Below are 288,358 nucleotides of genomic sequence, written 5' to 3' on the forward strand. Positions count from 1 at the left end.
AGTGTTCAAATTCTCAATTGTCTCATAAAAGTCATGAATGCATTTTTGTGTGAATGGCAAATTTCTAATGTATCATTCATTTGTTATTTATTAGTTAGAATATCTGTGTAAAGAAAAACATCTTCTGATCTTTTATTAGATTATCCAGCGGTATAATTTATGTAGACAAGGCAAACAAATGCCTTATTTCTTTTCTTTATTTACTGTATCCCAAAATAATAAATTATTTCCCTGGAATCTGGTAAGTATGACACAGTAGATGTTTCCTCTCCTCCCTCCCTGTGGTTCTCTCTCTCTCTCGCTGTGCATGTGTGTGCGTGTATTTTGCCGTCATTATGAATGCATGAACAAACATATTTAATGTATTTGAATCATTTGCAGTTTTTATTCTTTTACATAACAATCTTTGGCCAGTGGGAGTCCTTTTAAGTCAGCTCCTGAATCCTGTTGATGTGATCCTAGTCACACATAATAGTGTTCTTGTTCTATGGTATGATAAAGTATCCAGGCTCATCTTGTACTTTTCCTGCCCCAGGTCTGAAATCAGCCTGTAGGAAATGGTATGTGTAGACCATGATAGAGGTGTTTTTAATTATTTCTTAATTTTTTGTAGAGATAGGATCTTGCTATGTTGCCCAGGCTGATCTCGAACTCCTGACGTCAAGTGATTCTCCTGCCTCAGCCTCCCAAAGTGCTAGATTACAGTCATGAGCCACTATGCCTGGCCTGATAGAGGCAGTTATTGCTACCAGGTAGGCCATTTTTTCTAGACAGTTTCAGAGTTATTAAATATATATGTATTTTTAATACATATATATTACATATTATAATATATATATTTTAAACACAAAATACATTAAGAATTTATACTTTTACCTCTAATTCAAATTCACAATTATTAGTTTATATGTAACCTATTCTATCTGAACTATATATTTTCTTTATCCCGCACAGAGAATCCTAGTTCTTAGGTATATTAGAGATGCTACAATCAAAATACCATGAGCAAAATCCAAATACCACAAGCAAAAGACCAATTAGTCTTTTTTCTTTATCCTGCATTACCCAGAAAGCAATCTGAGAGGAGCAATATAATATTAGCAATGATATGCATATAGAAATAGGTTATAAATTATTTTGAAGAAAGCTATTTTTCTTGTCTGTACCAAAATATATCATGTATCCCATAAATATATACACATATTATGTACTCACAAAAATTAAAAATAAAAATAAGTGATAAAAAGAAAGATCTTTTTGACCTTAGAGCATACAGCACTAGGAACGTAGAAATTACTATATTTTTAAAACTCTTAGGAAACTTTCCATTTTGTAACTATACAGTCAACAGAATATTCACATATGTCAGAGTCCTGGAAGTTATCTTGGAAAACAAGTATAAAATTGACAGAACTGTGAGACAGAAGTCATCAGGAACTCTGATAATTTTTTTGTACCTTCTCTAAACAAATAATGACTAGCTATATATGGATTTTCTTTTCACATTGCAGGGAAAGAAACTTCTATTTTGTTTAAGCTGTGCTAGTTTTTGTTAGTGTATTATATACAGTAGAAACTAATTCTATTGGATATAAAAGATAAGAAAATCAAATGGAATTTAATAATAATAGATAAAAGAGGAATTATTGACTAAGATAAAGATACACCAAAAAATTATTGAAACACAGTTTGATCTGTAACGTAGAATTTGAGATGTGTGTGACTTTCTAATTCTTTTTTTTTTTTTTTTTTTTGAGACGAAGTCTCTCTCTGTCACCAGGCTGGAGTGCAGTGGCATGATCTCTGCTCACTGCAACCTCTGCCTCCCGGGTTCAAGCAATTATCCTGCCTCAGCCTCCCAAGTAGTTGAAACTACAGGCGTGTGCCAGCGCACCCAGCTAATTTTTTGTATTTTTACTAGAGATGGGGTTTAACCATGTTGTCCAGGGTGGTCTCGATCTCTTGACCTCGTGATACTCCCGCCTCGGCCTCCCAAAGTGCTGGGATTACAGGTATGAGTCACCACACCCGGCCCTAATTCTAAATGTATTTAAATTAGAAATTGACGAACAATAACTAGAGGAAAAAAGAAGTCTTTGAAATGTTAGAAATTAATTGTTAAACTTTCCTAGTTGCCTTTTATGTTGATTTTCATGGTTACCTTATATATATATATAATTTTTATTATTTTATTTAAATTATGTTTTATAATTCTAACTAATCTTTAGATTTTATGTTAAAATTAAGTGAAGATAAATCCTCATTTTCAGTGAATATCCCTAAAAGCTAATAAGGGTGTGCATGTATATTTTTAGTTATCATTTAAAGAATATATATATTTTTATTTTCAGCAATTTAATTTCCACTATGTTTAATTCAGTGATGTCAGAATTCTTTTTCACTCTGACTCTAACAAGTATTGACAGTCTTTAAGTTTTACGGTGATATTAGAGATAAGAGTAATGCCAATAACTATTTAATCTCATTTCACTGCAATCTCCACCTCTGAGGTTCAAGCGATTCTCCTGCCTCAGCCTCCAGAGTAGCTGGAATTACAGATGCGCACCACCATGCCCAGCTAATTTTTGTATTTTTAGTAGAGATGGGGTTTCGCCATGTTGACCAGGCTGGTCTCAAACTCCTGACCTCAAGTGATCTGCCTGCCTCGGCCTCCCAAAGTGCTGGGATTACAGGCATGAGCCACCGGACCTGGGCTCAAGTTCCAGTTTAGATATGACTTCCTCCTTCCCATTCCCTGCTTACCCCTTTAGGTAACTTCTCATATTCAATTGTAACTGCTTCTTTACCCATCAGTTCTACTTCAGACTGAAACTACACCTTGTTTTCAACGTAAATCGGTGCCTACTACAGGCCTTGGTAGTAATTGTTGCTTGATTAATAATAACCCGTTAACAATTAGTCAAGGTCCCTGAGCATCTCTGACAGATAGGAAGCCTCCTGAGGATAAGAAATCCATTTCTGGTACCTAACACTTCAGAAAAGGCACTCCATAAGTATTCAGGAATCATAAAGAAATATAAGGGAAGTCAACTATGGCATCCTCATGGGGTGCTAAAGCCCCAAGCCTTGATTACATGTAACTTTAGCCAGAGTAAAAATGCTTTCTACTGTTTCAGTTTAATTCATCAAACATTTAGTGAGTGCTGTGGGTTTCTTTAGAATTGCAAAGATAATTAAGAGTAAGAGCCTCCTCTTGAAGCATTTAGACACCGGTATGGAAACTCCTGCAGGTGCCCAGCCACAAGAAAGTTATCCACCAAAGGCAAAACACATCTAAAGATGAGTGTGGTTTAAGGGGTGTTGCAGCACCCAAGATACTTATTTCAAGGCTACGCCAATTATCATTGCAGACTATCCTGGATCATTTATAGCTGTACCCTGGGAATCCTTCCTCTTTAGGAATTCCAATAAAGCTTGGGCAGTTTTCCAACAAAACATATCTGGAGTTGATAAAAATTTAAGAAGCTCTTCAGTAGCAACTTTATTTCTCATTAGAAATCGATTTAGGACAGAAATACCATTTGACCCAGCAATCCCATTACTGGGTATATGCCCAAAGGATTATAAATCATTCTACTATAAAACCACATGCACACATATGTTTATTGCAGCAGTGTTCACAATAGCAAATACTTGGAACCAACCCAGATGCCCATCAATGATAAACTGGATAAAGAAAATGTGGCACATATACACCGTGGAATACTATGCAGCCATAAAAAAGAATGAGTTCATGTCCTTTGCATGGACACAGATGAAGCTGGAAACCATCATTCTCAGCAAACTAACACAAGAACAGAAAACCAAACAGCACACGTTCTCACTCTTAAGTGGGAGTTGTACAACGAGAACATGTGGACACAGGGAGGGAAACATCACATACTAGGGGCGTTGGGGGAAAAGGGAGGGAGAGCATTTGTGCAAATACCTAATGATGCAGAGCTTCAAACCTAGATGACAGGTTGATACGTGCAGCAAATCACCATGAAACATGTGTAACAAACCTGCATGTTCTGCACATGTGTCCCAGAACTTAAAGTACAATAAAATAATATATATTTTAAAAAAAGAGAGAGAGAGAAATCGGTTCAGGATTGGCCAGACTTAATTAGCATAGAAACCCCTCCCGCTTTTGTCCATCAAGGTAAGTTATGTATCATTTCCTGTTGGTCAGTGGATCCATGTGAATCAACAACCATGTGCATTTGGCCCTATGCTGTAAAATTTGAGCACTGCCAGAGGTGTCAGTAAGGATAATGACCTCTATCCTGGCCAGAACCTCCGGTTGCAAATGACTGCAATACCATAATCTGACTAGAGATTAGAGAATCACGGGGTGCAATTTTCCATAGTACAATTGCATTTTTATTTTTCCTGCCAATGATGAAAGGCTTCTAGTTGTGCCTAATTAGAGAATATGAATTTTCAGTGACCGAAATTTAAATTTATTACCAACAAAACACACATCACCGGTACCCTAAACTGAGTTAGAACCTACAGTTCGCCTGGGCAATAAACGAGTTTGCAAACTTATTTTAACTGCTAAGAACTTTTCAGCATAGTTTTCATTTTTTAATGTTAAATTGGGAATTAGATGGGCAGGGTAGTAATTCTTAATAAAAATTGCTTGGCTAACTTCCTATGTTTCACTAAAAATTTATATCCTAATATTATTTTTCTATATTTTGCAGGCATGATATAAACTGAGTTTACTAAGGACCCCTGCTGAAAGGTAGAAATTACCATAAGAGTGTCCCAATTCTTACCCATCCCTAAGGCAGTATGTACAAATATAATCTGAAGAGATCAAGAGATAAAGGATTAGGAAAGAGGCAAAGGTTAATACATAATGTTAGCTTGTATGAGCAACAGAATATTTTGCCTTTCTCATCATATAAAGCACCAGCACAGATGTTTCTAAATAATGGCTTGTTCCACAAAAAATGTGTTCCTTTAATAGTGAGAGCCATATTTTTGTGTTATGCTGGCTTACCGCACATTTAAAATTGACATACGTTGGAGCACTTCAAATTTATATCTTCATTTAGGCCATTCATTTAGTAGGTCAAATCATCATTATATTTCACTGGGATGGGGGATTTTAATTCATTTCACATTTTAATCTTTCATCAGTTTTTCATTTCAGGGGATTTCACAGCGTATACGGGATTTGTATAAATTTGGGTGCAGTAAATTTATTCTTTTAACAGTTTTATTCTTTCATCAGAAATTCATTTAAATGGATTCCACTATATATCACTTCCACTTCCAGTGCAGCTTTAGGTCAGGCTGTAATTGATGCAAAAGCAATGAGGTATTAAAAGAGATAGGAAATATCTGAAATTGGAAAGGGTTCAAGAAGTGGGCTATTGTAAGGGCATTACACTCCTCAGATAAGGTGGGGAGGAGAGAATAATATAGTATTTTGATCTGAAGCCTTGCATGCTTTATAATTCCAATTCTCAACAAAGTCAAAAAGATCTATTTTATCTAAGCTTGTGTCTTTAAAACAAAATTAACTGCTTCAGTGCCCTGAAACAGCCCCCATATGGCAATGTGAATGTACATGCTTGTCTTTACTATCCATTTGAATTAATAGCACAGCTTCTTTCCGTGAACATTCTATCTTCTCCCTCCCCCCGCCGACATTCATTAAATGACATCCCAGTGATAAACATTAATATAATAAACACAGTAGCTATGGAAATAACCCAGGGAAGAGGCGCACTCTATCATGTGTTCATATAGAGGTAGATGAAAATCACCAGTAGTGCATTGTAGTCAGCGACGGAAAACAGCAATATAAGAGATGCTTTTACCAAAGAGCAGAGGTGCTAGTGCTTGTTTTGTGTGCATCAGAAAAGTGAAGGGTGACCTTGAGAAAGTCCTCTTTGCTCTCTAGGTCTCTGAAAAGGAAGTGACTGCTTTTATAGTATCTACTGTAAGAGGGTGTTGATGTCTTAGATTGGCAAATGAAATGTGCTATAGAAATGACAGGTTGAAGTCCACCTTGATTTGAATTTGTTAATGTCACTTTGGAGAATATAATACCTCAGGAAGAAAAGAAAAGAACAAAAATAAGAAGGAAAGAAGAAAAGGAAGAGAAAAGGAGGAAAGAAGGGAGGAGAACGGGGTTTATCTTGTGATATTGTCATTGTTGCATTTACTATGTTCCTTTATAAGATTGACAGCTACTTATAGTGTCCCCTAGTTTATTGGCACTGTGGAGTGCCTGTTATGCTGAGTGTCTAATAAACATTTGTTGAATTGAATGAAATTGTACTGAATTAGAAGAATATCAATAAGGCTGAGACAGATTATCCAAGCCCATCCTTTGCTACCCCTACCCCAAACCACTGCAAGGTCATTGTATAATCTAGTGTTAGAAATATGAAGTCAATTGACTTATCACTCTGTTCATAGCAAATGTCCTTTTACTGCATCTGGCTACAGAGAGAATGCGGCTGAGAGAAAAAAGGATGCAGTCAGATTAAACATCTAAATCAGTATTTCTCATGATAATGCTGGTGGATCATGCAAGATCGTGGGAGGGATATATGAGGGAGGGTCATATCTTATTTCCACACTATGTCACACTGAGCTCTCTTGTGGCTCCTGTTACCATATTATAGAGGGTCTAGTTCAGGGCTATCTATAGGTTTGTATTTATGGCACTTTTACATAGAGGTTTACAAGTAAGTTGGGAGCAATCAAAAGATTTGCCGATACATTCAGGGTAACTCTGGTTGGTTCTAGATTCCACAAAACATCCTAAAATTGCCCCAAATATAGAAAGTATGGTATATTTCATTTTATGTTAAAAAAAGAAGCTACCCTTTTCAACAGTGGCCTAGAAGAGAAAGGGAGAATGCCAAAGATAATAATGGTTTTGTTTTTTGTTCCCCCCACCGCACCCCTGGGGCTCCAGGCACATCTGTGGACTGCATGATGTCAAGTCTGGTCAACAGTTTTTCAAGTCTGTTTAGGTGAGGCTCCTGGTCCTCCAAAGGACACCATCTGTCCCAGGAAGTTTATTACAGTAACATGAAAGCACCTAACTGAAGGCTAATTTTATCTGGATTTAACTTATCAACGTAGCTGTTAAGCTACAACTCGGAAGGTGAATTTCACTGTGTGGACAATTTTGTAACCTTTCAAATGATAATTGCATGAATTCTTATGCAGGCATATATTGATGGAGGCTGACAGATGTTAAAAAGAGCAGAACCACAAGCCACACCATCGAACTGAAGGTAAAAAAATTATCTTTCCACTTATCCTTTCTCTATTGCTATTTTTGTAATGTATGAATTTTTTCTTTGAAATGCAAAATATGAAGCAGGGCCCCCATTCATCTAACTGATCTTGCCTGTATGTTTTCTTTCACTTTGGCTGCTCTTCCGATCTGCAGTCTCCCACCAGCAATTTCAGATCAGTGTGCTTCTCTAGATGATTGTCCGGCTATTACTCTTTAAAAAGTATTTTGTTAAAATCTTCCATTAATATTTGAGTAATCTGGTTCAGGAAGAGCTAAGAAAGTCTGACAAACAGTAATTATCAACTTCACGAAGACTAAGACTCACTGTGTATTAAAGTGAGCATCATGAGTGTGTAAGGAATCAAAGAATTCCTTCTGAGCTCTTGAAAATTCACACCTGCATGGTGCATCTCTTTCTATTCTTTTACTTTCAACCTACATATGTTATTTTTAAACTGAGTTTCTTGTAGATAGCATCTAGTTGAGTCATATGTTTTATTCATTCTGCCAATCTCTGTTACTATATTGTATATTTAAATTATTTACACTATAGGTAATATGATAGGGCTTAAGTCTGCTATACTCTTTTTTGTTTTGTTTTGTTTTGTTTTGTTTTTTTCTATTCCATCTGTTTCTCATCCCTGCATCTCCCTTTTCTTGCCTTCCTGTGAGTTAGTTTGCCATTTGGGGAGGATTTCGTTTTGATTTATCTAAGTTTTTGAGTAGATTTGCTATGGATTGAATTGAATCCTCTCCAATTTATATATTGAAGCTCTGGCCTTCAATGTGATGGTATTTGGAGATGGGACTTTGGGGAAGTTATTAGATTTAGAGAAGGTCATAAAGGTGACAACACGCTCATAATGGGATTAGTGCCCTAATACAAGAGGAAGAGAGACAGCTGTCTTTCTGTCTCTCAGCTCTTGCACAAAGAAGAAGTCACATTAATACACAGCAAGATGATCACTGCCTACAAACCAAGCGAAGAGTGAAACCTCAGAATGCAATCTACCTTGCTGGCACCTTGATCTTGGACTTCCCAGTTTCCAGAACTGTAAGAAATAAATTCATGTTGTTTAAGCCACCTAGTCTATGGTATTTTGTTATGGCATCCTGTGCTGACTAATGCAATATTTCTTTGCATAGTTTTTCTTTCTTTCTTCTTCTTCTTTTTTTTTTTTTTCCTTAAAGTTTCTCATGGTCTGGCTCTATTGCCCAAGCTGGAGTGCAGTGGCATGATCACAACTCACTGAAACCTCTGCCTCCCAGGCTTAAGCCATCCTCCCACCTCAGCTTCCTGAGTAGCTGGGACTAAAGGTGCACGCCACCTCTCTCATCTGTTTTTTGTATTTTTCGTAGAGATGGGGTATCGCCATGTTGCTGAGGCTTGTCACGAACTTTTGAGCTCAAGCAATCCTCCCACCTTGGGCTCCTAAAGTGCTGGGATTACCGGCATGAGCCACTGAATTCAGCTAATGTATAGTTTTCTTAGTGGTTGCTCTAGGTATTATAATCGGCATATAAAACTTAACCCAGTCCACTGGTATTGACATGTTACTACTTCCAGCGAAATGTAGAAACCTTATTTCCACTTAGGTCTCTTTAGCCTCCCACATTGAAAATACAATTAACTTGAATATTTTCTCTTTATTAATTGAATTTTTGCTTCAATCATCAAATATGATTTTTAAAAACTCATGAGGAGACTGGTCTACTTACTCTTATTTTTACCCATTGCATTTTTTGTTCCTTTCTGGAGTTCCATTGCCCTTCTGTCTGGAGAACTTCCTTTAGCCATTCTTTAAGGATAAGTCTGCTGATGACAACTTTTCTTAGATTGCCTTTGTCTGAGAATGTATTTATTTCCCCATTCATTGTTGAAGGATATATTTGGGGTTGACAGTTCTTTCCTCTAGGCACTTGAAGAACATCAGACTTCTCCCTGGTCTCCATGGTTTCAGATGAGAAAGCTGTCATTCTAATTGTTGTTCCACTATGGTAATGCGCTGTTTCTCTCTAGCTACTTTCAAGATTTTTTCTTTGTTTTTAGTTTTCAGAACTTCAATTATATGTGTCTTGGTGTGGAGTGCTTTGAGTTTATTCTACTTGGGGTTTTCTTAGCTTGTTGAAACTGTTGATAGATGTTTTACACAAAATTTGAAAAATTTTTAGCTATTATATCTTCACATACTTTTTTCATTCCACTCTCTTTCTTCTCCTCTTATGAGGTTCTGATGACACGAATGCTGGATCTTTCATTATTGTCACACAGATGTCTGAAGCCTTGTGTGTGTATGCAAGTGTGTACATGTTAGTTTTCTCTCTGTTGTTCAGATTGAGTAATTTGTTGTTCTATTTACAAATTTACTTATTCTGTCCTCTGTCATGCTTATTCTGCTACTGAGCACTGCCAGAGAAATTTTTATTTCAGTTATTGTACTTTTTAGTTCTATAATTTCCATTTAGTCTTTGGATTTTTAGTTAGATATTTTGTTTTATTTTCATTTGCTTCAAGGGTATTCATAACTGTTTTCTGAATAACCTTTATGACGACTATGAGAAAATTCTTATTAGTTAATTCCAATATCCTACTTTTCTCAGTGTTGGCAACTGCTGTCATTTCTCATTCAAGTCATGATCTTCCTGTTACTCTTGCTTAGTATTGCAGGTGATTTTTAATTATATCCTGTGTATTTTGGTGGTTCTGTTAGAATACTCTGGATCCTATTTAAGTTTTATGCTATATTAAGCTGTCATCCTCTATAAGTGATAGGCCCTAGCCTACATTTAGTGGGCTACAGTTACTCTCCCAACTTAGCTTTCTGAGTCTTTATAGTCAATTTTGGTCTCCTTGGTTTGCTTGGTGCTAGCGGACCTCCTGAGATTCTCTTTGTGCTGGCCACCAGGCCAGGCCACCTAGAGTCTTTAAGCAAGGAGAAGGAGACCCCTGGTCATGGGGTTGATACAGTTTCATAGGATTTCTGTTGTTGGTAGGGTACCCATTTAATTTCTGCCTGACATGATTGCCTGGTGTCTCTAAGTGGGGGGTCAGGAAGAGGGAGAAGGAGAGTCTTGATCATGAAAGCAGAGAACAATTTCCAAGGCTGCTTATTGTTGGCAAGACTCTTATTTAATCTGCAGGGAGTCGGGGAAGGAATCTCCTTACTTGGAGAATATTATGCCACTGGTTTAGGTCAGAAGATGTTGGGTCTGGGTTCTCTTTCTGCAAATGGAATGAAGGATGTTGTGTTCAGAAGATCACAGCTTGTTGTGTTTTTCCTTCATTCCTGGGGCCTCTAGCCAGTTCACCCTTCTTTCATCATTTTTCAGTGTCATTCTATGGTTGCTCTATATAAATTTCAGGGTTTGTAATTGTACTTAGGGAGAAACAGAGAAGGAAGAATCTGCACCATCTTGTTCACATCAGATGTTTTTCTTTTTGCATTTTTAAATGTTCTTGAATACATATTTTGATAAGCCAGAAGTCATCTTTTAGGTTTTCATTACAAACCCTTTGCTTTTAGGTACTTAGAGATTTTGTATTAAGAATAGGTTTGTTAGGAAAAGACTGAGAAGAAATCTCATCAAAACCTTTTAGTAGTTTTCATTTGGGTGGTGAAATTGTGGGTTATTCTTATTTTCTATACGGTAAAATTTTTAAAAATTCTATGAACAATAATACTTATTCCACTAGTAAAATGTTATTTAGCAAAGGTAAAAGAGGAAACATGAGAAGAGAAAAACATTTATTAAGCATGGCTATACTATAAAGCACTGAGAAACAGAAATAATTACACGATTTTTTTTTTCTTGCACTAGACTCCTGGCTTTCTGTACATCCATGCTTACAAGATAACATCTCTAGAACTAGAGTTGGCCAAATAAAAGAGAATAAATAAATTAAACAACAAAATTGTTACTAGAAGTCAATGGGGGAAAGATAACCATTTTATAACTAGTGCTTGGTCAATTGGATATTTATCTAAATACAGGTCTCTACACATATCTCTCATTACACTTAAAAAAATTCTAGATGAAATGTTGACTTGTATGTAAAAGGCAAAACAATGAGTCTTTTAGAAGAAGTATAGAAGAATATACTAAAGATCCTTGATTAAGCAAATATTTCTTAAAGAAAGACCAGAATCAATAAACACAAAAGAAAAAGAATGATAACTGTTACCATTTTAGGAATATCTGTTTACCAAAGAAGATGATTTGGAAAACAAAAGTCAATCTACAGACTGGGAAAAATATTTGCAAATCAATAAGTAAAAGGCAGAAAATCCACATGTAAAAATGAGCATCCAGAAAAGAAGATCCTGTAATGATTAGTAAACATATGATATGGTGTCCAACTTAGACAGTCATTAGAGAAACGCAAATTAGAGAAACGCAAATATTAGTGAGCAAATAGAGCAACTAACTGTCATATATTGCTAGCAGGGTGTCTATCAGTACAACTACTTTGGGGAATATTTGGTAGTATTAATTAAAGTTGAACATTTGTGTATCCTGTGACCCAATGGTTTTAATCCTAGTCAGATATTAAAGAAAAATGTGTACATATATCCACCAAAAGATATCTACAAAAATATTCATAGCAGCATTACTAATAATAGCCTCAATCTGGAAACCTCCAAATATCTATCAATTATAGAACTAATAAATACATTATAGTATAATCACATAATGGGATTCTATACAGCAATAAGAATGAGCAAACTACTACTACAACCTCAATATGGATGTACTGTATAAACATGGAATCAAATGAAAGAAGCCAGACACAAAGAAGCACGTACTATACATTACATTATGTAATATTTAGAAACAGACAAATACTGATAGTATTAGAAGTCTGGATAGTGGTTATCCTTTGAGGTAAATAATGAATGAAAGAGTGAATAAAAGTATAGGTCCTGAAATGTTGATAATGTTCCATTTCTTAATCTGAAGTTTGGTTACGTTAGTGTATCACACTTTTAAGTGAGCTTACATTTGTTTTGTATTATTTTTTGTACATAAGTGATTGTTTAATAAGAAGACGATTATATTCTAAAATATAATCAAATTTTATTTGAAGATAAAAACAACTACATTTTAGACAGAATGTATAATCAATTTTATCTGTTTATGAAGTTTCTGTTTCCAAGGCCACAGCAAAAGAAGGGACATTAATCAAGACATAGGAATTGGTGGCAGATGCTCCTTGGTCTCTGAACCAGTACTGTAGAATGAAATAATCAATAGTTTAGTAACAGTATTTCATGCTTCTTCTTTACCTTGAATGGCTTCAAATAAAATCCCTTTTGTCCAGTATTAGTATAGCCACTCAGCTTTCTTCTAGTTACTGTTTACATGGTATGCCCTTTTATTTTCAACCTATTTGTGTCTTTGAATCTAAGGAGTGTCTTTGTAGACAGCAGACAGGTGGATCATTTTTTTTGTCCATTTCCCAGTCTCTAACTTTTTATTGGAGTGTTTAGTCCATTTACCTTTAATGTAATTACTATATATGGTAAGATTTATGTCTGAGGTTTTGGTAGTGGTTTTCCATGTCTTCTTGCTCCTTTATTCCTATATTACTGCCTTCTTTTGTGTTAAGTAGATATTTTCTAGTGTACCATTTTAATTCTCCTGTCATTTCTTTCATTATATTTTTTGATTCACTTTCTCAGTGATTTCCTGAGGATTACAAACAACACTTAATTTATAATAATCTAGTTAAGATTAGTGTCATCTTGAGGGGAAGGGAAAAAGATTAGTGTCTTTTTAATTTCAATAGTATAAAAAACTTGGCTCCTATTTGGCTCTGTTCTCTCACATTTCTTTGTGGTATTATCATGAAGTTATATCTTTACATATTATAAACCTATCAACTGAGTATTATAATTATTGCTTTGCATAGTTATCTTTTAAATTAAAAAGGAGAAGAGAAAATGTAAACATATCAAATATGTACTCTCTTTGATATTTACCTATATAGTTACCTTAACCAGGGCCTTTTATTGCTTCATGTGAATTCACATTACTATCTAATGTCCTTTTATTTCAACCTGAGGGGCTTTCTTTAGTATTTCTTTTAATAGTAATAAATTATCTCAGGTTTTTTAAATCTGGGACTGCCTTGATTTCTTACTTATATTTGAAAAGTAGGTTTGCTGGATACAGACTTCTTGGCTGACAATCTTTTACTTCCAGCACTTTGAATATGTCATCCCAGTGCCTTCTGGCCTCCATGGTTTCTGAATAATTTAGCTGTTAATCTTAATGTATATCTCTTGTACATAATGAGTTATTTCTGAATGCTCCTCTTTCAACAGTTATTATGATCTACATAAGTGTGGTCATCTAACATTGCCAAGAAAACTTGTGTTGACCACTAATTTTACTATGGAACACCAACAAAGTTACAGCTCTTTTCATTAAGGTCAAGGGTAGCTTTACATTCCTTTGGGCCTAAGTATATAAATATGTCTGTGTCTTTCCTCAATGACATATAAATAGCGTCTGTCTGATCTGACCACATCTGTTGACCCAGGATGTATGTCAGTTCCTTTGATTTTCACCTACCATCTGGGTTATTTTCCTCATCGTATTCAGACTGTTTTTAATCTCTCCTCTTGGTAGAGTTTCAGTGATTTGTCCTGCAAATTTTTCTTTGCCATTCTCCCAAGAAAAATCAAATGTCCTTATGCAAATAAAACTTACGGCATCATGCTCAGTATTATGGAAGTAAGCCAGTGACTTTCTTTCTCTCATTGACTACCTTTCCCTCAAGTTCTTTCTTGCACTGATAAAGAAAGTGATAAGTTCAAGAGCTAGAGAACTTATTGAAATGATTGAGATTACTATGCATTAACACAACATAATTATGTTGCCAAAGAGATTAGAATGTATCACAGTAGTAAAGAGACATGAACTGGGGAGAAGGATGGGAACATCTGTTTTTGGTCTTCATTGACTGGCTTTCATTTCCTCTCTTCTTGCCAACAAAAGACTTCAGTGTGGCCATATTCTGGTAAACTATCTTTGGAAATAACTGTGCTAAATGATGCATCCAACTTTAAAATTTGGAACTTTGAGTATAACTGATTCTCACAAATGAAAAGATAAACAGGTTTGGATGAGTTTGTTCTGATATTCTGATTCAAGGCATTGGTTTATAGAGCACATAGTTCTGTCGTGGTCTTTTGTCACTTTCCTTAGGGAGGTGGGATATGTTCAGAGGACTAGTATTTCCTGCCTTTCAGGGAATACTAGTACATGAGAGAACAAAAAACAACCAGGCAACTGAATGAGAATATGGGTCATGGGACTCTCTTCCATTTGACTCTCATATTTGTTTTGTCTTATTTTAACTGCATTAGTGATTATTTTGACCACATTATTAATAAACTTAATAAAAATATGAGAATAAGAAGTACCAAGCTGTGGTACCATATTAACAGAGAAGAATACATTAGATTTTCTGTCTTTTTGTTAGATTGAGGATTCCTTCAGAGAGAGATCCAATTATTAAGGGAGAAGCCTAGAATGGTTAAACACTGACAGTTGATCTCTGAATTGGAAAACTTGTATGTATGTTTTTGTAATCCTTTGTTCTAGTAGATTATCTAATATCAGTGCTTGAACTTCCCTACCTTCCTGTAGTTAGCAAAATATTCTGTTACCAAAACTGTTATCTTTAAACAGACCTTGGTTTGTAAACTTGGTGTGTGAACCAGAGAGTGTTCAAATACTGTCTTAACTGGCATAATTGCAATAGTCATTATAAAAACTCTAGATTTTCCATTTATGATTTTGGCATTAATCTTTTTATTAAGATTAAGGTGTCATTTAAAAATACAGTCAACAGCCGGGCGCGGTGGCTCATGCCTGTAATCCCAGCACTTTGGGAGGTGGAGGCGGGAGGATGGCAAGGTCAGGAGATCGAGACCATCCTGACTAACACGGTGAAATCCCGTCTCCATTAAAAATACAAAAAATTAGCCAGGGGTGGTGGTGGGTACCTGTAGTCCCAGCTACTTGGGAGACTGAGGCAAGAGAATGGTGTGAACCTAGGAGGCGGAGCTTGCAGTGAGCCGAGATCTTGCCACTGCACTCCAGCCTGGGCGACAAAGCGAGACTCCGTCTCAAAAACCAAAACAAAACAAAAAAACAAAAACAAAAAGCAAACAAACAAAAAATAGCCAAGAAAGAACACTTAAATTATATTCTAGTACTTCTTCAGATAAATATTATTGTTCACCACATTGCTACAGATGTAAATACACTGAAGAGAACGTTGGAGAGAACAATGAAAATGATTAAAGGGATGAAAACAGATCTTACTTGTAAAGATGAAAGGAATGGGGTTTATTTAGTTTAGAGATAAGAAACCCAAGGGAAGTCTTGATCACTACTTTAAAATTTATTAAGGGCTGTTTAAGAGGAACACACCTAACAGGTATTCTTTCTGTCCATAAAGGACAGAATGAGAAAACAGATCTAACACTTTATTATTGTTATTTGACTTGCTGATTAACTACTTAGCAAGATATTAATGGAATTTATTTTCCACTACCTACATCAATCCCTGGCAGTAATTGAGACTCTTAGAGTTGTACATTAATTTTTTCAGGGCCCGGGGCACCATATAGTACTCTTGAGCAATAGTGTTATGTACTGATGAGTGCAGGATGACCTAAAGCTGGCTCACTGATCACTGAGTTATAGATCAAAAAATGACTCTAAGAGATCATCTGGCCCAGACTCCTGAGGGGAATAATAACATCATAGAAAACAGAGATTTTATTCACTTCATGAAGCTCTCCAGTCATGAGCACTCTATACGCTTTCTCATCAATGAGAAGGAAACACACACACATACACTAATGCACTCGCACACATACACTCATTATATACATTTCCTGAACACATGAAAGCAGGTTGTTAGATGCTGGAGGGTTAGAGTGTGAGGAGTGGAGGGTGTTGAGTCAAAGAAGAATCTGTTGATTCTTTTAAAAAAAGAGACACGTTAATAAAGAGTTAAGGTAGAAGAAATGATTTGCGAAGCTCATAAGTCTAAATTTTAGTTCTTTCCACATTATACAAATTTATGTAAATGATTTAAGAAACTTTGATTCATAATTAGGTACAAGTCAGTGTTACATGCTATGCTCACATATCTCCTTGAACTGGTCAAAAGAACAGGTCAAAGTTCAAACAGCAAAAATAACTAGTGTTACCATGATTAGTAGCAGAGCTTTAAAGCCACTGGTAGACCCTGAGAGTTGAGCCACTGGATTTCATTTTATAACTCATTAATATCTGTGTTTTTCAATAAGATAAATGTAAGATTAATTTAGAGTGCAAGGGGGAAATGAGCTCCGGTAAATTTTGATATCTTCAATCATAAATCCATTTTTAAAAGTTTAAAATACTATTAAGAATCTCTTGCATTATGACTTGAAAATCATTGTTCTGTACCATCATTATTTCTTCTCCTATTTATGAATGAATGTAGGTGGTATCTATAATTCTCACTTTCTGCTTTGGGACTTATACCTCCAGGCTGATATGCCATCTCAGTATGTCACAGAACTAGTTCCTAGCTTGCTGCACTCAATTTCTTTCTGACAGCCAAGAAATGTGATTTTATAATGAGGTGTAAATCATAGAAAAGGATTGTCTATAAAATATTGTGGTAGAAATAAGAGCAGGAGTATAAGGGTTTGTATCAATGGTGCTGTAGGTTAAAAAAAGAACATCACAATTAAGGACACTATTGAAGATGAAGTGGTCTTCAGGCCACTTGTATCTTGTATCGGTATTTCATGTACAGTGATGGCAAAAATTAACCATGGTTTAATTTATATTTCAATCAACTTTTCCTGTGATGGTAGTCAAGTGGGTTGCTTGACAGAAGCATGACATAATCCATGTGATAATATTTGACATCCTTCTGTGACTTCCCACAAGGCAAGGAGAAGGTGACTGGGAAATATTCTCCCTTCCCACTCAGTCACAATTGAACTTAATGATAGAGTGACATCATTGCAAGGACCCTAGGCAAGTAGAACTAAAATGCAGAAATTAGGATTGTGGCATAATTGAAGAGGGAAAGTTGCTTCTATCCTAACTGATTGGGAATAGAAAGGTTTTATTTCAGAATTTGATATTGTTACTTTGGGCATCTGGTCAGCTTCTTGTTTCATTATCTTTGTGTTCTTTTTTATTGTGTTTGATATCCTGAGGATGGATAGAAAGGAATTTATCAAATGAGATGTACACTCAGTGTTCCCATTCTGCTTCCTTCACCCCCTAGGTCTCTGTAGAAGCTGGCAAAGGAAGCAGAATTGTTATCAGATAATACTGGCTTGTATTGTTATCAAATAATACTGGTTCAGTGAATTGTTATCAGATAATACTGGTTTAGCATCTAAATGGGGCCAGTATACCCCTGATCATGCTTGTCTCTAATTTACCACTCAAAAAAATTTTAATATTTACTCATAAAAATAAATATGACATGATCATGGATGTATAATGTTACAGTTATATAATTCTAGAAAGCCAAATAAAATATTGGTCCAAAATGCATATTCAAGTACTATGCACAAAGTATGAAACATGCATGAGAATGATAAACTGCAGTTAAATATCTGAATATTGTATTTGTATAACATCAAACATTCAGATATTTAAGAAATATCCACCTGATAGGATGTTTTCATCTTCAATGCAGATATGTGGCAATACTTATTGATGGGTTTGCTCATGTCACAGTTACATAGTGATATGGTTTGGCTCTGTCCCCACCCAAATCTCGCCTTGAATTTTAATAATCCCCACATGTCGAGGACAGGGCCAGGTAGAGATAATTGAATCACAGAGGTGGATTACCCCATACCATTCTCGTGGTAGTGAATAAGTCTCATAAGGTCTGATGGTTTATAAATGGGAGTTCCCCTGAACAAGCTCTTTCTTGCCTGCTGCCTTGTATGATGTGTCTTGCTTCTCCTCTGACTTCTGACATGATTGTGAGGCCTCCCTAGCCATGTGGAAATGTAAGTCCATTAAACCCCTTTCTTTTATAATTACCCAGTCTTGCATATGTCTTTATTAGCAGTGTAAGAACGGACTAATACACATGGCGATACACAGTCCTTTATCATTTGAGGTAAGTTTGGCTAGCAATGGGGATGTAAGTCTTAGGAAATTGTATGCATTTCCTCTTTCCATTATGTGCCTCACGTGTTGCCGATTATTATTTCGCTATAGTCAGGTTTTAAGAATGTTGTTCTATCAGTCAAGATTAAGGCTAGGTGCAGGAAGTGGGGATGACTCATGGGTATAAAACATCCTCTATCTTATATTGAGCTTATATCATCACCTGGATTAATTTCAAGCCCACTGACTTGAATGCTTTCTCTATAGATTTATTTGATTCTTAAATAACAGTTTGAGAAACTCTAATGTCGCTGATGAGGCTTATAAGGATGATTCACAAGAAAACCTATTTGTTTCTCTATACTTGCTTGTTTGCACATCATTCCTCCTGTTGGATTAGTGAGCAGAAGGAATTGTAAAACCACAGGGGAACGGTTTAAACGGGATAGTGCAGGCATTAGAGAATGATTAACAGTAATTTCACAAAGGTAGAAGGTAAGCTGCTCATTTTTACGGAATGGAACAAATGTGTTTGGAATGATTAACAAAACAAGACATGAAAAAATAGAAAAATGTAGCCACTCACTTCTACTTGGGCAACAAACCATATGAGATACAAATGCAAATGCCCCCCTTGCCCCGCCCCCAATTCACATGCTTAACATTATTTACCGCTAAACTTCTGTTAGACTGTGGCAGACAACCACTACAGAACATGAAAATCAAAATGCTTATATGACAGCTTTCCCCAGCCGTGAAAAGGCAGCTTATTTGATTTTGTACTTTTCTAAAATCTTTTTAACCTACACAAGCCAGTGTAACTCAGTGCTTAACAACAGCATTTCAACAAAGTGTAAACATTCTTCCATAAGTAATAGGTCAGACAATTCACTTATATCCTGAAAGCTCCCAATTATCTTGTTAAATAAAGACAATTCATTCAGTCGTTCATTAATTCCACATATATGTAGCCTCTAAGTGGAACACTATGCTAAGTATTGCAAAAAATACAAAGGAGTCTACATATAGTTTTATCCTACGGAAGCTGGGCAAGAACATCCCTATTCAAAGAAAGTTTGTTACTAGAGATCCTTGTTTCTCCATCACTTAGGGCAGGTTGGGGCCAGCTTTTACTTCCTGAGAGTTGCTACTGAAACTTTTTGAAACAACTTCCAATATCGTCCAAGGACCTCTTCCTCTTTATTTCCTTGCCTCTCTTTAGAGGCAGACAAACCGCACAAATTTCTTTGAAAGTATAGTCTCTAGATTTTCCTAGCGTAGCACCCCACATATTTAGCTTTATTCCATGTTTACCCTACCCTGATCCATGGATCAGAGGAACTTGGTAAGTACACTCTGGAGCTTTGGTAGTGTGAGGGAGGTTCATTCCTAGGAAGGGTCGGCATTGTTATTGAACCTTAAACCCTCGCTAATAAAATTGTGGCCTATGGACCAGTAGCATGGGCATCACTTGAAGTCCTCTAAATCTGAATCTGCATCCATATGCACACTGAAGTTTGAGAAGCATTGTACTACACTACCAAAAGATAAATGAATTAAAAGAATCCTCTCTTATATTCTTAATTTGAATTCAGATGAATTAAGAGAGAGTTGGCCAGATTATGATAAACAAAGTCTTGAGTTCAATATCCTACAGTCATTTAAGGTAGAAATTATATCTTTCAGCAAAGTTTCTGAAATACCCAGAATGGTGCTAATATGAAGTAAACATTAAATAAGTACGTGTTGAATGAATTTACACGTCCTGTCCAGCGTCAAGTGTAGAGTTCTCGCTCTGTGTGGCACTGTATACACTTGTTAAATACATATTTGTAGACAGAAATTTGGTATTTCAATTCCCATTCCTCAATCTCTAAGAACCTATTATCTTCATCCAAATGAATTATTACGTAAATGCATTTTATTCAGTCAATCTGTAATATTTATTGAGTTTTTATATTCTCCCCTTTGCCAGAAAATTGGAATTAAAGGGAAAACATTTTTCTTGCCCTCATAATGTTGAAAGTCTGGTTCATTGACAGTTACAAAAATATACGCTATAGTAAAGGGATATATAAAATTCAACAGAAATATAGGAAGATAATTTAACTTTTCTGAAGTACACTAAGAATGACTTCACAGAAGCAATGTTTGAATTGAAACTTAATGAATGAGTAGTATTTAAAGGTAGGAAAATTTGAGAGTATCACAGACAAAAGAATCAAGGTGTAATAAAGCTTGTAAAGTAACTTGTTTCTGGAGAAAGAATAGGAAGGGACTATGAGACTGAGCAAGAAGGCAATGACCTCACCAAGCAAACCCTTGCATGGCTTCCTAAGGAGAAGTCTATGTATCATTGCGGGGACAATATGAGAGACATTGAATAATTCTGAATTTCTGAATAGAGTATGACATCGTTAGATGTATATTTTTGACATTGTGATGAGTGAAGAAGAACTACAACCACAGTCAGAGAGACCAATTAGAAGACTATTGTAATAGTCTATATTACAACTCAGACTCTGGCAATGGAGAGGGGGAAATAACAGAGATTATCTCCTTGTTTAAACATTGCTCAAGCTTCTCTCAACTCTTTTTTCAACTAGGCCTTAACTTTTGGACTCTGTGGTTGCCTCTGTGTTGTCTAATTTTAGCAAGAATACTAAAAAGCCAGTTTATTCATCCTTGATATGTATCTGACCACCCTTGATTTCTGATCAAATTCTTTATCCTCCACCCTCCCCAGGGTGATGTCTGTCTTCAGGAAGGATCCTGTGAGGTTGGTTTAGCCAGAATTTCCTCTTTACCCTGGTATTTTCTTTAAGTAATTTTCAATGTACTGGCCTCCACGTTAATCTTTGGCTATAAATTCCCATTTTTTCTTGTTATATTTAGAGTTGAGCCCAGTCTCTCCCCGCATTGCAAAGGCCCATTCCAATGAGCCTTACACCTATCAAAATAGTCTCCCTCTGAATAAAATCGGCTTTACCATTTTTAACAAGTGTCCACTGAGTATTTTTTTTCCTTAACAAAAAAGAGAGAAAATATTCTCAGGAAGTATTCAGGTGTAAGGATGAAGGGGATTGCCGTAGACTTGTCTATATTCATTCAGCTTGGGCAAAGTGAGAGTGAATTGCTCTTGATAGAATTCTTTTCACTACTTTAATAAATAATTACTTGTCATATCCATAAAGTAAGAAGAGTGAGTAGTCTTCTGTACATCAAAATTATGTTTGGTCTGAGAACCTAGAGAAGAATTATATCGAGAATTTCAGAATAAATATAGAGAAATCCAGGCTAGTCTTCATTAAAGCCTATGCAGAGAAATGATTCTGAAAACTACTGTTAAGACTCGTCTATAATATAAGAGAATTGCCTATGAGTTATGACCAATTTATTCCCTCTCTAAAGAAAGTAGATATAAACAACACATTCCTCGCATGTGGATGGGGTGAATTGTTGCCTATATCATATGGTTTAGAGAGCAACTTAAAAACCCTTTCCTTGCCGGGCATGGTGGCTCACACCTGTAATCCCAGCATATTGGAAGACCAAGACGGGCAGATCACGAGGTCAGGAGATTGAGACCATCCTGGCTAACACAGTGAAACCATTTCTACTAAAAATACAAAAAATTAGCCAGGTGTGGTGGTGGGCGCCTGTAGTCCCAGCTACTTGGGAGGTTGAGGCAGGAGAATGGTGTGAACCCAGGAGGTGGAGGTTGCAGTGAGCCAAGATTGCGCCACTGCACTCCAGCCTGGGTAACAAAGCAAGACTCCGTTTCAAAAACAAATAGATAAACAAACAAAAAACCCTTTCCTGCCCCTGTTCTTACTGGTGTCTGAAAATTCTCACTATTATAGTAGAACCTTACATTTGGGATAAGAAGTTGCCTATGTCAGAAGACACTGAAGATATTGCTGGGCTCTTTAGACAAAATGAAGAGTTAGGAAAGATAAGGTCAAGTCTCACCGAGAGTACAGAAACCTACATGAGTATGAGGAGCCCCTTTGCTGAATTTCCAATTTGAGTGTGGTTTAGTTAGCAGACAGTCGGTCACATTATGGCTTACTGAGATCGAATCCCAAGATTCTCAAATGCTAATGTCTTTCCAAATATCTGATGATCTTATTAAAATGCAGGTTTTGATTTGGTAGGTTTGAGATGAGACCCACCACTCCATATTTCTAACAAGTATTACACTGTACTTGTTATTGGTGGATATTACACTGTAAACACTGGTCTAAAACAGGAACACTTCCAGGAAGTGTGGAATAAGGAGACCAGAAGTTAGTAAACAGATCACCCCACAGGGTTCTGAAGGATGACACACAAGGGTGATAATTTGGGGGCTTGTCAGCTGCAGAAAATTTTATGTGTCTTCTTATATAAAGGATACCTCTGAACGTCATTCATTTGTATGACAAAGAGAAACTGGTTCCTTTGACCAAAGCTTTATTTCTGTGAACATTGCCAACAAGTTATGTAAAGCATACCTGCCATGCATTCTCAGAAACCTTCACTTCTCTGAGAGTAGAGGTTTAAAGGCATAGATAAACTCCCTGTATTTGTAAACAAAAATGCCCTCATGATGACTTAAAAAAGGTCTGTAGCCAGATCCACAAATCCACAAACTATAAGAAATTTGAAATGAAGAGAAACAATTTACAAACGTAAGATTCAAAGAATTCTCATCTCACAAATACTTCATTCTACTCCAATTACTTGTATGTTTTCAGTTGAATGTGCTTTTAGTTTTTTTGAACAATCTAAATAATTGCTCACATTTTCCACTTCATGTAGACACATCCTGATTATAATTAGAAGAAAAAAATGCATCTGGTTGAATATAATCCAAGGCGTAAAGCTGAAGTGAAGACATTAGGGATAGGTGACAGAACACTTAAGGTACAATTAAAAGATTGGCTCTGGCTGTATTTATCATTGTCCCTTCTTGCATTAAAAAAAAAAGTGGTTTATTTTTAAAGAAAGATTAAAATTTTACAAAACATTGGCACTTTGGACAACAACAATGCAAACAAATGGAAATTTTATCTTGCCTGAATTCAGCCTTAAAAAAAAAAACAACATCTTATTCATTTTGTTTAAGGACAACAATTACTTTAGTTAGGCCAGTGTATTTAGTTATTTTATATTTTAACTAGATTTAGAATATACGACCATGTATTATTATCTGGTTTTGAAAATTAAGCCTGTGGCTCTGTGCCTGCTAAACAGCAGCTCCCTGAACTTGTTCCACAGGCAGACAGGCAGAGTATAAAAAGAGGATTAAAACTGCTTTCTGTATCCTCAACTTTATCAAGGATAGCACAGAAATCTCCATCATTCATATTGCCTAGAGAGTTCTAAAGCATTAACAATTTATCTAGTTTATATATAATAAAAGCTATAAAGTATATCTTTTTAATGCCAATCACCAAGTCCAACTATAATGCAAAAAAGTTGTAAGGCAAGTTTAATTGGTACAACTCCTGCTGAACGAGTAAAATACAACATGCTTGTAGAAAAGCTAGTGTCCAATAAACTTGACAATAAAAATCTCGTCCAAAGGCGTTAAAAAAGGTACCTGGAGAAACAGGCCTCTTTGCAAGTAAGGTACTGTCTTTGATATGTAAATATTGTCTTTTTTTTTTTTTTTAATTTGTCAAGATGAACAACATAAGGCATTGGCTTTTGCTAGAAAAAAGTTGTTAACAGTTACTTTAGACACACACATATATCTATATATACACACATATGTATAAAAGACATTACTTGCAATATTCCTGGAGTTATTTCACCTTTCATTATCAATTGTTCAGAAGAACTGCTTAAGAGCTTAGTGCAAACAGGGCTCACAGTGCAAGTCCTAGGCAAACTGTCAAGAAGGAAAATTTGCTGTCCAATAACCTACAAAATTCCTTCTCATCATATCCTCTCTTTTTACTCTCTTTCTAGCCCTCAGTGTAAGTCTTGTCAGGAAGATGGGTGGGGGGGTCTATTTTTCTTCATTTACTATGAAAATCCAAATGTTTTTTGCAGGAAAGAAGAAGCTATTTTTGACATCATCCATATAATAAGCTGATTAACAGAAAGCATCTCCTAAACCAAATTAATGCTTGACAAATTGACTACATTTTCTTCAGAGATCATTATTCTTATTGCATAATGATTATAATTTATGTTTTATGTATTATTAATAAATTAGTGTTGCCAAAAATATTATTTTTAAGGAAGTCTCTCCCAAAAGCCTAGTTAAAACTAGTTTTCAATACAAACACAAAAAATTAATGTAAAAGATACAAATATATTATCATTATTCATAAAAAACAGAAAACATACCAGATTAATAAAATTAGGCAAGATGAAACTCTCTCTTTCTCTCTCTTCCCACCTTTCTCCATTCTTTTTGATACTCTTAAAGTTGAAAAAAGGACAAGATGAAAAAGAAGACAGTCAAATAAACATAAAATTTGTCAAAAGCAAGTTGAATTTTAGATAAAATTTCCATTAAGTGAACTGACCAGTAGTAGAAATGGTCTTAAGTGACTGGACTTTAGATACTATGTAGATTCAGAGAATGTGGGCCATGATCCCCTTGCAACATTATGTGGCATTCAGATGCCTGAGCCCTGCCACAGACTTCCGAATCAGTCTCTGGAAGATGGGCCTTTATCCTCATTTTAAACAAGTCCTCTGAAAATTCTAATAGACATCATTGTTTGGAAACCTCTCCATGCTCCCACTCTAGAACCAGTGGGTCTTGCGTGTTTGACCTCTGGACAGTAACTAGGGCCAATTAATCTTCTTTTCCTTGCATTGTAGAAGTGTAAAGATGTCACGTTGCTTTACAAAGCACCAGACAACAGTTCACCTCTTCTCAAAATGTCACTGAAACTGTTCAAGAGCTAGGAAGGCACAACTTAGCGGTTGCAGAAGGCTTCTCAGTTTCATGAATTTGATCACATTGTGGTATTCCTTAAATCTACCACGTGTAAAATAAAAATAAAACACACGCACACACACACACACACAAAATATGTTGGCAAACAAAACTAAGTTGATTTACTTAGTAGAGTAAGAGAGAGCATTACTTTATTGAGGCTTAGTATGCTTCAAGAAGGCAAATGTCAGGAGAGGATATTTATAGAGTTTGGATAGAATCCGGGCTTAAGTGGGTCTTAGGGTATGTGGTTTAAGATGGAGAACTGATTATGCCTAGGAAATATTTGTGTCATAATATTTTCATATTGGTGGACTCAAGACGGGAGAGTCTTACATGTGAATCCTGATAAGTAAACTGAAGTTGGATAAGTGATTTGTTTGCCCGGATGAGCAATCTACTGTCCTGATAGGAGAGCAAAATATTTGCCCAGACAAGTTGGTTTGCAGGAATTTTCCTAAAGCAAATAGCGAAGTTATTTATTGATTTATAACCTTATATTCTTGAGCAAGAATTTCCAGGAACAAATATTTGTCATGTTAATGCAGGTGGCTTCAGTTCTTACTGACAATTGGTAGGCTCTGTGGACAAAGGTGGTGTCATTTCTCAAACCAAAAGAGACTCAAAGAGCCTTTTCCTAGGATCTCTTTATTCTAAATTCTTGTTGAACTTCACTCAACAGACATGTATTAAATATACAATGAAAGATGGAAAATTCCAGGCACAGATACTGCTACCGTCCTCAACCCACTGCCCATGACAGACACATTAATAATCAATCACAACATTCCTGCCCACTCGACCCTAACTTGGCCTCATGATCTTTTTCAAAGTAGCATTGAAGGCAACAGTTTCAGTTGATCAGAGCAGTTACACAAATGGCCAGAGAAGGAAGTGGGGACTGTGAAGGTGAATCAGGCACACATTTTGTTCTCAAAGAGTTTGGAGTTAAGAAATCATAGGGAATACCCTGGCGACATTGCCGTGTGTTTAATTAGAACAAAGCTAACATGAATGTGAGTAGCTGAAAGTAAGTCCGGATAGAGAGCTGCTGGCAGTTGTAAGTGGTCTTTGATGTGAGACCAAAGCATGTGACACTTATGTGATAGGGAACGGGGAATGACTGACTCATGAAAAACGGAGAATAAAAGAATTGCAACTGTGCTTCAAGAACATTGATAATTTGAAAGTACATAAGAGATTCTATAAATGTAGAGAACATACAGGAGGCTATTGCAGGAATTTAGAAAAAAAATACACTGTAGGAACAGATTAGGGCACATATAGGTAGACTAGAAAGGAAGAGGGTGGGTAAAAGAAACTCATTACACATGTACAATTGACAGGTTTTGACCCCGGGGGTTAGTTGTAGGGGAGCAATCAGGGGAGAGGAAAGAAGAAATGATTTTAAAAATACATTTAAATTGTTAAACAACAACTAAAAGAAAAAATTTCAGCCAAAATTCAACACTTATGAGGAGAAAGACATTTGAGAGGGATTTGACCATTGTAAAGGATAGCTTTTATTACTGTCTTCTTACTCTCTCTTCTTTTGGGAAATTACTTCTCCATGTGATTTTTTTGGAGAACAAAACTTGAGACCTTGTCCCTCTTGACCACAGAGCAGGCCACACAGCCTACACTAGACCAGTGACTGGCATCCTACTGAGAATGTGATCCGTAAACTCAGATACTCAGGGATGAAAGGTGGTAAGAACCGAGGCTCCAGATGATGGAGTCTTAGAGATTTTTTGAGAGTTAATGCCATTGTGTTCCTTAAGATACCCCAGTTCCTAACCTTCTGGAAATCAGTTTTTTCTTCATTCCTTTGAGTCTCTACGCTATTTATTGAGAACTAAAGCCAACATAATTCCCTGTGACTGCATTAGGCAGTACTGATGTGGAACAAATATTGCTTAGCTGCTTGCTCCAGTGTATTTGTCTCCAGAAAATAAGATTGTAAGACAATTAAAACCAAGACTAACAGCTCCCAGATCAAAGCTCGTTTTAAGGCCCTTGCCTCACTGTCCCCACCAATCTATTACAAATTCTAATCGAACAATTCCCTGCCTTCATGACTTCCTTTAAAATGACTATAACCGGGCCCTAAAATCTCATATTTAAACTCCCTTGAAGATATCCCTTCAGTGATAATACTAACATGCTATCAAGTTGTTGACTTTATTTAGTACAGGAGATACGATAAACTTAGCTTTGCTTGATCTATGGGTTTTTCTGGTGATCTTTTGGGGATCCAAGAGTCAGCACAAGTAAACAACCAATAAACTCTTTTTAATTTTCTGGATAAATTAGATGAAAATTAAATTCTGTAGCCTGCAAGTAAAAAATTGCTAATTATATCATGAATTATCATGCATGCTTATGGAAGGTCATTTAATGTGTAACTTGTCCCATAAAATTAGCCTATACCTTTCTGAAAGGCAGAAAATTTGTCATGTTGGGGCTACTGTTAAATAATGTAGAAATAAACAAGCTTTTCACTTTGATCTATCCCTTGTCTTTTGGTTACTAGCATATTAATCTTTATTGTTTAACAATAGCTACATTTATTGTGCTAATTACATATGGTTCTTAATTTTTATAAAGATAAAAGATTGCAGAAGACATCATCAGAATGTCACCCTTCCTCTTGGTTCCTCTTTTTTATTTCAGTAGAAATAACACCACCAGCAGTTTTGTTACACAGCTACCCTTGGGAATTTGAAGTAGGGGTCTAAAACGTTAAAAAAGAGGAATTTATTGGTAGTATTGACAGATAACTGGTGTTGGCTTCCAGGCTGGTTGCCAAAGACTTGTCTAATTTGTTTTTGTCTATCAAGTTACTAGTGCAATGTATAGTCAGTTCAGGCAATTACAACAAATTATCATAGACGAGATGGCTTAAACAACAAGCATTTCTCACAGTTCTGGAGGCTGGAAGTCTGAGATCAGGATGCCAGCCTAGCTGAGTTTCGGTAAGGATCTTCTTCCTTGTCGCAGATGACTGTCTTTTCCATGCATCTTGACATGGAGGAAATAGGGTCAAAGAGTTCTCAGCCTCTTTTAAATAAGGGCACTAATCCCATCATGGGGGCTCCATCCTCATGACCTAATTACCTCCTGTGATGGTTAGCACTGAGTGTCAACTTGCTTAGATTGAAGGATACAAAATATTCATCCTGGATCTGTGAGGGTGTTGCCAAAGGAGATTAATATTTGAGTCAGTGGACTGGGAAAGGCCCACCCACCCTTAACCTGGGTGGGCACCATCTAATCAGCCTCCAGAGGGGTTATAACATAAGTAGGCAGAAAAATGTGAAAAGAGAAACTGGTCTTGCCTCCCAGCCTACATCTTTCTCCCATGCAGAATGCTTCCTGCCCTCAAAAACCGGGCTCCAACTTCTTCCATTTTGGAACTCAGACTGTCATTCCTGGCTCCTTAGCCTGCAAATGGCCTGTTGTGGGACCTTGTGGTCATGTGAGTTAATACTTAATAAACACCTCTCTCTATATATATATATGTATGTGTGTGTGTGTGTGTATACATATATGTGTATATATGTGTATATATATTTATATATATATGAAAAGGAGTTTATATGTATATAAGTATATATTTATATATATTCCATTAGTTCTGTCCCTCTAGAGAACACAGAATGATATACCTCCCAAAGATTCTACTTCCAAATTTCATCACATTCAGGATTAGATTTCAACATAGAAATTTAAGGGGCACACAAACATTCATTCCATAACTCCTATTGATTAAGCACAGCTAAGTGTGCATATAATCCTTGCCTCAGGGTCTGCAACTGGAGAGAAGCCAACTAAAACATAGACTTGTTAGGAAAGCATGTTGTCTTCATCCTTTAGTGGCAAAACTGCTCCTAGAATTGCACCAAGCATAAGTTTTGGTGAAGAGTCTGTAAAATTGTACATACATACCAAGACTGGTGCTTAATTTGTCTTGTCTATGGAGTTAGTAGTACAGTGCCTATCTCAGAGTAGGTTATCAATACAGGGGAACAGATCACGATGGTCTAAATAACATGGTTGCAAGGTCTGATAATTCCAGGGTTAGGACAGTCACAGCAGACTAGAGTTGATCCATGTGGAGGGATTAAAGAAGCATTTGTTCAATAAGTATTTCAGCCAACCCATACTTTATAACCAGAACTGATGCCCAGCTAGCATGCACTGGGACAGCTGGACCAGTTCTTCATTGTTGGTGTCAGTTCTGAAAGCTCGTTTTGTCTGTCCCAATTGGTGTATGGTCATCCTTTTCTAGTTGTTACTTATTTTAATTATTACTTCCATTCACAGCCATTTTAATTAACTACTTTTTTTTCCAGGGGTGCTTGAATCTTGGTCTTGAATGATATCATCTTGTCGCATGATCCTTAATCTTAATGTCTCTTCTTATCAGTTCTGTAGCATTTCAAGGAGAGACATAGTCTTGGTCAAAAACATTGTTTATTTCTGAAGCATATGTACCTGATCAGCCATCCATGTAAGCATTTGTTTTCCTCCTCAGGAATTATATTTCTTACCATCACTGATTGCATTGGCCTGGTGCCAATCTACTGCATGCCCAGTTAGACAGCACTAAATATTAGTTTTGGTTGATACCATGGAACATTACTTATAATAACCTGGACAGCTTTAAGTCAGTGCTTAAAACCAATCAATCAGAAAATAGTGTTTCAGTATCTAATGTACATAAAGCACCATTAAAGTGGCCAAGGGGATAGGCAAAAATTCCAACAATGATCCCTGCCTTCTAAATATATACAATTCCAATTGAGGTCTAGTACACAGTATTTACATAGTTCTAGGCAAGTAACTTAACTTTTGTGCCTCATTTACTCATTTGAAGAATAAGGATAATAATCGTTGTGCCAATTTCATGTAAAAATTTAAAATATCCCTTAGCATATAAATAGACATTCAGAAGTGGTATCTATGAAAACTTTCAGTCTAACTGCAAAGTTGAGATGAAAGACACCTGTAATAGTATATAATACCACCTGATAGATATCAAAAGGCAAGGTAAGATTTTTACATACAAAGGACTTACAGTTCTAGGGAAGCAGCCATTCTGAGCTGGAGAGGCAACTATTCTGAGCGGGAGAAACCTGGGAAAGCTTTTTGGAGTGTAAGTGGAATTAGAATGAAGCACTGAAGAAGAGGTAGACTTTGAACAAACACGCTCAATGCCTCAAGATGAGACAGTGTAAAGTGTGCTACAGCACCTGGAACAGGTGCCACACTGTATGAAGCCCAGGGGCTCCAGGACTGGGGTCAAGGACAAAAAGAGCTTACGACTTCACTCCCTGCCCATAAAGAAATCAGATTAAGAAGGTTAAAATTTTACTGTAATCATCATATAATGAAGGTGAAAAACAGATCGTAGTGGACCAAATTTTGAAAGGAAACAGGCAGGGTAGGGGCAGAGGCTGGGAATGTTTGCTGATGAAGTCATGGTTTATTCAAAGATGCTATGAGTATGCTCAATATCTATTTATTAAAAATCAACATTTATCTACCTCTATTCATTTTTTCTGAGATAAGCAAATATAGAGAGTGAAAATGAATATTAAATGTTGCTTTTTCTAAAGGTTTATTTAAAAACAATATAGATACAGCTATTATACAAATGGAGAATCATTTTCTAACTCTTCTGCCTGTTTCATGCTAAGCTTTTTTTTTCCTGCCTTGATTATACTATGGCGCAATCTCAGCTCACTGCAACCTCTGCCTTCTGGGTTCAAGCAATTCTCCAACCTCAGCCTCCCAAGTAGCTGGGATTACAGGCCCCCTCCACCATGCCTGGCTAATTTTTGTATTTTTAGTAGAGACAGGGTTTCACCATGTTGGCCAGACTGATCTTGAACTCCTGACCTCAAGTGATCCACCCACTTCAGCCTCCCAAAGTGCTGGGATTACAGGCATGAGAGAATGGTATTTTAAATTATTTATTTACAGGATACAGAAAATATTTGATGGTTTCTATTTTTTAACTGTCTTAAGTTTACCACATTTTAAAGAAAATTGGTAGAGTCTACTACTTAAAAAATTGAGAAATGACAATAATGTAAAAGGACAAATATATTCTAGAGTTATTCTTAAAATCGTCATGTGCTAGATAGAGATGAAGGTGTTAACTTCTGTCCTCAGATCCATTTTTATGTTACCAGACGAAACCATTGCCTTCATTGAATTACAGGTGTGAGAGTCATTATCTCCCAGGAGCACCTTGAGAAAGAGAGGTCTAATCTCAATAAAGTGATTTTCATGTTAAATAAATCCCCCATGTTTAGTACTTCTTCGTTCTTAAGTAGAAAATGTCTTATCCCTCCCCTCATTCACCTCTTCTAATCTCAAAAAGAGAAGAATCTCAAAAGAAATGTGCATTTCTACTAACCAGAATTGATTTTGTTTTCTTTCTATTTGGTATTCTTCGTCACCTTGCTTGTGTGTGTGTGTTATATAATGGATGAAGAGAGTCGGGAGAATCAGTTTGCTGGCCAGATGTTTACCATATAAACTATTTTTCTTCATATTGACTTCACTCTCCATTTCGTATACTAACGTGTGTGCTTATGAAGAAAGCAATTAGTCTAATAAGCCTAGTTTAATCAACACACTTCTGTGCAATATGTGGAAAATGCCTGAGAAAGTATTTAGCAGGGATTATGAAAGGCCCAGGAGACTTCTCACTTCTGCTTTGCAGATGAGCTGCACCAGAGAGGGGCAGCGTGGGGAGGCCTTCCTTTTTTTCTTAAAAAAACTTCAACTCTCCCTACATTCAGTGAGATATACACTAATAATAATGTGTGCCTTGATATTTTCAGGAAAGTCGTGGGCCATATCTGTTCTAATTTGGCATCAATACTGCATGTTCTCCTTTCTAATGGCATGAGCTGTGGTTAATGAATTATATAGAATGATCATTTGAACAATCAAAAGCAAATAAAATTATTTTTCTGTAAATTTGACTTTGGATTGCTTCTCTTTCTCTCTTCATTCACACTGATGTAGTCACTTCTCCTCACCCCCTGCCAAATATACAACCTCTTGAATGGATCAAAAATAAATATGGATTTAAAAAAAAAAAAAAAAAAAAAAAGATGCTGAGTGCTACGGCTTGCACCTGAAATGCCAGTACTTTGAGGTTGAGGTGGGCAGATCACTCAATCCCAGGAGTTTGAGACCTGCCTGGCCAACATGGCAAAACTCTACAAAAAAACCCACAAAAAAGTAGCCAGGCATGGTGGTGCATGCCTGTAATCCCAGCTACTTGGGAGGCTGATGTGGGAGGATCACTTGAGCCCGGGAGGTCAACGATGCAGAGGGCTGTCATTGTGCCACTGCACCCCAGCCTGAGTGAAGGAGTGAGACCTTGTCTGAAAAAATTAAAATAAAATAAATTTTTTAAATTAAAAAAATAACAAGAGAAGAAAGAAAAGTAAAATCGCACATTCATATTAGTGTTCCCAACCAACGTCTTGGTTTTTTGAATGATGATAAAGTTTTATTTTTATGTTATTCATTTATACTTTTACTGTTATGGAGAGGTAAACAACTCACATATGCATAGCAGTACTGTAAAATTTTAAATATTACTAAATGTCTAAGATTCAGGGTGTTGTAATTACACAATTCTTGTATAAATGGCATAGACGTTATTTTGTATTTTAAATTAAATATGATATTATTCAGTTTGAAAAATTCAGAGACAAGGTTTCCTTGAGTCATAATTTTAGAGCTAGAAGTGGTAATCAATATTATTTGGTCCAACTTTCTGTATTGAAACAAAGGGTTACAGAGATAACTTGCACTAGGCTCTTATTAAGGGAAAAGGCAAGAGCAGAGTCCATATCCTCAGTAAACTTTACAGTGATCATACTTTCCCTTTAATCAGTATCCAAATAGTATCCTATAGCACTAACTTTCCTTATATACACAGAACCTTAAATATTTAACACTGATGGACATGGACCGATCAGCATAAACACTCTTACCTGAATGCCACCTTGGTACTTACTAACTGAATATCAGCCCTGCTTGGAAACTGTTAATGAGAGTTTCTTCATTTCCTGACATGCTGTTTTTCTATTAATACAGCTAAGCACCGTGCCTCTCTTAGTTACACTGCCGTGTTATTATGCTATGTTTGAAGTGGGGTCAGCTCTGACTTCAGATGCCTGTCTGGCTTAGACAAGTCAGTCTAAAACTCTCTCTGGATCTTTTATTTTTTTCTACCTAATTGACGTGAGCTGCACCTGGCACTATATTATTACTTCATCCTCTTTAGACCCACAGGCGATTTCAGCTTATAAAGGTCATGTCTTATTTTAGCTGTTATCAGCTAATTCATCACCATCAGAAAATTAATTAGCGAGTAGCTTTACTAAAGACTGTATCTATACGACAACCAAACTTTCAGCTAATTCAGTCAAATTGGTGAAAAATCAGTCCAGCCAGTATTTTGGGGTGTGTGTGTATGTGTGTGTGTGTGTTTGAGCCAAACAACTAGTTAATTTATTGTGTCACTTTTCAGTAATCCATGAACTGGGTTAATTAAAAAATGACATTATATAAAGGACTTACATATGTAGAATTTTGCCAGACTTTTGACTGCTTGGATCAGAAATACCCATTAGTAAAATCCTCCTTGGGAATGACCCCTAGAAGTTTTACAGTCACCTGCTGATAATTTGATGTAAATAACACTTTCTCAATCTGTTGGTGAGTACCATATGCCATTTAGGATAGAATAAAGAGGGATATTTTGGTGAGACATATTGTATCTATTTCCTCCCCCAGCCTATCAAGTTTGTCAATGTAACAGGAAAAGAATATCTTCTACAGACTTTTAGAACTTGGTGTTTGAAAGTCTTTGTTAATTGGGTTCAATAATTTTTAACAGAGGCCACGTGGTGGACAAAAAACTGTAGCAACCAACTTGAGCATGATGGAAAGTAACGTTCTTTTAAATAATTAATAGCTGGTAAAAGGCCCCATGTATTATGGAGGGGAGAGAAGAGCAGATTTAATCAGAGGATTCAGGAAGGAGCGCTGATGAAAGAGATTAATCACACTAGAGCATGGTCATACAAGGCACAGATCAGATCATTCACTCACCTAAGGAAGAGCAGAGAAAGCAGAGAGTGGGGGAGGGTGACATGGTGGAGAAAGACACATATGCCATGGTAGTCAAATGTCAAACCTCATTAGAAAAGTTGTCCAAAACATCTCTAATGAGCTGGAAACAATGTGCAACTCACCTGGTTAGAGGCTTTTTTGCACAAATCCAAACTCAGGCCAGGTTGCTCAATGGGTCTTCAGAGAAATTACAAACACTGGAGTGAATCCTAGCCAAGGGGAGCTGTGTTAACAGACTCTTCTCAGCCACCAAACTTTGGCAATTGAGACAAAGATGAAACATTTCATCTCTTCGAGGTAATGTTGAATTGGCTTCATCTATATGTTGCCACTAATAATTGTTATAGAAGACATTAAGATTAGAGAAACCAAAATAACCACCACAACAAACGACACAGTTTTTCCAAAGTGTCAAGATCAAGCAAGGCTGGGGGCCAGATATCAGTGAGCAGAGAAGGATATGATGGAAATCTCTGTTCCTCTGCCAAAGGAGAGGAGTTAACTACACTGAGCCACCTAAGCCATCTGTATACGAAGAATGACCTTGGCAGAAGTGGAACACATTATTTGTTTCCATGGAAGAAGAGTTTTTCTGCTGGTGTTTTTTTTTTTTTTTTTTTTTTCAATCAGACAACATGGTCTGTTGCAGAGGTGTCCTCACTTTTCCTGCCAAGACCTCCTGGGCATCTGATGAAATCTGAACTTCTTTCAAGTTTTTGATCTAACTTTGTCCTCCGTGGATATCTTAAAATTAATGGATTAAAAACGTCAGCAGACCTCAACTCTTTTTTTTACTTTTCCCCCTCCAATTATAAGTAGAAGGAATGATCTTCTGCAATCATCCTTTTGATTGTGTCACTGTCTTGAAATAACTTGAAAAGAACTCTTAGTTTTAATTTGCATCAAAATAAAATGTTCTGACTCTCTTTCTTTGTTCATCCTGTACCTTGCTGTTCTTATTTTGTGTTGCGCACTGCTCTCACCTCCCGTCTGCAGCCAGGCATAAACTATGCCATCCTGCTTGCCTTATTATTTTCCTACTTTAAGATTTGCCACTGCCCTCACTTAAAACATCGCCCACACCCCTTTCCATGAAACCAGGCCACTTATTTCTGTCCAAACTTTGTTTAATTTTTACAACTTCATTGCCACTGTCCTATGTTATATGCACGTACCTGTTTCTGACACTTTTGTAATCCACATGCATGTATGTGGTCTTCACCACCAATAGTTTGCAAGTTTCTTAAAAACAGGGGCCCTATATACTTCTTTTTTGTCACTTTCTCAGAACAAGGCTTATCATTGTTAGTTGATTACTGGTCCATTTACGTATCAATGAATACCATGTGATATGGTTTGGCTGCGTCCCCACCCAAATCTCCTCTTGAATTGTAGCTCCCATAATCCCCATGTGTTGTGGGAGGGACCTGGTGGGAGGCAATTGAATCATGGAGGTGGGTTTTTCCCATGCTGCTCTTGTGGTAGCAAATAAGTCTCACGAAATCAAATTTATAAAGGGCAGTTCCCCTGCACACCCTCTCTTGCCTGCTGCCATGTAAGATAAGTCTTCTTCCTTTGCCTTCTGCCATGATTGTGAGGCCTCCCCAGCCAAGTGGAACTGTGAGTCCATTAAACCTCTTTCCTTTATAAATTACCCAGTCTCAGGTATGTCTTTGTTAGCAACAGGAGAATGGACTAGTACACCATGCTACTTTGATTTTCACTCAAGCCTGGGCAGACTGTATCACTTTGTTCTCCAATTTTTTTTTTCCCTTTTCTATTTGTTCAGGTTTCAAGTCTTAAAATATTTGCCTTGAAATAACAATAAGGGTGGTCTCTTTAGGCACACAGTGGATGGATTCAAGTGTGCCAGCTCACACTTTGGAAAGTGTAGCGAGTGTCCGGAAAGTAGTAAATCCACAGCTTCCTTGTCGTCCATCCACTCAACAGACACTTGACTCTGTATTTACATTCATAATGTTAGGTTCTTTCTTATTTACATATTTGTCAGTAGCCAGTGTGTCTGTTAACTTTGTTTATAGCATAGCCTTCCAGAGCTATCACTTTTCTATAGATTAATTTACATTTTCTAATTCCTATTATAGTTCTATGTACCCAGTCTCTCTCAAGTACTTTTTGATGATAATTAAACCACCAAACATATTTTCTTTAATTAGTATTTCCAAAGGAGGAAAATTGTAAATAATGACATTTTCCACATAAGCCAGAGACTTGAGCGTCAGCCATAATCTTGTCACTTGTTATGAGAGTCAGATCTACCAGCAAAAAAGGCTCAGAGGTGAGCACTGGAACCCTGTAGACCTTTGAATATGGAGAATTTGGGCCTAAATGTGTATCTTTGGGCATGTGAAATATCACTGGTTTTCAGAATGTCTCAGATTGACCCCAGACAACCTTTCAGTGGAAGCCTGTCCTCAAAGGCTAGTATCAGTCATAGAATGGCTCTGCAGTCACCTTGCCTCTCATGATGTGAGCCCTACTCTGAGATCATTGTCCTAATTTAAGGTATTTGAAAACAAGCAAAAAGAATAGACTTGAAGATATATAGACTAAGTCTCTAGCCCAGGAGGTAAAAAATCTTCCATCGTGCTGAGAATGTCAAATTTAGCCCTTCAACATGTCTCTAAACAGTTCTCTGCAATTAAGTCTCACTAACAAAAATAACCAAAAGTCGAGAAAGAGTTGACAGAATTAAGTTTTGCAGGAGGAGAACACTACTCTTATATTTCATTAGAATTCTGGCTAGAAAAAAACATGGTGCCGATGGGATCCCTGAGGCATGTGAGTTAGACAGCACCTGTAACATCGCTTTCTGAAGCGTGTGTAGGTGGGGGAAATTTGGGCTCAAATGATAGAGGTGACAAACTGATATGAGCTTATTATTTATATTTCTAATTTGAACGTTATGTAAGACTGCCTCCCTCAGAATCAACAGCAGCTTGTTAAAAATGCCCCACAGCCCTGCTGGGTCATTCTCCTCCGGGGGTTGTATTCAGGGAATTCGGCTTTTTTAACAAGCCCTGCCAAGTGATTCTCATGTTCAGTAAAGTTTGAGAGCCGCTGATATACGCTAACATAGGAAATCAGAAACATTCACTGCACGCTGTGCACTGGGCTAGGTGCTGAAATACAAGAGTAAACAGACTCACTGCAAGAATTCCCAAAGGCGAATCATGACCCCAAAGTTATGTATTCCTACAGAGTGCATGCAAACTGTAAAGCTTGAGGTCTGAGTTTTCAAGTAGGTTACTTTTAGTTTCTGTAAATGGAAATGCATTTTCTTATCAATTAAGCTAAAAAATAGTTAAATTTATTTAAGACATTCGTAAACTATTCTCTTAGCTGATGAAAACATTGTGAAAAGTTATTTTCTTAAGCCAGTCTGAAATGCTCTGGCAGAACTGGTAGACAAAGTGATATTTTGGGGCCCCAGCTTCTCCTTTCTTTGCCTGTTACATCTCCGTGGTGCTTCTTCAAGGAACTCCTGGCCTCCTGGCCTTTCTTCTGCTTTCCTGTTGTAACCACTCTAATGACATGAATATAATGGAGAGTGCCAAGCTGATAGTCACAAGAAATGGGTTTATGACTCTGATACTAAATATGTGATGTGGCTTTAAGCAAATTATTTAAACTCTTTCAGTTCCTTTATTTGCAGAAATAAAGCATAAGGTTATAGGAACCCTGATATTCTCCCTGGTCCTCTTTCCTCAGTTTTGGGGTGCAGGCGGTAATGATAACTATTCCCCTAGTATCACTGTTGGCTTTACCCAGGAGGATTAGCGGATGTGTTTAAGGCATATGCTGGGCATTCCATAACTGTTTATTTATTTGCTATGAAGAAACTATTTACTCAATGCTTCACTTTACCTGCCCAAAGTTGAGCTATTTATTTATTTTGCAAGCATACACAGGGCCTTGTGATGTTCCAGGAACTGATCTAAGAGCTTCGCTTAGAGTGAATAGTAACTATTCATTTTTATAACAAGCCTAGGAGGAACTATTATTGTCCCCATTAGACAGATGGAAGAATGCAAAGCACACAACCTGCTCATGGTCACAGACCCCGGAAACCAGGCAGTCTGGCTCCCAGAGTCTGCATTCTCAACCATTGTTCTGTGGTCTGTGCTGAAGGTCAGAGGGCAGGGAATGGAGCAGAATGTGGGCAAGTCCACTATATTCTTTGCCAGGGACTCTGCATAAATTTGATGTGGCAGAAGAGATCACAATAACTCTGAAAACATTTAAAACAATAAATGATAATGTACACTAATTCCAGCCATCGGGTACTGCTTTGGAAGACATATCAGGCTGGCGTCACACAGAAACCAGAGTGAGAACACTGAGAATGTGAAAATGAAATTTGCAACACTTCTTAAACATCCTCTTTCCCACGCCTGCCTAAAACCCTTCTCATAGAAAGATGCTTCTGCTCTAGTTCCAGCTCCTAAAAACTTTTCCCAGCTCAGCTGAAATCCATCCTAACTGCAGCCTCAGATGCTATCCTGATCTTCTCTGTCTTAATTATTTAGATCCATATACATTTAACTTTTTGCAGTTTTAATAAAATTCCCTTTACAGGGTGTAAGAGAGTACAAATGTAATGTGTGGTTGGGATACACGTTGTTATAGAAATCATCACTAAGGCTTGTTTCTCATCTCGTGTCCCTCACGCTGGGGCTCGGAATCTTGATTGTGATAGTCAGGTTTTCTTTTAACTGAAGGTTTTATAAGACCACAAACAACAAAATGGTTAATTAAGAATAATTATGTCAAGCCTGTAATCCCAGCACATTGGGAGGCCGAGGTGGGCAGATAACAAGGTCAGGAGATCGAGATCATCCTGGCCAACATGGTGAAACCCCAACTCTACTAAAAATACAAAAATTAGCTGAGTATGGTGGTGCGTGCCTGTAATCCCAGCTACTCAGGAGGCTGAGGCACAAGAAGCGCTTGAACCCAGGAGGCGCAGGTTGCAGTGAGCCGAGATCACACCACTGCACTCTCAGCCTTGTGACAGAGCAAGACCCTGTCTCGAAAAACAAAAAAACAAAGAATAATTATGGATTGGGAATAACTGTATCTGCAACTCAATATACAATAAAATCCAGTATAATTATTTACTATAAATGGAATGACAGGTGTTTCTAATATTAATTTCCAATTCTGCCTTGTGAGAAAATGGTTACATATAGCCCAATGGAACTAAGAAAAGAATTCTATTCAGGGTTGGTTTCCATTGCTAAGTTTTTCTACTGGTAAAATTCTGCTGAACTTCTTAAGTAACATGTGATTTCACCCTGGGATGTCACTTCCTTATTTCAAGTTCCTTTTGCTATATGCAGACAGTTCTCAGCTTTTGCTCAAGTAATTTGTCAGTGCATAATGTAACTAAAAACGTTCTATCATTCCGATTTTAAAGGTGTTCACTCTCAGCAACATGCCTCTACCAAATGCCTGCTATTAATTAGTTATTGCCCTGGGGATGGTTTTCATAAATGAAATATGGCCCTGAAGTTTTCTGTTTCCATCAAAAGTCTCTGTCTTCTTGCTCAGCTGACTTTACGCTCTTTCCCTCATCAAAGTTTGAGCACCTACCAGTGCTAGATACTGCTGGGCTCTGAGATTACCAACAAGAATAAAATACATCTTCTTTTTTCTGGTAGCTCACTCTTCAAAGTGGACCAGCTGCATACACACCTACAATATTATTTGAAAAGTGTCATGATAGAGATATGCCCAGGTACCACGGCAAACTAAGAGAAAGCTATCAACTGCATACTAGCATAGTGGAGGCTAAGAAAGTTTCATAGAAAAAGTGACTTCTAAGTTGATTTTGAAAAGGGAGTTGAAGTTGGACAATAAATGATACTGAAGAGTCCAAAATACAAGGAGAAGCAGCATGTGCAAAAACATGGAAAAGTTAGAAAGCTGGTATAGTTAGAGGACCTTAAAAGGAGTTTGATATGGCTGGGCATTAAGTGTTCAGGGCAGATGGTGACCTTGGGATGGCAGAGGTCTTTTGGAGTTAGATCATAAAACGTCTTGCAGTTGGCCGGATGCAGTGGCTCACACCTGTAATCCCAGCACTTTGGGAGGCCGAGATGGGCGGTTCACAAGGTCAGGAGTTCGAGACCATTCTGGCCAACATGGAGAAACCCTGTCTCTACTAAAAATACCAAAATTAGCTGGGCGTGGTGGCACATGCCTGTAGTCCCAGATACTCTGGGGGCTGAGGCAGGAGAATCGATTGAACCTGGGCGGCCACTGCACTCCAGCCTGGGCAACAAGAGCGAAACTTCATCTCAAAAAAAAAAAAAAAGCTTGCAGTCTATGCTAAAGTCTTTGGCTTTGTTCTGAGGATATTCATCTTGAATGAATCCCAGGCCTGTTTTAGAATATGAAGGATGCAGTGCATTATCAACCAAGAAAAATATGCATTGATGCAGAAAAACCCAAATTTATATAGATTTTAGAAGGTATTTCAAGACTCAAACCCCAGATTAACATGTGGTACTTTAGATGAAGAAAAAGCACTGACTTAGGTAGGGGAGTGGCGTATCCACATCTGTCAGCAAGGGAGTGAGTTTGTTGGTGCTAAAGTAAGTGGCATGCAGTGAGCCTGGTAAGTAATTATAGAGCCGGCCAGTAAGGCACTGGCCGTTGGAAATGAGGTGGGAGTGATGGTGGCTTCTGATGTGAGTTTTATTATTCAATGTGGTATTACTAGAAAGTATTGATTAATTGGATATAGTGGAGAGGTGAAGTGTTCCAGAAAAGAGGAAGTGAAATTAACTGACTTCATGGTGCCACAAGAAGTCAGCTCAGTGTAGCCCAGGCTGAGACCCCAGATGGGTCAGAAGACCAGTGTTCGGCTAGTCAATGTTTCGCCCTTTTGTGTTTTATTTAGATTTCAAAAGGCCCTTGCTACATTTAAGAAATTGATTCCTCCCAGCCTGGTGTGATGGCTCATGCCTGGAATCTCAGCACTTTTGGAGGCCTGGGTGAGCGAATCACCTGAGGTCAGGAGTTCAAGACCAGCCTGGCCAACATGGTAAAACCTTGTCTCTACTAAAAATACAAAAATTAGCCGGGTAAGGCGTGGTGGCGTGCAGCTATAATCCTAGCTACTCGGGAGACTGAGGCTTGCGAATTGCTTGAACCAAGGAGGCAGAGTTTGCAGTGAGTGGAGATCACATCATAGTACTCCGGCCCGGGCGACAGAGTGACTGAGACTCCATCTCAAAAAAAGAAGAAAAGAAATAGAATCCTCCTCTCTACCCTCCTTCCTTCTCTCCTTCCTTTCTTCCTCCCTGCCTCCCTCCCTCTTGCTTATTTTTTTCCCCTTCCCTTCCTTCCTTCCCTCCCCTCCCTCCCTCTCTCCCTCCCTCCCTTCCTTCCTTCCTTCTCCGCCTCGCCCCCCTTTCCTCTTTTGCTTTCTCCGTTCAGGCTGCTATACCAAAACACCTTAGACTGGGTCATTTATAAACAACAGAAATTTATTGCTCATGCTTCTGGAGACTGGGAGGTCCAAGATCAAGGTGCCAGCAGAGTCAGTGTCTGATGAGGGCCTGTTTCTCATAGATGGCACCTTCTCTGTGTCCTAACTTGGTAAAGGGGCCAAACAGGATCCCTCAAGCCTTGTTTTATAAGCACTAATCCAATTTAAGAAGTAACCTAATCACCTCCTAAAGGCCTCATTTCTTAATGCTATTACATTGGGTATTAGGTCCTAACACAAATTTTGGGGGGACACTAACATTCAGACCATAGCACTTCCTTCCTTTCTTTCCTCTCTCCCTGTTCCCTCCCTTTCTTCCTCATTTCCTTTCATTCTTTTGCTTTTTGCTAATAGGAAGAGGAATCTACACATTAGTTAAGCTAAAAATGTATCCATACCATTGTCTAAAATTATAGATAAATAAATTTAATTAGCTAAAACAGTTTTTATAACCATTTTATAGCCACAATTATTAATTCTAAATATTCAGACACTAAAGTATTACATATGTAATATATTATTTCCTTGTCATGTATTTTTCCCCCTACTTAATCCACATTTTGTAGGTTTATTTTTAAGGCAAATTTAAAGAACTAAAAATGTTTTCAGTTTTCTACTGAATATTTCTGTTTAAACTTTTAGTCTGAACTTCCTTTCTTAATTCTATATTACAATAACATATTAATGTCTTTGAAGTATCTATTCAATTTGAACATTGGTTCAATGGTACCCGTACAACTGTGTTTATGTACAGACATGTTAGATATACTCAGTCATCTAGGCTGTAAAACAAAAGACTTTCTTTAGAGCTTTCACTTATAATATGACAACTTTTTGAAACAGTAGATATTTGGCCTAATTTTAAAGGCTTGGCAAAAACTAGATGTGGAGATGCATGATCAGCCTTTTATCTAGCAATCTATTATTTCCTGTGTCACTACACAGAATTCTAGGTCAGGGATAGCACAGCCGTGAAAAAGACAATGTTAAACTCACATAAATCTCACTTGTATATCTGACAGAATAATTAATAGCATTTTTGTTCCTAAATGATCTTCTCCCATATTCTTTACAAAACAATAGAGTTTTCCATGTGCCACACAATATCCACCCAACTTGCATATAGTAAGGTAGAGAGTTTTCAGAAAGTATGAGTGGAGAATTACTTTTGTGAAAACATGGGCAGAGAATAATGACTCCTTAAGCCCAAGCCAGACAATGATACGCAGAAGTTCTTTGCAGGAGAATGAATCAGGCCTGTCGTCTGAATAGGAGTACTGGGAAGACCACAACCATCACACATTCTCAGACTGTGCTCTAGTTTGTTCCTGAATGGAAATTATTTTAATGGGAAATTCTAAAAGGCATTAAATTATCTGTATTTTCCTTTGACTGAAAAATTAACATATACTGTTTCAGAAAATTTTAAAACACAGCAATTAGAAAGTAGAAAATTAAATCCACAATTCTATCATTTAGAGGGAGAAAAATGTAAACATATCCTTAAATACGAACACACATATCGACAAAGAATACTATATACAGAGCTGTACAAACCATTTATAAGATAAAAATGCACATTTATCTATTTTAATAATCTCAGTTAAAATATACACACAGGGAAACATTGAAGGAGCACACACACACAAAAACCGATTTGTGGTTTACCCAGATTACCATTGTGAAATCTGGTGGGTTGGCAGAAATGATTTTTTTTTTTTACTTTATTTTTTTAAGAGTGAGCATTACTATTTTTTGTTAAACAGGGACCACTGAAAGTAAGTTTTCTAGCAACAAAATTTATCCCAAGAAGGCATATTATGAAACAGACTCAAAGATTTTTATGAGATATGGACATAGTGGTTCTTGATTTTCTTATTTTATTTTATTTCACTTTATTAAGTTCCAGAATACATGTGCTGAATGTGCAGGTTTGTTACATAGGTATATATGTGCCGTGGTGGTTTGCTGCACCTATCAACCCGTCATCTAGGTTTTAAGCCCCACATGCATTAGGTATTTGTCCTAATCCTCTCCCTCCCCTTGCTCTCCTCCCCCACGACAGGCCCTGGTGTGTGTTGTTCCCCTCCCTGTGTCCATGTGTTCTCATTGTTCAACTCCCACTTATAAGTGAGAACATGCAGTGTTTGGTTTTCTGTTCGTCTGTTTGTTTGTTGAGGATGATGGTTTCTATTTCATCCATTTCCCTGCAAAAGATATGAACTCATTCTTTTTTATGGCTGCATAGTATTCCATGGTTCTTGATTTTTCCTAAGTCAACACGATTAATCATTTCTTCATTACTTTATATTTTGTCTTTGTTTCAAAAGGATTTGTGGTTTCTTAAAATAATACATAGATTTATTTTGAAACAAGCATTAAAGATGAGGAGCTAAATTATATTATAAAGGAGTGCATGTAATATGAAAAAATAATAACTAAGTTCAGTAAAGTTACTACCAATTTACAGCTTGGTGCCCAGTTCTGACCTTCCTGTTAACCACCTTTGATGGGAAAGAAACAATAAGCTATCACACATCTTTCATAGACTAATAGACGTTGACATGGTCAGGATATTTTCTAGTCTTAAATCCGGAGAATGATTTTTTTTAAATTGATACAATCTTTTCCAGGTTTTTCTCTATTTACTTACATATTTTCAAATTTTCAGAAAGTCTGTTTATAGAGCCAGCCTTTCCTGAGTGCTATTGTACATGAGACATTATACTAGAGCTTTACGTCGGTATTCCGATTTTTTCCTCCCAACAGCTCATTGCTATAGTTGCTACTATTACTCTCATTTAAAGCTGAGAAAAGTCACACTTGGAGACTTTTAAGAACTTGCTGAACGTAACCTCTATAGCAAATGGGAAAAGCTGGTTTGGAATCTACGACTTTTGAATTCTAAATCACGTATAGCCCACTCTTTTCATTGGGATTCTGTAGTGAACTTTAGTAAAAGTATAAGGTTAGGGATAATATCTATGTGAGGTTTTTAGCTATCTCTCTGGGGAGCTAGAATATAGATTAAAACACGCAGATAAAGAATCAGTGAAAATAGGTGGACATGGGTCCTCAAACTTTAGTATTAGTATTACCTGGAGAGTCAAAACACAGCTTTCTGGACACCACCCACAGAATTTTTGTTTCAGTGAGTCTGGGATGGTGCCCAAGAATTTGCATTTCTAACGAGTTGTCAGGCGATGCCTATGCCACTGGGTCAGCGGTTCATAAACTTGAAGTCACATTGGAATCACCTGGAGGGAATTTTAAAATTCCTGGGCCTTATCTCTTTTAATTAATCTTGGATAGGTCCAGGCATCCGTAGGTTTTATGAGTTCCCCAGGTGATTCTAATGTGCAGTGAGCTTGCATACCATTGTCTTACACTTTCCCTATTTAATGTCACTTGCTTGACAGGACATTGAAAAAAAGACAACTTAAAATTAGGTCCTTGACCAGTTCCTAAAAGGAAGGGATTATGCTATTGATTGAAAGGAGTTGGCAGGCAAGTAGGTGCCAAGGTCATTGATATGGTTTGGCTCTGTGTCCCCACCTAAACCTCACCTTGAATTTTAATAATTCCCACGTGTCATGGGAGAGACCCAGTGGGAGGTAACTGAATCATGGGGGTGGATCTTTTGCATGCGCTCCTCGTGAAAATGAATACATCTCACAGGATCCAATGGTTTTATAAGGGGGAATTCCCCTCCACACTCTCTTGCCTGCTGCCATGTAAGATGACCCTTTGTTTTTCCTTCCTCTTCTGCCATGATTGTGAGGCCTCCTCAGCCATGTGGAGCTGTGAGTCCATTAAACCTCTTTCCTTTGTAAATTACCCAGTCTCAGGTTATTTCTTACAGCAGCACGAGAAGGGACTAATACAATCCTCTACTGCAAGTTCAACGTTCTTTCCATTGTACTTTGAAGGCCCTGAGAATCCATAAGGTTAGTTCAAAATATGCCCTCCCAACATGCAAACGAGGTAATTCAATTAAAAAAAATGTGTTTACCCTCTTATTATCCAGTTTTTCTCAAATTGTTGTTTTTGACTTTGGCTTCAAGAGGCCATGCTGATCTTTTTGTTCTAACAGTAATAATTTGACAAGCTTCTAATCTCCAGAGACTCCTCCAAGTGCTGTTTGCTGTACCAACATTCAATTTTGACACAAGCCGCTTTTTCATACATTTTACTGAAATGCCCCTGATCCATCTTGCATGTGTCAAATGCAGAATGCATGTCATTCTCTAACTAAGCAATATCTCCAGCCCTTGTGAAGTAGGGCTGTCCCAGAGTCATGAGTTTCTTTCGGTCTACACCATCATTGTCTTGTATGTAGTGTAGTGTGGGTGTGTGGGTAGGGGTGGAGATTGGCCAATTATGTCAACATTTTTTATTGTTGCATTTTTTTAGTATGTCATAAAAGTGGGTGTTTCCAAAGGGCAAAGTATCATTGGCAATTCTACAAAATGTTTTAACTCTTGGGATGAAACGCTTCTTATAATGTCCAACTCTATTGTTTGACTTTTATACCTTTGAATTTTAGTCACATGTTCAGGGCTTTACTTTGCTCAACAAGGTAAATCAGTATAGTAGGCATCTTCACTACAACTAGTTATGGAAGTAGCTGCTCACCTAAAATACATGATCTTATTTTTACGTTTGGATTTTCTGTGACCTAAATTCACTCCTTTGACACCAAAGGCTTATTTAGCAGCATACACCAAAATAACTTGCAGGGAAGTGTTCAAGGTTGTAGTATTGATATGCACACAGCAGGAGGGAATGAAATCATGAATATAGCACATGGGAATTCAAGGGAAGCATTAGTTAGTACCCATGGGAATGTCAGGACAGGCATTGTGACAGAGGTAACAATTGAGATAGTTGTTAAACTATCAGGTGTTGACCAGTGAGAAAGGAGGAGAAGGGCATTCTAGAGATGCATAGACCAGAGCAGAGCAATACATCACACAAGATCAAAGGTTTTCCCTATGGTGTGTGCAAGAAGGTGAGCCAGGGTGCCACAAGAGCTAGGGTAAGATAATGTGACATAAATACAATTTGTAAGCCATGTATTGGAGATACTGTCAGAGTCTCACCATACCTTTGTAACTTGCCCGGTTCACTGTGCTCCAGGGCCAATTTCGAGCTGTCCCTTGGGGCTTTGTTGGATCTCTAGAAGGTTTTCTGGCCATTCTTGGCAGGTCAGAAGTGCTGAGGGAAGTGAGTCCCCCCATCCCATTCCCAGAAGTGCTGCGGAAGTGAGTCCCCCCATCCCCAGAAGCAGACTGACCAGATTTGTTGTATATGTATCCTAGAACCTTCCCCCTTCATTAGGATAACTCAGAGACATGAGTTTCATAGCAATTCCACAGGATATTCTAGCAGGATTAAGCTCTAGTCTTCCCTGCCTTCCTGTCTCTGTATCAGTTCCCCATTCTGTTGTTGGTGTTCTTTGTGCTCCCACATAAACTCTCAGCATGTAAACCCTTATTCAGGGTTGCCACTGGGGAAATTTGTGCAAAGGGAATACGATAAGGAGTTCCAGGAAGGAGTTTAAAGGTTTTAGATAAAAGTACTTGCATCATATTTTGAGAGATCACGCTGACAGTGAGGGAATAGATGAAGTGGATGTGAAAGAGAATAGAGGCAGCGAGACCAGTGAGGAGAAAATTGCCAGAGTAAAGGGAAGATTTCGAAGACTGGTTTCAAGGACTTGAGATCAAGGAGTGGAGATAGACAGCAGTGGTGGCTCTGGGATGTTAAGCAGTAGACAGGGAGGCAGCTGAATTGAGGCCTTAGGGAAGACTGATAGCGAACGGTCCAAGAGATAGCAGAAGACCAGGAGAATGGTTTATCCATTCAAAGGAGGAGCCAGCTCTAGGAGTAAAGAAACTGTTTCTGAACTGTGTTACTAGCTCCAGATAGATGGTGTTCACAATAAGTGTACTAGATTGGAAAAATTTGAATCGTTAATAACCTTCTGTAAATCACGTTCCATAGAATGATGGGACATAATTCTAATTATGGTAGATTGAAAAATAAGCTCAGTGACCAAGTGATTATAAATTAGTCTTTGCAAGAACATGGCTTTCAGGGGAAGGAAAAAGAGAATGATGGTTAATGAAGGAAGGCTTAAGGTCTGAGATGGTGTTTTTTAAAGACAGGAATGGCTTGAGCTGATTCAATGGCTTAAGTAGATGGCAGTGATAGAACAGGTAGAGACAAAGAGGCTGAAAATTCATCAACTAATAGTATAAAGTCTTTGTTCTGAAAGAGATAGCAGGAAGGAATGAGATCATGAACAGAGCAAGAAGTTTAACCTCACATTGTCAAGTGCTGTTGACACACCAGACCCATGAAGGGATGAAGGAAGTCAGGAAGCTGATTTAAGAGGGATATGATATTTGTAATCTTTTACTTTTTTTTTTTTTATAGGCATTCCTCTAAACTTATACTCATGAAGAAATTCAGAGTGCTTGTTGCAGGTGCAATGCTAGGTCTTCAGCCATGTGCTGTAGAAACAGAAGGTGACAAATATGACCAAGGATTGGGAGGAGAAAAAGAAGAAAGCCAATTTGGGAAATGGGACTGTAAAGTTTATAATGCTACTGATTTTCAAACAGTTTCAGAAGCAATGGAAAGAAGAATGTGAAGAAAATGACTTTATTTTCCAAAAATCGTTTTTTTTTTTTGTCATTGTTGTTTTGCATTTTCCCTTTGTTAACGTCATATAGGTTATGGGGGTTTCTATTTTGAAAAAATAAATACTGCACCATGTGTGGATTGCTACTCATCACTCAGCAATAAACAAGTCAATGAATGCTCTAGGTTTTAATGAATTCGGTTTTACTTCTTTACATCTACTTAGTAATTTCTCTACCTAAGATGTATACACTAATGACTAACATCCAGGTTTTCCTGCAAATTAAAAACAACAACAGCAACACAGAAAACAAACAAAAAAATGCCCAGAGTTCTCAGAGTTAATTCTAAATACAGTTTTGCCTGGCCTCTGTGTGCAATGTACATGCTTAGCAGGTTTCAGTTTTTCAGGTCTTCTTTCTGGTGTCTAATTTCCTGAAGTTGAAGAGACAGCTGTCTGGGAGCCTGAGAGCTAAGATGATGAACATGCAGATATCAAGGAAATGGTTTCCTTACAGCAACAGCTCCATTTAGATCTGAGCATTTCCTCATTCTTGCCTGACTGCAGAGCATTACAAGTTTCTATTTGTGCTACATTCAGATATATTCTTTCTTATTGGTGGAGGCAGTTAGGGTTAACGTCTTTTAGCCTGCTTTATGCAAGGCAAAATTTAATCAAAGTAATCTCCAGATTCCAGTAATTTGACATTTCAACTGTGTATCGTGAAGAAAAACAGTGCATACAGATATTTGCAAAGGAAACCAAAGGAAAATACTAAATCTTTATATATTTCCTTAGCAATCAAAGAAAGCTTGTTTTTATTTCTGAGCAATAACAATTTCTACGTTAGTCACTGTTTCCCCATCAGTCTGAGAGAAGTAAAGCATTTTGTCTTCTCTGGCAGTTGGGGTTTCTAACGAAAGTCTGCTTATCCGCATATTAAAACAGGAAGTGCTTTTGGCTGGTGACCGGCTTCCTTCACTTACTACCTGCTTGGCTAAAGTTTGGGCTTCATAAAATTGGTTGAATCTTTGTGGTCCAAGTGAAATAGAAAATGAAGCAATTAACCATTTAATTTAAACAATATTAACAGTCTGAGTAATTCTAATATTGATCACTTTCACACCCTGAATTATTGATGAATAAAAGTCTGTAAAGTGGAATATTGGTTATGATCCAATGCCAAGCTGGGCCATTTAGGACATGAAGTGGACAGTTCTGTTTAGTGTTGGCAAACAGCTCAACAAGCAATCTTCAATCATTTGCAACTTGCAATAGTAACTTAATGTTGTTTGATTTTATTTCATCTTCCTATTTCACTTTTTATGCTCTATACGACATTTTTGTTTTTTAATAAGCGATTTTACACATAATGAAGCAAATAACATGTCACTTTGTTTATAGATATATATTTTTTGAGATACAAAAAAGTCCTCTAATTTGCCGGTAAGGCAGTTTTGAAAGTTGATGCCTTAGGAATACAAGAGTGTAAGGAATCCTAGGGAGAAAGTCCTAAGCCATATCTTGGAGACAAAGAAACCGGGGCCAAGAGAAATGAACTGCCTGAAATCAAACCACTGGTTATTGGTAGTTGTAGGCAGACAACAAAATGGCGGCAATTGTTCTTGTTGCCTGTGTCTACATCCACTGCAATGTGACTTTGAATCTGACCATGCACTGTGACTTCCTTTGACTGATTGATAGAATTTGGAGAAAATAAGGATACCAGCTCAACAGCATAATTATAATATAACTAATGCATAATTTATTTAATTTACCTTTTCTTAAACTCCCAGAGTATTTTATAAAACTAGCAGTTCTCATAGGGATTTTTCTTTTCTCAATTTCGGCTTCCAGCTATTTGGCAAATTTTCAAATATTTGCTTTCTTTGCTTGTATATTGTATAATTTCTTCACATCTTCTATCTCATAAATCCTCCTAAAATGTTCTTTCCTCTCCTTTTTGTTTTTGAGTTTTTAGGAACATCTTTGGCTGAGGTGGAATTTCTGACTATGTTATTGAGCACTACTTTGTGGCGCAAAGTTTTAATCCATTTAACAGCTTCCAGCACATTTACTTTTTTGGCAGGCAGGTGATGCTGTCAGCTATGTCCACACCAGCAGGCAAAATTGCAATAAGCAAGCAACTCTTGGAATGAATAAAAAAAATCCTTAACCAAGTGGGAGGTCAACTTGTTTTTGATAAATTTCAGTTTGCTATCACCTGAAGCTATGCATGTTAGCATAAGGCATTGTCATATTTGCAGCCCAAATAGAATCATATTATCTGATATCCTCTTTTATTTTGGATGATTTGCTCATTCTTATAAGAAAGGCAGTAAAATGTAATAAAATGAGCACTGAACTTTATGATAAGAAGCCTGAATTCGAATTCTAGATTATCCACTCATTAACTGTGCCACTTTGGAGAAGTCACTCAACTTTTCTTAACCCCAGTTTTTTTTAATTAGTTATTTTAGAGAATAAGGTAAAACATTGTAACGCATTTTGTAAGCTGCAAACTCCAGTATCTACTTTTCTTCTGAGCTCCATACATTTTCAATTGCCTGTTAAACATTCATGGCTAGATGTCCCGTCCAAAATGCATTTTGATATGCAGTACTCAAGCTTTCATTTTCTTCTGAATTCTCTAATTCTATTAAATCATGTTAATAATTTGCCAGTTACCCAGGTTGCAAACGTTTAAATATGGTTTTGTTGCCTCTCTCTCATTTATCCCTTATAAGTTACTCATTTATTTATTAATTTTTGCATCCAGCAAATGCCTATTAATCACCTGCTGCCTTTTCTGTGGCTGTACATCCTCCCTCTTTCAATCCCATCTCTGCATTTCAAACCAGGCTCTGCTCCATTTCATCTCCCTGCTTCACACTCTGCTCCTCTGGCTTTGGCATCTATCTTATACCTCTCAGCCTAGACCTTGACCTGATTGTATCACTTCTTGCTTAGTCTGCTTCTCTGGCCCCAATGCCTCTTGTCTCTGATAAGAAGCACTCCTTTGTTCCTAGTCTGTGCCCTGTATGACCTCCTCCTCCCCATCCCAATGGTCAACTGAGCCCTCTGAGCCAAGTTGTTAGCATCCCCATTTCCATGATGGAAGAAAAGGCTCAGATGCTACAAGTGACACGGAGGATGTTACCTAATTTTAATAAACATCATTTCCTCATTTTAAAAATGAGACGGATGTACCTCACAGGGCTATTGTGAAATGCGAGAACACATGACTGGCACAGAAGAGGTACTCACAACCTAAGTGTTCTTCCCAAAGTCCTAGCTCTACTTGCATAATACTAAACTCAGTACTCCACATCTGACCATTCAAAATAGAGGCTTAGAATCTAAGTGGGGAGAAGAGAATAAAATGTTTAATAAATTTGTGTATGGGGATAGACTATGTAATGCAGTGCAGGTGGATGAGTATAAAGTAAAAAAGTGAGTAGAAAAAAGTTACTCAAGAAAGACAGGCAGATATGATTTGTAAAGAAACGATTAGGTGTAAATTGGTGAAAATAAAGCAGGAGAATATTTTAGGCATGAAGAATTAGGAAAATTTTGAGAGCAAAACAAAGTGTGGCATTGTAGTATAAATCTGGTAAAATGAAGAGGTTTGAGGTTAAAGATCCTATTTAGAGAGGTAGAATGGTGCCGATTATTATAGACTTTCGTTTTTATCCTAGGAATAGAGAAATATATGTGAACCAGTGTTTTTAATATTATCAGAATTTTACTTCCAATAAAAGCAATGCATTTTGTTTTGTCACATTTTAAAGAGGCAATTAGAAATGTGATGAATTTGTAAATCTGTTGATATTATATTAAACAAGTGGTCTCTAAAGCCAGTTTCAAAATGCATTATTTTAAATGTGAAATAACATTTGTGAAGAAAAAAATTGACTGCATTTAGGCCATCATCCTTTCAATGGAGGTTTCCTGTGGTTTATTTATGAATATTAGTTGCCGTCCCTTTCTGTGTGAATTGGGCCAGAAAATCACAAATGCAAAAGTCTTTGGGATTGGATTGTCTAAATCAAGCACTGCACATTTTACAAGTGAGGAAACAGAAAGGGAAGTTAAATTATCTTTCATGAGGTCATGTGTAGTCAGTGGCTAAATGAAACTCAAACTTTCCTATAGATTTTTAATCTAATGCTTTAAAAATATATACTTAAGAACCTAAGATAGCCAAGATATTATCAAGGAAAAAGAGCAGAGCTGTACCAGATAGGAGGACTTACTCTAAAGCTGTAGTAATTAAGAAAGTATAATATTTGCACAAAGATAGACCGTGGAATTATGGATATTCCAAAAATATATCCACACTAAAATAGTGCCTTGATATGATAAGCGTGTCATGAATTTCTATAGGAATCAATGGTCTTCTTAAAAAATTGTGCTGCGTTACTTGGATATATCAATGAAAAACAAAAAAGAACCTCAACTCCTACCTCACATCAAACGCAGAAATGAATTTGAGATGGATCACAGACCTAAAGTGTAAAAGCTAAATCAATAAAGCTTCTAGAATAAAGCATGGAGAATATCTTCATGACTTCGAAATGAGTAAAGATTTCTTAACAAGACACAAAACAATGCAAAAAAAAAAAAAAGATTAACAAATTGGATTACATTGAAGTTAAGAACTTCTGTTTATAAAGTGATAAAATTAAGAGGGTGAGAAGTTAGCCACAGGCTGGGAAAACATTTTTGCAACATGTATGTATTCGTCAAATTACTCATCAACGGAATAAGGAAGTCATTCAAATAAAAAAAGGAAGATAACTTAATTACAGATGTGTGATCAATTTGAACACACGTGTCATAGTGTCAAAATGGCTAAGAATCATGTGAAAATGGCATCAATATTGGCAAAGCCCAAAGATACACACATCAGAACAAAACATTAAAGATGAACAATACCAGGGTTTGATGGTGATATCAAACAGCTAGAATTCTCCTTCATTGTTGATGGGATGCAACCACTTTATCTATCTACAAAAGCTAAGCAATTCTACAAAAGCTAAGCATACACCTAACCCATGACCCAATTTTCTATTCTTATATATAGAGGTAGATAGATAGATATGTTCTTAGTTTTAAATATATATATGTCATATATATATATATATATATATATATATATATATTTGTATAAAACCAAAGAGAAATTGGTGCATATTTCCATCGAAAGATACGCAGGAATGTTCAGAGGAACTTCATTCATGAGGACTGAAATGGGGGAAAATAACCATTCTCCATCAATAGTAGCATGGGTAAATAAACTATGGAATAGTTACATAATAGGATGCCACATCATATGAAGAATATATTAGACCATGAGTGAATCTCAGACATAATGTTGAATACAAGAAGTCAAATTTTTAAAGTATATGCTGCAAGATACAATTTACATTAAAATAAAAATAAACAAAACAATATATGATGATAGAATAGTGATTACCTTGGGTTAGGGGTGGAGATGGTACTAGCTGAGTGGGACACAGGTGGTCTTCTGAAGCACTGGAAATTCGTATTGTAATTTGGAAGGTGGTTCTATAGATGTGTCTCTATGTAAAAAATTATTGAGCTATATTGTACATTTACTATATGTGAGTTTTGTCTCAGTTTTTTTTTTTTTTTAAGTGACAGTGATGTTATTCCCTGAAAAGGAACATTTACCATTAAGAAATTGAGAAGAAAATTGTCTCTTTGTTTTTGAGTCTAAAAAGTGCTTCAAACATTTGCTCTTCAGAGGTCGTCATCCCAGCACCGTGGCTCCCAATCTTTATCTCATCCCAGCACATAGAAAATCTGACATTTTTATGACACACTGACATATTACACAACCGGAAGAGACAGAGCTAAGATCTCTAGCCCTTCCAGGCTGTGCCTGGTGGCCTGGAAGAATCAATATATCAGCGTGTCAGTATTTGGGTTTGGCCGATTGCATAAAAATATAGACTATTTTAGTTTTATCAAACAAAACATCAGGGTAAAGACTGATACAGTCTGAGGCTGTTCTGCATAACTTGGTTTATAAATGCTGCATCAACAAAAAGAGAAATTTGGAATGCTGACGTTGTTGGTTCTTTCTTTTTGGCATGTCTTTTTTTAAAACCAAATGTGTACTGTACCTAATGCAAAGAGACATTAAAGAGCCATGTGTCCTTCCTAGTGTCATGAAGTCTATATTAGTCTGTCTTCATGCTGCTGACAAGGTCATAGTCAAGACTGGGCAATTTACAAAATAAAGAGGTTTACTGGACTTGCAGTTCCACATGGCTGGGGAGGCCTCACAATCATGGTGGAAGGCAAGGAGGAGCAAGTCACATCTTACGTGGATGGCAGCAGGCAAAGAGAGAGCTTGTGCAGAGAAATTCCTGTTTTTAAAACCATCAGATCTCGTGAGACCCATTCACTATCATGAGAACAGCACAGGAAAGACCTGTCCCCATGATTCAATCAGTTCCCACTGAGTCCCTCCCACAACACGTGGAAATTATGGGAGCTACAAGATGAGATTTGAATGGGGATACAGAGAAAAGCCATATCAAAGTCTTATTAGGGAAATAATTTCATTTTAGGTGGAAAAAAATGCACTATCTGGAGTCATCAGCACGATGGAGCTAATATGGAGTGCTCTCTGGGGCTGGTGATCAGGCCTTCTCCTGAAATTTGTTTTGTAGAAGACACTAGTTATACCTGCTGATACTAACTTACATGTATTAAATTCAAACCTTAAAGCGCTACTAATTTTTAAAAATCACAATTTTATTTCTACTCATGTAGCATTCTTTTAAATTAAATATTTCTTTTCATTTAGTTTCATTTCATCAGACAGCTTTAAACATGTAATTTATTCTAGTTTGCTTACAAAATTTAAAGACATCTTTTATTCACTGTAGTTTTCTACAGGAATTTGGAAAAAGAGGTAAAAACCTTGGGATTATCCAGTCCTATGCCATATACTTTTACAGATGAAGTTGAGGCACAGAGGTATCATTATAGACCCTTTCCCTACTAGCAATATTTTTTAAGAAACATTTTTCTTCGCTATTGTATCTAAAACACATTTCTTAAACTTTTAAAAAACTTGGTGATTCCTTAAGGATCTAGAACTAGAAATGCCATTTGACCCAGCAATCCCATTACTGGCGTATACCCAAAGGATTATAAATTATTCTACTATAAAGACACATGCACATGTATGCTTATTGCAGCACTATTCACAACAACAAAGACTTGAAACCAACCCAAATGCCCATCAATGATAGACTGGGTTAAGAAAATGTGGCACATATACAGCATGGAATACTATGCAGCCATAAAAAGGATGAGTTCATGTCCTTTGCAGGGACATAGATGAAGCTGAAAACCATAATTCTCAGCAAACTATCCTGAGATCAGAAAACCAAACACTGCATTTTCTCACTCACAAGTGGGAGTTGAACAATGAGAACACATGGACACAGGGAAGGGAACATCACACAACGGGGCCTATTGGGAGTGGGGCTAGGGGAGAAATAACATTAGGAGAAATACCTAATGTAGGTGACGGGTTGATGGGTGCAACAAACCACCATGGCATGTGTATACCTATGTAACAAAACTGCATGTTCTGCACATGTAACCCAGAACTTAAATTATAATAAAAAAAGGAAGAAAAATATATCCCTTCATAGCAATTGTGAATGGGAGTTTGCTCATGATTTGGCTCTCTGTTTATCTATTATTGATGTATAGGAACGCTTGTGATTTTTGCACATTGATTTTTTATCCTGAGACTTTGCCAAAGTTGCTTAATCAGCTTAAGGAGTTTTGGGACTGAGATGATGGAATTTTCTAAACATATAATCATGTCATCTGCAAACAGAGATAATTTACTTCCTCTCTTCTTATTTGAATACCCTTTATTTCTTTCTCTTACCTGATTGCCCTGGCCAGAACTTCTAATACTATGTTGAATAGGAGTGGTGAGAGAGGACATCCTTGTCTTGTGCTGGATTTCAATGCTTAAGTCTTTTGCCCATTCAGTATGATATTGGCTATGGGCTTGTCATAAATAGCTCTTATTATTTTGAGATATGTTCCATCAACATCTACTTTATTGAGTGGTTTTAGCATGAAGGGGTGTTTAAATTTATTGAAGGCCTTTTCTGCATCTATTGAGATAATCGTGGTTTTTGTATTGGTTCTGTTTATGTGATGGATTACACTTATTGATTTGTGTATGTTGAACTAGCCTTGCATCCCAGTGATGAAGTCAACTTGATCATGGCTGATAAGCTTTTTAATGTGCTGCTGGATTTGACTTGCCAGTATTTTATTGAGGATTTTCACAACGATGTCAATCAGAGATATTGGCCTGAAATTTTCTTGTTGTTGTTGTGTCTCTGCCAGGTTTTGGTATCAGGATGATGCTGGCCTCATAAAATGGGTTAGAATAAAATACCTACGAATACAACTTACAAGGGATGTGAAGAACCTTTTCAAGGAGAACTACAAACCACTGCTCAAAGAAATGGAAGAGGCACAAACAAATGGGAAAACATTCCATGCTCATAGATAGGAAGAATTAATATCGTGAAAGTACTACCCACAGTAATTTATAGATTCAATGCTATTTCCATCAAGTTGACATTGACTTTCTTCACAGAATTAGAAAAAATTACTTTAAATTTCATATGAACCAGAAAAAGAGCTTATATAACCAAGACAATCCTAAGCGAAAAGAACAAAGCTGGAGACATCACACTACCTGACTTCAAACTATACTACAAGGCTACAGTAACCAAAGCAGCATGGTACTGGTACCAAAACAGATATATAGACCAATGGAACTGAACAGAGGCCTCAGAAATAACACCACACATCTACAACTATCTGATATTTGACAAACAACAAAAACAAGCAATGGGGAAAGGATTCCCTATTTAATAAATGGTGTTGGGGAAACTGGCTAGCCATATACAGAAAACTGAAACTCTACCCCTTCCTTACACCTTATATAAAAATTAACTCAAGAGTGGTTAAAGATTTAAATGTAACACCTAAATCCATATAAACTCTAGAAGAAAACCTAAGCAATACCATTTAGGACACAGTCATGGGCAAAGACTTCATGACTAAAACATCAAAAGCAATTGCAACAAAAGGCAAAATTGACAAATGGGATCTAATTAAACTAAATAGCTTCCATAAAACAAAAGAAGATATCATCAGAGTGAACAGGCAACCTACAGAATGGGAGAAAAAATTTGCAATCTATCCATCTGACAAAGGGCTAATATCCAGAATCTACAAGGGACTTAAACAAATTTACAATAAAAAAACAAACAACCCCATCAAAAAGTGGGCAAAGGAGATGAACAGACATTTTTCAAAAGAGGACATTTACGTGGCCAACAAACATATGAAAAAAACCTCATCACTTCTGGTCATTAGAGAAATGTAAATCAAAACCACAATGAGATACCATCTCACACCAGTTAGGATGGTGATCATCACAAAGTCAGTTAACAACAGGTGCTGGAGAGGATGTGGAGAAATAGGAACACTTTTACAATGTTGGGAGTACAAATTTGTTTAATCATTGTGGAAGACAGTGTGGCTACTCCTCAAGAATCTAGAACCAGAAACACCATTTGACCCAGCAATCCCATTACTGGGTATATACCAAAAAAAATTATAAATAATTCTACTATAAAGACATATGCACATGTATGTTTATTGTAGCACTATTCACAATAGTAAAGACTAATGCCCATCAATGTTAGACTGCATTAAGAAAATGTGGCACATGCACACCATGGAATACTATGCAGCTGTAAAAAAGAATGAGTTCATGTCCTTTGCACAGACATGGATGAAGCTGGAAACCATCATTCTCAGCAAATTAACATAGGAACAGAAAACCAAACACTGCATATTCTCACTCATAAGTGGGAGTTGAACAATGAGAACATATGGGCACAGGGAGGGGAACATCACACACCAGGGCATATCAGGGGGTGGGGAAGGGATAGCATTAGGAAAAATACCTAATATAGATGATGGGTTGATGGGTGTGGCAAACGACCATCGCACATGTATACTTATGTAACAAACCTGCATGTTCTGCACATGTATCCCAGAACTTAAATATATATATTTAAGGGATATATACACACACAAGGGATACATATATATATGTGTATATATGTATATGTATATATGTGTATATATGTATATGTATATATATAAAATACACATATATACACATACATATATACATATGTATCCCTTGTCAAATTCTACTTTGGTTGCAAGAAATGGTAAAAGCTATCACTAGATAAAGCTTGAAATTTCAGTATTTCAAAAGCAACGTATTTCTGTAAGTCTTTATAAAACAAATATGTTTCTCCCTATCATTCAAAATCAGTCTCTGAAAAGGTAAGACACTTGTTGTTTGTCACAAAAATGTGCATGTTGTTAGAGCTTCTCTCTCTCCCTTTCTCTCACTGTCTCTCTCTCTCTTCCTTTCATAGTGGATGTTTAAAAATGGGGATAAAATGTTACCTCGGTTTACTGAATAATAGATAAGATGTTAATCCTTTCTATGAATTATTTCCAAAATAAGTATTTTTGTGTTAGGCTAATTATGTTTCTAATTGTGTTAATTATGCTTCTTTGAGATTCATAACTTTACATCTATCCTTCAGGAAACTTTGGCAATAGGCTTGAGAAAATAAATGATTACTTATTAAGCTAAGACTCGTTCCTTTGCAATAAAAAGGACTATATGATTTATCATTTTTTCAATCTAACTTTAGGAAGTGCTATCTGGGGATATGGTAAGGTCTGAGGTCTATGCTATAATTTTATGCAGCAATCTATAAGATTTGAATATAAAGATTACATTGACCTCTATCTAGCTTGAAAAGTGTTCCCTGTTTCCTATTCTAATGTTGCCATTCCCTGCTCTTACATTTCCATCACAAATATCATTGAGCTAGAGGGACTTCAGATGTCTTCCAGACCAGAGCTTCACAACTTGTATATGGTTACATACAGACATTCCATGAATGGCTGTGGATGTTTTAATATGTCAACTGTTCGGAACTTGGGGATTAATAGTGAGTCCTTTAGGCACCTTTCATTTGTTTTATTTTTGTTTTTTTGTTTGTTTTTTGTGCTGTTATATGACAAATGTTGAGAAAAACTAATTGTATCTGTTTTGTTTTATGGACGAAGAGGAAGAAACCCTTTTGAGTTTGGAATGCTTTGCTACAGAATTCCTTTGATGTAGTGCTAGGTATAGAATCCAGATTTTAGTAGCTTTTGCTCTGCTGTACTTTGGCTGTGACACACTTCTTTCCTTCTCTTTGAATCAGACAGTGGAATTTAATGTCTGCTCTTGGTATCTTAATTTAATTGAAAGATATAACCACACTAATGCATAATAACAGTTTGTTAAATTTTTCCTGAAATTTGCTTTATATACATTGAGGTCAATTTTTATAAAGGGCTTCAAAATAGATGTATCTTTTTTTTTTTTTAAATAAAAGTGGAAATTTACATTTAGAGAAGTTAAGTGACTTGTCAAAGTCTTCATAGGAAGTTGTTGAATTCACACACAGGTCTGCCTGACTCCAAAGCTTGTGGTCTTGTACAATGTCATGACGACAACTTGTTAATATGAGAAGTAATTATCATCTTCCAAGGTATAGGAATTCTTACAAGGTAATGGAAATAGATATAAAATAGTTGATTTTCAGTGTATTAGAATGGAAGAGTGTTAGGAAATGCAATGGGGCATTTGTTGTAGCTACCAGAACTCTTCTCTTCTTTGAATAAGCAATGGCTTTTGAGGAATGGGTATCCGGGAGTAATTTTAAACAAGTCAGAGAATTTTGCAAAAATAATATTTGGATATTTTATTGTTTGTGTAGTCCCTACCAGGCACAGAAGTCAGGAAAAATTCAAGTTGCAAAATAACTACAGGGAAATAAATGTTTACAAAGATTTTTAAAGTTGGCTACTGTAGTATTATCTCTACCAATAGTTACCACCTCCCAAATGACAGTAGTGCACATTAAGAAAGGATTATAAGAAGTTATCACTTATTCAATATTAACCAAAGGTCTTGTCTTATTCTGTATTATTCCATATTCATTTTTCCACTAATAGAGGCTGTATATGTGAGAAAAAAGTGATATTCTTAAGACACTGAAGTGAGAATCAGAGCAAACAAAGAACAGCAAAATACCATGGCACATAGATTTGGCCTTTCAGAAACTATTAAAATAGTTTAGACTTTTTTGATTGTTGACTGACTCTAGATCTGAAGAAGAAAACTTACAAAATGAGGCTGAGACATCCTGTTGTGCTAGAATTCAAGAAACTCAAAGAACAATAAGTTGGTTCAAAGGGTTATAGGAACCCACTCACTGAAAGTCAATCAATGGCCAAATAAAAGACAAAATTGAGCATCATGAAAAATATGGATGTATTAATTGAAGCACATTGCATATATAAAAGTCTATAAGCTCATATTGTCATGACATGCAGACAGAGAGAGGGAGACAAACAAGAGTGAAGAAGAAGAGGAGGATGAAGAGAAAAAGCAATTTATTGGACACCATTGAAAAAATGACCAGAGCACTGATATGATTTGGTTCTGTGTCCCCACCCAAATCTCACCTCAAATTGTAATCCTCACATGTCCAGGAAGGGACCTTCGGGGAGATAATTATTTCATGGGGGCAGTTTCCCCTATGCTGTTCTTGTGAGAGTGAGTGAGTTCTCACAAGATGTGGTGTTTTAAAAGTGGTACTTCTCCCTTTGTTCTTGCTCTCTCCTGCTGCCTTGTGAAGAAGGTACTTGCTTCTCTTTAGCCTTCACCATGATTGTCAGTTCACTGAGGCCTCCCCAGCCATGTGAAACTGTGAGTCAATTAAACCTCCTTTTTTCTTCAATAATTACCCAGTCTCAGGTATTCTTTATAGCAGTGTGAAAACAGGCTTATGCAAGCACCAACTTTTTGAAAATTGTCACGTTATAATTTTTCCTCTATAAACTGTATTTTAGGTTAATCATAGCACTAGTTGATTAGAAAAATTTCTACTTTACCAAAATTTCCAGGTAATTGATGTGCAATCACTTCCATAATTAAAAGAAAACATTCTGGGCCAGGTGCAGTGGCTCATGCCTGTAATCCCAGCATTTTGGGAGGCTGAGGTGGGAAGATCACGAGGTCAGGAGTTCGAGACCAGCCCGGCCAACATGATGAAAGCCCGCCTCTGCTAAAAATACAAAAATTAGCCAGGCGTGGTGGCAAGCGCCTGTAATCCCAGATACTCAGGAGGCTAAGGCAGGAGAATTGCTGGAAGCCGGGAGGCAGAAGTTGCAGTAAGCCGAGATTGAGCCATTGCACTCCAATCTGGGCTACAGATCAAGACTCTGTGTCAAAAAACGAAACAAAACAAAAACCATCATGTTGTAGCTCCTAATGAGGCAATTTAAGTCAAGGTAATTAGTAGTTGAAAGTATCTTAGTATTAATACATAAGGGAAATATTGGGTGCTTCCTGATATGATGCCAAGTACCGTACCCAATACTTATGAAAAGTTTTGCATCTTTTAAGATTGACACAGAATCAAATCAACTTCCATTTAGGAAAGAGTTAATTTCCATTTATAGTATATTCCAGAGATAGAAGAAGTTAAGTGATACACAAAGAAGGAAACTGGAAAAAAATTCAGGATGTACATTTTACAAGACCTATCCTTTGCAAAAAATTAATGAGAAAGAAGAGAGAGTGAGAGTTCTGAATCACAGAGACTTGAGCAGCATGCTAACCAAGTGTCAAATGTGATCATTGTTTGGATTTTGATTCACATGGAGCAAATGAGAAGATTTTTCTTCCTTTTCTTCTTCCCCTTCCTCCTCCTTCTGGTCTTTCTTGTTTTCTTTAAGGTCATCGAAGAATTTTAATTACAGACAGTGTTTTTTTTATTTTATCACGTAACAAACCATCCCGGTACTTAGTGACTTAAAATAACAATCATTTATTTTCTCACAATTTTTCAATTTGATAGGGACTCACAGGGTTTGGGGGTGGGGTTCCTCTGGCATCAGCTAAGGTGGCTCATCTGGGGCTTACTTCCAAGATGACCTCATTCCCAGGGCGAGCACATTGGGGCCCATGTCATCATGGAGACCAGATGGGACAGACACTGGAGCTCTCAATTCTCCTTCATGTGGGTCTCTTTACACGCTGCTTGGGCTCCTCACGATAAGACAACTGGGTTCCAAAGAGGAGAAAATAGAAGCCAGAAGTTTTCTTAAAAGCTAGGCTTAACTGAAACTTTGTAATAAGTTCTGGAGATCTATTGTACAGCATGATGATTATAGTTAATAATAATTGTGCTGTATATTTAAAATTTGCTAAGAGATTAGATTTTAAATGTTTTCACCATAAAAAAATTGGTAAGTATTTGAGGTGATGGATATGTTACTAGTTTATCTATTTCACAATGTATACGTATGCCAAAACATCACATTGGACACCATAAATGCACACAATTTTTATTTTTCAATTCAAAGAAAGGCATAAAGGGAAGAAGGTAGGTTTACAACTAGTGCAGTGATATTTTTGCCATAGTCGCATTTTCAATGTAGTCATAGTCTCAGCCGACATTCAAGAGACTGGAGAAAGAGATCCTACCTTTCTGTGAGGGGAATGACAAAGGCAGGTATTTGAAGTAATCAGGAAACAATTTTTAGATTTATGAATGGCATTCTCATTGTCTTAAAAAAGTCAAAAAATTTAGAGATAAATGAAGTATGTAGGATTGAAATAACATGATGCTGAGACTTGCTTTAAGATACTTTAGCGGGAAAGAAAAAGGGGATAAAACAGGACAGATGAAGTAACTTTTGCAATATCTTGATAATTATTGAATATAGGTGAAGGGCATATAAAGGAATTATTGTAGTTCACTTTTGAGTATGTGTGAAATTTTTAAGTCTTTTTTGAATCAGAATTTGAAATAATATTATAACTCCTAAAATAAAAAATTATAAAGAAGAAACCCAAAGTCCTAGTTTCATCTAGTTTAGCTTTTGATTAAATTTTAATATTGTATCTCAAAATATTTCTTAAATAATACACTTCAAAAGTACTAACTTGGAAAAGTATGAAGAAATAGTGAAACCTACAGGGGTACTGAGGCTCTTGGGAGGCACGATGGAAGGGAGACCAAACAGGAACGTCTGCTTGACATTGGTGCATATGATGTCTGTTTCCAGTGTTCGAAAGCAACCGTGTGAGGATTTAATGCTATGAACTTCTGCAGCCATCTTCAAATCATGAAAGGAAGGGCCAGGGAACTATAGACGGTACTCATGACTGATCTCACTGACCCTCTCCTTCAGTGACAACAATTGTCGATCCATAGACCTGTTCTTATATGTGAACAATAACTTTTCTTGATTAATCACTCTCAGTCACGTAGTCTATTACCTGCAACTCAAAGCATTCTTAACCAATAACACTTTAAAGCAGAAGGTGCCAATGTAAATCTCCATTTAATTTGCTAATTAAAATCAAGGGGCTATAGATACCCTTCCCTAGAATATCTTATTTCTAATAAGGGTATTGGAAATAAGTGTTATTTAATGAAAAGTAAGTCCAGGACCAAGTTATGAAGAAACTTATTTGCAAGATCTAAATTTAACTTTAATTGTTTATTCATCTGTTGATGGACACTTAAGTTGATTCCATACCTTGGCAACCAGAAATAATGCTGCAATGAACATGGAGGTGCAAATATCTGTCTGACATACAGACTTCATTTCCTTTGGATATATACCCAGTAGTGGGATTGCTGGAAAATGTGGTATTTATACACAATGAAGTACTATTCAGTTTTTAAAATGAAGGAAATCCTGTTATTTGTGACAACATTGATGAGTCTGGAGGGTATTACGTTAAGTGAAACAAGCCAGAAACAGAGAGATAAACACTGCATGTTCTCACTAATGTGGAATCTAAAAAAGTTGAATTCATAGAAGCAAAGAGTAGAATGATGATTACAAGGCTCTGGGGAATTTGGGGAGTAATTGGAGGAGATGATGTTCAAAAGATAAAAAATTTTAGTTAGGAAGAATAAGTTCAGGAGATCTATTGTACAATATGGTGCTTTTAGTTACTAACAATATATTGTACATTTGAAAAGTGCTAAGAGAGTAGATTTTAAGTGTTCTCACCACAAATAAATATGTAAGGTGATGCATATGTTAGTTTAATTCAACCATTTCACATACATATTTCAAAGAATCATGTTGTATACCATAAATACACACAATTTTCATTTGTTAATTAAAAAATGAAGAGAAATAATAAAAATTTAAAAAATAAATTTAACTTTCAGAACTGTTAGTGCATTTTAAAAATAATTAGATCAAGCATATCTAGCAATAAAATACCTAAATTAATATCAAAGAATCACCTAGTCTTAGCTGATGTTTTCAAATACCTAGGTTTAACACACCATTGTACAGATGAATTTACTGAAAACGCAAGGGCTAAGTATTACCCTGAAGTTTACAAAGGATGATATAGTTAGTATAAAAAGCATAAAATTTGGAACTAGATATTCCTGGACTAGATTCCAGAATTTACCAGTTTCTAATTTTGACCTTGGCAAGTTACTTATTCTTCTGAGCCTCAATTTTCTTATCAAAAAAACAAAGTAAAACAAATGAACATTTTTCAAGATTTTTTTTTTTAAGGAGTAAGATAATCTGCAAAAGTCCTTAATTTCAAAACTTACTTTGAAGCATACAGTAATCAAAACAGTGTGATACTGGCATAGAAACAGACATGTAGACCAATGCAATAGAATGGAGACTCCAGAAATAAACTCTCATTTACATGGTCAAATGATTGTCAGCAAATCTGTCAAGACCATTCAATGGGTAAAGTACAGTCTTTCAACAAATGGTGTTGGACAAATGGAATATACACACACAAAACAATAAAGTTGGACCCTTACATTGCAACATACACAAAGAGTAATTAAAAATGGACAAAGCCCTAAAGAGCTAAAACTATAAGTTATTAGAAGAAAACATTAAGAAAAATCATCCTGACGCTGGATTTGGCAATGATGTATTTAACACCAAAAACACAGGTAACAACAACAAAAATAGATAATTTAGACTTTATCAAATTAAAAAGAAAAAAGCTTCTGTGCATTAAAGGACACTATTACCAAAGTAAAAAAGTAACTCATTGAATAGGAGAAATTATTTGCAAATCGCATATCTGAGAAGAGATATCCAGAATGTGTAAAGAACACCTACAACTCAACAATAACAAAACCAAAAACCAAACTAACCCAATTTTTAAAATGGGCAAAGGACTGGTATAAACATTTATCCAAAGAAAATACATAAATGGCTAATAAACAAAAAGATGCTCATCACCACTAATCACTAGGCAAATGCAAATCAAAACCATGAGATACCATTTCACACTCATTAGGGTAGCCACTATTTTAAAAACACACACACAAAAACAAACAGAAAAAAAAAAAAAAAAAACCAGAAAATAACAAAGGCTGGCAAGGATGCAAAGAAAATGGAACCTGTGTGTACTGTAGGTGAGAATGTAAATGATGCAGTCAATAAGAAAAACAGTATGGTGGTTCCTCATTAACATGGAATTAACAAAGGATCCAACAATTCCCTTCTCGATATATACCCAAAAGAATTGAAAGCAGGGACTCAAACAGATATTCGTATATCTATGTTCATAGCAGTCTTATTCACAATAGTCAAAGGTAGAAGTAATCCAAGAGTTTATCAACAAACAAGTGGATAAGCAAATTGTGGTATATACACAAAAAGGAATCTTATTCAACCTTAAAAATGAAGGAAATTCTGGCACATGCTATTACATGGATGCACCTTGAAGACATTATGCTAAGTGAAGTCAGTCAGTCACCAGATGGTATATACTGATTCCACTTACAGAAAGCATGTAGAGTAGTCAAATTTAGAGAAAGAAAGTAGAAAGGCTGTTTCCAGGGGCTGAGAGGCAGGGGAAACGGGTAGGGTAGTTAATGTTTAATGGGTACGGGATTCGAGTTAGGAAAGATTAGGAAAGATGAAATGGTTCTGGGGACGCATGGTGGTGATAGTCGCACAACAGTGTGGAGGTACTTAATGTTACTGAACTGTTTACTTAAAAGTGGTTAAAGTGGTACATTTTAGATGTATGCACTTTGCATATTTTGCCATCGTAAAAATGTGTTTGTCTCTCTATCTTGTCATGTAGGGAATCAAATGTTTTGTTAATCGTTGAAAGAGAAAATAGGAATGGGAGGTGGGAAGGAATGTGAGATGGACCCTTGACCTACCACCTTTAAAAGGAAGATGTTACTTTTATCCTGAAGAATAATATTTCCTCCAGGTTTGCCTGTAGTTGTTTTCGATGCATTTTCACTGCAGGTTTTAGGACTATCATTGCCACCTTTGAAATCTGTTTACACAGATCGTGGTAAGTCTCATTCTCTCATTTTATGAGTCAGGGTTCTTCATTAATTTAGAAAATTGTTTGTTCAATAAAGGCCTATATTATTTGATAATGGTCTCTGAATCCCCTGGATTATGGCAGGGATTTTACTTTGTAATAATCTCCCATGAGAACTGGCCAAACAGCTGTGAAGGCAAGAGAGAGCTACAAGAGGCAATCGTCGTTTTCAAAGCAGAGCAGCAAGAGAGTGAAGCTGGTCAAAATGAATCTTTTTTGCATTTCGCTGGTAAGTTCTTTTACTTGGACCATTTATGTTCTCATTTTAATTTTACTGTGTCAAATAAAAGGAATGAAATTAGGATATATTCTAAACTTCCTATGTGATGGTATTAATACACTTAGCATCTCAGAAAGTTCCCATCAAAAAGAACAGTGAGAAAGGATGCTTTCATTAAAGCACTTAAGCCAACTCTACTCAAAGACAAGTAATAAAAAAAAAAATCTGCAACAATTACTATTTATTTAACATTTTGATGCTGAATTTTTAAGTATAATATTCTGGGAACAGTATTTTTGAGAAATAATTTTCTTCTATTTGTTATGAGTATGAGACAAAATTTTGCAAACCCTGTAGCCTTTGTGTTGCTTGCTTTGCTTTGAGACATCCCAGGAATCAAAATTTCTTCTTTGTTCTTTGAGTAATGAATTCCTTTCAATGTTGGCTTGGTTAAACTTCCATGGAGATAGTTTTCTGAGTTGCACCACACTGTAAACACAAGGTACAATAGATTAATTCAGTCCTGGAGATGTGCTTACTCAAGGGTATAAGCACCTCTCAAATTCTTTTTCACATTATTCCTTTTTTTTTCCCCTTAGCCTGAAGTGGATCAGTGAAAGTTATCAGGTAGTCATGGATCTGAAAATACTTTATAACTCTAACCTGCAGTTGTGACCATCTGCCAATGCTTAAAAATGGATTTCAAAAATAATTTTATTCATTTCTATCTGTGTTTACAGCATTATGTCTATTCATTGGTTTTTCAAGATGTCGATGGGCGATCCCTCTCATTTGGGAAAATAAAATAGCCTAGTTCTGATGTTTGTTTTCTTTCCAAATTGCACATAAGATTAACATAAGCAGTAGAGATGGTGCTGACATACGTTGTAATACCTAAACAGGAGGCATTTTAAACCAAGATAAGGGATTTAATCTTAGAGCATCTTGAAAAATAAAATGCAATTGTGAGTTGTGGGAGGCTGAATCATCGAGTTCTTGTTGCCTGTATAGTCCAATTTACAAAATAACTGCCAGCTCTCAACTTTGCTTTGTGCCATATAAATCTGACGGCAGAAATCCCATTTCAGGTGATTTAAGTGGTATTGTGCATACTTTTCTAGTTGATCTAAAAGGGCTATATGTGGTTTATATGAATACACTTCCCATGGAAATAGGCAGTGTGGCACCAAAGACGATTGCTTTCTGAAATCATTTTGAATGGTAATATAATCAGTATGCTAATATTTCTATAACATAGCATGGTTCAGCGTGGGGTGACATACGTTCGTAACGCTGCTGCTAAAGACATATAACCATATAATGAGCTTGATTGTCTTCCTCTCTGATATAGGGAAGGGAGCACATACTTAAAAAGGATTGCCTGAAAGTCCTGGCTCATGGACTCAATAGGACTGTAACTCTTTTCTGTCTGTTAAAGTTGTCCTTAAGAAGTTACTTGCTCAGAAACATATTTGATTAGACGAAACCGTCAAGAACCCTAGACTTTTGTTGAATCATTGCAAAGTTTATGTTATCAAATTCAATTGCTTTAATAAGAAAATGTGTACAAGGTACTTAAAAAATAAACATTATCTTAGATGTTTTTTATTCCTTCTTGTGGAATAAATACATAAAATAATTTAGTGTAGGTTCTCAGCCAGAGTGTTGTGACACCCTACTGTGCTGTTATAACCTTTGAAAAAGGGGTGGGGTTACAGCTTGCCAGGAATTTATGCAAAATCCAAAATATATTTTATCCATGGCTGTAGGAATGTGAACACATGGGACACTGCATTTAAGAAAAGAGAATAAAAACCACTGGTTTAATGGAAAGATTCTTGAATTTAAAAAAATGAAAAAGTAAATACACTGACCTTTAAATCTCTGGGAAGCAGGTGATTTTAAACATTATGTGTCACATAAAGATTACCACTAAAGAAAGAATGAAAGAGTTAAACATCTCTCATTTAAGTGGAGGGGAAAATTGTAAATCTTTCAGTAAATGGGGTTTTTAAGAGAAATATAAAGGCAGAAACTTAATGAACTACTCATTCTGAACCAAGGATACTATAAATAATCCATTAAAGGTGATTGCTATTATTTTGGATCTATTAACTTGAAATGGGGTCTATCTTTCAAAAGGGAGGCAGAGCTATCCTTTTATATATGCTACTCTGACTCCACAATTTTTCTTAGAGTTTTATGTGGTGATGAGGCTTTTAGAAAACTTGCTCATTTGAAGTACACTGATTTTTCTTGTTGAGCTCATCATACAGTTATTGCGTTTAACATGTCTTTGTAACCCGTGAGGTTACAAAGCAATTATCCCTGCACAATTTCTCCAATAATTTGAAATGCTGCCTCTGTCTTTATTTGGATTCTCTATTCTAACCCATTGGTTCATTTCTATCCCTTTCCTTTTACTCGTTCTTTTAAGTACTTTTTAAAATATTAATAATTCTACCACCATGTAAGTCTTACTCAGAAGAATACCCTGCTCCCCATTTGTCCTTCTTCAAAGTTTGGACTTCGTCTTTTTTCTATATAAACTTATGTTTATATTGTCAAATTATATGAATACCTTTGATGGGATTTTGATTGAAATGAATTTGAATTTTACACCATTTTTAGGGGAAATTGACTTCATTAAGTGTTAGGTCTTTTCATCCACAAACATAGATAATGCTTTATTCAATTCTTTCGTAGCCTTCAATAATATTTTATAATTTTGCCTATGATATCTTGCACAGCTTTTGTTAAATTTATTGTTAGGCGTCTAAGAATTTGGGACGCCATTGTGAATTTTTCTCCAAGTTTGTTGATGCTGATTTAGAGATACATTATTAGCATATTGATATCCAAAAAAAATTTTTTGCTGATCTCGAAGAATTCTGAGACATACTCTGTGGTTTTCTCAGATTTTCTGTGAAAATAATCTATAAATTATGCCTCTCCTTAGCATTTATATTATTCTCAACTTCTTTATCTTCCATAATATTGAAAAGTAGGAATGCTATGATAGCAGTCATCCTACTCTTATTTCCAATGCTCATGTAATTATTCGTGAGGAAATTTTTTTTAAATAACTCTAACCAGGTTAAGGAAGTCCTGCCTTTTCCCAATTAGCTAAAATTTTGACGTGGGTAAACATTAAAAATTTTCAAGTGCCTTAAACATTTATTGAGATTAACTTCCTTTTAAATATTTTAACCTATATTTAAATATTGAAGCATTGTTACATTTCTATATTACACACTAATTGGTCATAATGTAGTTTTATATGTACTGTTTGATTTTGTTGACTTTTTTTAGGATTTAAAAATCTATGTTAATACCTAAAATTGGTCTGTTGTTTTCTTGCATTAATAAGAAAATTCCATCATTTTCTTTTTCTAGAATTCCTATTAGTAGTATTTTGTCATCTTTTAATATATCTTCCAACCTTTTACCTGTGTGTATCATGTTTTCTATTTATCCTTCTATGCTGCACCCTAAGTGAACTCAGCATTTTCTAATTCTCTCTTATGAAAGGTCTAGAGTTCAATTTTTGATTATTTAATATAAATTTCTGTGATTATATTATTTATTTTCAAGACTTTATAATTGTTCTTTGTTCCTATTTAATGATTTCTGTTTCATTTCTGTTTTGGTTTCATCATAAATTATTTCTTTTTAATCGAATATTACTTTTTTATTTAGCTCTGAAGATTATATATATTCTTTCTTAAATTATCTCTCCATCTGTTTTATGATTTTAATTTCATCTAGAAGGAAATGGTTTAGCTTTCTGATTGTCAATTCGGTTGGCTCTCTTTCTCAGCATTTGATCTCTTCATAGTGCTTTGGCTAATTTAGAATGACAACCCTTTTTCTTTCTCTCTTTCTCTTTCTTTCTTTCCTGGCTTCTTCACCTTGCTTTATCTACTAGTGAGGCAAAAATCTCTTGTCTTCCGGATGCCCCAGTGAAAAACCAGGGCTTGCATTGCTGGTCCAGAGATCTTATTCCAAGCAGATATGTGGACTATTACTAATCTAGACACTGAACCATTGGTAGTTTGTTTCATATTCTGTTTTGCTGGCTGTGTTGTTAAATTTTGCTCTTCTGGCCCATACCTTCCTGTAAGCAAGAGCCCTAGCAGCTGTTGACAGAAGCTTTTTTCAGTCCCCTTTTATAGCAGTGATTGCTACCATAGGCCCTGTATTTCCATCATGGAGTTTGTCTTATGTAGAAGACATCTATTGTATGCTACCCTTTAAGGCTTAAGATCTGCCCAATGCGGCCGGGCGCAGTGGCTCAAGCCTGTAATCCCAGCACTTTGGGAGGCCGAGACGGGAGGATCACAAGGTCAGGAGATCGAGACCATCCTGGCTAACACGGTGAAACCCCGTCTCTACTAAAAAATACAAAAAACTAGCTGGGCGAGGTGGCGGGCGCCTGTAGTCCCAGCTACTCCGGCTGAGGCAGGAGAATGGCGTAAACCCGGGAGGCGGAGCTTGCAGTGAGCTGAGATGCGGCCACTGCACTCCAGCGCGGGCGACACAGCCAGACTCCGTCTCAAAAAGAAACAAAAAAAAGATCTGCCCAATGCTGTCTATTTTTGGATGGGAGCTTAATAGGTCTAAAGTTTTAGTTTCATTCACTACTTTGTATTTCTGTTAGGTTTCCCTACATGTTTATGTATTTTAAAGCACTCATAACACACTTAGTTCTTAATCATTTTATCAGTAGTTTGTAATGTGCTTGGAACAAGGGTTACTTAAAAGAGGGAACAGCAAATCATATTGGCTGCAAGTTCTAAAGGTAGACAAGGCATCCAATCTTCACTTTGCTTATATGTTAATATACTTAGAACTTTTCAATATGCTAAGTGTATACTGTATACCTCTCTCCTTTAAGACTGCTTCTAGATGATGTCATAACTAGACTAATTATATCTTTTTTAAAAAGTCAATTTGATTAATAAGTTTGCTTTCCAAATATAAAGAAGTTATAATACATTACACAATGATTTTAAATCCAAACTCATGTATTTTAAGTTCATTTTTTCATACAAGGATAAAAATGAATAAATAATATTTTCTTGTCAGTGTTCTAAACATTAATATTAATTCCTTGAATGTACTTGTAAAATATTTTTGCTATTTCAAAACATGCCTTGAATTTATTTTATCCTTATAGCTTCTTGGTAAGGTGAATGAAACTGCTGCGTGTGTGTGTGTGTGTGTGTGTGTGTGTTGCACTGTGTATCATTTGTCCTTGATGCTTTTTCATTCTTTCAAATTTTTAAAATTTCTGTAGGTACCTAGTAGGTATATATATTTATGGGGTACATGAGATGACTTGAAACAGATATGCAATGTGAAATAAGCACATCATGGAGAATGGGGTATCAATCTCCACAAGCATTTATCCTTGGAGTTAAAAACATTCCAGTTACACCCTTTAAATTATTTTAAAATGTACAATTAAGTTATTATTGACTATAGTCACCCTATTGTGCTATCAAATCGTAGGTTACATTCATTCTTTCTATTGTTTTGTACCCGTTCCCACCAGAACCCCACTATTCTTCCTAGCCTCTAGTAACCATCCTTCTAATCTCCATGTACACGAATTCAATTGTTTTGATTTTAGATTCCACAGATAAGTGAGAATATGCGATGTTTGTCTTTCAGTGACTAAGTTATTTCACTTAACATAATCATCTCCAGTTCTATTTATGTTGTTGCAAATGACTGGATTTCATTCTTTTTTTATGGCTGAACCATACTCCATTGTGTATATGTACCGTATTTTCTTTATCCATTCATCTGTTGATAGACACTTAGGTTGTGTCCAAATCTTAGCTATTGTAACAGTGCTGCAACAAATGTAGGAGTTCAGATATCTGTTTGATATACTGTATATACTATTTTCCTTTTTGGGAAGTATCTACCCAGCAGTGAGAGTGCTGGATCATATGTTAGCTCAATTTTTCGTTTTTTGGGAAACCTCCAAAGTGTTCTCCATAGTGGTTGTGCTAATTTATATTCCCACCAACAGTGTAATAGGGTTCCTTTTTCTCCACATCTTCACCAGCATTTACTAGTACCTGTCTTTTGGATATGAGCCATTTTAACTAGGGTCAGACAATATCTCATTGTAGTTCTGATTTGTATTTCTCTGATGATCAATGATGTTGAGCACTTTTTCACATGCCTGTTTGCCGTTCGTATGTCTTCTTTTGGAAATGTCTATTCAAATTCTTTTGCCCATTTTTTGATCAGACTATTAGACTTTTCCTATGGAGTTGCTTGAGTTCCACGTATATTCTGGTTATTAATCTCATGTCAGATGGATATTGTGCAAATGTTTTCTCCCATTCTGTGGGTTGTTTCTTAACTTTGTTGATTATATCTTTTGTTGTGCAGAAGCAATATGAGACCATTTGTTTTGTTTTGCTTTGGTTGCCTATAGTTGTGGGGAATTGCTCGATAAATCCTTTCCCAGACCAATGTCTTGAAGATTTTCTCTAATGTTTTCTTGTAGTCTCATAGTTTGAGGTCTTAGATTTAAGTCTTAAATCCACTTTGATTTTATTTATATATATGGTGATAGATGGGGGCCTAATTTCATTCTTCTGCATTTGAATAGTTTTTCCAGCACTATTTATTGAAGAGACTGTCTTTTCCCCAGTGTATGTTCTTAACACCTTTGTCAAAAATGAGTTCACCATAGGTATGCTGATTTGTTTCTGAGTTCTCTATTTTTTACATTGGTCTATGTGTCTGTTTTTATGCCAGTACCCTTCTGTTTAGGTTACTATAGCTCTGTAGTCTAATTTGAAGTCAAGTAATGTGATTTATCCAGTTTTGTTCTTTTTGCCTAGAATAGCTTTGGCTATTCTGTGTCTTTTATGGTCCCATATAAATTTTAGGATTTTTTTTTCTATTTCTGTGAAGAATGTCACTGGTATTTTGACTGAGGTTGCATTGAATCTGTAGTTTGCTTTGAGTAGTACGGACATTTTAACAAAATTGTCTTTCACTCCATGAGCCTCTATTATTTTTCAATAAATCCATGAATATAAACTATTTTTCAATAAATATTTTCAAATTTTTGATGTCCTTCTCCATTTCTTTCATCAATATCTTATAGCTTTTGTGATAGAGATCTTTCACTTTGGTTAATTCCTAGGGATTTAATTTTATGTGTGGCTAGTGTAAATAGGATTACTTTTTAATTTCCTTTTTATGTTGTTCCCTGTTCTCATAGAAATGCTACTGATATTTGTATGCTGAAATTGTATCTTGCAACATTACTAAATTTGTTTATTAGTTCTAATAGTTTTCCTGTGTAATTTTTAGGGTTTTCCAAATATAATATCATATCATCTGCAAACAAGTATAATTTGACTTTTTTGTTTCCAATTTGGATGCCATGTATATCTTTCCTTGTCTAATTTCCCTAGCTAGGACTTCCAGTACTATATTGAATAACAGTGGTGAGCCATGTTGTATTCCAGATCTTAGAGGAAAGGCTTTCATCTTTTCCCCAGTCCATATGATACTAGCTGTAGGTCTGTTTATTATGTTGAGGTATGTTCCCTCTAGACTCAGGTTTTTTAGTTTTGTTTTTTTTTTTTTATCATGAAGGAATGTCAAATTTTATTAAATGATTTTTTAGTATAAATTTTTATAATAATATGGTTTTTAAACTTCATTCTGTTGATATGATGTATCACATTGATTGATTTGAATATGTTCAGCTATCCTTGCATCCCTAGGATAAATCTCACTTGGATGATGAATGATCTTTCTAATATATTGTTGAATTTAGTTTGGTAGTATTTTGTTCAGGAGTTTTGCATCAATATTCATCAGAGATATTGGCCTGTAGTTTGTTTTGCTTGTTTGTTTGTTTGTTTTTGATGTGTCTTTGTCTGGTTTTGGTATCAGAGTAATATTGGCTTCATAGAATGAGTTTGGAAGTATTCCCCTCTCCTCCACTTTTTGGAATAGTTTGAGTAAGTTTGGTATTAATTCTTCTTTAAAGGTTTGGTAGAATTCAGAAGTGAAGCTCTCAGGTTCTGAGCTTTTCTTAGGTGGGAGATTTCTTTTTTTATGGCTTTGATGTTGTAACTTGTTATTGGTCTTTTCAGGTTTTGGATTTCCTCTTGGTTCAATCTTGGTACTTTGTATGCATCTAGGAATTTGTCCATTTCTTCTAGATTTTTAAATTTATTAGTGTATAGTTGCTCATAGTAGTCACTAATGATGCTTTGAGTTTCTGCAGTATCAGTTGTAGTGTCCACTTTTTCTTTTCTGATTTTGTTTATTTGAACCTTATCTTTTTTTTTTAGTCTGTCTAAAATTTGTCAGTTTGGTTTAACTTTTCAAAAAAACAACTTTTTGTATCATTAATCTTTTGTATTTTTTTAAAATTTCAATTTCATGGTTTTTTTTGCTCGGACCTTTATTATTTCTTTTCTTCTACTAATTTGGCATTTGGTTTGCTCTTACTTTTCTAGTTCCTTAGGATGCATTGTTAGGTTGTTCATTTGAAGTTATTCCTCTTTTTTGATGTAGTCATTTATAGCTATAAACTTCCTTCTTAGTACTGCCTTTGGTGTATCCCATAGGTTTGGGTATGTTTTGTTTCTATTATCACTTCTTTCAAGAAATTTTCCAATTTCCTTCTTAATCTCTTCATTGACCACTGGTCACTCAGGAGTGTATTGTTTAATTCTCATGTTGTATAGTTTCCAAAATTCCTATTCTTATTAGTTTTTAGTTGTATTCCATTGTGGTAACAGAAGATGCTTGATATTATTTCAATTTATTTCATGTTTTAATACTTTTTTGTTTTACATATATTTTATTCTTGAGAATGCTACATTTTCTAGGGAAAATAATGTGTATTCTGCAGCTTTTGGCTGAAATGTTCTGTAAATATCTATTAGATCAATTTACTCTATAGTGAAGATTCAGTCTGATGTTTCTTTGTTGATTTTCTGTCTGGAAGATCTTTCCTAAGCTGAAAATGGGATGTTAAAGTCTCTAGCTATTATTGTATTCAGTCCTATCTTCCTCTTTATCTCTAAAAATATTTCCTTTATTTGCCTGAGTACTCCATTGTTGGGTGTATATATATTTAAAATGTTTATATAATCTTGCTGAATTGATCCCTTTATCATTAAATAGTGACCTTCTTTGCCTCTTACAGATTTTGTGTTGAAATCTATTTTATCTGATATAAGTTTAGAGACTTCTATTCTTTTTTGGTTTTCATTAGCATAGAATATCTTTTTCCATCCCTTTATTTTCTCTCTTTGTGTGTGTGTGTGTGTGAGTGTATGTGTGTGTGTGTGTGTGTGTGTTTTGAGACAGTGTCTCACTCTGTCACCCAGGGTGGAGTGCAGTGGTGTGATCTTGGCTCACTGCAACCTCTGCCTCTTGGGTTCAAGAGATTCTCCTGTCTCAGCCTCCCGAGTAGCTGCGATTACAGGTGTGTGCCATCACACCTGACTACTATTTGTATTTTTAGTAGACATGGGGTTTCACCAGGTTTTTCAGACTGGTCTCAAACTCCTGACCTCAGGTGATCCATCCACCTTGGCCTTTCAAAGTGCTGGGATCACAGGTATGACCCACCACACCCAGTCCATCTATATGTGTGTTTATAGTTAAAGTATGTTTCTTGCAGGGAACAGATTAATGGGTTATGTTTTTTTATTCATGCAGCCTGTCTATGTCTTTTGATTGGAGATTTTAGTCCATTTAAATTTAATGTTATTATTGATAATTGAGGACTTACTCTTGCCATTTGTTACTTGTTTTCTGGTCTTACCTTCCTTCCTTCTCTCCTTCCTGTCCTTCTCTACCGAAGGTAACTTTGTCTGGAGACGTGGTTTAGTTTCTTGCTTTTTACTTCTTGTGTATTCATTGTATGTTTTTTGGTTTGAGTTTATCATGAGGTTTGCAAATATTATAACTCATCATTTTAACCTGCTAACAACTTAACACTATTTGCATAAACAAACAAGCAAAAAGAAAACTAACAAAAACTCAATACATTGACTTTGTCTCCCTGCTTTTTAATTTTTCATTGCTTCTATTTATGTCTTATTGTACTGACAGTGTCTTGAAAAACTATTGTAGTTATTATTTTTCATTGGTTCATTTTTTAGTCTTCCTACTTAAGAGTAGTTTACACACCACAGTTAAAGTGTTATAATATTCTGTGTATTTCTGTGTACTTACTATTACCAGTGAGTTTTGTAACTTCAGGTGATTATTTATTGCTCATTACTGTCCTTTTCTTTCTGTTTGAAGTACTCCCTTTAGCATTTCTTATAGGACTGGCCTGGCATTGTTGAAATCCCTCAGCTTTTGTTTGTCTGAGAAAGTCTTTATTCCTTCATGTTTGAAAGATATTTTCACCAGATACATTATTCTGGGGTAAAAATTATTTTCCTTAAGCACTTTAAATATGTCATACTACCTCTCTCCTGGCCTGTAAGGTTTCTACTGAAAAGTCTGTTGCCAGACGTATAGGAGCTCCATTGTATATCATTTGTTTCTTTTCTCTTGTGGCTTTTAGAGTTCTTTCTTTATCCTTGACAATTGGGACTTCGATTATTAAATACCTTGAGGTGGTTTTCTTCAGGTTAAATCTGCTTGGTGTTCTATAACTTTCTTGTACTTGGCTACTGATATCTTTCTCTAGGTTTGGGAAGTTCTCTGTCATTATCCTTTTGAATAAACTTTCTACCCCTATCTCTTTACCTATGTCTTCTTTAAGGCCAATGACTCTTAGATTTGCCCTTTTGAGGCAATTTTCTAGATCTCGTAGGTGTGCTACATTGTTTTTTGTTCTTTTTTCTTTGTCTCCTCTGACTATGTATTTTAAAATAACCTGTCTTTAGGCTCACTAATTCTTTCTTCTGCTTATGCATTCTGCTATTAAAGGATTCTGATGCATTCTTCAGTGTGCCAATTGCATTTTTCAGCTTCAGGATTTCTGCTTGATTTTTTTTTAATCATTTCAATTTATTTGTTAATTTATTGGATAAAATTCTTAATTCCTTCTCTGTGTTATTTTGAATTTCCTTGAGTTTTCTCAACACATCTATTTCAAATTATGTGAAAGGTCACATATCTCTTTCTCCAAGATTGCTCCCTGGTGCCTTATTTAGTTTACTTGGTGAGGTCCTGATTTTCTGGATGGTGTTGATGCTAGTAGATGTTCTTTGGTGTCTGGGCATTAAGGAGTTAAGTATTTATTCTAGTGTTCACTGTCTTGGATTATTCGTAGCTGTCCTTCTTGGGGAGGCTTTCCAGATATTTGAAAGGACTTGTGTTTTGTCATCTGAGCTGTGTCTGCTTTAGGGGATATCCCAAGCCCAGTAGCACTGTGGTTCTTGCAGATCAAAGTACCTCCCTAATGGTTTTTGACCAGATATGGGAGATTTTCTGGATTACCAGTCAGAAACTCTTGTTCTCTTTTATGACTTTCTCCAAAACATACAGAGTCTCCCTCTGTGTTATGAGTTACTGGAAGCTGGAGGTGGAGTGACACTGGCACCCCGTGGCTACCACTACTGTGACTGTGCTGGGTCAGACCTGAAGCCAGCACAGCACTGGGTCTTGCCCGAGGCCTGCTGTAACCACCCCCTGGCTACTGCCTGTGTTCACTCAAAGGGCTCGGGCTCTACAATCAGCAGGTGGCAAATCCAGTCATGCCTCTGTCCTTCCCTTCAGGGCACTGAGGGCCCCCAGGCCCTGGGTGAGTCCAGAAGTGCAGTCCAGGAGTCAGGGACTAGAGTCGGAAACCTTAGAAGTCTACCTGGTGTTCTATTGTATTACAGCTGAGCTGACACTGAAACCACACCATCCTTCCCACTCTTCTGTCCAGTTTTTAAAGACAGAGGAGCCTCATTCTGTAGCCACATCACCCTAGGTACAAGGAGTACTGTGAGACTACCACGTATGTTCTCTTAAGGCTCAAGGTCTCTTAGTCAGCTTTTTGTGAGTGCTACCTGGCCTGGGACTTACCTTGCAGGGCACTGGATTCCCCTTTGGCCCAGGGCATGTCCAGAATGCCATCCAAGCACACAGTCCTGGAATAAGAGACTACAAGAGCCCAGTCGATGCTCTATCCCCATGTGGCTGTGCTGGTACCTAAGATTCATGATAAAGTCCCCTTTGCATCTCCCTCTGATTTTCTCAAACAGAAGCAGTTTTGCTCTGTAGTCACCACAGCCAGAGTATCTGGGTATCACTGCTGGCTATTCAGGGCCCAAGTGCTCTTCAGTTAGCAGGTAATGAATACTGCCAGGACTGAATCCTTTCCTTCAGGGCAGCGGTTTCCTTCCGGCCTAGGGTTGCCTAGAAATGTCATCTGGGAGCTAGGGCCCAGAGAGGGGGTACCTTATGACTCTCACCAATGCCCTATTATGCTGTGGTTGAGCTGGTACCCTAGATGCAAGACAAAGGCCTCCCTACACTTCCTTCTCTCCTCAAGCAGAAGGAAGGGGTCTCTTTTGGAGCCTCAACATATACAGCTTGAGGTTAGGGGCAGGGTGATGCCTGCACTCCCTTGGCTGCCCCAACCGGTGTCTCAGTGTGTCACATGCCCCCTCAGTCTACAGTCTTTGAGCTTAATTCACACTGGGACGCCCACAGGAGTTGCAGTCCTTATGCCCTAGACTGCCTTTTGAGTTTACTGGAGACACAGAGTGCTGTAGCCGTGGGTGGCAAGGTTTGCAGGCACTCAAGTTTGGACCATTGCAATCGGAGATTCCGTTCTGGCTAGGGCTGGTTTAAATGCTCCCTCTATGGCTGGGCATCAACTGAGTTTGGTCTGGGTTTTTTTATTCTCTAACAGGACAGCACTAAGTTCAATGCCTCACAATGGCTGTGTTCTCCCTTCCCCAGAGCCCAGAGATGCTCTCCACACCAGGCCACAGGTGCCACAGTAGGGGAGGAGTGGCGTCGGAGATTCGGGACGCTTTTTCTATCTCTTCAGTGACTCTTTTAGTGATTTGATGTTAAAACCAGGTACTAGGAGTGCTCACCTGAATTTTGATTCTTATGAGGGGGTAGTTTCTCTGTGTAGATAGCTGCTAACTTGGGGTCCTTGCTGTGGGGAAACGATCACCAGAACTTTCTATTCTGCCATCTTGCTTCGCGTCCTCTGCCCTAGAAACTGCTACTTTACAGTTGAGAAAACTAAGATCAGCAGATTGTATTTCTTATAAAAGAAGGTGGTACCAATTAGAGACATACATGTAACTCAAATCTGCGACGAACAGTTTATTGGTGTCTCAAATAAGCATTTATTTAGTTTTTTGAACTTCATATCTTCAACCTACCTCTTGAGGAATTCCCTCATTGCGTGCCTCCCTCTGCAACACTTTTTTAAATTCTTGGCTCTGTAATAATGGTGGGAACAATAATTCCTGGCTGTGTAATAATTCCTGGCTTTACTGTATTGTTCACTGTTGAAAATTAGCATCCTGTAAACTCTTAATCATATCCCCAGGATAATTTAAATAAAGTACTATAAAAAGGTGGGTGGATAAATTAGGTATCTTTTCAAGGAAAATTATTATTCTGTTATTCCTTGACTCATAAATCTCCCTGTTGCAGGAAGGCTCTATGGATAGCTTATATGAGCCGATCCCAGAGCAACAAGCTAACCAAGAAAACAAGTCTAGTAGAACTGATTCTCCTATCCCACCCTTCGGAGAGAGTGAACAAACACCGAACAGTCTCTTCGTGGTGAGTGAAGCATTAACTGGAGTGGATTTTTTTTCTCTATTATAGATCTAGAATCTCTCGCCTCATGATATCTGTTAATGCAGCAAAAATTCACTCTTCTCAGAAGGTTATGCCTTTAGTTTTTGATTTTCTCTTTCTTGTTGTCTTTTTTATGATTTTGGCTTATTAAAATGACCACCATTTATTGAATGTGCACTGGATGATTATATAAGTTAACTTAATCCTCAAAGCTACCTTATGACTATAAATAATCATATCATTTTCTAGATGTGGAAGTTGCAAGAAAGAAAGGCAAGAGAAGATACCAAAGGCTATAAACTATTAAGTGTTAAAGTTGGCATTTAAACAGATATATATCTGAGTCAGTAGTTTCTGGCAAACCAGCTGGTAGTTGCAGGGGAGACCTAGATTGGTAGCATTTGTCAATTTCCACCGTGTAAATGCTCCACCATGGCCAATTTCAAGCTACCCATAGTTTAACTACAGGTTTGCAGTATCTGAATATTTAGTTAATAATTATCTCAAGTGCTGATTCTGGCACATCACTGGCTGCTTTCAAAGTTTATGCTCTAACCACTGTAATAAAGTGTTTCTTGAATTTATGGATACACACCATCATTTCTAAAAGGTAAGTGTTAGAAAAATGCAAATGCAAATTGTTTCGTGAATTATCTTTAAAATTGCTAGAGATAGAGTTTTCTGCATTACACAGAATCGTACCTGTCCCTGTTCAACAGTGCTGGCTATCCTAACTCTTAGGCAATTGACCTGTATTTAAAATACAGTGGACCCTTGAACAACATGGATTCAAGCTGTGCAGGTCCACTTATACGCAGATTTTCTTTTGCCTCTGCCACAACTGCTCCGATTCCTCCTCCTCCTCAGCCTACTCAGTGTGAAGATGACAGGAATAGAGACCTTTATGATGATCCACTTCCACGTAGTGAGTAATAAATGTGTTTTCTCTCACTCATGTTCTTATTAACATTTTCTTTTCTCTAGCTTGCTTACTTGTAAGAATACACTATGTAATACATATAACATACAACAGGTGTATTGATTGACTATTGATGTTATCAGTAAGTCTTCCAATCAACAGTAGGCTATTAGTAAAGTTTTTGGGGAGTCAAAAGTTATATGAACATTTTGTACTACATGGGGCATCAGCAGCCCTAACCTCCATGTTGTTGAAGAGTCAACTATATTTTAATACATACGAACTTATTTTACATTTGTTGTGGCTTAGGAAAATATAAAACAGCCTATGTCTACTACAGAAAAAGAGCATCCGTATACTTACAGATTTAGATGCCACTTCCTGTCCTTATAATCACACTTTTCCGGTTAACACACAAAAAATCATTTTTTCAGTGCCTTATTTTTGTAAGGTAATATATGTATACATGAAATTATGTATGTTTATTCTCACAAAAATTTTAGAGAGATTTAGAAAGGTAGAAAAGGTTAGATAACTTGTCCACTCAAAAAGAGAATACACCAGGGTTCAAACTCAGAGCTTTTTTGCTTCAGAGAAAGGGTAACAACAAATTTTAAGTTTTGCACTTACCTTCACACATACCTATTTTGTTCTTTGGGTATATTAAAAATGGATTATTGCCATAGCTTCCAAAGTTTTGGCTTCTTGAAAGCTTGGAGCAATTAGAAAGCAATGTTGGAAAGCAAGTTTGATAATAAATCTCAGTAACATAAAAATAATACAAAAATATTTTTTAATGCAGTGGAAACTCTTCCCTTAACTTTACACCTGTTTGAACGTCCCTAAGATGCTGGTATTGCTAGATATGCATAAGAGAGAGCAATAATATTTTGCACATATTAATGTGAGAGAGATAAACCATTCACATGGAGGCTGTCAATTGACATTGCAAATTGTTCATAAGCATTTTCACCCCATAATTAAAAAGAAAAATCGAATAGGCTGAAGAGCCTGAAGATATTTTCTTAAATGTGTGAGTTTAGTAAACATGCATGAAAAACGACCATTTCATGGCCAACTAGTCTACTAAAATTTTTTCAATCTTCATTTATATTGCAAAAGAAGACAAGAATGATAAAAACATGATTTCAATTGCTACAGCTCTATCTCTCTCTGTAATTTCTCAACATTTAATTAAAATATATGTATACATACAAACATAAATGTATGTATACACGCATACTGAAAAGTCAGTTCAACCCTTGATTTCACCTTTTAGTTGTTGAATTACGCCATTCCAATCAAATTATTATTAACACTTAGTATATTCCTAATGAAAATTATTTCACAACTTAGATGAATAAAGTCATTTTTTTAAATAATTAAATCAAAAGATTTTAAGTACCTGGTTTCTTAGTATCCTCAGTTAATGGTTTGGAGCTTTCCTAAATTTCCTTCTCAGCCTTTGAGGAATAGATTTTTTTTCTTTTTCTCCTGGTATTGGCACTTCCTTCCTCCATCTTGATGTAAGAAAAAAAAGTTTCGGACCTGACTTAACAGTACCAGAAACAAATATTATTCCATTTGGACTCATTCTTCAGAAATACACTGAAATCACCCTAAAGCTAATGGAGTTCTGGCTCAAGCTCCCAGTCCTCAATCCGGGTATTTGTAACCTTTCCAGAGTAGAGAGGTACTCCCAAAATCTCTAGAACCAACCTGACAATACATCTATTTGTTATGGAGGAAACTATAGCCCATAATAAAAATAATGTCAGTTGCCACATGAATTGAAAAGGAAAATCAAAATGAGAGAAGAATCTTTGGTTTCCCTTATAAAATATATTATTTATTCATACGTACTAGGAATTTTACCCTTTGGATACCACTACTTTGAACATAGTGGGAGTTCCATAGATGAACATAACATCATCAATATTCTCAAAGGAGATGATCCAGTGTAGCTCATATGTATCATTATGGGTAGTAGAGGCATTGAACAGAAAGAGGTTTATTTGGGAGGTTTTTTTTTTTTTTTTTTTTTTTTTTTGAGAGGGAGTCTGGCTCTGTGGCCCAGGCTGGAGTGCAGTGGCCGGATCGCAGCTCACTGCAAGCTCCGCCTCCCGGGTTTATGCCATTCTCCTGCCTCAGCCTCCCGAGTAGCTGGGACTACAGGCGTCCGCCACCTCGCCCGGCTAGTTTTTCTGTATTTTTTAGTAGAGACGGGGTTTCACCATGTTAGCCAGGATGGTCTCGATCTCCTGACCTCGTGATCCGCCCGTCTCGACCTCCCAAAGTGCTGGGATTACAGGCTTGAGCCACCGCGCCCGGCCTTATTTGGGCGTTTTAAATGAAGAATATCATACATCATCATAAATATCTAGTTTGTATTTTAATTGCAATTTCAGGAAGGATTGATAATGGATGGCTTGTCCAAAGAGAAACCAATTTAAGATATGGGACATTATTAAATGTTTAAAAGAAAAATAATAAGTGACCCGCTTGCAGTATATTAGGAAAGGCATAAGTGTTGGAGGACAACTGCCAAAAACTAGCGGGAGTGAACAAGCATGCGGCTAAGTAAATGTGCTGGGAAAAAAAATAAGCTAACATATTAGCCTAAGGACTGATCAATCCATAATGTTATTTTAAACGTAGCCTGTAACTGCTTGATTCTGTATCTATTTTAGTTCCTCCTTATGTCTGAAGCTAAAGAAGTATTTGAATTAGAAAAAGTGAGAATGCTACGGTTCGAATGTTTCTCCTAAAAAGTTCATGTGTTGGAATTTAAACCCCCAGTGCAATCATACTGACAGGTGGGGTCTTTAAGAAGCAATTAATAGATCATGGGAACTCTAACCTACAAATGGATGAATGTCGTTATCGTCAGAGTAAGTTTGTTATCGAGAGTAGGTTTGTCATAAAAGCCAAGTTTGGCCCTCTCTTGTTCTCTTTGTTTTGCCCTCTCTTGCTTGCCCTTTTGCTTTCTGCCATGGAATGACACAGTAACAAGGTCCTCACGAGATGTGGCCCCTCTGAAGACTTCTCAGCTTCCAGAACTGTGAGCCAGTAAATTCCTGTTTGCTATAAATTACCCAGTCTCAGGTATTCTCTTACAGCAACACAAAACAGATTAAGACAGAGAACATAAAATGTTTGTATCTCTGCCAATTTGGGGTTAACTGGATCAAGTCTGAATTATCTGACTTGCTGTCTATATTGATTGAAGTAAGCAAATAATTGTCAGTTTTCCACTTCATTTTGTATCTCATAAATTGATAGAAAACTTGAGCCTTTTAAAAAATGTGCTTAAATGTGGGTCAAAGGCAATGCTCCTATTTTTCATATCTTGTGCACAGTTGTCATTCAATAAATATTTGTAAGCTAAATAAATGGATCAGTGAAGGTTCATTACTCAAGCTAAAGAAAGTCTTAATAATAATGGAGAGCCAATGATGCAGCGGATGAAATTGTCAGCTTTGGAGTTGAGCAGTTATGGATTCTCTTTCTAGTTCTGTCCCTTAGAAGGTATATGACCTTGGAAAGTTGCTTAAAGTCTTGCAGTCTCCGTTTCCTTACACTGTAGAACAAGGTGAGTAATGTTCTGTATAAATTTGCCAAATTCAATTGTAGAAAACAGAAGCGACTCTTGCTACTAGAAGCAGGCAGGATTTAGCATAGAAGTTAGAGAACCCTCAGAAGGGCTGATTTTCATACTCTAGAGCGGGCACTGAAAATCATAGCCTGAGGCAGCCTGTAATTGTATCATGCATGAACTAAAAATGGCTTTTATATTTTTAAAAGTATCTTTAAAAACAGAAACAAAAATAAAGGAGACAATAGAATGCAACAGAAACTGTGTCCACAAACCTAAAATATTTCTATCTGACTTTTCACAGAAAAAGTTTGCTAACCCCTGCCCTAGAGCTACACGGTACAACCGCAGGTGGCAACTGATTACTTGAAAAGTGGCTAGTCCAAATGCAGATGGACAACAGGTGTAAAATATATAATGTGTTCTAAAGATTTCATATAAAAAATGAGTAAAATATAGGTGATTAATCATTTTGTAACGATGATTTGATGAAGTGATAGTATTTGATATATTTTAGATAAAAAGGAAATTTTACTCATTTCCTTTAACATGGCTACTGGAGGTGACCTCCACTTTCATATCCCACTTTCCAAATTTCACATGGATGCATATAATCTGCCAAGTCTAAATCATATCTGCTATCCAAGCTTTGCGGGAATGTATATAATGTGGTTTTTAGCCTTCTGGTTTTTGCATAGAGAAAGACACACCAGAAGGTACATGGGGGAATGTTAAGGGGAATTCTACTATGTACACCACTCTCCCCTCTCAGGGTCTTTAATCCTTATTGTAAGTGGTGTCACTACACTCTAACCAAAACACACACATACACAAACAGTGCCTTCTCACCACTGGAACTCCTTTGCAGTGTATGTGAAGGATGGCTGGCTTTCAGAAGGTGACTCTCCTTTGTCTCTAGAGAATATAATTTGTGTTAAGCTGGTCCCAGGCACAGTTTTATGATAATATTTAAAACGAGTTGGATATAACAATCCCTCTGCAATACTTGGGTCCTGTAAACTGTTAATAGATTAAGACCTTTTTTTTTTTTCAGTGAAGATACAGACAGATGACCAAAGAAAGCAAGATTATTTAATCACATTATTTTAGAGAATAAATCACAAACAAAGGAGTTGATACACAAAATCACTGCTGCATCTTCAGGCAGATGACATTCTCAGTAGCAGCTGAATTTAAGGATTACCTGAAGACAGATACCCAAACCCCATCTTGGAGCTATTACAATTACAGCAGCCCTGTCCATTGGAAATATAACGTGACTCACACATTTTAGTTATTCTGGTTGTCAAAATAAAATGTTTTAAAAAGAGAGACAGGTTAAATTAATTTTAATAATATATTGAATTAAGCCAATATATCTAAAGCATTATCATTTCAACATGTAATTAATACAGAATTAATGAGATTTGTGTATCCTTGTTTCTAAACTAACACTGAAATCTGATGTGTATTTTATAGTAAAGAGCACATTTCAGTTCAGATGCTGAAACTTCAGTGGTTAAAGTGCAATCAGTCCCAGCGAAAAAATCTCACCTTTGGTTTTAAATTAAAATTAAGTTAAATTAAAATTCACTTTCTAAGTTGTATCAGCCACATATTAAGTACTCAATATCCACTTGAGACTATGGATGGCTGCCATATTGGACAAGGTAGGACTGAAGGCTTGAAATCTGATGGTGCAGAGGCATAAAAGTAACCAGAAAATATCAATTCTCCACTTCACTTAGGGAAGTACAGATGTTAAAGTATAAAAATGTTTGATGATAGGCAATTAGTTATATACTTTTCGAAAGAGCATAGATGTTAAAGTATAACAATACTTGATAATAAACAGTTATACACTTTTTGTTTGTTTGTTTGAGACAGAGTCTCGCTCTGTCGCCCAGGCTGGAGTGCAGTGGCGCGATCTCGGCTCACTACAAGCTCCGCCTCCCAGGTTCAGGCGATTCCCCCGCCCCAGCCGCACTCCACGCCTCGGCCTCCCCAATAGTTGAGACTAGAGGTGTGCACCACCATGCCCTGCTAATTTTTTGTATTTTAATAGAGACAGGGTTTCACCATGTTGGCCAGGATGGTCTCAATCTCCCGATCTCGTGGCCTCATGATCCACCGGCCTCGGCCTCCTAAAGTGCTGGGATTACAAGCGTGAGCCACTGCGCCCGGCCAGTTACACACGTAGAGACAAAATTAGAGGAAACACATCAGTTTACCAGTGAGGAAGCTGAGATTAGTGACTTGACTGCAGTGACAGATGGAGTCTAGGCTGGAGTTCTGGATCCCAAATAGTAGTCCTGTTTTTTTGGTTTCTCTGCCACAAGCGTAGCGTGTGTGGCGGCAGTGGGGTGGGGGGTTACATGCATGCACGTGTACACAAGACTGAGAGAGATCAAGAGGGGATGATTAGGCCGGGCGCGGTGGCTCAAGCCTGCAATCCCAGCACTTTGGGAGGTCGAGACGGGCGGATCACGAGGTCAGGAGATCGAGACCATCCTGGCTAACCCGGTGAAACCCCGTCTCTACTAAAAAATACAAAAAACTAGCCGGTCGAGGTGGCCGGCCCCTGTAGTTCCAGCTACTCGGGAGGCTGAGGCAGGAGAATGGCGTAAACTCGGGAGGCGGAGCTTGCAGTGAGCTGAGATCCGGCCACTGCACTCCAGCCTGGGCGACAGAGCGAGACTCCGTCTCTCACTCACACACACACACACACACACACACACACACACACACACACACACACAAGACGGGATGATTAGAAGAGTGTCTTTTTGGGAGATGAGGAGTGAGGAAGAGGAAACGTTGGTAGGAAAAATAACCCAACCTTATAATATGTGCTAAATATATTCTGATATCTAGAGAACATAGTGCAAAGAACTTGAGATGGGTGAATAGACTTACATTTTATTCCTGCTCCCGGACTGGGAACTGTGTCTTTGGGAATGTGATTGAACTTCTCTCACCCTAAGTTTTCTGAGCAATAGAATATGGATAAAAATTTCTGTCTCTTGCAGAAAACCAAACACCGCGTGTTCTCACTCATAGGTGGGAATTGAACTATGAGATCGCTTGGACACAAGGCAGGGAACATCACACACCGGGGCCTGTCGGGGGGTGGGAGCCTGGGGGAGGGACAGCATTGGGAGAAATACCTAATGTAAATGATGAGCTGATGGGTGCAGCAAACCAACATGGCACATGTATACGACATATGTAACAAACCTACACGTTGTGCACATGTACTCTAGAACTTAAAGTATAATAAAAAAAACAAAATCTGTCTCCTGGTTTACAGTGAGCATCAAATATTGTAACCCACTTTAAGCACCTGGTATGGTGCATGTTAATGATCATCACCTTTCCTTCTGCAAACCGCCACACCAGGGCACAGCAATCTTTTAATTTAGTATCCTTGATTAAATGACTTTAAGTCAAACTCTCACTTAATCTTGGATGTTATTTTAAAATAACTGCTTAAAATAATTTGTAATCAATGCTTCTTATCTAAAAGTATTGATTTTTACTGGACAAGAAGAAGCAACAGGATTTATTGTTGATGCGCATTAGAAAACCCAAGATTTTAATTTCCACAAATCGCCTCAAACACCTAGGTGTAGTGCAGTGTTTGATAATTCAGCCTTAGATTTCCCACCAAATGTAGACAGCTGTAAACAAGAACATCTATTACAGTGGTATTTTTTCACCTACTAATTCATATTTCAGGGTTTTCTTTTCCTTTTAATTTTTTTTTTTTTTTTTTTTTTTTTTTTTTTTTTTTTTGAGACGTAGGCTTGCTCTGTCGCCCAGGCTGGGGTGCAGTGGCCGGATCTCAGCTCACTGCAAGCTCCGCCTCCCGGGTTTACTCCGTTCTCCTGCCTCAGCCTCCGGAGTAGCTGGGACTACAGGCGCCCGCCACCTCACCCGGCTAGTTTTTTGTATTTTTTAGTAGAGATGGGGTTTCACCGTGTTAGCCAGGATGGTCTCGATCTCCTGACCTCGTGATCCACCCGTCTTAGCCTCCCAAAGTGCTGGGATTACAGACTTGAGCCACCGCGCCCGGCATAATTTTTTTTTTAATTTTTTTCACTTTAAGTTCCGGGATACAAATGCAGAACGTGCAGGGTTGTTACATAGGTACACGTGTGCCGTGGTGGTTTGCTGCACCTATCAACCTGTCATCTAGGTTTTAAGTCCCACATGCATTAGCTATTTGTCCTGATGCTCTCCCTCCCCTAGCCATTGCCCCCTAACAGGCCCTGGTGTGTGTTGTTCCCCTCCCTGTGTCCATGTGTTCTCATTGTTCAATTCCCACTTATGAGAGAGAACATGTGGTGTTTGGTTTTCTGTTCCTGTGTTAGTTTGCTGAGGATAATGGCTTCCAGCTTCATCCATGTCCCTGAAAAGGACGTGATCTCATTCCTTTTTACGGCTGCCTAGTATTTCATGGTGTATATGTACCACATTTTCTTTTCCAGTCTATCATTGATGGGCATTTAGGTTGGTTCCATGTCTTTGCTATTGTGAATAGTACTGCAATAAACATAAGTGTGCATGTATCTTTATAATAGAATGATTTCTATTCCTTTGGGTATATACCCAGTAATGGGATATGTGAGTCAAATGGTATTTCTGGGTCAAATGGTATTTCTGGTTCCAGGTCCTTGATGTATCACCACACTGTCTTTCACAATGGATGAACTAATTCACATTTCCACTAACAGTGTAACAGCATTCCTATTTCTCCACATCCTCTCCAGCATCTGTTGTTTCTTGATTTTTTAATAATCACCATCTGACTGGCATGAGATGGTATCTCATTGTGGTTTTGATTTGCATTTCTCTAATGATCAGTGATGTTGAGCTTTTCCTCACATTTGTTGGCTGCATAAATATCTTCTTTTGAGAAGTATCTGTTCATCTCCTTTGCCCACTTTTTAATGGGACTTTTTTCTTTTTTTCTTGGAAATTTGTTTAAGTTCCTTGTAAATTCTGGATATCAGACCTTTATCGCATGGTAGATTGCAAAATTTTCTCCCATTCTGTAGATTGCCTTTTCACTCTGATGATAGTTTCTTTTGCTGTGCAGAAGCTCTTTAGTTTAATTAGATCCCATTTGTCAATTTTAGCTTTTGTTGCAATTGCTTTTGGTGATTTCATCATAAAATCTTTGCCCATGCCTATGTTCTGAATGATATTGCCTATGTTTTCTTCTAGGGTTTTTTTTTTTTTTTTTTAATAGTTTTGGGTTTTTAAATTTAAGTCTTTAATCCATCTTGAGTTAATTTTTGTATAAGGCGTAAGAAAGGGGTCCAGTTTCAGTTTTCTGCATATGGTTAGCCAGTTTTCCCAGCACCACTTATTAAGGGATAATGATAATAATAAAATTAAATATTTTAAAAATCCAAGTTTAATTTTTTATATACTTACTCATCAACATTTTGTACTGATAAAAATCACTGGAAAAATTGATTAAAATATTCCCAGCTACTAGATGTTAATGAAAAAGTAATATAGCAGATTCAAGCATAGTTTTAAAGACAAACAATATGATATGCGTCTAACAGTTGGTTAGAGCTCAGCACTAATGAGGCCAAGGTCAGGGGTTAATCTCCTCATGGCTAGTTAGTTTTGTTCTATTTCATAGCCAATGGCAGCATCCATAACTTCAGATAGCTGACTTGGATATGCATGCTATTGATCATTAGGGAGTCTGGGCTGAAGGATAGAGGGCACCAACAGAAAACCATTGCCCATTATGGGAAGAACAACTGAAGGGTAGAAATACCCTGCTCCATTTGTCCATGAAGATTTTCTTTTGCTATAATCAGTATTAGGCCACCAGGTATAATTCTTCACTTTCAGCTTGAGATAACTCATCAGACAATAGTAAGAGCATTAAAATAGAAAACTGAGTTCTCCTTCTGGCTTGGTTTCTAAATAGAACTTGATTAAGTCATTACCCAATCCAGAACCCAGTTTTTACCTCTAAAAACTAACAGAGTTAGACCAGATGTTTTTTAAGGTCCCTTGCTGCACTAAAATGGCTCCATAAATACATTTAAGATTTTTTTTGGAGTGGAGGGTTGTCCAACATTAAACTCTATTACCTTCCTTTTGGTACTGCAGAAGGCAAAACTTTAAGAGGACCTCAATGAACCCCACTGTATTAATCAGGGTTCTCTAGAGAAACAGAACTAATAGGGTGTGCATGGTGTGTGTGTGTGTGTGTGTGTGTGTGTGGAGAGAGAGAGAGAGAGAGAGAGAGAGAGAAAGCAACATCTAGACTGGTGTTTCACTAAATATCTGAGTACTGTGGCCTAGCCATGTTGACACATAAAATAAACTAACCATAACATCTGCCTTTTGGTATTTATGTCCTTGTGTAATCTTCATCCTTGCATGTTACTTGATTCCAATAGAGAAGGGCAAAGGTGACAGGAAGTCACTTCTGTGATTAGCGTACAAAAGACTTGCTAGCAGACTGCCTCTGTTGCTTTCCTGTTTTGCACACTATGATGAAGCCAGATTCTACTCCACGTGGAAGAGACGCACATGATAAGGAACTAGGAAAGGCATTCAGTCTATAGCCAACAATGAGGTAAGGCCTCCAGCCCAACAGCCTTCAGGAAATTGAATGCTGCTAACAATCACTGAGTAAAATTAAAGGAGAATCCTTTCCCTAGCTAAACCATCAGATGAAACCTTAGACCTTTGGGCCAACAATTGATTACAATCCTGTGAGTGACCATGGAAAAGAGAACTCATCTAAGTCAGGCCCATATTCTTAACCCACAGAAACTCTGAGATAATAAATGTGTATTTTTTAAGCCATTAAATTTGGGAGTAATTTGTTGCACAACAATAAATAACTGATACAGGAACTAAAATTAATGTGACAAGATATTGATCACGGTTATTTGCAGATAAACAAATGAATGCTAGTTAATTTAAGCAGAAAGGAATATACTGCAGGTTATAGAAAGCCCAGAATTATTGGGAACTGAAAACACATACTCTAAGCTTGCAGGAATTACGCCGAGAAGGCACACTATAAACTAGCCACCAAAGATTGCTGCTGCTTCTATCACAGTCAGGAAGTGGCCAAATCCAGAAGCTACTACCACAATGGCTGGCTCCAGAACCACACTCTCTCCACTGAAGTTTGTGACCTTAAAAATAGATGCACACACCTTGCTGTTTCCCTATGTTAGTCAGGTTTTGTATCAGTGTCTCAAGTTAGCATCTGTGATACATGTGACCTAAACAACATACCTTATTCTAGTAGCAAGAGAAGTTAGAAAATGTGTTTCTTTCCTTCTTTCCTTTCCTTTTTTCCTTCTTTCCTTCCTTCCTTCTTCCTTCCTTCCTTCTTTCCTTCCTTCCTTCCTTCTTTCCTTCCTTCCTTCCTTCTTCCTTTTTTCTTCCTACTTCTCTTTTCTCCTCTCTTCCTCTTCTTATTCCTTCTTCTACACATTGATTTTCAGATCAATGAAAGACAGATGTCCACTTCAGCAAGAAAATATATATTCAAAATATCTAGAGAGTAACATAAGTAACTGTGATTAAATTCTGATTTGTAAGTATCAAGCCTAACTTCTATAAGAATCCCCAGAAGGAATTCCTAAAAATAATGCAATACAGTAATTAGAAGCACAAAATTTGGGGGAGGAAGTCAAACAAACATTATAAAAATCCCATCTTGGGTGGGGCACAGTGGCTCTCACCTGTAATCCCAGCACCTTGGGAGGCAGAGGTGGGCAGATCACAAAGTCAGGAGTTTGAGACCAGTCTGGCCAATATGGTGAAACCCCGTCTCTACTAAAAATACAAAAAATTAGCCAGGTGTGGTGGTGGGCACCTGTAATCCCAGCTACTCGGGAGGCTGAGGCAGGAGAATGGCGTGAACCTGGGAAGCAGAGCTTGAAGTGAGCCGAGATCCTGCCACTGCACTCCAGCCTGGGTGACAGAACAAGACTCTGTTTCCAAGAAAAATAAATCCCATCTTGGACAAGTTCCTTAAACTCTTTATGCCCTTGTTTCTTCTCCTATAAAATGAGAAAACTATTTGTTACTTAATTATCAGGTGAGAATAAAAAGTGACAACGTATTTTATACTATTAGCTAGAAGACTCAGACAAAGTAAATGATCAATAATCGGTGTTAACTCTAAGTACATAACTGTGGTTCGTAGTTTAATGGTACAAGTCCCGTGGAGAACGTGAGATTTAAGGTCAGCTTAAAAAGGAAGAACTAGAGGTAAAAATGACGAAAGAGAGGTGTTTAAGATGTTATCACTGCACAGTGTCCCAGAACCTTTCAAAAAAGGTCTTAAAAAACCACTTAGAGTCTAGTGTCTTATAAATCGGTAAATGGACACACTGAAATGTGACATGTCATCTTAGAATAGGTGAGTAATGGAGAAGTCAAAGTAGGTGACTCCCAAGTTGGTATTCTAACCACTTAACTGCATTTCTTACTTGACTTAAACTATTAAAATTGAGAGTTTTTTGTTCTGTCTTATATTATCATCAGCATTGACATAGCTATTAATAATATAGACACTAAAGGAAGAAAATGAGATTAACAATGGCATCCATCAGCTAGGTCTTCATCAAACTATGAACGAGAGGAGTCAATGTCAAAACAGTGCATGTAATCCTTTTCTTGACTTTGAGATTGTATAATGACTCATAACAAGCCAATATGTAAAACATAGATTACGTTGACTAAAAAGGCTGCACTTTTCCTTCATTTTTATTGTTTCCTGTTATATCTGTGATTACATACAGCTGTTCTTCTGCCACCAATTCATACATGAACACCTTTTGGTAGTTTTAATTGGTTTCCTCCCGTAAATAGAGACTTACGTTAAAAGAAAATGAAATCAATAGATTAAGGTTAATTGTGCTCTGTTCTTTTTTTTATTTCCTAGGCTTACGGGAGAACTACTAATTGAATCTGATGAAAGCCATGGTTATCTCTTTAATCATTTTAAAAAAAAAGGCTGTAAAGCACAAAAGCCCATTCCTACTTTAATTTTCTCTTAAAAGCGTTTGTCATCACTACTGACATTGGACTGAACTGCTATAGATCAGGCTCCATGGATTGTTTCTACAGAAAGGGATTTCAAAATTCTTGTTCATCAGCCTTCGTTTTATACATGGATACCTGATTGAGCTCTGAGAGGGTTCCTGGGTCTTGCCCAGTTTAGTAGCAGCCGTGGGAGAGCAAGCCAGGTTCTGGAGCAAGCCAGGTTCTGTGGTACCAGTTCAGTGCTTTTCCATTGCAAAGATGGAATTTGACATTTTCACCCGTCGGATTTCCTATCACATTTTTGTGCAAGTTTGTTTGTCTTGCTCTTGTTTCATGAAGATAATGAAGATTAAAGAAGATAATAAGTGGCAGGAAACATGACACTTAGTAAACATTAGTTGTTCTTTCCTTTTCTAAAACCTTGTGTAAATATAATTTTATAAATCACATGTAAGGACACTTGAGAGGGCTCTGTTTTAAGACATCTGGAAGGGAATCTTTTTGAAAAGGAGGAATCTTTTATAATGCAAATAGCCATCCCCTAGGTAACCTGTTTTGCCATCCTGGATATTTATAGTGCTCTGAGAAGAGTTTGTTGCTTTAGGATTGATATAAAGCTCTCTTCGCACACTAGTAGACACATGGCAAAGTTCGTGCAATTTACCAGCTCTCTTCCTGATGGATCATGGCCGCTCTGCATTCTCCAGGCACTATAGGCTACAGGACCTGCCCTGTGATGAGAGGCTGTGTGTGGATGCTGTACACCACCCTCTTAGGGAAACCAGAATTCATTAGCTGTATGAGGTTGTTACTTGAAGACAGGAGCTGAACAGGCTGGCAAGAAAGCCTTACTTTTCCCATCAGAAAGAGCTGTTGCTTTTCCTTCTTCATTTTATTCTCACAGGAGGATAAAATCTGTTTTCCCTGAGAACCATAACATTATTACAGTAATATGCTTGGGCGGCGGCGGGGGGGCCTCTAATGCACAAACTGCCACCTAAATTCATTGGTTCCTGAAGTGCCCGCTTTTAATTAAATGTGCTGTCATAAATTGCTGGGCATTCTCTGATGATGATGATGGCAGCTACAAAATGATTAATACCTTTAAAACACATCAGTGTGCTGTCTACACACTTGTCTTCAAATAGTACTAACTTATTAGTATTAGTGCTTGAAGAAGGGTGTTCTTTCTGAGGTGTTTATTTAGTAGTGACATGTGGTATTACATTTCTCTGCATTTTTGTAGCTAATCTCCCTTCTGGCCAATAGTGCTTCTTTGTGAAATTTCTGACCTAGATGATAAGTAGATTTTGTATCTATGCCGTCAAGCATAGAAGTAGTATCAGGTAGTAGTGAAGACACTGTAAAGGTAAACTGAGGCTGGAGCCAAACCGGGAATGAAGACACAAGGCAAATGGCAGTGAGAATAGCCTTTTATTAGGGCTTGTGGGCGAGGTTCCTTGGTCAAAGGCGTGGGCCGAGGAAGTCGCGCTGAGGGAGGAGGGTAGGGGCTTCATATAGCCTGAGAGGTAAGGAAGCTAGTTGTGCAAACAGGACCTGGGGGGTCTTGAAACTACTAGGGCAGGAGCTGAGTAAGGGTCATGAGGAAGGGGTCTTTGGAAACTGTCAGCCAAAACTGCTATTTATGAACTTGTGGAATGCAGGTGAGCTGCAGGTCACGGGGGAGTGTGACTGCCCAGCTGGAACCTCTGATGTATGTAAGTCTGAGGGTGTGTTCAAAGAGGGAGGGAAGTCTCGAAACAAAGGGCCTGCTGGAACAAAGGGCCTGCTACGCCGAGTGGTGCCGCCATGTCGGGTCCAGGTCCCTGCCTAACAGACACCATGCACAAAACCCTAGTTTTATCAGTTCCTAGTTGTGTGAGCTTAGGCAAGAATATTGACTGCTCTGTGTCTCTGTTTACCTATCTATAAATTGAGGTTAATTGCAATAGTATCAATCCTACAGATTGTTGTGAGGATTAAATTAATTACTACACATAAAGCATTTAGAACTATGCTTGATACTGTATGTATTCCACTGTTGTTATTCTGCAAATACTATTCTGCAAAAAAAAAATCAGGAAATCACAAAAGGGATAGGATTTTATCCTTGTTGTTCTTAGTAATTTGCTTTTTAACTGACTGGGCTCTGATATTTACCAACATTCCCCTTTGCCATAGTGATCTCATTCATAACTTGGGAGACTTCTCCTTCATTGGATTTTTTCCATACATTTGCAATCAGGTATGGAGGAAGGCAGTAGGACTTCTTCGCATTTGTGATCATTTGTCACTGGTCACATAAATCTTCTTGTTTTGAGAATACAGTTGATAGTTCAATATGTATTTTTTCATCTTTCTGATTGCCTTAGACACACTGAAAAATTAGTCTATTAACTTTGAAGTTTCATAATCATCCTCTTTGCCATATGTCTATTGGAATTTTAAAAATGAACTGTCATGTCTTCTTTGACGTCTGTAGGAACTTTGTTCAAACATAGGAAGCCAAGAAATGTCCAGAGACATACTTATTCAGTTTGCGTGCGGCATTCTTGGAATCACTGTATTTTAATATTAATATAATCATTTTAGTTATGCAAGTGAACAATCTTCATTTTTGCAAGAGAATGAATTAAGCAAACTAGAAATTAAATTAGTTTATTTTAGTAGGAATTTATATGTTATACATATTTACATATGTGTTTGTACCCATGTTCAATTCACTTCAAAATCAGAATTCTATGTAACTATTAATAAACAATTTATCTAATGAGAAATATCATCTATATGTATCTCCAATGTGTTTGACATCATGTAAGGATTTTACATAAGTTAACTCATTTAATCTTTAAAGCTAAAAAAAGGGAATTTAATAGGATTCTGAGATCAACAGTCATTGGTGATAGATAATTGAGAGAAAGACTACTTGCAATTCTTTTTTGCATCTAAAACAATGAGGGGCACATGAAATGCTACCTTAAAATATGACACATGGGCATACTGAATGTACTAGACCATGTTCACACCGCTATAAAAAAATACCCAGAACTGGGCAATCTGTAGAGAGGAAAGAGGTTTAATGGACTCAGTCAAACCGCTGTGAGGGAGGTCTCAGGAAACTTATAATCATGACAGAAGGGGAAGCAGGCAGAAAGTACCTTCTTCACATGGTGGCAGGAGAGAGAAATGCATGTGTAGGAGGAACTGTTAACCACTTATGAAACCATCACATCTCGTGAGAACTCACTCAGCATCACGAGAACAGCATAGTGAAAACCACCCCCATGACCCAATTCCCTCCCTCTAAGTTCCTCCCTCAACACCTGGGGATTACAATTCAAGATTAGATTTGGGTGGGGACACAAAGCCTAACCCTATCACTGAGTATCTTAAAGTCAAGGAAATGAAGAAAACAGCAGAAGCAGGAAGATCTCTCTGACCTTCTCTTGCCCCTTCTCTCCTAAAGTGGACCATAGAAACTGAAATTTCTATTGCCCCTTTCTCCCCTGAAACAGGCCATAGAATTATAATTCCCCCTCTCTCCTTCTACCCTGAATCAGGCCATAAAATCTAAGAAGATCACGTCTGTGAATTACCCTCCCCTTCTCCTCCTCTGAAGGCTCTCTCATGACAGGTAGTCTGCCCTATACTCAGAGAAAAGGGATGTCCCACAGAGAGACCAAGAAGAAGCTGAACAAACAGGCCTTGCTAAATTCCCTCCAGTTTATTACCATCAGATCATACCTTTTGTCCTCCAATCATATTTCTGCATGTCAATTCAAAAAAAATACACTTTTCTCTGAGTTTTAGAGTCTTCATTTCTGAAGGTTCATGCCACATAAAACTTTTATTAAATAAGTGTATATTATCTTCTCCTGCTAATTTCTCTTTTGTTATAGGAATATCAGCCATGAACTTTGTGATAGGTGAGGAAAGAAATCTTTTCTCCCCTACCACAGTGTCTGGTACATAGTAGATGTTCAATAAGTGTTTGTTGAATAAAATGTGAATGTAGAAATGAATGACTTGTACGATTCCAAAAAAAAATGTATTCAAAATTTTTTAAATCCACCAGTATTTAATTAAGGTAAAGCACAATATGCTTGATCCTAAATGACTCCATTTATCATTTTGAGCCTCAAGTTTTTCATTTTCAAATCAAAGTTTGCATCAGTTCTACAGTCTTAAAAATTCACCATGGGATTTGCATCATCGATTACTGCCAATCAGTTTTCTCTGGTGCAGAATCACCTTTCACATTCCCGTTAGCTAGGCAACAACTCCTGACATATTCACATTTTTCCTTTTGACTTCGTAATTTGAAAGGGAAGTTTAAAAATCAGTAAAGCAAGAAACAGGCACATATTAGGCTCAATCCCAAAGGATAGTCATCTGTAACCTCTGCATGAGAATAGAAATATATTTGATATCTACAATTTATCTGTTCTTTTAAGGTACATCTTCTCTTTCTATTTTTTAAAACTTTGACCTAATTTTATACATGAAAGTGCTTTGCTCTTAGAGCCTTCCCTCATTTACCTTAAAAATAACACAGCTTGGAAATGTTTCTTAGTTTCTATTGGTTCATTTGTAATAATTTTTCCACATTTCACTTTTTAATTTCAAACAATTGCTAGGGAGAAAAATAAAATTAAGCCACACATTCCCTAGTGAATGAAAGGTAAGACAAATGATTACTGCCTAACTTAGGGGTACTGAAGTGAAGGCTAACAGGAGTAAGTTTTACCCAGTATTCATGGCAAATGGCAAATTAATGGACTAGACGTTTATTTCACTGAAATAACTCTGAAGTGGTATCTTCCTTTTGGAATTCGGAGTAGAACACACACACACACACACACATACAGCTGTGGTTCTAAAAATAAAACTGCATGTAGTCTTTCTTTGACTTGCCCCTCTAGGAATAAAGTACCCAGGGTATGAACTCCAATGTACGTGACAGTCTGCTTATGTAAGCAGCAGTCAGAATTGAAAGCCATTTACATTTTCCACAGCTGCTTTGAGTCTGGTATAAGCAGTACTAAAAATTGCTTAACCAGTTCAATAGTAATCTACAACTAGGCAACACTGAGGGAATAGACCTATTATTCTAATTAAGTAGATGCTGGCCTGTTTAAGTAATCCCTCTTCCTCATATAATCACATTCCAGACCCACATGTAATGTGCTTGACTCTCCCTACCTTGTAGGAAGCAGGTTGCCTAAGGAGAACTACACTAACTCTTTCATCTTAATAGAGATTAAAAAGAAGTTTCAGCTCAATTTTTTGCCCAAAATATTCATTACAAGAAAGTCTTTTAACAAAATTTCCCAAACCTAAACTGATTCATCATGAGGAAAAATTGGATGACCCCCATTCCAGTAAAACCAGAACAAAGTGGATAGTCCCTAGAGAATATTGTGACACCATGCATAGTAAAAGTAACCAATTTCTATTTGTGGTCTTAGGAAATTCTTTTAATCTCAGTCCAGATGCCTCCAAACTTCAAACCAGAAGCTAATTATGTTCCTCTCACCACAATCAGCTGTTACAAGTGTTTAAGCTATGTGTGGGTCCTGTAGCTAATTGTATTAACAAAAGCTTCACCCAGGTGATACAGGAGACTGTGTTTGCATAATACTTCTTCTTTCTAGATTCAAACTCTCTTGCTCAATTGCATATACATTTTGTGAGTCATCTGGAATTAACCTCTTTGATAGCAAAGGCAGAGGAATGCTGATATAAGTTGATTCCAAAATACTGTGACTTGAATAATTAAAAATTAAAAGGTATCGAATGTTTCCCATATTCCTTACTGCAAATCTTGTCTATTCTCACAAAAAGTACACTCTGTGTTGAGGAGGGCAACATTCATAATCCCAAGAGATTTATCTAAACCTGTATGACAAACTAATGAGACTCAGGATGATGGATTTTGACTATTAAGACATATTTGGTCCCGATTGCATAGACTGTGGAGCATGGAGCTTGCTTGTTCTTTCCTAGTAAGTTCCAAATATATATAACAGAAAAGCACTACTACAAAGATGGGTGGCTGTCCTCTTTCCTCACGATTGTCACAAAGCTTGTTAAATGTGTGTGGCTACCGATTGCGGGGCAAGGAACACCATTAGCTTCTAATCTGAGGTTTGGAGAGATCTGGCCCAAGACCTAAACAATTTCAGAAAAAGACCTTGAATAGAGATTGTGTACTTCTAGGGCATGCGATGGCAAAGCATAGAGAATGGAAGGAGTGGTCCACCTGACCATTAACTCCTCAAAGGCCTGTTGATATCCTAACTCACATTAGGGCGTAATTCATGACTCCCACATCCTTACCTACAACCCCCATCTGCCACCTTTTCCCTACAAGCAATGTCCTGTGGGTTATGCACAAGTATTTCAAACTTGGTAATGTGTGCTCCTCAAGTTCAGGGACTGACTGTTTCAGCATGTGGGGTTTTAGTAATGCTCTGCTCAACCGCTAGGAAAATAAGTTATCCAAATTGTCCTCTGCAGTTAAAAATCTTGATACAAACAAAATAAAGATTAGATAAATGGCCCCTTCAATCACTATCTTGGGGAAAGGTTATCTTAGATTTCACCGTGCTCAGGCTGGTACTATTAACACTGGAATAATCAAATCAAACTTCCTTTTTCCGGTTTACATTCACCATTCCTCTTAGCCTTAGCATTTGTGTTTTTTCCCCTCAGAAGTGGAATATTGGTTGCAATTTTCTTTAGTATGTAAATTCCTGCCATGCCAAACAAATGAACCTCTCCAGAACACAATTGGTTACCTTTCATGTAGATATTCAGTAAATGTTTTTTAACTGGAGGAGTAGATGAATAAAAAAGAGAGAATCTGAAGGGCTTTTAAAGGTGCCTAGGGCAGTTTAAGCTCTTTCAAGGATAGTGAAAAATGTGATAAATTCTTTCCCCAAAGTGTAAGGGATTTTACACAACTGTCACTCGGTCTGAAGAAAAAGGTCAGATGAATCACAGATATATTTCAACACCCTCAGGGTATTGTGATAGCTACTTCCCATAGAGTGCCTTTCTCAAATGAAGGCACTCTATGATATAACTAACACACCGTGGTACGTATCTGTCTCCTTGGTTTTGGTGGATTGATGGAGGGACAGAAGGTTTAGATAATGAGGATTTAATTGGGTGTTTTAATTTAAAAGATCTGTTGTTGTTTTTTTAAACTGGCAAGGGCTTTTTTAAACTGGCAATAGCTTAAAATAAGGTATAAGCCCTAGTTAATAAAGGAAACATCCTATCTTTCTCAAAGTTACAAAGACGAAAGGAAAAGAAAGTTAAAATTTGAGCCAAACTTCTGCGACACATGACTAAAATACAACGGGGAACAGATCAGTCTTTTTACTTGGGAAGAGGCAAAATGAACTGCATTTGGATTATACTAGAAAATGAACGAATTCTCCTTTGGATCTCTTGGTACCGTTTTGTCTTATATTATTTATTTTATTTTATTTTATTTTACAGGGGGTTTCTAATTTGGAGAATGCAAAACCAAAAAAGAGAAAGTAAGTCAAATTTACTTTGTAAACTTCATGTTCCCTTAGTTCTGTAATGTTGAATGTGAATTTTTAGTGGACTTCGTGCCAAAGTACTTTTTTTTTTTTGCAGCTGTCAAGTACAAATCTAGATGTGGATTGCTTTGCTACCATTTCTCTGTTTATGCTGATGCATGGGAAAGCTATGTTGTGACATTCCAGTAGACAGGGATGTGAAAATTAAATTTTCAGAAGAAATGTGTCTAAACCAGGCCTAGATTAAAGTGGGAGCATACCTAAAAATATATTTCTATCAGTGACCTATAAATCTTCCGAGGTATTTTTCTAATCCACATAAAAATGTGTTTGCAAAGAGTCTCAGGTTATTTAGGTCAGTCTGGCTTTACATTCAGCACATCCAGCTGCCAGAGGACATGACATACACGTGTTGCATAAGGTAATGGGATTTTAATTGATAGGTAGGAAATACACAGGGGCAGGAAGCTGGTTTATGGGGAAACTTTCAGATTGCTTGCGGACGATGCGGAAGAATGGCTTCCTTTCACCCTGGATTGGTCTGAAGCCAAATTGTGAATTATGTGACGTTCTCTCTGGGTGTCCTTTTTCTGAAAAGCTCTTACTCTATTCCCACCCCGGCACTCTGTGCTTTTTCATATTCTTTCCTTTTTTGCTTCCCCCCCCTCTGCTCAAAGCTTTCTCCCAGTTAAAAATATAAAACACATCCATAGTAAGTAGGTTTATTAAGTAGGGTGATTAACAGCTTAAGGACTTGTCAGGGTGGCATAGTTGTATTTTAGTTACAATTAACTATTTAAATTACAACACTGGCATTTTAAGCATGAGGTGGAGTAAAGAAGGGACTTTGGCAGGCAGGACCTTTCTCAGTCTTATTGCCACGTATGTGAGGCTGTTTATTCTGACCATGAATAAGAAATTCACCAATTCCAAGGCACGTATTTAAACAAAATAGTAGCTGTTGGCTTATGATTGATGCTTCCACAGAATATAGGCTACCAAAACATAGATGACAGGAGGATTGAATTAAAGGGAAAGTGTCTGATGCTGACCAATTTACAATTTTTCTAACATAAACCGGATCAGTGAAGGTGCACCTCAGATTCCAAGCAATTACAATAAAATTGAAGTCTCCATTGAGTTCCTTAGTATTTCTTTTTTTCTCTCTTTTTTTTTTTTTGCCCACCACTCTCCTGATGGAAATGATGTCTCATGTTGTTACACACCTACTCACTTTACAGTATTACAAACAGATTTATTTGTTTGGAATTCTTGCTACATGCCAAGAGATGTCCTAAGCATGTTGCATTAAAAAATTAAAAACAAACAAAAGATTAAGAAAAAGGAAACCTGATATATGCATGTTTTTGCTTACAATTTTGAGCTTAAAAAGGGTAACCTTCGTTTTAATTTAATGACTGTCAAGAATATGTATCTGTGTTGCCGAAGTGAGCACATGACTATCAAGTATATGAATAGTGGAAAACTCTGAAGCTGTAACAGTGAGTGATGAGATGTGTGTATGTTTACCCTCACCCATGAACTGATTAGCACGGTCCAGTCAGCATAATCCTATCCTCTGTTTCTGTTTCAAAACATTATGGAAATTTTCAATCATACATAGAGGAAGAGTTAATGATAAACTCGTATCACCAAACTTAAACGAGGATCAACCTATAGTCAATTTCATTTCTACCCATTCTACTCCCCCAACTGCATCCCCACTATTTTTGTATTAATAAAGCAGGTGCCAGACACATAATTTCATGCTTCAGTGTATATTATTAAAAAATAAGAATTATTTTTTGAAAAGCATAATCCCAATACCGTTACTGCACTAGAACAAAACAAGACAAATGACATTATATTGCCAAATATACAGTCAATATTGAACTATTTCTGACAGACTCGAATGCTTTTTCAGAGTTGGTTTGTTTAAATGAGGATCCAAAAAACTCAGCTGGACTCAGTTCATGTCTCTTCATTTGTGTCTTTTCATTTATTTGTTGAAGAAACTGGAGCCTGTGTCCTGAAGAATTTCCCAGATTTTTGAATTTTGCTGATTGAATCCTTGTGTTTTTTTAAGCATGTTTTTCTCTACTCTATGTTTCCTGTAAACTTTTAGTTAAATCTCAAAGTGTGATAAGATTCAAATATATATAAAGTATGACAAGGTCCAAATATATATATTTATATGTATATTTAAAAGTTGATCTTGAGTGACTACACACTTTCTCTTTTGTTGTATTGTAAGCTATATGTCTAGTCTTGCTGTTATTTACCTACCTCACTTTACAATATTATAAATAGCTTATTTGTTTGGAATTGTTTGCTATGTGCCAAGAGATGTCCTAACCATTTTGCATTAAAAAATTAAAAGGAAAAAAAAATTAAGAAAAAGGAAATCTTATCTATGCATGTTTTTGTTCACAATTTCGAGCTTAAAAAAAGGGTAACCTCGGTTTTAATTTAATGACAATGAAGAATATCAATAGTCGAAAACACTTAAGCTATAACAATGTCAGTTATGAGATATGTGTGTTTTCACCCACACACATGAATTGGTTAGCACGATCATATTTTTATGACAGTGATATTGCTCAGTGGTTCAGATGGTATCAGGTGGATCCATTCGGCATGAAGTTGCCTATCAGCCTTTCAATTAGGCTTTATCAGTAATTGGTGATTATTTTCCAGATCTGTTATTTTATTAGAGATTGCATAATGGTTATATTCAATTTACATCATTCATTCTGTATTTACTAACATAATTATTTGGAAAAACACTTTCCCCCCAGTAACTATTTGGTTATCCTAAGATATTTTCATGTAAAATGACTTGCCATTTTGTTCAGGTTTTATGAATATCGGTTTCTCCATATAGCACAGAAATTTATAGACCCAAATTATACTTGTATTTACTGTAATTTGCCACCTAGGGTTAGGAAGATTCAAGATCATAGGTAGACCTTAGTTAGAGGTAGAATTCATTTCTGCTCCCAAAGTGTTGCACACATTCTAATTTCTGTTTGATTAAGATGTTATTTATTAAATCTAGACTTAAATATTGTTTCTTTTATTCTTCCAGGTTATTCCGGAGATTTATGTCTGAAAATAAAATATTTGGTTAGTGATTCCCAAAGTTACAAGTGTAAATGATGTATTCTGTCTCCCCAAAAGTTCTTTTCTCCTGCTCCTGCCATAAAGCAACAAAACTGATTAATGAAAGTCAAATTGAGTTGTCTTTGAATTATATAGAAGAACATTTTTTAAAAGTGGCTTCATTCTAACTTTAAATGGCTATGACAAAGAAATCATTGATTTATTTGCAATAATTTCCTGTTATATTTAAACAGAATAATCCTCTGGTAGTTCGTTGGCTGATCATCTTCCAGCTCTCCATGTGTAACTTGGCTGCTGCATCGCCAAGGTGACTTGTTAGAGATCTTTTTAGATCTGTGAATCTAGGAGACAATAAAAAGTTAGCAGAAAGTGGTTTTATTATAAAAGTCTCTTCTACAACATTTCACACACCAAATCTTCTCTTTAGTTTTTGTGATAGCATTCATAGTAATAACACATGCAATCCGTTTGGTTTGTATTTTAATTCTAAAGTAAACATCGATTTCTATTCATTACTTTTAGAAAGTTAATAGATTATCTCTCTTGTTACTTTACAGCAAATAGGGAGTCAGTAATTATAAAACATTCACAATGGTGAAACATCTGGGTCATCCAGTCAATAATTGTATTTATTTATTTATTTTTAAGACGGAGTCTTGCTCTGTTGCCAGGCTGGAGTGCAGTGGTGCGATCTGGGTTCACTGCCACCTCTGCCTCCCGGGTTCAAGCGATTCTCCTGCCTCAGCCCCCAGAGTAACTGGGACTACAGGTGCGTGTCATCACGCCCAGCTAGTTTTTGTATAGTAGAGATGGAGTTTCACCATGTTTGCCAGGATGGTCTCCATCTCTTGACCTCGTGATCCACCTGCCTCGACCTCCCAAAGTGCTGGGATTATGGGCATGAGCCACCACACCGGGCCTCAATAATTTTTTTTAATGTAATGTGCCAAACTTGTGGGTGCCCTTTTCCCTTTCCTTCTCCCCAGCAGAGGAGTCGGGTGCTCATACTCATTTCCTTCTTTTTAAAAAACCAATTTTCTGGTAGAATCTGAAAAGCTCATTCTGACTAAGGTGATACCCCACAATGGGTACAACTTTAAAGGGTATCTGCGTTTTAATCAGGTTGCAATTCTCCCAGCAGTAACATCTACAGATGCTGGATCCTATCAGGGTCCTGCAGTCACTCGCTGTTAAATATTTTGAATATCAGCCCTGATTTGAATAGCGCATAGTCTTAAATAAAAGGAAGTAAGGCAAAATTTTCTTTTTCATCTAGATCCATTCTCAGTCTATTCAGCACGTACATACAATACAACCAATATTTCTATCCTAACACAATTCTTGATGATCAACTGCCTTTTCTATAATCAAAACATATGAGCAAATAGTGACTTTAGAAACAACACAGCATGCTGAGTTTGTCTTCACACTACGCATTGGTGGCATTATTTAACATTTGTTTTATCAATGTATGATAGAACATGTAGAAAGATTTATCTGTAGTAAGTAATTTAGAAGGGACTCCAATTTTCCATTTGGTACAATTCATTTCTTCACATGTCCAGGCCCTGCTTTAGATGTTGGGAGGACAAAGTTGAGCAAATCATTGACCTTCCGTTCAAGGATCTTAGAGTTTCTTGAAACCATCACATCTCAGTGTTCTTTCTACACAATTAGTTTGTTAGAAATGATGGGGAATCTTGAGGGTAAGGATACTTTAACCTTTTAAGGATGCATAAAAACAATTGATTATGACCTTGTCTCTACAAAAAAAAAAAATATATATATATATATATATATGCCTATCATGGTGGCACATCCCTGTAGTTTCAGCTACTTGGGAAACTGAGGCAGGAGGATAGCTATGGCCTATGAATTTGAGGCCGCAATGAGCTATGATCACACCACTGTACTCCAACCTGGGCAACAGAGTAAGACCGTAAGATCCTGTCTCAAAAAAGTAATCATAATAATAATTGGTTATGAATTCAAGAAAACTACTACAAAGAATAATGCAATCATAAACGGTCAAGAGACATTAGAGTAACAGCATTCTATCATATATGGTGAGGTGCCTATGTAGTTCATGGGAATAAGTGGGTAGCCCACAGGATACCTGCAGTTGTCCATGAGGGACTAGAACTCCCTAGAACTAGAGCTCTCTTAAGATATCACTTACCAAGTTACAAGCCCCGTGCTGAACTTGTTTTGATTTCAAATGTCTTATACTTACTGGACAAATGTTACTGTGAATTCTAACTAATTCTCTGCTTCACTTTAGAAGGAAAAACTGTGAATGACAAAATCTGGCAGGAACACAGCAAGCATAAGAATGATTCCCACATCAGAAGGCCCTGTCAGCTAAAAGGTAATTGCTAAATTTAGTTCAGCTGACTTTGCATTTTCCCAAAGTAGTTTAAAGGGCAGGTAAGAAAAATTTACATCTTTCACCATGAAAATAAGCGGAATATTGTGGTCTACTTAAAAAAGAAAACCAAATAAGATAGAATAGAATATGCATTATTATAAACTATTAATATATACATGTATACATATATATATGTGTATAAACATCACACATGTACAGAAAGGAAGTGGGATCTAGTTAAGTTGCCTGCTGAAGCAAATAAGCAATTGAAAAGAAAACTGAAAGTTTTAACGTACAAAAAGAATTTGAAAATACATTAAAAATTAGACCAGGCGCGGTGGCTCAAGCCTGTAATCCCAGCACTTTGGGAGGTCGAGACGGGCGGTTCACAAGGTCAGGAGATTGAGACCATCCTGGTGAACACAATGAAACTCCGTCTCTACTAAAAAAATACAAAAAATTAGCCGGGCGAGGTGGCGGGCGCGGGTAGTCCCAGCTACTGGGGAGGCTGAGGCAGGGGAATGGCGTGAACCCGGGAGTCGGAGCTTGCAGTGAGCTGAGATCCGGCCACTGCACTCCAGCCTGGGCGACAGAGCGAGACTCCATCTCAAAAAAATAAAATAAAATAAAATAAAATAAAATAAAATAAAATAAAATAAATAAATAAAAATTAAAAAAAATAAATAAAAATTAGAGCACAAAAAAACTCTAAAGATAACATCGATATGTTAATAGTTATGTTTAGGTCTTCTTAAAAAATGTAAGAGAAATAACCTTGATTATGAATGTATAATTAGGTCTTTTTATAATTTAAAAATTTCCAGGAGAGTAACTTAGCAGTCAAGTGTAGAATAGCATATTAATAGTAAGTGATTTCATAATTAAAATTACTTAACTTTGGGAAGACAAGTAAAACAGAAAGTCTTAAGAGTTTACAAAGATGAAAAACAGTATCAAAAGTTGATCTGCTTGGTATTCACCCCCAAGGGTTATTGGAATGAGAAAAAAAAATTGATTATATTAGCTGTTGATGATTCAAGAATCTAGAAATTTCACCTGGGAGTGAAGAATGGATTGGGAACCTTAGGAGTCTGCCTAGTGCTGTATTCTATGGTTGCAAGACAAAGTCCTTTTTACTCTCCAGTGTCCTCTCTTTATGCGGAAGGAAGGAGTCTTTCCTGGGGCTGCAAGCTGTGTTGCCTGGGATTGGGAAAGGGGTGATGAAAGCATTCTTTTGGCCATCCCTGCCGATGTCTTACTGGATCATGTGCACCTCAGTTCCACTGGCTTTGAGCCTAGCACAGCACCAGGACTTGCCCAGGAATTTCAGGTCCTGTGGTCTGGACTGCCTTTCAAGTTTACTTAGGACCCTAAAGTGCTTCAGCCCACTCTGGAGGGGCTAGTCAGAATTTGGGGGCGAGTCTATATGCTCCCCCTGTAGTCGATAACTGAATTTTGCCCTGTGTTGCTTTCCACTGTGAGAGACAGCACTGAGGTCAATGCAAAGTCCCACAATAACTTGGCTCTCCCTTCCCCACGCACAAAGATTCTCTCTCAGCACCATGAGGATGCCACCAGGGATAGAGGAGGGCGGTGGAGTCAGCAATCCCAAACTGCCTTTCCTACTTTTTTAGTACCTCTTTCAAGGATATGATGTTAGAACCAGGTATTGTGATCACTCACTCGATTTTTACTTACTTATGGAGGTGCTCTCTTGTGTGAAGAGCTATTCAAGTTGCTATTCCTGTGAGAGGGATGATTACTGAGGGTTCTGTTCAGCCACCTTGCTCCACCTCCCTCTCTCTCATGTTTGGATTGGACTCTGTCTTTACCACATGGATGCCAGCTATATGCATCCACACCTTCAGTCAGTTAATCAAACACTCGTCTATCAGTTTCTCTAGTCATCCACCATTCCGTTTATCTATTAATCCTTCTATAAGCACCTGTTGTATTTTAGATTATTGTATATTGATCTATGGATAAAGAAGGTATAACGGTGTTAAAGAGTATTGTAGATATAAATTTTTCCATAAATTTCTTCAAGTAGTCTATTTCCTAAAACTACCTTTCTCTTATGTACGCTTTTTGTTTTGTGTTGTTAGTTTGGGAATAAAAGGCAGGGAATCCTATTATAGCTACACTGAAAAAGCAGCAAAGAATCCTGGCCTTAGGTGAGTTACTTCTGGTTGCTTTGTCAGAGAAGGAAGAAAGCAAGCCTTTACAGAATTTTTCCCAGCTTTGATATTTCTCAGGGTCTTGAGTGACCGTGTGTGTTCAGCGAGTGCGTGCGCATGTGTGTGTGTCCAAGAGCCTCAGCAGACATTTCAGTAGCAGCAGTTGAGTCACTGGACATTTCCTAGAGATTAATGCCATACTAGGAAGAGTTGATGGCCAGAGACCAAGGCTGTCTGTAACATTATAAATTGAAGGGAGAAATTCAAGGCCACAAGTTGTAGGCTCTAATTTTATGGGTATAGTGGTTTCATTTGGAGGGTTCAGAGTATTTCTAAGTAATTAGTGACCTACGTATCAACCTAAAATATTTCTTTCTCATTTTAAACACTCCTTTTTAGCTGTTAATTGCATAATTACTTAGGGTTAGTTTACTCTGCCTGAGGATAGACAGTCTGCGGAGTTCAGTGAGATGAAGATGGGAAAGTGCATCATTGTTGTCATCCACAGCCCACATGATTTTACTAGATACTAATGATGAAATTGTAAAGACAGCTTCAATAAACTAGAAGAAAATATATAGAGAAATAAACTGTAGGAGTGACATTAAGTCCTAAGCAAACATATAAAATTCAAGGCCAAAAAAAGGCAATTTTCCTCAATTTCAATTTCAAAATGATATTTTGACATTAACACATTATATTAATAGCATTTCAGCCCTAAAGAATATTGGGACCTGATGAAAAGATTCCACAGGCTATATTTAGCTAAGATTTGTGTCTGGTATATTAATCCATAGCTCAACAACATGATTGTACTATATAGGTTAAGGCCAAATTTGTCAGAATAAGTTGGGTTCCAGATGCATAATATTTTTAATTTATCTAGTCCATTTCCTTCTTCTAAGGAGATTTTTATCTAAGCCTACATCTGTTCTATTAAAAGAGACTACATCTGTAAGATAATGTAGAATAAATTGAGTGCTTAGGGCTTTACAACTAAAAAATTGGCATAGCTTAGGTGTGAGGAGAAATTAATCTATAATTCAGGTTAATTGTTAAGTTTTTGGCATTATAAATAGGAAGAATATTTGTAATATTTATTTTAGTAAAAGTCCGTTTAAAAATATTTAAATTTATTCGACTTTACTAAAAAGTATTGAGAAGAACAAACTTTTGAATCTGTAAATTGGAGTTTACCTAAGATTCAGTTATGATTTAATTAAAGATAATTTCAAGAATAGGATTTTCATATTTTATACCAGAAAGTACAAAGAATAAAAATAAATCAACTTTTAAAAAATAATAAAAAGGAAACAAAACTTATTTGGAGATTCAGAAATTTTTTAATCAATCAGTGTAACTGTGACAGACTATTCTACAAGAAAAAGCTGGGGAAAAATGGCATATATTACTAAGGAAAGTGAGGGACCAGACAAAGTCAGAAAACAATGTTAGTAATAAGAGAAACATTAACTTCACCTATACTACTGCAAACTTACTTTAAAAATAAATCTTCTTTACATGTGGCTTTGATGAGATTAATTATAAAAGGAGGAACCCAGAAGGAAAGAAGAGGTGTTCTTAAGGACTTCTACTCTAGTCCACCATTTCAATTACCATTGGTTTGAAACCTAATTTCTCTCCTGACTTCTGGTCAATATCATTATTTGTCCAGCCTCTTCAATGTAAGCTTATAAATATTTTGGCTTAATTTTTCAAGATCTTATTAATTATTTTTCTTCATTGGCCTGAGGCCAAGTAGCTTAATTTTAAGATGGCAAACGATGGTATAAATTCACAAATATATTCACCATTCTGGTTAATTTTCAGGAAACACACATTTAATTTTAGAAAAACGTGTTTCCCAAGGGCAGGTAATTTAACCGTGGCCAAACTGGACTACATGAGGAACACCAGAGGGAAATCCTACTTCACACCTCTAAATGCTTGCTTACAAGATGGGAATAAAGTCCCTGAGGAAAGGGTACCCACTGCATGGTGTGATGCCTCATGTATCCAAGGAAGGCTTTCTGAATTCAATGATGAGACCACTTAGACTTCTAGTGTTTTATTCAAATGAATCTTCGGATCCTTTAATTCTTTAGAGGAGTTCTTACTGAGATTAGAGTTGCCTGTTTGAAAAGTAGTATAGTCAGAAGTATCTATGGTAGAAAACCTGAAAACTGATTAGAAACAAAAACTTTTTTTTACATCCCTTTTATTCCTTTTACTGCCTCTGTATTTGAAGGGCAACTGTAATCTCAATTTTTATGCTGGATGGCATATTTTTATGCACATTGATGTTGGTAATCTACGAGGTAGTTCATGAATGTTCTGATAATCTATTGCAGCAAACAAACCATTCCAATAGTTAGTGGTATAACAGAACATCTTATTAGGCTCATACATTTGCAGGTCAGTAATTCAGTTGGGGAACTGGTCCGCAATGTGATGTCCAATAGTTAGTGGTATAACAGAACATCTTATTAGGCTCATACATTTGCAAGTCAGTAATTCAGTTGGGGAACTGGTCCGCAATGTGATGTCCAATAGTTAGTGGTATAACAGAACATCTTATTAGGCTCATACATTTGCAGGTCAGTAATTCAGTTGGGGAACTGGTCCGCAATGTGATGTCTGAGGCTTCATTTGGGAAGACTTGAATGACTGGGGAGGACTTAAACATCTGGTAGCTGGAGTCTTATAGAGGCTCCTTCACTTACATGTCTGACAACTAGTCTAGGTTAGGCTCGGCTCAGCTGGGCAGCCAACTAAAGAACCTATATGTGGCCTTTTCATGTCGCTCCAGCTTCTCCCAGCCTCAGGGTTGGGTTTCAAGTGTGTGCAACATGCAAGGGAGCTTCACACATCACAGGAAGAAGTGTCTAGGAATGAAGATCCCAACAGCCCGAGGTAGAAGCTGCATGGTTTCTTGTTTTGTAATTTTGTTTGTTTGTTTTTTGCTTTTTGAGACAAGACCTGACTGTTGCCCAAGCTGATCTTAAACTCCTGGCCTCAAGCAACCCTCTGCCTCAGGCTCCCAAGCAGCTGGGATGTAGGTGCTCCACTGCCCCTGGCTTATGCAAGGCTTCTTTAACCTAACCTTGGAAATCACAAAATATTACTTCCACTGCACTCTACTGTGACAAGTGAGTCACTAAGATCACCCCAGAGTCAACAGGAGAAGAATTAGACTCAATTTCTTGATGGAATGGGAAGGCATGGTTGTGGCCAACTTTGGAAAATACAGCCCACATATTGTCTAATTCAACTCCTGCCTTTGTTGCTACTTAGGACCAAATAGATTTTGTCTTTATAAAGCACTTTTTGGAGGGTAATATTTGGGAATCATAAATAAATAAAAACGTATAAGACCAGACACCAAAGGTTTAAGTTTGCCTAATTTAGTCCCAACCCTTAAAGGTCCCCCATTTTCTACAGCGGGGCTGTGAAATGGTACCTCTATAGCTGAATTTATTCAGAAGAAAAGCTTGGTGGGGCCATATGATGTTTTAAAAATCAGGACATTTTACATGAAAATCCATACGTTTGTATACCCTTGAAAAACACGAGGGAAAGTGCCAGTCCAGGACCCAAAGTCTTGGGTGACTTCAACTGAGAGAGCTCGGAGCCATGGCTACCCTGTAGCTGGGGAGCTGGATCTTAAGCTCACTGTAGGATCCCCATTGCCTTCTTGATCGAATTAACTTCATTTAGTTATATATTTGATTCCTGTAGATATTTATACTTACAACATTGGTCTAATGGTTTATGCTCAAATTCTTCCGCCTGGTATTCAGGGCCCATTACAATTGGGCCTCAGTCACCTATCCAGCCCTACCTCCTCTTACTCTGTATCCAGAATCGCCCTCTGGCCTAACCAGCCTCAATCTCTACACTTAATTAAACATGTTCCATTTATGCTGCATAATAGGCCAGAGTTCATGGCATCACTGCTAAATTTACACCTTTTCCTTTCCTTCCACTTTTTCAAACTGTATCCATTCTTCAAGCTTCCATTCTGGCCCTGTCTCTTCCACAAGTTCTCGGAGTCGTAGTGATCTCTCTCCATCGTATTGTGTATGAATCACTCATTTTTCTGCCTTGTGTTGTTATGTAAGTGCATTGCACATATTCGTATCTTATTTTCTAAGCTTGATTCCAGACTCTAGAACACAGGAGGCCACTTTACTGTTCTTTTTCTATACCCAGAAGAATGGCTATAGAAAGAGTAATTCAAAATTCCTGTAAAAAGGTGACTAAAAGAGACAACACAGAAAGGAATAAAAGAAGGGAGGCAATATTTCTTTTTCTCAATACAGAAACTAAAAACCAAGCTGCAAAAACTCAGCTTCTAGCAGCCTGACCCTGTGACATAAATTCTTGATTCAAAGAACCAGATCACAAAATCAGCTCATTTTAAAATTTAGGTGCTTTCTGGAATCCTGTTGTATGGTTAGTCTCGTTTTAAATACTAAGTTATTGGTGCAAGTAACTTTGAGACTGAGCTGTGAATTTAACCTATCTTTTAACTATAGCTATGATGGAGATCTGGAGAAAAATCTGTACCTGTTTTTCACTGTGCATGGAAGATAGGACTTGCCTGTCCTCGCTTTCACTGCAGAATATGAGAATGAGGAATAGTAGAAAACTGAAGCAATGGTTGCAAGTAAAGAGGGGTGAAAGTGAAAGGAAACGTCATTGGCCTGGAGGTGATGTTGGGTCGCACTTTCCTCATCTGTAAAATAAGAGGCTTGGATTAAGTGACGCATAAAGTCTTGTCCTCTTTTAACATACCATGTATTTCAGACTTAAGTAAATGAAGCTCCCATTTACAGGAGCTAAAAGGGTAGTGCTGCTACATTTGAAAAGGTTTCATTTAGCTGCAAGCAAATGGATGCTACATTGCAAAGCTTTTACTAAAGCATGCATAGAACAATTTCAGCATAAATAATTCATGTTGAGAAGACCTAAGCTAATGAAGCTCAAAATGCCAGGGGTGGAAGGCTTAGTTTAATAGAAACAGGTGAGGTGATAACTGCATGGAGTCATAGCATTTTGAAGTTAGAAGTGGCTTTTGTAGCTAGTCCACAATCCTATTATTACCAAGAAAGGAAATCACAGTGAATTTCCATCACTTCCTCAGGGACACAGATGGTCAGCAGCATACCTATTTTGTTAAATTTCTATTTTATTTTGATCTTTTTCTTGTAGAAAAAAAAAAGCATGTATTTAAGAAAAAAATATTTTTGACCTATCCAATGTAATGTCTTACAGACTAAATAAAAACATGAGTGTTACATTGCACCTAAACTTCCTAAATCATGTAATTTCTGATATTCTGTATGTAACAGTTAGTTCTTTTCTTAGATCTAAATGAAGATGATTTTCTAAGTAACAACATACATACTCATCAAGGAAAAACTCTACAAGGAACTTCCTATCAGGTAATGTGAATAATCGGCATTTACGTGTTTTGTGAAAATCATCTTGTTACTCAGCTCTGTAATATATTAGACACAGTGGACAATATATACACAGCCTTGTAGCTATTTTGTATTTAGTTATTATAGGGTTGTTTCGTAACTGATATGCTTATGTCCCTGTGAACTGAAATATAAATGAAAAAAATTCGATGATGACAAGATAATAAACTACTTTGATTTTGCAAAACATCATATTGTACAGCCTTTTGATAAGTAACTCTGGGAATATTAAATTAATATACTGGGATGTTCTCTGTCAAGACCTTAGATAAAAACATAAACTGTGAGTCCTGACCAATCCCTTTCCAAATTGCATTAATTAGCCCAGGAGTTTGGACAATTAAAACTGTCTCAATGTTTGGCCTCACTAACAATCGTAACGTAACATTAATCAATAGCCAAATACTTGCTCTTCACCCTGTAAAAAGAGAGGATATATGAGTCAACAAGGCCAATTCAGGCATCAGACTGACTTTTGATATTTTTTCTGACAGCCATGAGGTTCTCTTTAATCATTCTGATAGTTTCATTAGAAATTTGGAACTGAACTTCTTTGGTGCAGTAGATAGAAGGTACATAGCATATAAATTGTAAAGTGCTGATTTGGTGAGTAAGGGGGGCTCACATTCCTAAATCCAGCCTGATTCCTGAGGCTATTGGAGACCCTCCAATAAATTGGATGGTAGGTTGTGATTTTGATCCACTACAGTTTCTGCTGGCTGCTCTGATGCTACCAGAGTGATAGGCCTATGCTACAAGACGTGGTAACACATTGCCCGAGTACTGTCTCCCAGTGGGTTCTCCCACAGTGCATGGATGAGAGCTCTGATATCAGACAGAGCTCACTTTGAATCTTGCTTTGACTGTTAGTAGCTATATGGCATTGTGCAATTTACTTAGACTCTCTCTGCCTTGGTTTTTATCATCTGTAAAATACATCTATAAAAAATATCTCAGAACTTTCATGGGATTCAGTGAGACATGTCATTAAAACACTGTAGTTCTATGTCTGGTAGTTAAGACATACTTTTAAAAATTCATTTGTTGTCATTGCTCCTCCTCTTTTCTCCCCTTCTCCCTCACCCTCCTTCTCCTCTTACTCTTTCAAGGACTTAATGAGACTTGCGCAAGCACAGCTGGAAGATTATCTCTGAAACAAGCAGTCTCATTTTCCTAAATTCAGATGAGACCTCAGATGTAATATCTAAGTGAAGCATTGTCTGATAGCCAGGAGAAAAATAACAGCTGGTTTACTGGAATAGCTTCCTAGGCTGCCTTGTGCCAAGAGAAATCCTTCTGTAGGTTTTTAGTAGAAAAATAGACCCGTTTCTTGGAAAGAAGAAAGTAACATAGAAAGTTCTTTGAAGAAAATGGTTGAAGATAAATCTTTACCCTAAGAACAATTCTTCTGAAGGTTAAAATTGGCCAAGAAATGGTGCTTCCAAATGGTAACCATTCAATTGTGCCATGTAGTGTAAAAACCGAAGGAATTCGTACCTAGTGGCAGACAAACAGGAGCCATCTAATCTAAAAATCCTCATTTGGGAGGAGGCACTGGTCTTAACTAAATTTTATTCACAGTAGACATTCAATTGAATTTAACTAAGAAACACTTATCTATATGACAGAATAGTTTAACAAGGAGTATTATGCAAAATATTAATGTATTAACTCCTTGTGACTGAGGAGAAGGAGATGCAATTTATCTGTTGAAAGATGGGGAAGATAGGGAGCCACTGTCAAATGGAGAAGCTGGTGTGAGTAGCAAAGTGGCTTGTCAGTGGGCATAAGAGTGGACTATGGCATGAAATTTGGCCTTCCATCAGTGAACAAATGACTCTCAGATAAGTGTTTTTCCAAGCCTACCTGGGAACTGTCTGTATCAGACTCAACGGGAGTATTACTTAAAAAGGCAGACTTTTGGTGCCATATTCCTGTTCACCTGGATCGTCATGACTGGAGCCTAGGAAGTGGTATTTTTATGTGACAATGTTCAGGACATAAACCGTGAAACTCTTGAATTCAAGAGAGTTGGTGAGTCTCTTAGTCCATTTTGTGTTGCAATAATACAACACAAAATAAAGAAACAATAATAAACACAAAATAAAGAAATACCTAAGACCGGGTAGTTTATAAAGAAAAAGGTTTATTTGGGCCACAATTATGATGGCTGAAAAGTTGAAGATTGGGCATCTGCATTTGGTGAAGGTCTCAGGCTGCTTCCACTCATGGCTGAAGGTGAAGGGGACCCAGAGATTCCATGGCAAAGGAGGAAGCAAGGCAGGGGGAGGTACGTGCCAAGCTCTTTGAAACAACCGGCTCTTGCAAGAACTAATAGAGTGAGAACTCACCATTGAGGGAGAACATTAATCTATTGTAGAGGGATCCAGCCCCATAACCCAAACACCTGCCATCAGGCCCCATGTATTAGTCCACTCTCACAATGCTATGAAGAAATACCCAAGGCCGGGTAATTTATAAAGGAAAGAGGTTTAATTGACACAGTTCCCCATTGCTGGGGAGGCCTCAGGAAACTTACAACCATGGTGGAAGGCAAAGGAGAAGAAGGTACCTTCTTCGCAGGGTGGCAGGACAAAGTGAGTGCGAGCAGGGGCAATGCCAGATGCTTATAAAACCATCAGATCCTGTGAGAGTCACTCATTATTACAAGAGGAGCATGGGGGAAACTGCCTCCATGATCCAGTTACTTCCACCTGATCCCGCCCTTGCATGTGGGAATTATAGGGATTATAATTCAAGATGAAAGTTTTTGTGAGGACACAATGAAACCATATCACCCCACATCCAATATTGAGGGTCAAATTTCAACATGAAGTTTGGAGACAACAAACGTCCAAATTATAGCCATGAATATGTGTTCACAGATGGGATATCTCATGATTTTAACTCTATAAACCCAAACTTGGTTTAATTATGATCTTGGAAGACAACAGCCTCCTGGAAAAAGCGAAGTCGATTTTTGTTCCCTATTATGGAGATGATATAAATTCATTGTAGAATTTCTTAAAACTATGTATAAATAGAAACCGTTAAAATATTGAACAGTATCCTAGTGTAAATATTTTCCTATGATCATTTCCTGAATATTAGTAACATGGGATAAAGTTTGTAGAATGTAAAACATTTTATAGTTATAATTATCATTTGACCATGCCTACAAAATATATTTCAGACACTAAAAATGATCAGAATTAAATATTTAAATCCTAATCAGAACATACTTAAGCAAACATGTTTCCTTCATGTTCTCAAAATAGAAGAGAAGATCTCAGGCATGGAAGAAGTTACAAAGAATCAGGTAGCAGGGGCAAGAGAAGGAGTTCAGGGAATGCTTTCTCCAGTACCCACTTTGCCCCATATACATTTCTGCATAGATAGCCTGGGATAAACTTCCTGGAGAACCAGGCTTATGGAAGAAGTGCTGATGGATAGAGCTAGAAGCAAATCAGTCTGCTTAGCACTGTGATCATACCAACCATAAAGAACATCTTGTGAAAACTTGACTCCCAGCATTTATTTTTGCATTCTTGTTCCTGTTTGTTCTTCTCTGGCAGCATTCAGTTGATGGCTCAAACGTTTTGTAGCATATTAAAAGGGGAATAAAATATGCAGTAATACAGACTTTGGGCTAATATATTTTCAAAAGTGTTGCATGCCTCATTTCTCACGTAAATTCCTAGGTTGCATTCAGCCTTCCGAGTATCATTCATATTCATGATAGAAAAGAGAGATAATATTTATTACCTTCAGTGCTGGTGATATTAAGCGCTGTCCAGCATCCGTACCCAGGACTGAACCAAAACATTTTCTTTCTGAGCTCCTTCACTGAGAAAAAGTGTTGCTAATTGAATTAATTAACTCATTTCAATCAATTTCTTTCTTCATGTCTTTCACTATGGAGACTGCAATTTTCAGCATTTGAATTCTCAGCCTACCCGGTAGTTAGGGGTGGTCATGGAATCCAGTTCTGGCCAATGAAATACAGTCCGAAATTCCTGAGGAGGACTTTCTTTTTCTGGAAAATAAAAAATAAGACAGAGTCTTATAAGGACAAAGCTTTATTTTTTGCTCTCTTTCCTGCCTGGAGCTGGATGTAATACCTGGTAAATCAGCAGCTGTCTTCCAGCCGTGAGGCAAAGGCAGACATGAAAGACGGTGGAGCAGGCACATGCAAAGAGCCTGATTCACTGAGGACATCCTTGAGAAGCTGCACCCAGGTTGGAAACTCTATGTCTGCACTTCTATTTTACAGAAACATAAGCCCCATACTTGTTTAAGCAACCACTGTTGGTTATTCTCTTCCTCAAAGCTGAATACATTCCTGATACCTTATTTTTAAAACAGTCACTTTTGCTAATGCTGAACTCTGCTCTATGTAAGCAATCAGACAAAACTGTGTCCACAGTTAAACAGTGTCTACACTCACCTCTTATTGCACAAACTAGACTAGTCTCCTTCAGCTCTCATGTAGTGTAAACAGCATTTAGAGTTAGTCATTTAATCCTTAAGATGAAAATTGGATTACTAACAAATAAAATATTAGCTATACACATCCCATTGGCTATATACAGAATTAAAACTATATCCAACATAGCACACAATTTTTGGGAAATGCATGTAGAATGGACAAAACGGCACCAATTTTTCATCAGCTTAACCAAGGTCACAATACTGGGTCACTGGATAAATAATTTAAGGTTATGCTATGATATATTAACAAGCAGGAGAGACAGGTCTTCCACTAGGTTTTATCAGACAGATTTGAGGCAGTTCTAAACAAAAATGTGAACAATCTAAAAGGTAGAAAACAAACAAACAAAAAGAGTTCAAAATGACAGTGTCAACCAAATGATAGTCTTTATGTATGAAATGATTATATTATGATGAAATAATGATATTGTGTATTGATCAATGTTTCTTATTTCGAGTACTTTCTTATCCATTGTATGACTTTTAACTATCGTATTACATATCTATTGATGCATAACAAATTACTTTAAAATTTAGGGGCTTAAAACAAACAAAAAATTTTTTCACAGTCCCTGTGGGTCAGGAGTTGGGGAGTGGTATAGCTGGGCATTTCTAGCTTAGAATCTCTCATGTGGTTATAATCTCAGGTGGTTAGTGTCTCTCAAGGTGTTATCTGAAGGCTTGACTGGGGCTGAAAGGTTTGTTGCTAACTCCCTCTCATGGCTGTAGGCAGGTGACCTCAGTTTTTTGATGGGAGTTGACTGCAGGGTTAGGTCCCTTGCCACTTTGGTCTATCCATGAGGCTGAGTGTCTTCATAGAATGTCATTTGGTTTCCCCAGAGTGAGCATCTGAGACACAGAACAAGAAGAGGCCACAATTCCTTTTAGGACCTAATTTCAGAAGTTAAACATCATTACTTCCATTTTATTCTATGTGTTAGAAGCAACTCACTAAATCCAGCTCACACTAAGGGTGGGGGGGCAGTATTATGATCCACCTTCTGAAGACCTCTTCTGTAAAAGAATTTATGAGCATATTTTAAAACCATTAGAACTATACTAGTTTGAGGTTATAGATGGAGAAGTTTCCCACTTCCAAAGAGCAAGATTATAACTTATTTTGCAGGTAGAAAGAATATAGTGCTGTATTTTGTTATCTTGAAAAAAAAATCTAATCTCCTCTCTTTAACAGTAAACAACTTTCAAGAGTGGCTTCTGTTGGTATTAAAGAAATATAGGATGTTAACATGGAATCCAAATCTCTTGTTTCTGGTGAAATAAAATTAAGATCATATTGGATTTTCTCATTTCCTTATCCAAAGTTATACTGCATTTATGATAAGTATACTTTCACTTTTAAAGAAAAGAGTTTAAGCAACTCTACATTTAACTTTTATTTAAAAAAGAGGAAATACTTGATTCTAACAAATGATTTTTATGAATGAACTCCACATATGTATGGGTGTTTTCCTTTTGGATTGCCCTAAAAGGTTGAGAGGACTTATTTGGTATTTCTTAGCATCATTCTCACTCATTTTTAAAAAGGAATTTTGCAACCCAGAAAATGGCTAGTAAATGCACTCTTATATACTGTGTCAAGCCCTGGGTACTAGGTAGCATCCTTAAAATGTAACAAACCTGAACATATGGGTCCAGTCCTTTAAGAACCCGCAGGCTACACACTGTGGCAAAAATAAAATCCAACCACTTGGCACTTGTTTCAGTCACTTCACCTACTTTATCAGTTTTCTGCTTCAAAACTCTTGTTCTTTGGCTATATTTTATGAGCTAGAACTCAAGAATTCTGCTGGGGTTTAGACTTTATGGAAACCAAACTTGCCTTACCTTTATGTGAGTAAAAACACTGCACTTTAAACTTGTTGCTTAAACTCTCTGTGCTTCAATTTCCTGATGTGTAAAATAGTGATAATAAAACTTCTTGTGATTGTCGTAAATATTTACATAAAGGAGCATACTCCCTCAAGATGTTTAATGAATATTCATTTGCCCTGTCTCTACATTCTTCTTAATCTCATTGCAGACTCCCCTCAGAATAAAATCTGAAATCACTTTTTCTTCTTTCAGGCAGCTATAGCAAAGTATCTTAGGCTGGATAATTTGTAAACAACAGAAATGTATTTCTCACAGCTCTAGAGGCTGAAAAGTCCAAGACAAGGCACCAGCCAATTCAGTGTCTGCTTCAAAAAGGGAGCAAGGCAACTCCCCTGAACCTCTTTTATAAGGGCTCTAATTCCATTCATGAGGGCAAAGACCTTATGGCTTAGTTACTTCCCCAAAAGTCCCACCCTTAATACTATCTGATATAATTTGGATAAGTGTTCCTGCCCAAATTCCTATTGAATTGTGATTCCCAGTGTTGGAGGTGGGGCCTGGTAGGAGGTGATTAGATCATGGGATTGGATTTCTCATGAATGGTTTAGCATTACCCTATTGGTGCTGTTCTCATGATAATAAGTGAGTTCTCATGAGAGCTGTTGTTTAAAAGTGTGTAGCACCTCCCCCTTCATTCTTTTGCTCTTGCTCCTGACACGTAAGAATGTCTGCTCCCCCTTTGCCTTCCACGGTGACTGGAGGCTTCCTGAGGCCTCCCCCAAGGCAGAAGCCACTATGTTTCTTGTATAGCCTGCAGAACTGTGTGCAAATTCAACTTCTTTTCTTTATAAATTACCCAGTCTTACGTATTTCTTTACAGCAATGTGAAAATGGACAAATACACTATCACATTGTGTATTACATTCCAATATACGAATTTGGGAGCAACACAAATATTCAGACCACAGCACCCTTTTTTTACCTTTTATAGCCCTTTGCTGCAGTCCTGAAGTGCCCTAGGTAGAAATTGTTTGATATCAGGTACATAAAGTTTTCAAAAGGAGTAGAAGCTGAGAGTAAGAAGGTTACACTGACAGGCGCCAAACGTAATAAAAGATATCCCACACTATAACTTGAGATATTACTCCAAATGTATATTTGGTTTGAGTTTAAACTCAATCAGTGTTTCTAAAATGGATGCCCATTATGTATTTAATGTAGAGCACTAAGAAATTACAGTGGGCTGTTTCATAAAACTTTTCTGATCCGCTCTTTCCACCAGCCCTTCTAAATGTGAGATCATGGATTGGGATTGCCCTGTGTGAGGGCTGAGGAGTGAATCTAATACACATAGACACATACACATATCACACACATATATGGATATATAATGTGTGTATACTGTATATACCTACATATATTCCACATTTGTCTATATATGTGTCTATATGCAGATGAAGTCACTGATGAAACATTAATCAGTGTACTTTGATAACAAGATAATTATTTCTAATTAAGACAATGAATCCTTTCCCAATTAGTTTGGCAGCTTTGTGGAGTTTTTTGTTTTGTTTTGTTTTTTAAAGAATGTTGACATTAGTTGTCTCTTTTTCCTTTTCTAATTTCGAAGGTGACCACTGAATGCTGGAGTCCATTTCATTATCAAAGACAAGCTGAACCTACTGTTGATGAAATGGTGAGACATTTCTTCCCTGATATAACTATTGAAGTGGATTTCCCATCTCTTTTCCAATCATGTTAATGCCACAAGCACTGTTTTCTATGGTTCTTTATTACATTTGTTTTCAGCTGCCACATGGAAGACTTTTTAAAGAATATAAAAAGAGACTTGTCCTTATTGAGTAGTTTTCTGAACTGAAAGGACCATAAGGCATTTCCTTTAAAGAAGGATAGGTTGTTATATAAAAAATTTTCCGTAAAATTTAGCAACTTTTCCAGAGATAGGAAAAAATTTATAATGTTAAAAAGCATTATCTTCTGATTTGGGGGAAATAGATGCTATCTCATGTTTCTGAGAGAAGTGTACATCATTGTAGCATTGCTAAACAAAGAGAACTTGGAAACAGTATGAGTGTGTGATAACAGGAAATCAATTAATTAATTGGATTAGAGTCCATAGAATGAAATATAATAAAACCGTTTTTTAAAAAGTCTCTCTGTGTGCCAGCAGTCCCTTATGATATTAAAATCACATCAACTGCCTTCTTTTCCTTGTTCAGATATTGCTAAACAGAGGTTCATGGAAAGGACATGGTTTAGAAGGTCTGGCAAATTTCCAGGATATTCACGTACATCGCCAAGTATTATAGCATTATTGATATGAAACAACTATAAGTCCTATTTGTAGTTCTTGTTCTAGATGGTTTCGGAACACGACAAGCTAATGTTTGCAACTTATTTGACTATTGTTTCCCAAAATGTAATCGTAATTTTGTGACAAATAACTACTCTTGGTAAATCATCTTTCTTTATGTAGGTATGAATACGAAAGTTGTTGTTTTGTTTTGTTTTGTTTTGTTTTGTTTTAGGCGGAGTTTCACTCTCGTTGCCCAGGCTGGAGTGCAATGGCACGATCTCGGCTCACTGCAACCTCCGCCTCCCAGGTTCAAGCAATTCTCCTGCCTCAGCCTCCCTAGTAGCTGGGATTATAGGCATGTGCCACCAGGCCCAGCTAATTTTGTATTTTTAGTAGAGACGGGGTTTCCCATGTTGGTCAGGCTGGTCTCGAACTCCCGACCTCAGGTGATCCACCCGCCTCGGCCTCCCAAAGTGCTGGGATTACAGACGTGAGCCACTGCGCCCGGCCGAATCCGAAAGTTTTGATATCTTTATTTATAGCTCTCTCTCTCCCCCAATATTATTAACATGTTATTAACACCTAAGTTTTTATAATAGTTTTCTTTTCAACTATTTTTTTTTTCTTTTTGTCTAAGAGATGTCTAAATTGTGCCAGGTAGGCGGAAGAGGTGACGGAAAGTTGTGATTTAAGTATTTCTTCTGTTCCCCAAAAAAGATTTATTGAGCTCTGCCCTTGCTATTTCGCATGCTATCTAAGTTCTTAATGACTAGTTAAATGTCGAAGAGCTGTGGGAAACAAACAAATGAACCTCAGTCAATACAAAAAGGACTTTCAGATGAAAATAAAGCTATACATTTGGGAGGATTATGAAATGCCTTAAATAGAAACAGAAGCAAGAGAACTGGATGGCAGGAATTGGATCTACCACCGACTGTGCCCTTAGGCCTCTAAACTCATATTTCTGCATTTCCGTTTCCACATTTTTAAAGTAAAATGTTGGACTAGAGAATATTTCTTCAGACTCTGATCATCTGTGATTAACAGTAGGTCATTCCCACTTTTTCCTTGATATTTTTTCTAAGGCACAAGAATTTATGTAAAGTAACAAAAGAAGACACTTATCTAGTCAAATGTCCCCAAGGACATGTGAGGAACAATGAATTCCTATGACCCAGTCCTTCAATTTAAAGATGAAGGGCTGAAGTGCAGAGAGGTGCAGTGGCTCACTCAAGTTCACATGGCTAGTCACAGAGCAGATTTTCAAAGCAGAACAATCATTCGTCCGCACAGAAGGGCAGGTTCTTACTCTAGGTTTTCTTAACATTTCTTGTGGATTTGAAATTATAAATACTAGAAAAAAACTTTTTTTTTTTTACTGTGTAATTTTCCATCCATAGCTCTTCTTCTTGCTAAGAATCCAATAGATACTTAATAAAAATTAATTTGCATACTGGCTCTTAAATTTCCTATTGTTCATAAATTTCGGTCAGCTAGGAGGTGTACCCAAAAAGAGAAATGTTCTTATGAGTAGTTCTAGAAACTTCTTCAAAATTTCAGAGCAGAGGATATTACACAGGAAGTAAGAAAGATGTGGCTTCTGTGGCCTTTTCTCTTAAATCAACACAACCCCCATTTGCAACTCTGGTTTGTGTAATCCTGGCAACTCCCAGCTAGCTTGGCAGTGTGTCCACATTCAAAGACTGACCCTCAGCTATAGGTCAGTGAGCAAAAAGCAGTCTTGGCTTCCCCTGCCGAAGTGGAGAAATGGCCGTGACGTTGCGACTTCATTACACTATGGAAAATTGGGCCTGTGTGGCTTCTGAAAGACTCATTTCTGTTTTTACTGTGTTCTCAGAGGGCACATTATTCCAAGACCAGAATTACACATGTCAAAATCTGCTTCAGAGGAAGGAGGAGCTAGAATATTATATTAGGACTTGAAAGGGTTTTAGTGTTTATATAGTAGAATTAGACTATTACATAAATGGCTGTGTTAGACATCCTAAATTATACTGCTTAGCTTCTTAAATACCTGCTAATCCTCTAGTCAAGCACATTTCTCCTCCCTACTCCCACCTTATGCAATCTTTCCTGTGAATAATCATTGAATTTTATTTGTAGTTCTCATATGACACAATCAACTTTTTCCTCCAGACGTATTTTTGGCCAGCTGTTCAGATTGAATATATTCATTGATGATACTGACTCTAAGAAGTGATATGTGCGAAACAGTACTAGAACCCCAAAGAGATCACCTTGCAGTGAGGGGGACAGGAACAGAAACAGATGACTATTTTTCTTAGTATTCATGTTAAGCAATGTGCATCACAGGCAGACACAACGTTTCATTCTTCTTTGCACCTCCTGTAGATTAGGTCCTCAGTAATAAATTAGGTCCTCATGTGATAAATGAATAAATAAATGTCTTATAAGCCTTCTAGGAGAATATATTTGATTTTGTTAACTAATTCATTCAGTTACTTATCTATTCGATGACTTAGAATTTTGCCTAGCTTTATTGTAAGTGCTTATCCAATCTTAGTTTAAGTTCAATTTCTATCACTGAAAAATAATAATTTTTAAAATTATAATGATATATGAATATCCAATGTCAACATGGCAATTTTCCCACCAACTGTAATTATTTCTTCAATCAATATTTCATTTGCATAAGTAAATTATCTTAAATCATCTTTTTAATTAATTGTAGTTCCAAGAAAGCAATAAAATAAACCTCTGAAGTGAAATGTATTTGTTTTCATGTGTTTGCATTGATCAATTCTAGTTCATAATCCCATTGGTTTTGTTATTGTCCATTGAGTTTCTAAATATTTATTGATCATTGTGACCTTAAAAATTATCTTTTTAGAATATTTTTTAGGTCATGAATAGAGACTAGTCACTTTTATATAGAAGAAAATGAAGATATAGATTTAGGAGTTTAATAATTCAACATTTAAAACCTCTTCTTTATTTTGTTTTTAACATGAAAGTAGCTCTCTTCTTCCTGTCTCTAGGTACCTTCCCTTTCAAGTGGCTAAGAACAAATTCTCCGTAGAAAAACTGAGTACTTCTGTCCTTCTTAGCAAGGATAGATTGGATTATTGAAATCTGCCTTCTAAATACATTTTGTAGTTTAGAGAATTTCTTCCCACATGTGATGGCTCACACCTGTAATCCCAGCACTTTGGGAGGCTGAAGCAGGAGGATTGGTTAAGGCCAGGAGTCCAAGATAAGCCTGGGCAACATAGTGAGGCCTCATTTCTACAAAAAAATAAAATAAAATAAATTACCGGGCATGATGGTGCATGCCTGTAGTCTCAGTACTTTGGGAGGCTGAGATAGGAGGATCACTAGAGCTCAGGAGTTCAAGGCTACAGTGAACTCTTATCGTGCAAATGCACACCAGCCTCCAGCCTGGTGGACAGAGCAAGACCAACACCCGTGTCTTAAAAAAAAAAAAAAAAATTTCTCCCAATTATGCTAATTACAGAACTAACACATCTTCATTGTAGAAAACTAAGAAGAGTAGAGTATATAAAGAAAGAAAAAGGCCACATATAGTGGTATTTATACTTTTTATACAAATTTACATTCTGGTTTTTCACTTAATACATGTGAGCATTCAAAAATTTCTAAGCCCTGTGCATACACTGGCACAGTTTTAATAATGAAACGACGAGTCATAAGACCAGGAAACTTAGAGAAAACTGTCAATATAATACATATAAAACTACTTGAAGTTTTAGTTTCCATTATAGCTTTCTTTAAAGTTAAACCAAAATATCAATTTTTAAAAATCTCCATTTCTCCTGTTGAAGAAATTATGTGAAATAGACATCAAGTTATTAGGATTTGTTATTTGAATACTTGTTAAATATGACACTAGAGAGGAAAATTTTTCTAAATCAGAAATTAAGAAGAAAAGTAAGAACAAAGGGTTTTCTGTTTTGTTTTGTTTTGTTTTTTGCTTCATTCAAGTCTGACATGTTATTCAGCTACCTTTTCATTAGAGGAGTGAAGAGGACATAATTCAGACAGATATGCAATCTGGGTTTGGTTAGTCGCCATAAGTCTAAATTTTCCTTCTGTAAAAGGAAGTGATAAAATCAGGAGAGATTTAAAAGCTTTAAACGCCTTTCCAGCAAATATATGTAGGTATATACATACATACACAATGTATATTTATATATTTTCTTCTTAATTATGTATATTTAAGAGGATAGGCCTATAAATCTGAAAGTGTCTACCTGATACTTATCCTCTGTTTTGGAAAGTCATATTTAACCTCCAAATAAATTCCCTGAAATTGGTTGGTCTTAATTTCGCTGTCAATACTAGATAACTAGTAATTATGCTGGCATTTAAAGATCTTGTAAGAAAGAACATTGGATTAAAAGTCAGAATACTTGATTTCCATCCCAACTCTATTATTAATAAATTATCTTTCCTTGAGTAAGCCATTTAACTTCTCTGAGTTTTCTCATTTTTTATATACTCTGGTAGACTAGATGTCTAATAATTTCCATCCCAACTCATAAAATATGATTGTAGGACTAATCCAGTTCAATAATTCAGTGATGCTATCTTCTAAAAATTATTCTTTAATATTAATATTCAACAAAGTGTCAGAAAATGAGATATATTTAACCAACTACTTCTAACAAAATTTTTATATTATTTAAGGAAGCGTGAGCAAAATGAACTAAAAGATATTTCTATTTTTGACATAAATATATGAAATATATAGTATATGCATGTTAAATATATACATATGAAAAATTACATTTACATTCACATATAATTACCAGTTTGATGGAAATTTACATCTTTCAAAGACGACTCTAAATTAGAAAGACAAAAGTGAAAAGAAAATCAATTAGAGACTTGACAGTAGTATCAATGAAAGAAAATTCAACTAGATTGGTAACAACAGAGATGGAGAAAAAGAAACATACAAGATACATTAGGCCAAACTCTTAGTTATGGAATGTGCACTTGGTGGATGAAGACGGCCTTCACTGAGTTGAAGAAGATGGGATGAGCATCATATTCGGAGCATAGGTCTAGAGGTCAGTTCTGATTGTGCTTAAGAATTGTTTTAAATACATAGCTGGATATGTGAGTCTGAAGCTCTGCAGAGAGGCCTGGGGAAAGAAAGAAATTGGGAGTCATTAGCACATAAGTGGTATTAAAAGTGGTGTGTATGCCTGCATGTACATGAGAAGAGAAAGATGGTGATATCAGATAAAAGGCCAGGGTTAATCCTTAAGTAATTTCAAAATTTAATTTCAAGAAAAGGAAGGTGTCAGCATATAGGAGTTATAGAGGGTAGGGCCAAAAAAAGTAAAAGGAAAATCAGAGGAACACAGTGTCACAGAAGCCAAGAAAAGAGAGTGTTTCCAGAAGGTCACTGTAGTCGACATTGCTGAATGTCATGTAGTAAAGGAGTTTAGATGTAGTAAAGCTCATTAGATCAAAAGGACAATTTAAAGGGAATGGTAAGATGAAAGCTGATAAATGAGATAGATTAAAAGGATGAGAAGTTAATAGAATTACAGAAAGCATACATAGTTAACATTTTTGAGACAAATGCCTAGGATAGAAAAAATGGTAAAGAAAAAGATGGTGAAGTAAAGATGAATGACAGAAGGCACATTTGAATGCTATTGGGAAGAGTTCACTGAAATGGAAAATCAAAATTCAGTAGAGAGAGAAGAACAAAACTGTAAACCAAGTTGTGTCATCCTCTGATTAGATATTCCATATTCTTCAACCTGCTCTACGGAAGCCTCCTGGAAGGATCTCTGTTATTCTCTGGGCTCATCTCTTGGTACTCTTCCTTTCTTTCCCTTCATGGGCACGTACTAAGCATTATTCCAGGGCTTCCAGCTTTAGAACCTTTGCAAACTGTATTGTGTACCAAGACTTCTCTTCCCTCTGCTATTTGCCTGGCTGACTTTTTCTCTTATTTAAGTCTTGGGGAAATATTCTTTCTGACCAACTGCCGAATTCTAAACCCTATCTAAATCTTCACATATCTGGTTCCTTCTCATCATTCAGGCCTCAGCTTTAGTATCTTCAGTGAAGTTCCTCCTGATCAGTAAATTAATAAACCCTCCTTTTGCATCCTCGCTCAATCACCCTGTTAATTATTAATACAGCATTTCTTATGTCACATTCTTATGTTTATATACTTGTTTATATGTTTATCACCCATCACCTCCCTCTAGAATTAGACTTGATAAAAACAGTGATCTCATATTACTTCCTCTATGCCATATCCCCAGAATGTGAGAGAGTGCTTGGCATATAGTAGGTGCTCGATAAAAGTTTATTGATTTGTTGAATGCTAGGTTTAATTTACGGGTCAATCTTCTTAGAACACATTTAGAATTTAAAAGTCATGTTACTATAAAACATAATCACATTCAGTACAAATATGTAGGTAATAGATAAGAGAAATGAGATAAATAGTGTTATCATTTGAAAAGTATTTTAGAGGATTTCCTTTTCTTTCTTTCTTTCTTTTTTTGAAATGGAGTCTCACTCTGCTGCCCAGACTGGAGTTCAGTGGTGCAATGTTGGCTCACTGCAATCTCTGTTTCCTGGGTTCATGCGATTCTCCTGCCTCAGACTCCCAAGTAGCTGGGATTACAGGTGCATGCCACCACACCCAGCTAATTTTTGTGTTTTTAGTAGAGACAGGGTTTCACCATGTTGGCCAGGAAGGTCTTGATCTCCTGACCCCATGATCCACCCGCCTCGGCCTCCCAAAGTACTGGGATTACAGGCATGAGCCACCGCACCTGGCTGTATTTTTAATCTGAATACATTTTCTTTTTAATACATAGTTTTAATGATTCTATATCTTTTATAATAATATTAACTCTAAATTTCATCCCTTGGATATATAGTACCTATTAACAAGAGGAGGTTGTCCAGAAATACTTTGCTATTAGAAAGTAATGGGTCTAGTATCAAAAATGTACTATGGATACTCCATTGTGTACATAAAATATGTATAAAATTAGGCTTGTATTTACATTCAGTACATATTTATTAAGCCATGTACAATCTAGACTCATAGGATTTTAAAAAATAAATAAAATGCAGTAGACTGATGTCTAGTAACTCAAAGTGAATAAAGATACAAAAATAACAATATCATGCTTTAAAAAGGCTATAATAGAGTGTGAACAAAATAATGAAAGGTCAGTTTGTTTTAAAACCTCTAGGCCATGAGATCTTACTTATCTGAATTCAGATACCTTCCAAATGCTTTAGTTTCTCTTGGGGGAAAATCATTTATACAAAGTTCCGTTTCCCTGGTGTACAATACCTTTCTCCACATTAAAGTCTTTTTCACTAAGGGAAAAGAAGGTGATTTTTGTTGCCAGTGTTTCAGTGGAACAATTAAGCTTTGGCCGTAACAAGAAGTTGACATAAGAGTAGAAGCACAGCAAAGAAAAAATGGTTGCGCAATGTCATCTTATTATTTCTGAAAGGGTCTAAAGAGTAGAAAATAGCCTTTCCTAAGTTGTAAAACGTCTATAAAACCAAGTAACTCAGAAAGCACTAAAAGAAACACTGAGAAATAATACAAATGTAAGCAATAGAAATTGTGTTGAACAGAGCATGGCCTTTGGAAAGAGAGGGAAGATTTTGCGTTTCTAAGCATATCTCATCACAGTCCTTTCTAAAAGATTAAAATGATTTCAATATTTTCCCATTTATTTAATGCAAAATGGTATGGCTTCCTCTGACAAAAATGTCACATTTCCTACGTAAGTGCTATTTTGCAGAGACAGAACAACAAGTTTATGCTGGTTGTTCAAAGTCTATCATAAAGACCAAAGATAATAGTTGAGTATAAGGATTTGAAATGTTGCATGCCAGATATTCTTTACTTCCAAACATTTATTTGGGCTTATAGTCTCTTTCAAAGGCTTGGAAAGCATTATTATAAATGTCTCATTCAAACACTAATGAGGAGGCAATATTCACCTTTTGAAAATTGCAGTGTCTTTGTAGATGTTATTTATCAGCTGTTCAATGGAAAGAATGAGACAAAAGCAGGTGGAGAAATATTTCTGAGTAGAACTTTCTGGATGAAAAAGTATTCCTGTATGTATTACATCACATCTAGTGAATTCAACAGAGCACAATGATTTTATCAACTCATGTAAAACTTAGCACACAAAGAGTTAATTTCCAAAGTATTTTGAAATCCTTATGAGGAACTATCCTTAAGATAATAAGTAAAAGCTGTATAAGTACAAATTCAACCGTAAACTGGTGGGAAACATTCCTGAATCTTTTTAAAGAAAACAAGAGTCATTAATGCAATGTTAATTATATTTTATCCGTATTTTGTCACAATAAACAAGTGACACGTATACTAAAACATAATGTGGTATGCTGTGGCTATCTTTTGTTTCACTTAGTGCGTATCTTCTAGAAAGCAAGAGGCTATTTTTTTTTAAAGTATGTTATTTGAAAAATCTTCATACTTGAAACAAATGCTGTTTGCCCACAAATTTCCAAAAAGAAAATGAAGATAATTTACATTCTTTTTTATCTAATATTAGCGGGTAGACCTCGCATACTATCGGTCTATTCCAACACTAGCAAATAGCAACTTTGAACCTCTTGTTCCATCTATATTACACTGCAAAGATCTTGTTTTTTTCCACTGTTTCACAGTGGGCAGGAGTGAGTCATTTATAGATATTTCTGAATTCAATCCATTTTGCTGTATTTTGAAGTAAAAAAAAAATTGGTAAAACCACTCTGCTTTAGTATGACTGGACAGTTGTAACGTATTTCACAATTTTGAACCCAAAAAATGTGGTGTGCTTTCAAGTTATTGCTTAAATTGACTCAGGCTTCAGGTTTTAAGGTCACATCATTAATTTTTTCACATTTATGATCTCAACATATTTTATATTTAATCTTTTGTGAAAATAATTTGTCTTTACCTTGAGCTGTGTTTGTACTAGGCCATAAAATCGGGCGGTGACCCTGTGGAATCAATGGGGACATTAAAGCGACTACAGAAACTGGTTTGGACTAAGAAAGCCAGAGTGCAGAGTCTGGATGAGGTGAAACCTACATTAATAAACCTCCGTAAGTAAGAATTCAATAAGCTGTTACAATTCCTTTGAGGGAGAACTAAGGAAGCATATATTAATGAAGCCCATTTTGATAAGATCTTAAGATAATCATTAAACATTGAGGATTGTTGTTATTGCCAAGTTATTTTGAAACAGACATCCCCATCTATTCCTGAATTTTACCCCGTATTTATGCCTCACCCCATTTCTCCTTCCCTTCAAGACCAGGCTCTGAGACAGAGTGAGAGAGAGCAATGGAGGAGGCTCAGCAGTGTCCACTGTTCCCATTCTTTGGCCATAGAAAACCATATATTTGAATTTCGATGTAAGCATAGCAAATTGGTGTGTCCATGGCATGCAACTTTGATTTTCATTTATTTATTTTTAATAGCATGTCTTAATTAATCAAACTCTTTTTAAAATACTCATTAAACATTTGGATTTAAAGGGATTCCATGACATAGAGCAATTGACTCTGGGTGATATGTATTTCTATTTTCTGTAACTGTTTTCTATATTACTAGAAATTTCATCAGAGTCTTTGCCACATTGTGTAAATATAGATCTCACAAATGAACTTTATAGTATTACAGATATGCCTCTTTTTTGGTTTTGTCGTTCCTGCTTTTTAAGAACTATTTCACTATGAGACACACTGCGTGCATAAATCTCTTGGCAGATTGGTATTAAAATAGACAATTTCAGAATGCCAGTAGGATTTCAGTCCATATCCACTGAGATTTCATTCTTTTATGTAAGGCATATAATTTTATTTGTTTCCTTATAATTCTTTATTATACACATGACCTTAAAATTAAACATATTTAATAATAGAAACGTAAAGGTGCATTTTAAAAAAATTATATTTTTTTCTCAAATATCTTTCAGCATATTATTTGTATGTGGCCTCCATTCATTCCAGTGAGATAGACTTTAATCAATAGTTATGGTTTCAAACATGTCAGAAAAATGAGACTTTTATAAAACAAAAAATTTTGTATAGCAAAATAACTTACTTTTTAAATAAATGCTGCTGTAAATAATTTTGTAAAATTGAATGACTTCTTGGTTTATCCAGTGCGCTTCATTTATTTCTGTTATATAAAGGGAAGAATTATAATCATAGTTTTTAACCCATTTCTTTGTCATTCAGAAGATGAAGATGACACATTGATTTCTTGTTTGAAATTAACCAAGTCCCAAGAAAAGAAAGTGAGTAGTGTTAGCACAAGGAGGAAGGAAGAAATGGAGATTAGATTGGATACTCTTTCTGCATCAGTGGGCAGATCGAGCACTTTAAATGAATGCAACTTGGAAGATAAATTAGCTTGGTATGAAGGTGAAGCTTACACGTGGCATCAGTGGAAGCCTTTTCCTGAAAACCCTCTCTGGACATGTGTTGATTTCCAAATAGCACAAGTTGGACCCTGGGGCCACTGCTCCTCTTGTATTCGCCACACACGTCTCAAGTCTTCCTGCTCAGATATGGATCTCCTACATTCATGGGTAAGTTTGCAAGCTACGGAAATGTGTCATCTTATCTGGGGTTTTGTACTGTCGGGAAAGAAACAGATAGCAAAAGTGCTAATCAGTCAAATTTATCAGTGTCAGAAAAGTTACCAGAGCAAGAGTTGTCTTTCCAAAAAGCAACCGAACTCTTGTGACTTTTACCCATGTTAACATTTCATATGTTCATTTGTGTACAAATTAATGACTGCATAAAAAAAGGGATTTCTTTTTGATTGAAGGAAGACTTTGTGTGTTGACTGAGATCAAGAAAACGTGAAGTGAATTGTCTAAATTATTGCAATTATAATGAAATTTCACTGAAAAATAATAGCTAATTTTAATGAGCATTTTCTTTGAGCCTACCATTTCCCTAAGCATTTTGTATGTATTATCTCATTTAAGTCTCACATCAACTCTATAAGGTAAGGACTTACATTATGAAATATTACCCTAAGAAATATTATTTCTGGCCGGGCACAGTGGCTCATGCCTGTAATCCCAGCACTTTGGGAGGCTGAGGCGGGCGGATCATGAGGTCAGGAGATCGAGACCATCCTGGCTAACACGGTGAAACCCTGTCTCTACTAAAAATACAAAAAAAAAAAAAAAATTAACCAGACATGGTGGCGGGCACCTGTAGTACCAGCCACTTGGGAGGCTGAGGCAGGAGAATGGCGTGAACCCGGTAGACGGAGCTTGCAGTGAGCCGAGATCACGCCACTGCACTGTAACCTGGGTGACAGAGCGAGACTCTGTCTCAAAGAAAAAGAAAAGAAATATTATTTCCCCTCATTTTACAGTTGAGAATATGGAGGCATAAAAAGTTAGCAACAGGTGCAAAGTCAGACAGCTCACAGGAGGTAGAGCCAAGACCTATAACCTAGATCTTGCTTTTAGCTAGAGATCTTGCTTTTAGCTACTGCATGAGAGTGTTTTCCATATACTAGGGCAGACTCTAAGCCTATTATATGATACGTGAGAAACAGTATGCTTTCTGGAGTCAAACAAATTTGGATTTGGATTCTGACTGTGCTACCTTTTTTTTTTGGCTTGGATAAGGTATTTAAACCTTTTAATCTTAATTTTCTTAACTAAAAAATGGAAATAGTCAAGAAGCTAAAGTCAAATATTATAAATCTTCTAGTACTTAAAAGTGGCACCTTTTTTTTTTTCAATTTCATTGTAAATTGCTCAAGGCATGTTTTATAACTTTATTTCGCTACAGCTCCTGGTCATGTGTGTTTTCAGTGAATGAATGGGACAATTTTGTGTATCCAGGTAGCCTACTCTACCATTTTCCTCAAAGAATCAGTCTATTCTTAGACAGAGGCTACATTTTATAACATATTAGAGGTCTCTGAAAAGGCATATTTTCTCTCGGAACTTTTTTTACCTTTTAAGATTTGTGCATTAAGTCTCCAAAGACTAGAACTGAAGTAACTTGTGTTCAAAGTATCATGGTAAATATAACAGGTGTCTGATAACAGACTTAGAACTGATGAAACTGACCAACATTAATCATTTCTAAATATCTCTCCTTCTTATTTTTTTATTTTTAATTTTTTAATTATACTTTAAGTTCTAAGGTACATGTGCACAACGTGTAGGTTTGTTACATATGTATACATGTGCCATGTTGGTGTGCTGCACCCATTAACTCGTCATTTACATTAGGTGTATCTCCTAATGCTATCCCTCCCCCCACCCCACGACAGGCCCCGGTGTGTGATGTTCCCCTTCCTGTGTCCAAGTGTTCTCATTGTTCAATTCCCACCTATGAGTGAGAACATGCGGTGTCTGGTTTACTGTTCTTGCGATAGTTTGCTGAGAATGATGGTTTCCAGCGGCATCCATGTCTTTAGTCTTCATCTTCTTTTCTGGGACTGCTGCACTTTGCAGGTTTTCTCTTAGAGTAGCTTCTTGGAGAGTAGCCGATAATATAATTAGGGCATGCTTCTGATGACTCCTTCTGACAGCTTCAGAAGCAGGATCAAGGCTGATGGCTCCTTGGCAAGTGGCTAAGCTGTGATATAGGCATCTGAACACAAATAGAGTTTCCTTCAAGAATAAAATCTAGACTCCCTAACTTGGCATTTCTGGATTTCATCAGTCTGGACTCAATCTAATTTTTCAGTCTTGTCTGTGTACTACCCCCACCTTATTGATTTCCTATGCCGAACTGCCAAACTGAATGATTTGCTGTTCCTAAAGGCTGTGTCACACTTTCTTGCCTCTCTCTTTGTGACTGTGTGATGACCTCTGCCTGGTATGTGAATTCTCTCTGTTAGAACCCATCCCGTCAACCCTTAGACTCAGATCAAATACTTCATCATCTAGAAAGCTTTTCTGGGTAACACCAGACAGAAGTTGTCCCTCCTTCCTTTGAACTTCTACATTATTTGAGGGCATTATTCTTTCATTACATATTCATGAAACACATCCTGCCACCTACTATTTGTTATTCACAATATCAGGCACTGGAGATACACAGCCAGATGCTATCTCCACTGCCCTCATCTTCATAGAACTTACCATACTCCACTTGTGCTGGAATTAATTCAGTATTTGTATATTTCCGAGGAATAACTTATCTTTGTATCCTCCATAGTTCCTATAACATAATGGGCCCTCAATAAATATCTGAACAATTGGCCATGTGTGGTGGCTCGCACCAATAATCCCAGCACTTTGGGAGGCCAAGGTGGGAGGATCAACTGATACCAGGAGTTCAAGACCAGCCTGGGAAACAAAGTGAGACCCTGTCTCTAAAAAAAAAAAAAAAAAGTAAGCATTTTCTAACATGAAATGCAGAACAGAAATAAAGAAACAAATAAACATCTGGGTAGCACTTGTTGCCTAAATAAATGGAGCTTAGAAACCAATGGACTTTGTTTCCATAGATCCAGATAAAGCATTTCTTCTTGTTTTTCTAGCTGTTCTTATAGCCAAAGCTTTCCTCATTCTAATAAATCCAGTTGTACATAAGTTAAGTTATTTTGTACATGTGAGTGTTTGTGGATGTGTGTAGATGTAGGGAAATATACAATAGTCATATTTTTCTTTTTTATTTAGATAGTTTTGTCTATTTTAATATATAACTTAACGATTAAGTGAGTTTTATCTGCAGAAGGTCAAACATATCTACAGAATGCTCAGAATTTCAGATGATAGTGTTCAGCATTTGTGACAGAAAAGCCTCAGTGGACTTGGAGAGGGGGTTCAAGAGCATGTTAGAGTTAAATTGGTTTGGTAAACTTAATGAGACCACTTACACTCTGGGATTTGAGACGCTAAAGTGAAAGAAGTCGGATGAGTGCAAATTATTATTTTTGTATTCTACACATATATTCTATAACAACAACAAGTGAAAAATATCCAGTTTCATTTCAGCAGAGCTGGTATTTTTTTCAATAGTAATTGCAGGGTTATTATTTCGGTTATTTAACTTTCATATTATAGAATGTAAAGAAGGCAGTGTTGGGGTTTGAAAAGATGTGCTTCTGTAATGAATGTTACTTACCATTAATGGCAAGTAGTCAGAGGCGACATTTTTGCAATTTAAAAGGGTAAGAGTGTGATTATATTTAAAAAAATATATGTGCCAAGATATGCAGATATGATGGAGCTGGGCCTAAACCCCACATTTCATGGGAAATGAATCCGATCTACAAGGACACTAGTTTCTCCTTGACTTCAAAAATTTTAGGAATAGTACATTCTGGTGTCTCTCTTTTTTTTTTTTTCTTAGACGGATTCTCTCCCTGTCGCCCAGGCTGGAGTGCAATGGCACGATCTTGGCTCACTACAACCTCTGCCTTCTGGGTTCAAACGATTCTCCTGCCTCAGCCTCCCTAGTAGCTGGGATTATAGGTGCCCGCCACCACGGCTGGCTAATTTTTGTATTTTTAGTAGAGATGGGGTTTCACCATGTTGGCTAGACTGGTCTCGAACTCCTGACCTTGTGATCCACTTGGTGTCTTTGATTCTATTATTACATCAGAGTTTTTAGGTGATCTGAAATTAACTCATCTTTGAGAAAGTCCTTGTTCACCCAGGTATGCTTCCTGGTAAGCCCACTGTAGCCTCCCACTCTCAAGGTGGGTGCTGATGGATTTAATGCAGCTCTGACATTGCCAGCAGAGTGAGCTTGAGTAAACTCCTTACCCTCTTTCACCCACTAATTCCGATTCTGTAAGGTAGTTTCAGTCCTACTCACTCTCTTTCCTCTGAGTAACTCTTTGCATACCAAAAACACCCATTAGTTAAGCAAGTTTATTAATATCTATTAGAAAAGTTTAATGAAATACTGTTGGGATTCATCTGTAGCAAGAAATATTTATTGCAAAAATCAAAGCACCCACAGGTCTGTAAGATTGGAACATTTTATTCAGTTGAGATACTATAAACAAACTGAATCAGACAGGGAAATGTATTATTTGTCAAGGGCTCTTCACAGAAGTCAACAGGAAAATGAGACACATAGAGATGTTTAACATGAAGTTAAGTTGTTTGTAATGTCTGTGGGATCTGGGAGTGAAGAAATATATGTGATTATGGAATTGATATAAATTGAGAAAGGTAAAAGATCAGATTTATGAAAGGGTATACTCCACAAGAGAAATGGGAAAGGAAAAAGTAAGGATGACGATCTTTTCTACCATCTGAGATGAGTGGTGTTGAGAGGGGATTTCAGAGGCATCTTAAGAAAGGGAATAGTGGAGGTGACCAAAAATAATCTTTGAAGCCAAGTGTTTCAAATCAATTTATAAGAAGAATAACTGAAGAGTACTTATGAAGCTCTGCAAGCTAAGAGCATGGAACATCTTAACAAAAGGAGGAAAATGAGCCATAGGCTTGGTAGGGAATGAGGGTAAGAAAGGATAGAGTTTGTGGGTTGTGAAGGAGACAAAATCTTCCTTTCATATAATGTTTTTATAATAACACATATATTTTTCAAAATCTGGGAGACTTTTTCAGATTTATAAGGATAAACAAATTATTTTTATAAGATTAAGAAATGGGGCCAGGCGTGGTGGCTTACACCTGTAATCCCAGCACTTTGGGAGGCTGAGGCAGGTGGATCACGAGGTCAGGAGATCGAGACCATCCTGGTTAACACAGTAAAACCCTGTCTCTACTAAAAAAAAAAATATATATATATATACACACACACACACACACACACACACACACACACACATATTAGCCCAGCATGGTGGCATACACCTGTAATCCCAGTTACTCGAGAGGCTGAAGCAGGAGAATCGCTTGAACCTGGGAGGCGCAGGTTGCAGCGAGCCGAGATTGCACGACTGCCCTCCAGCCTAGGTGACAGAGTGAGATTACGTCTCAAAAAAGAAAGAAAGAAGGAAAGAGAGAGAGAGAGAGAGAGAGAGAGAGAGAGAAAGAAAGAAAGAAAGAAAGAAAGAAAGAAAGAAAGAAAGAAAGAAAGAAAGAAAGAAAGAAAGAAAGGAAAGAAAGAAAGAAAGAAAGAAAGAAAGAAAGAGATACAATCTAGACATGAACAAGGAACAAATATCCATTCCTCCTCTCAAGTTTCTAAAATATTTTGAACCCGATTTTATAAAAATAGTGTGAAAATGTTTAAAAAGTGACACTAAAAAAAATCTTTCAGGAAGAAGCAAAGTCAAAGACCCAAAAGAACAGAACAGAGACCTGCCTATAGAAGACTTCAAACATAGTATATAGAGAAAAATTTTAATAGTGAGAGACAGAATCATATGACAAAAATCAAAGAAAAATGAGTGGAGTTGATATTACAGCATCTGAAGGTGAGAACATAAACAAGGCTATACTTAAAGGTATCTAAGGCAAGATGTGAAGGCTGTTTTGGAATCTCGCATGAACTCATCACAATGGTGACAACCCGTGTGGATGATGGAAAAATTCTTTACGCAACTGTTTCAGTTGGAGGAACAGGAAGCCTGCCAATGCTCACCAATACATAGAGTAACAAAAGGTTTTACAATTATTTCAGTTCAAATGTGCAGCAGTGGATGCTAATTATTGACATGGGAAAGTGCTCTTGGGATACACAGCTTCACTGTTAAGTTGTGTAAAGGTTTTAATACGTCTCAAGAAAACCAGATATCTTTGGGAGACAGACCACGGAACCAGGATAAGCTGTCTGTGCCTGTCCTCCATTTTGTCTCTCTATTCTCTCCCTTGGCAGTCTCCCTCACCCTAGTCGTCTGCCTTCAATCAACATGACACACCATTATCAGATTAATCTAACAGATTAATTTTCTTGACTATTCTAACTGATAAATGCTACCCTGATTAATGGTCCTGAAACTCAAATCTAATAATGTCACTGCTCCCCTCACAAACCTTTAAACACCTCCTCCACAACCTACAGGGTCAAATCTAAACTCATTCACCGAATCTTCCTTCTAACCAGATGCACACAGGTCTTTTTTACACACTCTTTACTACAGATAAAATGAGTATCATCTTTTCATCAAGCACAATGATATTTTATCCATCTTCATATCTTCATACTATTTCCTCATTTTGGCCTTCCTTTTCTTCTCTACCTATCTGGTGAACAGTAGTGAAGTTTAAAAGTGTAGATGAATGAGTAAGAATCCATGATGTAGACTTTGAAAAATAGAAATATGCAAGGAAAGAATTAAGGCTAGAGAGGAACAGTGAAAAGACAGTGAGTAAGGAGGCACATGGTTTAGGAAAAAGGAAAAACAATTTTGCAGATTCTCTTCTCATTTTCTTTGTGCTTTAGTGATGTTAGGCTCCTGCCAAAAAACCTGTGTGTTCCCATTTGTGCTGGGTGGTATTACTTTTGGACCTGGTAAACAATAAGACATACTAAGAAGAAAGCTCACACACCCACCCAGAAGAAGGTAGGCTATGAACTATCAATGCATAATCCCTCATAATTTAACACCCTTGTGTTTCATCTCCAACATCAAAAACCGCTTATTGGAACAGCTTTAAATTTTACTTTTTTGCAGTGGAATTATAGTGGGATGGAAAGGTACAAAGTTTCAGCAAATATATTTGGACCACTTGTGGAAAAGAAAGCATCATAAATGGCAATCTGGACTGAGAATTTCAAAAAGATAAATAGGAAAATGTGATACAAAAATGCCAAAACATATCTATACTTGCTACAGTCTGTGCTGAAATTAATATACTTGACAATCAAGATTCTAAAAATAATTTTATAAATTTAAAGTGAGCAAGAAAATAATCATTAATTATGACAATTTTATATGATGAAATTTTAATTATGACCAATTTAATGTTTGATGGTAGGAGAATCAGCATTTACCCAAGAGAAGAATTTGAAAATTAGGAGATTCTGCAATAGCTTATTCATTCATTTGTCCATTTATTCACTCATTTAGCAAAGTCATGTAAGGTGCCTCCTAAGACATCCAGCCTATGAACTTGGGAGCCTTAGAAGTATGCATGTGTGTTAGGAGAAGGGGTGGACAAGAGAGTTTATGAGATCTTATTAAAAGAAAATGGTAAAATGGAAGAATAAGTAATCGCAATTTTTGGTGTAAAAATTCAGTAAAATGGCAAACACTTTGTAGTACCTGTATATAAAATAAGCTTGAAAAAAGGTCTAGCCAGACATGTGAACACATTTTTTATTAGCTAAAGAAGAGCTTATAGAATAAACACATAAAATATGAGATATTATAATAGTAGAAGATGTCAGGTTTATGGAAATTCCTTAGGTTGAATATGAAGAAAGTAAATCGTAAGTGTGCATAAAATGTTTAAGTGTCTTTTCCAATAAAATCTTTTACAATAAAAATAAAGATAAAAGGACAAAATGTAATTTCTCTGTAAGTGTGAAGTATTAGTCTGGAAACCCAAGATAATAGAGATATTATTAAATTAGACTTTTGAGACACAGCAATATAGCATTCAAACCAGTCAAATCGTTTGGGTTGATGTTTGGCTTTTCCCAATTACACAAACTTCATGCATATGTGAAAATAATAGTCCTGTGATCGAGTTATAGAATTGTTATGGAAACCAAGAATCCCTCTTCTTCGTGAATTACCCTAAGGATTTTGTTCCTTTTCTCTCTTCGTGTGTTTTTCACTCTGTGCTTGTTTACTCAAGTGCATCATATTAAGAAGAAAGTTGAATTGATACTCCTTATAGTAAAATCTTCCTAAAGTCATCATAAAACATTTATAATTTAGATTAGCTCTTATGATCATGAAATAGGATCCATGATAATCAATTATAACTACATTTTGAATTTCACAACGGAAGTTGGAATTTGTTTCATTGGATTCTCAAATAGAAGGAGGAAGACAATTATGGACAATCTGAGGGGGGCCCAATCTGCTCATTAGCCGTGAGAGGCCTAAATGGCCTTTTTACTTAGAGCCTCTCTTGCATGCTTCAACAGAAGGAAGCAAATCACCAAAGCTGGACATCAATCTTTGGCAGGAGAGAAGCCTGAATGTTAGAACATTTGAATGAGCTCATTAGAACATATAATGAGCCTTGGCAGATGCTCCGAGTGTTGCCAAATTTTCTTTTATTGCAAAGAGATATGTTCATAATTCAAATATTGCTAAGCAAACTATAGAAAAGACATATTTTGCATGTATAGCATGGTGTGTTAGAGGCTGTGTTATACCCTCAAAGGAATACTGCCCAAAGCCAGAAGAGTCAGCTGTGAGCTCAGCTCTGTCATAGTAGGATCTTTTTGGGTCAAATTGCTTCATCTCACGGGCTTCTACCGCCTCATCTTTGGAATGGAGGAGAATATTGATGATATTTAAGATCCTTGCTGTCTTCAATAGTTTGGGTCATAAGGATACAATGAGGAAGATAAATTATATGTGCAGAAAAAGACTTGTACATAAAGGTTTCTTTCTAATTTTTCAAAGCAATTTTCTTCAGATGACGCATGTTGGACTTATTTCTACATTTTTTACCTTTACCTAAGCTGATTTAGGTTTAGGGTTTTGTTTTTGTTTTTTGTTTTGTTTTCTGAACAACTACACTTTCTCTATCCCATCTACTTTCTCTCTCCCTCATGGTCTCTGGATGCATCAGCCATAACTTAAACAATGTAAGCCAGAACCAGCAACTATGCATATGAGTTCCCTTTAGGGCTACAGAAACTTCTTCATGAACCAGAATTTTCATTTTCATTCTCAGGAGCTCTCACCATTCAAACCAGAAGTACTTTAAACATCCTTTTACATGCTATTTCAGAGGAGGAAAGTCTGCTTTGAAAAAATGGATGGATGAAGTTTAAGTAAGACTGTAGAAGGGAGCAGAAGATCAGGGTCTATGCGATGTAAAGAGTGCTTGGTTGGAGAGAGACATCTGTTTTGCCATCATCACCCTGACCCTCACCCATCATCACATACACACTAGGTGCCACCTTGAGTGGTCCATGCCTTTGAAATCTTGTTTTCAGCACAGAGACACATTGTGATGATCACGGTCACCGTTGACTTAGCACTTGACTTTATTTCAGGTACTTTTATATATTCTTTTAATTGTGTTATGATTCAGTAAGATGGTATCATGGTATCATTATTTCCATTTTAATGGTAGAAATCTGAAGCTCAAAGAGGATAACTGATTTATGCAGGTGGCAGAGCAGGATTTTAAGCTGAAATATACATAAAATCCAAAGTTTTTCTGCAAAGATCATGGCTTTGTAATTTTTTTATTATTTATTATTTTTTATTTTTATTATACTTTAAGTTCTAGGGCACATGTGCGCAACGTGCAGGTTTGTCACATATGTATACTTGTGCCATGTTGGTGTGCTGCACCCATCAACTCGTCAGCACCCATCAACTCGTCATTTGCATCAGGTATAACTCCCAATGCCATCCCTCCCCTCTCCCCCTCCCCGCTCCCGATAATGGGCCCCGGTGTGTGATGTTCCCCTTCCCATGTCCAAGTCATCTCATTGTTCAATTCCCACCTATGAGCAAGAACATGCAGTGTTTGGTTTTCTGTTCTTGCGACAGTTAGCTTTGTAATTTTTTAGACTAGGTTAGTAACTTACCCTTACTTATCTCATCTAGAAAAATGGAAATATCAGTTCCCAGCTTGCAGTATAAAATGACATCTTGCATGTGAAAGTGCTGATTAAAAGTAGGGGTTTAACAGCTTGATAATTAGAGACCCTGCCTTCAAGGTGCAATATAGCTTTTCTCACATTTGCTCTTATGCTAACTCTATGAATTAGGCAGAGTATTACTGCCATTTTACAGATAGAGAAACTGAGGTGCATGAAGATTAAGTGAATTACCTGAGATCACAAAGCACATGATGGCAGAGCTGATGCTGAACATAATCCTCCTAACTCTTAGTCCAGACTTTTCCTGTCATTAAGCTGCCTTTAAATTTTGCAGCAGATATATAAATAACCATGGCAGTAAAGAGAAGCAGCATATGGTGGAAACTCCATGAGTCAAATAAGCCTGGCCTTCAACTGTGGCCTCACCATTGACTGTCTGTGTAACCGTTAAGTCACTTCATTTCTCTGAGTTTCAGTTTCATATCTATCAAATGGAAAACAAAGATTTCTTTGTGGAATTCTAGTAAGAATTGGACTAGATAATGTATGTAACATGTTTAACTGTACCTGACACCTAATTGGAACTTAATGAAGAAAAGCTATTATTTTCAAGGGAAATTATTATCATTTAATTATAATTTATTATCTGTTTCTAATTATTTGTCATTCAGTAAACAACAGCATAATATCTATGATATATCAGATATTTCCCTGAGCTGTGTGGCCACAATGGTGACAAAGACAGGTTCTTGCATTAGGATGTCACCATCGACAATTCCGAGCAATTCTGTATTACATGAGAAAATGTTGCACTGAATTTACGTTGGTGGTTTCCAGTAGTTTTTAAGATTATTTCGTATTTCAATTATCTCCCTGGAAATAAGAAAGTTGGAGCTAACTCACTGAAATGTATACAGTGAGCAATGGGTGAGTGTTTACTTTTAGCTTCTTGGCGGTACTTTAGTGACACCGTGCCTGAGTCACTGGGGAAAACAGACAAAAAGAAGAGGCTGGAGTGTATGTGCTGGCATCACCATTGCCCTTTTCTGACCTTCCAAATTATGATTGTATTGACATTGTCTTGCATATGTAAAATGAAGTTAGCTTTTTAAAACTCCTCTCATATATTTTATCATATTTTATCACATCACATATGCATTTCATGCTATTTTATTTCAAAGTCATAATATATCGCTCAGTCATAACCACCTTTTTCAGAAAGAATGAAAAATGAAGGAAAGAAATTCATGTTCCCTCTTCTTCCTGGGAAGTTGTAAAGCAAGTGGTTGAATTCACTCTAAAAACCCTTATGAATATTCAGTGTAAGATCTTTATGCATCTCATGGTTCCCAGTTATTAAATACAACCATACTGATGAATAATTGGATTAGAAATATGGCTTTATTGCGGCTCACCTCAAGCCCAACCCCAGTGGAAGCCCATGTCTCACCCATAGAAAGGATTTTTCAGCCAGGGCACAAGATGTGTTAAAATCAAGAACTGATTTATTCATTTACTCAACAATTTGTTTTGAGTATTTACATCATGCCAGATAAGGAGGATAAGCTGTTGGGTAGAAGCAGATTATTGTGAACCCCATAGTCTAATTAGAAACAAAAATATATTTAATCACATAAATAAACATGAAATGCCAGATTTAATAAGAGCTATGATTGTTACATGGTCTGTGAAGGCCAATAATAGGTAAATTTGACCTAGTGAAGGAGTCAGAAAATGCTTTCAGGGGTAGTGATGATTGAGTTCAAATGTGATGGAAGAGAAGAGTTAACTAACTCCAAATAAGGAGAACGAGAATTCGTAATGTCTGGGAGAGAAAACACGGAGATGTGGGACAAAGTAAAACTGAGGAAGGAGTCAGAGCACATATGGTCTTATAGGTTATGCTGTTTTGCTGTGTCTTCCCTAAAAGCAATGAGGAAGCTATGTAAAAACTGCTTTAAGCCAACGGCTTATTTTGGCATTTCTTGTTGATTTGCTGAGGAGATGAGGCTTAAGTTGATATTTTGGAAAGATCACTCTACATACAGTGAAGAAAATAGATTTGCAGGGAAAACAGATGAAAGATGATGGTGGCGTGAACTATGGTGGTAGAAAGACGGAGATTAATGGAAAGCTCTCAGGCTCATAGAATTATGTCTCCAACATATACATTTCTCCAAATGAAAGAAATGTCAGTTTCAAAAGTCACCTCTTGTGATGCCAACCGAAAAGCTCTATTCATTTTAGGGCATATGGTCACAGATGACAGCAGAGAAGTGATACAATGACATGACTGCACATTCCTAAACTGTCCTTTAATTTTTAAAGCTCAGAAACTCACAGCCACCATAGTGGCTTAGTGGAATTATTACCAACGGATAAGGAAATGTCATCCATTTGCCTCCCCTGATTCCACTTGGACATAGGCCATTGTTTCTACAAGGAGTGGCTTGGAGCCACGCAAGGTTTCACGGGAAATTGGCCTTTTAGAGGGGCATACGAATAGTTAATGTATATTGCCACTGTAAAATCTCTAATGAATATTAAGGGTGGCTTTCATTTGTGGTGATTGAAATGAACTCATAAATTCTCTCTAGAACGCGGGAATTTTTTCCTCCCTGTGGAGAGATTTAATGGATTTGCGGCATTCTGAATGATTTGGCAAGAAATCAGAGGTACCTGCGCAGTCACCCACAAAGGGCACTTAGTTTCTTGCATGTGATAGTCAACTACCACAAAATATTTTCTTTATGAATCCAGAGTGATTAATGCAAGCCACTGTAACTCATGACAAGGTGTCAACTGAAAAACTGGGGGGAAAAAGTGGTTAAAGACACCACAGTTTTAAAACCAAATTTGACTTTTGGAGGAGAGTTATTTCCTTTTAGAGAGAAAAAGTTGGGCCTGCCATTTGCAAGAAATTTAGATTAGTTGTTTGTGGCAAGAACCATCATATTTTGAGGCCACTGAGAGCTCCTACTGCTCTCTGTATGGAGTAGATTAAACCGTTCCCATATTGTGATAAGTATATTGCAAAAAGCCATATCAGGAATACAGTAATTGCAGCAGTTAATGATAGAACTTCCAGTTAAAACAATATTATTTGTGTTTCTTTGGCCAGTTCCCATTTTATGTATGCTATATTTTGATAAGTTAATTTTTCACATTTGCAGAATCAATAACTTTCAAAACTTTATACAATTGAAAAGGAAAATTGGCGGCAAGATTCTTGGGAGTTTTGCTGGCTGTGTGGGCTTGGGTTAACAGAAAAAATTCTGGGAAAAAATCTATCAAAAGAGCAGATGAGGGTTCATATTAAAATATCATCAGCACTAATTTTTTGTACACATCTAAGAAAAATGGGGAAATAACCCAAAACAGCAGTCAGCTAAAATGAATTCATTTATTTTACTGTGGAATGTGGGAGAGAATTATCTTTTTAGAAGAAGTAACTTTCAAATGCAATTTGTTTTTGTTTAGAGATAGGGTCTTGCTCTGTTGCCCAGGCTGTACTACAGCAGTGTAGTCACAGCTCACTGCAGCCTCTATCTGCCTGGCTCAAGCCATCCTCCCGCCTCAGCCTTCCAAGTAGACAGGACTATAGGCATGCGACACCATGCCCAGCTTTTTTTTTTCTAAATAAAGATGAGGTCTCACTATGTTACCTAGGCTGGTCTTGAACTCCTGGATTCAAGTGATCCTCTTTCCAGCCTCCCAAACTGCTGAGATTATAGGCATGAAGCTACCAGACCTGGCCTTTTTAATGTTTCTTAATGCTGGACTTTCAGGATCTGAAGTAAAATGAATTCTGGTTATTTTGTTATTTTGAAGGAGTGCATTTTTGTGTGAAATGAATCTGTCATCCTGCTTTCTTATATTATCAGTAAGATACTGTGAAGGAGGTGAACCTAAATGTTGTGCACTTATGTACACGAAGGAATTACTACTAATACTATGATTTAAGACACTGGATTCCCTGTTAACACTGGATAGCAAAGTTAGACTCAGTGGGGAAATCTTTTCGAGTGTAGACTTGGCTCTCAATTAGGCTTCCGTTGGAAGGGAAACTTCATTTGTGAAGATTCTGGGTTGGAGGACAAGCCAGCTGACATTAGCTGGGGTTTCTTTAGCTGTAAAATAAATGGATAGTACTAGATGACCACTAAGACCTCTTCCATGAATAAATATTCATGGATCAACTTTATGAAGGAATGAAGAGTAGTTGTGGATTATATTAAGCCATCACGGGCGGGAAGACCCGATGTCCGTGAAAATATTTCTGAATTTAGTACCTTACATGGCAAAATGGTGAACACCTTTTATTACCCAGTTTTAAAATAAGTAGGCAAGAAACAATGTGTGGTGTTTTTCCAATCACCATTCCATAGTTGGCTGCCTTACAGTGGCACACTTATTAGAACTCAGTGCTGTTTAGATGTGAAAGGTTGATACAGTTCTATTTATAAAGGGGACATAGGAAACTCATTCTAATTGAGAATCAGAGACCTTATAAACCTGAACACTTAAGTGAGAGATATGTCATTAAAGAAAGAATCACTGCATATAATGTTCTCAAATAAAACCAGTATTTGTTTTACAATTTTGATTGAATACTATGTTCTAAAGCTGTATTTCTCAACGTGTGGTTCCATGATAGTAATGTTTGCTTAATCCAGACTTACTGAATCAGAATTTCTAGAATGGACATCATTTCAAAAGCTGCTTAGGTGATATTTTATTCTCACCAAAGTTTGAGAATAACTTCTGAATAAAGGAACACCATTTATTATTCTCCGATTTTTCAGTTTCATTTTCACCTATCCAAGAAGTCTTTTTGATAATCTCTCATATATATATTATTTTCACAAGTTATTAAATCCGGAAGGCACAACAATTCTGTAAAGCAGGCAATTTAATTTTCCAAATGAGAGGCAACAGGGCACCGAGATTGAGGAACTTGCCCAAGGTCCGTCAGTTTCAGGGCTGAGCTGTGGTTTCAGTCAAGGCCTTCTTAGTCCCATTCTTGCCATACACATCACCTTAGGACCTCACACTAAGAGCACAGAAAAGAGAAAAGGATACCAGGAATGAAGTGGGTGTCCCTTAGTAATGCTCAGTACTCAAGGCCTTTAGGATCAGCTGGAAGAGTGTACAGAGCCTCTAATGGGTGCAGTGGATAAATCCCCAGAGGTAGTTTTGTGCTTTCCAACCAACTGAGCTAAAAATCCCATTAGAGAGTATTTGGGACTTTTCATAAATTGTGGAGTAGAAAAATCCCCAAGCAAAGGGTATTAACAAACCACAAGTTCACTTACCATGTATCTTCCAGATTTTACAAAATGTTTTTATATTAAATAATTTTTATCATTTTAAAATAATCTTTTTTTATATATTTATGTAAATAAAATCTGATTCTCTGAACTGGGTCATTTTTTGTATTTTTTTTTCAAGCTTGCCATCCAAGCTGGATTAAAAACCATTCACCTGACTTATTTGTGCAACTTCCTCCTACTCTTTTATGTTCTTTACTTTTATTTTCCTTTCTCTCTTCTGACAATGCCTCCCTGATATGGATGTTTTAGTGGATTGCCTTCTTGTGGTTCTAGGAGCCATGAAACCCTCTGTCAATACCACTCTGTATGAACTAAGGCACCTGACATAGCATTCAAGCAATCATTGAGGAGCAAAAGTGATCTCCTCTGTCAGAGGATCAAAGAAAATGCCCAGTTTACTAATCATAAAGCCTACTTACTTTAGTAAGAGTTTCCCATATTGTTTGGTCATGATCTCTATATCCTAAGATGTTTGAACCATGACAATAGGTCTCTAGGTGGTGTGCATGTGTGTGTTTCTTTGTATTGGATAACACTAAACACTAACATGACTCAAAAAGAAATATGAGAAAGGCCAGGTGCGGTGGCTTACCCCTGTATTTCCAGCACTTTGGGAGGCCGACGCGGGCAGATTACTTGTGGTCAGGAGTTCAAGACCAACCTGGCCAATACGGTGAAATCCCATCTCTACTAAAAATACAAAAATTAGCAAGGCGTGTTGGTGCACACCTGTAACTCCAGCTACTCGGGAGGTTGAGGCAAGAGAATCACATGAACCCGGGAGGCAGAAGTTGTAGCAAGCCAAGATCGTACCACTGCACTACAGCCTGGATGACAAAGTGAGACCTTGTCTCAAAAAAAAAAAAAAAAAAAAAAAAAAAAAAAAAAAAAATATATATATATATATATATATATATATATATATGAAGAAGGTTTTATTAGATTTTTCATGGGCCAAACTCCCCCTGCCTTTATCTTTGTAAAATGCAGTAATTTTTAAGTGGTATTATATGGTGGTAGGCTTATATGATGCAAGAGATACTTTAAAAATGTTCCTTTAGATGTCAGAATAGATTGTGGGAAATGAACATCACTGGTGTTAAATCGTAACAAAATTAATGATTTTGAAATACTTATGTTAAAAGGCTTTCTGAAATTGAGTACTTAGCTTTTGTAACGTGCTTTTTCTGATGGTCTCGCAACACTTGGATATCCTTATTCAACGCAATTAGTAAATTTGAGAGCTATATTTGTTGTGCATTACTTCAATTCAGATGAAAGTGGATAAATGTCTCCTTTGACTAAAACACAACTGACTCTAAATGTGGTTACTGCCAATGGGTTGTCAACTAGAGTAGCAGCTTGCCCTTTGTGGATCTGGGAAAATTGTTAAAAAGGTAAGATTATGTCTTTACCAACAACAAAAACGGAACCAATGAGCAAGCCCATCTGCAGATAGGTAATTGGAAGTGAACAAATTATTATGTGTTCCTGTTATTTTCATGGTCTAGACATACGTCCCATTGGCAAGCAGACAAAGTACGTTGGTTCGCCTTTTGAAATTACACAAATCTACCAATCACCAAATATTTATTAAACTCCTAATATCTTCAGAGCATTTTTGCACTTTTATTGTGGCTAGCGTTGTATCTATTCATCATGATGTTGAAAAGTTTATGTAGCATGGTATCAGAGAAAGACCACTAGACTTTAAAGGAAGGAATCCTGAGTTTAAATTTGGAATCTATGACATCCGCAGTCACACTACTGTGCTATCCCCAGTCCCTTTTCTGTGTGGTGGGAAAAATAAAGCTTTCTCTCAGACTTACAGTTAGGATGCTAAGAGATATTTTATGTACTGGTGCTTAGGTCTCTGCTTGGTATATAGATGGAGGCCAAGAACCCGTGTTAAAAGGAAACAAATACATATTTCAGAAAGTTGCATCACAAAACTAGCAAGGCAATTGTAGATTTATGTGTAAGAAATGCATTTTGTTGAGTTCATTGACTTGCTTTGGCAGTTTAACACTGTCTCTGAACTTCTCAGCATGGCTGCTGGTATAAAAGCTAATGTTATCAATAGAGGATGAGTCGTTGATGATATTTTCCCCACATCTTGGAGGCCCTCTGTGATGTACACAAACCAAAACGTTTTTTTGTTTGTTTGTTTGTTTGTTTTTTTGATAGAGTCTTTCTCTTTTCCCCAGGCTGGAGTGTAGTGGTGTGATCTTAGCTCGCTGCAACCTCTGCCTCCTGGGTTAAAGTGATTTTCCTGCCTTAGCCCCCCAAGTAGCTGGGATTACAGGCACATGCCACCATGCCCAGCTAATTTTTGTATTTTTAAGTAGAGACGGGTTTTCACCATGTTGTCCAGGCTGGTCTTGAACTCCTGACCTCAGGTGATCCACCTACCCCCACCTTAGCCTCCCAAAGTGCTGGGATTACAGGCGTGAGCCACCGCTCCCAGCCCAAAACATGTTCTTTTTCCTTCTGGGTTTTACAAGCTCCCTGGTGTGCCCATTTTGTTGTCCCTCTGCTCAATTTCAGTTGCTTCTCCATTCCTTTGAAGCCTGAACCCTGCTTTGGAAATTATGCATGTTGTAACTTTTCCACCTGAGTGGATTTGGAGTGATCTTCCCCAGGCTTCAGTTTCCTCCTCTGACTGCTCCTGAAAAAATACTCCCTTGGGTCTTAGGAGAAGGTGACAGCATAGTGAGCACTTGGAAAGGAATTACAAAGTAGAAAATGAAATGAAAGAACCCAGAAGAAGGGAAGGAGGAAAAGGATAAAGAGGCTATCTTCTTTGATTATAAAATCAAGCTTTAGATGTACAGCCAACTGCTAAAGAAATGCATGGAGTTGCTTTTGGTTTATCATCTTTCTCCACTAATTTGCTTGTGAGTTTTATTCTGCACAAGAGGTTTGGCTGTGTGGTGTAGTGGTGTCAGACAGGCCTGGGTTTACCTCTTGACTACTAGTTAGCTTTTTGTCTTTAGGTGAGTTAGCTGTTTTGTACCACAGTTTCCTCTTTGCAACACAGGAGACAATAACACTTGATACTGTTGTTAAGGGGATTTAGTGAGATGCAGTAATCTATAGCAGATGATCAATAAATGTTTGCTCATTTTGCTCATTTTTCTCTTCCAAGAAATCTCCCTTCTTCTCATCTACTTCTATGCTTTAATAATGAATGAGACTGAGTATGAGAGTATGGGAAATGGTGGCTTTTAAACATATAATCCATATTCTCCATCTGCGTCTCCATAAAACTCTTCTTCAAGTCGGTATGGAGGCATCTAAGGTCCTCTTAGATTATCTGATTTGAAATCAATGGCATGGGTTCAGAACCAGACATTAGTCATTTAAAAAATCCAGATAGTATAAGCAAATCAGACTTTTAAAAAATGAATGTATTTACCAATGCTGGACATATAGTAGGAACTCAAAAACGGTGTTGGGGTAAAGGAATGACAAAATGAATGAATGCCAGTAGGTAGGTAAGTATACCCAACTTGACCACCCCATGCAGATACAAGCGATTTTTGGTTCACTTTTGCTACTAATTTTAATGGTACCTATATTCTTGTTAAATCTTTTCCTACTGAGATAATTCTACCACTACTTATGCTGACACATATGTCAATTGCTGACATGGGGCATTCACAGCTCCTTCCAAGTATTTTATACCTGTTCTTTCCTTGGAGAACATTTGATTTGCAGGGTAAGAAACTATTGTGCAATTCTGCTTAAGGCCACTCATCTCTCTAAAATATCATTTTCTATGAATCACTAAGTATAGAAAGCACTGTTGTTTTTGTACCCAGGGCTTAGTAACTGGGGAAGAAGGTCACTCCCATGATAAGACTGCACTATATTTGTGCCACAAGTGGGGACGCTTGGGCTCTAGATCCAGTGCTGCTCTCAGCTTTTTTTTTTCCCCCCTTAAATTGAGCTTCTTCAGCTCTTCTCTGAGCCTTAACTTTCCCAAATAAGTTTTATGATTTTACATAAAAGTACCAAAGACATCTGAATACTAAATGGTGTACACAAAAGTTTTTCATACTTACAGAGTCTTAATTCAATAATATCACTGTGTAATTTGTGTTCAAAACAAAGTGACGTCAGGTTAAATTTCTCCTTCAATATAATTCAATTAGAAACATAGACTTTACATTTTTGGTGATTTCATATAATTAATATTTTGGCATCAGTGTCAGTTTTGGTATTCCAGTAAATGAAATGAAAGATATATTGGGACACATCTTATAGTTGTTAAATTATTTACTCATATATGCAAAGACATGTTGTGTCTCAGGAGGTTATGATGACTTTGCAGAATGTGAATCAGAATGCCTCAGCAGTGTCTCCTTGCTCTCTAGTGAATTTGGTCATTTCGGTAAAGATATATGACTTGTAGAGTGTGTGCATGTGCATTTATGTTGTTTGAAATACTGAAAACATACTCAATTTTTCTGCATTTATAATAAAAACTATTTAAACTATCCAAGATTAGAAACAGCTAAAAAGTGCATAGACTTAGGAACATCATACCTTGGAATACAACCTACCCAAATTAGACAGAAGTCATTTGCTTTCATTAAAGCTACCAATTATCATAACAGTTCATTACATTGGAGGAAATACATGTAACAGAAAATTACAGCTATATTATAGTATCCTTAGTATTGATCTTACTTATAGAATACTTCTTAGCATTTTTGCTTGCATGGGAGTAGATAGTTCAAGATATGGATATGAATTCACTTTTCCAATTAGGATAAAGATCAAGAAAAACAATTCTGGGAAGTCAAATTGCTTGATACTGGAATATTAATTTAATTCATTTCATGGTGATGAGTTTTCAACTGAATTTTTTAATCATAAAAATATCAATATCAAAATCATTTTAAGAGTCCATATTATTATATTAGTACTATCATTTTTCATTGTGACATTCCCATCATTAAGTAAGGGGATCTGGCAGGATTAAATTTCAAAGCATGTCTCTTTCTTTGTTCAGGTAACATTATGCAGACAGGAGAGCTCTAATATAACGTTTTGGACCAAACTGAGAGAGAAGAGTGGTGATCTTTTCTGCATTCTGTGTGTCTGTTTCATAGACAAGAAAACACTGAGGAAGTTTAGTGATCAACAAGCTTTGGAAATTTTGAAAATTGGAAGAAGGGTCTATCTCTCTATTTCCCATCTCTACTTCACGCTCCACATTTTAGTCAGTGCCTTTTATCTAACCACAAACATAAATGTGGCCCTCTCTTGCTTCACAATGGTTTTTCAATGGTTCCCCACCCCATATAAATGTATACATGCTCACCTTACATTCAACTCTACACTATTGAGCATAGTATATTAGTTTTCCAAGGCTGCCATAACAAAGTCATACAAACTGGGTGGCTTGCAGCAGCAGATGTTATTGTCTCAGTTCTGGAGGCTAAAAGTCCAAAATCAAGGTATTGGCAGAGTCATGTTCTTTTCAAAGCCTCTAGGAGAGACTCCTTCCTTGTTTCTTCAGCTTCTGATAACCCTGGGCATTAGGCACTCCTTGATTCCTGGTGGCATAATTCCACTAACTGCCTCCATCTTCACACGGCCAGTCTCCCTGTTTGTTCTTATATGGTCATCCCTTTGTGCATGTGGGTGTCCAAGTTTCCCTCTCCTTTCAAGGACACTAGTTTTATTGGATTAAGGGTTCACCCTACTTCATATGACCTCATCTTAACTAAACTAATTACATTGCCAACAATTGTATTTCCAAATAAGGTCACAATCTGAGGTGCTGGGGGTCAGAAATTCAACATATCTTTTTTGGCCATATAGTTCAACCCATAACACATGCCATCCAAATGCTTCAGAATCTGGCTGTAAACTAACACCTGTCATCCCCCTCCCACATCTTTCTCCTTATTTATCATATACATTTGATGTAGGGAATTATTCCTCAGTTCTAGACTGTATTGTATTTGCCCAACAGGTTTTCCTGCCAACTACGCAAACAACATAAATCCACTGAAACTATGGCATTGCAGTAGAGAAGAATTTAATTGATTGAGGCCAACCCATGCAGAAGAACTAGAGTTATCACTCAACTCGGTCTCCCCAAAGGCTTGGAGGTGGTTTTTATGGACAATTTTGTGGGCAGGGGGTAAAGAAATGGCTGCTTCTGATTGTCTGGGGACTGAAATCGCAGGGTGTTGAAAATGGCCCTCGGGCACTGAGTCTGCCTCTGGATGAGGCCACATGACCAGTTGAGTCATGAGTCTGGGTGGGGCAGTGTGAAAGATATCTCAAAAAACTGATCTTAGATTCTACAGTAGCGATATTATCTATAAGAGAAATTGGGGAAGTCACAAATATTGTAACCTCTGGCTACATGACCCTTAAGCAGTAAGGAATTCTAGAAACTGTGTCTATCTTATTAGTGTTCGAGTCCCTCTCATAAAAGCCTAACATTGTGGCCTTTCATTAGTTTTACAAAGACAGTTCAGTTTTGGACTTATAGCCTCCAGTACTGAGACAATAATATCTGCTGCTCTAAGCCACCCAGTTTGTACGACTTTGTTATGGCAGCCTTGGAAAACTAATATACTATGCTCAATAGTGTAGAGATGAATGTAAGGTGAGCATGTATACATTTATATGGGGTGGGAAACCATTGAAGAATCATTGTGAAGCAAGAGAGGGACACAGTTATATTTGTGGTTAGATAGAAGGCATTGACTAAAATGTGGAGCATGAAGCAGAGATGGGAAATAGAGAGATAGACCCTTCTTCCAATTTTCAAAAATTCTAAAGCTTGTTGATCACTAAACTTCCTCAGTGTTTTCTTGTCTATGAAACAAACATACAGAATGCAGAAAAGATCACCACTCTTCTCTCTCAGTTTGGTCCAAAATGTTATATTAGAGCTCTCCTCTCTGCATAGTGTTACCTGAACAAAGAAAGAGACAAGCTTTGAAGTTTAATCTTTGCTTTAAGATTAAACTATAAACTAAATTCTTCCCCAAGTTAGCTTGACCTACACTCAGGAATGACCAAGGACACCCTGGAGGTCAGAAGCAAGATGGAGTAAGCTATGTCAGATTTCTTGTTGTCATAATCTTGCAAAGATGGTTTTAGTACCCATTTCATGCCTCTAATCTTATCATATACTCTGCCCATTGCTAGATTATGCCCTCCATTTATCTTGTCCACCTGACAAATTCCTGTTTCACTAAATGTTTTCTCAAGAATTACATTTTTAGTAAAACATTTCCTAACTTCTCCAGGCAAATTAACAATTTATCATCTATGCTTTCACTGCTTATTACATCTCAGATTGATACAGAACATGTTGCATTGCATTCTCACTCTCTGTTGATCTGCCTGTCTTCCCACTAAACTGTGAAATCTTGGAAGGCACAGCTCATACCTTTCATCTTTGGACACCTGACAGAGTCCCAGGCCCATAATAGACATTTGGTAAATAATTGTCAAACAAATAAGATGAAACTTCCTCCTTCCAAATCTTGCAGCATGACAAGAATTCTGGGAGGAGCCCAGAAACAATATATTATGCCTATGGGGAATTCAAATCCCATTATTTCTTATCTCTGTCTGCCTGAAAGAGGGATTTTGAGGCCACGCTTTGTGGCTTACACCTGTAATTCCAGCACTTTGGGAAGCAGAAGTGGGAGGATAAATTGAAGCCCAGAGTTCAAGCCTAGTCTTGGCAACATAGGGATAACCTTGTCTCTGCAGAAAAGAAAAAAAAAAAATTAGACAGGCATGGTGGCCCACACCTGTAGTCCTAGCAATACAGGAGGCCTAGAAAGATCTCTAGAGCCCATGAGTTCAATGCTACAGTGAGCCATGATCATGCTATTGAATTACATCCTGGGTAACTGAGAGAGCCCCTGTCTCTGGAAAAAGAAGAGAGAGAGAGAGAGATTCTCCCAAGGGCCCTTCACTAGTCAAGACATTAGTCAGTCATAGAAAAGACTCAAACTTGTTAGGGTTTTCCAAGGTGGTGATCAAAGCTGTGCTGGTTTAAAGACCAGCAACAAACTTCTGTAGTTTCCCCATTGCTGCCTTGGTAAGGTGATACTACTGAGTGGATTCTGCTCACCTACTGGTTGCCAGAAGAGATGACCTTTGCTGGCTGAAATAAAGAAGCTGCCTTTGCATGAACCACATGACATACTGATTGTACCATAAACTAGACAAACAAAAGCCCGTGTTTTTCCCCTATGTATTTATTATCTTGTAAAGAAAGTTTCTTTTCCCTTCCAAAGGAGAAGTGTTGATTTTCTAAAACACTATCTACACAAACAGGGGTCAGCAAATTCAAGTCAAGTTCTAATATTCAGAGAATTAAAAGGCCAGGATTTTAGAGGAGATGGGACTGGCATAATTTCTTTCAGTGGGTAAGGAGATAGTTCATTTCAATGAATGCTTTGCAGGAGAACTCGTGGATTCAGAATTAGAAGTCCTGGAATCAGGAGCTGAGTCGGTAGAAAAGGAAATTCAAATAGTTTTTCATATGCATAAGAATCAGAATAAGTATTTCACAGGAAAGCTGTTAGAATAAAATAATTTATGTTAAAAGATGTTGAAGCCATGGGACAGAATATTATAAAGATCAATAATAGATAATTATCATCATTAGGAAGGTATTTTGACATATCTTATGAATTTCTCCATACAGCAGAAAGTTTTTATTTTATTTATTTATTTTTTTAGATGGAGTCTTGCTCTGTCGCCCAGGCTGGCATGCAGTGATGCGATCTCGGCTCACTGCAATCTCCGTCTTCTGGGTTGAGACGATTCTCCTGCTTCAGCCTCCCAAGTAGCTGGGACTACAGGTGTGCAACCCCACGTCTGGCTAATTTTTTGTATTTTTAGTAAAGATGGGGTTTCCCCATGTTTCCCAGGCTGCTCTGGAGCTCCTGAGCTCACGTGGATCTACCTGCCTCAGCCTCCCAAAGTGATTGGATTACAGACGTGAGCCACTGTGCCCGGCCGAAAGTTTTTGTTTTTTTTTAATAGTTTGTAGTGTGTGTGTTTCCAAATTTTTGCTGAATTTTTTTCTGATATTGTCTAATTCAACATTTGTTCTACCTGCCATCATCCTTTTGAGTGTTGAGGGGTATGGATTCTGCAGTTTTAAACCTGTTACTTGTCAATCCAAGGAGGTGGCCCAAAATGTGCACACCTATACGGTGGAGATGATTCATTTATTCAACAAACATTTCTTGAGCCCCTGTCTGCCAGGTGTTAGCAATAGTCCTAACTTCCGCCTTCCAGTAACCAAAATAAACCAACAACACAAAAAATCATCAAAACAGTAAAAACAATCAAGCACCTGTAAGTGCTTGCTTGGAGACAGCCCTTTGTGGAGGTGACATGAAGTCTTATGCCATCACTCCTCCAAAGTCCACATGCTCTCATCACACCACAGGACCTCCATGAACAGGTGGCCTGAAGGAAAGCAGACTTTGATGACAAGGAGCCATCCCTGTCAAAAGTAAAGGGAAAAGCACTTCCAGCAGAAGGAAGAGCTTGAGCAAAATCCCAGGATAGGAAAGAACTGACTGGTGGTCCAAGTGCAGAGACACCAGCGTGACCAGGTCAGAGGAAGAAAGGAGAATGGCATAGATAGGCAAAGGCCAGAAGTGTTCCAGCCTTCCTGGTGATGGAAAAGAGTGTGGAGTTTGTGTCAAGTGCCATTGCAAATCCACAGTTAAATGCTAAATCTAAGTGAAAGCAGAAGTGAATTCCCCATCGAAATTTCCCTTCACTGGTAGCCGGGGATAAATAGCATATTCAAATATCGTTATAGCACGTGACACCAAGAAAACACCAGGTTAAAAGAGCAATGATGTGTGTACAGGCTTTGAAAACAGGGGTTGAACATGTTCCCCGGAAGCTGGGTCACACTATGACCACGTCCTGGAAGAAGTATGGGATTTGAATTCCTAGGAATCTCATGCTTTCTACTTTTGTCCCTGAAGGAGAGAGGATGGAATGAGTATTTGTTAAGACTGTCTGTGTGTCAGGAATTTTATGCATATTGCACAATTTAATCCCAACTATAATCTCTTGAAACAAATGTTATTTTCTCCTTTCAATGAGTGAGGAAATTTGAGACTCAGAGAGGACAGGTGTCAGGCTCAAGTTCATGTAGCTTGTCTGAACTCAACTCTACATCACTCTTCCAAAGTCCACAAGTTCTCTTCATACCACAGGGCCTCTGTGGATGGGTAGGACAAGGAAAAGCAGACTCTTCTGCCAGGCCTGCTCAGCCAAAAACTAATAGTCTGAGTGTTTCACTGCTTGCAAGGGCCACTTCAGGAGGTCAGAATTACATGCCCTTGGAAACATAACAAGAAATCTGATTTCTCTCCAATCAGATATTGGTTTGTAGTTAATCAGTTATTATTATTATTATTATTATTATTATTCTGGTTGGAGAGAATGTTGCTGGGCACAGATGTTAACTTGGATATTTGATTTATTATATACTCAGTTGACAAAGAAAACCAGATTTTTCTTTCATTTCTCATAAGCATGGCTGCAAATGTTATGGAAAAGTTTTCTTATTAGAGAAAAAAATAGAACTGAGTTGCAGGTAACATGTTTCTAAAATCCTGTAAATGATCACTAGATTTTTGTTTCCTCTTCCCACAAATGACACATGCAAATGCTTTAAAATTAGAATGTAGGTAGGTTTCCGAGGCGGCCCACCTCACTGTGGCTTTGCACTTCATGTATAAACCTCACTTTGTGTGTTGGGTGGGAGAAGGCAATGTGCACCTATTTACAATATACTCAGTCTCCACGGTGAAACCCCGTCTCTACTAAAAAATACAAAAAACTAGCCGGGCGAGGTGGCGGCGCCTGTAGTCCCAGCTACTCGGGAGGCTGAGGCAGGAGAATGGCGTAAACCCGGGAGGCGGAGCTTGCAGTGAGCTGAGATCCGGCCACTGCACTCCAGCCTGGGCGACAGAGCCAGACTCCGTCTCAAAAAAAAAAAAAAAAAAAAAAGAAGCTCTTTTATTACCCTTCATGTTACAGAGAAAAGGTGGAATTCCATTTAATTGAAACATCCTAATATGTGTATGTGTATGAACATACACATGAATATACACGTACATATATACCTAAGTATATATGCATATTTATGTAATATACATATGAAATTTGATTTTGACTGATGTGCAATTGGAGTATTTCATCTTATAATTATATTGTTCTCAGAGTTGATAGCATGAAGATCATATGAGGCTTTTGATTGTTTTAAGAAGTAGACTATACAGTTACTCTCTCCTATAGCTTTACAACTTTGTAGTTTCAAATGATCAGGCCTGAAAAATAATCTGGTCACTCTGATAAGTGAAAATAGAAAGGAAATAGAAATGATCTTGCTCTTCCTGTTTAAAAATAGCTTTTCTGAGGAAAGGAAGCTCATATATATCTCTTCAATGAAATTCTATTAATTGCCTTTTTCTTCAGTAGGTAGAGACAGGAAATCATGGTCTATTGATCAGTACAATCTGCTTTCCTCTTTGCTTCTGGGGAATAAAGTATGAATTAAGCAGGGGATTTTAATATTATACACGAAGTGTACTATGTTCAGATCAAAGTTAATAACAAAGCACTTCTGTGCAAAATTTAGATCAATTGTTCTGTCAGTATTGTAATATGGATAGAATTGCCTTTCTGCCAAATGAGGCATGATTCAGTGGTACTGAATAACATTGTAAGTTTAAAAATTATTTTGAAGATTTTTAATAAAAACTTGAGTTTTGGTTGTTTTATCCTGTTTATAAAGAATGAAAAGGCAAACTCTTCCACAGAATACTGTATTTTCGTGCTCGTGAGAAGAATATGAAAATGTGGACCCGCACAGTCACTTAAATGTAAGAATGGGCTTCAGTGGAAAGGCTTCATGTGTGTGTCTTGGCTTCTTCCTACTGTGTCATTCTGCCATGTCCCTAGGCCAGTCTGAAAGCCGTAAGGTAGGGATGGTATTGACGGGAATCAATACCTGCCGTATGTTTCATATAATTAGGAGCTGAGCAAATAAGATAGACATGTGCAAGTGTCTTAAAGGGCAGGGTGAAGGAAGAGACTTGGAGTTAATAAAAATGTGAAGGAATAGGCGGGGTGCGGTGGCTCACACCTGTAATCCCAGCACTTTGGGAGGCCAAGGCGGGCGGATCACAAGGTCAGGAGATCGAGACCATCCTGGCTAACAGGGTGAAACCCTATCCCTACTAAAAATACAAAAAAGCCGGGCGTGGTGGTGGGCGCCTGTAGTCCCAGCTACTCGGGACGCTGAGGCAGGAGAATGGTGGGAACCCGGGAGGCAGAGCTTGCAGTGAGCCAAGATCGCGCCACTGCACTCCAGCCTGGGCAACACAGCGAGACTCCGTCTCAAAAAAATAAATAAATAAAAAATAAAAAATGTGAAGGAATATAGTTGACAAAAACTAGACTTTGTTTAAATAGCTACATACATTTACCAAGAAGATGCAAATCTAAAGAGACAAAGAGATTTGGGAGAAGGATAGAAAGGATGTCAACTAATGTTTTGGATAATAAAAGGTGAATGGAGAATTGGAGCAAGTTGCAATCTCAGAAGCTGTAGACCAGGAGGCTGCAATGAAATTAGTCAGTGTGCACTACAGAGGCCCTGAGAGGCTCAGCCTTTGAAGGCAGCAAGGAAACTACTTTCTTTCCTCCACAGCCCAGCAGGGCATGGAAAGGTTAGTATGTACAGACCTGAATAGTCACAAAGAAACGAACTCCAGAAACTGGCATTTGAGGGTCTTCTGATGAAAAAGCTTCCTCGGGGTAGGTGTGATTCATGCTTGTAATCCCAGCACTTGGGAGGCCAAGCAGGAGAATTTCTTGAGTCCAGGAGTTCAAGACCAGTCTGGGAAGACAGTGAGAACCCATCTCTACAAGAAATAGAAAATAAGCCAGACATTAGGGTGCATGCCTGTAACCCCAGCTAGTTAGGAGGCTGAGTGAGAGGACTGCTTGAGCCTGGGAGGTTAAGGCTGCAGTGAGCCGTGATTATGCCACTGCATTCTAGCCTGGGTGGCAGAGCAAGACCTTGTCTCAAAAAAATTTAAAAATTAAAAAAAAATAAAGAAAACAAAAAGTTTCCTTGCTACTTGATCACCTGACAATCCCACCCATTTACATAGAACTTCCAGTTGGGGTTTTCATACCATAATCTTAGTAATGTATCTACAGAGCACAATCGCCAGACATTTGATAACAGCCTAAATATGAAAGAATGAAATCAAAGCAAATAGAAGAAGTCAGAATAAAATGACGAGTTGATGGGTGCAGCACACCAACATGGCACAAGTATACATATGTAACAAACCTGCACGTTGTGCACATGTACCCTACAACTTAAAGTATAATAATAATAAATAAATTTAAAAAAAAAGAAGTCAGAATAAAACAAGAGAATGAAGGGAATAGAAGGAAAATTGTAAAAATGATAATTAATAACCTCAGAAAGATAATAGTATATATTCCAGGTGTTTACTTGTTACTATCTAGTGTTTAGTATGTGCCAAGCACTTTTCCAACAACTCCATAATAGTGTCTCTTTTCATTCTCATAGCCATATCTTTCAAGCATTACTATCATGTGCATTTTATGGAAAGGCTAAATAACTTGTCAAGGGCACCCAGGTAAATGACAGTCAGGATTTGAACCTAGGCAGTGTGGTTAAAGTCCACCCTCGTAACCATTACGTGTCACTGCCTTTCCAAAACTTAAGAACAGAATGTTATGAAAAGGGAAAAATCAGAAAGTATTTATGCAAATTAAAAACCTAGCTAAAATAAAATATTTATCACATTTTTTACAGTAATTAGTAGAAAGAGTAATGGAATTTTATTGGAAAATTAACAGTCAAATAAATGAAAAACAGAGAGCAATGTAATAAAATGGGAGTATCAATCCAGTATGTTGAACATTGGACTAATCAGTTTCCAGAAGGAGAGAACAAAGAGAGATGCAGAACTTATCAAGGTAACATATGCCTGAAGAGAAGTTTTTAAATAACCCATATCAACACACATAATATGACATGTTAGGATATACTAAAGATACAAAGAAAATATAGAGGAAAGAGGCAGAGAAAAAGTAAGAGGGAAACAGTCCATACACAACAAACCAGGAATCACCATGGCTTGTGCAGACTTCTCAACACTCTGAAAGCTAGAAGACAATTGGAGAAGCCTTCTAAATATTAAGAAAAAAAGTGATTCCCAGGCTAGAATTTGATTTCAAGTCAATATAGCATTCAAATGTGAAGGGTCTAAAAGGATGTAAGTACCCTTTTTCTGTTACAGAGATGTGTTTCTGCAAATGAGAGAGCAGACGAAAAGAAACATCGTGTGAGACTTAGGCCAGAGATAATTGGAAGTGATTAAGGAGAAATTCCATTCCATCCTCAACGGAGAACGACTAAACCACATTAGAACAGAAAAAAACGTCTAATGTGTTTGAGCATTTGAAATGACAAGTATGATGTTTGAAATTAAATATTTGAAACAAATCACTGCCAGAGCATTTATTGGGGAAATATTAACAATATATAGAGAACCAATCATATAAAAAGAAAGACAGGAGAAATTCCAAAAATAGGCAACAAAAGGAACATAAAGCATTAAACACTATTTGACTCAGCCATGAATAATGTTATTTGCATCATGATAATGTAAATAGTGAATAATGATTTAACAAAATAATTATAAAGGAGTTGGGAAGTGAGAAGAGTACAAAATCCTCATGGACAAAAACAGGAATCAGTAGATAATGCCTAATGCATAAATCAAGAAAATACTGGTCTATTATTTAGAAAAATAAACCTAACCAACTAGAAACCTTTTTTTTTTTTTTTTTAATATTGGAAGGATCAGCAAAAGAGTTGAAAGAGGAAGTCCAGGAATAGAGAAGGATGGGAGAGGGTGCTTGTGTTTTCTGACCTTTTTAGTGTAAGTATTTTTATATTTGCAAAACTTTAAATGACATTTAGAAGTGTAGAAAGGAACAATATTGTAGAAATGTGAAGATGATAACCACAACTTGGATTTGATATTGAGGCAAGCAAAAACACAAAATTAAGAGCCAAAGATTGGGAGAATAATAAACACTCTTTAGAAACCGAAATTGGAGAGCTAAACCTCCAACTCAAGGAGAACATGCAATGCGCTTATGGTAGTAACTTTACAGATAGATGCCTTAACAAAAACAGGTGACTTAGTCCATTTGGGCTGCTATAATAAAATACCACAAACTTGGGGTAGCTTCCAAACAACAGAAATTCATTTCTCACAGTTTAGAGGCTGGGAAGTCCATGATGAAGGCACCAGGAGATTTCTCTTCTGGTGAGGGCCTGTTTCCTGGGTCATAGATGGCACCTTCTTGCTATGTCTTCACATTGTGGAAAAGTGGGAGTGAGGGATGTTTCTACAGCCTCTTTGACGAAGGCACTAATGCAATCCATAAAGGTTCTGTCCCCATGACCTAATTCTCCCAAAAGCCCTACCTACTATTACCTTCCACCTTGAGGGTGAGAATTCCAACATATGAATTTTGGGACCACATGAACATTCAGACCATAGCACCAAGGAACTTCATAGAAAGGAATTTCATAAAGTGTGCATAAGTCTCATTTGTGCTTGTACTGTGATTACCTACACCCATTTTTGTAAGCATAAAATTAGAGACAATGATTATTATCAAGGGTAGAATTGAGGGCCCATAAGTGTCACAGCAAGGTAGCTTGGGTTGGAGAGGAGCCTGAAATGCAGACTTGTCCCCATGATACTGAATCTTAATTATAGGAAAGGGTTCTGGATTGGTTGCAGATTTACTGGTTTCAATTTTTTTTACACATGTAATGATTGAACCAATTCTCTTTTCAACCAGCAGCCAGCAACTCAACATCACCCTCCCCCTAGGTCTTAGCATTCCTGACCCCAACAGCCAAATTAATCATTCCCATTTTATGCCAGGTATTTAGGTGTGCCAAGACCTACTTATGACATAGAGTGATGGTTATGAGCTGAGGCTTTGGATTGAATCCTGACTCCACCACTTCCTAGCTGTGCAAACTAGATACGCTACCAAACCCCACCAGGAAGTTGAGGATGATAATGTTAGTACCAGCTCATGAAGATTTTTGTGAAGATTATATTGAAAATATTTATAAAGCACACAGCATAATTTCTTTTATGTAATAAACACTCAAGATGACAGTCATTGTTACTAATGTTATTAACTTGGAGAAGTATTACTTCATGAATATTGTAACTTTTAATCATAAATGGATTAAATTTTATCATTATTTGTTATGTCAACCACATTATGGTCCTTATATGACTTTAAAACCACTTAGAAAGGAAATACTTATAATTTATTGAAGTAATCTGAGTAATTTGCATTTATTTTGAATCTTAAACTTTATCAGCTTCCCTAATTTTTCCAATCACTTTGAACTGATACTACTCATTCTTGGTACTCGGTCTTCTCTTACATTCAAACATCTTGTAAGGCATAGATGTAATTTATGAAGTTCTTTGTCTCTTCAAGGCAGTTTTATCCTGTATGATTCTTTAGGTTCAACATTCATCTTAGATCATCGGTCTTTTTATTTATCCCAATTATCTGTTTCTTCTATAACCGAGATAACAAGATAATGTGCTACATTATCTCTTGGAAATTTAAAATAAGCAGTAATTTTGCCAGGCCAGGCTCTCTAAAAGGCTTCCCAAGATATCCAGAGTCTGACTAGCAACTCTAACCTCTCAGAAACATAGTATTTTGAGCACATCAAGGGTAGATCCTTTTCTGATAATACATTCTAATGAACCACAATGGCAGTATTAAATTTATAATGAGAAATGGCAATCACAGATTCCAGGTACTTGATGTCCATATGAATACTGCCTTTATCTCCTGTAGACATATCTACCCAAGGAGTTAAATCATCATTTATTCATAGAGCTTAAAATAAAAACAAAGGGAAGTAGTTAAACACATTTTTTGTTTACTGAAATCCAGCTAAAAATGGCATGATGTGTTCATCTCCATGCAATAGATTATCTTGTCTGGAGAATTAAGATACTCAAAGTTGACTAAGCTCTCTTTTTCTTTAACCCACCAACTTGAATGGATACTTCCAGTACTTGTCTGTGTTACTGTCCTTTTTCTGTTTGAGGTAAAATTAATTCAGATTCTCCTCAAACTCACTAATTATTTAGAAGTTATTTGGGTATCACCTCATCGTTGTTAGTTGACTTTTTCGGAACTCTGCAATGAAACTCAGGCAAGGTCTTTTAAGGAGAAATTAACAGGTGAAATATTAATTTCTCATGTAGACTTGAGGCCAGTTTTTAGAAGAAATTAGTCTTTGTGATAGATATGCTTGATTTCACATCTTGTTGGAAACAGCAGACCTCAGTAGCTCCCATCTTCTTGCCACTTCCTGTTAACAGAATCAGAATTTTATCTTCCCCTAATCTCCCCAAAACATGAGCTTGTCACTTACTGGAGCAGGTCACCAGGAGAAGCAGAAAAGTGACTGTACGGCTTTTCTTTTTTTTTATTTTTATTTTTATTTTTATTTTTGACGGAGACTCGCTCTGTCGCCCAGGCTGGAGTGCAGTGGCCGGACCTCAGCTCACTGCAAGCTCCGCCTCCCGGGTTCCCGCCATTCTCCTGCCTCAGCCTCCCGAGTAGTTGGGACTACAGGCGCCCGCCACCTCGCCCGGCTAATTTTTTTTTTTTTTGGTATTTTTAGTAGAGACGGGATTTCACCGTGTTAGCCAGGGTGGTCTGGATCTCCTGACCTCGTGATCTACACGTCTCGGCCTCCCAAAGTGCTGGGATTACAGGCTTGAGCCACCGCGCCCAGCCAAAAGTGACTGTACAGCTTTTCAATTAGTAACACATTAGAAGGGATTTCAAGAGCTGGATAGGGGCTGGGTCCCTTAGAGAAAGGAATCAGTAAACAGGAACTCCAGAGAGAGAATGAGTAAATAACTTTAGAGAGTTAGGAAATATAGGAGATTCACAAGGAAGCAACTGTCCCCCCCACTTCTTTCACCCCTCCCATAGGCCAGAGGGAATATCCGTTCCATCATTTCTCTTAAATTCCCAAATCCAAACAAGGAGGTGTTGAGATGTTTAATCCACCTCTGGTAAGAATAAGCTATAACTAGAGGAGGGTACAACACCAAGACCCCTCTATATAGCTTGGCACCATCATCTGAATTATTAAATACAGAATTGCACAGAACATCATCAGATGCCAGTGTGTACTTATTTCAGGAAACCCTTAGAAAGAAACAGTTTTTTTAATATGTTGTAGGATCTCCACTTCCATTAAGCCACAAACAGGTAGGAACACAATATCCCCACTCAACTTCTTTGAATACAATTTTCTTCCCTGTACTATAGAAAGTAAGCCTTCTCTGAGGGGGCCCAAAAGAAGAGAGGATTTATCAAGGTTAAGTTACTTTTATGAATGACTCCTTTTCTTAATCATAGATGAGTAAATTCTGCAGGTTTGAATGGAATACAGTTCTTTTTTTCTATAAAATGATTATTCTTATATTAAATGTTAATTTCAGAGTTGGGCTCTGTGATGACAACCTTATTTTGCTTATTTTCAAATTCTTGAAATTTGTCTCTCTGTTGTCCTCCTGTAACAAAGCACTTGAGGTGTAGTCAGGAGGATTTTCAGTTAGAGTTAATAAAATATCCCTTGGTCATGGTTGTCCCAGTAATACATGGAGGCATACATAAGATTGTGCCCAACCAACTCTACAGGTTAGAGAAGTTTTAACTGTTAGAGCAATGCAGAGAATCTAGTTTCATTCTAAAAGACTTGATTTGAAAACCCTTCATCCATTGAACAAGTGTACATGTCCTAAAAAAAAAAAAAAATGTAGAGTAGGATTAATCCAAACTACTATCTAATTGTATTCTTCAACCTGATGGTGGAAGGCAGAGAGAGGTAGATGGAGATCCTCAATGTCTCAGAATCGAGGACATCACTTTGAATGTCCCATGATCTCTAGTTTCCTTCTACCTATGCTTTGAATTTTATGATTTGTGTTTTAGCAATACACTAAATAAAATATTTGTTGGATTGCTGAAACAATCCTTTTATGGCTCACCTTACTTTCCTGAAAAATACACCTCAATCTTTGTCATTCAACTGCAATTTCTTTAAAATTTTTACTCATGATTCGTGACACAGAGATTGTACACAAAGTTCCATTCTGTCTGGGATGTAAGACCATTAAGGTATTGTAACGCACCAAGACTGTGCTTTTGCAATTTCCCTATTTCAGAACACATGTTAAGCAACAGGTTTCCCAGTGGTTTAAACATGGTCAGGAGTTAGGTGTGCTCAGTACTGACTCTACTTCATTCTTGTTCTGTCCATCTGTGACTTTTGAGCTTGCTGGATCACTGTGTCACTCACTAACTATCTTGGTGTCTCCAAATTCCATAAAATAGTAGATAATTGATAAAAAAAACATTTACCACCTTGTCACTTGATCTTTTTGGGGATCAAGAAGTTTCACATAGGTAATGAATGGGACCTCAAATGTCAAATCTGTCTTTTAACCCCCAGAAAACATTTTTCTTGAGTGAAAGAACAATTGGAAAATTCCTTTTCCACCTGTACTTGAAGGAAAATACTTATTTTGTTTACATTTTAAATATTTCCTGTAATGTTAAAGATGGTGAAGTGCCTAGAGATCCATAAATGGATATGTGTGTGTGTGTATATATATATTTGTGTGTGTGTGTGTGTGTGTATATATATATATATATATATATATATATATATTTTTTTTTTTTTTTTTTTTTTTTTTTTTTGCTGGAGTATAACACTTTTAAAAACCGCCTCTAGTCCAGACATGGGTCTCATAAATGTGAGTGTTCTCTATTCTTTAGCATTGTATTATAGAAACACTGGAGAAATATAACCTACAGCAAGCACTGCCCCAAACTGTTTGAAACATCATGTCTAGAGTTCACAAACATTTTTTGACACAAAACATTACTGAAATGATGAATCATCTAATAAGTATGTCCTTTATTGATATTTCATTTTATTATCAACAAAACTCTACCATGTAGTAAGTACAAGCATTATCATTGCCATTTTGTTATTGATTCAACTCCATAATTAAATTTTTATTCATAGATGAAGAATAGGGGGTGTTGAGGGTACAACAGGTTCACTCAAAAAATGTATTTTTTATGACTTTCAATTTCTTAAGAGATGAAACAAAAGATCTGCCTAGCCTACTTTCTTAACCCAAGCCCTAACTGAAAGTCTAAGAGATGTATTTCTAGGGAATTACCCAACCTCAGCATTCTCAGGTTTTCTGGTGTTCTCTGTCTGTGTCAGAATTTGAAAACACCAGCTCAATAATTCTCAAAATTAAAAGTCTGCTTTTATTATCTGGTAATAAAATAATAGGCATATTAACCATAATCTTGAAAAGTGTATTCTTTCAATTCTGTTATAGAACAAAAACAGATTGTTTTTAGCTGGTCAAGAGGTTTGAAATATTGTCAGATAGCACATAATAGACAATCAATTTAATATTTATTAAATGAATTAGTGAAATTTGAATCTCATTTGTTAAATGAATTAGTAAAATTTGGGCCTCAGGGAGCGGGGCTTAGAAGTGTGAGGGAAGTCTGAGAAACAGTCAGTTGATTTGTCACGTGGAAAAGCTGCTGATTAAGAATACAGCACTACTGCTTTTCAATTCAGAGGATTTATAAACAGAAATCTCAGTGTATTTTCTTTATCCGGGTTGCCCAAATAGAACCAGAGTTTCATATATTTTGCAAGTCTTCCTTTGGTAAATCCCCAGTTAACAAAAAAACGAAATTCTTCCTTTTACTTCTGGGTATTTTGCTTTTTTCATGATAATAAACAGTTTAAAACCATGAAGAAACTCTTAGTAAGTCATATTAGCTCTATTAGGCCTATTCAATAGAGGCTCTGGGTGTTTCATTTGAAGAAACCACTGATCCATTGACTCATCACCAGGACAGCAATTATCAGTATATGGCATCGTTTGTAGCACAAAGACATATGGTTAATTGGGGGTTCTGTTTAATTGATCTCTTTGTTAACCAGGACTTTACAACATCTTAATACATTAGAAAAGTAACATAAGCATAAACATTTACTTTTAGAGTCAGGTTCCCATTTATATTTATAATGGGTCTAATCCATATTTTAAAATATATGCATACATGCTTCAAGTAGGATTAATATTGTTTAAGGTCTAACTTATTTTGTCTTCTAACAGTTTTTATTTATTTCATCTTCTAACAGTGTTTATTTAGAAATATATCATGCCTGTAATCCCAGCACTTTGGGAGGCTGAGGTGGGCAGATCACAAGGTCAGGAGATCCGTCTTGGCTAACATGGTGAGACCCCATCTCTACTAAAAATACAAAAAATTAGCCAGGCATGATGGCACGCGCCTGTAATTTCAGCTACTTGGGAGGCTGAAGCAGGAGACTCGCTTGAATCCGGGAGGTCGAGGTTGCAGTGAGCCAAGATCATGCCCGTGCACTCCAGCCTGGATGACAGAGCAAGACTCTGTATCAAAAAAAAGAAAAAAAAAATGTGTGTGTGTATATATATATGTGTGTGTATGTGTATATATATATATATATATATATATATAAACTTGACTGTCCTTGAGTATTCTTTTTTTTTTTTAATATTAGAAAGCCAACACCTCAAGTTTTATTTCAGTTATTATCTCTGATTTTTCTTTTTTCTACCCATGGAATACATTGTAGATTTTTGCTTTTATATAATGAATTTTGTTTTGAAATCCTTACGGCTCTTGTAACTGCAGGCATATCTAAGTATGAGATTTGGAACATACCTCATAGAATATAGCAGGACAATAAAGAGTTACCAAAGAATTACTGTAAGAAAAAAAATTACCCATGTAAATGTTCAAGTCATATCCTGACAGAAGGAGGAAGTGGCAGGTCCCTGGGCTCAACCTTATCTGATGCTGTACATTAGACAGCACACTGCTGACTGTTTTCAGTTGTTTCTGTAACAGCAGAAAGTGCACTCACTAGGAGTAGTCAGAATTCAAAATGCTCAAGAGAAAGCCATCCAATGTTTCAGAGAAGGAGAAACATCAAAAACCAAAGGTAAGGAAATTTCATACATAGTTAAATAAAATCAACTATTTAACAGAAAATAAACACATATGTGTGTTTGAACACATACAATGTTCTCATCTGTGAGTCATAAGTCAAACGTAGGGTTTAATGCCTCATGGCAAATATGGAAAAATTAAATTGCAAAGTTGGATTTTAAATCACACCTAGCAATTATTGTCTCTGTAATTTTGTCTTGTAGTGCGTATTGGAACATTTACATCTGTAAGTGAAGTTTGAGTTCAGCTCAACTTCAAAAAAACCAATTTAGTGGTCTCTGAGTGTTTGTTATCATAAAGTCTTCTTGTACGTTTTTAATGACTATGAGATTGCCAATGTCTATTAAACAGTCTACTGAATGAATTTTATCTCTTAAGAGATTAGCTCTTCAACATAGAGTTATGAGAAGGTTGTAAAATGGAAATGTTATGGTTAAATATAAGACTTTTCTCATTTTTGAATGTTAAATTATGATAGTTTGTTGTAGAGATGTATATTTGCTATTCTCTTGAACGAATGTTATTACTACACAAAAAATTGGGCTGTGTTTCGAGAAGCATCAAAACACCATATACTAGTAGACTTGGCAAATGGGTAATATTAATATGTGGAATGTTGCTCTGTTCTTTGTCTTGGCAATAAGTGCTACTTTAAAAAAAATATGTCATGGAATAAAGTTTAGATTCTATTGTAGAACTCTAGATTTATTAATAACATAAAACAACTATTCACAAAGTACCAATGTCAGAAAATTTCTCCAATAGGTGTACATTTCTTTTCTTAGGTAAATAAAATTTTTAATCTCTTTCTGAGATAAACAATAGCTGAGTCCAGATTTTTTTGAAGGATTCGTTTATTGTCTATCAGTCTTTGTATGTTAGGCACCCATTTTCAGAGAAAGACGTTGATTTCTTTCATTTGTTATGACCTTTTGAATTGATGAGATATAGAACAATGGTCAATATTTTGAAACTCTTTGGAAGTTACCATCCAGGTTTTTCTGAAGGAAACAAAAAAAAATGATTTCCTATCTTTGGAAAGGTAGAATAAATGATTTTTAATATTAATTCTTTCTGACCCATATACATAATAATGGATAGACAAGCATCTTTAGTTTAAAATATAGCTAGATAACATATCATGATTTTTTCCCTAATACAAGAAAAATTCAAAGTAACATTTTCCTAATAATACAAAAAAGTTTTTAAAAGCATGACTTGTGCTTCTATTTAAGATTCATTTTATATGATATTTACTTGATTAAGTGCAACAAATAGTTGACAACTGTAGGTTTAGGGAAGATCATAAAAGTTAATATGGAGAATGATATACCTCAAAATATTTAAAATCTAAAGATAGAGTATTTAATAAAGCCTGTATTTTATAGTGAGTTAGAGTCATATTTATGACATTAAACTATTTTCAAAATGATACTTTACTCCATCATTATTTGCCTTAAGAGCAGTAACTATTATAATACGCTTGGAATATTGTTAATCTTGACTTCCTTATTCATAAAATAAAAATATATTTGAAAATATGTACATCTTTGAACAAAACATATCACAGAAAATGGTAACATTGGAAACACTAAGTTTTGTTGTGAATGAATTCTTATTTTCATTAGACAGATGGTTTCATTCTGTATGAATTTAAAGAGATGTGAGAATAGATGTATAGGTATGTTTTTCGTACATTCAACTGGATTCTTTCCTTTTAACATGGAAGTGATATTTTTCCATTTGTAATTATGTCTTAAAATAACTCTTCTTTCCTCTTAATTCACATTTATTTTGGTGGGTAATTTTCTTTGCATATTATATGAATAAAGAGCAGTATCCGGCCAGGTGCATGGGCTCACACCTGTAATTCCAGTACTTTGCGGGGCTGAGGCGGGTGAATCACTTGAGTTCAGGAGTTCTATCTAGTCCAGTCTGGGCAACGTGGCAAAACCCCATCTCTACAAAAAAATGCAAAAATTAGGCTGGGCATGGTGGCATGTGCACATAGTACCAGCTATTCAGGAGGCTGATACAGGAAGATTGCTTGAGCCCAGGAGATTGAGAGCTACAGTGAGCCGTGTTCGTGCCACTGCACTCCAGCCTGGGCAACAGAGCAAGACCCTTTCTCAAAAAAAAAAAAAAAATTGGCAGAGGTGGATGCTACGATAATCCCTACAAATGAAAGGTGCATAGAAAAAGGAGTGCAAATCCTTTCATTTACTGAAAAGAAATTTTGTCTAGAAAGGGTCTATGTCTAGAAACAGAACCATCAAGAAATTGGTCTGAAATACAGGGAATCACTGTCTTCACTACACACCAGATGTTAGTTTACATTTCCTAACCCAGAAACATAAACTCTTCATACTATACTCTCAGAATTTCTGAAAGGGATTCTCTTGTTTTTGTGTGTGTGTGTTTTTTTTTATCGTAAATGCTATAGTAGGGTAAAAAGTGACAGTATTAAAAATGAAGAAAATATTTAATCATTTAGCTTTTGTTAACTGTCATTGGTTCTATTTCAAGTGACCTATCGGCCAATTCAAATGCAATGCGTATTATAAATAATGTTACCTCAAATAAAAATGATGAAACTTTTCAATTGATAATTAATGGACAAAGATTTTGTTATTAGTATTTTCAAATAGGTCTTACAGTTATGAGAAGGTTCAAAACATTCATGTATATAACATGTAGCAATAGATTTTGAGTCCTATATCAAAAATAATTTATTATTTTCTTATATTCCTAAAACTTATCAATAAACATGTTCATGAATTTAAAAAGAGTAAATCCGAATACATGTTAACCACAGTTTTACCATGTGCCTGTTATAGATATTCCATAATAGAAACTGGTAAATTCTTGCAGAATTATTACAAAAGAAACCCATTGCATGTACTGGAATCTCAATAACTTCTAAGGGTTTTAATGTATGTCTCAGAACTCTCTACTGTATATAGATAAATTCCAAATTAAAAAAGAAATAGGAGGAGTAATAGTTAAGTATTCTATACTTATATTAGTTAAAAATAGGCTTGCTTAACATACATGCAAGTTACTGTTATTTTTCTTCTTGAATTTTGTTTTTACCTTGGAAACAGTGTCGTGCTCTGTCACCCAGGCTGGAGTTGCTGTGGTCCAATCATGGCCAACTGCAGCCTCAAACTCCTGGGTGGGCTCAAACTACCTCCCGTCTCAGCCTCCTGAGTAGCTGGGACCACAGGCGCCATGCCACCAGCCCAGCTAACTGTCTAATTTTTTATAGAGATGAGGTCTTGTTATGTTGCTCAGGCTGGTCTCAAACTCCTGTGTTCTTCCCACCTCAGCCCACCTCAGCCTTCCAAAGTGCTGGGATTACAGGCATGCGCAACCACAACTTACTGTTTTACCCTCTTACTACTAGTGCCCACTACTGATAGTGATTTTACAAACTTCTAAGCATATACAGTGTTCAGATTTGATGAAATGTTATTGCATTACACTCTACAAATGCTTAAATTATAGAACATAACAATTTTCCTTATCTGTTTTTCCAACTAAAATATTTTATTTTTCTATATTCATCGTTGGTTTATTTTCATGTCAGTTGCTGTGCTTACAGGTTTTGTACACTAATTTATTTAATATTTGTAACAACTGTGAGAGAATGACTCTTATTTAGCCTCATATGTAAAGAGCCTAAGGCATAAGGAAGCTTAATTACCTTGAAGAAGACACAGAGTTAGATGAAAAATGAAACTGATGTGAAATATGTTAGTTTCCAATACTTCCGTTCTTAATATACTGCCATTATAAGCAACAGGACTGTAGATATTATTTCTGTTTCCACTTGAATTGCCAGCTAAAGTTTATGGAGATCAGGGAGACCATGTCTGTAAGAGCATCTGTAAGTTTAGAAATCCTCATTCCTGTCTCTGACTATGCAGGGAGTTCATCAGAGAAATCCCTCTAGGTGTCCGGGACACACACATGTCAACACCTATGATTGTAAAAACTTTCCTTCCCTCCCTCCCTCCCTTCCTTCCTCCCTTCCTTCCTTCCTTCCTTCCTTCCTTCCTTCCTTCCTTCCTTCCTTCCTTCCTTCCTTCCTTCCTTCCTTTCTTCCTTCCTTCCTTCCTTTCTCTCTCTCCTTTCTTTCTCTTTTTCTTTTCTTTCTTTCTTTCTCCTTCCTTCCTTCCTTCTTTCTCTTTCTTTCTTTCTTTCTTTCTTTCTTTCTTTCTTTCTTTCTTTCTTTCTTTCTTTCTCTCTCTTTCTCTCTCTTTCTCTCTCTCTTTCTCTCTCTCTTTCTTTCTTTCTTCCCTTTCTCTTTCTTTCTTTCTTTCTTTCTTTCTTTCTTTCTTTCTTTCTTTCTTTCTTTCTTTCTTTCTTTCTTTCTTTCTTTCTTTCTTTCTTTCTTTTTTCCCCTCCGCTCCCCTCCCTTCCCCTCCCCTTCACTTCCTTTTCCTCTTTCTTCAGGTTCTCCCTCTGCTACCCAGGCTGAAGTGCAGGCACAATCACCACTCACTGTAGCGTCAGCCTGCCTGGGCTCATGTGACTCTCCTGCCTCAGCCTCCCGAGTAGCTGGGATCACAGTCCTGCACCACCATGCTCAGCTAATCTTTATGTTCTTTGTAGACATGGGGGTTTTGCTAGGTTGTCCAGGCCAACAACTTTCTTAATATTCAAATATTTTTTAAAATGACCTAATATTGAAGTAAGCACCACATATCTTCCCTCTGCAGCTAGCATAATACTTTCAATGTAGTAGACTCTCAATAAATATTTGTAAAGTGAAAGAAGTTTCTTCAGCCTACTCTAGAGGTATCTAATCTTTTGGCTTTCCTGGGCCACATTGGAAGAAGAAGAATTTTCTTGGGCCACATATAAAATACACCAACACTAAGGATAACTTATGAGCTAAAAAACAAAAAGAAAAGAAAAAGAAAAAGAAAAACAAAAAAAAATCACAAAATAATCTCGCAATGTTTTAAGAAAGTTTATGAATTAGTGTTGGGCCACATCCAAAGCCATCATGGGCCTACAGGGTAATACACCCTTGGTCTACGACATACAGCCTGGTTCAAGTATGGATACTCACCCGAGCTATGTACTTTTCTTTTTTTTAACAGGATTTTGTTTGTTTTTTCTTTCTTTCTTTTTTTATTTTAAGTTCTAGGGTACATGTGCAGGTTTGCTACATATGGATACATGTGCCATGTTGGTGTGCTGCACCCATTAACTCCTCATTAACATTAGATATTCCTCTTAATGCTATCCCTCCCCCTTCCCCCCTCCTCCCATCCCACAACAGGCCCTGGTGTGTGATGTTCCCCGCTCTGTGTCCGAGTGTTCTCGTTGTTCAATTCCCACCTATGAGTGAGATCATGTGGTGTTTGGTTTTCTGTCTTTGCGATAGTTTGGTCAGAATGATGGTTTCCAGCTGCATCCATGTCCCTACAAAGGACATGAACTCATCCTTTTTTATGACTGCATAGTATTCCATGGTGTATATGTGCCACATTTTCTTAATCCAGTCTATCACTGATGGACATTTGGGTTGGTTCCAAGTCTTTGCTATTGTGAATAGTGCCACAGTAAACATACGTGTGCATGTGTCTTTATAGTAGCGTGATTTATAATCCTTTGGTTATATACCCAGTAATGGGATGGCTGGATCGAATGATATTTCTAGTTCTAGATCTTTGAGGAATCGCCACACTGTCTTCCACAATGGTTGAACTAGTTTACAGTCCCACCAACAGTGTAAAAGCGGTCCTATTTCTCCACACCCTCTCCAGCACCTGTTGCTTCCTGACTTTTTAATGATCGCCATTCTAAGTGGTGTGAGATAGTATCTCACTGTGGTTTTGATTTGCATTTCTCTGATGGCCAGTGATGATGGGCATGTTTTCATGTGCCTGTTGGCTGCATAAATGTCTTCTTTTGAGAAGTGTCTGTTCATATCCTTCGCCCACTTGTTGATGAGGTTGTTTGGTTTTTTTCTTCTAAATTTGTTTAAGTTCTTTGGAGATTCTGGATATTAGCCCTTTGTCAGATGAGTAGATTGTAAAATTTTTCTCCCATTCTGTAGGTTGCCTGTTCACTCTGGTGGTAGTTTCTTTCGCTGTGCAGAAGCTCTTTAGTTTAATTAGATCCCATTTGTCAATTTTGACTTTTATGCTATTGCTTTTGGTGTTTCAGTCATGAAGCCTATGCCTATGTCCTGAATGATATTGCCTAGGTTTTCTTCTAGGGTTTTTATGGTTTTAGGTCTAACATTTAAGTTTTTAATCCATCTTGAATTAATTTTTGCATAATGTGTAAGGAAGGGATGCAGTTTCAGCTTTCTACATATAGCTAGCCAGTTTTCCCAGCACCATTTATTAAATAAGGAATCCTTTCCCCATTGCTTGTTTTTGTCAGGTTTGTCAAAGATAAGATGGTTGTAGATGGGTGGTGTTGTTTCTGAGGTCTCCGTTCTGTTCCATTTGTCTATATCTCTGTTTTGATACCAGTACCATGCTGTTTTGGTTACTGTAGCCTTGTAGTATAGTTTGAAGTCAGGTAGTGTGATGCCTCCAGCTTTGTTCTTTTGGCTTAGGATTGTCTTGGCAATGTGGGCTCTTTTTTGGTTCTACATGAACTTTAAAGTAGCTTTTTCTAATTTTGTGAAGAAAGTCATTGGTAGCTTGATGGGGATGGCATTGAATCTGTAAATTACCTTGGGCAGTATGGCCATTTTCATGATACTGATTCTTCCCATCCATGAGCATGGAATGTTCTTCCATTTGTTTGTGTCCTCTTCTTTCGCTGAGCAGTGGTTTGTAGTTCTCCTTGAAGAGGTCCTTCACGTCCCTTGTCAGTTGGATTCCTAGGTATTTTATTCCCTTTGAAGCAATTGTGAATGGGAGTTCACTCATGACTTGGCTCTCTGTTTGTCTGTTATTGGTGTATAGGAATGCTTGTGATTTTTGCACATTGATTTTGTATCCTGAAAATTTTCTGAAGTTGCTTATCAGCTTAAGGAGATTTGGGGCTGAGACAATGGGGTTTTCTAAATATATAATCATGTCATCTGCAAACATGGACAATTTGACTTCCTCTTTTCCTAATTGGATACCCTTTATTTCTTGCTCCTGCCTAATTGCCCTGGCCAGAACTTCCAACACTATGTTGAATAGGAGTGGTGAGATAGGGCATTCCTGTCTTATTGTTTCTTTGTAGCAAATCTGTTAATATGTGTGTAAAAATGTTTGTGTATATGTTCAACTCTAATTCATTTTAAACTTTATGTTAAGAACTCTAATATACCCATGTTATTAAAGAATCTCATTGTTATCTAAGGGTAGATCTTGGTCCAGGTTAAAGAATATGGCAGAAACTTTGAAAATAGAAAGACATGGATCTCACAAATTAAAGTTAGTAACTGTAATTAGAACATTTTGGCCTTTACTTGGCATGGATTAATGATCTGTGTTAACAAATTTTAGCTGGTTTTTCTTTGAGTAAAGGAGATTCAAGTACCATTGTTATTTTTGAGGGAAACATTAAAAATAATGACAGTTCTGGAAATAGCCTTTTTTAAACCATTCTTTTTAATCTAAAGTGCATACTAAATGAGACACCATTAGTGTCACAGATGCTAATTTTCACTAGCAGTGACTGAAGTGGCATTCTTTCCCATTTGCATTTGATCCTAGCAATGATGAGAGGTGATGAGTTGATTATGAGCTGTTTTCACTGCACTGCCTGCTGTGCAAATTTATGCTCCTAGACAAGGATGACACATAGTTGTGCTATTAAAGAGCTTTCTTCACTGTTTTTTTTTTTGTATCAAGACTGCTAAGATACATTTTTAACTCTTATCTAACCAGGTATGAGAAAGAGAAAAAGTATTTATATGCACTGGTGCTTACTTGAGGCCAGGCACTTGTCCAAGATGCTCATGTCCATTATTATATTTAATCTTCTCAAAACCCCATGAGATAGACATTATTTTTATCTCCAATTTACAAAGAAGAAAAAAGTCCTGTAGATGCAAAATATTTTCCCCAAGTTAAAAGATTTGGGATTTATGGCACAACTTTCTGCTTCTAAGCCTGTGTCTCTCCCCTCCTACTCTCTATTACTTCTTCATCTGGGGTACAATTTTTGTTGCATGTTTGCCTTTACAAACAGAGTTTTCTGGAAGAAAATATGTGATATAAAATGCAGGTAATATGTTAGATTTACTCTTTTCCCCTTTAAAAAATGGTGGCTATAAATAAATATTTATTTTAACTTCTACTTATTACCTCTGTCTCCTCCAAAAACAAAACAAAACAAAAAACCAGATCTCTCAAAAGGTTGTCTTCACTTTCGTGTTTATGTAGCATTTAAAAAAATATTTTTGATAAACTATACTGCAAAGATAAAACCAAATAAGACAAGTCAGGAGAAAATGGAGTCTAGAACATGTTAAAATGTATCTCAAGGTTCATCAAGGCTGACTTGAATCTAAAGACTCACTACTCATTGTGGTGCTACAGAGCAACAGCCTGGCATTCCAGGAACTTGTTAGTAATGTGCATTTTCCAGTCTGCCCCAGGCCTATGAAATTAAAACATCATTTTAACAAGATACTCAGCAGTTCTGTGAGCACTTCAAAATTTGGAAATGATGCTCTAGGCCGATGGTTTTTGGAGCCTAGGCTGAACATTTGAATCACTGAAGAGCTTTAAAAAAAATACTGATGATTGGGTTCCATCCCCAAATATTCTTATTTACCTAACATAAAATGTGACTGGGCATCAAGAATTTTTAAAGTTTTCCAACCTGGCAGCACTTTTTTCTACTTTACAAAAGACTTAAAAGTTAATTCACTAATCCATGCATTCATTCATTAATTTATCCTTCAGTGCCACAAATGTCTATTAAATGCTTATTATGGACAATACACTGGAGATACCAAGGTGAACAAAAGAAAGATTTCTGCCTTAATAGGACGTATATTTACTGGGGATGACAGGCAATAAATAGGATAAATAAGTTAAATATACAGTATGCTAGATAATCATAGGTGTCAAGAAGAAAAAAAAATTAACAGAAAAGGAAGATTTGAAATATGAAGAACTAGAGAAGCCTTGGTGAGAATGGGGCATTGGAGACAGGACTGGAAGAAAGTGAAGGAGCTGGTCTTGGGATTGGTGAAGGAAACTACTCTGGGCAGAGGGAAGAGCAAGTGCAAAGGCCTTGAAATGGGACTGTCTCTGGTGTGTTTGAGAAGCAGTGGAGTCGAGTACACAGGGCGGGGAGAGCAGCCACTGAGAGCTGGATCACAGAGGGCGTTCTAGGCCATTAAAAGAATTTTAGCTAGTGTTGAAAGATTTTTGAGAAGTGACAGAATCTGGCCTATGGTTTAGTTGGTTTATTGTGGCTTTGTGTTTCAAATATACTGAAGGAAGTGAGACCAGTTAAGAGACTATTGCAGAAGCCAGGCAAGGGATAACTGCGGTTCAGACAAAGGAACGGCCCGGTTGACTTGGATGGTGAGAAGACTGTAAATTTGGGATATATTTGTACTTACTGTATCCATTTGGATAGTTACAGAAAACTTACCACATGCAGTCTGAAGACAGCAAACAGAAAGTTTCCACTGTCCTCTCCCATTCTTGCTTCCAGTTGGTACTTGCCTTCCAAGGAGAAATGGCCTCATTCCATTGTTTACAGCCACCAGAAATTCACCCCAAAATTGATGTCTCACTTTCCAAAGGTTTCTTCTTCTTTCTTAAACATATAATTTTCCATTGGATTTTATTTTAATTTGTAGTGCACCTTTTAAATACTTTTTAGCCTTCACCACTTGTCTCCAAACAAAGCACTAGTTCATTTTAGTGTTTCCATTTTATAGAATATGAATCTGTAATCAAGTTTTATCCCAAGCAGGTAGCAAAAGGTTTGGGGCCAAATATATTAGCTATACTTGAAAAGTGTTCAGATAATATTCAGAAAGATCAGGAGATGAATAGCTAGAGAAATGACAGAAGCGTAGCCTCCCCTTTGTTTGGAAACTTGGATATTGTATTTTTTAAGAAGCGTTATAAAGTCACTCTTGACTACCAAGATGCTGAATTTGTTAAAAATCAATTTGGTCAGACTTATCTCTTTAGTCTTTCTTTGCCTTGCTTTAGAGATAAATGGTTTCAAAATCCCTGAAAACTGAGCTTTTTTTTTTTTTGGTTTGTGTGTTTGTTTGTTTACGATAATGGAAACAAGTGCATGCTTTGCTTATCTGTTTTCAAATTTAGCCTTACCAAACTGATCCATTTCTTTTCCTTTCTAGTGTTAAAGATTTTGATGAACTTTCAGAAACAAGACATTCATACAGCTTCTTAGTAGAGAACAAAAATGTCCTCCATTAAAAATTGATTAATAATAGCAGAAGATTTTAAACTGCCTCTGTTGGTAGAAGAAGTGATTCTTAAATAGATAGAGCCGTTTGTCACCACAGCTGGCTAAGTCCCCCTCCTTCCTTCACCTAGTCTGTATTAGTTTGCTAGGGCTGCCATAACAAAATAGCAGACTCTGAGTGGCTTTAACAACAGGAATCTACTTGCTCACACTTATGGAGGTTGGAAATCCAAGATCAAGGTGCTGGCAGGGTTGGTTTCACAGAGAGCTTTCAGGGAAGGAACTGTTCTGGGCTTTTCTTTTTGACATGTAGATGGCTACCCTTTTACTGCCTCTTCCTCTGGGCCTGTGTGCTCCTGATGTCTCTCTCTGTGTGTCCAAACATCATCTTATAAGGACACCAGTAGGAATGGATTAGGTCCTACCCTAACAGTCACATTTTTAACTTGATTTTCTCTTTAAAGGCTTTCTTTCCAAATACAGTCAGGGTCTGAGGTACAAGGTGTTAGGGCTTCAAACATATGAATTTGTGGGAGTCAATTCAGCTCATAACAAAGTCCGTGAGCTTGTACTAATTGGAAGTAAGGATTAGGATTTTAGTTGCTTCCTTCCTTCCAATGACTCTAGATCTTTCTCCACTTCCAGTTGACCAGTCCCTTAATGCTGCCAGCCCCACCTTTGACTTGACAGCCTTTACCTACACTCTGCAGTGTTTGTTATTCTTTCCTTCCTCTCATCCAAATGTAACTCTGCCACAACCCACTAGGCCTCTATTAGGAATCATTTGAAAACTAAAAAGTAAAATATCTGTTTGACCATTGCTTTCTGGCTGCAGATTAAAAACAATAGCAAAAACCGTGATTGCTTTTGCACCAACCTAATATTAAACTCATCTGGGGTGTTTTACAAAAATACCTGTGTCTGGGCCCTAATACCAGATCTTCTGGTTTGGTTGGTAGAGTGAGAGGCCCATGTTCCTGATGATCTGACCACTCTCATACATTTCTATCTGTGCTTCTCTTAGCCTACAATGCTCTGTGCTTTTTTTTCCAATCTATTAGAATGTATAGGTGGATTGTCACTTCCTCAAGAAAGCCTCCATCAGTTACCCCAGCGCAGTGTATTAGGGGCAGTCTGGCAGAGCAATAGGCAACGTGAACTGAAGGCGTAGAGACCTGAGTGTGAATTTCTTACTTTGATATTTCTTAACCAGGAGACTTTGAACATTTTCTTAAGCCTCTTGAGCCTCGTTGTGGTAATCAGGAAAAGGGGAAGTCTTAAAGCATGTCACATAGGGTTGATGTGAGAATTAAGTAAATTATCATATGTAAGCTTCCTAGCTGGTAGTACATGTCCACTTAATAATCTCTCCCTCCTTTCTATTTTCATAGTGCTTGTTCCATGTTTCCTTGTTTTTTTTTTTTTTTTTTTTTTTTAACTCATAGTTTTTCAGTATGTGCTCGCAACTATATTCACCATCAAGAACAGAGGATCAGTGGATGTATTTTACTCATATTTGTATCCCTGGGATTTTTGTGGAGGATTCAAGAGGGATTGAACTCAGTCTACCTGACTTTCAGATTCCGTGTGTTTTTATTACACTTTGGCTACCACTGAAAACATTGGTAGTATAGAACATAGTAGTGATTTCTCAATATATGTATAATGAGCGTGAAATGACTAATGGATAATATTAGTCATCTGCAGAAGTAGCCTACTCCAGAAGATAGTTTGTAAATGGGTCACTGATAAAGATCTGGGTAACACCCACATCAAAACAAAGTAACCATTCCTAGAATCAAAATAATCAAACATTGTAGTGTAATCTGCCTTAAGGAAAAAAAGTATTAGCAAAAAGGTGTTGTTTGCAGACAGCCTAGAAATGTGTGGGAGAGTAGAAATTTGCCACTGTGTCTGCAAATAATGCAAAACAGCTGAAGTAAATATCCTATTTGGCTGGACAGACTTCTCCCCTTAGGTGAAATGTGTACCTAAGGCTAGGATAACTTCATGTCTCTAGTCTTAATACCACTTAATTGACTTTACTGTGACCACTACATGAATCAAACAAACTTCCAGCAATGATCTGGTGTCCCGTGTAGTGTTTCTTCCAGGGGAAACAATTTTTTGATCAGTCAACATGAATATGCATTTTTCTTGGCAGATGAATTTCTCACAGCAAATCAATGCTTGCTTGGTTAGTATTGCCTTTTTTGATATCTTATCTGTTTGGTTTATGAATTACTTGCCTTGAAGTTGTATATTTCTGCATGCTTAAAAAATAAAGTTCCCATACTTGTTGAGGTGAGGACCTGACCCTGGACATAGAGACATGATACCTGGCCAACGTATTGGCTTCCTAGAAGGATTGAACTAAGTTGCTAACTGACTTCACTTCCAAGTACATTTTCTCTACAAAAGGAAAATGAATACGATTAAATCACTAAGTTTCTTTATCCTTTTTTTTTTATAGTTTTAACAACTTAAACTCCTGGAGTAAGAGTCAAGTCAAATTTACCTTGTATCAAAATCTACACAGTGATACAACATTAGTCTCAGTATTTGGTTAAAAAGAGCAAAATGGAATTTTCTCGTTTTTTTTTTTTTTTCCCCCTGAATACTTTACGTGGTTACAGTTATGCCACTGATACTTTTAATTAAATAAAAGTGGCTGGGCAGGGTGGCTCACCCCTGTAATCCTGATGCTTTGGGAGGCTGAAGTGGGAGGATCGCTTGACAGGAGTTCAAGACCAGCCTAGGCAACGTAGTGAGACTTTGTCTCTACCAAAAATAAAAACCAAAAAAAAATTAGCTGAGCATAGTGGTGGACATCTGTAGTCCCAGCTAGTCAAGAGGCTGAAGCAGGAGATTGCTTGAGCCTAGGAGTTCAAGGTTACAATGAGCTATGGTCATATCACCACACTCCAGTCTCGGCAACAGAGCAAGAGACCCTATCTCAGTCAATCAATCAATCAATAATAAATGTAATAAAATATTAAATATATACATTTTGTAATACTTATGATTATAGTTTCTTTACATTGTTAGTTATTACATAGCAATCATCTTCTATCTTTTGCTTGATTTGTATGTTAGGACATCTAAAAATTTCAAATTACTTTAAGATTATGACTCTCTCACTGTATTTATTTATCAATTATGAAAAAGTCATTACCAATCAAGCAAATGTTTATGACTTTAAAAATACAGTTCCTTCAGAGATAAGTGTTCTATAATTATTGAACATTACATTATAGGCCAAGGAGTGATTACAAAGTGAGTTTCTTTTTACCACTACTCTTACATTTCAACTCTGCTATGAACCCCCTCAATAGACTGAAATATTCATCTAACCAAATCCCAGTTTGCTGAAAGCTAAATAAATGTAATTGAAAATAAAAATAGTTACAGGACACTATCATCTCTTCCAAACATCCTAACATAAACTTACTGTTTTATTTTCCCACCCATTCTTCCCCTGTTTGGGATTACATACCATATATTTGCCCCACATAAACATGTCTGTTCTTACTAAGAAAAAAAGCGTTTAAATTCCTAAGACTAGCCGCAGCGGGTGCTGCCTGGGATGGGAAGGTTTATAAGCTTTATGATATTAACTGCAGCACTCAACCTCAGGTGGCATAAAGCATGCAAAAAAGAACTTTCTGTCAGTTTTATTATTTCTAAAAAGGTTCCCCTTGAAGCAGAAGAGTGACCTTGCTCTGCTGAGCTGACATATGCCACTGGATTAATGGTCGAGCCCTGCTGGAGGGAAGCTCACGGAAACATTACAACTCCAGAAGCTAGGCTGGCGATGACCATTAATCAGGGGGCCCCAAATCATGCATCAAACACATTCATTTAAAAGTAGTAAAAATGACTCAAAAAAAAAATTTTTTTTGAGAATTAGCTTATTGTTTGTCATTACTTGTGTTCAAGGAGATCGCGAAATGACTAAAATATCCCCTGGGCAGACATTTCGGAAGGTTACTGTGTACCCAGAGGCCAAGTGAATGCAGAGAACTTTTTGTTGTTGTTGTTGTTGTCGTTTTATTTTATATATATTTTTTATTATACTTTAAGTTCTAGGGTACATGTGCACAACGTGCAGGTTTGTTACATATGTATACATGTGCCATGTTGGTGTGCTGCACCCATTAACTCCTCATTTACATTAGGTATATCTCCTCATGCTATCCCTCCCCACTGCCCCCATCCCACAACAGGCCCCGGTGCGTGATGTTCCCCTTCCTGTGTCCAAGTGATCTCATTGTTCAACTCCCACCTATGAGTGAGAACATGTGGTGTTTGGTTTTCTGTCCCTACAATAGTTTACTGAGAATGATGGTTTCCAGCTTCATCCGTGTCCCTACAAAGGACACGAACTCATCCTTTTTTTATGGCTGCATCGTATTCCATGGTGTATATGTGCCACATTTTCTTAATCCAGTCTGTCATTGATGGACATTTGGGTTGGTTCCATGTCTTTTCAGAGGACTTTTAAGACTCACGGAAGTAAAAGGGAGTTTTTTTCCAGATAATTAGATGGGAAAGTTGGTTAAAAGGATTTTGTTTTCCCAACTTAATTTTTACATCTTTATTTAATCAGAATTTCAAAGTTATGGGTACTATAAATGTTTGCCTCTTGGTGATAATTTTATTTTATTTTAAAAACTGGAGTGACTGGAATTTAGTAGTGTGAAGACGAGATGGGTAAACTGTTAGGAAATATTTCAGGAAACTAAAGTTCTGTTAACATACTCAATTATCACATATGTTTAAAAGTTTTGGAACTGTACTGCATATTCTTCCCTCATGTTAGATAATAATAAAAATTTTTCAAGATTTCCTCTTTCTCTGATTATTGAAAAGAAAAAAAAAGCTTATATCCAAGATCCTGAAAGAAATTGCTCGATTTAATTTAGCTAATAATAAGTTACTTTTGGGTTTTTCTTTTTTAACTCCTTTGAAGATAAAATTGAATAGACATAATTTCTCTTTTACATTTTTAATAGTTTGTCTTTTAGATTAATGACACTATACAAAATACCTATGATAAATCTTATTAACAGTACAACAAATAGAAAAATCAGTCACTTATTACAAAAACCAGAATAAATTTGGTATTTAAGTTTATGGTTAATGTAGTAAGGTCTATTGAGATCAATATTCAAAGTTATTCTTCTCTTAACTAATAGTTGCTTTTTAAAACCATCATCTTCAATATTACCTTTTGTCTATTTGCCATATCCTATACAGGAGTATTATTTAGGCAGAATTATTTATTTGTAGAATTACTTGTTTTTGAAGTTTAGCTATAGAATTAAAATAGTTGATAATGATGTGACTAGTTAAAATATTATTTAATACTCTATAATAAATAGAACAATAAAATATGCATGCACAGAACAGACAGTTAATTTCCAAACTTATGGAAGAATAATATATATTTTTTGTAAATTGAAAATTTGAGTCATCCATCCTTTGAATTGCCCTCCCTGTATCAAGGTACATAGATAACAAAATTAGTGATGCAAAATTTGCCCAGGGAAATGAGTTGAATAGAGGTGGCAAATGCATTTCCTCACTTCTTCCCCCAACACCCACTATCTTCTGTAACCACTGTGGACACAGTTAATCATGACTTTTTAACTCTGAAAGTGGCTTTAGAACCCTTCTCAACACAGCCCTTCGTGAAACTTTGACAAACTATCCATGCTGGTGCATGAATTGAAAACTTTTTGCCAATTTTAGTTTCGAGAGATAGTTCATCCAGACAATGAAAAATCCCAGTGAAATATTCCTATAACAAATAAAAAACATGTTTATAGTGACCTAAATGATTATGTTTACTAGAGACAGTATTTATTTCTCTCCTATGAAAGTTTGGGAGAGAATTATATTAGATACTAGACACACTTTTTATCATCCAGTGATCCATCTTATACATAGCATATGTTCCACTACCTTTGTTACATATCATAACTTTAGCAATCACAATCTTTGGATTTGGTGATTATTTCTAAAGAGCCTCTTGTTTAACAATTATACAAATCTACTAATTTTTGAAAATGGTTAAGTGAATTCAAATTCTATTGATTTCAGCTAATGTTACTCCCAAAATCTGTGATTATTTTAGTGTACCATTCTGTAGACAAACTATAAATTAAGTAGGTATAGGCACAGGCACACAAAATGACTTTCAGATGCTAAGTAGTTAATACAAATAAGTATTTGTAAATGAATGAATACAAATTTCCAAGTTGACATCTACTATACATTTTAAGTTATTTTGTATATGAATATAATCTGCTTATAGGAATTGATTCTATATTTGTGTATCTTCCATTTGAACATGATTCTATTTAGCTCTTATGGTTTGGAATGATTTGGTCCATGGCACTAACATAGTATACATTTCTCTCAGGGCCGATTCTTATTTATTCATATGGGCAGACCTTACACTGAGTACTAAGTTGAACCACAGAAGCCACTTAGTGTGTTTATGTTAAATTACATGATGCAAACCCTTACGGTCTTTAAACATCAATGAATTATTGTCATTAGTTGCAACATGATTAAGTTCTAATTTGTTTTTGTGTAACTGTGAGATGTATGATTTTTGACATTTAACTTGAAGAGTAATGTGGGATCTGTCATTTGCCATGGTTTTGCCCAAGTCTCACAACTGTACGATTTTTGTCCATTGGAGACACAGCATGTAATAACAGGGACAATCAATATGCACTAGAACATTCACTAAAATGGCATCAGAAGAGGGTTTCATAAGGGAGGTGAGACTTAATCCTGTCCTCGAAGAATGGGCTGGGTTTGAACAGGTGGAATAAAAGAAGACCAATATTCCTTGAACAAAAAACAGTAGAAGCAAAAGCTCAGAGATATAAATGAGTTCATCCACAGTGGCCAGCAAGAAGTGTTAGAAATTCTGCTAAATCAGATGGACTAACATTGTCTACCACCACACAGAATCACAGATGCACTTCATGCTCAGTATGAGCCTCATTTTGTTGACTGAGGAAAAACTATTTAAACACTCTGAGCCTCAGTTCTCATCATCTGTGAATTGGAGAAATTAACGCCTAACTCAGAGGGGGATTGCGTTTATCTCATGAAATAATTATGGATAAATAGCATGGCATGGAGTTTGGCAGATGGAAGGGTCTTGGTAGCAGTCATGGCAATGTGGAGCAAGCTTTACATTTCGGAAAGAAGAATGAGATGATGAGACGTGGTACTTTAGATGATTAGAGGGGCAAGAATTTGGGGACAAATAATCTGAAAGTTGTTGCATTGGTTCAGGAATTAGCACATACTTGAGTAAAAGTAATGAAAAAAATACCTTCAATAAAGTTTGGAGAAAGAATTGAACACATGTATAGGCTGGGAGAGTGTGCATTTGTGGGTCATTACATTTTACATTATGTGTCCAAACTCTCCAAAGAGAACAATGAGCAAATACCATTTTCCAATGGGGCTGGTAAGGATTCAGAGGTTGGGCCAAATCAGATCCTCAGGGGAGCAGGACATAAGCACAGAGCCCTTTGCTAGTGCATCTGCCTTGCAGCCCAGAGGCAGGCAGAGGGTGCCTTATGGGCTGGGGCAGACATATAATTGGGTTCCCTGGGGAAATTCTTAAAAATTTTAAGGAAGTGTTGGCATAATGAAAGAATTCCAGGAGGACCAAGAAGTGCCATTTATTTATTTGAGTATTTATTTTAGTGGTACTTATTTATGGGTTTAGTAGTTAGAGAAGAAGAGAGAGAAGGAATAGAAAGTGCACAATAACATAATTTTGTAGGAGTGAGTAGGCCAAGCAGAAGTTTCACAATAGGGAAAACAAATTGAGCAGTTCATGGTAGTGTAATCATGGGCACATTTTCTAAAGCTTTTCATTTCCTTTTTAATAGATTTTTAAAGAATTGATGATACCAATTCTTTGGCCATGTTATGCTTTTTACCTGAAAAAGCAATATTTAAAACATATAACAATATTATTTAATTTTGATATTTAAAAATATCAAAATATTATTTAAGAACTCCTTTCAAGTAAAATAGAATATCATAATTTCTACTCAATTCCCAGAAGGGTAGCATGATTCATAGTCTATGGGGACAAGGTAAATAATAAGAATGAGATATGGTTGTACCTTTGAGTCTTTTTTACTCATCAAACTTGTTTTGTTGCATAAAATAGGCTGGTATGAATAACCACTTTTAGAGGTTATGGATCACTCTGCATTGATTTTTTTTTTTTTAGTTCTAGTTTCTTTCCTTCAGGTAATCTTTGAGATGGTTTCCATTTGCAGAAAACATTTTTAGTGTCACATCAACTTCTGAAAGCAAATCTTTAGCATGGAAATTTTGACAAAACATTGTAAAACCGTGGTGGAGTCAGAATCTGTACTTCTTGAAGATGTTTTGCAGTTGGCAGAAAAGTTACTGAACCAGAGAGATACAGTAGACTGACTGGTTTTTGTTCTTAGAATCCAGATGTACATTGAAAATATTTAAAGCATTGATATATGTTTGAGCTTTGGGTTGACTTTATCCCAGGATAAAATGTGAGTGTTGAAGACAAGGCTTAACAGCTGTAGTTGTCTTTCAGCCTTCAGTTTCCAGATACCCCACAGAAGTGTATTCCACTGGCACCACAAGACACTGAGGCAATTTTAGCGGATTATTTTAAGTGAGTTAAATTTGTTTCACCTCTTCAAAAGATCTGAGTACCCGAGTTAGTTAGAACAATTAAATCTTCGAGTGCCTTTGGATAAAGGCTGACAAGCTTATTGAGATTCAGCTTTTATTATAGTAGAATATTCATACAAGGGTGTGCTGAAACAGAATTCTGATCTTTGAGTATATTACTAATCAATGCTCTTTGTGCAGTATTTAGAAGAGGTGAGAACTTGTTGGAAGACTGTGTGTAATTTTTAATTTGCCAGTATATTACAAAGTACTGCAGATGTGTGACTTATATATGCAAATTTTTTCTTTGAAATAGACTGTGAAACTTTTCCAGCAGCACCTTACCCAAATATTAAGTCATGTTGGAGATGAGATTTCATTTGAAGACCCCCAAAGGTAGTGGCTGGCTAAGAAAGAAAATGAGGGTCAAGTTCTTCTGGTTTTGATCAGAAGCTTGATTCAGATTTCTCCATAGAGACCCTTTAATTTTCATTCATGTTCATAAATGCAGGTTGGTCAGTATCCTAGGAAACCTAGTTAGTTTCATTCTTCCTATCAAACTAACTTTGCCATAATTTTTATTCTGCTCAGAAAGCAAGTCTCTTTGAGAGAAGACAGGATCTAGATTCTGTAATGGAATGGCATAGGGGAGAGTATAGCAGAGTGGAGAATTTTTAAAAAGAATTTTTTTGCAAGTTCTGGTTTCAACAGTTTCCTTATTGAGAAGAGCTAGATGATAACTAAGAACGCTGCCAGCTTTATATCATGAAACAATATTCTGTAATAATTAGGATTGTTTTGCAAAACTGGAGAGGTGACTAAAAAAAAAAGAATCTTCTTAAGTTCTTTTATATTACTCATTAGATTGCATGGAAACACACATATACAAATGTGTTCAGACACCCCAGCTGACCCTGGTTCTGCACTATTTTTGGGTAAGCCAAGTAGACCGTGTGGAAGAAGGTTAACTGCACCATGTGATTGCAGGTATTCTTGAAAACAGCAATCCTAGGGCCCATATTTATATCAGAAAGTTAGTCGTACTAAAATGAATTTAAGAAACACAACTTTATTTTCTTCCCTTTCTGTACTTCCAAACAACCATGACCTAAACCGTATTATGATTTTTTTTTAAACAAATTGATTCCTTATTAAAGTCATGAAAGCAGCTGGGCATGGTGGCTCACACCTGTAATCCAAGCACTTTGGGAGGCCAAGGTGGGTGAATTGCCTGAGGTCAGGAGTTCAACACCAGCCTGGCTAACACGGTGAAACCCTCTCTCTACTAAAAATACAAACAAATTAGCTGGGCGTGGTGGCACACACCTGTATTCCCAGCTACTCGGGAGGCTGAGGCAGGATAATCGCTTCAACCCAGGAGGTGAAGGTTGCAGTGAGCCGAGATGGAGCCACTGCACTCCAGCCTGCGACAGAGGGAGACTTGGTCTCAAAATAAGTAAATAAATAAAGTTATGAGACCACTAACTTTTATATCATTTTAGCTATTATACAGGAATATTTCTTTTGATAACCCAACAATTTACTGTGGAAAATTTTTAATATATGTAAAAGTAGAGATTAGTAAATACTGCCCCCACATATCCACCGCCCAGCTAATTATTCAAGAATGACCAATTGTGTTTCTTCCTCATGCCCACACATTTGCTGCTCCTCACTAGATTATTTCAAATTGTAAGTAAGAGAGTAACATTTCCTTAACATCAAATAGCTAGTCATTTAAAAATTTCCCCAGTTGTCTTTTGATGTTTCTGGTATAGCGGTTTATTTGATCTATATTTAAACAAGATTCATGGATTATATTTGGATGATATGTTTCTGAAGTCTCTTAGTTTATACGTTAACTCTTTTTAAAAATTTCTTTATATTGATTTGCTGAAGAAGCTCAGTTGTTTTGTCCTGTATTTTCTTGTCTGTATATTTTCCGACTGACTGTGTCTTCTTGGTATCATTTAACATGCTCCTCTGTCTCTTTTTTCCCTTAAATCTGGTAGCTAGATACAGAGCTTGGTGCGATTGCTTTCTTGCTTCCTTTCTTTCTTATAAACAATATTTCATTAGTTGTATGTAATGCTTCCATCACAAAACACAGACTCTGGTTATCTCCTTTTGTGTGATTTTAGTGACCATTGATGATCATTGGCTGGATCCAACATTGCATTAGGGGTTTGCAAAATGGTAATTTTATTATTTCACCACTTTTAATTGATTAGCTGAAGTATGAACATATATAGAACAATTTCCCCTCATCAACTATTTAGTGGATGAACTATTTGGTTGATGAAATAGGTTTCATACAGGAAAGGCAGATTAAATGCCTAAGTTGTCCCTTTATTAGTTTTCAGAATATAATTACAACATTTCCCAATGTAACTGATGAATTTTTCTTTTTAGTATCCTTATGAACTCATGAATTTTGACGTTAGATGTATTTAAACATATTGCACTCTTCTCCATTTTACTTTTTCAACTTACACTGTATCCTACAGGTTGTTCTGTTGCATATAAAAACATGTATTTAATTTTTTACAGCTTCATACATTTGCATTGTGTGGATGTACCATATGTTATTCAATCAGTATCTTCTTGATGAACATTAGGCTTTACAGCTTTTTGATAATATGAAAGTGCTACAGTGAATGTGGAAATGTAAACAATTCATATCCAAATGTATTGCTGGTAAAGACATCTAGAAATGGAATTCTTGGGACAGAGGGCAAATGTATACGTAATTTTGCTTAATATTGCCAAATTTCCCTATATAGGTATTGTGCCATTTTACAAATGCTCTTCTAATTGCATAAGGAAAGACTGGAAACGTTTATGTAGAGTATAATGAGTAAATATGATACAAAGTTAGCAGACAAAAAGAATTATCTAAAATATATATAGCATTTTTATTTAAGCTCCTCTTCTTTTTGACAGCTATTTGTTTATATAATAACTCTGTCTTGATAAAAACTTGATAATATTTACTAAGTCTAATACATTACAATTATATAATGCAGCATTACCAATATTCAAACACGTTCTCATTTATTAAGTACTATTATTTAGGAAGCAAGCTTTGTTTCCATATAATTCACCTTGTTATCATAAAACTTGACAAGAACAGAAGTTATAAATGTGTTCATTGTCCAGACCTCATAGTAGACCTTAGTCCTTTTTTTGTCATAAACCATAATCTATACATTATAATACCATCTGAGAAAGTTAGTTACTAACTTTTAAACTAGAGAATAGTGAACAAATGTAAATGTTCTTTTAAATATTTAGATTTTTTTCTTAAGGGTGTCTTAACATGGATTGATACACTCCCATGGCATAAAGCTATTAAGTAATTAGCAATGAGATGACTGATAAAACCCAGGGTAATAGTCCTGTGTTCTTCTTAAACCACGACTCCTAAATCTGCTTTTCTTTATTGATATAACGAGGGGAGAATTAATTTTAAAAGGTGGTGGCTATTGATTACTTAATGGAAGAAGATAGTGTAGCAAAATGCTGAAGCGAGTCTATTCTGTGCCCTCCTGTGCAACAGGACCCATTATCCAGTTGTGGAAATCATACCCTAACTCTCATTCATATTTAACAGGCTATATGTAGGCTACAAAATTGCCTTAGGCATGGGCTCCAATCGGCCATAGAATGGTTTTAAGTATAAAAAAGAGTAATAGATTTCCATGTGTTCAGATTGTTTATAAGCTGGACAACAATAGGCTCAATTCCTTTCTGCGACTGCTGAGCATTGGCGGCCAGATGGAAATACCTACCAGGCAAGTTGGAGTGATTAATATTCTGAGAAGCCACTCTAGGCTAGTAAGTACTACATTAGAAGACTTTGTATTTTCCAGTGTGGTTCTCAGTTTCAGCCTTCGCTTCTGCTCCTCTCACCACAGGCTGAAGGGCCTGTTCAGCAGGGGTGGCCAGTCAGCAAAAGGTGTTAATTGTGTCTAACACAGCTATCATCCTTGGGGCAATATTCTGTATCACACCGTCAATCAAGCTAACCCCTTGTCACACGTCAGGATCTTTTTATTTCAGTTCATTTAAAAGGGAAACAAACATTTTTAAAGATAACTGGTAGGGAGGCATGAGAGCTTCCAGGGATTAGGAGCCCTTGAAGCTGCCTTTTACTGAAACGGGCTGTGATTTCTGAAAGGACAATATAGTAGGTCCTCCAATAACATCATTTTCTCCAACATCATTTTGTTATAATAACATTGATGGAGGAAAAAAATCAGTTCCTGACCAGGGTCACTGTCACTGCAGGGTTTGCACAGTCTTCTCATTTCTGTGTGGGTTTCCTCCCACATCCCAAAGAAAGGAATGTCAGGTCAATTGGCGTGTCCAAATTGTTCCACAATGAGTGAGTGTGGATGTGGGCTTCATCGTGCCCTGTGATGACAGCACTCTGTCCAGGGCTGGCTCCTGCCTTGTGTCTTGAGTTGTGGGGATAGGCTCTGGCCACTCACGGCAACCCTGAGCTGGAATAACTGGGTAAATAATTATGTTAATTTTTAAAATTAATTTTTCTTAAATGTGTGTATGGATCGCATTTGTTTCAGTGTTTACCATTAGAAATGTTTGGGTCTTTATTTAGAAATTTGATAATGTTTTTGTGACAAGAAATGGATCATAGGAACTTGTTATTTGAACTTGTTATTTCAAGCAGCCTATGGTAAAGAGGATTTTATTACACCTGGTTTTGCTTAAGGTAGCAATTTCCGAGATCCCATCAACAGCATTAAGTGAGGCCTTGTTGTACAAGGCTTTATAGATTACTGACTCCCATTATTAATTTTCTAAATTACCAGATTATATGTCAGTACCACCAGTTTATTTTTAAAATATGATAAGCTTGAAATAAGATAAAGTCCTTTAGAAAGAAAATATTCTCGGGATTTATGAGTACACAAAGAACACAGCATCAGATATCCACCATCCCAAACAATGCATAGAATTAGATAGTGAAAAAATATCAATTTTTTGACTCAATGACTCTAAAGAATTTTTAAATGTGTTTAAGGGATTCATTTATTTTGTCACCTATCAGAAATTATTTATAATTACCTGCCTAGAATGAGTTGCATAATAAAAATTCAGCTTTGTTAGCAGAAGGTATTCAAGGCAACATCTTCTATTAACATACTGAGCTTTTTCTCAAAACAGTGAATGAAACTGACCCAGAGGTCTCATTGTAATTCTGTATTGAATGTGGAAAAATTCCGTTTTACTCCCAACCTTGGACTGTGCATACCTAAATGCTGCATTCAATTTATTAATAAGTCTATGTGTGTGCCTTCTTTTTCTGATATCCAGCAGAGAATTTCAAATGATCAAGAGTTGGTAATAGAAAATGCGCTTATGTTCTTTTTCTTTTTTTAATAAACTTGATCTTTTATTTTCATTTCTATTTTAAGTTTCGGGGTACATGTGCAGGATGTACAGGTTTGTTATTTAAGTAAACATGTGCCATGGTGGTTTGCTACACCTGTCAACCCATCACCTAGGTATTAAGCCCATCATGCATTAGCTATTTTTCCTGATGCACTCCCTCTCCCCGCCCTCCACCCCACAGGCCCCAGCGTGTGAACAAACTTGATCTTTTGAGGCATAATGATGAATCTACTCAGATGCTTGCTTTTTGTTTGTGTGTTTTGTTGTTGTTGTTATTTGTTTATTGGTTAGGTGGTTAGTACCACATGCTGTTAAGTTTGTGGTTAGCTCATTTCAAGAAGCTTTAGTTTAGAATTCATGGATTCTTCAGCTGCCGCTTCGAAGAACAAAATTAAAATCAAAAATTTAAAATAATTTAACCAAGATTTTCTCCGAGGTGCTTACTTAACACTATAACATAAAACATAGGAAGACGTTTTATCAACTGTAAATATAGAAGTGTTAATAGGTATACCTTCACAGCCTTTGGATATTCCAGAGAGAAGAGCTTCTTAAAGCCTGTATTTGCAAGAGATGGTGCTTAATAAACTATAATCTAATATACTTATCAGTTTGGGCAGTGAAAATAGCAACCTCTAAGTTTCCTTTTTCTTTTCTATTTTATAGCGAAGCAGCAGTTTTGGGAATTTTGATCGTTTTCGGAATCATTCTTTATCAAAACCAGATGATTCAACTGAGGTTGGTAGTTTATTCCATTTTTATGAATGTTATGCAAACACATTATGAAATATTATGAAGACAATGTCACTTTTGCAAAGTAAAATAAGAAAAATACATTTTAAAATTATAGCCTTGCATGTATTTTTGTGATAAGTGAACAAACCATTATTTCGTACTGTTGTAGAAAGCAATGGGTTCTTGTCACACGACCAGGAAAATTTAGGCACACAGACACATTGTAGGGTGAGTAAGGCAGGGTTTATTGCGTGAAAAGGAAAAAAAAAAAAAAGAGGAACTTCCAGCAAAGCGAGAGTCCTGCTAGTAGGACCCTACCTTACAGATTGAATCCCAGGCCACCACATAGCAGCAAAAGAGGCCAGGCTCCCCCAGGCAGCAAACCGCGTGAACTTCCCATAGCTCCACCCCTTCCCCCAGTGCACAGGTGGGCATTATTGAGAAAGAATCAGTGGAGAAAGGGTGAGCTTCATCCAGGATCAGCAGTCTGGTTTTACAGCCTTCAAGCTGTTTCAGGCTTGAAGGCGAGGTTTCGCAAAGGACTCTTGGCTGTTTCCTGCCTCTATCAGTACCCAGTACCATGCTGGGCATTAAAAGTAAATTCCTATTTTAAGAAGCCTAACAGATGTTTGGGAAAGCAAAACATGAAACTGAAAAGATAGAATTCAAAGTGACACTGACAATTCCAAATTTCCTGAGTATTTCTACTATAAAACAATGTGTGTATACATATACGTACACACACACACACATTGTGTTTATACACATTATTTGATAGATATATGTAAAAGTTTATGTCAGTTGTAATTGCTTTAAATTAGAACAAGATAAGATTAAGCGGCCTGACTGTACATTTGTTAAGGAAAGCATACGGCTGCTCAACTGGACTCTCACACTTCAGTGTACACTGAAATATCCCATTGGTGAGCACTACTTACACATTTGTAAACTACGGACATTTTAATTGTAGCTTAAGAAAAGCTTCCCATAGAATTAAGTTTACATAATAATAATTTCAATAATATGTACATTTAATTGAGCACTCACGATGAAATAAGCACAACGCTAACTTTATAACAATTTACCTGTCTATAACATAGGAACTATTAGTATATCTATTTTGCCATTGCAGAAATACACTAAATTACAGAGTGAATAAAAGACAAAGGCAGAACTCAACCTCTTCTCTGACTCTAAAGTTTGCCATATTGTCTCATAAAGTAGGGGCCACATTTGCTAAGTGACTAATGACAGGTACAACAACTACTAATAAAATAGTACAGAGAAGGAGTGTCTACTAAGAAAACTGAAAATACTGTTTACCATTGAACCTGATTCAGCAACCTCACAGGTAATACATTCTTTTTAGATCAATAGGTTTTTAGATCTTATGCTTATTTTCAAATATATTTTTCTGCAATATTTTAAAATATTTTAATTTTAATAATGTTCCCTTTTATTAATTTATTATGTATATATTCACATTTATGAGTAAACTTGTACATAATTATATAGTCAATCAACATTTACATAATTGTAAGTAATAAATGTAGTATATACATATAAATCTAGCCACATATATGTGTTTGTGTGTGTGTGTATATATATATGGAAAGAGAGAGAAACTGTATATCATTTTATTTTCAGTTGACATCTTGTATAAATTTTTAATTCTCCACAATCATACATATATTCTACTGCTGTTTAGTTTATAATTCTGGTATTAACCTATACAAGATAGCTCATGTTCATTCAGGTTCATTGGTTAATAATGGTGGCCTAGTAATTTGTGAAAGAATTTAGTGAACCTAATAAAATAGTGTGCGTATTTTTCAAAAATCCAGCATTCATTCAAAAAATACCTACTGTATGACAGGTTTTTCCCTTAGACACTCAGGAAGTACTGTTGCAATAACACAATAAAATCCTTACTTCATGCCTGGAGCTTATAGGGAAACACAAATCTTAAAAAGACAACAACAAAACCATAAGTAATATTTAAACACAAATTTAATTTAGTCTATGGAGAAAGGCATAGAAAAATGTGAACATTCAAAAGACATAAACGTAGGTTTCTTTGTAGCTTCTGTAAATAATGCTAGAAAGAGCAGAAAAATATTCATAGTACATCTTTCTGAAGCTTAGAAATTCTAGGGTAACACAAGTAGTAATTAAATAATATATTTCTTATTTATGTTAGAAAAATAAATTTACAATGAAGACAGAGAAAGTTTAAGTAGAGAGAAGAAGAAGGCTAACTCTAAAGTTTTAAAGTGCTTCCAAATTATATTTTATTCAGGGTTTTTGAATTAAGCAAAGAATCTTTGCCTTTATAACCTTGAATGTAGAAATTAATAAAGTGCAATGAGGGTTTAAATTGGCTGTCCATTCATATTTATCATAGGCAATTTGGGGTAAGATACCAAGCAAAATATAATATTGATTAATAATGATGTGAACTATGTGGTTAAACTTTTGCATTAAAATATTCAAGTTCACTAAAGGGAAGTTTCCCATCATTTTTTATATTCAGTGAATGACTGCCTGTCCACCTATCAGGAATGGTGGACAGTGTTAAACTAGATGTCCTTCAAGTTTCCTTTCTTGCAAATATAAGGTATTTTAGGACTTGTAACCCAAACATATCCTCCAAGAAAAAAAAATCTGCGATGTTCTACATGAGAAGTGTCATTTACTGAAATAACATCAAGTGATAGCTATGTGCCTGGAAGTACTCTAGACACTCAAAGAAAACAGATCAAGTCTCAAGTCTCATGGAACATGCGTCATAGTGGGAGATGCAGACAATAATCAAATGAACAAACATATTATCGGGTAATGTTAATTGCTTAGAGGAATCAGTAATCAGGGCCAATAAACAGGACATATGGAAGTGTGGAGGGTGATCAATCAGAAAATTGCTCTCCTATTATATGCCATGTGAGTAGATACCTGGATGACTGAAGGAAGAAATTCTTGGATAGTTAGGGGAAGCCAATGGCGAAAGCAAATACAAACTTGGTGAGAACCCGATAGAGAAACTGCAAGGGGGCTAGCATGGCAATACTTTATTACAGTTGTTTTCAAACTTTAGTGAGTATCGGAATCACGTGAAGAGCTTGCTAAGGCACAAACTGCTCCCAAGTGATGTTGATGCTGCTGGTCCAGGGATCATATTTTGAGAACCATTGCTCTAGTGAGTAAGGGAGACTTGAGAAGTAGCGAGGGGCAAGGTGGGTGGTGAGGATATTTTATTTCATATAGATTCTATATAATGTAATATATATCACATAATATATGAATGATATTGACAGAATATTATTTTATGTTATGATATATAGAGTCTTGTGGCTGTGAACAGTGTGTTTTATTCTGAGTCATTGGTTTAACAGCATTCCTAAGCAAAGACCAAAGCAGTCCAACCAAGTAAGATGTTTGATTAATCTAGCATGTGAATTACATGAAGATTTCTGTACTAATGGCTGGAACTAGTTCATATTTACTATTGCTTGAGAATATGGGAAATGTGCACGCTAAGATGTAAACAAAATCTAGCATTCCTCAGTGGGTTTAATTAACACGAAAACTTCTTTAACCACAATCATCTCAATTTCTATGAGAAGCAAGAGGGTATTTTAAGTCCTATTCGACACGGATAGATGCTACAGCCTATCTAAAGCTTCCAATAAAATATTTTTCACCTATGTAGACATAAGAACTCCTTATACCTAGTATTTAATCTTATTTGTTCATCTCAAGAAGAGGGAATAAAATGATTGGTCAATACAGCTATTTAAAAAATAGCCGAAATTCTCTAAAAGAGTTGCAGATGTGAGGCTCAAGTCCTTTAACATCACAAGTTTTACTTTCTGAGTTTGTAACTCAAGCAACCAGGCCTGGACAACTTTAAAAATATGTGTTATGTCCAGATTTTTAGAAATTTTGGAGGCTGCTGCACAGAATGTATGCGAAGTCCACAAACTCAGAATGTTCTCTGTAACAGTGATTTCAGATCAATGTTTTTTATTACTTTATTATTTTGTCTTTTGTAAACAATTCTAAACTAGGTACATGAAGGAGATCCCACAAATGAAAGTGGAGAACCAAGTAAAACTTCAAATAATGGAGGAGGTTTGGGTAAAAAAATGAGAGCTATTTCATGGACAATGAAGAAGAAAGTTGGTAAAAAGTACATCAAAGCCCTTTCTGAGGAAAAGGTAAATATTCTCTAATAATCATTTGTATTTTTCTACTAAAACTTTCTTAAACTATTCAGCTAGAGTATAGAAGTGCTTGGTACTTTATGAAGTACTTAAGCATTTGTTTTCTTCCTCAGTCATTATGCCCAGAAGTTGGGTGGAAGGAAGTATTACTTTCATTTTAACAGAAGAAACTGACACTCAGAAAGATCATGCATTGGCCGGGTGTGGTGGCTCACGCCTGTAATCCCAGCACTCTGGGAGGCCAAGGCGGGAAGATCACCTGAGGTCAGGAGTTCAAAACAAGCCTGGCCAACATGGTGAAACCCCATCGCTACTGAAAATACAAAAATTAGCTGGGCATGGTGGTGCACGCCTGTAGTCCTAGCTACTCGGGAGGCTGAGGAAGGAGAATCACTTGAACCCAGAGGCAGAGGTTGCAGTGAGCCGAGATTGCGCCACTGCACCCCAGCCTGGCAACAGAGCAAGACTGTGTCTCAAAAAAAAAAAAAAAAAAAAAAAAAAATTCATGCATCTAGAACGTGATGTGAAGAGCAATGTGAAGAACAACATGTCCTTATTTTTGTAGCAAGTGCCAGTACTTCATTCCTTTTTATTGCCAAATAATGTTTCTCCTTTTATAGATGGACCACATTTAATTTATCCATTTATCACTTAGTGATCACTTGGGTTGCTTTCACTTTTTGGCTATTATGAATAACACTGCTACAGATACTTCTGTTCAATTTTTTTTTTTTTTTTTTTTTTTGAGACGGAGTCTCACTTTGTCACCCAGGCTGGAATGCAGTGGCCGGATCTTAGCTCACTGCAAGCTCCACCTCCCGGGTTTACGCCATTCTCCTGCCTCAGCCTCCCGAGTAGTTGGGACTACAGGCGCCGCCACCACGCCCGGCTAGTTTTTTTGGTATTTTTTTAGTAGAGACGGGGTTTCACTGTGTTAGCCAGGATGGTCTCGATCTCCTGACCTCGTGATCCACCCATCTCGGCCTCCCAAAGTGCTGGGATTACAGGCTTGAGCCACCACACCTGGCCTCTGTTCAATTTTTTGTGCAGAAATATTTTTTCATTTCTCTTGGATATATGGTAACTCCATGTCTAATAGAGAAACTGGCAAATTGTTTTTTAAGCAACTGCATCATTTTACATTCCCACCAGCAATGTATGAGGGTTTCAATTTCTCTACATCATTGCCAACACTTGTTATTGTCTGTCTTTTTAGTACTAGGCATCCTAGTGGATGTGAGGTGGAATCTCATTGTGATTTTGATTTACATTTGGTTGTACTTTACATTTCCCTGATGACTAACAATGTCGAGAATCTTTTCATGTGCTTTTTAGTCATTTATCTATCTTTGTGGAGAAGTGTTTTTCAAATCCATTGTTTATTTTTAATTGGGTTATTTATCTTTTTATTGTTGAGTTTTAAATGTTTTTTATATATTCTGGATGCAAGATTTTATCAGATATATGACTTGCAATATAATATATTTTCTCCAATTCTGTGGACTGTGTTTTTATTTTCTTGATGGTATTGTTTGTAGCACAAATGTTTCTAATTTTATTGTAGTCCAATTATCTTTTTTTGGTCACTTGTGCTTTTGGTAACATATGTAAGAAACCATTGTCTAACTTAATGTAATGAAGATTCATTCCTATGTTTTCTTCTAAGAGGTCAATAATCTCTTAAATTTTGGTGTATGATTTATTTCAAGATAATTTTACTGTGCAGTATATAGGAAGAGTCCACCTTCATTCTTTTGCATGTAGATATACAGTTGTCCTAAAAGCATTTGTTGAAAAGACTATTCTTTCTCTATTTGATTGTCTTGGCACTCTTGTTAAAATCAGTTGACCACAAATATGTTGTCATAAATATATGGATCATAAATAAGCGGGTTTACTTATGGGCTCTCAATTCTACGTTATTGATTTTTATGTCTTATGTCCATTGTCTTTTTCAACCCACTTCAATAGGGCTTGTCTCCAGTACTCCATTAAAATAGCTGTCACCATCAGTTGTGACCTCTGTGTTGCCAAGTCCAATGGTCACTTTTCTTTCTCCTTACTACTTTTCAACTGTATTTGACTCAAGTGCTGATTTCCTTACATATAAAACATCCACTTCTCTTGTTTTTGACTGGGCATGCTTCTGACGTTTCTTCTTCCTCATAGCTTCTTTTCTTGACTCTGCTTTCTTTCTCATCCCTCAAAACATTTGATCTCCTGAGGCTTGTTCCTGGATGCACCACTGAATCTACACTCTCCCCTTAAGTCAGCTCATCTGCTCTCATGACTTCGTTTTTCACAACTGTATCTCTAGCTATGACCTCTTCACTTATCTGCCATATTAATACAATCAATTGTTTCTTTGATATCCTCGTTTAGCTGTCCAGTAGACATCCAAAACCTAATAGATCCAAAGCTAATATATTGATTCTCTACACTTTTACAAAAAAAAATGGTTTTCTCATCCAGTATTCCCAGTGGCAGCAAACAACACTGATCTTCATAATAAATAAAAGCAAAAATATAAAAAAGAGGAAGAAAAGAAAATCTAAGAATCACCCTAAATTCCTTCTTTTTCTCACTTTTCACACTAATTCATCAGTAAATTATCTGAATTGTACTACCAAGTATATATAAACTCCCTAATTTCTCCATGTAAACTATTCCTGCTTTAGACTAAGTCACCAACCTTTCTTTCCTGGATTATTATAATAATCCTGTAACTGCTTTCCATTCTTTTTATTCTTTCCCTCATAAAATTTATTCTCCATAAGAAAGCCAGAAATATCTCTGACAAGTGGAAATGAGGTCATGGTTAAAATTTCAGTGTCTTCATAGTGCACCCCTTTACTTGCTGTGTTCATTCTAGTCCTCTGAGAAGCAGATCCCAAGAAAGGAGTAGAAACACCACAGACAGATTTATGGGAAGAAATGCTAGGAAGGCTTAAGAGAAAGCCTTTAGACTGCAATGCAAACCTGACATCTATAAAAGGATAAGGAAAAGGAAGAAGAATCAGGTAGAGAGAGTCTCATACTTCAGCAGAATTCTGAGAAAGCTTTGGTCAGATTGATGGGGGATTGTTATACTAAAGTTTTCCGTTACAGGAACCCTCCATTCCACCAGAATGGGCTCAAACAATACCCCTGCTTTTTCAGTTACTAACAGGGAGCATGGCTTTAGTGCCAACGGAGTGATGGATACAGAGGGGTAGTCCTGGGGCTGTCAGTAAAGAAGGGACCCCGCAGCAACAGATCTAAGTGGCACATTTTCATGGCCACCACACATGGTCTATGAAGCTTTTCTTGATGTGGCTCCAGTCTGCTTCTCTAAACTCACACTCTAATATTCTCCTTTGTCTCACTACATTAGCCTTGCTGTTTTCCCCTGCACAACCCAAGATAATTCTGAGTTCAATTATTTTGCTCTTGCTGTTTCTTTTGCTTGGAAAACTGTCTCCAAAGCTTCACATAAGTTACATTTTCTTATCATTTAGGTCAATAATTCAGGGCATATGTTACTGTATGGCAGAGGTCTTTGTAGGATACTCCATTTAAATCAGCCAACCTGTAACCCTAACCTCAGCAACAAATTCTCTCACATCACCCGGTTTTATGTCTTTCATAACACTTATTATTCTCTGAAATTGTCTTATTGTGTTTATACACACCTCCCCAAATACTCTACACAGACACACACACACACGCACGCGCGCACACACACACATACAGCTAACACAATAGAATATCCTTCATTATAGCAAGCACTCTGTTATCTTGTTTACCATGAAAATCCCTGGTTCCCAGAACATTGCCCAGTACCTAGGAGGTGTTCCATAAAATTGTGTTGAATGACTGAATGAATAAAGAAATGGATAAAAGTGGAGAATCAAACTGAGTGTATATCATATGTATATTCTGAAGTTTTAGCAATGTTTAGAAATGCTCACAAATAAAGAATGTTGAATTACATTCTGATGAATATTAAGAAATTCATAGGTTTAATCCAAACTATTGAAATATGGAAAGCATTGGAGATGTTTTCAAGAAAATATAATTTGTTTTGAAATTGTCTGTCTTTTCTAATTTTATGCAAGATTTGCTTCTCACTTGACTAGATGGCAAGCACGGTATTAGATTTGTAAAGCTTCTTAGATAAGCTTTGCTTTAGAATTGCAAAATGCACATGTTTTATTCATATCTAGTGATCTGGTAGGGTGCAAATAACTGACATGAAACAACTATGCAGAGTTTAAGCTTGTAGGATCAGATCTCAATGGATTAGTAATGGTGTTAAATAAAGGATAAGGACAACATGAAGAAGCAAAAGTGCTTTAAAAGATAAACCATAGATGTCAATAAATCTAACACTTTTGATTAAATAATATTGATATGATATTCATCCTCGTTTGTAAAAATGAGCCATTATAATTTCAACTGAATTCTACAAAAAGAATGTGTCATCTGAATAATTTTTCCAAGTATATTGTAAAAGGTTTTGCTAGAAATTGAACTGAAGATTAACTACTTTCATACTTTATCCTTATGTATCCTTAAGTATTTTATTGCTAAAATATGTCTTGCCTGTTAAATCAATATACACAATGAACATCTCCGTGGAAATCTTCTCTCTGTACCTAACCTCTGATATGTTTTCTGAAGGATGAGGAAGATGGAGAGAATGCCTACCCATATAGAAACAGTGACCCTGTGATTGGGACCCACACAGAGAAGGTGTCCCTCAAAGCCAGTGACTCCATGGATAGTCTCTACAGTGGACAGAGCTCATCAAGTAAGGCTAATGAATCAGAGATGAGATCCTGGGTGTGAGGTCCGGGTTAAATCAATTAAAAAACAACAAGTTAAATTAGCGACAAGGTTCCAGCTACTTGATAAGAGAAATTGTAAAAATGTAAGATATATTAAATCTATATAGAGTTGCTGGTGTTTAAATAATACATAATATATTTGACACAGGTACATACTGTGTTAAAACTTTTAACACTGTAGTCAACGGGGCTCTTGGGGATATGCCTCAAAAAAGTCATATTAGGAGATTAAATATGCATCTTTAAAATAAAAATCCTTGTTGGAGGGAGCCAGCTTTATCTTGAGCCGAAATATTTAAAAATGACTTGAAGTATTCAGATAAATGAAATTTATTTTCTGTTCTGTTCTCTGTCTCTTTCTTTCTCCCTCCCTCTTCCCTGTGTCCCCATCTTTCTCCCCCCACCACTTTCTGTTTTTCCTGAAGTACTCTGAAAAATGTAGCACATTTGCATCAATTTACTTTACTGACATTTACTTTTTAGATCTTAACCCAGCATGAACGAGTAAAGAGTGAAGCAATATGCAAATAATAAATGATAGGACTATCACCATTAGGTGACAAAACGGGATCCATAAGTAACCAACAAGGATTTTCTAATGAAGATCAATATTTTTTCTAAGAAGGAAATCACTCAGGATTTAGTCACATTTCCAGCTACAATATTTGGATGAAACGATTGATATTGCAGGGTGCCTTATGACTTTTTATATGTAGACTGTTATACATCTCTCTAATTTTTTCAGGGCTTATATGTAGACTGTTATACATCTCTCTAATCTTTTCAGGGCTTTTAAATGTTTTTGCAAAGTTTATTTTCCATTTCCTTTTAAATCAACTGCTTCTGTTATTTGAAGATGTATGGCAAAGACCAGATGTTTCAAATATCCTGAGTTTTATTCCTATTTTCCTATTGGCTGTAGAATAGATATTTTGTGACAAAAGCTAACACAGAAACATTTGAAGAATTTTTTTGCACGTATGAAATTCAGATCTCATTAGTATTCATTTCTGCTGAAAGTTTTAAAACTCTATATTGTGATGCTGGATGTGGGGAGAATTTTCACTAGAATGGACTGTGAAAAGCTGTGGTCTGGAGTTGTCATGGAAGGGAAGGTGTGAAGAGATGGTGGTTCATTTTACTATTAGCGTATACCACTTAATTTGTGTGATTAGATGCAACTCATCTGTGTTTTACATCACTTCACATACAATATGGAGCATCTTGAAGGAGCTTTACCTTATTTCCACAATGCATGGTAGTGAAACGTGGGCTATTCCCTCATTGAACAGAGTGATGAAAGGTTAGACTGAAGGAAGACATGAAGTGATGACTGAGTATGAGGGTGGGGGAGGAGAGTTACTTCCACTGGGAGCCATTCTTGTTCCCAGGGAGGTGACAAAATGCTCTCTTTTCTCTTTTTCCTGAAGTTTAAGATCAAAAATAAGAGGAGCAGACAACAAGGATTTGGAGCAGTTTTAAAGGCCCAGTTTAGAAGTTTCAAACCACGTGGTGGTGCAGACATTCAGACACACTTTCTCCTTCCCTTACACTCACACAACAAGCAAAAGTGCCACCTGTTATGTCAGAAATATGGCCTCAGAATGGCCTTTGGTACACAGTGGGAACTCTGGGGAAGAAGTCTTGTGATAAGTTGCAGGGAACTTTGTAATGTCATGCTTTTGGCAAGTGTCCAATACTTAGTACACTGTGTCCCGGATCAGATTATGGAGAATGAAGTGAGAGGGTACTTGGGTTGGTGGTAGAGGAGAGAGTGGCCAGATCGTCAGGAGAAAGGTTAGAAATGACTCAGAGGACAGACGTCATTGACTGAGAGCAACTGGGAGAGAGACACCAGGATGGGTCAATTAGAACCTCCTCCTGAGCCTGGCATCCAGTGGTCCAGCATGATCAATACTTAGCTGTGTCCAGATGATGGTCCAGAATGTTACAAGTCTTCAATGACAACTGTGAACTTCTGCCTTCATCAGGTGGCGTAACAAGCTGTTCAGATGGTACGAGTAACCGGGACAGCTTTCGACTGGATGACGATGGCCCCTATTCAGGACCATTCTGCGGTCGCGCCAGAGTGCATACGGATTTCACGCCAAGTCCCTATGACACTGACTCCCTCAAAATCAAGGTGAGAGGACATCATATCCCCGCTTCTGAATGGTTTGTCAAAGGCTGATTATATGATCTGTTTCGGCAAGTATAAGCAGTGGGAGAACAGAGTGTGAGTGTGTTCTTCCCAACAGTAGAAGTGGAGGCTCGCTTACAGTGCTAAGAATTGGAATAAAATATGTGAGGTGGAGTCGGCGTATCAGTCTGTTCAGGCTATTAGTGTAAGTTGTTGTTATGTAGATGATTCAGGTTCAGAGTCTATCAGGGAGGAAAGAATTCTCTCCATTTTCCTGAAAACCAAAGCCTCACAGTTGCTAAAGGTGCCCAACTCTGCCTGATACTTGCGGGAATAGAAATAATGAAGAGAGAGGGAGAAAAGGTGCAAATGTCAGGCAAGAGCCCAGCAGAGCAAAGGCCTTGGGAACCAGACGTGGCCGGGAAATTCCAGTACTTTTTACTTTTATTTTTATTTCCATAGGTTATTGGGGAACAGGTGGTGTTTGGTTACATGAGTAAGTTCTTTAGTGGTTATTTGTGAGACTCTGGTGCACCCATCACCCAAGCAGTATACACTGCACTCTGTTTGTAGTATTTTATCCCTCACCACCTTCTCATCCTTTCCCCAAGTCCCCAAAGTCCATTGGGTCATTCCTATGCCTTTTCGTCTTCATAGCTTAGCTCTTGCTTATGAGTAAGAACCTATGATGTTTGATTTTCCATTCCCGAGTTACTTTACATAGAATAATAGTGTCCAGTCCCATCTAGGTCACTGCAAATACCATTAATTCATTCCTTTTTATAGCTGAGTAATATTCCATCGTATATATATACACCATGGTTTTGTTTTGTTTTGTTTTCTTTTCTTTTCTTTTCTTTTCTTTTCTTTTCTTTTTTGATGGAGTCTTGCTCTGTCACCAGGCTGGAGTGCAGTTGCGCGATCTTGGTTCACTGCAACCTCTGCCTCCTGGGTTCAAGCAGTTCTCCTTCCTCAGCCTACCGAGTAGTGGAGGCCACCACAACCCAGCTAATTTTTGTATTTTTAGTAGAGATGGGGTTTCAGCATGTTGGCCAGGATGGTCTCGATCTCTTGACCTCGTGATCCACCCACCTCAGCCTCTCAAAATGCTGGGATTACAGGCATGAGTCATCGCGCCCAGCCTATACCACAGTTTCTTTATCCACTCATTGATTGATGGGCATTTGGGTTGGTTCCACATTTTTGCAATTGCAAATTGTGCTGCCACAAACATGTGTGTGCAAGTATCTTTTTCGTATAATGACTTCTTTTCCTCTGTGTAGATACCTAGCAGTGGGATTGCTGAATCAAATGGTAGTTCTACTTTTAGTTATTTAAAGAATCTCCACACCGTTTTCCATAGTAGTTGTACTAGTTTACACTCCCACCAGCAGTGTAGAAGTGTTCCCTTTTCACTACATCCACGCTAACATCTGCAATTTTTTAATTTTTTGATTATGGCCATTCTTGCAGGAGTAAGGTGGTATCACATTGTGGTTTTGATTTGCGTTTCCCTGATCATTAGTGATGTTGAGCATTTTTTCATGTGTTTGTTGGCCATTTGTATATCTTCTTTTGAGACTTGTCTATTCATGTCCTCAGCCTACTTTTTGATGGGATTGTTTGTTTGTTTTCTTGTTGATCTGAGTTCATTGTAGATTTTGGATATTAGTCCTTTGTCGGACATATAGATTGTGAAAATTTTTTCCCACTCTGTGGGTTGTCTGCTTGCTCTGCTGATTGTTTCTTTTACCATGCAAAAGCTCTTTAGTTTAATTAAGTCTCAGCAATTTATGTTTGTTTTTATTGCATTTGCTTTTGGGTCCTTGGTCATGAAATCCTTGCCTAAGCCAATGTCTAGAAAGGTTTTTCCAATGTTATCTTCTGGAATTTTTATAGTTTCAGATCTTAGATTTAAGTCCTTAATCCATCTTGAGTTGATTTTTGTATAAGGTGAGAGTTGAGGATCCAGTTTCATTCTCCTACATATGGCTAGCCAATTATCCCAGCACTATTTGTTGAAAAGGGTGTCTTTTCCCCACTTTATGTTTTTGTTTGCTTTTTCAAAAGTCAGTTGGCTATTAAGTATTTGGATTTATTTTTGGATTCCTTTTCTGTTCCATTGGTCTATGTGCCTATTTTTGTAGCAGTACCATGCTGGATTGGTGACTATAGCCTATAGTATAGTTTGAAATTAGGTAATGTGATGCCTCCAGATTTGTTCTTTTGCTCAAGCTTGCTTTGGCTGTGCAGTCTCGTTTTTGGTTCCATATGAATTTTAGAATTGTTTTCTCTAATTCTGTGAAGAATGATAGTGGTATTTTGATGGGAGTTCTGTTGAATTTGTAGATTGCTTTTGGCAGTATGGTCCTTTTCACAATATTGATTCTACCTATCCATGGGCGTAGAACATGTTTCCATTTGTTTGTGCCATCTCTGATTTATTTCAGCCGTGCTTTGTAGTTTTCTTTGTGGAGGTCTTTCACCTCCTTAGTTAGGTACATTCCAAAGTTGTTTTTTTTGTTTTGCTTTGTTTTGTTTTGCTTTTGCAGCTATTGTAAAAGGGGTTGAGTTATTGATTTGATTCTTAGCTTGACTGCTGTTGGGGTATAAAAGAGCTACTGATTCGTGTACATTAATTTTGTATCCAGAAACTTTGCTGAATTCTTTCATCAGTTCTAGTTGCTTCCTGGATGAGTCTTCATGGTTTTCTAGGTAAATGATCATATCATCAGAAAACAGTGACAGTTTGACTTCCTCTTTAGTGATTTAGATGCCCTTTATTTCTTTCTCTTTTTTGATTTCTCTGGCTAGGACTTCCAGTACTGTGTTGAAGAGGAATGGTGAGAGTGGGCATCCTTATCTTGTTCCAGTTCTCAAAAGGAATGCTTTTACCTTGTTGCCGTTCAGTATTATGTTGACTGTGGGTTTGTCATAGATGGCTTTTATTTTATTGAGGTATGTCCCTTGTATGCCTATTTTGCTGAGAGTTTTAATCATGAAGAAATGCTGAATTTTGTCTAATGCTTTTTCTGCACCTATTGAGATGGTCCTGTGATTTTTGTTTTTAATTCTGTTCATGTGGTGTATCACATTTATTAATGTGCATATGTTAAACCATCCCAGCACCCCTGGTATTAAACTCACTTGATCATGGTGGATTATCTTTTTGATATGTTGCTGAATTCAGTTAGCTAGTATTTTGTTAAGAATTTTAGCATCTATGTTCATCAGGGATACTGGTCTGTAGTTTTCTTTTTTGGTCATCCTCTTTCCTGGTTTTGGTATTAGGGTGATACTGGCTTCATAGAATGATGTAGGGAGGGTTCCCTCTTTCTCTGTCTTGTGGGGTAGTGTCAATAGGATTGGTACCAATTCTTCTTTGAATGTCTGATAGAATTCTGCTCTGAATCCGTCTGGTCCTCAACTCTTTCTTTGTTGGTAATTTTTAAATTGCCATTTCAAAATCATTGGTAGTTATTGGTCTGTTCTGGGTATCTAATTTTTCCTGATTTAAGCTAGGAGGGTTGTATCTTTCCAGGAATTTATCCATGTTTTCCAGGTTTTCTAGTTTATGCATGTAAAGGTGTTCATAGTAACCTTGAATGATCTTTTGTATTTCTGTAGTGTCAGTTGTAATATCCCCTGTTTCATTTCTTATTGAGCTTATTTGAATTCTTACTAATGGTCTATTAATTTTGTTTATCTTTTCAAAAAACAGCTTTTTGTTTCATTTATCTTTTGTATTGTTTTTGTTTCAATTTTATTTAGTTCTGCTCTGATCTTGGTTATTTCCTTTCTTCTGCTGTTTTTGAGTTTGGTTTGTTCTTGTTTCTCTCTTTCCTTGAAGTGTCACCTTAGATTGTCCGTTTGGACTATTTCAGACTTTTTGATGTAGGTGTTTAGGGCTATGAGCTTTCCTCTTAGCACCACCTTTGCTGTGTCCCAGAGGTTTTGGTAGGTCATGCCACTATTGTTGTTCGGTTTGAATAATTTTTTAATTTCCATCTTGATTTCATTTTTCACCCAAGGATCATATATTTGCATGGTTTTGAAGGTTCTTTCTGGAGTTAATTTCCAGTTTTATTCCACTGTAGACTGAAAGAGTGCTTGATAAATTTAAATTGTTTTATATTTATTGAGACTCATTTTATGGCCTATCATATGGGTCTATCTTAGAGAAGGTTCCATGTGTTGTTGAATACAATGTATATTCTGAGGTTGTTGGACAGAATGTTCTGTATATACTTGTTAAGTCTATTTGTTCCAGGGTATAATTTAAGTCCACTGTTTCTTTGTTGACTTTCTGTCTTGATCACCTGTCTAGTGCTGTCATTGGAGTATTGAAGTCCCCCACTATTAGTATGTTGCCATCTATCTCATTTCTTAGTCCTATTAGTAATTGTTTTTCAAATTTGGGAGCTCCAGTGTTAGGTGCATACATGTTTAGGATTGTGATATTTTCCTGCTAGAAAAGGCCTTTTTATCATTGTATAACGTCCCTCTTTGTCTTTTTTAACTTCTGTTGCTTTGAAGTTTGTTTTGTCTGATATGAAAATAGCTATTCCTGCTCACTTTTGGTGTCCATTTGCATGAAATGTCTTTTTCCACCCCTGTACCTTAAGTTTGTGTGAGTCCTTATGTGTTAGATGAGTCTCTTGAAGGCAGCAGATAGTTGGTTTGTGAAATCCTATCCATTCTGCAATTCTGTAACTTTCAAGTGGATAATTTAGGCTATTTAATTCAATGTTAGTATTGAGATGTGAGGTACTATTCCATTCATCATGCTCTTTGTTGCCTGCATACATTTTGTGTGTGTGTGTGTGCATTTTAAAGTGTACTTTTGTTTTATAGGTCCTGTGAGATTTATGCTTCAAAGAGGTTTTGTTTTGATGTGTTTCCAGGATTTGTTTGAAGATTTAGAGCTCCTTTTAGTGGCTTGGTAGTGACGAATTCTCTCAACATTTGTTTGTCCGAAAAAGACTGTATCTTTCCTTCATATATGAAGTTTGATATCGCTGGATACAAAATTCTTAGCTAATAATTGTTTTGTTTGAGGAGGCTGAAGATAGGGTCCCAATCCCTTCTAGTTTGTTGTGTTTCTGCTGAGAAATCTGCTGTCAATCTGATAGGTTTTCCTTTATGGATTACCTGATCCTTTTGTCTCATTGCTCTTAAGATTCTTTCCTTTGTCTCAACTTTAGATAATCTGATGACAATGTGCCCAGGCAATAATCCTTCTGCAATGAATTTCCTAGGTGTTTTTCATGTTTCTTGTATTTGGATGTCTAGATCTCTAGCAAGGCCAGGGAAGTTTTCCTTGATTATTCCTTCAAATATGTTTTCTCAACTTTTAGATTTCTCTTCTTCCTCAGGAACACTGATTATTCTTGTGTCATTTAATATAATCCCAGACTTCTTGGAGGCTTTGTTCACATTTTCTTATTCTTTTTTCTTTGTCTTTGTTGGTTTGGATTAATTCAAAGACCTTGCCTTTGAGCTCTGAATTTCTTTCTTCTACTTGTTCGATTCTATTGCTGGAACTTTCCAGAGCATTTTGCATTTCTATAAGTGTGTCCATTGTTTCCTGAAGTTTTGATTGTTTTTTGTTTATGCTATCTATCCTTGAATATTTCTCCCTTCACTTCTTGTATCATTTTTTGGATTTCCTTACATTGCGCTTCACCTTTCTCTGGTGCCTCCTGGTTAGTTTAATAACTAACCTCCTGAATTCTTTTTAAGGTAAATCAGGGATTTCTTCTTGGTTTGGGTCCATTGCTGATGAGCTAGTGTGACTTTTTGATGGTATTAAAGAACCTTGTTTTGTCATGTTATCAGAGTTGGTGTTCTGGCTCCTTCTCATTTGGGTAGGTGCTGTCAGAGGGAAGGTCTAGGGCTGAAGGCTGTTGTTCAGATTCTTTTGTCCCACAGGGTGTTCTCTTGATGTAGTACTCTCCCCCTTTTCCTATGAATGAGGCTTCCTGAGAGCGATCTGTAATGATTGTTACCTCTCTTCTACAGCTAGCCACCCAACAAGTCTACCAGGCTCTAGACTGGTACTAGGGGTTGTCTGCACAGAGTCTTGTGATGTTAACTGTCTGTGGGCCTCTCAGTTGTGGATACTAGCACAGTATTTGGGTTGTCTCCTGTTTACTGAAGGAGGAATCCACTTCCTTCAGGGGGTCTGTGAGTCCTCCCAGTTTTCCTGATTTATTTCTGCAATTGTTCTGAAGCAAAAATTCATGATGTGAGTGTCCACACACTCCTTCGTCTGCTCGAGCTGGAGCTGCAACCTGGTCCTGCCTCCCATCTGCCATGATGCCCCTGAAATGTCTAGCACTTTTTAAGTTGGTTGCTATGAGTAACCAGAGACCTTTCTCCCAGTGGTATTCCCTCCTGAATTCCCTCTTCTAATCCTCTGTATTCATTTTCTATTGCTGTGTAACACATTACTTCAAACTCAGAGGCATGAAACAACACAAATGTATTGTTAGCTCACAGTTTCTGTGGGTCATAATTGTGGGCATGGCTCAGTTGAATTCTAAGCAAGCTGTGATCTCACCGGAGGCTCAGGGTTCTCTTCTGAGTTCACTGGCTGTTGGCAGAATTCAGTTCCTTGTGGTTGTAGGACTGAGGACCCAATTTTCTTGCTGGATGTCAACTGGAGGTCATTCTCAGCCTCTAGATTCCACCAGCCAGAGCCCTCTCTGCAATACGACAGTTTGATCTTTCAGAATGAGCAGGAAAAAGCTCACTCAGGCTTTAATCTTTATTTTAAGGGATCCTACCTGATTTGTCAGACCCACCAAGATAATCTCCCTTTCAGTTAATTCAAAATAAAATAACTCAGTACCCTAATTGGATCTGCAAAGTCCCCCCATCATATAAGGGCAACATAATCATGAGTGTGAAATCCATCATTTTCATAATCCTGCTCAAACTCAAGGAGAGGGGTTGGTTATAATGGCACAAACAGAAGGTTTTGTGCTAAAAGAATTCATAGATGTTAAATTATTCCTTTCTAGTATCACAAAGTGCTAAAAGTCAAAGGACAAAGTATGAATGTTCTATATTGTTAACACTAAACCAATGTTAACTAATAATTATGATATATTATGGAGTATTTATATTATTATTTGACATTTAAAGTCTTTAGCCCTTCTCTTGATCCCTTCCATGCTATTAAATCAGAGTGAGCCCAACTGGAGAATAAAAAATGCACTGTTCCCCATAGTAAGCTCCTTAGTTATGTATATGGAATGATCTGATGTCTAAGTTCAAGTCTTGGGGAAAGGATATCCATAACCTAGTAACCATTGTGGGAGAGAGCAGTAGAAGGAAATAAACACAACACAGTTTGACTCAGGTTAGCCTTTCAACTTCCCTACAATACCATGCCAGGGTGCCACTGCTGCTGCTGCCTGAGGTGAGTTTTTGTGGAGCTCTTATAGGACACAATAGGAATTCCCCAGTTACCCATGAAAATTGAAATACTATTTTTCCATCAAGGGTCCTATCCAAAATGAAATTGAGTCTTTGCTTGATGATCTGTGGGCTTTCCTGGAATGTGCAGGTATATACCTGTAAAGGCTAAAGTTCCAAATTTACAAGTTTCAAGGATAATAGGAAGGATGCAGTAAAGGGTTTCCATGCCTAGCAACTTTCTAGAGCTTCAGGAGAACTTCTCAGTCTCCCTAGCTGATACCATCCAACCTATGATTTGATTCCCTTTTGTTAAAGGCAGAAGGACCCAGTCTAACAGTTCACAAGACTAAACAGACAGATGATCACAAGGTAGACCAGATATTTCAGTCATGGTGAATTATACCATTACAAATAAAACTTTTTAGATGGAAGGACACACATTCCCAGAGCAGGAAGAAAAAAGTATTTTTAGTAGCAGACTTGATGCTTTGTTTGAGGGTAGACACTTAAAAGGGGCTAAAATATTAGAATCTGTAAAGTCCTCTCCGAGGCAGAAAGTTTTAAGTCTCAAAGGAGGAACTATAACTCTTGAACATAGACATCATACTTGCATAGAAATAAATTTTCTTTACAAAGAAACATTCCCATGAGGTTTTCTACCCTTGTCAATAACTGGCAGCCTATAGTTAATTATGGTCTTAGATGTGAGTAAAGAAAAACACCATTTGGTTTGTCCATACTAATATGATTCATTCATACTTCAATCTAAACTTTGCTGTGAGCTCAATCTAAGTGCTATCTCTTCTTAATAAGAGGAGAGCATGAATGCCTTAAAAGGAATTAAGTAGCATAACTTATCCTTAGTGTACACATACTTTTACATGAATTCTGCAAAATTTCTTTATTTTAGATGGATGAAATTCTTGAAATGGGTTTATTTTATACCGTAGATAAATTTATCAGATACACTAGAAATACATAGAGTAACAGACTTCTCTTTCATCTCCTTCCCCAGCTGGGGAGCACTTCCAGGAATGATAACTTGAGCTTTGTTACATATATATTACTTTGACAGTATAAATAAAAAGAGCATCATTTTTTAGTTTAGATAACTTGGACTTGAGTTCTGGTTCTGCCACTAATTTCCTGCACGCTCTTCAGAAGTCATTTAATATCTCTGTTCCTTTTTCTGTAATATTTAAATTAATAATGATGATACTCCCTTTATGTATCTAAGAGGTGTGTTGTGAGCAAAAATAACTTAGAGTAGGCAAAAGTGTTTTGTAAATTACACTGTACTCTACAGTTATAAGTTGATAAATTGATACAATGACAGAAACAGAAACATGTCATCAAACTATGTGAGAGCTTTTTGTCAAGAATGTTGAAGTTTTCTTCATTGTAACTAGTACATAACTTCTTTGAATTTTTTTTTAAGATGGGATCTCACTATGTTGCCCAGGCTGGAGTGCAGTGGCATGATTACAGCTCACTGTAGCCTTGATCTCCTCCCACCTCAGTCTACAGATACATGCTACCATGCCAGGCTCATTAACTGAAAAAAAAACTGTGGAGATGGGATCTCACTTTGTCACCCAGGCTAGTCTCAAACTCCTGGCCTCAAGCAATCCTCCCGCCTTGGCCTCCCAAAGTGCTGGGATTATAAGCATGACCCACCATGCCACCAGCCTGAACTTTTGAAAGAAGTGAATGTTTAGATTTGTTTCTGTTATATCTGAACCGCTTTAGCATAATGTCCTCATTATCCTAGTTTCCTATGATTTCATTCTTTCTACCAATTTGTATAGCACCATAGTTCTCTGAAGCCTAATGTTTATGGATTTCTTTGTCCTTAGAAAGGAGACATCATAGACATTATCTGCAAAACACCAATGGGGATGTGGACGGGAATGTTGAACAATAAAGTGGGAAACTTCAAATTCATTTATGTGGATGTCATCTCAGAAGAAGAAGCAGCCCCCAAGAAAATAAAGGCAAACCGAAGGAGTAACAATGAAAAATCCAAGACTCTGCAGGAGTTCCTAGAGAGGATTCATCTTCAGGTGAGCAAATCTATGTCCTGTTTGCTTTTGGGGGCATGTAAATGGAAAAATTGAAGGGAGTGGATCAGTATTTGTGTTGCGTTGCTTAAAAATACAAGACTTAGAAGCAAAGGAAAGCCTGTTTTCCTAGAAGAGCTCTTATTTCTCCTTTATGACATTTTTTTATGCAAGGACAAGTCTCGATCTAATATCCCTTGGACTATACCTTAATAGTATTTAGCAATGACAATAGAGATGAACGTTGAGAAAATGCAATGAACAATGAAAAATATCTAGGAGAATAAAAGGCCCTAATAAAATGTCTAAATGAGAACAGTAAAGAGAATATAAGGAATCAAGTAAGTCTAAAAAAGTGAAAGGAAAAATGAAAAGGGAAATGTATTTTCTACAAAGCAGAGGTTAAAATCAAGTTGAGAGAAGATAACTGAATGTAATTATTTTAAAAATAATTTGAGGGAAACGGTGATCATCAAGCCCCATAATGATTGTGTTAAGGAAACTGTGTTGTCTGTATTTATAACCCAATTATTATTTTCTTGTTATATTACCAAGTATCTTTTGAAATATCCACCTTGTTAAATGGTGTGTATGTACAATACATCTAGTATCAATCAATTTACAGTTTTGCAATCCATTTCTAAAATTAACTCAGAAGTACTTCGATAGTTTTCAAAATTCATCAAGACAGTAGCCAATTACACTTTTCTTAATTGTTTTTTTCTGAATTATCTAGTTATGTTCCTGTCTGTACACACAGTATCTAAGCCTTCGTATATTACTATTGGTGCACCTCAAATGGGATATTCCTATGAGAATGTAAGGGTTAGCGCCTTGCCTCTGCATCTTGTTTGTTCTGTGACCTGTGAGGAAACCAAGGTCTAAGAGACTGAAATGACTTCCCCAAGAACCCGCAGTTAAATGGTTATATGTCAGAACAGGAATTTGTGTTTCTTTATTCTAATTCAGTGCTAAGAATACACTTTTCTAAAGAAAGAATTGTCACTCTTCTTGCTTTTCTTCCTTTTTTTTTTTTTTTTTTGTTAAAAAGGGCTAGTCATAAGTTCTTCCTGATTACTTAAAACTTTTAGACTTCCTCTTATTCTATTTTAGTAATTAAAATAAGGATATTGAAATTAGATCAAGTAAAATGGGGGAGGAATCTGAGGAAGTTGAAAAAGCACTCAACTTCATTTAATATTTTTATTTTGTTTGAGAGGATAGAAGTTTCAAAATGACGTACAGACTTTGAAATCAGAAACCTATGAATTTTAAACTTATATTGATTCAAATGATGAACAAAATATGCATGCTGAGAAAGCAATTTTTGCCCCAACTACAGTGTTTCTATGCTTAGTAGAAGTTTTCAATTAAATAGAAAGTCTTGAATTCCTTTGGTTTATATAATACCTTTCAACCAAAATGCTACACCCACTTTTTTGTACAGAATTACATCTGTTTCAAACTCATTTTTTAACCTACCCCAAGAACATTTTGAGAGCAGATGCTTTTGCAATCATGAAAACAAGAAGAGATGTAGATTCTGAAATATTACTGTAGCATGCTACTCTGCTAGAGGCATTTTATTGACAGACTTAAAGTAATGCTAGTTCTGCCAATTCAGTTAGTTGAGAAGTGAAAAATTTCCAAATGGGATGCATGATCCAACTATTTAATTGATCCAGGATTTGGAATTGTATAGCTTAAGGTAATTATTTCCTCTTTACACGTGGCCTTCCAAAAGGCGAGAATTATACAATATAATCATTGAAGAGCCCTGGAGTTCATATGTCAAAAACTAATACAAGTGAAGTTAAGCGAAAGTTGTATTGGCACCTTTGGTTCCTATATGCATCTCTATATTTTCTTTAAATCTAAAGAGAACTAAAAATAAAATATTTGAATCTAATTTGCATTATATTTTTTGTCCCACAGGAATATACCTCAACACTTTTGCTCAATGGTTATGAGACTCTAGAAGATTTAAAGGATATAAAAGAGAGTCACCTCATTGAATTAAATATTGAAAACCCAGATGACAGAAGAAGGTTACTATCAGCTGCTGAAAACTTCCTCGAAGAAGAAAGTAAGTGTGCACACCTACTCTTCTCCCCAGCTGATAATCACAGTTTAATGTAAATAGTATAATCACGAGAAACAAAGCCCCCGTTTTATTTACTGATATCATGAAAGCATGCTTTCCCATAAAATAAGTATTTCCATGTAAGTTTGAAAACAATAACTATGGTCAAATATATAATTAGGAAAAGGAACTTATTTCCTTATTGGACTCAAGAAATGAAAGGACTTTTCTGGGTACCTCATTTCCATTCTGCAAAGCTATTAATTTACATGCAAGTGGATGCCTGCATTCCCAAAGACTGAGGGAGTTAGAGACAAGTATTTAGTAGCAACATAAGCCATTAGTGAGAAATGTCACCCATGGCTTCTGTAAAACAGCACAGAGCATGGCTTTAAGATAATGAGCCTTCATGCCACACAGGAAAATTCATTTCATTACCACATAGTCACATCTTGTACATGTTTACAGTACTCTTTCAAAATGTTCTAATAGCTTGCAAAAATATTCCGCACTCACTTTTATTGTATGAGATGGTTCTCTGTAAGTATTAACTGAAGATGAAATGATCATGGAGATTTACAGAATACTGTCTACACCAACCAGGCTTGTAAAGATAGAATAGCTTTTATTTTTTATAATTATCCATCCAGATTGCCTTTCCTGCCAAATCTGGTCAGGTCCCCAAACACTGAGCTTAGGGTGCGCCAAACTCCGCAAGGAGTATTTTGTGAGCAACCAAATGGGGAAAGTCTAACTTTAAAGATGAAAAGGAACTTAGATTATCAAATCCAGCCTTCTCTATCAAAAAATACAACTACTAGAAATAGTTATTAGTATTAATATTATTAGTTTTTGAGATGGTGTCTAAATCCGCTGTCCAGGTTGGAGTGCAGTGGCACGATCTCAGCTCATTACAACCTCCGCCTCCAGGGTTCAACGATTCTTATGCCTCAGCCTCCAAGTAGCTGAGATTATAGGCATGCCACCACACCCGGCCAATTTTTGTATTTTTAGTGGAGATAGGGTTTCACCATATTGGCCAGCCTGGTCTCGAACTTTTGACCTCAAGTGATCCTCCCACCTCGGCCTCCCAAAGTGCTGGCATTACAAGCATAAGCCACCACACCCAGCAGTAAAAATAACACTAGAAATTATTAACTACGTTTTTTAAAACATGTGTGCTCTGAGCAAGACTCTGGGCCAGGGTGTTTCCTGATTATTCTCTTGAGTACTTACCCCAGTTCTTTGACTTAAACAGTACCACCCTCATTTTTATGATGAGAAATTGAGACAGTAAGTTAACTTGTCTAAAAACACTCTCTTAGTGAAGTGTAGAGTTGGGATTCCAACCCAGTGTATGTGCTGCTATGTTATACTTTCTAACACTACAAGTAACAGCCCAGATGGAGAATGAGGAGGGAGGAAAGCATTCTTTAGGGACCAGGCCTCCTGATTGTCCTTTTGTGGGTTATTCTATACTGTCTCTCATAAGTTCCACAAAATTGAGGCAGAGCACATGTTTCCTATACACTGGCTTTTTATCTAGTGAAAAGTAGTTTACTTTTTAAGAAATTGTGTTTTACTTTATTCTTATCATCCTTTTCCAAGAGCTTTCACAGACATAACTAATTTGACATCAGCAGGACTAATTTCATCATCAGGCCTAGGTTATTACATGCTTTCTTTGAAGTGTGGGGCTGGGAGATGGAAAAGAGAGGGAGATGTGGTCACAGAGGCAGACAAAGTTCAAACTTTAGAAAGTAGCCAATTTAATCAATATTTCAAGTCAAGACAATACCTGATCAGTATAAACAGATATAGTAAGTTCTTCCAGGTAAAGGAGTCAGTTTCTTTCACATCTTGTCATTTCAAGACATGGATCCTCACTAAACAATGTTTAGCTTAGAAATAGATTATATAGAGTTTTATTATGGACAATGTCCAGTGTCATCGCCAATATTCTCCAAAATGATTTGGCCATGAAGTACAGGGAGGAGAAGAGTATTTTTTGAACAGTTGAAAATAATTGCTTTTCTTCCATAATAGCACACACCCGATTTACAGATGAGGAAAAAATTGGGAGCTGAATTTCAAAGACGTCAAATAGCTAGATGAGTGCAGAGATGGAGATTTAATCAAACGGAGTCTGCTATAAACTCCTCCACATGTACAAATTGGCCAATAGGAAAGCAATGAATATTTGAAAATTGAAGTTTTCTGCTACTTCACCAATTGTCTCTAGGGCTTTATTTCAGTTTCTATATCAGAAAGTGAAAGACGAGAGGCTACCATGGCTGCCTGTCAACAGGGTTTGTGGAGAGAAGGGGCTGGGAACCTGGGCAAGCAGCACTTTCAGCAATGACCAGTGTCCCCAGGGACCCACAGAGGGAAGATGGGTTCAGCGCCAAAGGCTTGCATCCCTTAATTTTTTCATTCCACCTCACTCATCACCTGTCTCCTTTCTATGCTAACAAAAGAACAATTATTCATAGATGGTAAAATTATTTATAGACCTGGTGTAATTTAAAAAAAAAAGAAGAAACACCTGACACAAAATTCTTCCGTTGCAAGATGAGAAGATGAAAATCCGGTAGCTAAGTGGCTTTTTCAAGCTCACAAATCTATAATTCAGTCTCTTACATCTATTAGAAACATGTTCTGCCATATCCTAGTCTCTGAAAACAAAACATAGTGTCTCCAAAGCATTAAATGGTTTTTGATATTTGATATATATTTGATATAAAAAGGACATGTCCCAGAAGTTATTCCCCTGCATAAAACTTTAGAAAATGCTACTTGAAGGTCACTAGAAGTTGATTACTTAATGACAGCCCATAAGGTACAAACATACACACAGCCAAATTCTGGGAGATGAAAAATGGAAAAAAAAAAATACAGATTCAACCAGTGCTTCTTGTCAACACACTACCCTGAGATTTTTCTTATTTTAATCTTACGGTTTAGAGTAGTATTAGAATATACATGTCAAAAAGATGCATATTGCATGTTAGGCTATTCTGACTGAAAGCTATTTATCTTATATGAAACTGCTTTGCTCAAGAAATAAAGAAGAATGACTTCCATTTGTTGATAAGATGGTGAGTTCTGATGATTTGGCACCATACTGGCTGCATGCTTATTTTTATCTATTTTCTACTCTGTGAATCATATCTCCTACAACCATGCTAAAGATTAAACGCACAACCTTCCTGTACCTTGAATGATAAAGACCTTGAGTATGTGGTTATATAAAACTGAGACAGTTAAAAACAAATGCATGTCACGTTAAAGGTTAAAAATAGTTTGCTTTTTTTTTTTTTTAAGAATAGGGCATGTAAATTTTCTAGGATATTATGGATGCATTTTATTTTGATCATTGAATGATGTCAGTTTGAGGAATCGCAATAAATTCCTAGTTTGGTGTTTCATTGTTTGTTAGATTGAGAACATAAAAGGATCTGCTTTGCTAATCATTCAGTATAAAAGTTGAGCAAAATGGCCACATATCATGAGGATAAGAGCTAAAATTTTGAGATAATGTAGAAAAGACAACAAGTCCTATGTGAGACTTGAATATATCTAGAGAGACCAAGAGGATGGGGTACAAAACATGGGGGGGAAAAAAAACAGACTTCTAAGATTTAAAGCAAGCATTTTTCCTGTTCTCTTCTTAGCCCAAGATAGAGAACATTGTACCCACTTTGACCTTGAAAATGTAAACTGGATTATACTTTTTTTTTTTTTTGTATTATACTTTAAGTTCTGGGATACATGTGCAGAACGTGGAGGTTTGTTACACAGGTATACACATGATATTGTGGTTTGCTGCACCCATCAACCCTTCATCTACATTAGGTATTTCTCCTAATGCTATCCTTCCCCTAGCCCCCTAGCCCCTGACAAGCCATGGTGTATGATGTTCCCCTCCTTGTGTCCATATGTCCTCATTGTTCAACTCCCACTTATGAGTGAGAACATGTGGTGTTCGGTTTTCTGTTCCTGTGTTAGTTTGCTGAGAATGATGGCTTCCAGCTTCATCCATGTCCCTGCAAAGGACATGAACTCTTCCTTTTTAATGGCTGCATAGTATTCCATGGTGCATATGTGCCAGATTTTCTTTATCCAGTCTGTCATTGATGGGCATTTGGGTTGATACCAAATATTTGCTATTGTGAACAGTGCTGCAATAAACATACGTGTGCATGTGTCTTTATAGTAGAAGGATTTATAATCCTTTGGGTATATACTCAGTAATGGGATTGCTGGGTCAAATGGTATTTCTGGTGCTAGATCCCTGAGGAATCGCCACACTATCTTCCACAATGGTTGAAGTAATTTATACTCCCACTAAGAGTGTAAAAGCATTCCTATTTCTCCACATCCTCTCTAGCATTTGTTGTTTCCTGACTTTTTAAGGATCACCATTCTAACGGGTGTGAGATGGTATCTAGGTCACTGTTTGGCGGGAAGTAAAGATGCTTCTCCAACAAGCTGATAAAAGGGCTGGCATGTGGTGTTAGCACTGATCACAGGATTACCTCTAGAGGAGGATAACCACCCTGGGGTTCTGCAGTCCCAGCAAGACCAGCATAGATATTTGGAACTTGCTCCTGTGTTGCATTAGAACTGAGAGGAATTAGGTCATCGGTTCCCTCAACTGGGAATCTAGATAAGGTTATAAGGAGAAGAAAAACTGGGGTGAGATGCAGCTCTTGAAGGGACAAGAGAGCAGGATCTGTTTATTTTGTGCATATTTGGGTTTTTCTATTTGTCGTCTGAATTTAAAAATATTTCATTTACTTTGGGAGTAAATATTCCCAAATAAAAAAGAGAACAGAGTGTATGTGTGTGTGTGTGTGTGTGTGTGTGTGTATGTGTGTTGTTCCATAAACACAATCTTCAAGGCCCCTTTGCCTTACTCTGAAGTGCCTCTTTAGAATAATAAGATGGTTTACTGTTGTTTATAGTAAACATCTTCTCTTTATTCTGTACTTGTTCCTCATTTTCCACATTTAGAAACACTTCGATGTGTCTTAAAATTGTGTCTATGAGAATGTGTACTATTGTCCTTGGGGAAAATGGGTGACGGAAATTCCTTGTTTGCTCTAGATTACAGGGATAATTAAATTTAAAATTGAAAAAAAATGTAACAGAATAAGCAAACTTTACTGAATCTATATACAATGCATTTGAGGTACTTGCAAACTCTGGTTGCAGTGCCAAATGAGGAGGAAGGGGAAAGGGTGGGTTGTGTGCCAGAACTTTGATACCAGCTGTGGTCACAGCAGCCCCTCATTGCTCAAGCATCCCTAGTTGTGCCTTCCTGCCTGCCTGCCTGCCTGCCCAAATCGATGCAGGGCAAATGGCGGGCCGCAGCCAGGAGCCTGGAACACGAGCTGTCAGCAGGGGAGATTTGTAGTTATGCCAAGCAGCAGTCCAGCAGTTGGCCTAACAGTGTGCCAGCATAGCCTGGTGCCCTAGCCCCTGACATGTGTACCTGGAGTTTCCAACCCACTTGCCATATGATTTGCATCTAGATTCAAGAAATATACAGCTTTGAAGAAAAGCTATGCTACCTGTCCACAGAAAGTAGAGAAAGCGTGCAGGCATTTTACTTGTATGTATTTAATATCTATACTCATAGTTGTTCGCCCTCATGCAATTTAATTTCTTCAGATTTCTTTTTAATTTTACCTCTAAACTTTCATTTATGATGGATGCCGTATTCTATATCACACAAAAAAACTATAAAATAAAGCATAAGGATTCTCACTTTTCTACCAGAAAATTGCCAATGAAAAGTGTTCACAGATTTTTCACTTTAGTCACATAAGAACCTCTCTAATGCCCGCATGTATAGAGCACTCCTCTCTAATGCCCATATGTATAGAGCACACCTATACCTGTGTTTATATTGCATTGTGATTGTATACTACACAGAGCATTGTAATGATTACCCTGGCCAAACAAGACCGAATCTTCTATTACCATGTGCTTTCCCCAAGCCCCTAGTCCTGTGATTTGCATTAGTGGATGGTTAACAAATGTACGCAAAATGGGTAAATGATGAATGAGGAGGTCAAAAGATCCCCAAATAGTAAGTCAGTCTTCTATTATTATAAAGATAAAGTTGCCTGCAATCCCACCTCACACATACAGGTATTTGTAATAAGCAGATCGATATTCGGGTATGTTGTCAAGATTTAGTTTATGAATATGCTAACCATGCATGTGTGCATGCGTGTGTGCAAGAGTGTAAATAAGTACATTTTTGGAAGGTAATAACGTAAAACACAATCAAAGTTTAAAATATGCACACTTTTGTATCCAGAAATTCCAGTTCTAAGTATTCGTTCTACTAAATTCAAGATAAAAATGCATAAAAATTCTAGCTAAAAATCTAGTAGTTTTGGGTAAAAACTAAAAACAATACAGACTTCCATCAATAATTAAGCTGTTAAATAAATTAAGATATACCCAAACAATAAAGTAGTTTTGAAGGTGTTATGTTAGGAAAATGATATAGCATGCTGTTTACTGATATTAAAGTTTTTCAAAAACATGTTAAATGTGAAAGCAAATTGTAGACCAATAATATGCAGAGTAATCCTATTTTTGTCAAAAGTAATAATTTTAGACATAATGAAATTAGATTAGTTTTTTACCATATCTATATAGGGAAGGCAAAATTTTATCTCTACCCTCTTCGACTTTTTACAACAGCTGAAAATTAAATTGACATAAGACAGACCAACAGGAGAAAATCACACAAATTTATTTAACACAAATTTCATGTGGCAAGGGAGCCGTCATAGGAAATGAAGACCCAAAGATGCAGTTGGAATTGAACACTTGTATACTGAAGTAGAAAAAGAGTAACAAGTTGTGAAAATGTGACAAGTCACAGAAGCTTGAAATAGGCTAGCTAATTGGGTGGAGTGGTAGAAAGATAAGGGCTTGTCTAACATTGCTTGTTTGTACAGATTTCCCTCCGTCTCAACTTCCTGTTCCGGAGGATAGGAATGATACTTTCCTTCTGGTAGAGGGAAAGTGGCTTTCACATGGAAACGCCATCTGCCTTTAAGTAGCAGAAGGAAAGTCAGACTGGGCATGGTGGCTCATGCCTGTAATCCGAGAACTCTGGGAGGCTAAGGCAGGAGGATTGCTTGAGCCCAGGAGATCAAGACTAGTCTGGGCAACCTAGCCAGACCCTATTTCTCTCTCTCTTAAAAATAAAAAAAAAAAAAAGGAAAGTCAGAGCAATATTCTTGCACCTACTCTCTTCAAGTGTCTTCAATTCAAAATAGTCAATATGCCAGAGCAGTGTATTTTGGGGTAATGTGTTCTTAACTCCTTCATCAAGTAAATGGGTTTAATTAACCTGTAAGAAATATGAACTTGACTTTCCAAGGCCCCAATTAAATCATGTGTGACAGTTATAAACATTATTTGGTCATTACCAAAATAGTCAGTACAATATGACAACTTTAACTGAGGAGGATAAATATTTCCTGGGACCAAAGCCCTCCACAGGGTGTGTGGTTGGGAAGAGGAACAGTCTAAAGAGATTGCCCAGGTAGGTGCTGAGTTACGGTGATCTTGAGTGAGTATGCCTCTGCCCCTGCTGAAGTACCTAGCACAGTGGAAGTGGAGACTGCCCTGGCTGAGAGCGAAAAGATCTATTTCCAGGTACACATCTCATTAGAAGCTAGGCTCCAAAAAGAGATAGGCAAGAGCAGGGGAAGTCATTTCAACTCCATATCCTCTCATGGCCTCAGGGGAACAGAAGCAGCGGCTTATTTTCCTATGAATGGAATCCTATTTTTCATTTGTTGTTGTGTTTCCAAAAGGTGGGTTAGTATTCAAGTGAAATGAACACCAGATAGTCACTGTTATTAGGAGAATTAAAGTGTTCAGGTAACTTAAGAATGTGCTTTAGACGAAATAAAAAATAGCTGAGAGACATGCCATGTTGTCCACTAAATTTTCCTCCATGGATAATGCTGCCTGTGGACAAATAAATATAGCCATAGTTACCTGAACAGTAGCTGGGTTTTCATTTGAGTGACTCCAGTGAGGTTAAAACATGAGGTTGAGGTGTTCAGTCATCCTGAGATGTGTGTACCTGGGATTTCCCTCTTTGGAGATGGCCCCAGGATAGAGAAAAACAGGAGGATGATTGATGGAGCTCAGAAGTATTCTCATTTGAATTTTAACAAAATTCCTGTTTTGCTCTTCTTTAGTTCTAATTTTCTTTAATTCATCTAAATATCATTGTGTTTATTAAAAAATTATTTATTGAGAAATTCCTTTAGCCAGGAATTTTCCTATGCCTTCAAGTTTGCATGATTTTATAGTACTTGGCCCAAAGAAAGAGAGGCTTCAAAGCTAAGGCAAGCAAAATGGTTAAGACAAAGTCTGGATGATTTGGGCAAAGAAATCTGGGAAAGTCAAGCAAAATTTAGTTTTCATAAAAGTTGAATCTTTAACTTTTTAATATGTAAAGGTGAGGCAGATTTCTCTTCTTAGAATAGAATTTTTTCCCAGAATAAGGATCCAGTTTTATTTCCTTAAAACTATCTTCACTTTTAGTATAATTGAGATTGCCTTTCTTAATTAATTAAATGTCACAACTCCAATATAATTATTTTGTGAATAATTATATTAGCCGTCTTCTGTTTTCATCACCAGGCCACCCTTTTTTTTTCCAACATTGATACCTATCTTAAAATGTTTTTTCATGGGCTTTATACAATTCTGTAACAATTTTGGTAGGAAATAAATTATTTTAATATGCAAATTAGCTCTCCATGATAAAATATTTCCTAAATAATGTTTTAATATTATCATTTTATTTTTATTACATAGAGTACAGAATTATACAGCTCTCTGGAGTTCCTATTATGCCTGCTGTCAACTGGCAGCAATAAGAAAGACCCTTTTTCGAATTATTTAATAATTCTTCAGTGTATTCTAATTTAGATATGTATGGACTTTAAGATATTTACAAACCATTTGCGGGCTTTATTGAAAAATTATACCATTTTAATTATTTCATTAAAAAGCAATGTGGATGACCTTAGAAATAGAGGGGAAATTAACAAATTTGAACACTTTTGTTTGTAAATCGTATGCATATGTGTGTTTTTATATAATTTTAATAATAGAATACATGAATTATGTATACATTTTTAAACCTAGCGTATTATCCAAAACGGTTTAGTATAAAAAGATGCACTGAAACATCTTATGGGAAGTCCGTAATTTTGTAGGCAAACCTGTTTCTTATTCCAATGTGTTACTTGCCTGGTTAGCCCAGATGATTGAACCATAGGACAAAACTGATGAGGGTTATGGTTTCAATTTCTGGGTAGACCAGTTAGCTTTACTCTGTTTCATGGCCACATGAAGGGACTAAATGACTTAGAAAGAAAATGTGGATGCATTAGTATGAGCTCATCTCTGCAGGAAAAACACACCCATAGCACAAGACCTAGGTGTGCGCCAATCCCTGTCATTAGTGTCAGGATGAAAAGAAACAAGAAGAGGAAAATCTCGATCCTCCAAATACAAAAGTGAATGCAATATAGCTTTCATCTCCGTAATATAACATAATGACCTGCCTTTCTATAGTTACAGTTGAGGGGCTCCAGCTGATCACCTGCCTGAAATTATTGCAAGCCTGGTGGGAAGCATCTGAGGAGGCACAGTCATGTTTTCATTTCACTAGGAAATCATTTAGCAAATTACTGCTGTTCTGTAAATTACTGTGCTGCATAACTTTCATACTGAGAAACTATTTTCTTTTTCCATAAAAATTGCAGATGAAAGGTTTCTACAATAAATGACCTCTGTTTAAAACAAAACCATTCCTAGAATTTAGAGAATGTGATATAGCATTTCTCGTGTGGAAATAAAAACAAATACATTCTTATTACTAATATTACACAATGACATATTCTCTGGTAAAGACAGTTTTTAATTTATTTACTTTGTTCCCCATTGAGGTGAATGCACAGAGGCTTCTGGGGGTGAAATAACAAGCTAAATCCTTTTTTTAAAAAAAAAAAAAAAAAGGAGAAGGACTAATTTTGGAAATTATAGTTCTTAAAGACTCTGTTTCGTATCCTGAAGAGAGTCCCACAATTGGTAATCAGCCTAAATAGAACAGAGTATTGGGAACAAACAGTTTTTATTATGCCAAGTCTTGTTTAGGATATCAATGTGAAGGGAAGTAGATCAGTTCTTTTAATTTTGCATTGAGGTAATATTGGCCCAAACATAATCCAGGGAAATGTGGCCTTATCCCCACAATCATTATGACTAAGAGGTTCACACTCCAAATAGGACGATCACTGCTGATGTGGCAGAATGCATACAAAACGACTCATTCCTCTGGCCTTTTCTAGAAACACTTGGATAATGGAGCACAGAGCTGGCTGATTTCATTTCAGTGGCAATAAGATAGAAAAGCAGAGGCAGGATAGAAAGCAATTCTTCAGAGAATGAGGTCCCATTTTAGTGCTGCCTTTTCATAAAAAAAAGGGCTTAGAAAGAAGAATGAATGACTGATACTCAGAAAGACTAGTGAATAATAAGTGAACCCTCCCAAACTTAAAGATTGTTATGAATAATGAACACAAAATGCTTCCATGGTAGCTAAAATTTAAAAATAACAATCACAATAGGTGCATATTAAAATTGTCATCTTATACCTAGAACTAGTTATAATATCACTAGACAAATACCTGATATTTGAATCTATAGTTAAATGAAGTTGTAGGGCAAATGTGAAGATTCAGAAGAATAGCATGAATATGGTTTCACTGTTGCAAATACAAACCCTAAGGAAAAGGTTAAAAGAACTGTTATGACTCATTCTGAAGATGAGTAGACTAAGAAGCAATTTTTATGATTTTCTTCCAGCCTTTCTCAACCAGTCTTCTTCTTCGAAACTACAGAACTTAGAGCATATTTTAAGTAACACTTTTCAATTTCTCCCATGGATGGTGCATAACTAGTACCATTCTATAAATATTAAAGAGAAGTTAATTCATTAATACAAGGGTAACTTACAGCACAATTCTCATTTGTAATGGAAGTTGATGGCAATTGGACACACAATGGATTGCAAACTAATGTTAGCAAAACATATGGAAACTAGAAAATGCATTTTAAAGCAAGGTGTGTATATATATATATATATATATATATAAATACATAAGATAAAGAGTAGATTTCGTAGATATAAATTAATTAACATTATAATAGCCTATTGAAGAAAATCGTACATTTTCCTTCTTTGAAGGATTTCGAGGTTTGGATTTACTTTATTCTCACTGGAATGGGATGAAGGGCAAAGCCTCTGTAGGCAGAGTTCTTTTCCCAACCTTAAATGTGTGTTTGGCTCTTTCAACACGGAGCTATTCAAATACCTACTGTGGTGAAGCCCCAATGTTAGAAGGGGAAAGAGGAAGATATGGTACTGCAGTTAAGAGGCAGTACCTGAGACCTGTTTCTTCTCTATGGAGCTCAGCTTCACCTGGACAGAGAGAAAGCTGATGCTAAAGGAATCGAGAAGAGTAGCATTTGAACCTCAGGGTGCTTAGGGGTTCTTCCAAAATATATTTTGTTATATCCTTAATATTCATCTTTTTCTAAAAGATAATGCCTGTTGAATATAGAACACTGCTTTAAGAATGCAGAATTATCAATCTGAAAATAAATGATTATTTTTCAGGACTACAGACAAAGATATGGAAGACTAAATATTCATAAGGTAGGCCGGGCGCGGTGGCTCAAGCCTGTAATCCCAGCACTTTGGGAGGCCGAGACAGGCGGATCACGAGGTCAGGAGATCGAGACCATCCTGGCTAACACGGTGAAACCCCGTCTCTACTAAAATACAAAAAAAATTAGCCAGGCGAGGTGGCGGGCGCCTGTACTCCCAGCTACTCGGGAGGCTGAGGCAGGAGAATGGTGTGAACCCGGGAGGCGGGGCTTGCAGTGAGCTGAGATCCGGCCACTGCACTCCAGCCTGGGCAACAGAGCCAGACTCCATCTCAAAAAAAAAAAAAATATTCATAAGGTAGATTCAGTGGAAATGTTGGTGTTTTACTTTCTAAAAGCAACCTGGTTTCTTATATCTATTTTGTGATACATGCAAACATAGGAAAACCCTGGATATTTAAAGTTTTATTAGTTAACTTCCAAATAATTGAAGTCCTACTGTACATTCTTACTCATAGTGATAATTTATTAATTAATCCAGATAATCATGAATCTAAAATTGTTCACAAAGATCACTATTGACTTGGATTGTGCATTTAAACTACAAGTGCCTTTTTGTCATGATACTTTAAGGAGTATTTGGACAAGGCATCAGTCACACTGTGGATACAATCTGCTTTCTCTGGCAGCTTATTATTAATGTAAAATGAGAGTCCATATTGATCTTTGCTTATGCAGGAAATGCACATGAATTCCATGAAACTGCAAATGAAGAGTGAGGGGCAAATTTTGGCTTCTAATAAAACAGTAGCTTGAATATTTGAGTACAAATCTCTCTTTTGAAATAAACAAAGATATCTTTTACTTGCAGAACTTTCCATTGTAATGAAGTCATGGCTAGAACAGTTAAAATAGGATAATACTTGAAAGTGAATGAGTACATGAATAAGATTTTGTGTTGCTTTACCTAACTCCTGCCCTCTTTTCCATTTACAGTTATTCAAGAGCAAGAAAATGAACCTGTGCCCCTATCCTTGAGCTCAGACATCTCCTTAAATAAGTCACAGTTAGATGACTGCCCAAGGGACTCTGGTTGTTATATCTCATCAGGAAATTCAGATAATGGCAAAGAGGATCTGGAGTCTGAAAATTTGTCTGACATGGTACATAAGATTACTATCACAGAGCCAAGTGACTGAACACACACTCTCAACTATATATCTACAGATACATTCCGTTTTAACTCTTCTTGAGCTAAAACATCAAATAGGAGAGGAAGATAAATATTTGTAAATAAAACCTAGGATTTAAATGTTTTAATCTGAATAATTGTACATAAAATTTTGTATCACTAACATTCCAAATTATTGTCAATAAAATATATATTTATTATTTTAAATGCTATGTGTTAATATTTCACTTGCCTGTATTAGAAAGGCATAATGTAAGACTTTGGTACGTGTGACATATGATTCATTTGACTCTCTTTTACAAGTACAATATCTGCAAAAAACAAAGTAACCTTTTTTCTTACCTGCTAGTTTTGAATTTGTATATGTTATTGAACAAATAGTAACAGAGGATTCACTGTTGAAACAAGTTGTCCACACAATGCCATATTCATTTTTACACTTATTGGGAAAGTGTGAGTTAATATTGGACACATTTTATCCTGATCCACAGTGGAGTTTCAGTAATTATACTTTGTTGACTTCATTTTGTTTTCTAGTATAAAAGTATAGATAATGTGTTGTCACTTCTGATTTAGTGAAACCAACTGTAATAATTGTACAGATGTTTTGTCTTTAAGTGTAAATATTTTAAAATTTGACATAACCTAATGTTAATAATAAAAAGAACTATTTGCATATTGCATTTTCCAGAGTAGTGTTACTTGGGGGTTTTAATATCGGACTTTAGAGAAAATATCTCCTCCCAGACACCCCTCACTTTTTGTAATATAAGTGCATCCCATAGCAATAATCTCAACCTCCTCAACTTCATCTGTCCCCTGAACCCCAGTGATGTTTATCTGACTCACTTGATACCCCCAGGAAACTTCAATTCCACATAACCAAACCATCGATTTTCTCTACAAATTTGTTTCTGCTTTTTTATTGCCAACTCCTCTTTACTGCTACTAACACCCAGCCAGTCATCAAAGCAGAAAATCATTTCTTGCTTCCTCTCACATATGTCCTCCTCATACAAATTCAATAAGTAATCAAGCCCTATGGATCCTACCTCTAAAAATGCTTTCATATTCATGGCGTTCTATCCATTTCCATGGTTGTTGTCTTGCTTTGGATCCTCATGATCTCATGCACGGAATATGGCAGTAGCTTTCCAACTGACCTTCTCATCCATCCTCCACACAGCCTCCGGATAAATCTTTCTAACCCATGAATCAAATCAGGTACTTTTCTGCTTGAAAGTTTTGGATGGCTTTTCATTGTCTTTAGTATAATATCCAAACTTTCTTCCAGGTTGCATAAGGTATTCCCCAATTGCTTTGTACCTACAGTATGAATTGTAACGATCCCCTCACCACCACTACCACACACACACCTCTCAATCTACACTCCAGTCATAACAATCGACTTGCAATTTTCTTCCCTTTGTGACTTTTCATATACTATTTATTTGCCTGGAGTGTCTCCTGCTATTTTCCACATTTGGAAGTCTCCCTCTTTTCTTCATCCTGAAGGTCACTCACTCTGTGAAGCCTTCCATGATTCCCTTTGGTGCCCTCTTCTTTGTGTTTCCATTCCACTTGTCAATTGTGGGTCATAGCACTTGTCATATTATGCTTTATATATTTGTATGAAATTGCCCTTCCGTAAGACTGTGACCTCCTTGTGACAGAGATTATTTTGTTTAGCCTTTTTAATCACCGCTGCCTAACGTAATACCGGGCACACAGTGGGCACTTAGGAAATATTTGCTAGAGGGTATTGAATATGATGATTATTCCCATATAACAGATTCCATCTTCCTATTTAAATTGATCCATTTGAACTTTAGGTAAGTACCTTCCAATGTGACCTATTTTTTTTTTTTTTTCACAAATAAAACATAATACCTTAGGAAAAAACAGGAAACACACAGTGTTATTTCAAATGCTGGAGGACATCACACTGTTAATGTCTGGCATATTTTCCCAGACCCCTGAGATTCAACTGCATGCGCAGTGCCCAGGTGAGGCTAACGCGCATGTCCACCTCTATTCTTCCCGCTTCACAGCATGAAATGGAGTTTCAGTTTCAGTTTTCCGAGGTGCTGCCTCCATTCTGACCCCACTCTTGCTATGGCTACCACTCCAAATCGATTATTCTGGGCGTCTTTAAACACAGAAGTCACTAACCATGATTTTAAAACTTTAATCAACCTGCTGCCTCAGGGAGATCAAGACAGGATAGCTTCTTCATGGAGATGCCAGGAAACTGTAAGTTGGGGAGCAACTAACGAACTACTTGACTTTAAAATGGTGGCAATCGCCCATGACGCATACTCAGCCACAACTTCAATCACTTAAAAATGAAGGTCTGGTACCCATTCAAGGATGTAGGGAAATGCTTTTGAGAGGAAGTGCTGCAGAGGCCTTAAGGAGATTGAAGCAGAGGAAGAGAGATTGGATTCCTAAAAAGAGGAGACACCAGGAGGCTCAGGTGGTCAGGAGGAAGGCCTCATCACCGAGTTCTGCACTGAAAAGGACACAAGAATGGCAGACGTACACTCCACATTAAGGGAGCACTGCTGTCCTCACCTTACCCACAGCTCCTTATGATCCCCTGCAGCTCTAGCCTCAGCTCCGTCCACGTGGGGGAGTGAACATCGACAGAAGGAAGACAGGTTTTTCTCTTGGCCATGGAAAGCTGAATAAAGAGGAGCAGAAAGACAAGAAACAGCTCACCCAAGTTTGGGAGGTAGTGGAGGAACTTGGACCTTCTGCTGCTTTTGGCTGAGTGAGAGACATGAGTCCCAGCCTTTTAAGATGGCGAAAGGATTAACATTATAATAATTACAGGATCATGACACTGGCTTTGTGTTTCTAGGTTGAACCCTGACGACATTCCCAGTCTCATTTGTTTATTTATATTTAAACTTGGAACATGTATGCTGTCCAAGACGATGCCAACAAAGGTCTTTTTAACGATACAACTGCGTGATAATCATACCATAGCTTCTCTCATTGGAACCCACTGAGTCATATACACACAGATCGGAATATACTGTTACTCTGATCCCAGAGATTCTGTATCTTTGCAAATTCAAGTATGTTGTGACAATATGCATGGTTAGAGGAATTTTATTCCAGATAAATAAAATCCTCATAATAATTTTTTGATGAATACAAAAATTAGATCATTTAAATTCTGAGTTCTCCTTGTTGTAATGTAAACATGAATATATCTACACTCTGAAGTATTTTATTATAATCTTTTCTCTTTTAATCAATTAAATTGCCAAGCAAGTTAGTTCAGAAATAAAATAACTTTTAAGATTTCAAAATGATAGGCAGCTAAAGATTATCAGGATTTCAGAAAACGTACAATTTACTGAGGTTACAGTCAAGTGCCTTGCAACTTCCTGAGTGAGGCTAAATTGATGACATTTCATGTTGAGAAACTTCCGTTACAAGCAGAAGTTCTGAGAAAAATAATATGAAGAAATTTTAGATACTCCATCACCTCACCCACGCACGCACTTCCATCCTCCCCACAACCATCAAAGAAACTTGAATAACTAATTTGCATACAGACTTCAAGTACTCTTTCATAAAGTGGGAAGTCACGCTACAATCATGTAAAGGTTGAGAGCAAAATGAAAGGGACTAAATGTAGGTAAAAGAACAGCAGCTTCTAAATGTGACCAGGTTTCTTGGCTATGGAAATGAGATTAAAGCAACACTCCTTTTACGTGGCCTCCTACTTAACTGCCGAATTCCTCTGATCACACCCAATATTCACCTAAACATAGAGACTGGAGGAGATCATGGAGTTGAAGCATCTGGTTTGAAAATTGTGTGACTCTGGGCAGGTCATTTATCCTCTAAGCTTAGTCCTTTTTTCTTAAATCTACAAAATGTTGTCAATTAAATGAGATAATGTGTGTAAAGCACACAGCACAGTGCATGTAGTATGTGCATAAAAACAACTACTGCTATTATTTCCACGACGTCGTTTTTATTCATTGATGTCTGGACATTCAGTGGAAGCAGTGCACAGGCTGCCACGATGTAGGCATGGACTTGCAGGCATTTGAAGTTCTTAAGACGCAAATTGTCTCAGAGCTATGACCACTGTGTTTGTCAGAAGCAATGAGAGAGAGTTAGCTGGCTTAAGAGAACTTCTCAGATGAATGACCATTTCTTCATGAAAGAATATTTCTTTGTTTACTCCCAATCAGCTTAGGAAGAGGCTGCGCTATATTTAGCTTTCATTCCTCACATCTAGCGTGTGATAGGAGTACTCATTTGTGGTTTTTTTTGTTTGTTTTTGTTTTTGTTTTTGAGATGGAGTCTCACTCTGTCACCCAATTTGGAGTGCAGCAGCAGGATCTTGGCTCACTGCAACCTCTACCTCCTGGGCTCAAGAGATTCTCCCACCTCAGCCTCCCGAGTAGCTGGATTACAGGTGTGCACCACCGTGCCTGGTTGTTTTTTTTGTTTTTTGTTTTTTTGTATTTTAGTAGAGACTGGGTTTCACCATGTTGCCCAGGGTGGTTTTGAACTCCTGAGTTCACGGAATCCACCTGCCTGGGCCTCCCAAAGTGCTGGGATTACAGGCGTGAGCCACTGTGCCCTGCCAGAGTACTCATTTGTGAAGAATGAAGGATTTATAAATAAATGCCTAATGAATAAGTGAAAAAATAAAAGTTTTGGGGTTATTACTGCTATTAGTGCACCTTGGATCCTGGTCTCTGACAAATTATGGAGTCATAACTCATTGTGCTATAGGCAGCAGAGAAGCCCTTAGGAAGGCAACCTAAATGTAGATATTTACCTATTTATAAAGCTTAAGAACATTTAGGTAAATAATCTGCCATGGGAAATCAAAGGGCAGAAAGGGGCTGAGAGGCTTCCAGGAACATATATGGCCTTTGAACAACTCTCCCTTCCCTATCTTCATCATGCAAACCTCTCACATTTGAATTACCAACAGCTAGAGTATCAGAAGGTCTGCGTGACGTCCATTATAAGTTAAGAAACCATGCGGGAAGAATGTAAAAAAAATGACATTAGTATATTCCGTGGTTTCTTTTGACCTTCTGGGGTCCCTGATGGGCCTGAGTCCAAAGCAGCATTTCCTCATAGGGCAAGAGTAGAATCCTGATGTGTAAGGCTAACAGGATCATTTCCTTTCTGAGTTCTTGGGCACTAGGCCAAGTGAATGGGCAGGAATCATTCCAGTTGCCGAGTAAAATGGGGTGAAAAGCACTTCTGGCACACTGTGTCCATATAAATTATACTTGTTTGCAATTCATCAACTCCTTCTCTCCTTTATATCCATATGTAATGTAAATGATCATCTTTCTCTGAAGCTCCATAATGAGGCAAAGCTCAAAAATGTGATAGAATCAGCTAAAAGAGAGCAGATGGAAGTTTATCCCCCAATATGCATATTCATAAAAAAATAGAGAACTCAACAAAAGGAAATACTTAAGTACTTTTACCCGGGGGCTGCACGGACTTCTGTATGACAGTAAGTTGGTTTTCTGCAACTGTTAATTCCGGAAACCTTTACTCATTCGTTTCTGCAGCAGTCATTGAAAATGCTCTGGGAAAAAAAATCTGTCTCTGTAGGAAACATACATTTCCCTTTGGATTTTTATCGCACCTTAGAATCTATGATTCAGGAAGTAATGGTTAAATATTTTACTAGAAAAAATATAATTAGAAGGCAAACAATGTAAAAAAGTGAAGCCTTAAGTGCTCCTTTAGCAGTACAAACTACAGGCATTTGAAAGCACACTGTTACACTGAAACAGTGATACAGGGAGAATAATGAACTGTCTGGATCACATTTGTGTATTTAAAAAAATATCTGATTACTCAGGGGCTAAGGTGGTTCATGCCGGTATACTGAAGATACAGCAATGCTGCTAGATATTTTGTTTAGACAAAGAAAAGATAGAAAAGATAGGAAATGGTTTAAGAAAAAAAAAAAAAAAAGAAAGAACTATAGGGCAGGGCATGGTGGCTCATTCCTGTAATCCCAGCACTTCAGGAGGCCAAGGCCGGCAGATCACCTGAGCTCAAGAGTTCGAGACCAGCCTGGCCAACATGGTGAAACCCCGTCTCTACTAAAAATACAAAAATTAGCTGGTGTGGTGGCAAGCACCTGTATTCCCAACTACTTGGGAGGCTGAGGCAGGAGAATCGTTTGAAAACTAGAGGAGGAGGTTGCAGTGAGCCAAGATTGTGCCACTGCACTCTAGCCTAGGTGACACAGCGAGACTCTGTCTCAAAACACACACACACACACACACACACACACACACACACACAAAAAAAAAACTATATAAAATCATTGGAAGGCTGGTTGTGAGTTTTGGTAGCACACAATGATAGAAGTAGCATTCAGACTAAAATGAGATGTTTCTGACTCTCCTCTCCAATGTACTCTCTACTTGTGAAGCCTGGATATTCACTCAGAGATATTCACCTGTATAACGTGAATATCTTCCAGTTCTGTGCCCTCAGGTTCCTGTTGGGCTCAGTGAGCAGAAAGTCCCCTCATTCCCTGAGGAGTGAGGTCAGGGTATTTGTTCTCCCTATGAGGTCACCTTGTGCTGGTGCTTCCCTTAATCAAAGGTCTTTAGTCCTTTCAAGGTGACCTTTTACAGGATTCTCCCTCCTTGAGATTCTAGTAATTGCTCTTCCTCCTCATGTCTTAGGGTCTAGATTGAGTAACAGCTCTGTAGTTCTTAGCTCCCACTCCCAGCGTAGCCCTTATTGGTTCCCCTGCCCTCTACTCTGCCCACACCTTTGTAGTTAGTAAGTCTTCCTGATATTTCCTAATTTGATTGTGTTTCTTGCTGGTGCTGGACTAGTACAGTCATCCACCATCCCTCATGACCTCATGACTTCTTTTTTTTTTTGAGATGGAGTCTCGCTCTTTTGCCCAGTCTCCCGGGTTCAAGAGATTCTCCTGTCTCAGCCTCCTGAGTAACTGGGATTACAGGTGTGCAACACCACACCTGGCCAACTTATATATATATATATATATATATATATATATATATATATATATATTTTTTTTTTTTTTTTAAGTAGAGACAGGGTTTCACCATGTTGGTCAGGCTGGTCTTGAACTGACCTCGTGATCCACCTGCCTTGGCCTCCCAAAGTGCTGGGATTACAGGCATGAGCCACCACACCCAGCCATGACTTCTAATTACTTAGGCCATGTTCTTGAATGCAGTGAGCTCTGTGACTCCAGTATAACTACACGTACATGGTCTCAGGTCATTTTTTTCTATTTCACTACCTGCCACCAGCCTTGCTGGCAATCAATTTGCTTCAGGAAAAGAAAGAAAAAAAGAAAAGATAAGAAAAAAAAGAAAAGAAAGAAAAGAAGGGAGGGGAGCAGAGGGGAGAGGAGAGGAGAAGGGAAGGGAGGGGAGAGGAGGGGGGGAGGAGAGGAGAGAGGTGGGGAGGGGAGGAGAGAGGTGAGGAGAGGAGAGGAGAGGAGAAAGAAAAGAGAAAAGGGTAAAGAATTTCCACTAACTCCATCAAAATTCATGTCTTGTACTCTTTCAATTCTTAATCCACCTGTTTCATGGGGCCCAGACATACACTTCTCCTTTTTCCCAGAAGCTAAGAATTTCTGGAATTGGAGTGACTGGCAGCATATAAATAGAGGTTTTCATGTTGCAGTTCAGGCCAACCTAACTGCAATTAGCACTTCTTTTCTCCTTTACTAATAACAAAATCCACTGCCCACTTTACTATGAAACACAGGGTCATTTCTATTGGGACAATGTACCACTGAACAATATTAATATCCATCCAGCAACCATATGATAAAGCAGAATGAAGAAAGTGCATATCTTAGTCTGCCTGCTACCTAATTAGAAATATCTGACATTAATAGCATTTTGGGGGATGTGTATAAATATGATAGCACATAGATACTGAAATTATATTAGCAATTTTTCACATCTAAAATTATTTAATTCTAAGTTGTTTCATCTACAGTATCACTCACTAACATCAGGCTCTCATACACACACTCTTAGGCCTCTTAGTCTCAGAAGAGGTTATTGTAAAATATGGATGTCCAGATAATTTGCATGATTAATGAAAATATGTTTTAGAATATTAAACATTTAAAATGTTAGCATTCAGTAGACTTTCTGACAGAAGTTAAAAGACTATTAGAAAGACTGATGAATTGCTACAGTACATTAGCCCTCAGAACAAGGAACCTGCTTGCTAGAGGACATTTATGTAACTTGTTAGCTTTCTTGTTTTTTCCTTTTCTCTCCCACTCTAACTAAATTGTCCTTATGTGACCTTGGCTCAGATCTAAATGGCCAAACATAGGACTTTGCAAAGTTTTGAACTTGCAAATTACATGAAAAACTATAGGCAGAGAGGGTGAAAGAAAGCAACTAAACTAGCCGGTGCTTGGCACACAATATATCTGGCATATAGTAGGAGATTCATAGAAATGTGTCGAAGGAATGAAACACCTTCTTTCATGGTTAGGATGGTCTTACCTCAGCACAACGGAAATAAATAAAGTAGAAAATGTTCACCTCAGCACAATGGAAATAAATAAAGTAGAAAATCTTCTCCTAGTTAGTGACAAAGTCACTAACAGTTCAGTTGTTTGGGTAGGGAATGCAGACCTACTTATTTTTTTCCATTTGTTAGGATTTGTATTTAAAAATGAAGCTCTACCTACTGTAGTCTTCTAGAGCCTTTTGTCTTGGATGACTGCAGAGCTGATTAGGATCTATTTGGTCATTTATTTCCCTCTCTTATTATACTTAGAGATGAAATATACAATAAAGGACTGTCAGGGAGGTGTTTACATCCCCTCTGGGTAAAAAGTAAAAGACTATTGAAAAGGTAGGGCAACAAGAAATATCAAAATAAATTCTTAAGGTAGAAGCAGTAAGCGGCTTAATGGCCTTGCTTTCGGGGAGACAATTAACATTACTTGAATTTATGGGAAGTATTATCATGAAGTTATGAGCTCCATCTCTGAGCCCTACTTGCCAAAGCCTGCTTCTTTAGGCAGTGTTTTCTTGATAGTGTTATTTAGTTGATAGTTTTCCAATGCTCAGGTATTACACAGTATCATTATTCCTGTGTCAGGGAGTGTGGAGAAAAGTACACTAGGGTACAGCATCTAAAATCCCATTACTTGGTCATTAATGAAAACAGCGGGCCGAGCAAGTGTAGGGGGCTGAATCTTTGCCTCCAAAGACAAAAGATTTGAATCAATGGAACCTCGTAAATTGCACCTTATTTGGGGAAAGGGTCTTTGCAGATGTGACTAAATTAAGGATTTTAAAATGAGGAGTGAGTGGGCCCCTAAATGCAACCACAAGCGTCCTTATAAGAGAAAGGCAGAGGGAGATTTATCCCAATGAAAAGAAAAGATCATGTGAAGACAGAGCAAAAAGAGATGTGAAGATGCTGGCCTTGATCATTGGAGTGAAGTAACCATAAGAAGGGAAAGCTGGAAGCCACCAGAAGCCGGAAGAGGCAAGGAATGGATTCTCCCCAGCACCTCTAGAGAAAATGTGGCCCTGCAGACACACCTTGATGTTAGTCCATTGATACCGATTTCTGACTGACCTCCAAAACCAAGAGAGAATTAATTTCTGTTGGTTTATACCACCAAGTTGGTGGTGAATTTGTCATAACAACCACAGGAAACTAGCACAGCAAATAAACGATTTCCAGCATTAAACAAGGGATCGTTACCCCTATTCTTGGCATTTATTAGTAGACCGTAGGAAAAAGTAGATTATTAGCAGTAAGTTTAATACAAATATATATAAACATCCATAGCCCTTAAAACTTTTTTCTTTCTTTCTTTCTTTCTTTCTTTCTTTCTTTCTTCTTCTTTCCTTCTTTCTTTCCTTCCTTCCTTCTTTCCTTCCTTCCTTCCTTCCTTCCTTCCTTCCTTCCTGCCTTCCTTCCCTCCCTCCCTCCTGGCTAATTTTGTATTTTTAGTAGAGATGGGGTTTCTCCATATTGTTCAGGCTGGTCTTGAACTTCCGACCTCAGGTGATCCACCCGTCTTGGCGTCCCAAAGTGCTAGGATTACAGGCCTGAGCCACCGCACCCGGCCTGTTCTTTTTTTCTTGAATATGTGTTGTGTGTGTTCAATTAACAATTTTTTTTTAAACAGGACAGAAAGTTCCTTCAATAAAACAAATTTATGAATATGACAGTTAAGTATATGCTATTTTTATCCCTCAGATGTTTGAAATCTCCTTGTAACACAGCTGTTATGGGCTAAAGAGCATTATACAAGTTTAAAATATTCTTGCAAAGCAAAAAAATTCTGATTTTGGCTTTATTAATAGCAGAAGGCTCTTTGAAGACCTGTAAATATATACTTTGTCACTCCCTGAAAGAAAAGTGATTTTGTGTACCATAATTTATTTGTTTCTCCATTCCCTCATCAACTCTTTATTGAATATGTTCTAGGTACCTGGTAAATCTGCTAGGCTCTGGGAAAAATAAGCTATAGCACCTGTTCTCAAAGAATTAAGAGTTCAGTGTGGTCCTTTGACATATGTGTAAATAAATACATCCCTATGAAATGTGATAAACTACAGTAAGTAATGTATACAAGTGGTGTGGAAGCAGCAATTACAAATAAATTATTTCAGAACCAAATGATCTAGGCATTCAAGACATTTGGCTACTTTGCTTACCAGCATCAGCAATCAAGTTCTGTATATATGAGCTTGAGAATAATTAAATTGTGCTTACGCATTTGCAATAGGAGAGGAATTTAACAATACATTGGAAATGTTTTGTATTCCTTATTCTTGTGGCCAAATATTTAGGACATTCATAGGGAAAATTATATTCAAGGTTAGAGTAGACAAGATTCAGTATCTTCAGATTCTGGATTATAGAATTAATAAATTATAGGCATTTTTCTCTTGACTTCAAAAGCAACTACTTGTGCAGTAAAGGTTACTTAATTAAAATTTATCCAACTGAAACACCCATTTATCTGAAACAAATGTTTGTGCAATTGACATCAACCAACTCCTCACATGAGTAGGTAAGAATAAACAATGGAATGATGCCCAATGAATATCAATTAAAACAAATTGCTCCTAATAAACTTTGCATAGGCCCATGTTCACATGCACCTGTGTGAGTCCACACCCCCACCCTTGGAACTTTATGACTGTAACTTTTCTTCTTTAAAAGGTCAATTAGCATTGACTGCATCTTAAAGACTGTGTCTTCATTTTATCCTTGAAGCCTTAATTTTAATCACTGATAAGGCGCAAGTTTCAGGTAGGACCAGCTACATAATGGCAGACAGCCTGAGTGCTTAGAAAAAGGGTCCAGTGCAAATTGAAAATGCACGACCTCTTGTTCAAAATGATTAAGAATTTAAAGACGGCAATACAATAGCGGAGCATTAAGCCAGATGTGGACCTTTGTGAGAGCACAGCCCTGTGCAACCACACAGGTTACGTGAAGCTGGCCCTGGTTTCAGATATCCCTTATCCACAGTTCCCATTTGAATTTTCCCAAAGACCATACTGCAGACGTATGGAAATGAAAACAACCTGCCTAAAAGTCATATTATGATCCCAGCTTCTTTGCACAGGCTGATATTAACTAGAAAGGCATTTTTGGGTGCCCATTAAAATTCCATTTCAATCAAAACGTGGCATGCTTACTTGACTTGGCTTTTCTCCATTCTAATCAGCCTTACTCACATAACTTATGAGGCAGAGAAAATGCTATGTGTTCCCCAAAGTGTGTTTGTTAGCCTCCTGGACATATTCCCAGCCCTCTTGCATTCAGCTGGTCCCTGTCATCAGTTCACATCAAAGGTAGGGCCTGGCCCATAATATCTGCTTTGAGATTCATGTCCTCTTCTCACTAGGTTTTCCTTACTCTTTCTTTGGCTGCCTTGATCTCTTCATCTATATGACCGGAAGCACGGAACTCTGAAACGGGGAACCCACCAAAGGAAGAGCTCACATCCCTGGGTCATTTTTGGAGGAAAGCCATTCAGGAATGTTGCTTGACCCCCATTTGAGTGCTACATAAAATTAAACTTTATTACATTAAGCTGCTTATATTACTCTAATACTCTGTGTTAGAGGGTATGGTAATCTGAGGCAGGGGGATAGGGCCCAGAGGGGTATCAAGATTGTTGAGCAATTCTGATACACATGAACCTGGGGCCACCTTTTGAGAAACGGCTGAAGTCTTCCGATCAGCAGACTATGAAACAATGTGCTAGCCAATAGCTATGAGGTTATCTTGTGGGGATATTTATACTCTCATAACAGCATGCATTAACAATTTTCAAAGCACTCTTTCCTGTGTATTTCTAGAGGATTCTGGAGCACTGTGAGGGCTTCAACATTGCTAACAGTGAATTATCTGGGATAGAATGACCAATAGTAACAATGATACTTGCTGAACATACCCCCAAATCTCACAAATTGTCACCTGCCTGCCTGTAGGACTTACAGACCTCAAAATCTCAAATTACCCAGGAAGAATTTGATGGAAACCCTGGAATTGGGGCGGAGACTAATAATCTGGGAACATTGATCTTAGGAAACTCAGGGTCTGATATTATCAGAGGGACGAGGGGAGATGCCCGGAGTGCTCAGAATAATGGCAAGTATTCTTTTCCCTTTGGCTGCAGAATGTCAGCATTTATGGGAAAAAGTCGATCAAGTACTTACTGGATCTGCTTAATCAAGCATAATCGTCACTATGTGACTGGCAGTTATTGGAAGGTCCTGTGTACGACAGTGCCAGAACCAGTATGCAAATAACTACTTATATTATAGATAGTAAAAGGAAAAATAACTTTTTCCTCAGCACAGGAAATCAACACGATGCAATGCAAGAACATAAAGTTCGGCGTGTGGATCATACTTAGTTTCAACACTTATTTGCTTCAGGTTATTAAGCATCTAAGATCCAGTTTATTCAAATGTAAAGGGGATGTTAATGTCTACATTGCAGGGTTGTTGGGAAACGTAAGCATCTGGCATGATTTCTGCAAGATTTTACCTCTGCCAAGCTCATTATTTGTATCATATAATAATATTATTGATACTTTTAAGATTTAAGCATGAAGAAGCACTTCCATCACGCACTTTCGAATTCGTACCATAAAGAATCCTACTAAGCATCCTTTATGCCTTCTGTAAAACTTAGAAATTCTTTTGCCTAGTCTTTTTCAAGACACACAGTGTCAGGCATTGATCATCATCTCTTCCCCACATAGACAGACACATACTTATATTCCAAACATAGGTTCAATTGTCCAAATGCTCATAAGTTGTAGGAAATAATAATTTATTCAATATTTATAAAATATTGAACTATCATATTCACACAAAGGGACTTTAATTTGAAAGATTACTTCTCATCCTGAATCTTAAAAAGAACTCTCAGGATCCTGATTTATACAGATTTTTCTAGACTGTCCCTTTTTTACTACCTACTTTTATAGATGTTTTATTTACTGTGCTATAAGAGGTCTAGGATAGTTTTCCTCTGGAAAAAGCCAAAAATTCTTCAAATATAAGGGAAAGATATAATTTAAGGATTATTTATAAGTGCATTTCTGAGACATGAATTAGACATCATATAAATTACTATTAATAAAAATCTATCTTTTTTCAGTAATTTCAAAACTACCTCGCATTTTAATGTTTGCAGCAGTGTTGATATAGAAAAATTTAATTATCTAATGCATTTGTTATTTTAGCTGAATCAAAAGCATTTTAACTCTTGAAATATCCTATGCCACAGAAGATCCCAGATTAAACTCTACGGCAACATCTAAAAGATAAAAATATACCTTTTCGCCGGGCGCGGTGGCTCAAGCCTGTAATCCCAGCACTTTGGGAGGCCGAGACGGGCGGATCACGAGGTCAGGAGATCGAGACCATCCTGGCTAACCCGGTGAAACCCCGTCTCTACTAAAAAAAAAAAAAAAAACACAAAAAACTAGCCGGGCGAGGTGGCGGGCGCCTGTAGTCCCAGCTACTCGGGAGGCTGAGGCAGGAGAATGGCGTAAACCCGGGAGGCGGAGCTTGCAGTGAGCTGAGATCCGGCCACTGCACTCCAGCCCGGGCGACAGAGCAAGACTCCGTCTCAAAAAAAAAAAAAAAAAAAAAAAAAATATACCTTTTCACATAAGAAAAACAGGATACAAAATTTACAGTAGTTTAATTAGTATAAAAATAGCTACTTCTGTGTTTTGTAAATTAATAAGTTTAACAAATAGACTTATATTTGTTGATTTTATTGCGAGCTTTCAATGAGCAATGTGTCTATTGCCCTACCTGCATGATTGCAGCAACTATAAATTGAGATCTTTCTAAATAAATAAAACTCTATTAGACACTTGGAATAAAGTAACATAAAATACATAGTCTTTTCTGTCAATAAATTTGCAATCTAGCTGAAGAGGCAGTACCAACATCCAATACTGTGATAGCAACCCAATCCCAACACAACATATGCATCACAGTGCCAAACCAGTACAGCCAAATCGTAGCTGAAGAGCTCAGTGAAGGGAGACATCCTTAAAGTCTGTGAGACTGGGATATTTGCCTTCTAAACTGAGATATTCTGGTTTTCAAAGTATACAGTTGTATGTGTGTGTGTGTTTTCTATTTTTTTATTGTATTGTTTTAAGAGGAGAAAGACTACACAGATATTTAGTGTAAAATTATGTACTAGGCAGGTAAGCTATTTGTGAAGTAGAACTACTTAGCTATATACTATATTATTTATAAGAGGAATTGTCAATTAAAAACAAATTGACACTAATTACACCAAATTGGACTTCAGCTGATTACAGTACACCAAATGATTCATTTATACATTCTGTTTTCATTGGATGTTGTGGAAAATTGTTTGCATTTCAGTGATTAAAAGGAAATCTTTAGTACAATTTTTCCATAAGGTTTTTCTTAGGAAAAAAAAAATCATGGTGTACAACTTATTGAGTGATTAGCTATGGGGCTAGCTGTTACATACTAGGTGCCAGAGATATTTGGAGCCCAAAAGCACGACCCCGGACCTACAAGAACTTATCATTCAACTGGCAAGGCAGCACTCTGTATTTAATATAGTAATACAAAGTGGGCAAATGTTAAAGGCTACATGAGCCTATTAGATACAGGTGTCCCAGTGAGGATATTATTCCCCAAACCAGAAGGAGCCAGTTCCATTCTAACCCTGAGTCTATGAATATAAGAATAATGCTGATATATCCCTTTTTGGTTTCAAATTTCCATTATCTGAAATAATAAAAGACAGGTGGAAGAGAAGTCCTGGAAGAAAAGGGTTCCTAAATATGCATTGCTAGAATGTCATAAATAACTAAACAAAATTGTATACTAAGTAGTAAACTTGGGGGCTGATGGTTAATTCTTCAAGAGGGGGATTCCCATATTCAGGAATCGCAGGTGTCAAAGATGGAGGGGACCTAGAGAGGGTCTATTCCAATACCACCGTATTATAGGAAGATTTGAGACGGAAGAGGGTAAAGATATCTATCTATCCATGGTCACACCAATTTGCAAGTAAGAAGAATTCAGATTTGTGCTGAGATCTGGAATTAAATCTCAGCCTCCTTCTTCACATCATGCTGCTTAACTATAAGTAAAGCACAGGGCAATGGACAAAGTTAGATATTTAACAAAATGCTGCTAATTGAAATTAGATCTTATAAAGGAAAAGCAACCTCACTCATCCTTACAAATCCTCTGAAATTTTTGTTTCCTAAATAACATACAGTCCCTAGGTAGGAAAAAGGCAGATTTACAGTAGTCTACATATCATTAACCTTAAGGAACAGCAAAATTAAAAAAAAATCAGCAATATAATGTTTGCCTCATGGAATCATTGTGAGAGCATTGTCCCAGAATAAGAGAATTTACCAACCAAAGGAGCCTTTAGAAATCGTTCTCATGACTTATGTGAAACAAAGGATCTATACCAGCCAACTTAAAGAAAAATCATACCTCCTATAAGGTGTCTTGAACACCATCAGAGCCTTCTGAAACAACATTTTGATGAGCAAAGTGAAAATGAATCGCAATATTGGCACAGGGTTCTGCTACAGTTTTACTTAAATCAAGACCAATTGGTTGAAAAGAGGAGATATACCAAGAAGAAAGATCCATTTCATGTGCTGCATTTTGATTGGGCTTCTGGATCCTCAAATTTAAGATCCACACTTTCCCCAGGACTCATCATTGCCTGATGATAATTACAAAGGTATGGTAATGGAGCGCTTTAAATCAAACATGCACAGTAGATCTGCTGTCACTGCAAGAACCATCTCATTGAAGCTGGCAGGGAAGGATGTGCTTGCCTTTCAACTGGCAGAGGAGTCTTCTTGGCTGGCATAGAAACTAGCTCTGCCTTAAATCTTCCTGATTTAAATTACTGTTAGAGTAATTTGGCTAATTGAAAATGTCTGTCTTTGGAGAAATTTTTCATAATGGTAGTGTCATTTGCAGGGTGCGGAAGAGATCTTCAGGGCAGCGGCGCTGCCTGCCCGCCTACAAAGCCCCCATTGATCAACAGTACCATCCAAAAAGTCCACCTAGGCAAAGGTTCATCCAAGGACATGCCAATGACTCTTTCTTGCCAAATGGTATACACGAGCAAAGTGTCTCTGAGACAATGCGAAGCCTCCAGTAAGGCAGACAATGTAGATGGGGTATTCCCAGCCCATCCTGGACAGCTCCAGTTATTTCGAGAAGTGGTGTGGAACTGGAACAGCCTTAAAGGAAAATTGGCCATCTTTAATTTAAACATGAATGTATGTGACAGACCACCTGAAGGAAATAAGCAGGGGGAGAAAAAAAATTTCAAAGCAGACATAGTTTTACAATTTAGGCAGAAACCACAGTTGGGACACCATGTGTTAAAAGTTTGTGTAAAAACTGGTTCTTAATAAAATCACAATGCATGTGGTATTGTTTTTCAATGTTTTTATTTCCTAATTATTTCATCTCCTTTTAAATCTCTAAGTTAATTTTCCTTAACCTTTAAAGCACTAATCTGCTAAAAGAAAACGAGCACGTCTTTAATTGTCCTGAAATGGGAGGTTAAATTACATACCAGCTACTCAAACAAAATTCTACCACAATGCATCGGTGAATTCAACAAAACAAGCCAAAATCACTAGTGGGAAAAATAAATCAGTCTCTGAGAAGGCAAATCCTTTTGGTTTTGTTCTTCCTGTTCTGGCCCACCTCAGCCTTGCCAGGCCTCCAGTTCTCACTTTTCCTGAGTCTCTGAGTCCCTCATCCAATCCAGGTCTCATAACATTTGCTGGTCTTACCAGTCATCCTGCAACCAATGACTCACTCTTTTTCTCTGCTTTACCCTTACTGAACACTCTCTGACTTCAAACTTGTCCTCCTTCCTTGTGCAGTTTGCTGCTTCAAAGTCTCCTCAACTGCCAAAAGCTAGCATTTATAAACATTCATAAACAAAGAAAGATTTCAGTTACAGTGATCAATCCAGGAGCCCCCAAAACAGAGACTTAACTTTGAAATCTGATTTTATGCCACTCGTGCCTCTCTTCAAAGCTCATTTCTAAAGGATTTGAAATATGCATTGGTGAGCTTCTCTATTATGTATCCTAGGTTGAGCCCATCTATTTAAAACTAGTATCTAGCTTGGCAGAGCTACCTTCCACAGTTTATTTGTAAGTCAATTCTTTGAAATGCCTTTTCTGGTGGAAACTATCATCTACAGAATGGTTTAAGTCCTAGGCCAACTCGAAATATCTATCTAGCCCACAAAGTACATGAAGCATAGCACTGAACTAAAAGAAATTGGAAGCTCATATAAGTTAAAGTTGAAAAGAAGCATAAAGATTATATAAACCAACTTTTTTGTTTTATAGATGAGAAAATGGAGATATTAAAAAGCTAATTCTTCCATCCTAACACAGCATCCAAGAGGCAGAACTGGGAGTTCTCTTTATTGCCAAGACTGGGCATTGTCTCAATTAACCTACACGACAATCTTGATGATTAGTATTATTATTCACACGAGGAAACCAAAGTCAAGAGAGCCTAAGTAATTTTTCAAGGTCATACAACTAGTACCAGTAGGGTGGTGAAGCGGGGATTTAATCTCAGTTTTCTCAGACTTCATGCATGCTTCAGTCTACTGCCCCTCATAGATCCAGTTATTATTTGTCACCACCATTTCATTGAGAATCTGTTTAGAGGCATGACTAAAATGTCTGGGATTACATTTCTTCATTATGTAATGGAAGAAAGGTCACTCTTCTCACCCACAAGTCCAAATCACTAGTGATAGCCCTATGGTCTAGAAGAGACACCAAAAAGAAAATTTATGAATAATAAATAGAGCAGTTTAACTGAACCCTGGGAGAACACAACTTTCTTTACTTCGTGTCTTGTTCCAGCTACGGGCCTATATTATCTCTCCTTCCCTTCTCAGTCCAGTTCCTTCTGAGCTGCCTATAATTCTTTTCCCTTTTTTAACCTCCCATTTATGTAACAACTTACTAAAGTCAGGGTTCTGCCCCATCACTCCACTGAAATTGTTCTAAAAACATATATCTCAGTGACTTTTTAGCAGATAATTCAAATCAGTATTTTTTCAATCAACTTTCTAATCTGGGTAGGCAGCATTCAATAGCTTTAATTATCCTATTCCTAGAACTCTTTTCTCTTTTGCTTTTTATGAGCCCATTCATTTCAGAACCATTCCTCATCTGCCTTATTTATAAGCTTTTGCTCCTCCTCCTCTTCCTGGTCTTAAATGTTTGTGTTTTCTAGAATCTGACCCTTGATCTTCTTTTCTCTAAAAACCAGTGTTTTTCAACTTTTCCTGAACATTGGAATCTATAAGGTGGTATACAAATTATAATAGCAAACGCTTCTGAATGGCAGAGTACAGACCTCCATAAATCCTCTCCTCCATTAGAAAAAAGAGAGAGAATACTACTAAAAAAGGAGAAAAATAAATTTTGCCAGAACTCTAGCAATTAAGCAAAGGCTTGCAAGAATCTGAGGAACATTTATTCCAGAAAATCAACTGGCCCTTGGTAAAAACAGCAAGCTTTGTGGCATTTAAATATGCCCTATTCCCCCTCCCTATGTCCATGGTAGCCTTCCAACCAAAAGCGACACGAACTGTGAACTCTAGAAGCCTAGGAGCCACTGGGAGGGAGTGAGTGGGTTTGGAGTTCCTGGAAAATCCTATCCCTGGAAAACTATCACTCTTCACCTCACTAGTACTTTCACTCTCAGGGCTTGTTTTTATCTGATGTGACTGACAGTTGACTCAAATCTAAGGCAGCAGCTCATTTGGTATGAACAGCCCTGTCCTTAAAGAATTTGTTAAAATCAATCAGTGCCAATTATTCAATTGTGCAGCTGAGGCAGTGACACAAGTTGGGTTAAGAGACTTACCAAAAACTTTAAAAGAAAAAACCGGGGGATGGGATTTTTATATGGAATGTTGAAAATATCTAACATATTCCTGGAACTCTAGAAGATCATATGCACTTGCAGGAATCTGCACACGTACAAAAAAAGACCTGGGAAGGCCTTAATCTCTCACCTGTGGATAATTCTGAGGCTTTGCACAAGCAGGAAATGAAGGCTAAAGTAGAGTTTTCAAACTGCCTGCTGGAATGTTGAAATATTCCCCTCAGACACATGCACTCAAAGCCCTTCAGTAAAATGACAGCTACTTGCTGGTTCAATGCATTCAAAGAAATCTATGTGAAGTCATTAGCTGACCGCTAAGCCAACTGATCAGAGATATTGAGGGGTATGCGTGACAGAAAGTCAGACTCTTCACAATTAATTCAGGAAACTCAATAAACAAACAAGCATCCATAGCAACAAACTAACAACACCCACAGCTAACATTGTAATTAATCATAAACAAAAGAATGCTTCTCCTCTAAGATCAGAAACAAGACAGGGATGTTTGTTATTCCTATTTCAATTCAACATTAAAGCTACATTTGAAAATGTATATTGTACAACACCACTGATATGAATTGTACATATATACTTAGTGTACTAAAAAACAATTGTACACCTCAAAAGGATGAATTATATATTATGCAAATTATACCTCAATAAAGCTGGTATCAAAAATATTACTATCTGGGCTCTATCTCCATATATTCCCATTTAATGCTTGCTCGATGTGACCTGCATCTTGAGAATTCTTAAAGCACTTCCAATGATTCTATTCTGGAGTCAACATTGAGACTCACTGGTCTATGTCATCTCTCTGGGAGAGTGAGTCTAAATCTTGGGATGCCCACTGGCACCATCCAAGGAGTTTTTGAAAGTTCAGTGTTTTCTATGAGGAGCTTAACCAAATGTATAAGAAAAAAAAAAACTCCATTAAAAAGTGGCAAAGGACATGAACAGACACTTTTTAAAAGAAGACATACATGTGGCCAACAAGCATACGAAGAAAAGCCCAGCATCACTGATCATTAGAGAAATGAAAATCAAAACCACAATGAGATACTATCTCACACCAATCAGAATGGCTATGATCAAAATTCAAAAAATAACAGATGCTGGAGAGGTTGTGCAGGAAAAGGAATGCTTATATACTGTTAGTGGGAGTGTAAATTAAATTAATTCAACCACTGTGGAAGACAGTGCAGTGATGATTCCTCAAAGACCTAAAGTCAGAAATACCATTTGACCCAGGAATCCCACTACTGGGTATATATCAAAAGGAAAATAAATCATTCTATTATAAAGACACATGTACACGTATGTTCACTGCAGAACTATTCACAATATCAAAGGTGTGGAATCAATCCAAATACCCACCAGTAATGGATTGGATAAAGAATATGTGGTACATATATACCATGTAATACTACGCAGTCATAAAAAGAACAAGATCATGTTCTTTGCCAGGACATGGATGGAGCTGGAGGCCATTATCCTTAGCAAACGAATGCAGGAACAGAAAACCAAATACCATATATTCTCGCTTAGAAGTGGAGCTAAATGATGAGAACACATGGGCACATAGAAGGGAACAACACACACTGAGGCTTGTTGGAGGGTGGAGAGTGGAAGGAGGGAGAGGCTCAGGAAAAATTACTAATGGATACTAGGCTTAATATCTGGGTAATAAAATAATTGGTACAACAAACCCCATGACACACATTTACCTATGTAACAAACCTGCACATCCTACACATGTACTCCTAAACGTAAAATAAAAGTTAAAAAAAGAAATGTCAGCGCTTAGTTCCTGCCCCTAGAGATTCTGATTTAATTGGTGTGGAATGTAGCATAGGCAATAAAATTTTTTAAAGGTTTTTATCATGTACAGCAAAGTTGAGATACACTGATCTGTTGTCCTAACCACTCTAAATTTTCAGCTCAGCCCTTCTACCCAATGACTTATTTTGAATGTTCCACATGAATCTCAAACCCAATCTGTTCAAAATGAAACTCATCTTCTTTCTAAAATCTTATTCTCTACAGTGCTCAATCACCCATCTAGATTTCAAATTATAAATCCAAATATTACCATTGTCTTTTTCCTCTCCTTCATACTTCACACACAATCACTCAGCCCCAGCAATATTACTGTCAAAACTTAACCATCAGGTTTACCCCTTCCTCTTCCTCCCCACTGCCTCTTCTTCAGTATATGTATATATTTATCTCCTTTCACAGAATCATGATCAATTCTCACTACTCTTTATAACTCTATACTTCATCTCTTCCAATGCACTTACAGACTGCTCAGTAGAGCATTGGAAATTGCAAATCTGATTACACCACTCCCCAGTGTAAAATGTTTCCTTAGCTCTCAAGTACTTTCTGAATGAAATTCAAACACTTACACTGATTTTTAATTATCTGCTCCTACCTAATTCTCCAGCCTTATCATTCATCACTTCACCACGCCTCTCTCGTTACCCTATCCTGTGGTGATAGGAAACTGCTTTCACTTTTTCTAATGTGCTTTACTCTCATAACTTGCAAGCTGATCCACCACCTACCTCCCCATGTCTAGACCCACCACCTTCACTGAAACCCATACTGATCCCTCAGTACTTAGCTCAGATGTGAACCTTTTCTGATAAAACAACCTGGTTACTTCCAGTATGAATTAAATTCCCTGCTGTGTGTTCCCATATTATCCCGGGCATTCTTCTACTACAGAATTTATCATTCTTGCAAAATTGTCTGTTTAATCTTTCTGTTAAACTGATCGCTCTCTAGAGCAGAAATTCTGACCACAGCACTGAGTACAGAGGCAACATATAGTAAATGCTTAATAACCTAAAATATGCAGTAAAGGAATAGTTGGTTTTTCTTTTTTCCAGATTGTCTATTGTAGCATTAGAATATACTAATATTTTATTGTTAATTTTTAAGAATTATAAAACAGAATACATAGTTGCAGGAATGCATATATACACACACATACACATCCTGTATTTCTGTGTATGTCTATGTGTGTGCATATATATGAAATACAGACACCCAAGTACACACTATATGTATATATATAGAGAGAAGAACCTGTACAGAAATAGAAAAATATTAATAATGGTTCTCTAGACATTTCTTTTCTTGTTTAGGCCTTTCTATGCTTTTATATGTGAACACGTATTATTTCACAATGAAAATAATTTTTAAAAGATAAACTTGTCTAATTTTTCCCAATTTTACTTGCTACAGTTTTTCTTCTAAATAAGCCAAACGAAGCAGAATGCACTCAAGTTTTTCTCTGTATGCCTGTCCTAAAAACGTATTTATATTGAAATGAAAAAAAAATTTGAATTTCTCATGTATTGAGTTGCTATGATCACCATTAACAAATTATAATTCACTGCCTTTGTGTATCTTAATGTAGGAGAAGAAAAATGTTTAGGTGAACAAAAAGAGAAAAACTTAGATGGTTATTTCTTAATACAGCACAAAGTATGAGAAATTCATATTTTAATCAAACTAAAAAGACGACATTGATTTAAATATGTATTTGAGAATAAACATTTCACTTTGATTTAAACATTGTTTACTCAGAAATTTGTATCATGTCTTCATAGTTGCAAAAGTTGATTGGGAAAAATGTCCCTTATCAAAGCAGTTAAAATTATGCACTGGATGATAAAAGGTTCAGGTACCATTTTCGAGGGACATGCATTCTTAGTTAGCAGACTATTTTCCTGATTATACCGTTAATCTGACAGAAGCACATGGGCATTAAGTTTGAATGTTATGAAACCGTCTTTGCAAAAATCGTAACTGAGGAAATTATGACAGTGAAAGAGATCGGACCTAACCAACTCCATTTTGCTTCCAATCTTTAAGCTGTCTTTGTTCATTCCTGGGCATAGGCCTAAATAACCTTGGAAAGGAATTTAATACATAGTTTGACTGTGAAACAAAATTTATAATAGCCCTTTCCCGAAAAGACCCGCTTCTTGCCTGGGGACCAGTCTGCCTTTGTAGGACTAACACATTAGCTTCAAGATTAGAAATTATGGTTTAGGGCTGCAAGAGTCTGAACCTCCCCAAATTGCTCCTGGGAATAACATCAATATTGTAAAGCCTAAGATCAATGCTTGAGATCTTTTGCAGACCCTGGATTCCAATGCAGCAGATGACAGACACTACCCAGAAGGGTAATCTGGCCAACCAGTTCTGAGATCCCATCTAAGAACAGAAGTCATCAAGAACTCACTTTGACCCCCAATTATTTAATCTCCCGCCCAACCAATCAGCATTCCCCACTTCCCGAGCCCCTACTCGCCAAATTATCCTTAAAACCTTCCGTATCCGAGTTTTCAGGGAGACTGATTTGGGTAATAATAAGGTGGCGGGCGCCTGTAGTCCCAGCTACTTGGGAGGCTGAGGCAGGAGAATGGCGTGAACCCGGGAGGCGGAGCTTGCTGTCAGCTGAGATAGCTCCGCCTCACTCCAGCCTGGCAGACAGAGCGAGACTCTGTCTCAAAACAAATAAAAAATAAAAAAATAAAAAATAAAAATAAATAAAAAGTAAATAAATAAAACTCCAGCCTCCCACACAGCCGCCTCTGCGTGAATTCCTCTTTCTCCATTGCAAGTTCCCTGTCTTGATAAACGAGCTCTCTCTAGGCGGTGCGGAGCTGAACCCATCGGGCAGTTACAGTTATAAACTGGTTATACTGCCACTGAGAAGTCATTCATATTTACAAATTCTAGAAAGCACTGTAAAACTGTTGGTCCACTTTCCTTTTATAAAACCATAATTTCCAAACAATCTGAAATTGTTTGGAAACATAAACAAAACAAACCAGTGCCTAGCCATGCCCACGCTTTGTTTGTTTGTTTGTTTTGGTCATTATACGGCATGGCTTAGTTGTCTTTAAGCCTCTGTTTGTACTTTTCCAAGGTTAGAAATGGAGGATAAATTCAGAAATCTCTCAAGAGTGTATAGCAAATACAGCCAAAGCAAGTACATATCATTCACATGAAAACAATGGACTAAGAGAATCAAGGGAAAACTTGAAGAGGAAATTAAGATATGAAGAACAAATTTGGAGCTTAAGTTACAAGGAACTTGAAATAGAAAGAAAAGGACAATAGGTCTTGCATTGTTGATAATGGAGGATTGCCCGGTTCGTATGAGCACAATCCTCTGGCTTTTACAAGTACATTTGGCCTCTCCATGCAGGAGAGAATTTTTATCTGGAGAATCTGAACTATTTACAAGAAAAACATCTAAACTTATTGATTTGGGATCCCCTATGAGAACACCTAATAAGAACACCTAATAAGAACACTTTACAGTTAAACCTATAATCAATAAGTCACACATACACACATACATGCAAACATTCCAATCAGCTTTTTAGTGAGCAATCCTCATACATAAGCATATATCCAAAAATCACAAGATTTCTGAGGAAAGTTTCTAACATGAAAAACAAACCAAAACCAGCCAACAGCAATATGAAACTTGAAGAAAAGGGAATCTATTCAAGGAGTTGGGGGAAAATTATTATTAATATTCTTAGAGAAAAAAAGATAAGTTATTTTGTCCATGGAACAAGAACTGCCACTTCTACCAAAACGCAATAATGACGACAAAACAAAACGCATAAAAAAGAGACTTTTGAAATCTAAAATATTAAAGTAGAAATTAAAAATAAAGTAAAAACATTAAAAGAAGATATTTTAAAACTAAATATAAAACAGAAAAGATAGGAAAATTATAGGACCAGTATAGGAGGTACAATATTCATTCACAAAATAGGAGATATCAAAAGGCTAACAGGGGAAAAAAAAATAAGTTAAAATTTGTTTTCTATAAATTTCCCTGAATTGAAGGGTCATTCAATTTGAAAGACCCACTGAGTGGCCAATGCAAAGGTTACACATTATGCGTTGTTGCAGACTTTCAAAATGCTTGAAACAAAGAAAGATTCTACAAGAATTTCAATAGAAAAAAGAAAAAGACATAAAATATCCGAATAAAAATGCTCTTTCTCCACAGAAGCACTAGCTACAAAAGATAAAACAAAAAATGCCTTTAAAATTCTGTGAAAAAGTTATTTGCAAACGAGACTTTTATATCCAGCCACGATATCAAAGTCAAAATAAAATGAAGTAAAATAAAGAAACTTTTAGATATAAAAATGAAATTTAAAAACCCATTTTTAGATATATGACTTTTTGAAAAATTCACCTCCAATGTACCCATCTCAAGAAATCACTGTAGGACATGCTCCATCAAAATGAAGATTTAAAACCAAAAGAGGAATATTTGGGATCAGCTCAAAGTGAAAGGTGAAAAGAGTCCCAGGAAAACAATTCCAAAACTGTTATGGAGAAAACCCAGTCGACATTGAGACTGGTCAAAATGCTAAAGAAGAGACATGATCAAGTAGATGAAACTCATATTTTACATCAGCAAACAAAATAACAAAACAAGTATGACCTTCAGGATTTTTTAAACTCAACAAAAAGTAGAAAAAAGAGAAAAAGTAATCTGACACATAGTAGACATCACCAATATATCATTCACTTTTTCCTTCTGAAACTTTCATATCCCAGTATCCATGCACTTAGACAAAGTCATGTGACTAGTTTGAGTCAATTAAGTGTGAGCAGAAATAACAAATGATCACTTCTGGTCTGAAGCAATGAAAAGTCCCTGGATTTTCCACTCCCTTCTCTCTCTCCTTTCCTGTCGAAATTATTATTGAGCGAGTGCAGCCACAAGATCAGAACATTCTGGATAGCTGTGTCACACATGAAGGACAAATGTCCTGAAGAGTCACTTGAACCTGGAGCTGACTTTGCATGAACTCAAAGCCACTGAAATTCTGGTGTTGATTGTTACTACGGTATGGATGAACCTATTCTGGCTTATGCTATATTTTCATAGTTCTATGTAAATAACATTTACATATTCATAATAATATAAATACTAATTTTTGTTCTATCCAGCATTGATATTGTGGAAACAGGAAATGTGCTGTGTGAGAGTGCTGCGTATAAATGTGGGAAGAGGAGCGAGGAATAGGCGTGTGTATTGGTGTGGTGAGGATATTGGCTGTGAAACGGAGTAAAATCCCTCTCTTCTGCAGTGAAAAGTCAGTAATAGTGTCTAAATTTCAAAGAAATGGTAATAGGACTATGTCTTGTCCTCAACTTTGGGTCCTACTTTCTATATTGGCACAAAGGTAAAACCCCTCTTTTTTTTTTTTTTTTTTTTTTTGAGACAGAGTCTCGCTGTGTCGCCCAGGCTGGAGTGCAGTGGCCGGATCTCAGCTCACTGCAAGCTCCGCCTCCCGGGTTCACGCCATTCTCCTGCCTCAGCCTCCCGAGTAGCTGGGACCACAGACGCCCGCCACCTCGCCCGGCTAGTTTTTTGTATTTTTTTAGTAGAGACGGGGTTTCACCGTGTTAGCCAGGATGGTCTCGATCTCCTGACCTCGTGATCCGCCCGTCTCGGCCTCCCAAAGTGCTGAGATTACAGGCGTGAGCCACCACGCCCGGCCGGTAAAACCCCTCTTGACAAGCACCTATAAGGCAGATCAATTGAGAACATACATTGTGTTTTACTTTTGGGTGTGACTATGAAAGTTCAGGTCTTTGACAGTGGTCAAAGGTCCTTTAGGTCATCATCCTTGACTGGCTTCCTTCATTCATAGTGGTAGAGAAGATGAAGTGGCAGTGAGAGGATCTTCCTGGCAGCCAGATATATGTTTCTTTACCAAACCCCCTTCCCATAATTAATTCAAGGAAAAGTACTCATTTGACATGAGCTGAGACAATAAAATCCTCTCCTGCTGAATTCAGAACTGAGAGGGAAACGCCCTTGGTTTAGTATGCTCTGTTTTCTTAAAATAAGATAGGGATCTCAAGGCCTGTGAAGTGGCTATCATCCCCCTGGTGTTGACTGAGTGATAAAAACCAGCTTGCAACATGAGAAGAAAACAGATGTACAGGGAGATAATGTTTGGGGTCCTTATAACTTCCCAGTTCCTGGTCCTGTGTGGGAAGCACCCCTTTTATGTGTAAACTAACTCGGTTTCTTTTCATGCTTACAGTCAGAGAGTTCTGACTGTTAAGACTATGCTTATCAACCAGCACACAAAAGGCAGCTTCATTCTTTCCTTTGCACCTAAAAATATACACTCCTAAGGTAGTTAAGAGGCAAAGGCCTCAACCAGAATCTCTCCTTTGCCGGCACACTGCTATTTATTTGACAGTCATACAGGTCTTAGAATAGGCCTCTGGCCCTTCTTTAAAAGCCACAGCATCTAGGAAGCACTGTGGAATTAACAGAAGAATGAGCCTCCTGGACTGAACGATTTCACCGCAGTGTCTTCTGCCTCGCTACTGTCACATACTCAGAGCACAAGGTTTTAAAGGACGTGAGAAAAACACACCCCCTCTCTCTAACATTTATTTTTTATTAGAGGAGACTGACATTAATTATCTGTTTCCCCATCTGTAGAAACCTCTGGAATCCTTTTGCTGAAGCGTCAGCCCAGGTTTATAATAGCCCACTCTCCTGGAAGACAGAAGGAAAGTCAAATGTATTATACCACCAAGAGGGCATAAGCTAATAAAGAAAAATGATTAATCAATATTTGTGAGCAATACATTGAAACAAAGAGAGTCTGCCTTAGCTCCAGAGTCTAAACCACTTTGTTGAGAGAGCACTTCTGAATCCACTCCGTCATTCTCGATTTAGCAAATGTGAGCTTTTCTTCTTTCCCAGTTAATAGCCAAAATAATTAACACAGAGTTTACATGTACTGGGAAATTGCTGTGTTGAGAAAAAAAGAGAAATCGTACAAACCCTGTGGCCAAGCAGGTTGCTGCCAGAAATAGAACTGTGAACATCAGTCTGATTGGAAATGCTGCTGTGTAAAGGTGACTGAAACTCTGAAATCAGCGCAACATTTTCCATATTCACGCCCTATGCAAGGTTCTCAGGTTGTCTCATCAGAAGTGAGGACAACAGGGCCAGCTTTTGGTTAAAAATCTCAGATGAAAGAAATGAGTTATTCACACTAGCATTAACGAACACATGAAAACAAAAATGATTTAAAGGGTTTTTTTTGACACTGTTCATTTTCAACTCATACCAAAGCTAACTATTAATATTTTAAGCTTGTTATACTTTGGTTTGTCTTTTAAAATGGAAAGGAGCCCATCAGATCACATAGCTCCTTATCCTTGTTTTAAACGGCAGAGGAACAGGAGCATCAGAAAGGTTCAGTGCCTAGTCCAGCATCAACAGCTGGTGAACAGCTGAAGAGTATGAAAGCCAGGCCTCCTGGCTCCTCATTTGTGTTCCTTCCACCACACTCTGCTTCAGATAAAGTCTACACGAGTCCCAGTATGATAATGGAAATAATGTCACACATGAGAAGACCGGTGGCCTCCAAGGTATATCAACTTCCCACTTGTGAGAGGGCAATTTTCCTCTCCCCCAGAGAGAATCACAGCCTTCTTTTTGAAAGCGATTTAAAAGGTGCAAATGTGTGAACTTCTAACAAACTGCTAAGGCAAGTGTATTGCCTAAGCAATAAAACGTAATGTCACAAGGAAAATCAGGTGATTTCATGTGCAAATTTTACCCTCTGGAATCTAAATATCTTGATCATCCTTCAAGGAAAGAAAAAAAAAAAAAAAAAAAAACCTTGAGCTTCTTGTCACCGCAATTGAACTGCAACTCCATTACTGGATCAATATTCCTGCTAGCAAATATCCCTCTGGAGTAGCCTTGCTACAAAAATTAAAATGGTTTTGGGAGGGGGGAGTAGTAATTCTGGGAAACTTAGGGGAAATGACCTCAAAACAGTATTTGTTTAATAGGCAAAACAGGGGCTGGGTGGGCAGGGGTGTGGTTGAAGGGGATAGAATAGGTTACATTGTAAAGAACTTTTTAATAAAAGAAAGATGTAAACATTGTAGCTTCCCAGAGGATAAAATGATCACATGGATCTTTTTCCAAATAAATACTATTATGCTACACTTTCATGGTCAATAGTGCTCCATTTGTAGGTGCCCCACGTCTCAAATACCAATTTGGCTTATCTGTTTTCTCCTTCTTACATAGATCTCAAAAGCTGTAACAGATTCAGGGAAATAGATGACCTAGTCCAAATGCTCACTTCTCTAGGGACTTGCCTTTAAATTGACCTTGAGCTTCACAAACCAAAAAGAGCATTTGTGTACCGCAGGACAGTATTAAATCTGAAAATAATTAAATAAAAAATGAGGGATAGGCACAGTTGGTCAAAGCAAATAAATACTCATTTAGACAGCAAAGCCAATAGAGAAGAATGCAGAGGCCCTCTTAGCTACAGATTCCTTACGGGGCATAAGCAGTTACAGGAAACGTCTGTTTAGAACAATGTCACACAATCATCAGTCTTTCACAAGAAATTTTAAAAATGTGAACTTATTCAACTTTTTATGTGGCTTTATGTTTCTGCTCTTCTAATTTGGAAGATTTTGTTGATATTGGGAAGAAAAAAGTAACAACCTGGGGTTCGGTCAAGAAGTACATGGGTCAAGAAACATTTTATTGTTCACTATGAATTTTAATGTACTCAGATATCATCACCTTGCTGCTAAGTCTTGTTCCCTTGTTCTCTGAAGAAGAAACACACACAGCTGTGTGGTAATATTAGTGGGATTATGGGCTACCAATGAATATACTGAAACCAAGATATGTGTGACTTATGACATAAATAAAAACTGTTGCTACCATGAGCGGGAAATTCTCACAGTTAATACTCACTGACTTGTAAAGGGTGTGCCTGTTTTTAAATCTCCAACGGGTACCTACTGATGAGGGCTATTTTAAAAATTAGGCATGGAAAAGGTAAAGAGAAATCAAGGCTAAAGGCTGATTTTGTTACTCAGTCTGAAATAAACATAACCAGAGTTTTTGAAAGGTAAAAAGAAGATAAAATAATCATAGCTTAGAGACTTACCTAGTACTTTTCAAGTGCTGTAGGTAGTGCAGCAGGTTAAAGATGGCTATCCATTTTTTGATATTTCTCCCATAGAGAGATGGAATCTACAATTCCTCCCTGAATCTGGGTTGTTTTTCTAATGGCTTTGATGAGTTGAACAGGACAAAAGCATCTCTGTGTTAGTTTCTGAACCGAGCCCCTAAAAATCTGGCAGCACCTATTTCTCTTTTCTTAGAACACTGTTCTCAGAGTCTTGAGCTTCTACATAAGAAATCTGATTATCCTGAGAAGGTCTGCTGGAAAGGTCACAAGTAGGACATCTGGTCAATCTTTTTAGCTTTCCAGTCATACCTACACATGCCAGATATGTGGGTAAAGCCACCTGGACCTCCCAACTAGCTCGTTTGCCACCAATACCACCAGTGGCCAACCAATGAAGCAGAAGAATGAAGGAGAAGAATTGCCCTTTTGAGATCTGCCTACATTCCCGACCCAGAAAATTGCGAGACATCATAAAATGCCTGTTATTTGAAGCCACTGAGTTCTAGAGTGGACAACCAGAACATGTAATACACAAGCTCTTTACATATATTAACCTATTTAATCCTCCTTATCACATAGGTAATACTATTTTTCCCATTTTAGAGATAAAATAGAAGAAACAGAAAGTCAACAAGATTAAGTAACTTGCCTCCAACTACATTGTCAGTAAAGGACAAAGCAAGGATCCAATCTTAGGCAGTCTGGTGCTAGAATCTACACTCTTAGCCATGATATTTTCTCCATCAATTCTGAAATCAAGTCACCACTCTACAAATATTCATGGAGTTCTTGAAATATTGTAAAAGCACTGATAGTTGTAATGTGGTAGAGGAGGCGTGACCACAGATATTGGTACAGTAATCATATCTAATAAAAAAGAGGCATTCCCTGGACCTTAATTCAAAATAAACTACTGTGTCTTCCTTAACTTACCACACCTCCTCTCCAGTTTTCTCTATTTCATCATTCCAATTATTTCCTCTATAACACTTAACCCTATCTGAAATCACTTCTTTCATGTATTATTTAGTTGCTTATTGCCTTTCTTCCTCTTTGGAATATAAGTTCAGTGCAACTAGTGTGGAATGGTTTGAACATCCTTATATACTTAGTTTTACTTTATTTAATAAAAAGTTATTAACCAAATGTTGCTAACATCACATCATCTCATCCTCTTCAGGCTACACTGTTAGCTTTAAAATGCTAAAGGCATTCAGGCTGAATATTTAAATGTTGAGGCAAACAGCACAGAAGAGATCTCCAGGGCCATATCTCCCCTTTCCAGAGAATACATGTCATTTTTAGCTAGAGCAGATGTCCTTAACTTGAGTACAGTGAATGAGATTCATATGGTCCATCAGCCCTTTAAAATTGTACCCAAAACATAGGTGTGTAGATTTGTGTGCCTTTATTTTGAGAGAAGAACCATAACTTTTATCATATTATCAAAACAATCCTCAAATCAAAAAGTATAAAGAGTTATTTTTTTAAAAGATTGTTTCTTAGCCTTTTTTTCACTGTCATCTCCCAAGAAATAAATTTTTCATAAGGATTTAGTATGTGAGGTCTCACATATACAAAGAAAAAAATGGAAACAAAATGTCATGAAATAATATTTCCCCCAATTTCATGCAGTTCACTTTAATATTTTCTATTTTATTTTATTCTACTTCATATTTGAAATGCTGATTTTGACCTGCAAAACTGATTTCATACTCATTAGTGAAAGGCACTGTTATAGAAATAATTGAACCACATTTTTTTGTTTTGTTATGTTTTTTGTTTTCCAATTCTAGTATGCTTACAGATAAGATGTTAAAGTCGGTTGAAAGAAAGTATGGCATCTTGGTAGATAGGTGAAGAGGTATTTTAGGGCAGATGTGAGCTTGTGAACTTTCCAATCATACTCCATAGCAGGCAGTTGCTTACCCTTCTGAGTAAGTCCCGCTTCTAGAACACAAATGAAAGTATAATATGAAATAAGACTTCATGACCAGGCACGGTGGCTCACACCTGTAATCCCAGAACTTTGGGAGGTGGAGGCGGGTGGATTACCTGAGGTCGGGAGTTTGAGACCAGCCTGACCAATATGGAGAAACCCCATCTGTACTAAAAATACAAAAAATTAGCCAGGCATGGTGGCGCGTGTCTGTAATCCCAGCTACTCGAGAGGCTGAGGCAGGAGAATTGCTCAAATCCAGAAGGTGGAGGTTATGGTAAGCCAAGATCAAGTCATTGTACTCCAGCCTGGGCAACAAGAGTGAAACTCGAAAGAAAGGAAAGGGAAGGGGAAGGGGAAGGGGAAGGGGAAGGGGAAGGGGAAGGAAAGGACGAAAGGAAGGAAGGAAGGAGAAAGAAAGAAAGAAAGAAAGAAAGAAAGAAAGAAAGAAAGAAAGAAAGAAAGAAAGAAAGAAAGAAAGAGAGAGAAAGAGAGAAAGAAAGAAAGAAAGAAAAAGAAAGAAAGAAAGAAAGTAAAAGAAAGAAAGAAAGAAAGAAAGAAAGAAAGAAAGAAAGAAAGAAAGAAAGAAAGAAAGAAAGAAAGAAAGGAAGGAAGGAAGGAAGGAAGGAAGGAAGGAAGGAAGGAAGGAAGGAAGGAAAAGAAAAGAAAAGAAAAGAAAAGAAAAGAAAAGAAAAGAAAAGAAAAGAAAAGAAAAGAAAAGAAAAGAAAAGAAAAGAAAAGAAAGAGAGAGAAAGACTTCATGAGTGTGGATATGCATATCAATTTCTGCACCTGTAGGCTTCAGTAGGGGTAGAGCAAGGAGGGTAAGGAGTATGATAGTTTGATGTTTCACAAAGAAAGTTCTTTGAGAGCACATCCCGTAGTGAATCTACAAATTACCTACAGAACTTCACACAGCATCCTGTGGGTACATTGAATGGGGAGATAGCAAGTACAGGCAAAAGATCACTGTACTCTGAATCAAAAGAAATGGGTTGGAGTCCTAGTTCCACTACTTGAGCAAGTTACACAAACTCTCTGAGCTTCTACTCCTTATTCTCTAAAATGATAAAAATAAAGGAACTTTATCAACCTAACAGGTTATGGTGAAGAACAAATAAAACAATGACTACGTAGACCTAGGGACTTTCTATTGTTTTCCCCTTAAACTAGATCTCACTAGTTGAGTAGAATTCAATTAATCTAGCAGTTATTGGCAAACAGTCTATATTCATTCAATAAATGTCTCTTTTCCAGACTAAAAATTATACAACTTTCATAATCTGCATTTCAATCATTTTACTTACTGATTACCACCTCTCATCCTTACAGTTCATCTACTCCACCTTCTGAAGACAGGAAGGACTTTAATTTCTTCAAAATCTTACTAACAACTAGCTCTACCTTGGGATGGTGGGAGGTGAAGTTGCTTAATGATATGGAATATAGGCTGTGGAGAAGAGAATTAACAACATAGAGGCAGCTTTGGTCCAGTGAAAAAATCTGGGCTTTGAGTCAGAAAAAAACATTGTTTAAACCTCAGACCCTTAATTCACTACCTATATGTAATGGGCTTCATTGTTTCCCACCAGAATTCATATGTTGAAGTCCTTGCCTCTTGCACCTCAGAATGTGACTTTATGTGGAGATAAGGTTTTTAAAGAGAATAATTGAATTAACATGAGGTCATCAGGATGAGTTCTAATCCGATATGAGTGGTGTCCTTTTAAGAAGATATTAGGACACAAACATGTACGGAGGGAAGATCATGCGAGAACACAGTCATCTACAAGACAAGAAGAGAAGCCTCTGAATGGAATCAACTCTGCCAACACCTTGATCTTGAACCTCTAGCCTGCAGAACTGTGAGAAAATGAATTTCTGCTGTTTAAACCACCTAGTCTGTGATACTTCGTTGTGGCACTCTAAACAAATATATTATGCAACCTTAAGTATCTTATAAGAATAAAATTTGAAAAACTGTTTTTAATAAATAGTTCTAGGACATTTATGTTGTCTTTGTTTTCTCAAGATAGAAAAAAGAGGAGTTTGCCATAAGCAAGGTAGGATAAAGTAATTACAGATTTTTTTTGAAATATAAGCTGTATACCTGGACCAAGAAAATGAGCAACATCCTCATGAATCTTGTTTAAATTATCTTGTTTAGAAATCTTTCTTGTTATCTCCATAGAGTACGTATATCTTTTTGAATAAGGGGGAATTTTGTGACTTCAAATAGTGGCAAAAGTGACTTATAACCTGATTTCACAAATGGGCTCACGGTCTTGACCCTTACTAGAGCCTAGCTTGGTAGTCCTTAAGAGCTAAGCTGTAAGCAAAACCCCTTTATCATCCCCTCAATGGCTAAGTGAACAGAGACAGCTTAGCGTCAGGGTACCACTCCAACCAATGAAAATTCCACTTATCCAGAGGAGGACTGGGAGAAGATAGGATCACTTCTGCATAGAGATTAAGCATTGAACTTGACATGGAATAAAAGGAAATATGAAACCCTTTGTCACAGTATACTAGAATTTCCTGCTATGTTTCATAGAAGGGGAAAGTCTCAGTTTCTTTAACCATATAGTAATGGTGTGTGTGAGCATTCAGATGCACGTGTCCGTACACACATCAAAATATTAATTGTGGATATCCATAGGTTTGGAGACTTTTAAATAATCAGTCTTCACTTTTTTCAATACTTTCCCAATATTCTAAAGTATTATATTTATAATAAAAAACTTAGAATTTTGTTACTTTCAATTTAATAAATGATGTTGGGAATCACCTACCAGTATATGGATAAATGAATAATTGAATTGCCATTGATAATATGAGAATAAAAGCTAATGAAAGAAAACACTGCTCTTTTTTTTTGTATGCAGAATGAAATGGGCCATTCAGAAACCACAGAGAGAGCCTCCTTGGGCACTGGCTAGGCCAGAGCATTGCTACATGTTATTTCCTATGTATTGCTACATGTTATCTGCTATGCTTCTTTGCAGATCCTTCTGATACCTGACTGAAGATGAACCCTGTGAGCCATGTGACAGCTCCCCAAAGAATTTATGTAAATCCATGCCTTTAAATCTTCTATTGCCATGACAAGAAAGTGCCACTCGATTCCTTGAAACAGAAACTTTACTGGGCATTACTTTGTCTTACGATCCTGGAGATTTCCTTCCACTCTCTAGTTTTTAATTATGTGATCAGAGGAGGAAGATGGCGAGATGATCAATGATCAGTAGATCTCTTTTAGCAAAAATACATGTACACGTTCTCATAATGGCCTCGGGTGCTCCTTTAGGCATCAGTGAATTTTAGGCCATGTCACCACGATGCAGCCTCTCCAAAACTATATTTTGCACACCTTTAATTCACAAACACAAATAAAATCTGTGTAAGGCCATATACCCTTTTGTATACACATTTCATAGTAATTACATCAGCTGTGGCTTTTTGGTATTCTTTTTAAACAAGCATGGCCTTTGGAATCAGATGCAAATCTGGATTTAAGTTCTGGGTCCAACACTTAATGCTGTGTGATTTTGTGCAAGTTATTGCATTCATTCGAGAACTGTGTATTGATTGCTTTTCATGATCCAGGCACTGTGCTAGGGTTAGGAGCTATAACTACAAACGTGATAATAATGTTTTCTGTTATTATAGAGTTTAGTCTAGTGAGAAGATGTTCATTAAATAATTGATCACAGAAGTAAACATAATATAGGAGTACAGATATCTCTTAGATACACAGATAGAAAATAGATCCTAAGTTACACATAATCCACAGCTTTATAAACAGTTTTTGGTGGCTGGATTATTTTGTGTAGATCAGGTTGTAATGGGTGTGGGTTTGTGGCTAGAAGCTGGACCAGATAGAATTGCTATGCATTTTGGATGGAGGAAGTTAAGTATTACTGCCCCAGGGAGTTGGGAGTGGTAATTCCAGAAGGGAAATCCTGCACCTGCTGTATTAGCTAGATCCTGATTGGTGGTGGAGTCAAGGCATGGGTGGCCTTAAGAATTGGGTAGGGAAAGGCAGAGGTTTCAGAAAAAGCTCCCACAGAACATTGCAAACCACGATTTTAGAATAAAATGTTAGCATACTATGCCATGTTGGCCTCTTTTGGTCACCAACTCTGAAAAAGCACCTCCAAAATTTATTAACGAAATCTTAAAGGATTTTTGACTTATAGTGAAAAAATTATTAAATGTCTTCCTACATACTAATCAGCAAGACAAAAATCTGCCTATGTAGATAAAACAACAGAAGTTATGACATAGAGGTATAAATATATAGATATGAACACTGTATGAAAGCATAGAGCAAATCAACCTTGTTTAGATGGCTAAGTTGGGGAAATATTGAGGAGCAGTCTTTTATCAGAGAACTAATGAGGGCTTAAAGTAGCCAGGAAAATTCTGGGGGAGTACTTCAGGCAGCCTGGGTACAAGCAGCACATGTGAAGACAAGAACACATGCTCTACAAGGGAAAGACTACCATGAGTCTGGAGTGGGGTGAGCAAGAAGAGGTTGTAAAAGGTGAGAATGGAGAAGTAAGCAGGGTCAGAACAGGCAGGGCATGGTAGGTCAATGCCTGCAATTTTGCAGACCAGAATCTTATGTGGAGGAGCCATATGACTCAATATGTATTTTTAAAAGGTAATTCTGGCTACTAGGAGAATTGGATGGGAGTCAGAATGGAAAATAAAATTGCTACTGCAGCAGGCTAAGTGAGAGATAATAGTGACTTAAATTAGCACATTGCCCCTGGATATGAGCTCAGTGGCTTGTTTGAGTTGTATACTGGAGGTAGAATCAAATCAATAGGACTGGCGATGATGTAAGGGTGAGGTAAAGGGATAGTCAATTTACCAGTAAAATGAGGGATTATTAAAATATCTACTAAACACACTCATGATGAGCATTAAATAAGATAATGCATATCAGATGCACACAGGAAGCACCCTATGTATGTAAACTGTTATTATTGTGAATTAGTACAACCATAAGCACTTTAAAATTATTTTCAGCTAGTCTATTTAGAAAGTGAGTATCTTTATATTGGTTGGGAGTTGAAGAAAATTGAGGGGCAATCTTTGGCTAATTTTAAACCTCCAAAATCTTCCCTTAGGTGCACACGTGTCCTTAAAGCTGCTGTCATTTTTCATCTGTTTGCAATGACTGCCTCATAACTTTATCATATCCTATAAACAACCTCAAGCAGGAGGAATGCTTAGGCTATTGAACACCCACTAGGGACTCAAAGAGATGACAGAGTAAAGAAGGATAAAACTTTCATTAAACACTAACCTCCATGGAACTAATCCAAAGTTTCTATAAAGTGGGTACATTATTTATGGTTCAAATAAATAAAAGTTGATTGAACGATTTAAGTAACCCAACTTCTTGCTTGTGTATCTTGAAACCAGAATTGTTGGGGGAAAAAAAATATTGTTTCTAACATGGCAAATACTTAACCTTGTGTAAAGATGTCATTTTCTCAACATAACTATAGGAATGACAGGAAAGACGGAGGGTCAGAGAGGCCAACACCTGCTATTTGCATTTTGAGAAAAGGAAAAGGTGAATGTCAAGAGTGCGATGCAGGAGACAGAATAACACATCTTTCCTGGACACTTTTCCAAAATGATGGACCTTCACTTCATCACCAGAGACTTCTGGTTGTTTCCTAAACACTGAAGGATAATTTTTCCCCTGACGTTTCTGGAGGTGTTTTTCTACTGTCAGCCTTGTCGTTTTCAGGTTTCAGTAATGAGCAAAGAAGAAAGCATAGGTACTTCAGAAGAGTCTTCACTCGGGTCACAACAGCAAGATAAAATTTCTCAAGGACTCTAGCAGGCAGAACTGCAAATATGTCATTAACCCTGACCACAGAGGACTCAGTAGAATTTTTTTAAAAAGTGAACAAAATTATTGAGTCACCTAATCTGTCTCCCTGATTTTCATTGATTTACTTTCAAAATTTCTGCAACAATTAATTGGTTATTATTTACAATATCCTTTTGGAGTGAATCGATACTATTATCCCTGGTATAGTTCAATACCACAATATTAGCTCAATAACTTTTCTGTCTACTTAACTGTGTCCCTGACCTGCAAGGATGTCTTATTGCATGACAGCGTTTAATGCACATTTGCTACTAAAAAATAGTGTTTGTGCTAGCGGGTTTTTCTACCAACCAGTAAAGTGGTCCCCTGCCAGTTCACAATGTAACAGCATAAAGTATTTAATACCTTTAATGCCATTGGCTATCAGTCACTCCAAGAATGGACTCTCACGTCACCTTCTAAAATAGAAAAGGGATTGAGAGATCAAATGTGGATAAATGAGTAATCCTCCCATTACGGTGATGAAGGCCTCCAAAGCAAGATTGCTTATTTATACAACTAAATGTCCCTTTATCAAAACATATTGTAAGCATCTGCCTTCCCCAAAACAAATACCTATTCATTTCTACCTACTTTGTGCCTGTCACAGACTATGTTTCAAAATATGTGTTGGCTGGGTGTGGTGGCTCACGCCTATAATCCCAACACTTTGGGAGGCTGAGGTGGGAGGATTGATTGAATTCAAGAGTTTGAGGCTAGCCCAGGCAACATGGTAAAATCCCGCCTCTACGAAAAAATAAAATAAAAATACAAAAGTTAGCCAAGTATGGTGGTGTGTGCCTGTAGTCCCAGCTGCTTGGGTGACTGAGGCAGAGGATCACTTGAACCCAGGAAGTTGAGGCTGCAGTGAGCTGAGATCGCACCACTGCACTCCAGTCTGAGTGACAAAGCGAGACCCTGTCTCAAAAAAAAAAAAAGTTTGGGACTAAATTTACCAGTTTAAAGCAGGAATACTATGCCTGTTTGGCTTTCTCCTTTTCTCCAGCTCAATAAAATAGCTGCTAACCTGCTTTTTATTTTTCAGGTGCTCTCAAAGTATGGAAAATAGGTAGGTAGAATGAGAACTGATAGTGCATTTCTCCTGTTGCCAGGTTTTTGGGTCTTGGCCACAAGAGACAGTGGAAGACAGAATGGTGCAGGGAGGATGAGTCCCTGACTTACACTAAAGAGTTTCATAATTATAACTTACTCAAAGCTGGAATGTTATACTAAACACGTGGGTTAGATGCATTCACAGTTCTAAGATATTCCAACAGAAGTATCATAGATTCAAAGATCAAGCAGAAATGGGAGAAGAGTTCGAACACCTGGAGTTTCTGTTACTGCATTTTAAAACTTCCCTCCAGGAAATCGCTGCATTTTATTTTTCCATTCAGGTCTGTTGACACTTTCTGAAATAAAAATTATCACTGATATAAATAAGTTATCATTTTCCCTTTGACTCTGAGTTCACAACATCTGCAATGACAAAAGTAAATTGAAAGATGACAGAGGGCAGTGACTTTACATATAACAATGAAGCCGCATGGCAAGAGCTCAGTTGCAGAGGAACAGCACCCAGGCTAGTCCCAGGACAGGAAGCAGCTCTCACAGTGGCAGGGAGGTGAGTGTGTGAGGCTCTTCTGCCTCTTCCTGAGAAAGGAATGCGTGTGATTTCCGAGGCCCAGGGCTTAAAGATTTTGTTGTATCAGTGGTTAATTTTCTTACTATAACAGACACAAATCACACGCACAAATTGGAAATATTAGTTACACAAGTAACAGATACCCATATATGCTCCTATTGGCATCTTTTACACATTAAGTCATAAATGGTTCAGTTATATTTAATTATTAAATTTGAACTGATGACCCATGACAGCGGTACCACTGACCCACAGGCAATTGCATGAGACTCTGCTCTCTTTATCTCCTTCCTTGACTGACTTTCTTTCTTCCTTGCTTCTTATGTTTTCCATTTTCCTTCCATCTACTCTTAAGTACTGCCATCAACATGCTGTGGCATAGTCTGACCCCAATGATGAAATACAGAGCACATTATAACCAAACTTTTCTGTGAAGATGTGTATTGGAACAAGCAAAGGACCAGGGGTCAAAAGAACTGTTTGTTGGCCCAGGTTCTACTACTGGGTATCCATGTGATTAGCCACATTTGCTAACCCATTAGACAGCCCTAGAAGTCATCCGAGCCTCCATTTCCCTCTGTAAAGTGGAGCTAAGAATTTATTTTCTGGCCACTCCAAAAGGCTGTAGATCAAGTGAGATTTTGTACACGAAATCTCTTTACGATCTGTAAAATACTAAGACATACCCTTGAATTCATACTTACGGTCAATAAGTATAGACTTGTATCTAGAATAAAAGTAAAATGATAAAATGAAGTGATTCGTTGGAAGCGTAAAACTGAAAGCTGAAGAACTGCAGGAACTAAGTCAAAATTATAATAGCATCGGCAATAAGAATGTTTAATGTGATACAATTTACATCATTACTAAAGTATAGTAGACGCAAGGTGGCATTCAGATTTTATACAATTGTCAATATATTGATGATTTAATACCCAAAGTTTATTTGCCTAGCAAATATCACAGATGGTAAGCTAATTTTGAAAAGACAAAATACCACCTTCCTGTGATGCCCTCCATCTCTGCTGCATGCTTTAAATTTTATTTTCTGGTATTTTTTTTAATGCATTGCCCTCAAGGTTATAAGGAAAGAAATAGAAATAGAAATGATTAGTCAATACTAAGTATTCTTGCCAAAAAAATACACGCTAAATTGAACAGTTATTAATAACAGTATCACATGTAAAAACAAGTGAGGTAATTTTTTCTGCCCTACTTGGCATTTTAAAAGCCGTAAGAATTCAGGTTTTGAGTTTTCTCCATCAAAATACATCAAGAAATGGAAAGAAATCCAGAGAGTGGCAACCACATTTAAAAGTTTACCAAATGAAGGAGGGTTGTGAGAATGAGGCAATCTTAGTTATGAGAAAAACAAAACAAGTAGCATGGTGAAAGGCCAAGGGAAGGTAAATAGTAAATCTAGAGACATCTTACATAGCAAGCAAAGGATAAAATATCATGCATTAAAGTTCTTACTGGTATTGTTAGAAGTACACGTATTGTTAGAAAGGAAAATACTCAAAGACATGTCAATTATCCAGTTTTATTTGATTGTGGAAAGGTCTAATTTTTAAGAATTAACTTGAGAACCATAACTATAGTCATCCACAATGCCAACTTGCTTGATAAGCCAAAGTCTCCTCCATTCTTTCTTTCTTTACATAAATGTCAGAAATAAAGATGCAAATATCCTGGATGCCATCCCTCAACACTAGTAAAATGCTAAAGTGTAAACAGTGCAAAATAAAGTTAGACATTATGGAATAAATAATTTGTATTTTATTGCTAAATTATTCAAAATCTAATGGAAACGTAACCCTGTGGTATTGTAAACAGTAACACCCCAAACCATGACTGCCGGGGGACCAGTTCATGGTGCTTTATTGAGAATATCATGACTTCCATGTTTCTGCACAGTGAGTAATTTATTTTCATTTTGGACTACAGGCAGAAAGTGTTTATTACTGACAAAGAAGATATAAAATTTCCCCCTCCCTCGCTGCACTGAGGTTGCTGCCACCACAGAGAATAGCATTGCCAAAGAGAACATAAAACCGGGTGGAAGATTGGTACAAGAATAAAGGGCGTCGGCCGGGCGCGGTGGCTCAAGCCTGTAATCCCAGCACTTTGGGAGGCCGAGATGGGTGGATCACGAGGTCAGGAGATCGAGACCATCCTGGCTAACACGGTGAAACCCCATCTCTACTAAAAATACAAAAAAATTAGCCGGGCGTGGTGGCAGGCGCCTGTAGTCCCTGCTACTCGGGAGGCTGAGGCAGGAGAATGGCGTGAACCCAGGAGGCGGAGCTTGCAGTGAGCCGAGATCCGGCCACTGCACTCCAGCCTGGGCGACAGAGCAAGACTCCGCCTCAAAAAAAAAAAAAAAAAAAAGAATAAAGGGCGTGACAGCACCGCACGTCCACACACAGGATTTGGTGAAATTTTGAACAAAATCAAGTCTTCCAAAGGAAACCAGTTGAGAAAGATTCCATACATTATGCACTCTGGTTAAAGACATAAGCATAAAATAAATCATAAAAAAGTAAGTAGCATACATCTCCCATTGATGACCACATGGGACAAAAGAAATATAAAACACACAGAGAAAGAATCCAGATCAGGCCAGTTGTATTTTCTCAGGTGATGTAGGATTACTACTACTCCCTCTTCAAAAAATGTGTCAGATATTTCTAATATATTTTTTTAAATGCTTCTAATATAATAAAAAAGACACCCAGGAGTGGTGGCTCACACCTGTAATCTCAGCAATTTGGGAGGCTGAGGCAGGTAGATCACCTGAGGGCAGGAGTTCAAGACCAGTCTGGCCAACATGGCAAAACCTCATCTCTACTAAACATACAAAAACTTAGCCAGGCGTGGTGGCAGGTGCTTGTAATCTCAGCTACTTGGGAGGCTGAGGCAGGGAGAATTGCTTGAACCCTGGAGGCAGAGGTTGCAGTGAGCCGAGATTGTGCCCCTGCACTCCAGCCTGAGCGACAGAGCAAGACTCCATCTCAAAATAATAACAATTATAATAATAATAATAAAGACAATTTCTGAAACATCAAAAATGTATTCATCAGAAACTGGAAATATTAAAAGGTGGTATACTAAAAGCATTCCAATAAAGTCAAGAGCCAAACAGGTATGACTGTCACCAATAGTATATAGAGGTTAGCTCATGAAACAAATTTTGGAAATGCATTCGCTAATTGATTACATTTTGAAAAAGAAGAGATAAAGCTATTATCATTTGCAGATAATGTAAGTATATGCCTTTGTAATCCAAAATAAATAACTAAAATAATTTTAGAACTATGAAGTCCTATAAAGTTGCTCTCTATAAAAAAATACACAAATATCAATAGTTTTTCTCTATGAGTAAAAGTAACATGCACAAGTGAAAAAAAGAGAGAAAAATCTAATTCAGGTTAGTAACAAAATTTGATAATACCTAGGTATAAACTTAACAAAAAAGGAATAAGAACTGTAAGAAGAAACCTATATAGCCTTAGAAAAGCACAGAAAGGAAGAAGCATATCCTTTTCGCAATTGAAAATACAATCCCAGTAAGATATATTCCAATTATTAATAAATGTAGAAATATTCCCGGTAGAAGCTTAACTCTTTCCTTTTTCTTTTTGAAATTTGGTGAGTGGGCACAAAAGCTACAAAATTTTTGAAAATAATAATGACAAAGTTTGTGGCCTCCCAGGAACTTAAATGTATTTCTTTGTTGTAACTATATAGTACAGATACAACAACAGAGAAATAGATCACTTGACCCAAATAAAGCTCATAAAATAATGCAAGTACATACTGGAATCTACAAATGATAAATTTGGCATTTCATATCAATGGGGAAAGAATATTTTATCCAACAAATAGTACTGAGACAATTAGTTGTCAAATGAAAAAGAATAGTTGGATCCTTGTTTCACAATGGTACCATAATAAATGACAGATCACGTAAAATGTAAATGTGAAAACAGACCAGGCGTGGTGATGGCTCATGCCTGTAATCTCAGCACTTTGGGAGGTCAAGGCGTGTGGATCACCTGAGGTCGGGAGTTTGAGACCAGCCTGACCAATTTGGAGAAACCCCGTCTCTACTAAACATACAAAATAAACTGGGCATGTTGGCGAATCCCTGTAATCCTAGCTACTCAGGAGGCTGAGGCAGGAGAATTGCTTCAACCCAGGAGGTAGAGGTTATGGTGAGCCAAGATCATGCCATTGCACTCCAGCCTGGGCAACAAGAGCAAAACTCCATCTCAACAACAACGAAAAATGTAAATGTGAAAACAACAAAATTGTAATCATACTAGAAAGAAACATAGCAGAAAAATTTTGTAATAGAAGAAATATAAGCCAATATAATAATCAGATACCATTTTTCCTGTATCAGCTTGGCAAAATTAAAAAGATTAGGTTTGATTTGGAAGTGGGAGAACACACTCTCCTACATTGTTGATGGGAGTATGAATTGTTTAAAAATGTGTAGGCTTTATGATCCAGCAATTGTGCTTCTAAGAATCTATTCTACAAAACTGATGCCAAGAATATCTGTCAAATATCTATTATGCTATTGCTGTTTACAATAGCGTAATACTAGAAACAACTTAAAAATTTACCAGAGGCTGGGTGCAGTGGCTCACAACTATAATCCCAGCACTTTGGGAAGCCAAAGTGAAAGGCATGCTTGAGGTGATTTCAAGATCAGCCTGGACAAGATAGTGAGACCCCATCCCTACAAAAAAAATATATTTTTGGCCTGATGCAGTGGCTCACACTTGTAATCCTAGCACTTTGGGAGCCCGAGGCAGGTGGATCACCTGAGGTCAGGAGTTCAAATCCAGCCTGGCTAACATGCCAAAACCCCATCCCTACTAAAAAAGAAAATACAAAAATTATCTAGACATGGTGGTGGGCGCCTATAATCCCAGCTACTCAGGAAGCTGAGGCAGGAGAACTGCTTGAGCCCAGGAGGTGGAGGCTGCAATGAGCTGAGGTTGTGCCACTTCACTCCAGCCTGGGCAAAAGGGTGAAACTCCATCTCAAAAAAAAATAAATAAATAAATAAATAAATAAAAAAAAATTACAAACTACCAGGGAGTAATTACACACGTCGTAATACAGGTATAGAATGGAATATTGTGCAGTCACACACACACACACAAAAACTGGAAATATGTTCTAAATACATTGTTAAATGCTAACAGAAATCTTCTCACTATTACACAGAACATGGTTCAGTTGACAGGATTACTTTGTTATTGCCAAGAGAGCATCCACATTGGTTGACTCTGCAACCATATACCCTTGTGTGTCATGTCCCTATAGTGTCAGTAGGGTTTGTCTCCAGGAATGAACATTGTGTTTGGGCCAAAGGAACATGGTGTTAACCCAGATGAGTGGTGACTCCATGGAGGACTAGGCAGAAATTAGAGCCAGAAAACCAGTTGCTGAGACATTACTCCCATCCCTTTACTCTAACTGAAAACCATATGAAGTATAAGCCCTCGGCAGGTGGTTCCACCTTTCCTCTGAGGTTGGCTGCACCTTTCCTCTGAGGCTGGCTGCTGACAGTTCAGCTGAAATTCTCAGTTCATAGATGAGTTTTGATGAAAACCAATGCCATGAGAAAAAAAAAAAACTACACAAAAGGAATTGATACTTCAGTAACCAGAAATGATAATTATCCTCAAAGTGATGCAGGCAGATATTTTATGTAGGAAGTATGATAGGAGATTATGAAAAAAGAGCAAACTATATTTGCTAAATTAAAAAAAAAACTTAATATATAGTCAAAATATCCACAGCTGAAAAGAAAATCAGTGAGCTGGAAGAGAAGATGGGAGAATTTTGCAGAACACATAGCAAATAAATACACTTTCAAACAGAAAACAAACCACCAAGAGACAGAGAAAAATTCCCAGGAACCCAACATTCATACAGTATGGTTTCCACAAGAAAAGGCTAGAGAGAGTAAAAAGGAAGCCAATTAACAAAAAATCAAGACATGCCTCTCTGAGATAACAAAATGAGCTCACCTCCCACCCTTCCACAGGAGATCCCAAGGGGACCCACTCTCAGCTCTAGCTCCTCTCGCTGCAGTCAAAAACCTATCCTGTGTGTAGATCTGCTGGAAGGCATGCTTATTTAGGCTACATTCAAAAACCTATCCTGTGTGTGTAGGGATCTGCTGGAAGGCATGCTTATCTAGGCCAGTGAGACAGTCTTTGGCTTCTGGTCCCTGGTTAGCTTTCCCTCACAGCCTGGGTACCTTTCTTGGGCCTTCCTCAGATTCATCCCTGCCAGAGTCACCACATCCTTGGCATCCTCATGCTACACATGGCAAACCTGGGCTTAGAGCATCCTCTAGTGTTGAGATAGCTGCAGTGGTCACGAGTTCAGGGAACACAACCCAATCAGTCTGGTTAAAATATTTGAGGAGAGAATGTTACACACATAGCTAGATTGTGAAGACTAGAATAAATACTAAGTCCTTCCATGGGCAGATATCATCAGACATCCATAAGCATCAAGACCATTTAGGAAAATGTAACCTCATCAAAATGACAAAATAAGATATCAATAACATACCCTACAGCGATGGAGATGTGTGATCTCTTATACAAGGAATTCAAAATAGCTGTTTTAAGAAAGTTCAGCAAAATTCAGTAAAACAAAAGAATCAGAAATTTAACATAAACTTAACAGAGAGATTAAAATAATAAAAAACCAAACAGAGGTTTGGAGCCAAAAATACAATGAATAAAATGAAAAATGTAATAAAGACCATCAACAGCAGAATTGATCAAACAGAAGAAAGAATCAGTAAGCTCAAAGAAAGGATATTTGAAAATATATAGAGAGTAAAAGAGAAAAAAATGAAATGGAACATAGAAAGCATATAGGATCTATGGAACTACATCAAAAGAGCAAATATTTGGGTTACTTAAGTTAAAAAGAAAAATGAGAAAGACAAGGGGGTGGAATGACAATTCAAAGAAATAATAGCAGAAAATTTTCCAAATCTGAAGAAGGATAAAAATATTCAGGTCAGGAAGATCATAGGTCACTAATTAGATTCAAACCAAATAAGAACACTCTAATATACATTATAATCAAACTCTCAAAGGTCAAAACAAAAAAAGGAGTCCTGAAGGCAGTGAGAAAAAAGAAGCAAATAGCATATAGTGGAGCTCTAATATGCCTGGCAGAAGACTTCTCAGCAGAAATCTTGCAGGCCAGAAGATAGTAGGATAATATATTCAGAATGCTGAATAAAAACAACTGTCAACCAAAAATATTTTACCTAGTAAACTATTCTTCAGAAATGAAGGAGAAATAAAGACATTCCCAGACAAACAAAAAGTGAGGAAATTTATTGCTACGAAACCTGTCCTATGAAAAATGCTACAGAGAGTTCTACAAACCAAAGGAAAATGATGGTACCATGATTGTTATTCAAATACTACAACAATAGATAACTTATGATTCTGAAAACACATATCTTTAGTATAAAACTATAAGATAAAACTATAAAAATTAATAACTATAATAATTCATTAAGAAACAGGCAATATAAAAATTTAAATTATGATAATAAAAATTCAAAATTTAGGATGAGAATGTACTTAAAATGTACAGCTTTTTAAATTCCTTTTTTCTTTGCAATCATAGTTAAATTGTTATCAGTTAAAGTAACTTGCTATAACTATAGGTTGGCATTGGTAAGCCTCACAGTAACCACAAAGCAAAAACCTATAAAAGATACACTAAAAATAAAAAAGTAAGGAATCAAAACATACAACTAGAAAAAATCACTTAACCTCAAAAGAAGACTGTAAGAGAGGAAGAAAGAAAAAAGGAACCTACAAAACAATTAGAAAATAAGTAACAAAGTGGCAGTAGTTAGACTTTTCCTATCAATAATTCCCTTGAATGTAAATTGGCCTTGCATTCAAAGTAAATCTCCAATTAACAGAGATAGAGGATGTCTTAGTTTGTGTTGCTATAAAGCAATACCTGAGGGTGGGTAATTTGAAAAGAGGATTGTTTCACTCACTGTTCTACAGCCTGTGCAAGAAGCATGGTGCCAATATCTGCTTCTGATGAGGGCCTAAAACTGCTTCCACTCATGGCAAAAGGCAAATGGGAGCTAGTATGTGCAGACATCACACAGCAAGAGCAAAGTGAAGGGGAGGTACTTTTTGACAACCACTCCTCATGGGAATTTAACAGAATGAGAACTCATACACACCCCAATGCCAAGGAAGGCATTTCATGATAAATTCACCTCCATGACTCCAACACCTCCCAGCAGGCTCCACTCCAACATTAGAGAGCAAATTTCAACATGATTTTTGGAGGGTCAAGTATCCAAACTATAGCAGAGGGGCTGAATGGAGAAGAAAACAATACCCAGTTATATACTGTCCCTAAGAAACTCACTTCACCTGTAAGGATATATCGATTGAAAGTGAAGGAATAGAAAAAAAGATATTCTATGCAAATGAAAACCAGAAGAAAGTAGGAGTAGTTATACTTACATTAGAAAAAAAGAGATCTTAAACAAAAACTGTGAAAAGAAACAATGAAGGCCATAATATAATTATAAAGGGGTAAATACAGCAAGAGGATATAACAATTTTGTATCCACCCAATATAAAAATGTTTTCTTATGTTGTAGAATAAATATATAAAGCAAATGTTAATAGACCTAAAAGGAGATAAGGACTGTAATACTATAATTGTAGTGAACTTCAACAGCCCAAATCCAGCAATGGACATGTGATCTAGACAAAAAGTGAACAAAAAAACAGTAGAGTTAAACCACACTCTAGTCCAAATGGACCTAACAGACATTTCCAGAGTGTTCCATCCAACAGCCACAGAATACACTTTCTTCTCAACAGCAAATGGAATACTCTCATTCTCCAGGACAGATCATGTGTTAGACCACAAAACAAGTCCACACATTTTTAAAAATCAAAATCATATCAAGTATCTTTTCTGACCACAAGGGAAAAAATCTAGACATCAATAACATTAGGAACTTTGGAAACCGTACAACTACATGGAAATTAAATGACATGCTCCTGAATAGCTAGTGGGTTAATTTTAAAACTTTTTAATTAAAACATTTTATTTTATTTTTAATTTTAAAATGTCTTGAGTCAATTGAAAATGGAAACACAATATATCACAAATGTATCAGATACAGCAAAAACAGTTCTAAGAAGAAAGTTTATAGCAATTAATGCCCACATCAAAATGTAGAAAGATTTCAAATAAACAATGTAATGTTTCATCTCAAAAAACTAGAAAAACAAGAACAAACAAACTTCAAAATTCGAAGGAAAGAAATAATAAAGATTAGACCAAAAATAAACAAAATGGAGACTAAAAAAATACAAAAGATCAATAAAATGAATAGTTGCCTTTTAAAAAAAAAATAAAATTGACAAACCCTTAGCTATGCCAATTAAGGAAAAAAAGACTACTTGAATAAATAAAATAAGAGATGAAAAAGGAGGTATCACAACCAATACTACAGAAATTCAGAAGATCATTAGAGACAATTATGAACAACTAAACATCAACAAATTGGAGAACTTGACATAAATGGACAATTTCCTGGACACATATAAACTACCTAGATTGAATCACAAAGAAATAGAAAGCCTGAACAGACCAATAACAAGTAACTAAATTGAATTAGTAATAAAATGCCTCCCATGAAATAAAAGCCCAGGTTTGAATGATTTCATTGTCAAATTCTACCAATATTTAAAGAACAAATACCAATTCTTCTCAAACTATTATGCAAAATTGGAGAGAATTCTTCCAAATTCATCCTCCAAGGCCATTATTACTCTGATACCAAAATCAGACAAGGACACAAGAAAAAAAAGAAAGAAAGAAAGAAAACTACAGGTCAATATTCCTGTTGAAAATGAATTTTAAAATCCTCAACAAAATATTATCAAACTGAATCCAACAGCACATTGAAAAGATCATTCACCATGATCAAATAGGATTCAACTCAGGGATGCAAGAATGGTTTAACATATGAAAATCAAATAAATGTGATATATCACATCAACAGAATGAAGGAGGAAAACCAAATGATCATCCCAATAGAGAAAGAAAAAGCATTCAATGAAATGTAGCATTCCTTTATGAGAAAAACCCTAAACAAATTAGTTACAGAAGCAAGGTACCTCAACACTATAAGGCCATATATGGAAAGACCCAGAACTAATATCACACTGACTGGAAACATGTTAAAAGCTTTTCCTCTAAATTCTGGAACAAGACCAGGATGTTGGTTTTCACCACTTCTATCCAATGTAGTACTAGAAGTCTTAGAGCAATTAGGCAAGAAAAAGAAAAAGGTATTCAAATTGGAGAGGTAAAAGTCAAATTGTCTCTGTTTGCAGAAGACATGATTTTAATTATTAAAAAAACCTATAGAATCGACAAAAAACTATTGGAACTAATAAACAAATTCAGTAAAGTGGCTGTATACAAAATAAACACAAAAATCAGTAGTATTTCTATATGCCAACAGAGAACTTTCTAAAAAAAGAAATCAAGCACGTAATCCCATTTACAATAGCTATAAAACAAACAAAATACTGATGAATAAATTTGACCAAGGAGGTGAAAGATCTCTACGATAAAAACTATATGCCAGGCACAGTGGATCACACCTGTAGTCCCAGCACTTTGGGAGGCGGAGGTAGGCAAATTGCTTGAGTCCAGGAGTTTGAGACCCTTCTGAGCAACATAGCAAAACCCTATGTCTACAATGAATACAAAAATTAGAATGAACACAAAATGAATGAATACAATGAACACAATGTGTATTTATTCATATACAATGAATACAATGAATACAAAAATAGAGTATCCAGAAAAAAAAATTCACACATTTAAGCCAACTGAATTTCAATAAAGGTGCCAAGAATACACACTGGGGAAAGAACAGTCTCTCAATAAATGGTGCTGGAAAAACTGAATTTAAACATGCAGAAGAATGAAACTAGATTCCTACCTTTCACCACTTACAAAAGTCAACTCAGAGTGGACTGAAGACTTAAATGTAAGATCTGAAACTATAAAACTACGAGAGGAAAAAATTGGATAAATGCTTATGATATTGGTCTGGGCAAGGAATTTTTGGGGTAAGACCTTAAAAGCCCAGAAAACAAAATAAAAATAGACACATGGGATTATATCAAACTGAAAGGCTTCTGCACAGCAAAACCTTAATAAACAGAGTTGACGAGGTAGCCTACAGAATGAAAGAAAATAGTCACAAACTATGCATTTGACAAGCAGCTAAGATCCAGAATATATATGAAACTCAAACAACTCAACAGAAAAAGAAATAAAGAAATTCACTTTGAAAATGGGCAAAAGATATGAAGAGACATTTCTCAAAAGATGACAACAGGTATATGAAAATATGCTCAATATCACTAATTATCAGGAAAATGCAAATCAGAACCTCAATGAGAAGTCACCATACCCCCATTAGAATAGTGACTATCAAAAAGATAAAAAAAAACAAATGTTGGTGAGGATATAGAAAAAGGAAAGCACTTAGCCACTGTTGGTGGGAAGGTAAATTGGAGCAGGCATTATGGAAAACAGCATAGAGTTTTCTCAAAAAATTAACAACAGAACTACACTAAGACCCAGCAACCCCTATTTTGGGTATATATCCAAATGAAATGAAATCAATATGTTGAAGAGATATCTGCACCCCCATGTTTATTGCAGCATTATTCACAATAGGCAAAATATAGGAACAAGCTAAGTGTTCATCAATGGATGAATGGATTAAAAAAATGGATATACGTACACAATGGAATACTATCCAGCCATAAAAAAGAATGAAATCCTGTCATTTGCAACAGCATGGTTACCCTAGAGAACATTATGTTGAATAAAAATTTCCAAGCACAGAGGGACAAATACCACATGATCTAACTCATATGTGGAATCTAAAAAAGCTGATCTTATAGAAGTAGAGTGTAGAATGGTGGTTACCAGAGGCTAGGGAGAACAGGGGAGAGGGAAAAATGGGGAGAGGTTGGTCAACAAGTACAAAGTTACAGTTAGATAGAAGGAATAAGTTCTGGTGTTCTATTACACAGTGGGATGACTGTAGTTAAAAAATAATGTACTGTATATTTCAAAATAGCTAGAAGAGGGAATTTTGAATATTCTTACCACAAATAAATGGCAAGTGTTCAAGGTGATGGATATGCTAAATATCCTGGTTTGATCATTACACAATGTATACATGTATCAAAACATCACTCTGTACTCCATTAATATGTAAAATTAATACCTGTCAATTTAAAACAAAATAAAATTAAAAACTCAGGAAATGTGTACTCATACAATGATTTACAGTGATTACAGTGATGTGGAGTTGAAGGAGAATGAAAGTAGGTAAAATAATTTTTTAGTAGTTAAAAAGCTGAGATTACGAGTGATTTAAAACTTTTGCATGTAATAAAAAACTGCGTATAGAAAGTGTGGGCTCAGTTATTCACAGAAATATATTTGTATAATATTGTAAAATCTTAAGTTAAAGAATCTCTGCAATCATATTTCTAGGTAGCTAGCCAGATCAGGTAGATCATTGTTGGCTATTAGAATCACCAGTCTATTGGCCAAAAGAAATAAAACCAAGCAGAACCCCTTACAAAATTCCAGCCTAATGAGACCTATCACTATCCAGTTAAATAATCTCATCATAATTCTTCTGCTACTGATTTTAGCAAAACAGGTAACAATTGTTAACACAAAGAATTTGCTTCCCTCTACTATAGTCGTTCTCATGCCTATTTGTTTAGTTTGGTGACAATCTCAAAACAGATGCGATGTGAAATGCCCCGTCATCATAACAAGGAGTGGAATCCTGAAGAGGTTATCGGAATGATTCAAGACCTCCTATTTACCATCACGAACATTTTGTTCAAATGATTGAAGGTTGATATACTATTTCCTAGTTCTTTTCAATTCTTATAGCTCTAGTCGTATCTTAAATGAAGGATGAGAATTTCATAATTTTTTTAGTTCACTACAAGTCACATTCAGACAAAGCAGTGAAGTGGGTTTCCCTCTAGATCTGACTAAGAAGAGGATGAGAATGTTTATGGTGCATTTGTTGAAGGGGCATCAGGTAAAGCTCCAGGTGATTTCACCTGCTACTTCCATTGCTATCAGTCTTTGCTTCAAGATCATATTTTGGAGTTCACAAATTAAATAAAACATTCCTACCTCATGCCAAAGAATAAGAATGCCACCATTTTGACCGGGCGCCGTGGCTCAAGCCTATAATTCCAGGACTTTGGGAGGCCAAGGCGGGCGGATCATGAGGTCAGGAGATCGAGACCATCCTGGCTAACACGGTGAAACCCCGTCTCTACTAAAATACGAAAAAAATTAGCCGGGCGTGGTGGTGGCGCCTGTGGTCCCAGCTACTCGGGAGGCTGAGGCAGGAGAATGGCGGGAACCCGGGAGGCGGAGCTTGCAGTGAGCCGAGATCGCGCCACGCAGAGCGAGACTCCGTCTCAAAAAATAAAATAAAATAAAATTAAAATTAAAATTAAAATTAAATTAAATTAAATTAAATTAAGAATGCCACCATTTCCTGTATCTTTACTGAGAGAGAGAATAAAATAAAGCTGAGAATGGCGCCTATGATGGAATTGGTGCCAGGATGTAGGGGCCAAAGCGGACTGAGGCAAGAGGATCACCAAGAGCAGGGCTGACGAGAAAGGTGGGTGAGCTCACGGGACAGACAATGCTCTCTTAAATTTTGTGTCTTGTGATAAAGTTTGTTTTTTCCATAAAATAAGTAAATATTAGCAAAGGCCTGGCTCAAAGCTAAAACGAAAAAGATGGAAGTTTAGATAAACAGCTAATCTGCAGTTATTGAAATTCTTTCATAAAATGACAAATAATAAGGGATCCACAAGTCCTAAAATCTCTGAAGGTGAAAGAATCCCACATAAGCAATGCATTATTTCAGAAAGTTACTTCAAAAGGAGTTTCTTAGCACTGGCATTTCCTTAACCTAGCAGCTTCTTCAAAGAAATGCCTAGGCTAATGTATGCATGAGCAGCAAATCTCCTTGAATTTTCCACATAGTTGCTTCACCTCTCTGCTTCCCTCCTGTTTTGAAGACTTGACCTCTCAAGTGACATCTATTTTACCAGCATCACCAAAACAAAGTAAAAAATAAATAAAAGCAGGTAATGTCAGTCCTGAAGTGATGTGAACTGTGACAGAATTTTTTTTTTCCTGTATTTACTTAAAACAACTCCAAAGCTTCAGTTCCATCATTGTTAGGTTTCAGAAGTTTAGCCCTTTTAGAGGGAAAGCCGTCTGTCCTGCTGTTCCTCTGCAGGCGATGGAACACTGCAAAGCTTTATTATCTTGAAAGCACTTCTTTGGTAATTCTCAAGACCTCATTTCTCAATCCAGCAGCGTTGTTGAGCAACTGCATGTGTTCTTCAGAATTAGAATTACTGTCCACAGGGAATCTGGCTCCCATGCCCCTTTTAAGCCATTTTCTGTGTACTTTGAGATAGAACATTTGGGACATGGCCCATGTAAAATGTCGTATATCTGCGATAAAGCTTTTACTTATCCAAAAGCATTTGTGGTTTAAAAAAAGAGAGAGGGAGAGAAAGTCTTGGTTTCCTTAAACATCTTTGTGCCATCTCAAATCTGAATATTGGGTGTTGTCACCCTATCACCCATCAGGAGTCCAGTGATGTTTCTCTCCTTCTTCCATCATTTCAAAGATGGATTTTTATATTAATCATTCACTCTTTAGTATGAATAAATTCAATCATTATA

General features: G+C 36.9%; 1 protein-coding gene and 1 long non-coding RNA gene across 4 annotated transcripts; both read left to right on the plus strand.

Annotated features, from left to right (window-relative positions):
• Positions 1–6,715: 6,715 nt before the first annotated feature.
• LOC140710485 (uncharacterized) lies at positions 6,716–42,068 on the plus strand. The gene is made up of 4 exons (XR_012091537.1): positions 6,716–7,007; positions 7,207–7,274; positions 8,200–8,333; positions 41,479–42,068. It is a non-coding gene; the product is annotated as an uncharacterized lncRNA (long non-coding RNA).
• Positions 42,069–63,181: 21,113 nt separating this feature from the next.
• On the plus strand, positions 63,182–238,487 carry SAMSN1 (SAM domain, SH3 domain and nuclear localization signals 1). Of its 3 annotated transcripts, XM_007967038.3 has the most exons (16): positions 63,182–67,545; positions 81,169–81,300; positions 102,390–102,430; positions 105,525–105,562; positions 107,841–107,927; positions 115,475–115,551; positions 123,545–123,610; positions 133,237–133,363; positions 134,504–134,856; positions 197,677–197,748; positions 201,813–201,962; positions 206,631–206,760; positions 208,789–208,940; positions 218,219–218,425; positions 220,358–220,508; positions 233,232–238,487. In XM_007967038.3, exons 1-16 carry the CDS (start codon positions 67,426–67,428, stop codon positions 233,432–233,434), a joined length of 2,106 nt encoding a protein of 701 aa, XP_007965229.1. In that variant the 5' UTR covers positions 63,182–67,425; the 3' UTR covers positions 233,435–238,487. The 3 variants fall into 3 exon arrangements, with proteins under 3 accessions (XP_007965229.1, XP_072866450.1, XP_007965234.1); XM_073010349.1 differs by lacking the exons at positions 63,182–67,545; positions 81,169–81,300 and adding an exon at positions 82,046–82,243 and having other exon boundaries at positions 233,232–238,462; XM_007967043.3 differs by lacking the exons at positions 63,182–67,545; positions 81,169–81,300; positions 102,390–102,430; ... (4 more) ...; positions 133,237–133,363; positions 134,504–134,856 and adding an exon at positions 172,364–172,507 and having other exon boundaries at positions 233,232–238,462.
• The last annotated feature ends 49,871 nt before the right edge of the window (positions 238,488–288,358 follow it).

Source organism: Chlorocebus sabaeus, chromosome 2, assembly GCF_047675955.1.
Source record: "Chlorocebus sabaeus isolate Y175 chromosome 2, mChlSab1.0.hap1, whole genome shotgun sequence".
Taxonomy (NCBI): Eukaryota; Metazoa; Chordata; class Mammalia; order Primates; family Cercopithecidae; genus Chlorocebus; species Chlorocebus sabaeus.

Coding starts and splice junctions, on each gene's coding strand:
- SAMSN1 (XM_007967038.3), top strand. CDS start 67,426: ATGAGAACTGGCCAAACAGCTGTGAAGGCAAGAGAGAGCTACAAGAGG. Junction 208,941..218,218: donor CTGACTCCCTCAAAATCAAG/GTGAGAGGACAT, acceptor CTTTGTCCTTAG/AAAGGAGACATCATAGACAT. Junction 220,509..233,231: donor AAACTTCCTCGAAGAAGAAA/GTAAGTGTGCAC, acceptor TTCCATTTACAG/TTATTCAAGAGCAAGAAAAT.